Genomic DNA, 288,358 nt, shown 5'->3' on the forward strand with positions numbered 1-288,358 from the left:
TAATACAAAAAGTTAGCATTAAATTTGCGTGAGTGCGGATATTCCTTTGTATGTGGGGTGTATGATTGCATGTGATGGGGTGTGTATGGGTGGGGTAAGTTGTGTAGTCTGTTTCTCTGCGTGCATGTTTGTGTAAATGTTCGTAATAATGGCGATCCTGGTGCAGGAAAAACGACCTTGATACTGACTTTGTTACTGAGATAAGTATAATACAAAAAGTTAGCATTTTAAAAATGTGCGGAGATTCCTTTGTATGTTGGGGGGGGGGGGTGTAGGCAGATGTGTACGAAAACACCCCGCTTGCACACACCCCACCCGCCATAATTTCACAATATGTATGATAAAGGAATCTAAAACTGTTCATATTTGAAGCACCAGGAATTGGTAAAACTACGTTTGTGTTGAATTTGCGCGAATACCTTGTACTGTATATAGTTATATACAAGGTATGTGGATACTATACTTAACCAAAAATGATGGACATATGCAGCAAGCATACGAACACTGGTAGTTAATTTATACGAACGTACACCCTCACACCCCCTAATCACATGCATCTACCCACAAATACACATCATACAGATACACACAGGGTGGAAAACAAAAATGGACGTTTAAAATTCTCACCTCGCATAATCTCTTCACCTAAAGCATTATTTTGAATGATTTAATATTCTGTGTACTCATTCTACGTCCTGCGGGTGACCAGGTGCTAATAAGGTATGTTATAAATTGATACATACATTCATACATGACATATGACAACTCACTTTATCTGTTTATGCAAATAGTAAAGGAATCTTAGTTATTATCCTTTTCTTCTGAGACATGTGCGCTATTAAATGTATAGGTTTCAGTTTTCAAGTGTAACTAGGATCTATAATGTTTGTAGGAAACCATTTTGTACGCACTGACCTTGAAATTGCAATACAAGGTCAGCAGTGTATATACGGATCTGTACATGTAGTTTAGATTTAAGGCGGTAAATTCAAACGTGATCACGTGTTGCGTTGACAGATAATATCAATTGTTTTAATAGTAAACAAAGACGATGGTATACTAATAATATATTTATTTAGAAATTAAATATAAGACCAAATAAATGCTGAATATTATAAACGATAATTCCATGAAAATAAATAAATTTAAAAAAACCAGAAGTGATTTGCCCCCAAAAATTTCAAATTAAATTAATTTTAGCATTTTCAATAACCTTTTAGTGTGAAACCAAATCCGACTAGTCATTGGTATTCACATCATCATATCATTACCGTATGATAAATAAAACCCACTGCATTATGGTATATGTTTTCCTACGACTCAAGCGGCATAACGTAGTGAACATTGGCCGCGGGCATATGCACGAATTTCATATATTGAATTATGCCGGCTGTAAGCAGCATATAGCGTGTGTACTGCTGAGGCACTAACCCAATATCTATTGATTATCTGTATGCGTTCAACCGATAACTAAATGCCCTCGCTAGTGCTAACCAAAAAGAATTTTGAAATGCACATGGTAATGCCATTTAGTTGTGAGATATTATTTTTAAGATTTGACCGGCAGAATTATTGTTGTAAGTGTATATATGTATGTAAATATCGCACAGGTACTATACTATACCATTAATATCAGGGACGTTTGAACCAGTTTTTTTTATCCAAATGAGTTTACCATTTGCCACGTCTACCTCGACTGTCTTGTCTAATTACTATACACAAACTATTATATTGATAAATTTACTTCTGTGCAAAAAAATCTACCCCTGTCGTAAATTTTGCTTTAATGGGATGGTTTTTGTGCACATTAGTATGCCAATCATTCTAAATAATTAAATAAATTTTTTAGTTCCATTCACAAAGAATGACATATAATTGTTATTAATCATACAGGAAAGCTTTAATTGTTTGAAATGTACAGTGGTGGATCCGTTTTAAACCGTTGAATGACCAGCGGATTATTGGTGGATCCGTTTTAAACCGTTGAATGACCAGCGGATTATCAGTTTCTGTCATAGATTCATGCTTGTTCAAGTATACAATGTATCTTACAACTCCAATTATTTGCGTACATGTATCAAAAGTATTGAATTGTTGAAAAATGCCTAAATATGCTAGTATAGTAGTTTTTCCAGACCCTGGACCTCCTTCTAAACAGATTTTTGTGTTTAGCCTAATTTAATTGATGTAGAAACTCAGAAACTAGTCGATACACTTATCCAGAAGAACCAGATATCTTTTGGGATTGTATTGATATTATAGATACGTAAGCTTGAAAGGTTACAATAAACTTTAAGTATTATGTTATCACACGCGTTGTAAAATGTTACAAATATAGTTCTTCTAAAATTTAAATATTAAGATTGTACAAGTCTAACAAAAGGCACCTGCACGCACTATCAGTTTCGTGCACACATAGACCTACCATATATCCTAAACGTAACATGCGACATACGCGAAAATAGCTAAACATGGTAGCATAGTAGTTTTTCCAGACCCTGGGACTTCTTTTAAACAGATTTTATAACACGCTAAATTCTACCATTCCCAGTTCTACGATGCTTTGTACTATCAATAGTTCTGGTATTCTATTAATTCTCCCTTGTTTTACTATTCGTTTCTTTGGTTTCATTTTTGTCAATGTTGTTATTGTTTTTCTTCTCATCACTTTGTCACCACTATACATTAACAATTATATGTGAAATTGAGGTATAACGAGGTAACATGACTCTTTTAAGTATTCAATATTTTGCAAGAGAAATGTTTTTACTTCCGAAACAAATGGCAAAAATTGGGCTATTCCAGTTATAATGCATAAACCTTATAGAAACCACGACCTTAATCTTCCACACAGGGAGTGTGAATTTCAAATGGGGTTACCTAAATGAGTGACTCCATCTCAAATTTACACTCCCTGTGTGAGAGATTAAGGCCATGTCTACGGGTGCACGGATTTCGCTGGAATAACCCTGTATATAACAACAGACCTTAAGACACTAGGTTCTTTTGACGATGGCATTTTTTATTGCAACATACTGAGCACTTAACAGGCAGTTTCTGTCTACCAAATTGACAAATAATGTCTTGGAATACATGGACATTTGTTATCAATCAGAAAAAAAGACAATCAAAGATACAATTAAAATGTCCAAATATTGAGCTGTTCCGATTGAATTCACACTCCCTGTGTGGAAGATTAAGGTCATATCTTCTACATTGGGTGTATGGATTTCAACTGGAATTACTCATTGCAGAGATGGAGTTTATGTTCATGAATTGGAGCTTTAAACTCTTACAGTAATGGTGTCGCCTGTCCGGCAGGCGAAATTACGTAAGGACATTAAGCATTTGGAACATGGGTATTTTTTAAATGGAGGTGACATACAATAAGAAACATTATTGCAAGCTATTACAAACAAATGTTCACATAAATTTCACACTCCGGAGAAAAGTCAACAGAGAGTGTGATAAATTTGGTCGCAAATGCAAAATTCAGCAAATTGGAATTGGGTAATTTTTTTCGCCTAGCAGCAACAATAACAACCATTAAATTCATGACAACTGTCACATCTGCGTATCAAATTGAAAATTATAGGTAAAGCAATAATATTAACATTTTCTGCATACTTATGTTTTCATATTCTATTAAAATGACAACAATTAATAAATAGTAATAAGCCCAATCGGCATTGGAAGTTTGCAATGCATTGTAGGACAGTTTTTGCAGTTTTGGGACACTTTGTCCTTTGACCTTTCAGAAAATTCAGAAATATTGGGTTTTTGTACGTACAAAATATAATCTAAAATGTTTTACAATATTTAAAACAAATATGAAAAATATTAGTATTTTATAAGTTAATTATTTGGTATTTTTAATGATCAAAATTATGACAATAATAAGAAAATTAATAATAATTACGTCAATTTTCCCGATATGTCAGAGGTCAAAGTGTCCCAAAACTGCTCTCAAAAACCGGAAGTTAGAATGGCGATTGGGCTTATTAACCCAGGGTTGAGAATAAGAATAGGCATTTCATATACCTCTATATATTATCGTTGTATTTCTATATATCATGAAAAGAGGCTTCTCCTTGTTTTACCATATAATCCATATGTATTTTGGATATCACACAATAAGATTAACCACTTTTGTTATCGCCACGGTCTTCTTATTTTCAGCCCTGACTTACGCCAACTTCCATACTTTTTTTTGTCTCAAATGTCCTCCATTGTGCCCCAAATACAAATTTACGCTATAAGGAAAAACAACCTTAGCGTACCATTTCTTAACGATTACATAACATAAGACAAGTGACAAAATCCATAAGCGGGTTTCTTTCTTCAAAATGTTGATACTGGCCAATCAAAATCTTGTGCAGTGCCAGCAGTTACATGCAGAAGTTGGTGTGTTATAACAGTACCGAATGGCGTCTATTTAAACACATGTTTCATTTGAAGAAATTTTGTCTTTGCATAATGTACTGTCATACAGCAATAAAGTAATGTTGGTTGTGGATTTACCCATCGAGTCCGCTGGCTCGTTGGTGCTTTACAAGCAAACTCGTGACATGACGGTAGTACGCTATGTAAAATACGTCGAAATAACGCCCGCTTGAACCTTCTTCCCTCAGATACACTCCAGCACACAGAGTACGTGAATATATCATACCGCTCCAGGGGAAAACAGAAGAAGAGTCGCTCGGAGATAGGAGAGTTTTTTTCTATATCTTCTCTTTCTTCTTATTTGGAAGCACATTTTGCGAAGGAAGTATAATAGTGTGTGTACGTCAAAGGCCTGCCACACAGGTAGTAAAAAATATGGTGGGACAAGAGTCACAGAGATATTTGATCACTGGCCTGTTTTTATTGCAGTGGTTAAAATTGGTTCTCAGTGCTTATTTATATGAAAAGCTTGATTCTGACAAATTGAGTGGGTTTTATTATGGCTGCCTTGAGTATGTCGAATTGATGGGTTGTAGATATATATATTTAATGTAATATTTCAAAGATAAATTAATAAATTAAATAGTCAATCGAACGATATTGTAGTTTTAATAATTCAATATTTTAAAGTGCAAAAGTTGAGAGATTATATGGTAGGCAGTGCTTTGCTTCAGTTTGTTTCTGAATTAATCTTTTCATATTATTTCTCATGAATGCATCATGAAATTATTTCAAAAGGGTGTGGGTACATTTACCTTAGGAAAAACCTTTTTAGCATAAACTTGTATGAAAATCAAAAATCCAAAATAAAATGTGATGTGATCAAGCAAAATTAGTCGAAAGTAGGAAATATTGATTTTAAGATATATCCAAACAAAAGAATTATTTCCCTTTGTTTCCTATTGTTTTGGAAACTCTTTAACTGTTCATATCTTTTGAACTGGTTGTCCAATTTCAACGGTGTTTTCTGTGAAATGCAGCTTTGCAAATGCTTGTTACAATCCAATAAGAAACTGAAAATTGTATATATGACCGACTTCATACTGATTTTGCTTGATCACACCACAAAATAATGATACCCATAAAAAGAAACTCTACCAACCATAATACATGTAATTGTACGTCATGAAAACAATTAACCATCGGATATGTGATGTCATCAAACCAGGTAAAAATAAAATGAAAATAAGTCTACATCTATAACTGTTTTCACCAAGGTTTAATAGGTTCAATAAGTTCGTACTTATTCCAATGCCACAACATTGGGTAATTCCATTTAAAATCCACACCCCCTGTGGAAGATTTTGGACATTTATTGTACAGGAGGGAATATATGAATGAATTTGAATGAACAGATTACCCGGGACAGATTAGGCAGTTCCGTTTGAATTTTGTACACACTCGGTGAAAGATTTAAAACGAATCGCCCACAGAAGGAGGATGAGCATTTGAAATGGAAGTTACCCAAGTGTCTTTTCTATTTGAAACTCATACTCCCCCTGTGGTAGATATTTCCAACATCTTCCACAGGGGGAGTGTATACTCAAAGTGGAATAGCTCATAACTATTCAATACCTTAAGTGTGTGCTATGTGACATGTTATTTACTTATATTCGCTTCTATTTTGCTTCATGCTTTCGTTACAACGTTGAAAGCAAAGTGGTCTTGCCATATCCCGGTACTCCATTGTTGATAATAATGAAGATGATAATGACGATGCTCCGCTGTTGGTGCTGATAATAGTAATTGATGATGATGAAGATGATGATGATGATGATGATGATGATGATGATGCTGATTAGTTTCAACTATAATTTGAGTTGAATATTCGTTCGAAAATGTTTTAAAAACATCAAAAGGAATCGAACAAATTGTTTGTATATGTACGAATTCCCCACTCCATATTTCATGTATTATAGCCTACATGCTGAATTTGGTACAAATACGAACGATTGGAGAAATAAGATAGCACGCCTTTAAGAAATTGAAATGGGTGGATTGAGATTAGCAGATATGCATTGCTAGCTATATATCTGCAATCTATCTTACCAAGACTAAAAGCTAGGCATGGGTTTTATTACTGCACAGCAATAAACCGCTGCTAGGATGCAAGGTATACACTGCAAAAAAAAGTGTTCAACATTAGAACACCACCTGTGCAAAATTTGACACACTGTATTCAATTTCATAATGCTTGGTGTTCGTAGCCATAATGCTTAGTGTTCATAACATAATGTCAGAGGAAACTTTTAAACACATAATGTTTGAAGTGTTCAGCATTAGAACACCACCTGTTCAAATTTTGACATACTGTATTCAATTTCAGAATGCTTAGTGTTCGTAACATAATGTCAGAGGATACTTTTAACACATAGCGTTTGAAATGTTCAGCATTAGAACACCACCTGTTCAAATTCGACATATAGGCCTATTTGACATACTGCATTCAATTTTGTAATGCTTAGTGTTCGTAACATAATGCCAGAGGAAACTTTTAAACACATAGTGTTTGATCATTCACTAAATGTTCATAAAATGAACACTGTATGTTTAATCTACAATTTTCACAACACTATAGGCATATAGCATAAAATGCTCGCCTGATTGTAAAACCATTTTATGGAGATCATCAGTTGTTCTCATTTTATTTTACACAGGCCTGCAGCTTGCACGGAATGAAAGAACATTGAACATGTTGAACATTTTGCGGTTTATAGAAAAATACCTGACAATAGGCCTATTATAGGGGTAGACTTTCGTCGAAGATTGAAATTTAGGCCTATACCGTAGGCCTACAATCCAAATAACTCTGGGTGCACGCCCATAAAATCGTGTTGTAGGCCTACAGGTGTTCACAACTTTTACACTGAATGAACATGTAATGTGTTCGTTTTGAACACTGTATGTATGTAGGCTATTACCACGTGCTGGGCCACGCATGCGTCGTTGCACCGTATAATAGAACAGACGATGTCATCGGAGTGAGAAACCGCAATTTGGACGGGGATTTGGAGGTGAGATTTTACCCACAAAATACCATTCTATTTAAAAACAAATATATCGAACGTGTTCTCCACATATCATAGAACAATGAGACTAAAAATGTAAATTCATCGTTTTTGTATTGCGTGGTTTTAGTGCATTTTAATGAATGCGTAGTAAGCTTATCAATCATGACCATGCAACAGTCACATGGTCAGACAGTCATGACAGTGTGCAAATCTGCAATTTGATATAATGTGAATTATACTGTAGGCCTAAACCTCTGACGAGTGTGTCTTACAACTGGTCAGTAGGCGGGTCGATTTCATGCCATGGCATGCCTGATGGATGTAGGCCTAATTGCGATGTTGCACTCGTCAAACATGCATAGGCCTAGGTTTGCTGTAATTTACTACTGAGTCTGTTGTTACAATTAAATTTCGGACAAAGGTGTACATTTATACATTGACCCATTGTACCTTGCTTTGCGTAACCGTATTGCATCCCTTTTTGTAACACTTATTGAACATAGGCCTATGTAGGCCTAAGTGTCATATGTTCCAGACTAGAACACTAAGTGTATGACATTTGTGAACACATCTCGGTGTTCAAAGATTAGAACACAAGTGTTCTAAATGATTAGAACACAAGTGTTCTAAAGCTGAACACATTTGATTTTGAACATGTAAATGTGTTCTTAAAGTGTTACATCGCATTGAACATGTAAATGTGTTAGGATTTGGAACACTTTGTGTTCAAAGTTTTAACATTAGGTGTTCAAAACATGAACACACCATGTTCACAAAATGACGACAATATGTTAACATCAAGTGTTCAAAAGGTGAACACACGTGTTCACAAATTATACTGTTGTGTTAAAGTCTGGAACACTTGGTGTTCACAATCAGTACACTTTTATATGTTCAATAAGTGTTACAATTTTTAGTGTTCTAATTCAGAACACTTTTTTTTGCAGTGTAGCGGTATCAAACAGACCGGCACATACACACAATACAGTTATCATATGTTTAAGATAATTTGAAACCCGACCCTACAGTAATAAGCAATGACATTTTGAAAAAAACAAAACGATCTGCAATATTTATTCTGATAAACATAAAATAAAAATTATTGTTTGTTTCAGGAAAGTGAGCACATCATTTGATATTATTTAACATGTGTTTCACGTAATACATATACTCTCATGTTAGAGTAAACAGAGTTTAGGTATAGCCGATTTGACGGAGTTGTAGCCGATGACCTTAGTACAGTAATTGACCATATCTAGTTGATTGGAATTAAAATGTTACTATCTCTAGCTGCCTACATCCACTCCAAGTCCTTCAAAATTAATGTCATATTTATCATATCTGATTCGAGATTGTTTCAATATGGATGGATAGTTTTCATGTCTTTAAAATGCTAAATAAATCAGATATTTGATAAAACTACAGTTGATGAATAAATAGATTGGTTGCATTCCATTACTAACATGAAAACAACAGGCTTTTAAGTTTACTGATGAATGATTCAAAAGCTTGGATTTTAACAGATGTATGACATCTGTTGTGCTTTGGATATATGTTGGTACAGAAATAATCCAGGGTTGTTTTGCCTATGTTAATTGAATCACACAAATAAACTAACTGGATAAACGTAGTCACCTTATTATATTGATATCATTAAAACCGGAAAATTCTAATAAAATGAAGCAAGAAGTTAAATAAAACAGAAAAATTATAAAATAAAAACAAACGTAGAGTTGATTTTATCAACATTTTTGTGAGCCAAATTCCATATAAATTATGTTAATGCGATATGCATTGATGCGTATGTGCACACAATTTAAACATTGATAGTTGCATATTTTTTTTGTATTTGGGTTATTCCATTTAAAATCCACCCCCTATGGAAGATTTGGCTAAAGTCTTCCACAGAAGGAGTATGGGTTTCAAATAGAATAGCCAATTGGGTTACTTCATTTGAAACACTCACTCCAGTTGTGGAAGATATGGGTTTCAACATAATTAACCCTAACTAATTACATCTATAACACATACCCCCTCTGTGGATTCCTGTTTCCTAAATATTCCACGGAGTAACGCAGATTGCAAATGGAATCGCCCAGTTCATCAGATAAAACCCAATAATAAGGTTACCCCACTTACACGCATAAAAAGCATCTTGGTAATCATTCGGATGCGATGTTGAGAATTTCAATTTTTATAGAAGCATTGATTTAATGGGCATGTTGCTCAACCCTGGTATTATTCAGCTGCTTAATACAACATCAATACCAGTATGTCATATAAGCTTATATAAGGCCTAACAACAACAACACGAGTATGCCAGATATAGCGGTTACATGCAATAACCCAGTTTACAGTTGTAATAACGATGCAGCTAGCAATATGGCACCTGGATGGAAGAATGGATGGATGGTCGGACATTTTTTTAGTTGTTGAAAACCAGAAAAGCACACATTATTATTATTAATTTTCTTATTGTTCTTTATCAAACACAACTGTTTGTTGTATTTTTCTGTTTTTTAATATGATTTATTTATAATGCAGTAACAGTAGCGTAGCCAGGATTTTAGTGTGAGGAGGCAAAGCTAAATTTTCGTCCCCACTTGTCAATTTTTTGTCCCATTTTTAATCATTTTAAGGACCCTTTACTCTTTGGCGTCCTCATTGTCTCCTTGAAACATTGGGGGGGTTAACCCCAGTTCTCTCTGGCTACGCCATGTCAAGTAATCAATGATAATGATACAAAATGAGATACAAAGATTCGACAATATCAACATTGTATATGTCACTTTTAACATTCGATTTACTAAGCTGGTATATAATTATTGTAGCATCCATTCGTCCATATTTTGAACCAGGAAAAAATAATGCAAGTTTATGACAATAAATTTGAACAATTTACAGAATATCTAAAAGGAATTGTTTAAAGACAAAAACCGGGAATCAAACTTACACCTGCACTCAAAAACGGCATTTAAGAATTGCCTTCATAATATTTTTGTGGTACTATCACACCAATATAATATAAAATATTTGTTAGAAATGAAAGTCTGATATGATAACACATCCGCTATTTGACATTTCCCCATTAAATAAATTGGTATATATATTTCGATTTAATAAGATGACTGACTGCAAAATGGTTAAACACAGCACCTTGATTCGGATTGGCCTTTAAGCTTGCACGAGAGCTAGTTTCATCTGATTGAAGATTGTAATTGCGATATCAAAACTAATTGCGTCTAAATGGTAATACCATACCCGGTACCAATACTTGCCACACTCTCACACTGCCATACCATTTGTATATTAAATATGCTAACTGTAGTTCCACGCCCTGAAGATAACATTGGGAATAGTAACATGGAGGAAATTGAAAATTACATTTGCTACTATGCAAGGAAAGTGAATGCTTATATTTGCAAAGAAAAAAGACAAGAAAAGATTATACCAACATCGCATCTAGTATCAGCGGCAGAATATTTTACAGAAAAAAAAAGGATTTTTAGCAAAGGAAGGAACGTAATATATATTACTCAGATATATAACAAATCATATTTTTTCTGCTTATTAAATATCACCAAGGAATAAAATCAGTCCCATTATGTCCCACTACAAGCATGTGCATATTGACCACTAATTAATCCCAAATTAGAACATAATCCTAAATTAATGAAACAATTTGAATAAATTATAGCATAATGTAGCTAAATATTTATGTACCATCCATGTTTTGATATTTGTCATATTTCTACGTATCAATGTGGTTGACATTTCACAATTTGTTAATATCTGAATGTATAAAGGTTACAAAAATTACAGGCAAAGCCATGTGTTAGTGTTTACATGTAGGGGTGGGGGTGTGTTTGTGTTTAACGTGTTTGGATACATGTGAGCAGGTGTCATGATTTCGTGTTCTTGTAACTGTGAGAATAATTTGAATTTGTTAAATTGCTGCGTTCTTTGTTTTTCCAATGTCCCGTATCTGTGTAAATGTAATATATATCATGGATATTTTGGTCCAGATTCAAAACAATGTTAGTTATGTGTCATAGGCTATTATGTCCAAAATATTGTGATTTGTGTGTGGGTGGTGTCTGTAGGGGTTCGTGTGGGGATGCGTACCGATATAGGGGTGTGTATATTTACGGCGATCCTGGTACAGGAAAAACGACATTGATACTGACTTTGTTACTGAGATAAGTATAATACAAAAAGTTAGCATTTAAATGTGTGTGAGTGCGGATATTCCTTTGTATGTGGGGTGTATGATTGCATGACGCATGTGATGGTGGTGTGTATGGGTGGGGTTAGTTGTGTAGTCTGTTTCTCTGCGTGCATGTTTATGTAAATGTTCGTAATATATGGCGATCCTGGTACATGAAAAACGACTTTGATACTAGCTTTGTTACTGAGATGATAAGTCTAATACAAAAAGTTAGCATTTAAATGTGTGTAAGTGCGGATATTCCTTTGTATGTGTGGGGGTGTAATTGCATGTGGTGGTGGTAAGTGTGTATGGGTGGGGTAAGTTGTGTAGTCTGTTTCTCTGTGTGCTTGTTTATGTAAATGTTCGTAAAATATGGCGATCCTCGTACAGGAAAAACGACTTTGATACTGACTTTGTTACTGAGATAAGTCTAATACAAAACGTTAGCATTTAAATGTGTGTGAGTGCGGATATTCCTTTGTATGTGGGGGTGTGTGTGACTGCATGTGGTGGGGTGTGTATGGGTGGGGGTAGGTTGTGTAGTTTGTTTCTCTGCGTGCTTGTTCATGTAAATGTTCGTAATATATGGCGATCCTGGTACAGGAAAAACGACATTGATACTGACTTTGTTACTGAGATAAGTATAATACAAAAAGTTAGCATTTAAATGTGTGTGAGTGCGGATATTCCTTTGTATGTGGGTGTGTGTGATTGCATGTGGTGGGGGTGTGTATGGGTGGGGTTAGTTGTGTAGTCTGTTTCTCTGCGTGCATGTTTATGTAAATGTTCGTAATATATGGCGATCCTGGTACAGGAAAAACGACTTTGATACTAGCTTTGTTACTGAGATGATAAGTCTAATACAAAAAGTTAGCATTTAAATGTGTGTAAGTGCGGATATTCCTTTGTATGTGTGGGGGTGTAATTGCATGTGGTGGTGGTAAGTGTGTATGGGTGGGGTAAGTTGTGTAGTCTGTTTCTCTGTGTGCTTGTTTATGTAAATGTTCGTAAAATATGGCGATCCTCGTACAGGAAAAACGACTTTGATACTGACTTTGTTACTGAGATAAGTCTAATACAAAACGTTAGCATTTAAATGTGTGTGAGTGCGGATATTCCTTTGTATGTGGGGTGTGTGTGACTGCATGTGGTGGGGTGTGTATGGGTGGGGGTAGGTTGTGTAGTTTGTTTCTCTGCGTGCTTGTTCATGTAAATGTTCGTAATATATGGCGATCCTGGTACAGGAAAAACGGCCTTGATACTGACTTTGTTACTAAATGGAGCTTGTAAGGACCCAATTGAAAATAGGTCTGATATAATGACTTTAATGGCTTATCAATGGTCTACTTGTAAAAGTGTATTACATGTAATTTATATATCCGATGTTCTTAATTTGTTCATATTGGGAATTTGTTATGCAATATTTTGTATTTTAAAGTAGTAAAATATCAATTAATCAATTATTCAATATACTGATTATTCAAAACATACAAAGAGTAAAAAAACCATGTGTGGGTGTGTGTGGGTGGGTTGTGCATGTTTGTGGGGTGCGAGATATGTTTCATTGCAGTGGTGTGTTGTTTTGCGCGTCTGTTTTCGTAAATGTTTGTAATAATGTTTGTGGTGAGGTAATTTTTCGCCTACATGATTGTTTGTAATATATGGCGTACCTAGTACAGGAAAACAACTTTGTTACCAACTTTGTTGCTAATGTATTATAATTTAACAGAACATACAAACAGTATTTAAACATGTTAAATCGTATGTTTGTGTGTTTTTGGTCAGAGAGTTTTAATAACATTTACATGTCGGTTTATATGAAGGTCATGAAAACGTTTTTACAACGTTATTTATACAAAAACAAATTTTGTCAACACTTAAGTAACATTATGATAAATGTTTTGCAGCAAGTTTTTGAAAATATTTGAATGTTTTTGAAACGTGTTTTACGCTTTACATAATTATTCCGATATTTAAACGTTATGTGTATAATGGGAGGTTACGATGCTCAAAGAAGTATTATTTATGTTGATGAGACTTAGCTGTAAAATCATAGATATTTTAGGGACTCAAAAATTGAAATTAATTTGATGGAAAACAGTTAAACTTTGAACGTAATAATATACATTAATCACAAAGATTAAAACGCATAAAATATTCCAATAGTCATGATAGTCTTAACTCTCTTCACGCGGGTGTCGACTGCAGACGACATGTTTAAAAAAAAAATTTAAAATTCAAAAATTTCAGAATTGTAAATTTTCATGACCATATTTGGAATCCGCATGAAAAATGCATTAAAATGAGTACAAACAAGCCTAGTATTGATTCAGTAGTTCTTAAGATAGCTCTTGATATTTTGAGAAAATATTTCAAATCTTGAACTTTTTCCATTGAAGCGCATGGCTAGCACGCAGATCATTAAGCTAACAGGATTTGTTGTATTTACTCGAAGGTTAACGTACCATAATGAAACACTCGAACGGAGCTTTCAGACAGGGAATTGCCTGGCAACATTGAATACATAAAGCTAGCTGCCCATTTTCTTTGTCTTTTATATCAGCAAGTCTGTTCCACTATGTTGCTTGACTTTGTTTTAATGTAAGTCCTCAGGTACAGGAAATGGCAAAATGTAAGCAAATTCTTTTTGTGTACCTTAGAACTTCCTTATTATAATACTATAAAACAATCTTGAGAATTGCTCTTAATTACTATACAATTTTGTCATCACTTTGATTATTTTAAGAACATGAAAATTACGGTCCTCATCTTATCATCTTAGGAGTGTCAAGATTTGAGAAAATGAAACACAGTTGTCTTAATACCACCAAATGTGTACTTATATTAAATCCGCAATCTTTCTACCTCTTAATATAGGACCAGTGCACATATACCCTAGAATATGCATGATGAAAACGTTGTTCCACACGGGATTTTACAAAATCGAACTGCAGTTTTTGTGTCGTTAAATGTGGTCCATGCGCTAAAAAGTGGAATGTTATTTGATATATACTTACTTATTCAATATCTCATTGATCAATTTTTGAGATAGGATGAGATAATATTATGTTATCAATAAGAGTAGACTCTCTTTTATTTATTTTTTCACTCCGTCGAATATTGTTTTATTAGGTTATTCCGGCATATTCCCTGGAAGACATGACCTTAATCTTCCACAGAGGGGGTGTATATTTCAAATCGAGTCACCCATTCAGGTAAGCCCATTTGAAACATTATATACCCTGTGTGGAAGATTAAGGTCATGTCTTCCATCGGGGTGTGGGGATTTTAACTGAAATAGCGCATTGTGTGGACATAGTGGCATGGGTTTTAATCATAAGAAATAAAATAAAAGTATTTTTCTGGTATAGATTTTCAAAGCGGCAGTCTTTAAAATATCCTTTTTGTTGCCATACACAATTGCCCCAATTATTGTGAAATATTAATATAATAGAGAGAAAGTCAACTCTCTTCCGAAAAACGAGTTTTACTTTAGAATTATTTCTACTTAAAAGCTTACGCAATTGATTTAAGGCGGTAATAAAATTTGAAAAGTCAACTATAATTGTTTGATTGAGTTTGTAGATCTGAAGGGAAGTAGCGTAGTATTCACACTATAAGTTGAATTCAATCGAGTTAATTAAATGAAATCAAATTAGCCATAGCAAAATTTATTATTGCCCTCACAGGTATTAAGTAAGGTATTTGATTATTCCATCATGCACACCGAGCTTGAGTATGAAGAAACTATTACTCATGAAATTCCTTTTGTGGAGTGTTCCAAACCCTTGAGTTCCTCGGGGCACTTGGCGATCAAAGGTCTATTGCTGCATAGAAAAACAGCCATGCTGGAAGATCTTAAGTGTGAGTAATTTTACTCCGATGGATAATAGCTAGATCATCGTTTTGTTTATACCAAGCTATCCTTTTAAGGTAATTTGGAAAATCATATTGATTATTGCGTGACATTATTTAAGAAATAAGAAATAAGAATATAAGAATAAGACTAGAATTAACAATAAGAGATAGATATAAGAATATAATTAATCATAAGAATAAGAAGTAGGTATAAGAATATAATTAATCATAAGAATAAGAAGTAAGAAAAAGAAAAAAAGAAAAAAGAAAAAAAAAAAAAAAAAAAAAGAAAGAAGAAAAAGAAAAAGAAAAAAAAAAAGAAAAAGAAAAAGAAAAAAAAAAAGAAAAATAAGATATAAGAAATAAGAATATAAGAATAAGACTAGAATCAAGTATAAGAGATAGGTATAAGAATAGAATTAATTATAAGAATAAGAAGTAATAAATACGAAATAAGATATAAGAATAAAACCAGAATTAAGTATAAGGAATAAGAATAAGAATAAGAATAATAACAAAAAAGAAAAGAAAAAAAAAAGAACAAGAATAAGAAGAATAAAATTAGAACTAGAATTATAGAAATATAGAAATAGAGTTAGAATTAGAATTAAGAATAAAAATATGTTAAGAATAATAAATATGAGAATAAGAAAAAAAAAGAATAGGAATCAAATTAAGGAGAAAAACACGAAGAAAACAAATAAGAAGAATAAAAATTAGAATTAGATTTAGAAATAATTATAAATAATAAGAATAGAAAGAATAAGAGTAAGAGTAAGAGTAAGAGCGAGAGCTAAGCAAGAGTAAGAAGTAAGAAGTAGGAATTAAGAATTAAGAATTAAGAAATAAGAAATAAGAAATAAGAAATAAGAAATAAGAAATAAGAAATAAGAAATAAGAAATAAGAAATAAGAAATAAGAAATAAGAAATAAGAAATTAGAAATTAGAAATTAGAAATTAGAAATTAGAAATTAGAAATTAGAAATTAGAAATTAGAAATTAGAAATAAGAAATAAGAAATTAGAAATTAGAAATTAGAAATTAGGAATTGAAAAAAAAAAAAGAGTAAGGGCAAGAATGAGGATAAAATATGAATAAGAATTGGAATCAAAATCAGAATCAAAATCAGGAGGATAAGAGTAAGAAAAAAGAACAAAAATTAAAATAAGAATAAGAATAAGAGTAAGAATAAGAATAACAAGAATTAGAATAAGACAAGAATAAAAAATAAGACTAAAATTAAGAATAAGAAATGTGATACTCAATAGGAATAAGAAATATGACAATAAATAGTAAGAAATTATTAATAATAATGTCCTTACTTTTCTCTTTGGAAAAAAACCCATAAATTATGTCAAGTAGCCTAAATCTAAAATTAAAGCAGCTTCTTTTAACGAAGCTGGCTAAAACAGACGAGATCAAATATCTATTAACATTTTGTAATTGGTTACTCGATACGCGTAAACCCATCCGAACCAAAAACTCAAGACTCTCAAGGTCATTATGGTATATGTGACCATATATAGTAGCAATATTACATTGATGTTATATCCTTGATGGCATTCTAAGACAAGAAATACTTTAATTAAGACAACCGAGAAAGATTAGTTCCGTTTCGGTAATCTCATAGCAAACTATTCATGAAGAGCAATTGTTTCCCGATTGCAATTAGTGTTCACGTCAAGAAAAAAAATCTTGTTACAAATTTACCAACCTCTAAAACAGGCTGTAATTATAACTATAGCATCTAGCACGCATATATAATGCATGTACATTATAAAATGTAGAGGAGCAATGTTGTGCATCTTTCGGTTCGTGTACCCATACAATATTATAATGTACATTACCCGTGCTTCAGCCTATTGATTTAATGTCATTCATAAATTCTACTACTAAGTACTTGCCACCGAAATGATAGTAATTCAATTAGGTAGAACATATATTATTTTGTGTGCCATTCAAAATAGAAAATATTATACTGAATGAATATGTGTTTTGTGAAACGTAAAAAAATATTATAGATATTAATCTTTAATCACTCTTGTGCTGGTCAACAAATATACGGCGAACTACAAACATTGTAGCAGCTTTAATTGTATAGTGTTTAAATTCTTAAAGTTAGAACATTTATTCCCAATCGATAAGCGAATTTAAATTTTAGAAATTGATGTTAAGCTGTGAAATTACAAATAATTGCGGGTTTAGTACAGCAAAAACGTCTTACATCCGACCAATTCAAGAAATTCTAAATTGCTTAAAATCGTTATGAATATGAGCTATTATTTGAAAATTGCGAATGAAATTGCTAAATGTGCATATGTCGTATTATTGCCTAACATTATCTTATAAAAAGCAGAAGGAAAAAAACCCCAACATAGCAAAAACAAAAACATATTTTCAAGATATGGGATATAATATCGCGTCATACTTTCGAAAGGAAATGAGGAAATTGAATTTCGGTTATAGCCCCCGTCGATGGAGAGTGTTGAAGTGGCAACCGGCGCGGCTCTAAGTACGATACGGTGACATGTTCATATTTTCAATCAGTTTGTAGATTGGGCGTCTATTCATAAGTAGCTGCTTTAGGTCAAAAATTGTGTTAACTATCCAAAAGAGATTTGATTGATTTCTTCATATCTAAATTTTGAAAACTCTCAGAATTTTACAACTTTTTTTTAAAACGTATTAGATTTAGCACATAGACCACATAGTTAAAATACGAGTTTGCGCGCTACTAACATTATTTCTATTGTATACAAGCATTATCATTTTAGTTGGTTTGACAATCTTTTGTGTCAAATCATATAAAATTTTTAATTTCTAAGTATTGTATTCGGATCGACTACAAACCTGTCATAATTTAAATATTTATACGCAATAGGTTACAAGAAGGTTGTATTGTAAGCATGAAGGCGGAGCATGGACTATTTCCCGTGCCAGGATGCACATTATGCAAGAACTAGTTTTGACTTGAATGTGATATCTGATTGCATTGATTGCAGTTGATTTCATTTCTATTACGGGTTATCCCGTGATATTTTATCAAAATATCCTAAAATTTGAACAGGGTGGGTATTTTGAGAACAAAATGAGTTAAAGAAAAGGTTTTATTATGAAATAATTACTGAGTAAAATATTGTGAAAATTTATGATATTCTGTACCATATAGGCTAATAATCACAGGCAAAGTCATCACTAGCGTGCGTTTACATCTACCTGGATCTCCGTTGTGCACACACTGTGTATTATTTTGCACGCCAAATGACCTCGCTGGGTTTAGGATAACATTGGTTATAGTACACACTTTGTGCTGTGAATAAACTGAATGAAAAAAGAGTTAACACGGCCCATCACCTTGTTTATTGTTAAAATATAATATTGAACATGGCAGCGAGGAGATGTGCCGTGGTATTGATGTAGATGACACCTATGGGTTAACACGCTGTATTGTCGACAAATCGTACATCGATGTTATAACGCGCATATATACAAAATGTACGAACACACATTCAATAATAACAAAATCTGCTTTTATTAAGTTACAGGCCAGCGTCCGGCCGGACTAGATAAAATCCAGGTCTATAATATACACGTACGTTTATATTGCGACAGTTTATATTGCAACTGGCTACTCTGGCCTTTTATTGGCGACATCTCAACCGGTGATATTGAAGCATTTTAACATTTTCATTGACGGAACAAGAATTTTAGATTTTGTTATGTCATTTTTATGACACCATGAGATTGATTATTGATTTGCGAGATTTCAGATTTTCATTATGATTGTGTATAAAATGGCAGACCACATTTGCGATGCACTTATATTGCAAACGAGATTATTCCCTAATAAAAATAACAAATTAATTACACGATAATTACCGATATCACTAACCATCTGCTTTGAGTTCACAAAAACTACCGTAATGAAACTAGGAATGTTGCAACTCGTCTGATTTGCATTATTTGAACGTTATTAATTTAGTGTTATTATAATTTAACGCTGTTACGCTGTTGTCTGCTTCTCACCACATCTGCACATCAATACAACAAAATAATAACTCTACATGCATGTGCACAGAAATTTCAGCCGTGTAATTCAATTCACATCTCTCATGTTGATTGGAATTGAAATTATGCTGATAAATATTCAATTAGAATGTTATCTTTTAATATTATTTCTCGTAACAATCCGACTGTATTTTTAAATGCCACCTGCGCATTTAGAGCCAGGCGTTCCGTGCATGGACGTAATTCCGTGTATTAGGGATGACACTTGAGACGCACAGTTCCTTCTATTTTTATGAATCAAATAAAATGACGTAAGTATCATGCTTTCGCTTTGCCAAAAATAGACTGGTTACGGTCATGGGTTTAATAACTCTTTATGATGTAAAAGTAAATTGCGAAAAACATTGTGACTTGTTTTTTATTTTTTATTGTGGAATTGTTGTTTTCAATGCTGCTAACGTTAAAACAATGATAACTCTTTATGATGTAAAAGTAAATTGCGATAAACAGTGTGACTTGTTTTTGATCTTTTATCATGGAATTGCTGTTTTCAATGTTGCTATCGCTAAAACAATGATAACATTTAACATATTTTTGTGGCATCTTTATCAAAGACATCAAATTACGCTATGCTGGCATAAATCCCGCTGTCTGTATATCCCCCGTTATGTTTTTATAAACCCCGTTACCGTATGTTGGCATAAATCCCGTTAGTGGTACAAAACCCCGTTATGTTAGTTAGAATTATTTAAAGCACTATATGTTTGATATACCTTTCAAATCGTCAAATTTCAAACTGTCTCATTATTTATATATTGAAGAACTCACACGATCCAATGTAATCAAAAGACCTAACCCGTCCCTGAAGGACCAAATCTGACATGAAAATTAATATATCAGAGTTTGTGACTTCTAAAGTCTGATCTAAACCATATAAAATGTTTTTCTTACTATATAGATTTTGTAACAACGACATGACAATTTGAAGCGTTTGCAAACAAATAAGCTATAACCTTTTAAATCTATCATGTGGTTTAATATTTTCGCATAAATTAATGATACTGCAAGTTGTTTATTTATGTATACATGATCACAGCTCTATGATACTCGAGGGTGCGTGGTATGGTGTGGCGATACATGATGCATTGCTTGTGCTATACAATTTATTCTATATATATAGTAGCCTATAAGTTTAATGTGACAGTATGATCTGTTGAAAATTATAATATGCGTAGGACACTTCTTAGATCTATTCTTAAATAGTGCTATTCCGGTTGAAATCATGATACAACCATTATAAAAAACAATCATATCTTCCACACAGAGGATGTATAGATTTCAAATGGAGTCACCCATTCAGATAACCCCATTTGAATTATAAGGACATGTCTTCCATAGTGGGTGTGTGGTTTTCACATGGAATTGCTAGTAATTGATACCACATTTCCTTTTAAACGTTGTATTATTTGGATTTTTCAATGGATCTAAATCAGCATTTGGTTTTAAAGTAACTTGATATACAGCTTATTATGTTGACGTCAACTCTTATGCATAGTCCTTTGAGTAATATGTTTTACCTATAGAATGAACATGCATGTCTTTTAGTCTGCGTCTGCAGACTGCACCTATAGAGAGATTTTTTTTAATTAAACAGTTATGTGGTTCTTATGTGTGGCACCATTTCCAAACTTAACGTTGTTAATTTTGGACAGTTTCATTAGTCATCTTAATTCTTCATTATTGGAATAATTTCCGTTTATTTTGATGAACTTTTTATCCTTTTTGATTTGATAATGTCATAGCAAAGATAAAAAGTGATCACAAATTATTTCTATTTGAGATCTTTTTGCTTGAAAGTTTTTTTTGTAAGAGCCGTTAATGTAACATTTTAATCAATTAATCGCACAATACTTGTTATATGCAATTGGAAACCAGGGCAAGTAGTACAATTATGATATGTAAAAGAGTCATGGAGCACAATCTGGTTATGAGCAAGAGATGTGAACACAATGGAAGGACCTACAAGATAGTTGTCTAGTTACCATTTAGAGAGTTCACCCAACTGCATAGTGCATCAACCAAATGAAATTGCTAATGTTCAACCATATTGCAGCTGTCAAATCAAATTAAAGTCAACCCTTATAAAAATGCATTTCATTTGTTCGACTCAGAGCCCAAGCACACCAAAATAACAATAAATTAGTTGTAGTTTATGTGACACGGTCAATAGGAATGAGACTAATGTTGCTAACATTGATTTTGAGTTATTGAAAAAAAAGTGTTTTACTCTGTTTTTAAAGTTATAGAGAATCACTCAGAGCTTTGTAACCAGAAGTCTAAATTTAAATGGAGTTCGGACCATACTTAAGCATTTTGAAAATATGAAATATGGGACGCACCATTTGATTCCAGGGGCTGGAAGTTGTGGTTAGGCTGAATTTTTTTGACGGCGATTTTATTTTATTTATTTATTTTTTTGCACTAGGTATTGACCAGAATTTTTTTTTTAATTTCATGTATTAGTGTATGTTCATTTAGGTGGGGGAAAGTTTTTTAGTCATAGTGTGCATTTTTTTTAGTGATAGTGGGTAAAATGGGTTTTTTTCTCGTGTAGTGGGTAAAGTTTTTTTTTTTCAAAAACTTCCAAAAAAAATTAACCCCACCTAGAAGTCAAATGGTACGTACCTATATAATAAATACAAATTTAAGTTGAAATTGTAGACTCTGTTATTTCTCAGACATGTCAGAAGAAACATTGCAAATATATTTCAGTACGTCTTGCAGTTCTTGTGTTAAGACCATTAAGTGATACAATATATCAGGAAATGTGTGCTATATGAACATTTCAGAATCCCTTGCAAATACGATCTGTGTGTTGTTATTTATAATATTAAGTGTACGGTACAAAGTAAACCTTCCAAATGCCATAATATTGCTAGTGCTTATAAACATCTTAACCATTTTAACATTGGTCCATTTCGATACCGGTACATGATTAAAACACTGTGATTATATACTGCATATACGCGTCGTAACTAACAAGGCACTTATTGTTTCAGTGACGTTCTTTATTTCCCTTTACTCATCATAGGACAAAATGTTTAAGATATAAATGAAATGATTTGTCGATTATTGTTCGCTTCTTTGGGGTTTTTTTTAATCATTTTCAAAATTCTTTGATTGTTATTTTAAATTCGACAAAAAATATTGTCAACATAATTAGCCTTTTCGAGATATGGCGTACACAATATGAGGGCAGTCTTCAATATGGGTAAAACCCGCCAAATTCAACACACTTTACCCATTTCGTGTCCGGCATATCTCGAAAAGGCTAATTGCAATTATTGACAATTTAAATTAGACACAATATTTGGTCAAAACAATCAAATGTAATCTTAACATTTCTGATATCTTTGGTTGTTAGGACAGGTAGGTCTACTAGTATTGGGAACTTCATAAAAAGATAACATTGAACTTACATATGGATTTTGGGGAGTAAAATAATTTTAATATAAAATACCGTAGGTGTTAATCACAGGGATCTATGCATTAAAAAATCTCATCGTGAAAATAGCAATTGGAGTATTAAATATTTGAATCTTAGAAAATCCACCAAACATAACGAAAAATGTAATTAATTAAACACCACTTATAAAAGCTATACTACAAATTAATTTGGTAACGGGTTAATGCAATGTTTGTCATAATGATACATTGAGACAACCTAAGTTTTATATCTTGGATTGTACGCATTGACTAGCCTAATTACCCATGTAAAGAGGCCATTACACAACGAATTGCCTATAGATGCTTGCACTGAGAACCAATTTTAATGAAAAATATTGAAATAGTAATAGTAGTTAAGTAGTACTAGTAGCAAAAACAAACAAAACCAAAACAGATGTTGCCGCCATCAGGGTCGTCTGAATATCTTGACGGAAGTGTCATTTGGTATGTGATCTGCTACGTATAACTCCTCCCCATCTTTGGATAGTGTTATTCCCATTGGATCCGTTACATCAGTTGTAACACATCCTAAGAATTCACCACTGGTAGAATATCTGTATATGGCAGGTGGATATTCTTGACACACTACAAACAATTCATCCTGTTGGCTACAGCAAAGAAAGTAAGGATCCCACTTCTCCACTTCTGGAGAAGGCTGAATAACTCGTGCGTGTCCACCGAAATAATCCACAAGCTGGAGCCCATCTCCTGATGAGAATGACATTGCTATTTGTTGACTAGAGGTAGCCGTTAAGCTTTTTGGCCATAGGTTGTAATTTGTAGTAAATTTGCTTAGAAATAGGCCATCGGGGTCTAGAATTGATACTGCATCGCTAAATGTACCTACTATAATTTTCCCCATTGGATCGACAGACACAGCACGGGGTCGGACTGGTTTGTTATCAGAATCATAAATGGGGGTGGTAGTTAATAAATTGCCTTCACTATCATAGAATTGTACTTCCTCTCGACCTGTAATGACATACCGCTCGTCTAACGTTGTATCAATATCCCATACAGATCGTATATCATGTTTAAATGAGAACTTAAATTTTCCAGTTCTACCAAATATATTCACTCCTGTACTGTATCCATAGTCGCCCAAATCTGTGACGGCAATATCTCCATTGGGACACACATATTCCTCTTGGAAAATCCAATTCTGTCGCTGTGCTGAAATGTCCGGTTTGTTCCCATCTTTCCGTAATCCCTTTCTTTATGTTTTTCCCTTCGGCTACAACGTGTGTTGTAGTATCTTTGGCAATAGCAGTCGGAGTGTGATCCGAGGAAATAGCAGTTGGGGTATGATCAGTTGCATTAGCTAAAAACGCCATATTGCCATAACGCATACGGATGAATCTCAGTCTCTTAAATGGAATGTGTGTGTAGTAGAAGTAGCACTATGATGATAAGAAAACCCTCACCGTTTCATTACTCAAATGATGTTGTACGCGCATGCATACATAATAGTACATGTCTCTGTGTTAGTGAGCTTGTCTGATCGCAGCTGTGAGGAGGAAGATGTGCCGTGTCATATCTGCTCAGCTCAGCAGCCGCAAGCCGGCCGGTTTGCAGCCGTATGATCAATGCAATACTTGTGTCGTTTCCTATACGGACATATGATGATGGAAGGCACGGCTATGGTAGGACGTCTGTGTCACATCCGAACTAATCAATGTCAATACGCTGACATTGGTACGTCGTGTCAAGGCCGAATCTCCCAGCTCAAATGGTTAATTGATATAAATACCGGCGACAATGTGGTTTGAACTAAACGACAACCTTCTTTCGACCAATTTAACACAAGCATACCACAGCTTACATGATATTACAAGCCCTCAGTTCGCAAAGGTAGCTGAATTGAGTAATATGGGCTGACTAGCCTAAATGATATGCGCATATTAATGTCATTTTATTCACATAGTGTAGCGCACTCAGTTTAGAAGAACGATGCACCGTAGTAAAAGTGCCATTATATTAATAAGAGGGCACACCGTCAACGACAAGTGTGCGTGCGTGACGGTCTTAGTATAAATCTTCAATTACGTATTAATCAGCAACTCGACAAACCACAATATATGAATGGGCAAGATGAGAATGCCCTATATTTATTACCAGCTATCTACCGGAGATAGCTATTGACTATATCGGCAGACTTATTAAACCGGTAGATGCAAATTTTTGCTTTCTTAAACTAATAAGCTAATAGACACTTTTCAAGTAAATCAATAAAGATTCTAAATGAAATATATGAATGCGATGGGTGGGATTTGGTTTTGCAGTGAGGAATATATGGGGATCTAATGTAAAGCCACTTCCCTACCCACATCATCTACATTGACAACCATACTTGTTAACACACACTACTTAATACACACCCCCACATACAAAAGAATATCCGCACTCATACACATTTAAATGCTAACTTTTTGTATTATATTTATCTCAGTAACAAAGTCAGTATCAAAGTCGTTTTTCCTGTACCAGGATCGCCATATATATTACGAACATTTACATAAACAAGCACGCAGAGAAACATACTACACAACTTATCCCACCCATACACACTTACCACCACCACATGCAATCACACACACCCCACATACAAAGGAATATCCACACTCACACGCATTTAAATGCTAACTTTTTGTATTATATTTATCTCAGTAACAAAGTCAGTATCAAGGTCGTTTTTCCTGTACCAGGATCGCTATATATTACGAACATTTACATAAACAAGCACGCAGAGAAACAGACTACACAACTTTCCTCGCGCAGAGAAACAGATTACACAACTTACCCCACCCCTACATAGGCCTACTAACCACAACTACAGGCAATCACACACACCCCACACAAAAAGGAATATCAGCACTCACGCAAATTTAAATGCTAACTTTTTGTATTATACTTATTTCAGTAGCAAAGTCAGTATCAAGGTCGTTTTTCCTGTACCAGGATCGCCATACCGTATATTACGAACATTTACATAAACAAGCACACAGGTAAACAGACTATCCACACCCATACACACTTATCACCACCACATGCAATCACACACACCCCACATACAAAGGAATATCCGCACTCACCCCAATTAAAATGCTAACTTTTTGTATTATACTTATCTCAGTAACACACATTTAAATGCTAACTTTTTGTATTAGACGTATCTCAGTAACAAAGTCAGTATCAAAGTCGTTTTTCCTTGTACCAGGATCGCCATACATTACGAACATTTAAATAAACAAGCACGCAGAGAAACAGACTACACAATTTACCCCACCCATACACCCCCCCCACCACATGCAATCACACACCCCACATACAAAGGAATATACGCACCCCACACATTAAAATGCATGTATTATTGTATTAGACTTATCTCCATAACAAAGTCAGTATCAATCAAAGTCGTTTTTCCAGTACCAGGATCGCCATATATTACGAACATTTACATAAACATGCACGCAGAGATTCAGACTATACAACTCACCCCACCCATACACACAGCCTACATGCAATCACGCCCACATACAAAGGAATATCCGCACTCACACACATTTAAATGCTAACGTTTTGTATTAGACTTATCTCAGTAACAAAGTCAGTATCAAAGTCGTTTTTCCTTTACCAGGATCGCCATATATTACAAACATTTACATAAACAAGCACGCAGAGAAACAGACTACATAACTAACCCCACCCCTACACACCCCATCACATGCAATCACACACCCCACATACAAAGGAATATCCGCACTCACACACTTTTAAATGCTAACTTTTTGTATTAGACTTATCTCAGTAACAAAGTCAGTATCAGAGTTGTTTTTCCTGTACCAGGATCGCCATATATTACGAACATTTACATAAACAAGCACACAGGTAAACAGACTTCACAACTTACCCCACCTATACCCACCCCATCACATGCAATCACACACCTTCACAAACAAAGGAATATCCGCACTCACACACTTTTAAATGTAACTTTTTGTATTATATCTCAGTAACAAAGTCAGTATCAAAGTCGTTTTTCCAGTACCAGGATCGCCATATATTACGAACATTTACATAAACAAGCACACAGGTAAACAGACTACACACCTTACCCCACCTATACACACCCCACCACATGCAATCACACACCCCCCACATACAAAGGAATATCCGCACTCACATACATTTTGTATTAGACTTATCTCAGTAACAAAGTCAGTATCAAAGTCGTTTTTCCTGTACCAGGATCGCCATATATTCCGAATATTTACATAAACAAGCACACAGAGAAACAAACTATAGCCTACAACTTACCCCACCCATACACACTTACCACCACATACAATCACACACACCCACATACAAAGGAATATCCACACTCACACGCATTTAAATGCTAACTTTTTGTATTATATTTATCTCAGTAACAAAGTCAGTATCAAGGTCGTTTTTCCTGTACCAGGATCGCCATATATTACGAACATTTACATAAACAAGTACGCAAAGAAACAGACTACACAACTTACCTCACCCATACACACCCCCATCACATGCAATCACACACACCCACATACAAAGATAGCCTATATCCGCGCTCACGCAAATTTAAATGATAATATTTTGTATTATATACTGATCCCAGTAACAAAGTCAGTATCAAGGTCGTTTTTCCAGTACCAGGATCGTCATATATTACGAACATTTACATAAACAAGCACGCAGAGAAACAGACTACTCAACTTACCTCACCCATACACACCCCCATCACATGCAATCACACACCTTCACAAACAAAGGAATATCCGTACTCACACACATTTTTAAATGCTAACTTTTTGTAATATACTGATCCCAGTAACAAAGTCAGTATCAAAGTCGTTTTTCCTGTACCAGGATCGCCATATATTACGAACATTTACATAAACAAGCACGCAGAGAAACATACTACACAACTTACCTCACCCATACACACCCCCACCACACACAATCCTACACCCCCACATACAAAGGAATATCCGCACTCACGCAAATTTAAATGATAATTTTTTGTATTATATACTTATCTCAGTAACAAAGTCAGTATCAAAGTCGTTTTTCCTGTACCAGGATCGCCATTTATTACGAACATTTACATAAACAAGCACGCAGAGAAACAGACTACACAACTTACCCCACCCATACACACCCCCACCACATGCAATCACACACCTTCACAAACAAATGAATATCCGTACTCACACACATTTAAATGCTAACTTTTTGTATTATACTGATCCCAGTAACAAAGTCAGTATCAAAGTCGTTTTTCCTGTACCAGGATCGCCATATATTACGAACATTTACATAAACAAGCACGCAGAGAAACATACTACACAACTTACCTCACCCATACACACCCCCACCACATGCAATCCTACACCCCCACATACAAAGGAATATCCGCACTCACGCAAATTTAAATGATAAATTTTTGTATTATATACTTATCTCAGTAACAAAGTCAGTATCAAAGTCGTTTTTCCTGTACCAGGATCGCCATTTATTACGAACATTTACATAAACAAGCACGCAGAGAAACAGACTACACAACTTACCTCACCCATACACACCCCCACCACACCCCATCACACACACCCACATACAATGGAATATCCGCACTCACACACATTTAAATGCTAACGTTTTGTATCATACTTATTTCAGTACAAAAGTTAGTATCAAGGTCGTTTTTCCTGTACCAGGATCGCCATTTATTACGAACATTTACATAAACAAGCACGCAGAGAAACAGACTATACAACGTATCCCACCCATACACACCTCCACCCCATGCAGTAACACACACCCACATATAAATGAATATCCGCACTCACATACATATAAATGCTAACTTTTGGCATTAGACTTATCTCAGCAACAAAGTTAGTATCAAGGTCGTTTTTCCTGTACCAGGATCGCCATTTATTACGAACATTTACATAAACAAGCACGCAGAGAAACAGACTATACAACGTATCCCACCCATACACACCTCCACCCCATGCAGTAACACCCACCCACATATAAATGAATATCCGCACTCACATACATATAAATGCTAACTTTTGGCATTAGACTTATCTCAGCAACAAAGTTAGTATCAAGGTCGTTTTTCCTGTACCAGGATCGCCATATATTACAAACATTTACATAAACAAACAAGCACGTAGGGAAACAGGCTACACAACTTTCCCCACCCATACACACTTACCACCACCACATGCAATCACACACACCCACAAACAAGGGACATCCACGCACACACACATTTAAATGATTGTAGCTATCATTACACTTCCCCTTACAAGAACACAGATTAGGTCTGGCAGATTGTTGCTGTCATTAAAAAAACTGTTTGAATGATAAGAAACAAAAATAGAAATAAAATGATCATAGTGTGGTCATAATACCTGACAGTAAATGTTGCATACAAACCATATATCCATAAGGGTGTGTGGATTTCAGCTTCAATAGCCCAATGCTCCGAAGGACCTTAAAGCATAAAGTAAATGGCAAGGCCGCGTAATGTAATTCCATACGGTACCTTGCACAAAAAGCGACATTTATAATATTAGCTAATATTGCCGCTGCACTGTACACAAAGTACACAAATTAAGTCCAGCAGATTACTGCTGCCATTAAACGTGCTAAAATAAATATTTGAAAGCTGTTTCAAAAATATTATCTCGTGGTCATAATACATCTTACCTGGCGAACACCATGCATGCAGACCATGCATCCAGGATCATATGTTTGAACTCCACAGTGACATAGTCAACACAAGTTACGCCGTAGGTCTGTACATGGCAGATGTAGCTTGGCGGCCTCAGGGAGCAGGTCATCAGCTGGGGGACCCAGAAGAAAATGGTTTACCTGATAACGGTATTCTTATGATAAGTGTTGTACTTTGTGCATGGGGCCCCCGGATGGGGCTGGTCTTATTGAAGGGTTTACACACATTTATATCGCCATTCAACAAAAGGAGAAATGTATTGTTGCTATTTATTTACTCAACATGCCCCTACCCAGATCATCCAGCCAGATCAATGTACGAAAGTCGGTCATTATTTGAACGCTTTCACATGTTTGTTTGGTGTTTCCCCAAAACACAATGAGCAGTACAACAATTTAAACGTAAATCGTATTGTACGAGCTGTCAGGAATATACTTTCAACTCAGTAGTAACAAAAACCAACTTAAAGGCACTATAAGGGAATCACTAAATTGGAAATCTAGATAACAAAATAATTGAAAATCTGATTTCTGCATATCTGTAAAGAGTCTAACTAGGTGAGCTAAGATACATTGCATATACGTACAATAGTTTAATTTCTTGGTAGATAAATCCATAATATCCAAAACCGTTTGTATTAACTTTATCCTTTTCTAGTTAGCATCAAAACCCTGTCTCAAATGTCTGCATGATTGACGGGTGATATAACATTCTTTCACTGAAGACTGAAAATATTGAAGCTACAATTGAGGAACGTGCTATCTACTGAAGATAGTACACGTCATATTGAAGCTACGAGATGAACGTGCTATCTACAGAAGATAACACACGTCACATTGAAGCTACCAGATGAATGTACTATCTACTGAAGATAGCACACGTTATATTGAAGCTACAGATCGGGTACCAGATGAACGTGCTATCTACTGAACATGTGGAAGATAGCACACGTCATATCAAAGGTACGTGCTGAACATGCTATCAACTAGTGATAGCACACGTCATATTAAAACCACCAAATGAATGTTGCACATATTTGCCTTTTTCAAAATAAATAGGCAATGTTTTGTTAATTTCGTTTTTATTAAATCTTAAAATATTAAATGTATTTACACAAGGGACAATTAAAATACATACATCTCAGATAAAATATGAATACATTCTAAAAGCAATAATTATATTGAGTCGTAAATTAGCAAAATACCGTATAAAAATTATATAAATTTGTTTTCATTAATAGAAAAACATAGAAAAACCTCATGAATTCTATTGAAAGTGTACAGTATAAGCCTACACGTATGTGCGGAATGAAAAAGGAAGGACAAATGCCAAGGTAAAACAACAGATTTAGACTTTTTGCAGCAGATCTCCAGCACTGCTGGGCAAAACACTCTCTACAAAAGATTTTGTGGTATAATTTTCTAGCTATATATAATACAGAAGGCACGCCATATATAAAGATACTATCTACCGTAGATTGCATCACAACTTGTGTTGTTGTTTTTTCGTTTCCACACAAAACATTCATATGATTATATAATAACTACCCAGAAAGAAATCTAGGTTCTTTTAAAATTCTGTAAAATGTAAAAAAAAAAAAAAATATCACACGACAGTTCTTTAGTTCTTGAATTTTCTGATGGCATCAGCAATCCAGTTGGTAAACCCCAGATCGCTGCGCAGTTCTGTAATGCCCTGGACGACTTGATAAAACACACTCGCTCTCCGCTCAAAATCAGCTTGTCTCGCATTGATATCCTCAAGATCTGTTGCTGGTCTCCTGCATGAAGTCTTGGGCAAACTTTGACCATGAAGTATTTGGTGTAACTCTGGCACATGAAATAGACCACGCAGCATACGGATGCAATGGTCTAATTGGTGTTCAGCATCGTTTAGGAAACGTAATCGTAAATCAGTATGATGACGTCTTTCATGATCTTGTATGATGGTGCTATCTTTATCATCTGGAGACTTAGAGGAGTCAAGAAATACACTATCAGAGTCGGTCTTTGGAATCTGAGCACAGATATCAAGGATAGTGATTGGTGTCTTTGGTGTGACGCAAGATTCTGATTGCTGACATTTATCAACTCTATTGTTTGTTATTGTCCCTATCAATGTTATGTCGCGTTTCGATGGTGGCGGACATTTATCACCGCCATTGCTTGTCTCGATTATTGTTATGTCGTGGTCCAATGTTGGCTGACATTTATCACCGCCATTGCTTGTCTCGATTATTGTTATGTCGTGGTTCGATGGTGGCGGACATTTATCACCGTCATTGCTTGTCTCGATTATTGTTATGTCGTGGTCCGATGGTGGCGGACATTTATCACCGCCATTGCTTGTCTCGATTATTGTTATGTCGTGGTCCGATGGTGGCTGACATTTATCACCGCCACTGCTTGTCTCGATTATTGTTGTGTCATGGTCCGATGATGGCGGACATTTATCACCGCCATTGCTTGTCTCGATTATTGTTGTGTCATGGTCCGATGATGGCTGACATTTATCACCGCCATTGCTTGTCTCGATTATTGTTGTGTCATGGTCCGATGGTGGCGGACATTTATCACCGCCATTGCTTGTCTCAATTATTGTTATGTCGTGGTCCGATGGTGGCTGACATTGATCACCGCCATTGCTTGTCTCGATTATTGTTATGTCGTGGTTCGATGGTGGCGGGCAATTATCACCGCCATTGCTTATCTCGATTATTGTTATGTCATGGTCCGATGCTGGCTGATATTTATCACCGCCATTGCTGGTCTCGATTATTGTGGTGTCATGGTCCGATGATGGCTGACATTTATCACCGCCATTGTTTGTTATTGTCTCGATTATTGTTTTATCATAGTCTGGTGATGGCGAACTTTGCAGTGATTCTGTTTCATCAGATTGTCTTTTTGAATTGTCCGAAGTCCGAGATGACAAACTCTGCACTGAGTCCGTTCCTTCAGAGTTTCTTCTTTTTGATTTCCGTTTTTGTGGCATGCGATGAGCAAAGGAGTCTACTGATTTGGTTCTCATTCGGTCATTATCTTGATCTGCAAATTTGAAAATAAAATGAATTCATTTAAAATGGTGGCGTGTCAACAGAGGGGCACGGTAAAATTATGATAATGATGATAACTCAAGAACTTCCCTCTACTGTCCCGTTTTCTCTCTGTCCCTGTCACCTCTATTCTTATGAATCATTATATGCGAGGCCAAAATCTTATGACGGACAAACATGTTGTGACATTTTGCTATATGCCCCATTTCTCCAATAGATGTCCAATCCCTAGAAGCAAGAGCAAGGATGGATCCAGGGTTTTCAAATGGGGTAGGGTATTATGAAATATAGCCCAAGGGAGATCCCGGAGTTTCAAAATTGTCAAAAATGGTGGTCAAAATCATCAATTATTTTTCTCCCTTTTTTAATGTCTTTTTCAGAGGAGGGCCCCCGGATCATGCCTAATAGGATTTGGATTTAGGACACCAAAGAAGGGGACATGTATGCATGTGACAAATGATACGAGTGCAGTCAAAATACTACCAAAATTTTTTATCTCCATGGGCCCAGTGTTGTTTGTGTTTATGATATACAGGCTACTGCACAATGCTCCATAATACCTAAATAAAAATTTGTGCAAGTAAAAAGCGCCCGTTTTGGCAATTGGAAAATACAATTGTGACATGATGCTTACATCAACGTCAAGGACGCAGTCTTAGCTCTCGAATGCCGTTTGTTCTGTTAAATTTGCTTGTTTTAATCTCGAGTCCCATTCCTTCTGCGTGACCGTCACCTGCTTGAAGGCAGGGCAGCAAGAGCAGGTGACGGTCACACAGAAGGAAGGGAGCTCTGAGTGACCCATGTACACGAAGACCAAACTGTAAAATGGACTAAACTGTTGATTTCAAAATATCGGATTCAGCTGCTTCTGCTCGAAAATGTCAGTGCATGTGTTAAGTGAAGCAGATCTCTGGATTGCCGAAACCAAAATGAATGAAACAAACGGTATTGAAAAACTAGGACTGCTCCCTTGACGTTGATATAAGCATCATGTCACAACAGTATTTTCTAATTGCCAAAGACGGCGTTTTCCACTTGCACATTTTTTTGAGACAGGCTGTATTGAAAATTGCTTCAATTGTTGCTTCAATTGTCAAAGGTGAGATCCTTATGCAGCACGATATACAGACAACGTTATTATATTACTCTGACGGAATTGTAGGATTTTTGGCCTTTTGAGCATCTCCTCATTCAAATATGTATGTTTTACTGTTATTGCATTGTTGTATTTGGAATGAAATAAAGATTTTTGATTGATTGATTGATCGTATCATCTCACCTTTAGCACAATTTGCGATCCTTGCCAATTTTGCCATGTAATAAGTTGCATTCTTTCCTCTTCCCCACATAACTAACACATCTTTCCCTACACGTAAATCATTCCGTACACCCATGTAGTCGGTGATAATCTGATGTCGTCGTACTAAGGAATGCTTCCCGTAGTCTTTCTCTGGTTCCAACCACATCACTTCAATATGACCATTTTTCTCTGCTATCGACATTTTGTAATTACAATTGGCCTGGGCTTTTAAAGATCCTGTTAAAACTATAGGCCTATATTCTTGTCAAAAGGTATGTTTGCAGTTACTCATGAAACCTGGAAATACTGAAATTGTGTGCGGGGAAGTAGTACCGCGATGCTTGAAGAGTCATGTGGGTTAGTTCAGAAATGCCGGTGAATTACATCTTGAGTATCTCGAGACGATAGAAAGCCCAATTGATTTACCTGAATGGAATGAATTCTGTTTTCACACATGTTTTCAGCAAGCATCAATTGATCAATACTAAGTATTTATTTGTGTCAACTCTTTTTTCTCTACATAATCTCAACATGTTATAATGCCTTCTTGAAATCACTAACTATACTCGATTGGACTGGGACAGAATGTGGTTCATTTATATACTCTTTCAGTTATTAAAAATATGCTCTTGATCACGAAAAATAGTTTGTTCTGAACTTCATTTCAGAAGAAATCTGCATAAATCATTAAAAAAAAATCCGTTTAGTTTGAAATCAGCTACTCGGTTCTTTCAAAGACACGCGAAATGAAATATTTTCAAACAGTATGTAATCTTCATTTAAATTGGGACTTCTGCAGAAGGTTTTATTCACGACTCTTGCGACCGATTCAAATGCATTGATAGGACCTCTGATCACTTTGAGTCACTTTGATCTGAGACGTCAGTTGAACGTGACTTTGATCTGAGACGTCAGTTGAACGTCACTTTGACCTGAGACGTCAGTTGAACGTGACTTTGATCTGAGATGTCAGTTGAACGTGACTTTGATCTGAGATGTCAGTTGAACGTGACTTTGACCTGAGACGTCAGTTGAACGTGACTTTGATCTGAGATGTCAGTTGAACGTGACTTTGATCTGAGACGTCATTTGAACGTGACTTTGATCTGAGACGTCAGTTGAACGTGAGTTTGATCTGAGATGTCAGTTGAACGTGACTTTGATCTGAGACGTCAGTTGAAAGTGACTTTGATCTGAGACGTCAGTTGAATGTGACTTTGATCTGAGACGTCATTTGAACGTGACTTTGATCTGAGACGTCAGTTGAACGTGAGTTTGATCTGAAATGTCAGTTGAACGTAACTTTGATCTGAGACGTCAGTTGAACGTGACTTTGATCTGAGACGTCAGTTGAACGTGACTTTGATCTGAGATGTCAGTTGAACGTGACTTTGATCTGAGATGACTTTGATCTGAGATGTCAGTTGAACGTGACTTTGATTTGAGACGTCAGTTGAACGTGACTTTGATCTGAGACGTCAGTTGAACGTGACTTTGATCTGAGATGTCAGTTGAACGTGACTTTGATCTGAGATGTCAGTTGAACGTGACTTTGATCTGAGATTACTTTGATCTGAGACGTCAGTTGAACGTGACTTTGATCTGAGACGTCAGTTGAACGTGACTTTGATCTGAGACGTCAGTTGAACGTGACTTTGATCTGAGACGTCAGTTGAACGTGACTTTGATCTGAGACGTCAGTTGAACGTGACTTTGATCTGAGACGTCAGTTGAACGTGACTTTGATCTGAGACGTCAGTTGAACGTGACTTTGATCTGAGACGTCAGTTGAACGTGACTTTGATCTGAGACGTCAGTTGAACGTGACTTTGATCTGAGACGTCAGTTAAACGTGACTTTGATCTGAGATGTCAGTTGAACGTGACTTTGATCTGAGACGTCAGTTGAACGTGACTTTGATCTGAGATGTCAGTTGAACGTGACTTTGATCTGAGACGTCAGTTGAACGTGACTTTGATCTGAGACGTCAGTTGAACGTGACTTTGATCTGAGACGTCAGTTGAACGTGACTTTGATCTGAGATGTCAGTTGAACGTGACTTTGATCTGAGACGTCAGTTGAACGTGACTTTGATCTGAGATGTCAGTTGAACGTGACTTTGATCCGAGATGTCAGTTGAACGTGACTTTGATCTGAGATGTCAGTTGAACGTGACTTTGACCTGAGACGTCAGTTGACCGTGACTTTGATCTGAGACGTCAGTTGAACGTGACTTTGATCTGAGACGTCAGTTGAACGTGACTCTGATCTGAGATGTCAGTTGAACGTGACTTTGACCTGAGACGTCAGTTGAACGTGACTTTGATCTGAGACGTCAGTTGAACGTGACTTTGATCTGAGACGTCAGTTGAACGTGACTTTGATCTGAGACGTCAGTTGAACGTGACTTTGATCTGAGACGTCAGTTGAACGTGACTTTGATCTGAGACGTCAGTTGAACGTGACTTTGATCTGAGATGTCGGTTGAATGCAACGTGACTTTGATCTGAGATGTCAGTTGAACCACGTTTATAATTACGAACAATATTTAAAATTTCCTCTATTTTATCGAACAGCTGTACATGTGTTGGTGTTCAATTCTTGATGACCAATACATGGACAGCCACAGCTGAAGGTCACATGAAGATAGCACACGTCACATTATAGCTTTATTGATAAGCAATCTATCTACTGAAGATAGCACACGCTAAAAATAGCTATAAGAGTAATAAGACTGAGGACAAATCTACTGAAGATATATAGCCCATGTCATTATTATAATAGCTGCGACATGCTTGCCATTTATTAAAGATATAGCACCTCAAATGTAACATTATGAGACAGCAATGCTATCTACCGTAGATAGTACATATTACATTATAGTAATGAGACAGCAATGCTCTACTGGAGATAGCACAATATTACATTATAGTATTGCAATAATTGACACAGTAATGCTAAATACTGGAGATCACATTATATCTCGTGCTATCTACCCAAAATAGCACTTGTCACATTATAGCTACGAGACAGGTTTGCTACCTACTCAAGATAGCATATGTCAGATTATAGCTACGCGACAGGTTTGCCATCTACTCAAGATAGCATATGTCACATAGGTACGAGACAGGTTTGCTATCTATTCAAGATAGCATATGTCACATAGCTACGAGACAGGTTTGCTATCTACTGAAGATAGCATATGTCACATTATAGTTACGAGACAGGTTTGCTATCTACTCAAGATAGCATATGTCACATTATAGCTACGAGACAGGTTTGCTGTCTACTCAAGATAGCATATGTCACATTATAGCTACGATACAGGTTTGCTATCTACTGAAGATAGCATATGTCACATTATAGCTACGAGACAGGTTTGCTATCTATTCAAGATAGCATATGTCACATAGCTACGAGACAGGTTTGCTATCTACTGAAGATAGCACATGTCACGTCACATTATAGTTACGAGACAGGTTTGTCTATATGTCAGATTATAGCTACGAGACAGGTTTGCTATCTACTCAAGATAGCATATGTCACATAGCTACGAGACAGGTTTGCTATCTACTCAAGATAGCATATGTCACATATAGCTACGAGACAGGTCTGCTATCTACTGAAGATAGCATATGTCACATTATAGCTACGAGACAGGTTTGCTATCTACTGAAGATAGCATATGTCAGATTATAGCTACGAGACAGGTTTGCTATCTATTCAAGACAGCATATGTCACATTATAGCTACGAGACAGGTTTGCTATCTGCTCAAGATAGCATATGTCACATAGCTACGAGACAGGTTTGCTATCTACTGAAGATAGCATATGTCAGATTATAGCTACGAGACGGGTTTGCTATCTATTCAAGATAGCATATGTCAGATTATAGCTACGAGACAGGTTTGCTATCTACTCAAGATAGCATATGTCACATTATAGCTACGAGACAGGTTTGCTATCTACTGAAGATAGCATATGTCAGATTATAGCTACGAGACAGGTTTGCTATCTATTCAAGACAGCATATGTCACATTATAGCTACGAGACAGGTTTGCTATCTACTCAAGATAGCATATGTCACATAGCTACGAGACAGGTTTGCTATCCACTCAAGATAGCATATGTCACATTATAGCTACGAGACAGGTTTGCTATCTATTCAAGATAGCATATGTCACATTATAGCTACGAGACAGGTTTGCTATCTACTCAAGATAGCATATGTCACATTATAGCTACGAGACAGGTTTGCTATCTACTCAAGATAGCATATGTCACATTATAGCTACGAGACAGGTTTGCTATCTATTCAAGATAGCATATGTCACATAGCTACGAGACAGGTTTGCTATCTATTCAAGATAGCACATGTCACATAGCTACGAGACAGGTTTGCTATCTATTCAAGACAGCATATGTCACATTATAGCTACGAGACAGGTTTGCTATCTACTCAAGATAGCATATGTCACATAGCTACGAGACAGGTTTGCTATCTACTGAAGATAGCATATGTCACATTATAGCTACGCGACAGGTTTGCTATCTACTGAAGATAGCATATGTCAGATTATAGCTACGAGACAGGTTTGCTATCTATTCAAGATAGCATATGTCACATTATAGCTACGAGACAGGTTTGCTATCTACTGAAGATAGCATATGTCACATTATAGCTACGAGACAGGTTTGCTATCTATTGAAGATAGCATGTCAGATTATAGCTACGAGACAGGTTTGCTATCTATTCAAGACAGCATATGTCACATTACAGCTACGAGACAGGTTTGCTATCTACTCAAGATAGCATATGTCACATTATAGCTACGAGGCAGGTTTGCTATCTACTGAAGATAGCATATGTCACATATAGCTACGAGACAGGTTTGCTATCTACTGAAGATAGCATATGTCAGATTATAGCTACGAGACAGGTTTGCTATCTACGGAAGATAGCATATGTCACATTATAGCTACGAGACAGGTTTGCTATCTACATGATCTACTGAAGATAGCATATGTCAGATTATAGCTACGAGACAGGTTTGCTATCTACTGAAGATAGCATATGTCACATAGCTACGAGACAGGTTTGCTATCTACTGAAGATAGCACATGTCACATATAGTTACGAGACTGGTTTGCTATCTACTGAAGATAGCATATGTCACATAGCTACGAGACAGGTTTGCTATCTACTCAAGATAGCATATGTCACATAGCTACGAGACAGGTTTGCTATCTACTGAAGATAGCACATGTCACAGTATAGTGACGAGACTGGTTTGCTATCTACTGAAGATAGCATATGTCACATAGCTACGAGACAGGTTTGCTATCTACTGAAGATAGCACATGTCACATAGCTACGAGACAGGTTTGCTATCTACTGAAGATAGCACATGTGACAATATAGTTACGAGACTGGTTTGCTATCTACTGAAGATAGCATATGTCACATAGCTACGAGACAGGTTTGCTATCTACTGAAGATAGCATATGTCACATAGCTACGAGACAGGTTTGCTATCTACTGAAGATATCATATGTCAGATTATAGCTACGAGACAGGTTTGCTATCTACTGAAGATAGCATATGTCAGATTATAGCTACGAGACAGGTTTGCTATCTACTCAAGATAGCATATGTCACATTATAGCTACGAGACAGGTTTGCTATCTACTCAAGATAGCATATGTCACATTATAGCTACGAGACAGGTTTGCTATCTATTCAAGATAGCACATGTCACATAGCTACGAGACAGGTTTGCTATCTATTCAAGACAGCATGTCAGATTATAGCTACGAGACAGGTTTGCTATCTATTCAAGATAGCACATGTCACATAGCTACGAGACAGGTTTGCTATCTATTGAAGATAGCATGTCAGATTATAGCTACGAGACAGGTTTGCTATCTACTGAAGATAGCATATGTCACATAGCTACGAGACAGGTTTGCTATCTACTGAAGATAGCACATGTCACATTATAGTTACGAGACTGGTTTGCTATCTACTGAAGATAGCATATGTCACATAGCTACGAGACAGGTTTGCTATCTACTCAAGATAGCATATGTCACATAGCTACGAGACAGGTTTGCTATCTACTGAAGATAGCGCATGTCACATTATAGTTACGAGACTGGTTTACTATCTACTGAAGATAGCATATGTCACATAGCTACGAGACAGGTTTGCTATCTACTGAAGATAGCACATGTCACATAGCTACGAGACAGGTTTGCTATCTACTGAAGATAGCACATGTCACATTATAGTTACGAGACTGGTTTGCTATCTACTGAAGATAGCATATGTCACATAGCTACGAGACAGGTTTGCTATCTACTCAAGATAGCATATGTCACATAGCTACGAGACAGGTTTGCTATCTACTGAAGATAGCACATGTCACATTATAGTTACGAGACTGGTTTGCTATCTACTGAAGATAGCATATGTCACTATAGCTACGAGACAGGTTTGCTATCTACTGAAGATAGCATATGTCACATAGCTACGAGACAGGTTTGCTATCTACTGAAGATATCATATGTCAGATTATAGCTACGAGACAGGTTTGCTATCTACTGAAGATAGCATATGTCAGATTATAGCTACGAGACAGGTTTGCTATCTACTCAAGATAGCATATGTCACATTATAGCTACGAGACAGGTTTGCTATCTACTCAAGATAGCACATTATAGTTACAAGACAGGAATGCTACCTACTGAAGATAGCATATGTCAGATTATAGCTACGAGACAGGTTTGCTATCTACTGAAGATAGCACATGTCACATTATAGCTACGAGACAGGTTTGCTATCTACTCAAGATAGCACATTATAGTTACAAGACAGGAATGCTACCTACTCATGATAGCATATGTCAGATTATAGCTACGAGACAGGTTTGCTATCTACTGAAGATAGCACATGTCACATTATAGCTACGAGACAGGTTTGCTATCTACTGAAGATAGCATATGTCAGATTATAGCTACGAGACAGGTTTGCTATCTACTCAAGATAGCATATGTCAGATTATAGCTACGAGACCGGTTTGCTATCTACTTAAGATAGCATGTCACATTATAGCTACGAGACAGGTTTGCTATCTACTGAAGATAGCATATGTCACATTATAGTTACGAGACAGGTTTGCTATCTACTGAAGATAGCATATGTCAGATTATAGCTATGCAACAATTTTATAGTTACGAGACAGGTTTGCTATCTACTCAAGATAGCATGTCAGATTATAGCTACGAGACAGGTTTGCTATCTACTGAAGATAGCACATGTCACATTATAGCTACGAGACAGGTTTGCTATCTACTCAAGATAGCACATTATAGTTACAAGACAGGAATGCTACCTACTCAAGATAGCATGTCAGATTATAGCTACGAGACAGGTTTGCTATCTACTCAAGATAGCATATGTCACATAGCTACGAGACAGGTTTGCTATCTACTGAAGATAGCACATGTCACATTATAGCTACGAGACAGGTTTGCTATCTACTGAAGATAGCATATGTCAGATTATAGCTACGAGACAGGTTTGCTATCTACTCAAGATAGCATATGTCAGATTATAGCTACGAGACAGGTTTGCTATCTACTGAAGATAGCATGTCACATTATAGCTACGAGACAGGTTTGCTATCTACTGAAGATAGCATATGTCACATATAGCTAAGAGACAGGTTTGCTGTCTACTCAAGATAGCATATGTCACATTATAGCTACGAGACAGGTTTGCTATCTACTGAAGATAGCATATGTCACATAGCTACGAGACAGGTTTGCTATCTACTCAAGATAGCATGTCACATTATAGTTACGAGACAGGTTTGCTATCTACTGAAGATAGCATATGTCAGATTATAGCTACGAGACAGGTTTGCTATCTACTCAAGATAGCATATGTCAGATTATAGCTACGAGACCGGTTTGCTATCTACTGAAGATAGCATGTCACATTATAGCTACGAGACAGGTTTGCTATCTACTGAAGATAGCATATGTCACATTATAGTTACGAGACAGGTTTGCTATCTACTGAAGATAGCATATGTCAGATTATAGCTATGCAACAATTTTATAGTTACGAGACAGGTTTGCTATCTACTCAAGATAGCATGTCAGATTATAGCTACGAGACAGGTTTGCTATCTACTGAAGATAGCACATGTCACATTATAGCTACGAGACAGGTTTGCTATCTACTCAAGATAGCACATTATAGTTACAAGACAGGAATGCTACCTACTCAAGATAGCATATGTCAGATTATAGCTACGAGACAGGTTTGCTATCTACTCAAGATAGCATGTCACATAGCTACGAGACAGGTTTGCTATCTACTGAAGATAGCACATGTCACATTATAGCTACGAGACAGGTTTGCTATCTACTGAAGATAGCATATGTCAGATTATAGCTACGAGACAGGTTTGCTATCCACTCAAGATAGCATATGTCAGATTATAGCTACGAGACAGGTTTGCTATCTACTGAAGATAGCATGTCACATTATAGCTACGAGACAGGTTTGCTATCTACTGAAGATAGCATATGTCACATATAGCTACGAGACAGGTTTGCTGTCTACTCAAGATAGCATATGTCACATTATAGCTACGAGACAGGTTTGCTATCTACTGAAGATAGCATATGTCAGATTATAGCTACGAGACAGGTTGGCTATCTACTCAAGATAGCATATGTCAGATTATAGCTACGAGACAGGTTGGCTATCTACTGAAGATAGCATGTCACATTATAGCTACGAGACAGGTTTGCTATCTACTGAAGATAGCACATGTCACATTATAGCTACGAGACAGGTTTGCTATCTACTCAAGATAGCATGTCACATTATAGTTGCGAGACAGGTTTGCTATCTACTGAAGATAGCATATGTCAGATTATAGCTACGAGACAGGTTTGCTATCTACTCAAGATAGCATATGTCAGATTATAGCTACGAGACAGGTTGGCTATCTACTGAAGATAGCATGTCACATTATAGCTACGAGACAGGTTTGCTATCTACTGAAGATAGCATATGTCACATATAGCTACGAGACAGGTTTGCTGTCTACTCAAGATAGCATATGTCAGATTATAGCTACGAGACCGGTTTGCTATCTACTCAAGATAGCATGTCACATTATAGTTACGAGACTGGTTTGCTATCTACTGAAGATAGCATATGTCACATAGCTACGAGACAGGTTTGCTATCTACTGAAGATAGCACATGTCACATAGCTACGAGACAGGTTTGCTATCTACTGAAGATAGCACATGTCACATTATAGTTACGAGACTGGTTTGCTATCTACTGAAGATAGCATATGTCACATAGCTACGAGACAGGTTTGCTATCTACTGAAGATAGCACATGTCACATTATAGTTACGAGACTGGTTTGCTATCTACTGTAGATAGCATATGTCACATAGCTACGAGACAGGTTTGCTATCTACTGAAGATAGCATATGTCACATAGCTACGAGACAGGTTTGCTATCTACTGAAGATATCATATGTCAGATTATAGCTACGAGACAGGTTTGCTATCTACTGAAGATAGCATATGTCAGATTATAGCTACGAGACAGGTTTGCTATCTACTGAAGATAGCATGTCACATTATAGCTACGAGACAGGTTTGCTATCTACTGAAGATAGCACATGTCACATAGCTACGAGACAGGTTGCTATCTACTGAAGATAGCACATGTCACATTATAGTTACGAGACTGGTTTGCTATCTACTGAAGATAGCATATGTCACATAGCTACGAGACAGGTTTGCTATCTACTGAAGATAGCACATGTCACATTATAGTTACGAGACTGGTTTGCTATCTACTGTAGATAGCATATGTCACTATAGCTACGAGACAGGTTTGCTATCTACTGAAGATAGCATATGTCACATAGCTACGAGACAGGTTTGCTATCTACTGAAGATATCATATGTCAGATTATAGCTACGAGACAGGTTTGCTATCTACTGAAGATAGCATATGTCAGATTATAGCTACGAGACAGGTTTGCTATCTACTGAAGATAGCATGTCACATTATAGCTACGAGACCGGTTTGCTATCTACTCAAGATAGCATATGTCACATTATAGCTACGAGACAGGTTTGCTATCTACTCAAGATAGCACATTATAGTTACAAGACAGGAATGCTACCTACTGAAGATAGCATATGTCAGATTATAGTTACGAGACAGGTTTGCTATCTACTCAAGATAGCATGTCACATTATAGTTACGAGACTGGTTTGCTATCTACTGAAGATAGCATATGTCACATAGCTACGAGACAGGTTTGCTATCTACTGAAGATAGCACATGTCACATAGCTACGAGACAGGTTTGCTATCTACTGAAGATAGCACATGTCACATTATAGTTACGAGACTGGTTTGCTATCTACTGAAGATAGCATATGTCACATAGCTATAATCTGACATATGCTATCTACTGAAGATAGCACATGTCACATTATAGTTACGAGACTGGTTTGCTATCTACTGTAGATAGCATATGTCACTATAGCTACGAGACAGGTTTGCTATCTACTGAAGATAGCATATGTCACATAGCTACGAGACAGGTTTGCTATCTACTGAAGATATCATATGTCAGATTATAGCTACGAGACAGGTTTGCTATCTACTGAAGATAGCATATGTCAGATTATAGCTACGAGACAGGTTTGCTATCTACTGAAGATAGCATGTCACATTATAGCTACGAGACAGGTTTGCTATCTACTCAAGATAGCATATGTCAGATTATAGCTACGAGACAGGTTTGCTATCTACTGAAGATAGCATATATCACATTATAGCTACGAGACAGGTTTGCTATCTACTCAAGATAGCATATGTCAGATTATAGCTACGAGACAGGTTTGCTATCTACTGAAGATAGCATATATCACATTATAGCTACGAGACAGGTTTGCTATCTACTCAAGATAGCATATGTCAGATTATAGCTACGAGACAGGTTTGCTATCTACTCAAGATAGCATATGTCAGATTATAGCTACGAGACAGGTTTGCTATCTACTGAAGATAGCATGTCACATTATAGCTACGAGACAGGTTGGCTATCTACTGAAGATAGCACATGTCACATTATAGCTACGAGACTGGTTTGCTATCTACTGAAGATAGCATATGTCAGATTATAGCTACGAGACAGGTTTGCTATCTACTGAAGATAGCATATATCACATTATAGCTACGAGACAGGTTTGCTATCTACTCAAGATAGCATATGTCAGATTATAGCTACGAGACAGGTTTGCTATCTACTCAAGATAGCATATGTCAGATTATAGCTACGAGACAGGTTTGCTATCTACTGAAGATAGCATGTCACATTATAGTTACGAGACTGGTTTGCTATCTACTGAAGATAGCATATGTCACATAGCTACGAGACAGGTTTGCTATCTACTGAAGATAGCATATGTCACATTATAGTTACGAGACAGGTTTGCTATCTACTGAAGATAGCATATGTCAGATTATAGCTATGCAACAGGTTTGCTATCTATTCAAGATAGGATATATCACATTATAGCTACTCAAGTTTTGCTATCTACTGAAGATAGCTACGAGACAGGCTTGCTATCTACTGAAGATAGCATGTTACATTATAGCTACGAGACAGGTTTGCTATCTGCTGAAGATATCATGTTACATTATCGCTACGAGACAGGTTTCCTATCTACTGAAGATAGCATACCGTAGAATTCCGTAAAACCTTGTCTACAAGCATTATAGTGTTTTTGGTGAAAGCTTAATTAATACGATACATGCGTAAATATGCCAATATAATAGATTGGTCTTACAATACTTGTTTGTATATGCTTGGATCAGAAATTCATTTGTTCAAATTCCATAATGGCACCTGGATTAATTTAGCTTTGGTCAGAAGCACTCTATATGTTTGTAGACAAGGTTTTACGGTATATGCCTAGCCTCTAAACGAGGGTTTTTTTGACGAAAGAGTTGAAAGGCAAATAACCTCCACAGTCCACGAACACATTACAATAGATTGGTCTTACAATAATATGTGTTTGTACAGCCGCCCATATCCGTACATTGTAATATAGTTGTTCAAACTCTAAATGTTTTTGTCGAGAGTGTCTGCCTCTCGTCGATTTCATCCAAAAAACCTCGTCTAGAGGCATATAATGCTTGTAGACAAGGTTTTACGGTATGTATGTAAAAATATACAGCTGTAACACTACAGCTACAAGACAGGTTTGCTACCTACTCAAGATAGCATATATCACATTATAGCTATGAGACAGGTTTGCTATCTACTGAAGATAGCATAATCACATTATAGCTACGAGACAGGTTTGCTACCTACTCAAGATAGCATATATCACATTATAGCTTTGAGACAGGTTTTCTATCTACTGAAGATAGCATATATCACATTATAGCTACGAGACAGGTTTGCTACCTACTCAAGATAGCATATATCACATTATAGCTATGAAACAGGTTTTCTATCTACTCAAGATCACATTACAGCTACAAGACAGGTTTGCTATATACAGGGTGGTCCAAAAACAACTTTATCCAATTTCAAATGTTAATTTCTCAAAGTTGAAAAGCCTGTTTCAAATATTTATTGTGGCACATTCTGAAAGACCATCATTCTGAAAGTATTTGGTGAAAAAATAATGAAAAAGAATTTAAATTAAAAATGTGTCGCCAGTTTTAAGTCAAAGGGTGAAAATTAAGTTTGTCCATACACAAGCCTATTGGGTATTGGCTGCTGTGTCACATCACTTATATTTAGTGTTTTTGCCCCACGGATGGTATGCAGGCAAGTTACAACGTAAAATACATAGAAATTTATGTGGCTCGTTAGCTAAAAATATATGTATCTAAAAGTACAGAAATAAATGTGTTGAAGTGCATGCTTTGCCGTTTGAGGTGAGCAATCCCTCTCGCTCGCCCAAATATAATTTCTAGTGAGCGATTTTCCACTTGCCATAGACACTGCGAATCACCCAGAACTGACTGCACTTGCATTCAAGTTTCAGCACTTTCAATGTATTCATCCGATTTATCGTAATAAATTAGGCTTAATCCATGAAAAAGAATGAGATTGTATCACAGAGTGCAAGTGTTTCATATTGGTATGATCTTTCAGACCTATAGAGAGTGATTCGACTACATACTACTAAAGAATGATTCCGCCACTCGCCTGGCATCATGCTAGCGAGTGGTTGACCACACGTCTTACAACCTTTATACATAATACTAACTCTCAAAACAATAATAAGATAGACTTCACAGCATTTTCACTCTATGATTGTATTTTATTATTGCACAGCCATCACACAATCACATTTTTGAATCACATAAGCATATTAAAAAACAAAATTTCTAATAAAACATTGAAAACACTTTCACAATTGCCCTCGTTAAAGCCATAATTTTTTAATGTTTGGTGTAGGCGGTAAGAACAAAAACATGGTAGTTTGCTGGGTACCAATACCATCCCAGAAGTGAGAGGTCCTGTACTGTTCTATGGGCCACTAGGATACACAATTTGCTTTGAGAATCCAATTCATTGTAGCACTTCTCTGTGGTACTGGGTTCAACTCCTGGGCAGGATCACTTCTCGTATTTTTTCTTTTCGAAAAAATACCATGATGGTGGAACTCTTGAAATCCTGACTTTATCACTGCTACTAATGCCTACTGAAGTACTGAAATGTTCAGGAAAACATGCCCAACATATTCTCTGTTACCTCTCTACTGATGTTAATTCAATGCAATGAATTAAATTGAATCTTAGGTGATTTTCATTTCAATGCATTGGAATTGAATTGGAATAAAATGATCTGGCTTAGGTATGAATTGAATTGGATTGGAATTGAAATAATGGTGAGCAACAAAGAATTGAATTAGATTCAATGTATTGAAATTTGAATTGTAATTAATTTTGAGTGATTTTCATTTCAATTTTCTTGAAAAAAACTTAACACTTTTAGAAATTGGCATACACATGTACTCAAAACTAGGATAAACATGTACTCAAACTATTTGTATGCCTTGAAAAATCAGCAGCATTTCCACTAAATATACTTTTAAGGTTAAATGCAATTGATTTTCAAGGCTTGATTCCAGAGGGGCGTAAGTTAATAATGGAAACAGCCATGCAGAAAAGAATGAACTCACGCGTAAAATAGTGTATCAATCTGAACTAGGGCCGGCCACGGACAAACCGCGGCTCGTGAGTCATCCTATATGTTGCAGGGATAGGGAGGGGCGACCATGATAGGACCATATGGGCTGATGGGGGGGTGATTGTGGGCAGCCGTTTTCGGCAATTTTCCTTTGGATTTTCTAAATTTTCAATTTTAAAATTATCCTGAATGATATCTGTCGTGAAATAAATCAATGCTTCCCATGCTATAATAGGCCTAGTAGGCCTATTTATACCCTGATTATGCAATATATAGGCTAGTCCGAGGTGCTCTGACGATAACACTCCGATCGCCAGGCAATCTACGTTATTAGGCCAGTGGGACAACGAAAACGCTACGTGAACGAGCTATATATAGGCCTACAACAATAACTACAACAACAATAACAAAACCAACAACCAATATTTTGTTAATCGAATTTGTAAAAATATATTCATAGGCCGCGCCTATAGACTAGAATAGCCTAAAAATTCCTGAATTATATCATGAAAAAAAACGGGCAAAAACAATCAATCGCTGCAGTCAGAAAGAAAGCAACGAACAAGAAAAAGGAAAAAAAGTGAGAGAAAAATAAAATAAAATAAACGGAATGGACCACGCCCGGGGACCACGTAGGGACTCGAACACGTACCAAATTTTCCAGCTCAAAAGTATAATATTATATAGTCGAACGTATAAGTCCGGCGCGCTAACCGATTGAGCAACTGAAGGGACATATGAAATCGATTGATCTCAAACTGACTATTATGGAATAGTGCGTAAACAGGCTCTTATGATAAACACGCTCATTACCGCTGTAAATGTCGGAGGTATCGATGGCGAAAAACCTCGTTTTTTGCAAAAGTAGCTTAAATTTGGAGTGAAATTCAAATGGTAAAGTAAGCGACAGACATTGGAGAAATAATGTAGGCAGTTAGAAATCAAAATTAACGTTCCACAATCCAGATATCGATAATGTTACATAACAGTGTTTGTGGTACAAGATTCTCGAAAATTGTTCCCAAAAACGGGCTAATAAAATTTAATCGGTACTGTAATTGGTTCTTCCCCATGGCAACATTATTTCTTTGGTCGATTTGTAGTACAATGCAAACAAGGAGAAAACAATCACTCGGCGTGGTTTTATACGGAGCAAAAATTTGAAAAAAACTGCATGGAACGCGTTTTTGATCTTGTGAACATGGTGCGTAAAAATGATTTAAACGAAGGATTTTCAAACGGATTCTAAAAATTTGTATAAACACACAAAAATAATGTAAAGATACATCCATGCACCAACATTTGACTCACTGCGATATTTCATTGCTGAGAAAACGCGGTTTTAGAGAACAACTTTATACGTCTTTTATACGTTTTTTATACGTTTCTTTGTATAACCTTAAAGCAGTAATAATGGGCTATTCTAATTGAAATCTACACACCCTATGGAAGACATGACCTTAATCTTTCACACAGGGAGTGTAAATTTCAAATGGGGTTACATGAATGGGCAACTACATTTGAAATTTATCCCTATAGACGAATCCAATTTCACGCATTCCTACTCCTCAATGGCAGCCATTAGCCGCGACGGGTACCCAACTATCCTACCTAAAATGTGGGATGATGCAGCCTTGAAGGGTATTATAAACTGCATTCTATCACCCGTGTTACACGTAGACAAAAGGATGATGACAGTTTACAACACAAAAGAATCTAACATCAAATTTTAAGCAGGTTTAATCCACCCAATTGGGTACTCACAACACCTGTTTGGTGCATGCGGGTAACCAAATATGGCCGACCAAATCTTGACCATGACTTGGCTTGTTGGATTCGTCTATAGGAGATTGTGGTCTTGTCTTCCATATAGGGGTGTATGGATGTCAACTGGAATAGCCCTATACATGGGAAAACACACAACAAACTCACACGCTAAAATAATTTTAATTGGCAGTTTCTGTAGCATGACAAATGATCAGCAATAACATTTTTGAATGCTCAAAAAGTGCAAACACTACAGTTTGTCCACTCTGAAGTACAAAGTGACAACACACGCGTATACAGTGCGTAAACAGTGCGCAGTGCTGCGTCTCTGCTGCAGGTATGTGTGCCTTCAAAGTCGGCACAATGTTTGCTTCCGCGTTGGGACTTTGTACTTCAGAGTAGCCTGACTGTACAATGTTCATTACAACATCATGATGCCTTACTAGAAGAATATCTCAGTACTTTTATATGAAAACTACAGCTATTTACATGAGTTCATACCATAGAGGTTACACAAGGGGAGCACAAACTCTGTCATGTTTGCTTGAGAAAATGTGTATCTCATGTAAGGGTAGCGCTAGGTTTTCAAACAACTTTCAAATTGCTCAAAATTATGGATCTAAAACAACAGAAATAATAATTAACAGCAAAATGATAATTCTGTGCACCAAAGGCTAAAAGAATGCACATATGACTCCATGGCGCAAGATGCTTAGTCATTTGATTTTGATCACAGCTTGTAAACATTTACATGTATAGAGGCTGTCAGTCTTTTCCGCGGGATCCGCCATCTTGTGGGTACTGCCGTTCTGTATGTCATGCGTTAGACATTACGTCCCTGATTACGCGGAAGTCACAGCGTGTTACGCACCTCTTCAGTCAAGCATGAACGTGGTGATCTTAGCAACAAGGCATTCCGTACCCAGAAAATGGCGGCGTTGCCGTCACAATGACTACCTCTATTCTATTTTGGTCGCCACCTGTAACAATCCAATGTAACACAAGATTTCCTACAGTATTACACAAAGGGCTATATACAGAGTCTATGCTCCCCTCTTCTAACCTCTATGGTTCACACACTAATTTAAGATTGGAAAGAATTAAATATTTTGTTTAAATATTACCATAGAATATGACAGATGCCACTTAACATCAGTTTCAAAAGAAGAACAGCACTCTCGCCTGTGGTGAGCATATACAGCATAAGTGGGATTCTGATTGGCTGATTCAATTATAACAATTAACAAACTGGTAATCTGATTGGCTGATTACACTTTAAAGTTTCGTTCAGCACTCATGAAGGGAACTTCTCAGTGGCTGTGGTTTAGCTTGTAAGCACTGAATTTCATTAGTTCCTGCACGGTAGAGAATATGGTCCGAGTCGTTATGGAACACACTTGGGGAGTTTTCATGACCGTAAGTTTTGTAACTTATTTTTTTCCTGAATAAAACTAGTTTTAGTTATCAAAATAATAATTAACTGACTAAGAATGGGAATAAACCATATTAATTTTTGTTTTTACTATCCTCTACCGTGCGCTGGCATCCACTACTCAAAATATTGGACCTGCTGGTTGTCTATCACACAGTAGAGGATAGTAAAAACAAAAATTCATATCGTTTATTCTCTAAATAAAGCCTAACCTATGTTGCTCATTAACAAGACACACACATCAATCAGAGCAAGAGAGTGCCATTCTTCTTTGGAAGCTAGTGTAATAGCTAACAGTGATTATTGTTATTAAAATTTTACATGTCTTAAAAATATATCACCAAAATGTCCATGGTTTCAACTTTTCTTGGAGTTTTTTATTCACCAAAAGTTCATCTAGAATATCTGGTGGAATAAATTGCATGTTAAATATGGTACTGTGTTTAAATATATGCAAAAAGTCTGTATAAAAGATGAACACAATTAGCAGAAGCAAAAGTTATAAGCAAAGTAAGAATACGAATGTTAATAAGAAACTCTTAATCAAGGAATGACCATTTTTGGGTTTTAAAACAATTCTTAATATTACCAAAATTATGAAGCAAGAAACATATACCGCATCTGACCTAATTAGCACCCTGGGCACTTAAAGGAGTATTTTGTGATCCTAGCATCCTCTTTTTATGTCACTTTTCAGTAGATATCCACGAAAAAGGCTTATTCCCAAAATTTCAGTTGTTTCCGATTTTGCGTTTGTGAGTTATGCGCGATTATGTGTATTACACTGCTCCATAGACAATGTGTTGTAATTTTGTTCTGGTATACCAGAACAAAATTCAAATTTCATGATATCTTTGCTAAACGAATTAATCTGTAAGAAATAGTTTGTACATAAACATTATGTAGCCAGAGGTTTCCAGTGATATAAACATTTCAACTTTTTTTGAGAAAAGTGGGTGATGATGCTGTGGATCACGAAATGCCCTTTTAAGTCAGGGTTGGCTTATTAAAACTATGAAAAAAAGCTACACATGGACATTTACATGCATAAACATTCAAAATACGGTGTATCCGATGTTAAAATCATCATAATCCTAAATTGGAAGGTTTAGAAGTTAATTTTATTGAGACATTTGATGGAATTTAGCCTGGGCGGGTCTCTTCAAAAAAAATTGTATGGGGATGTGCCACGCAGACTTTCGGATGCTGACTTTCTCTATACCTACTTTTTGCTGTTTTTGCTACCCATCAGTATACCAATTTCCAACAAAAAGCACCCATAAATCACTCAAATTTACTCTAATTGGTCACTTTTAAAGGCACTTTTGCCTAAATGTGCCTAATTGGGTGCATTGGTGTTCACTGAAAAGTGAAAACCCACCCATTGATATACCAAAATCACTGAAAAGGTACCCCCAAACCGTGGCACATCTCTGTATACCAGGGAGAGACCCCCTCCAAAGGAATTTAGTTGCACAGACGCATTGTCAAGGGGTGCTTAGACAGCTCTCATTTGCACAATTCTGTGTTATTAGGGGAGGGTGCAAATTAGATTGAATACAGTATGGTCAGTAATTAATACACTGCAACATTTTTGGAGGGCATAACATTGGTTATAAAGAGTACATCATCTAGTGACTGATATTTACCCAACTTGATAACAATATTCTGTACAATTACATTGTTCACACTACATATCAGTTGCCCACTCTTTAGCATATTCAATTTATTTCTTAGCCCATACTATTATTAAGCACCTAAATTTTAATGATAAAGCACTTACATTTGAAGGCACAACTATAAAATACCTACATCAACTACACTTAGTACTATCATTTCAGATTTACTCATAAGTACTATAGATAATATCCCAACCTGATTATATCAAATTGTAGAACTTAATTTAGTGAAGATTTAATCCAATATGCTCCTCTATTGGAATGGTATACATTTACCATTAACATTGAATATTTGTTACAATCTAATAAAAGATGCATAGCTAAGGCCAAAAATAAGTTTTATTGTCCTCCACAAATTCTTTAGGGTAAGAGGAGGCAGGTGCAAAAACCTTTTATTTTTGATTGCAAAGTCCAAATTGCATGGAACGTACCAATGAAGCCTAATAAGAGGAGAGTACGGAATTTCAATATTAAATCGCCTCATTCATGTTTCAAATCAATTTGGAAGAGCAAACTTCACTTTTTACATCTCATAACTTAAAATGCACAAATTGTGAAAGAAATAAAAAACTTTATTTGGTCTTTCAAAAATTAGGGTACGGTAGGTATTCTTTTGTGCAGTAAAGAAAAAACAATTGCTTTTTTCTAGTTTTCAAAATTTGATGTAGGAGGAGGACAACCAAACAACATTTTTGGGCCTAACTTGCAGTCATAAAATATACATGCTAGCTATCCCTAGAGTAAATTGAATACAACAGGCAACTAGATGACGTTATTTTAAAAATATACACAAAAATATCAAAAACCTTAAAAAGGGATGATAATTTAAACCAGTTTAAATCACTAACTTAATCTATTTCAGCTCATATGATCACTATACAAATTGATATTTTACATTGTGAGTTGTATATTTTATGATTTCTTCTAAACACATTATTTGTGTTAAATCAAATATATTGCACATTTAAGGCCATGTTTAATTACCACACTGAGCTGGTTATACAGCCCGTCCCCCTTTTAACTGAAATCAAAACCCAATTTGGAGTGACAGCCCGTCCCCCTTTTAACTGAAATCAAAACCCAATTTGGAGTGGAAATATATATTGGATCACCAACTTATCATGAAAATGAGAAAATTATATCTATACATCCTTCACTGATAACACTACCAAGTTTTAGCTCGGGTGTGGAGTGGCTGTACTATCTATATGTCATTCACCAATAGAAAATTAGTTGTCATGGACAAGCCTACTCTCTGCACATGACATACTTCCATAATGTAGAGGGTGTCCCTGAAAGAACTATATTGTTGAACCTTTGGTTTTTTGGTATTCTAATGCCCGAACCAAACATAACTATAGTCCGTATGCCTTTCCCGAGGCAGTAAGGTAAAATCAAATTTTGTGATTTTCTGAAAAACTGCTTTCTTTTGCAGGAATCTGTTATGCTAGTTGAATTCCTTGTGTCAACCCCTTTCTGAAAATATATACTTTGATATACTTATCATCATTACGTTTAGAGATACAATTAAAAGCATTATTATTTATATCAGGCTTTTCAGCGATACAATAAAACTGTGTATTGTATAATATTTTGCAAAATACCCGGATGCAATACAATATTTTTTAAATATTGTACGCGTACCTCGTACACGTCGCGCGTTACCATGGTGACAACACCAACACGCACCATGATACAACAGCACAACAATACAGACACCGTAACGGCTCACAGGAGATTTCGTACTGTATAAACAAGTAAAATCACAAACTTTTAAATTGTCTTTGAAGAGTAAAGAGCAGAAAACAAGAAGGTCAAAAGGTAAGCTTACACATATACAATACACATTGGCTAAACCCGGTGGCTAGGTAAGCTTAAATTTTCATTTTACCGCATAGCAAAAGCCTGATATAAATAATAATAATAATATTATATAAATATGTCAGCTGTTCTATTCAGTCATGTTTGATTTGGGCATTAAAATAACAAAATATTTGTGATGGTTCTTTATCCACTACACATGGTAAGGGAATCTTGTGAGTTGCCAATGTTATTAAAGGTAATTAGCATTCACTGAAAATCATAAGTTTTTAGCATGTGCGATTTTTTGAAAATTAAAAAAAATATTGAGAAACAAAGAAATTTTTGAAGAATGATTTTTGCTACTGATGCACATATTCTGCAACCTCAAATTTTCCCTGATCCTTCACTTCCCATGCAAACGAACTAGCCAGGTTTGGGACAATATTTTATAATATGCATATATTCAGCAATTCTTGAGTCTCCCCCAAAAAAAGGTGAATGATAATAAGTATAACTGGTATGAGATTATACCTGGGTGTATGGTAATTAAACAAAGTACAATATTTAAATTAAATATTATCTATACTACATGAATAATATCTCCAATAATTTAGCAGCATGATTTGGTATTAAGCAAATTTGGTATATTTAAATTTTACATGAATAATCACAAATAAATTAATAGCAGATGTTAAGGGAACAAACCAAATGATCGATGAAGCCCTTTGAAATGAGGAAAGGGTTGAAAATATCAACTGTATACTTCATTTTTATAAGCTTAAAAACATTAAATATTAGCTCCATCCCTTATTTGTTATTTCGTAAAATATATAAACATGACTTGATCTCAAAATATGATTAATTCTTGAGCATTGTGTTTCTCGTTTATTTTGTTTTTACTTCTTTTGATGGTAACATTTCTTTGTTAACGGGGGTGACTTCCTCTGGCCTTCTGGTCATCCCCTCCATAATTTGTTTGTTTGATATTGCCTTTGTTTATTTGTTTTTTTAAATTTATATTTGTGTGATTTCATGTGAATTATGGGAAATAATGAATTGTTATGGAGGTGATCAATGTTCTTGAATTAAATTTAGTTATTTACAAAATTATAGGCTTCATCAGTCTTTTGCTTTGTTCCCTTAGGTAGTAATAAATTTGATTAGCTTTGGTATATACAAGCACACACACATTTCTAAGTATCTACAAAACACACTATGTAGCAAAAGTAACATTCTTTCATATACTGTAAAGCAAAACTGTACTTCGCAACTTTTGCGAGAATGTCCCGCTGACAGTAGCATAAAAGAGATCAAGGTATATTTTCAGTCTGTCCTTACTTACAAGTTTCTGTCCCTCTTCTTGGCTGCCATTGGGCTATTCCACTTGAAATCCATACAACTCCTATGGAAGACAGATCCTGGAGCGATTGCCGAATAGGGTGCAACTCTACTAGTCTTATTACAAGACTGCCCTACCCCAACCCTAACCCTAAACTCCGTAAACGAGGACTGGACTCAAGTCTAGCAAGTTGCACCCTATTCAGTAATTGTACCCACATCCTTTATCTCCCACACAGGGGACATGCATTTAAAATTGAGTTACCTGAATGTAAGTCCATTTGAAGTCTTCATCCCCTGTGTAGTCATATCTTCATTAGGGGGTGTATGGGCTTCAATTAGAATAGCCCATCTTCAGCACCATTTTCAGATTTGTATAAATCTGACAATATTCTAAATAGATTATCAAAAGTTCTTGGAATGAAGCTTAACTAACAAGTGTTCTACAATAGGGCTATCAGACAAATTATCAATAGGATCTAATGCTTAAGATACTTGAATTTATACTTGATAGCTTAAAGCAGTATGCAGACTCCGAGTATTAGACGTACAATATTGATATTGTATGTAACATATCTACGTTATTTAATCTATTGCCATTCTATTTCCAGTAATGTTTAAGTATAACGAATGTTTGATGACGTAAAATCGATAATATGTTACATATAATATCTGGTAGCAATATATTATCGATTTTACGTCATCAAACATTCGTTAGAACTTAAACATTACTGGAAATAGAATGGCAATAGATTAAGTAACGTAGATATGTTACATACAATATTGCACGTCTAATAAAAAGTCTGCATACTGCTTTACAGAAAAGTATATCACACACTTGCTTCTTACTTGTTGGAGCATCTCGAGCTATCGCTTTTGTTCACTAACTTTCAACATTCGAACATCAATAATGTCATAAAAATGTACTTTGTGGTATTTCAAATATTGTATGAAATGTGCAACGAAATTATTGTCTGCAATATGCAAAAGCAACAACAGATGCATCACTTTTCATAAGCAATTGCCCATTGCTGAATCGCTAAGAGGTCAATATGCAAATTCAGGAGTTACAAAATAATTTATTACTTTACTTGTAATTTATTATGTTTTCACAGTTGAGCTATCAATTGCATACAGGCTCTGCAACCTCTGTTACAATCGAAAGATTTCAACAGAGCCATTGTTTCATCGGGCTAATAAATAATAATAAATGTAGTACTGAAGACAGAAACATACACATCCTCTGAGTGTATCCTTCATTTCAACATGAGGGATAAACCCAATTCAGACATATAATTAAAGTCAAAATTTCCCTTGACAAATGACCAACAAAATGGTGGAAGACACCTCCCTCAATCAGGCCAAGTGTCCTCCAATCGCATGACACATGTTGACATATCTTCTGCAATGAACTGTGCAGTCAAAGGTGGTACAAACTTTATGAAAGCCAAAGATGATGAGCTTTATTCTATACCACATCTACAAAAAAGTTACACCATTGTTTTACAATCTTGTACAATAAAGCAGAGATTACATGCATATAGGATGTATAAGCTTCATCCAGTCAGATGCCAGCATAATTGATTGGTGATGTTATTACCACACTAACATCACATTCTTAAAATGCATAATAATAAAAACTATTTTTATATCACTGATATCCCACAAAAATGACTTGGTCACACTGATTCCATTGCATCAAATTTAGAAAAATATAACATGCATCAACATGCTTTGAAGGGATATTTTTAGTAGCAATTTTCTCTTCATCTTTGGAAATCTACTGAGCTCTACTGAAAGTCATGACACATTTTGGGTTTTCCAAGACCTTGCTGGAAATCTACTGAAAGTCATCACACATTTTGGGTTTCTTCAACCATTTTCCAAGACCTTCCTGCTGGAAAGTCCTCTTCATAGATACCTTACCATCTTGATATTTGTGTGCAGCTTCTTTCAAGTCACGATATGATCTCTTCTTCTTTGATCCGTTTGCTACTGCTAAATCTGGAAACACATTCTTGACGTATATGAACAACGTCTGCTTGGACAATCTTGATGCTTCATTTTCCTTTGTTTTCCCGGTAGTTGTATCCACGACCTCAATTTCTTGATCGATTAAAGTCCAGTTGATGCTGAAATCAGGTGCTCTTGATGATGGTGATATCTTGATGACATCATTGCTGGGTGGTTCTGTTGCTCCGATCATCAAAGGCTTGTTGAGGTAATATGACGAAGGCAAGGTTGTTAGGTCTGTTAATCTTCCATAGAGCGCTCTTGGTAGATGGGTATAATGGCATTGTGATCCGAGTACTATGCTATCTAGATAAATTGGATCCATGACGTTACTTAGCAAGGCTCCTTGAATACCTACCACATTCCAACTTGCTACTTTATCACTGCATGACATGTTGAAGAGCCGCTCTGGAGATGCTTGAGACTTCCCTGTCAATGGTATAGTGCCTTCTCCAAGCTTGATCTTTGCTCGTAATACACCTCTTGCTTCACGATTTGGATGAGCATCTCTCTCTCCCATATCCGTCATCTGCTTGATAAATCCACCTGCATCGCCACATGGTGGACACGAGATGTACAAATGGAAACCAACACCATTCCGTAGTCTGTATTTATCATCTCCGATAATGGCACTGTTTTTCTTCTCAAAGATCGACTTCCCCGGTGATGTTTTTGCAAGATTGAGTTGGTAGATGAGGAACCTCTTTAGACATCTTCTTGCTACCACCTCTGCATGACAATCATGGAGCACCTCTCCCTCCATCAGATCAACTGTCTGAGGACATTTTGTCCCTGTGGAAAAGCACACCACCTCAGCACTCTCTAAATTGTGACCGGTTGTCATGACAATGCCAGCCAGTACTTTGAACTTCAGGTATCTTGTCTTCCCTGAACCGGGAACAAAAACCAATTCCTGGTAACAATCTACAATTGAACTTTGGATTTGGTCAGCAAGTTCATACTCTTGACCTACCCATGAAGTATACGCAGGACTCGGCTTCGGAAGTACACCTGGGGAGAGCGGGGGCGCTACTCCAAAGAGTTGTCTTAACGCTTTGCTAGAGACGTTCTCTTTGGCTTTCTGCTTACTGTTACCTTCACCTCGGAAAACATTACCATCAACGGTAACTTCTATGAAGAACAGAGGATTGTGGGATGGCCCCCTGCGAGGCTTGTACTCGGTGAAGTCTAGAGCAGCTCCATTCATTTCATTCAGTAATTGGACGGTATTTTTGCGTGATGGTGGCACAAAGTCTTCTATGACATTGGTAGGATCTGGGTAAACAAAATAATAACATCTTTCAAAGATTATCATATCTTAAATTACTTTGTGTATATATTTCAAATATTGGAGCACTTTACAAATGCATAATATCAGTTTGATCGGAATTGAACAATTTTGTTCAAAACACATACCTGTAATGAAAGCCAAAACACATACCTGTGATGTTATCAAGCAAATTAAGTTGAAAGTTGACAAACATTAGTTTATCATGGTTGAAAAAAGTTTTCAAAACTTTGTTGCAGAAGTGGACAAATCTGGTACAATTACTTTCTAAAACAATAATTTTGAAATATCTCTTATATTTGCCAATTTTAATACATGTTAGTTTGTATTTATTCTGAAAATGATACTGGCTTATATTGGTGGAGAAATCATTAGCATTATGAATTAGGGTATCGAGGTCAGGGTTCACTGTACATGCACAAGTACAAGGGAATGGGGAGATGATAAATATCTTGTATATCATCATAAGGCATTAATATTCTTTTGGCTTGTATCATTTGCAGTTTTAAAATGATTATATTCAGCTCATATTTAGTTAATTCAGAATATTTTGGTTAATATTGTTATGTTCTGAGCATAAATGATTTATACATGTTCGTTTGCTAATGTTATACAGCTCAATGTAATGGCTTTGCAAACCAGGGTTCAGGTTTATTAAAAACTCAAAATACATCAGTCAAGAGCTCAAATTAGTCTTCAATCCCTGAATCCATTGTGAAATGTTAAATTTGTGGGTTCAGATATTGATGGTTTTGTGAAATTCTGTCCAATCCAGGAATGTGTTCTTTCTTACCTCCATGAGTAGCAGCAAACCAAACCATCAATTAAGTTGTAAGAAATCACCTTTTTGGGGCAAAACTTACCTATATATAGTGGTTTCAATATGAATTTCAACCATTACTTTGAAGGACCAGATAGATGTATATAAGTGTTGTCAGTCTCGCAGTGCTTATGTCCAGCAAACATGAAGATTTCCCCAAATAATAATATAAATATCTATTGTACACTTCTGTTTGATTTCCAGAGACATGTGATATGAAAGTTCTATAGTGTAGCCAGGATTTTAGTGTGAAGGGGCAAAGCCAAATGTTCATCCCCATTTGTCAATTTTTGTCCCATTATTGCCATCCCCATTTTATCCATGAAAAAGTTCTGGTTGGGGATTCCCCCCAGTGAAAGCTGTGATAAGTAAACGGGAAACAGTCCACAAAGTTAATTCACTGTATCTTTCCAATTCAGATACATGTCCGATTACACTTTTTACAGTGTATTTGTAGAAACTTGATATATATAAACCATCATATATGTACTGAACTAAAACCAGTGTCACATTGGCAATCCATGACTGTAATGCTGGTTTCATACTTTCTGCTGCTTCCCGCAGAGCGGCTTGACTCTTCATAATGCAGCTTGTACTTTTCTGCAAGCGGAACGGCACGCCGATGAGCGGCACGACTATGAAAGCCAATGTTACCGCTCGGCACCGAAAAAATGTTTCCTGTTCTCATGTGTCAGAGCGGCGCTGCTCCCGAGTTGACTTGAATTTAACTCCTAGCGATCTGGGCCAAGTGGTGGAGTGATCAATATATTGGTTTAACTGATGGTCACAGTTAGCGTTTCTGGTACAACTGCACGGTGAAGCAAAATTGTTGTCAGAGTGGCAGGAAAGTATCATGAAACCAGCATAAAAGGGACTGTACCTTACAGGCCTATTCAGTGATATGCTGAACCAGAACACCTTCAACTTCAAATTTGTCCAACATTGGAACAAGCATAGATGTGCTACTGACAGAGAAATGGGAAAGCAATCTGATCAGTTTGGACAGCAAAAGGAAGATAGTATATTTATACTGAAGTATAGGTATTATGGTTTATAGCTTGTCCTGGATCAGCTAATCGCTGAATTGGCAGCATTTAAGCAAAAATAAATACACTGAATCAGGGGAAGAATTTTGGTGGGTTTATGACGGACACTGCCTTACCTTGAATGTATGCAAAGTGTGTGTACTATTAGGCCTAAAAAAATTGTTTAATTGGCGTAACCCGACGGACCTTTAAAGCAGGCCCGACCCTAGTTTTTTTTCTTTTTGGTGTTTTTTAAAAAAAAAAAAAAAAAAAAAAAAGAAATTAAAAGAAATTTTCAAAAGAAAAAAAGTTCCAATGCATTTATCGAACACAATTTACAGCTTAAAAAGTAAAAAAACCTCCCAACCTACCTACCCTAATTTATGTTTTATGTTATGCCAATCAAACAATTTATTTTGAAGCCTTATATGCAGGGGCTATTTCATTTAAAATCCACACACCCCCTGTGGAAGATGTCACTACCCCCTTAATTCTGGTTGCACCTTATGTTAATTCAGCTGGAAATTTTGGCTAGTTTTATGTGTAATTCCAGCTGAAAATTGTTGAAATGAATAAAATTCAGTTGGAATTTTTCAAAATTAGACAATTTAGTTTTTAATTCCAAACTCCTCCACTTTTAATGGATGAAAATGGTTGGATCTGGAATAACCTGTTTTAATTGGTTGGAATTCCAAAATCATCCACAGTGAGGTTGTTGTTTTCAAGTTGGAATAGCCAGATCGAGCAGACATCTTGCTCAAAAACAAGACTCAAAAGGTCTCTCCTATAACAAAAATCGACATCAACTAAAGCAGTTGATCGAAGAGGGTATCAAATGCATGCACACTTGTAAAAAATGACATTCCAATTGAGAACATATTATGGTTTAAGCATAGCTTAGCTTGGGAGAAAAAAAAAATCAATTTTATTCGCCTTCATAAATATCAGAAAGATAATCAATCATACATATCTGCGCACTACACAATTTCATTAATAATAATAAAATTAGGAACCAAATTTCACCAAGCCAGCCACAAAGGCATATCTTAGCCACACCCCAGGGAAATGCTAGCTTGGTGAAACTGGGTCCAGATATGTTTGTTCTTTGCCTTTCTTACCTGGGTTGTAAAATGATAATACAATAAGGCAACAGAAAAACAACACCCTATTCTACAGGCAGGTGACTTTGGAAGTAGTATTTGTAGAGAATAATGTGTTACTTTTTTCCTTCGAAAGACTAAATGAGCCAAATAAAAACATCAATTAAAGCATGAAAAATCTGAATTATTTTTGCAAACAGTTTAAATTTTCCAAAAATTTTTGGTCACAAATGAATTCACTTCGGCCAAAAAATGGCTGTTTTTAATTGCATTTTCATACAAGATGGGCAAAAGTCACTCAGGGCAGAACAGGGTGGTTTTTTTTTGTTGCCTACTGCTAAAACAGCCAGAGAGATAAGGCTTGTCAAATAACATAAAAGATAACAATGTTAGGGTTCTTGCACTTTCATGAAAATATAATTCCATGGAATTTGTATGGGAAAATCATTAAATGCCATGGCCTTTTTTTCATATAAAAGACTGTAGTTTCTAGGGATTTATGTTATGATATTATGACCAACATTTTAAAATGGACATTTTGTTGCTGCTGGCTTCTGTTTCATTATTAATAATTTTACCATGGTGATTTCTTGACTTTGGATGTCTTTTACTCGATAACAGGACTCTTAAAATGACATGAATTTTAGGCTTTCCATGACGGTGAGAACCCTGTCACAACTTTTCAAAATTAAATTGAAAAAAAGAAGATGATACAAAACTTAAGCATTTCCTTCAAATTTTTGTGACCTAGCATGGGGGATGACAGGGAGGGAGACAAAATTGCTCAGCTGAATAGCTGTACATGATGGTATTTCCAAAGAGCTTATACTGTGTGAGTAACTGAGTATAGACTCTCCCTTATTTGTGCGTTGCTCATGGTATGGAAAACAGCATACCTATGGATTATTTTTGCCATTTACCTGCATTAGGCCATTCCAGCTGAAATCTATACATCCTCCACTCCATGGAAGACATGACTTTAATCTCCTACACTGGATATGTAGATTTCAAATTATGGAGTCACCTTAATGTAACCCCATTTGAAACTTACACTCCCTGTGTGAAAGATTAAGGTCATATTCCCAAAGATCCATAGGGGGTGTATGGATTTCAACTGGAATGCCCATTTTCATGTGTACACACAAACTTCACGCTCGCACAGATTATCGCTAATTTCAGGTTTTGATGGTGAATGCAGTAGGTATACTATCTTGGTCCCAATATGTTGGATTCCTATACCATTGCACACCTGGCTATACATAGTACATGTACATGTTCTCCTAGTCTAGCCTCCTTGAATATTTCACAGCATGAACATGTGTCCTGCAATATTCCTGGATTTGGTTCAATTAGGACTGTTTTGATTGATAATTGATGTCCAGCATTTTTACTCCATCAGAGAACCGATTTGTAGACCTAAAAGAATTGTTATGCTGGTTCAAATGTTACCAAAATAACATAGCAAGACAGTGCTTTAGTCTTTCAATAAGAAAGCATGCTGTGTTAATCCTTCAGCAAAACCATCAAACATTGTTGCTCTATCTTTTGTTCTTTCGAGAATGTTACTGTTACAAAATATAACATAAATTGGCATATTTGACGACTCCATTTAAATAAAATCCACACTCCCTGTGTGGAAGATTTTTGAAATATCTTCCACACAGGAAGTTTAAATTTTAAATGGAATGAACACAATAGGCAGCTCCATTTGAATTTCATACACCCTCGGAGAAAAATCCAACTTGATCCTTCCACAGAGGGAGGGTTGAGTTTCAAATAACTTGGTTAATATGCTAATTCCATTTTAAATTCATACTCCCCATGTGGAAGATATTTCCAAAATCTTCCATAGGAGTGTGGACTATATAATGGGTTAGTCCATAGTGACAATTCTGTGTCATTTCTCACTTAAAATTTGCTGACACTACAAAAAATGTCAGAGATACAAAATATATACTTTTCAAAAACTTGTTTGTTGCACCATATCGTGTCTTCATTTGCATCCACTTTTCTCAATGCTCAGGGCAATATCCAACATAATGTATATAATACTGTGGTAAAAAAATTAACCCATAAGCTTCTAAGAATGATTATGGTCAAATTATTACTGGGAATGTAAGTGCTAATCACAGATATACTAAAGCACATAAATAAATATGAGACTATTATCACTGTTGCAAGTATTCAGTAGATAAGCACCCTCATCCCAATTCAAATCCCCTTACCATCTCATGTGTGGCATTTGAAGTTTGGTCATTTACTCTATAGATGGAGATTCATTGAGCAAACTGGATGCATATGAAATGAGTTACATTGTTTCAAAATTTTTAGTCGATACATAATTAGGCATACAAGATCATGCGGTCAATAAGCACTGCGAGAAAGTATGGACCTGCAGTTACATCCACACTGCAGTTTATATTTCATATGAATCATTGGCTGTATATCTCATGATTTACTTCTACTTACTGCCATTGGTGCAATTTTTCCATCCAGGAACAAGTTTCTGATTTACTCAATGTGCTGCAATGTTAAGTAAATGCATGACAAATTCTAGCACACACCAAACCACACGTTACAAACAATGTGAATGCAACTAGCAGATCATACCAAGTTGCCTGTTCTCATGTGTAATTCTGTTGCCACACTGGGCTATTCCTGTTGAAATCCATAAACCCCTTATGGACGACAAGACCGAACCTCTCACATAAGGGGTGTAGATTTCAAATGAAGCCACCTATTCAGGTGTCCCTATTTGAAATCTACACCCCTGTGTGTAAGATTAAGGTCAAGTCTTCCATAGGGGGTGTAAGGCTTTCAACTGGAATTGCCCATTACTTGTATGTCTATTTATATGCCTACAGTACACTTGAATAAAAGCAATGTATTCATGGTCACACTGGCTTGATATAAACTTGTTGTCAAGTATAATACAATGATTCCCTGTTATAACTCATGTTTCGTTGTTGTTTGTTTGCCTTAAGAATTATGCAACAAGTACAAGGACCTAGACTGGCAAAGACTTGTGAAACCAATATGCAAATTTAGGGTTTCTCTACAAGAAGTCAATTTGGGCTAAAATTCCTTCTACTGCATAATAGATACAGTCTGGAAGTTAATCCATCTCCATCGACATGCAATATGTACATTGCATTGTGGATAGTAATTCCGACACAATTTGACTTCCAGTACAGAAACCCTAAATACGCATATTGCAAGTGCCATCGCAAGAAGAGGTCGAGATTGCTTACACATTGGTGCTTGTGCATTCTATTCAAAATCAATCCTGTGACATGATTTTGATTATTTAGATGGGCATAAGCAGTAGCACCAATGCATAAACAATCCCAACCAAAACAGGTCTTGAGTTTCAGTGGAATGCTCTATAGTGCACAAAATGGGCAATATTTCACACAATGTATCACAAACTTGACGGACAAATGAAAAGTGAATCTTGTTAAACTTTTTATGTTAGCCTGGTATCTGCTTTACTATGCACTAATCACTTTGTAAGCCTCACAGGCTGGGGTATTCCAGTTGAAATACATACGCCCCCCTAAGGAAGACATGACCTTAATCTTCCACACAGGGGGTGTAGATTTCAAATGGAGTCACCTATTAAGGTAACCCCATTTGAAATTCACACTCTGTATGTGGAAGATTAAGGTCATGTCTTCCACAGGGGGTGTATGGATCTGTACTGGAATAGCCCAAACATGTCTGCAGTGTATTCATTACCGCTACAGCATGTCAGTATATATTTCCATCAAGCAAATGTTTCAAATGGGGATATACCTTATGCTGAAAAAAAAACACCCAACCAATATTTTGAATGTTGCAAATATGTCTACAGATGTGGATAGGTTTATCTACCCCTTTGTTCTCACCCACAATCACAGAGCCTCACCTCCTTGCAGTTAAATTAAATATTGAAAGGCCTACAATTTGTGTTATTTTAAGTTGGGAGAAAGCGTGATGCATTTGACATGCACATTTTGGTGTGGGAACAAAGCAGGATCTTTATGATATATATAGTGTGAGATCTGCTGATAAATAAAATTAATGTTTATTATTTATGAAGTTAGTGCTTCGATACTAAATATGGATGTGGACCTTAAGGCCATGTTAAAACTATCTTGATGAAATTCGGTTTTGAAAAAGAAAGGAAATTATGCATAATAAACGTTTGTTTCAATCAACTTCGTAGTTCCTTAATAGTATGCAATAATTTGAAAATGCAAGATACATTCATTTATGTAAATTTGACTACATAATACAGCACATATATAGGTGTGCATATACAAAGTGGTTTGCGGAAATTGAAGTCGTATCACATCATATTCAAATGTATCCAATATTTAAGCTACACCCACACTGCAATAAAAAGTATTAAAATACACTTAGAGGTCAAAGGTCACCTGTTAACCATGTAAGTGAATCTTTCTCAAAATCATCATGGTTTCAAGTTACCAGATGTATTTCATGATTCGTATATAAAAATAGTATACTATTATACTACATTCAAAAAAGCATTTAAAAAAGTTTAAATTTTATTTTTTTCAAGATATCACCATGGCAACAAACCACCTTTGACCTTTCACCTTTATTTCCAATTGGTTAGTACCTTTCAAGCTCTAGTGTGACCATGCCTTGCTACAATATTTTACTAATAGTAAATACACACAAAATACACATTGGAAATCACTATCACATACATTCCTAAATTGCAGTCTCACACACAGCCCAGGTCGTACCAATCACCCTTTGGCCACAAAGGTGAACGAGTGGCCAACATGGCAACGTCAACTAGGCCTATGCTCAGAGACTGCCTAAAACTGTAAACCCATTATTAAAGATACATACAAAGCTAATTACCACTTGTACACAGAAAAGACAATTCACAAGATATAACACTGAGTTACATGGAGTTAAACAGGTGCCGGCTTTTTTTATACTAGATACTACACTTCCAAAGACAATATTGAAAGCTAAGTTCTACGCCACTTGGTCTGAATGGATAACACCACCCAAAGATTCATAGAACTTTGCCTTATTGGGCTATTCCAGTTGATATTTATACACCCCCTATGGAAGACATGACCTTAATCTTTCACACAGGGGGTATAGAACTCAAATGGAGGCACCCATTCAGGTAACCCCATTTCAAATGCGCACTCCTTGTGTTGAATATTAATATCATGTCTTTCATATGGGGTGTGTGGATTTCAACTGCAATAGCCCTTCATGTATGGTCTTCATCCTACCTATTTACTTTTTTAAATCTTACATCTTTTTATGGAATTCTTTCTGATTTTTACAACCATGACTCGGATTAATGTTGAAAGCATAATATCTACCATGAGCCATGATGATCCATAATTGAGTATGATACATAAAATGAAAAGATATACTGCCATGCAAAACACTGTGTTAATAAAATCCAAATTTCTCCTGCAAGTTTTGCAACAGCCCTGTGCCTGATTATACACTACATGCAATGTTGCATTCTGTTAATTCCAGCTAAAATGAGCTGCTTGACACCATACTTTGAGAGGATCGAGCATTTGAAAAGTCATACAGGACTGTTATTTTAAATCTTTTTGCTTTTCAACCTTTTTTAGATGAACTTTTCGATCTTGGCAAAGTCATTCATGAAGGAGTACTCATTAAGATTGACTTCCCAATCTTTGGAGTTAAAGAAAGCAAGTATCTTATGAAAAAGAAATTGGTATGTTGTGCTGCATAAACATAGCACAAGTCTTCTCAGTACTAATATTGTTATTACTCCCAAGAAGGAAGAAATTGGGTGCATATTTACTTTAATTTAAAGCTATAACTTCATTCAATTTTATGTACCATACTACCGATGCAGTTCTCTCAATATGACCTAAACTATGTTAAAATGTAATGACCAGGATATGTTGAATTATTATCATATGCAATAAAGCTCACTATTACATCACCAGGCCTTTGCTGTTTTGTCATCTTATCAAATCATCCAAAAATAAGGTGATATATAAGTTTGGTACTGCAGTACATTTATTGACATTTTTTTTGACACAGCAAAAACTGCAAACATTTGTTTCGCAAATATTCAGTAAGTCATCTTTTTACAATTAGTTTGTAGCACTATCTGCACTATAAATGACTCTCATTTTCAAAAATTATTTCACCTAAGATTTCACAAGCTGAACCACCACCAAAGACCTGATCTATAATCGCATCAAATTTATTTGCTTACGCTAATCTTTCTCATTGTCATAGAAACCCCTTCACCAACTTTGACATCTTCAATCTCATCAAGAATTAGAAAAATATTTGCATTATATATTTATAATTTAGTTTACATTATTAAAACGAAGTACTGGAATATTATCAAATTTGATCCACCATTTTGCTAACATGATTGTGAACTTAGTATCTTGAATGGAAATGACAATGATCTTCTTAACAATTATCATTATTTAATAGATGATCTATCTGTCGGTAAGTCTGATCAATCAAAAATGGCAAAGGAGTTTCTATACAATGCTACAAATGTGTACACTACGGCTAAACACTAAAACACTCACATGAAGATATAATAATTATGATCTGGGTTTACAGTTGATGCATGTGACTAAATTGGACCACAGAATTAACATTGGAGGCTACACACCGATAGAGGGCGCTTTCACAGACAATCGACAAAATTCACTCATTACTAATCCTCTTTTTTTTGTTTTGTTATTAGTCTCCAATAATGAATCCTATGGTTAAAACAACAATAAAATGCTGAATTTCACGGGCCGGGTGTCAGCGGTCACGACATACCCGTCGTGGCCATGATCTTGAGGTAATGGAGGGCGTTGCGGGCGGCATCAGCCCTGGAAATATCTCGCGACTGACCGACACCATGACAGACTGATACTGGTGATGTGGTAAGTTTGACGAGGCATTGGTACATCTGACTCTGGCTTAGTTCTTCAATCTCTTTGTAGATGACTTCAAAGTTTAGCTCTTCTGCGAGTTCTTGCAGCATCTTGCAGTAGTTTGACGCTATAGACAGAGAGAGATAGAGAGACAGAGAGATAGAGAGAATGGGGAATGATGCAAAACAAAATGCCAGGTTAAGTCCAGGGACCTACAATGTACAAATACTAAGGTACAATTTGCTAGACTTGAGTCCAGTCTTCATTTATGGAGTTTAGGGTTGGGGTAGGGCTGTCCTGAAATAAGACTATTCGAGTTGCACCATATTTGGTAATCGCTCCAATACTAAAGATACATGTTGTCTCATCACTTTGCCTCAAGATCAAAATTCTGCTACATGTAGGATCAAAAGCACAGGCCACTAAAAACTAACAGGCTTTTGCTTTGGATAAGCAGTTTACAACAGGTGTTTTTTACCAACTACAGAAATAGGAAGAGCAATTTATCCAAATGGGCATATTTCCAAAGCAGGGTATGGGCTCAGACAAGGGAAAACAAGGCACTGGAACATTTCTATTGAAGGTCTTATCTTTGTTGTAATTTGGTCAGGGCATAACTTTCTACATGTATAAAGTTTTCATTTACAATACATAGAAACGTTATGTGGGTAGATTGTGTAGCAAAATGCTATGCAATATAAGTTCTGTTATACCCTGAATTTGGTTGTAACAGAAGTTGTAGTTTTGCCATGGGGCGGAGATATAGGAGTCAAAAGACTGCAGGACATACTAGTGTCTGAGTATAATTTCTATTGTATAATATATATATTAACAATACCATCTGGTAGGCATAGATATACTGCTACAGACACAATGCTTGTTGTAATTGGCTTCATGAAGTACAAACATGATGATAGCAAGTAAAAACGGAGACAAATTAGATTTTGGGTGGATGAATATCCTCCAATGCTCATAACACTAGGAGGTAAGAACATGGCAATTAAAAAACAAACATCCACTTATAAGCTCCATCATTTCATATCTCCAAATGACTAAATGTTGTATATTTCAAATGGAACGATTAGGGATGAGTGACACATTGTTCACGAGTCAACTATGTATAGTCTTGAGCAACTGGCATTTCTACATTTGATGGCATAGGATTCATCATGAAATCATGTAAAACACAGAATATTTAGTTAAGAGGTGGACATGATTATGTGGATGGACTGCTCAAATGAGCTTTGGACACTCATATGGGCTGAATGCGCACACATAATCCTCCACCCTAGTGCATCTGCAACTAACAAGACCTACTGCAGATTCTAGACAATTACGGAATAAGGCTAGAAATAGTATAAATGGTGTCTTACAATACAACTTATGACCAAAAGAATACTTTGTGTTTGGTTTGTCTTTAGTTTCATTTAATTACTTTAATTAAATTCAGTTTGTTACTAATCTTCTTGTGTTCAGTTTTGCCTTAGAACCAGGGTTCGAATTCGGCTGTATCGCATAGCAGTTTGCTCCACATTTTGAAGTAACTGCTACCCAATGGTGCATTTGTATAGCACTTTTTATAGTGCTTTAGTATATGGAAGTATCCTGATTATGATGAATTAGCCAAAAACTGCTACACAAAATTTTTTAACGAATTCGAACCCTGCTTAGAACAAGTCTTGTGCACAGTCCATGTGTGTATGCTTAATTTTGCTTATTGAAAAACATGCAGAAAAGCATACTTTTTTTGTACTTTTCCTCAAAATGCCTGCAAATTGAACATACAATATCTGCTAAAAATGTAATTGCAGCCTAATAATTCAATTGCATAATTCTTTCACCCTCAATTACAAAATTAGTTCTGCAATTTCTGGAAGGGGTGGGGCAAATATGGAATAAAGTTTTAACATGTCAAAAGGGTGATGGCGTATGGTTATATCCTCCATAAAACTGTTTCTGTTGTTAATGCACTATTCAAAGTACTTTTGCAATCCAGTATCTCAGTAAATGTGGGGCACCGGTGGGGATTGTAAGCTGGCATTACATAAGGATTAACTGGTGGGTGCAGCCGGTGCACTCTAGGGACATGAACATGCAACGTTTTGTAATGTATATCTCCTGACCCGTGTTCTGACCCTGCAACCAGGGGATTGGCTATTATGAGCAACCGGATTGTTGGGGCATACAAAGATCCCCAGGCTGGGGGTTGGGGAATGTACATAAATATAATTAGTCGGAAAATTCCATGCCCCATTACTTCCCTGGGATAGGTGGGAGAAGTACTCATTTGAGTAGTGCATTATGACTCCATGCATCTTGCCTGTCACCATTGTTAAAAGTAGACACTTGGGTTAATTTATGATATTAGTTATTCGCTGCTGTAGTGCATGTTAGAATATGACCATTGCTAGGTCAACTGGCTCACACTTTTTTTGTTAAGAACCACTGATCAAAATGATCACAATACAAAGCCTATGGCATATCAAAATTCAGAACAGGTGTATGAGCCCAGGCTTTGAACCAGTAAACAATGGTTATTAACATGCACTACAACAGTGAATACATTCCATGAGTGCATACCATGCATAGAGCTGTTAGTTATCATGTTCATCTCCATAAGTTAGTAACCAACATGCAAGTAACATGGTTGAGTAGTCTTTGATGTTAAAATGAAATTGCTGCATGCACATTCAATGTAATGCGAAAGTTATCAAACAACCACACTTACAGTAAACATATCTCTGTTAAAAGTTCAGTTGTGTTAACTTAAATTGAAAAAATTGGTACCTTGCAATTATTGCTTAGAATTTCTGTACATTATGAATTTCCTATCATTTCTGAACACCTAGTAATGAATCTTATTAACATTGTTCATTTTATTAGATTGATAACAGTAAGAAATATACTTCAAATAATAAACACCTTCGTAAACTTAACACACACAGATAAATTCAAAATTCTTTTAAAAGGGGGTACTACATGTACACCCCTGTCCAATTTTGTGCCTATTTTTGCATTTTTCTCATTCTGCATTGGGAACAAGCAAGATATGTATATTATAGGGCAAGGACTACAACTACTGCACTGGAATTTTATTTCAGCACAGACAACAGTTGTGGAGTTACAGTCAAAAATGAGGGAAAACCAATATTTGATCAATAAATCACTAACTACTTGCTTTGAGTTGCTGAATTTTCAGTGCAGTAGTTGTAGTCCTTGCCCCTATATACAAATCTTACTATTAGTCACCAATGTGCTATGTTTGAGAAAAATGCAAAAATAGGCACAAAATTGGCCAGGGGTGTAGTACCCCCTTAAAACCTTATGATTTTAGTTTTAAATGAAACTTCAAATTGAGCAACACTGATTTGCAATTTACACCAAACTGAAGATGCAAGTTAGCCAAAAAGAGGCGGAAATGCTTTCTTTTTCCATTCCACCTGAACTAATTATCTCACACACATACTTCATGCAGAAGAACATCTGAATGGATTATTCCAGTTGAAATCATACACCCCTATAGACATTCCACACATGGAATGCAAATGGAGATGGGTGACTCCATTTGAAATCTACACCCCCTATGTGGGTGATTTCAGATCTTCCATCTGAGATGTATGGATTTCAACTGGAATAGCCCAACTAACCAAGGTTCTTTTGACGATGGCATTTTTTATTGCAACATACTGAGTACTTAACAGGCAGTTTCTGTATACCAAATTGACAAAATCTTTCATGGGGTATATGGATTTCAACTGTTCATTTTGGCCCAATACCAGCATATGTATAGCTTAGCCTATAATCAATGTTGCTTCTAGGTGGTAGGAAACCTGTTTCCTCTTACATCACTCCATCAATCAAATAATCAACAATTAGCCCTTCTCCAACACAAATAAACTGCATGCAGAACAACATTCCTTGACAGGGTGCACCACATATGTGTAATGTATTAACATCTTGTGTAGTATCCATAACTAAATTCCTTGAAGTGCCACTTTTAGGCCTTTATAATGGTATGTGCCACTAAACCATGAGAGCGGAGGCGACTGACTAAGTGGGTTCATGGGCATGGAGTTCCAGGGGGCGTTTCCACCAGAAGCTCTTGTATATTTTCAGGCGGCGGATGACATGATCGAGCCGGCAACTCGTGAAACCGCCCGGCCGTATGGCATTTTCCATATACTCGGTTAGTTTTGTGGGGTTCATTATCGAACCCCAACGGTTTTAGCTTGTATTTATATTATTTATCAACATAGGCCTATTTGTTTGTGATATTTCAAGCGTTTTAAAATTTCAAAATAATCATATTCAATTACACGGTTGACGATGAAAATTTACTGAATTTAGGGACTGCACGTCATACACCACCTGTATATTTTAGCCTTTTACATGGCTTAAGAAGTTAAGATGGCTCTCCTTGGACATGATCTTTTGATTAATCAAGGTACAAAAACATTTTTTTCATCTTACTACAAGTAGCCACTGTGTGCAGTTTGGAATGAGATACTGTGCACGCCACCAGTTTTTCATGTAGTGACATATGGGGTGCTTTTCAGGACTTGATAAAAATTGGGCTACTGAATTGAGAATTAGCATCATTTTGATGAAATCATGTTATCTTCCACGAAAATGGCTGACCAAAATGTGATCCATGAATGAGGTATCAACCAATTTTGCTGTGAAATATTGCATGTGCTTGTGATAAAGTGTAGATATTCCAAATCTATATAGAAATCTCTACTACCAGATGCTTGCGTTTGTTTTGTCATGTGTTCGGATTGGGAACTTCCACAGACCTCAAAATATGTAGGGTTGGCCTTTTTGAGCTACAATCAGTTGGGGAACCCTAACCAAACAAAATTTGCACAAATTGAAGAAAACCAAAGAATAGAAAGATGTGCACAACAGACCAAATCGTCATGATCATCATATTCTGACAAATAGCAACCAACTACAAACCAGTCCTTTTGTTTGAATAAGACCATAGAGGGCGACATATAATATCTTTTTACAATGCAAACAAAGCAAATTTTGCTACAGTCGCTACCTGCACTCGACGAATCACGTAAAGCATTTCACAGCTTAGATAGGGGCGGTATATAGTAAACCGTTACTCAGCATTATGCACAAATCAATGCGATATGATCATGATGACAACTACACTTTATCCCACCTCCAGTTTGATAGTGACATAGGTTCCAGTAGAAAACAGGTTCCAGTATTGAATTGTAAGTGATCACACAATCCTGCAGATCATATTATCATACACATGTGTAAAAGCGTGATTTATCAGCATGCTTGTGAGAAAACTGCGTAAAACCAATGACATTACTACCAAACTTGAAGTGTACAATTTATGTATGTAGTTGTCATTCTTATCAGGCGAAACAGATGTAACCTGTTACATAACTAATATTTACAAACAACATATCATCATGGTCACACTAGCAAGATGTACTGGATTTTTGTCATATCCATCACATCTCAAGTTAAAGTACACCAACTGAAAGGTTGTTAATGTGCAAAGGTCTTAATACTTTTCAAATAAGTACCTGACTACATCATTAGCTATCAAATGTGTATTCAAACAGACCTGTACCAACCGCCTTACCTTTATTCAAGCCTCAACATATTTGGAGCTGTCTTACAAAATTGCACTCTACATTTTTTGAAGACCCATCTTTCAAAATATGAATATGAAAGAAATCTGAAGAAAATTTGTATCACCTAAGAAAATTGCATTTGGAATAGAGACATCTGCTATGCAGACAGTACTGTGATACAGTTGATTTTGTAGTCAGTCTTTATTTTTTGGTTGGGCCGATGTCAAACTAGGAGTTGATCCCTGTTTTGACCATGTGTACACAAATCCTTGTACAATATTGTAAGCAGGGTTGTAGCTACGATGGCGGCACAACCCACCACTCAAACTAATAAAAAAACATGTGTATTTTACCAAATTCATCCTTATAGTGAAATCTTGCTAAATCAAGCAAATTCTTAAATTGCCTCAATTTCTGCAGTGCTAGCTACACCTCTGATCGTAAATTATATCTTAGAGGCCATAAATCGCCCCTCCAGTGTACTGTACCGTTGTGTGGCACTATACTGTATACATTTAGCCAAGGTCACTCGGCAGATGTGAATACTGATAAAATAAGGTTAAGAGAACTCCTGACGTATCACCGATTAGCATGGAGTATCATGTCAGTATAACTAACCACATCTCTAGGTGGTCGTGTTCATAGCCTTCTGGTTTTACACAATGGCAGACAGTACAACTCTGTACAAGGAGGGTGATACAACCCATCGAAGATACAACTTAGAATACTTTGACCCCTGGTTTACAATGGAGCTTGTATTATTCTTCAAATTCAATGTAGCTTATGAAATGCTCACAACATGCTAGCATCATTGATAAGTACAACACCCCATTGCTTTCATTAGAATGACCCCCGACTTAGGTTGCCATTACTTAAAGTACAAACTGACTTGAATCTGTCCCAATTAGACCAAAGTGGTCAACTGTGAAAACTCAAGTTATCATTGCAATAGTGTTCATACAAAATCTATTTGCTATTTTCCTTTCCTTCATTTTGATTACAATTCAAATATTTTTGAATTCTTGACTTTGGCATTGTGGGTAAGCAAATGTCTTAAATGACTATCACTGCACATTATTGTAAAATATATAAATATTTCTAGCCAGAATATGATATAAATAACATTGTGGTACTTCTTATACCGTAAATAAATGTGTATCAAGTTCATAACAATTCTGCAGTACATTCATACCAGGAAATTCAAATTGTTCAAAAGATTAGCATTTTCATAACAGTTAGTGAGTAGTATTAAAGTTAATTTGGATGCATTAGTAATGTTCATGCAATTATTCTTTCATGAAATATTGTGCAAACGTTTAAAACCTTGTGAAAAAGGCAACCAACATTTGCAGTCATATTTGACAAAAAAAATTACAAAAAGTAATCTGATTTTCCTATATGAATCAAACCATTAATTTTTCATTCCCATACAAAGATATTATACACTAATCCGATGAGCCAGGTTATAGTCAGAATCTATTCCGCCATTACTGGGAGGGGGGAGGCATCCGCAGCAAACTGGTGTTGCAACTGCCCAATTGGGTGGAAAAGCCCTGCTTCAAAATCAATCTTATTATTGTATTGCATTGTAAACTTTCAGCATCCTTTTGTCACACAGGTGATGGAACACAGTTTAAAATTCTGGTAAAGTGTGCATCATTTCACAATTCAGGTTATTTCAGGTTGGATGCCCCCCATCAATGGCTGCCATTCAGGTGTAGGAATGTGTGTAATCGGATTTGTGTATACTAAAAGAGTACCGACTCAAAATTGCTGTGTGCAACACTACGGTAAATCCACCATTTTGGTCTGTTGCTCCTGTAGGGCACAGAGTGTACCTCCGGCGTTCTTTCAGCAAGAGCCCAAAATCAAACAATGATTTGCATCTTTCAGCTTGAGCTTCACATGGTTTGCACACTAAGAGCTTAGCACACATTTTTTGGCACACAGGCTATACACGCAAAATGCAAACAACCACCCACTTAGAATCAAAGTTTGCCGGGCACAGAGTGAAATTATGCGGATGTACACCATTTGCCTTACATGGATTGAGCTACAAGTCACAGAGTCGGTACTCGATGGTTCTACCTCATTGTTCCCATATCAGAGTGCAGTGTTAAGTTTTAACCTGGTTAGTTAGTATGTGATGACCATGTTTATTGCATACACTTACAACGATAATTACACAACATATATTTAATGTTGCTGATCTACACCCAACTGATCAACATCCGTTTATACAGGTACATGAACACTCCCTACCAACAATTTACAAACAAGATATTAATTTACTTCTGATCATCAACTGCCACCAATATAAACACTATAATGGGAAATCCCCATGTTCAGGGAAATCCCCATGTTAATATACACTCTTCCTGTAAGTAAGTATCATCATTTTGGTTAAGTTGTTAAACTCCCAATCCATGATTTGGTCAATTAATTAATGATGTTATCATATGCTAACTTACCTTTAAAAGCAGAGAACATGGTTCCAGGACATCAACAAATGTTTTACTTACCCTATTCAGCTTTCTTTTCATCATGGGTTAAATTTAGTATACATGCAACTTGGATTATTTCATGTTAGTGATGAGCAAGATGTAAGTAGGCTTGGGCAAGATGCATGATTCAAATTGGGTTATCAATATGATGTCTGAATTGCTAACTTACCAACTTTAAAAGTTTAAGTTATGGAGGGGACTAAAATGGACATGGTTCCTGTAATTTCACTATGAGTAAGATTCACTGACTTGGGGTGTGTTACGCAAAGACTTATCAATTTTAAGTCTGATTTAACAAGCATTAATCCTGATTACATCAGCCTTTTATTTGGTTGTTAGTCTTGTGAAACTAGCCCCAAGGAATTTCTGGTGCACTGTGCAGAGTCCAACAATGTCTCAGAACTCTTTTTATTAAAAGCAGGTGCCTCTAATTGTGATACATGTCTGCATGTACGTGGCGAGGTAGCATCACAATAACCTCTAGGCTACAATCTCAAAAATCCATAAATCGATTCCAACAAAGATGACTCTCGTAGAGGATCTAGCATAAGAGAATCAAATGACTTCTGCACAAGGTGTTAGCCAGAGACCTGTCTACCAGTCTTTTGGACACTCTCTGACAGGTAATCTCAAAAGTAGATGGATGGCAAATTTTAGACAAGCAAGTAAAAAATGCCTAACCCGTCTGTTAAAAATCCCAGATGAGATAAATCTACAGTGCAGCTTTTTTCTCCAGAGATTCAGCTTTTTCTAGCACTGTGCTATGAAAATTACCCCAGCCTCCACTCTACACAAGACAGGCAGGCAAGATGAAATGCTAAGGGTCATGAGGTATCTTTTACACCTTCCTCAAGTGGCTCACAGAATCATGTCCAGTTTAAATTAAAATGATACACTTAACCATTTAGATAAATGTAGCATTATTACCCCTACTTCATGTGCCTACAGTTCATGGACCTCCACAGATGTGAATGTATGACATAACAACCTTTGTCGCTCATACAGGGTTTCCAGCTTACGCCCTATGGAAGACATGACCTTAATCTCCCCCACACAGGGGTGTAATCTCCCACACAGGGGGTGTAGATTTTGAGTCGCCCATTCAGATAAACCCATTTGAAATTCACATTCCCTGCATGGGAGATTAAGATGTCTTCCATGGGGGTGGGAAGGGGGTAGGTGTAGCCATTTTACAAAAACAAAATTCCTGAGTCTATCCCAGTATTTCCCTGACACATTTTAAGAGAAATATTTCCACTTCACCAAAGTTGTATCAGGGTGTTGCCTGCTTCAAATGGTTACCTATAGATGGAGAAGGGAGAATTCTTCCCAGAAATATGAAATTTAAACTTGGTTTTTATAGATGAATGGTTGTTGTACAGTTTGGGAGTTGCATGTCGCCAAACATGATGCCAAAATGAAAATAAAATAACTGCCCTCTTGGGCCATTCAAATTCCCCAAGATTTCTCTTATTTTGGCTGTTTCTATCAGATTCCCTGATTTTCCTTGAAAAATGGCTTTTCATTTTCCTTGATTTCCCCGAGTAGCTGGCAACCCTGTCATTGTACCTCGCAGCAAGAGGTCAAATATCCTCATCCATAATACACCTATGGTGACCATTGAACTTTGCACCCAGAGGCATGAGTAAGATGTGTACTTACCAGGTAAATTGAGTGGAATAGTACGCAGTTTACTGATCCTTTCACCTTGGGATGCCTGCAGACTAGCCAGAGTTACACGGGGTGGGCCCATGTTGGCTGGAGCTCGAGATTTCTAATGTATAGATCAAATGAAAATACAATAATGGGCATAAGTACTAGTGGTTTTTATTAGCTAGTCCCAAACGAAAGTATTTTTGAAAGTATTTTTTGACCTCATGGGGTCTCCTGTTTGGTTTTATTTGAATATTTTTATGATGTTCAGGGGGAGTAAGGCAGCTGGTTTAATTTTGAGCGCCTTATAGTCTTATACCAGCAACAATTATGTTGAACTCATAGCGAGTTTACTGTGTTTCCAGTTTTCCTGGCACTATTTTTGCTGGTGCAGTCATTTTGTTTGTCTGCAAGTGACATAGGAAGACAGGAAAACAAATTACTGGGTCCTAGACAAGATAGGTAAAAGTTTAACCATCAGAAATGGTATAATGGAGAAAGAGCTGAAATACTTGGGCCATATTGTCAGCAAACATCTATGGAGGAGTAGAAAAACAAATTATGCAAGGAGCTACATGGTTTTTTTTAGAATGTTTAAACGGTTTGTGATTGTCCTAAACGGATAGTGCATTTGTGGTCGGTTAAAAGTGAAACGTGTAAATGTAGACACCTCTAGGTCGGATTAGTCCAGGTCAGAAAAAATATGGATATTATTGTAATCAGGCCAAAAAAAGAATATGAGCAGTGTCAATTCAGTTAGTTTAGGGACATATGAGTTGGGCTACATCCATATTGAACACTTTTAAGTGTTCAATATGGATGTACTTAAAATTATTAAGTACTTAAAAGGTCTTTGAACTTCTTTGGCATTGCAAAGGAAATAATTCAAATCATGATTTTCAACAGAGAATCTATATACGTGCAGGATGCTGGATATGTGCATTGAGAGTAGGATGATGCTGACCCAAGAGCACAGGGTCATGGGCACATGTGTACTTCAGGAAGATCAGGGAAAGTAGTACAAAACTGGACAGACGTGGTATTAAGCAAGACTTTCGCAATACTCTTGGGTATGAAAATGAAACTATTGCCGGTTCAGTGAAGCCTGAGCGAAACCTGTGTATGATGCTTATAGAAGTTCCTGGTGACTCCACATAAATTATGCACTGGAAAGAGAAGATTTAATGTCATTTGTACTTGATACTGTTGTGTACTGCTCTCCATGCAAGATGAATGCGAAGCTTCTGTCAGTTGTGTGTGCTTTAGCAATTTCTGTTATTGGAACAGGTACTTCTAAAGAAATGTTTACATTAAAAGTTGTTTGTCTATTTAGTTAATTAATTAATTTATTCTTTCTTTCTTTTTTCATTTATTACTTTATTTAGTACTATTTTATTTTTAAATGTTTCTTTTTTAATTAGAGCTTGTTTTTATCTTTTTTGATATTCAATATCACAATTTAATGGCATTATAAAGTTAGTAGCATTGACTTGTTTGGATCTTGTAAATTGGTGCTACATAAATTCTTAACTATTACGTCATGTTATAAAAATATAGCTTGTTTGTGATGCAGCATATCAAAAGGAGGGGGGGGGGGGCTTTGAGGCAAATTGCTTTTCAAGATATTGATTAAAATAGACAGCAAAAAACAAGGAAAATAATAAGAATTTGTATTAGGATGCTTTTTAATATCAATATGTGGTTTTGTGCAAAGGAATATTTTTGGTCTCTTTTTCTCTTTTCTAAATTCAGAAGGCACTCACAGAGATGCAACTTCTTTTGGAACCAATTTCATATTTGCCTTTCCCTACGGATTCCTGGAATTTACTCCTCGTGTACTTGTGACAAACCAAGCAACAGACACAGTAACGGTGACAGTGACAGTTCCTGGCATTGGTTTTACCACCAACACCTATGTATCTCCTGATGAGAGTACTTTTATAGATCTTCCCAAGGAAGCAGTTATAGGACCAGGTACTATAGGACTTATAGGTAGTATTCAACAAAAGAAAACTGTGGTAGTGAGCGCAACAAACATTGTATGTGTGCATGGATACATCCTAAGGTCAAAGCTTGCTGAGGGATTCCTTGTTCTTCCCACTTCAGCCTTGGGCAAAGACTACATAGCAGTAGGATACTATCAGTCTCGTTTATTTTCTAATGATTACTACTCTGGATTTGTTGTCTCGGCAACGGAAGATGACACAACTGTGCATATTAAAGGACAAAAGGAATTGATGGTGGTAACTTTGCAGCAGTATGAATCTTATCAATTTGTTGATCATACCAACGATGATGATACAGACGTAACTGGTATGTTTATCAGTGCAGATAATCCCATATCTGTAATGTCTGGTCACCAGTGTGCTACAGTACTAGCCATCACCAGTAGTGACGGGTGTGATTATTTGATGGAAAACCTTCCTCCTCTCAGTTCACTGGGTAATCATTACATACTTGCCCCATTCCTTGGACGTACTTCAGGTTACGTATTCCGTGTGGTAGCTACAACATACTCAACGCGCATATTGATATCCGATACCAGCCATGTCACCACTACTATCACTTTGTCAGCCGGGTCATTTTACGAAGGCGATGTCGGCACGGCAGATAAAGTTCTAATGATAACAGCAGACAAACCCATCATGGTTGCGCAATATGCCAAAGCAGCTGAGCCGTACGGTCCGCTTATGGTGGTGATACCATCAATACCAAATTTTTCTGATAATGTGACATTTCCAGTTCCTGCCTCGATAACCTCAAATCCAAAATACTACATTTCAATAATATCAGAATGTGTTAACTTCAACTCTTTCAACATGGACAACCGACGTTTGAATACCAAAGTCATCTCTATGTTACAAGCACCCGATGAGAGGTTTTGCATTCTCCGTACTGAAGTATCTCCTGGTCCTCACTCTGTCACTCATCCATCGGCGTCATTCTTAGTCCTCATCTATGGATTTGCCAAAACAGTAGCTTATGGGTATGTAGCTGGATATAACATAGACACAGAGAATACTGGAGATGCAGCAGTCACAACCGACAGATCTATTGTAACAGGTAAGTTGTTATATCACCATGGTAACAAAGGATTCTCACCTTTATGTGCTACAATCTCAACCACTCAGGCCCGAAGTATGCATAGGGAAAGTAGGAATTATAAATGTTGATTTTCTTCTCAAAGATAAAAAGAGTTTCATCACCCAACAGGTTAATTCCTCAATAATGCTATGATCTGCCTGTTTTCCCACATGAATGCTCATTCCTCGGGTGATCACTTTTTACTAGTATCAATATTTTTTCGCACCTTCAGCATATGGCTTTTCCAGTTGAAATCCATACACCCCCTATGGAAGACATGGCCTTTATCTCCCACAAAAGGGATGTAGATTTCAAATAGTCACCATTCACTTAACCCATTTGAAATTCACACTACCGGCATGAAAGATTGAGATTATGCCTTCCATAGCGGGTATATAGATTTCAAGTGGAATAGCCCATTTCCATGTGATTAGGTTTTGCTATATCCTTCACCAATTGTATAAGTTGTGCGATTGCAATTTTAACGCTACCAATTATTTTGATCTTCTTACTCTTTTGTAATGGTTGTCAACGTGAAGATAAGATAAAGGTTTGTGTCGTAAACATTCGGCAAAAAAACACACAATGGGCAATTTGTTAAAAAAATTGAGGAAAGAAGTTACTCTTTTGGCACATATTTTTTAGGGTGGTTGCTTCAATGCCAATTTTTTTCCGACATTAAAAAAATGTGTAGCGCTATGTGGTTAATCGATGCAGTATTCTTCTTGGCCTAACAAATGTGCTTATTTACTTCTACAGATACATCAAATGTTTCAATCACCATCATTATATTGGCTTCCATCATTGGGATTATAGCGCTCATTATCTTCTGTGTGGTGGTATCAGTGATTGTTTATTATATAAGGTGAAGTGCAACCATTTATACAAATTATCACTTTTCATTTATTATTTGAATTGTTTCATTAGAAAATATAAATTGTCAGCAAATAAATATCATTATGTTGACTTGTTAGAAAAAAACATGAGCATGGGTACATGAATCTACTCCAAAAAAAAAGAAAGAAAAAAAAAGAAGGGAAAACACATATTTGCTTCAACCCTATTTTTTTATGTTAAAACACATAACATTAGTAGAACACCGATTTGGGTTGAGTCTTGGAGGGAAAGAAAGGGTCTTTACTTTTATGTCAATAAATTCATCAACCAGCGGAATATGACCACACCAATGCTTTGCCTTTGAAACAATGAGGAGTAAAATGGCACTTTTCATGGCATGGTTAAATAAGACACTTGGCTGGATGAATATGCCAATCTAAGATGGGCAGATCATGTCTCAAACACCATCATGACATTGCCATTACTGAGCTCTTATCAACTGTGTAAGGAATCGCCAGCTGAGATTCCTAGCGCACATCCTTCTCCTGCCAGCGGAAGAGCCTGTAAGTAGGTATGCTCTCTACATACCACCTAATGGCAAATAAGTAGGCAGTAATAGAAAGAACAGAGAAAGAACAGACAAACTGAGAAACCAAATGATAATATAAGAAAAACTAGATATGAGTTATAAAGTTCACCCACTCCACACCGCAAAGTCACTCTGCAATTTAGCTCAACCCGTTACTGGTAAGATGAAAGTGAAGCTTGAGAAATTAAATTTTGACAATTTTGTTAATTTTTCAGAAAGAATCGACAGCAAACGGATGTAGCACCTCTAGGACAGGAAGCGTACTATTCCACCCACCTGCCACCCATGGCAGATCCACACAATCAAGTCATACCTAATAACACACATGAGTATCAGGAGCTCATGATGTCAGGAAACCAAACCATCAACAGTAGCGGTGATGATTGTTATGACGACATAGAGGCACCCACAATGTCAGATAACCAAACAACAAACAGTAACAGTGATGGTTATGATGACATAGCACTTAACTAATCGGGGCATCAAGATATCAGGGGCTTAGATAGGCCATCAGATTATCATTGGTTCCTTGAGTAAATCAAGATTTAATTTCAATCCATTAAAATAAATAATGAAGCAAAAACTACAACTTGAGTAGATTGCCCTGTTACAGCAAAGGCCCTAAGGTACCGGTAATTTGTAGGCCAGACTAGTTCTGAGATATTTATTGGTGATTAACTTGCAAAAATATATAAAAAAGTGATACAAAAATTCCCTTGTGTTTTTCCTCATAATCTTCGCAATGGAAACCACAACGGTATCATTTTAAAGCTGATCATATTTCAAAACTCTTATCCCAAAGGTACCTTCTGCTGTAACCGGTCTCTTATGTCTGCAACAAATGTTATGATCTGTAGCAGTTGCTGTGTAATTTGAAACTACTTGAAAAGAGTATGCACTTCTGCACATTCCCATTCTCACACAAGTGCTGGTGACATAGAATTTTCACATTCTGGATATCTCATCTGGAACAACCTTCTTCTTGATGTCAGATCAGCACCATCGGTCAACATTTTCACAAGGAAGCTAAATTGTATTTATATTGTATTTTGAATTTTGTACAGTGTGTCGATCTTTACCTGTAAGTGCGCTATACAAATCTTAATTATTAGAATAAAAGTCGTGTCTGACATCGCCTATCAATCAAAACTCTCCTCAGCCTGTGATTGGTTAGTAGTTTGTAATGAGGAAGGTGCCTTCGTCTGAGAAAATGAATTGCAGAAAATGGCAGACAACATCGGTACTTTTACAACATGGGCAGTTTTTCCTCTTGTGTTCAGAAATTTCAATGATCATTACAAATCGCAAATAAACTGTCGAGCGGAGTTTGATTGACAGATGACGTCAGACGCAAACTAGTTTCTTTATTTATGACTCCAATTATGACTCTAGTAGTGGTTCTGAATGGGCTATTCCAGAACAGAGAGTGTAGATTTCAAATGGAATCACAAATTCAGGTAATCCCATCTGAAATTCACACTCCCTGTGTGGACGATTAACGTCATGTCTTCCATAGGGGGAGTATGGATCTCAACTATAACAGCCAATTTGCCTTACCTTTGCTTTACTCTTTGGTGGAATACCACCTGCGCTTGCAGCAAGAGCCAGTCCTGGATCTGTGTCTGGTGGTAATGCTTTAATCGTTGCTAACATTGCCCTGGCAGCTGCTCTCTTGGCCAATCGTTTGCTCTTATCCACACCTGACAAGGAAGAGAAAAATGGTACATATACTCAACTCTACTTGGAGTAAATCGTGATAATACGCCATGCATCGGTGCCTTGTGTTATTGTTGCTATTCCAGTTATCAAAGCACCAACTGTTTATTTGTCTTGGTAACTTGTACAGAAACTTGGGGAACTTATTTACCATCTTGTTCCATCGCTTGTGCGTAACTTATATTTTGGTCCCTTCAGTTTAGGGATTGAGTTTGCTACTATATTGAATAGATAACAACAAACTGTACCTAGTAAAAGTAACAAAACATTGACTGCATTTCAATCATGCTTGAACAAGTAAGATAAGGGATTCCCAACCTTCTGTGGAATGCAACCCCGTATCTTGAAAATCAGATCACTCACAACCCCAGGGCAAAGTTGCCTCACACGCCCTGGTGATTTTGCAACCCATGGGTTGGGAACCCCCCGAATTAAAGATTTAAACTGTACCTTTCACTTCCTCACCTTGTTCTTCAAATTTGCCCACTTTGATTTTGATGGTAAACTGTCTGTCATGTGGTGGTCCTGATTCTTCTTCTTCTTCGTACTCAGGCCGCCTCCATCCAAGGTATGTGACTAGCTCTTGAAGTTCACCTACTGGGTTATCAGCCTCACCACTGAAATCAAAATATTGCAGGATTATGGATGGCTAGCAGAGAGCATGATGTCAAATCATGTAAGACAGCAGCATACATCAACCTACACTATCATCAGCTTGTAATAGGTGAGAAATATTCGGTTTTTGTTACTGCGTGTGTCAATAAAGTCCTAACTTATGCATGCGTAAATTCACAAAAGCGTGCATCAGACATGCAATACACCAAGAGCGGTTCCCGTAGGTGGTGCGCCAAAATGTTTGTAAGCTACTCTATATCAATTCACGATGTTATGAGTACTGCCTATTACTAGCTGATCAGAGTAAGATAGGGAAGTCTGCTCTACCAAAGAAATCTATTTTTTAGCAACAAATAAAATGCTAATACCTCTTACAATGTGCATCCAAAGGAGTGAAGCTATGGCATAGCTAACACTGGCCATCGGTAATGTATATCACAAATGGAGGGGTTAAGGTGGTACTACACCCCTTGATAAATTTGTGGTTATTTTTGCATTTTTCTCAAAAAATAATTTACACACTGGTAACAAAAAGTTATGTACATGTTGTAGGGGCAAGGAATCCAGTCACTACACTGGAATTTCAGTGACTCAAGACAAGCGGTACGTTATTTATGGTAAGAAATGAGGTAACGCTAGAATGTACCTCATTTCTTTTAAAACACATAATGAACTACTTGTCTTGAAGTGATTGGATTCAATGCCCCTATAAACTTTTGTTAGCAGTGTGCAGAGAAAAATGCAAAATTAGTCACAAAATTTATCGGGGATGTAGTACCACCTTAACGACTCCAATTACATGCATCTGCTTTTCCTTTTGCTGTTTATGTTCAAAATTAACCAACTTTGCCACATGGAAGGGCAAATATAACTATTTTTTATGTTAATAATAATATGTTGAAACATGCTTGGAATTTTTTTGTATCCCCCCACCCATTTTTTAAGGTTTTCATGCACCTGTCCCTGTTTCTTGCATCAATCTCCTTTTCAATGCAAGCACCCCCTGCCATGTAAGGTAGTGCTTTAAAAAACAGCAACTGAGAAACACAAAGCAACCTACGTTTCTATTCTGGTGCCGTCTGTCTGTGGTACTTCAACATCCAATTTCTGTAAGATTTCTTCAGCTGCAGCCTGCTTAGCGGCTTTCTTGCTTGGTCCCTGTCCTCTGCCCGATGTACTGCCTACGGTACACACCATTGTGAACTTTGGTTGATGTGAAGCACCCTCTTGGCCTACTGTGTCGTAAACGGGGGTTACGCCTTTCTTGGCGCATAACTCCTGGAGGATGCTGACTGGTGTTTTACAGTTGGCCATTGTGTACTGTAAAGAGACAAAACAAAAATACATGCTGTCACTGTCAGTAAGCTTGTAAGCCGTGTAACGGTTTGAACCCATGAAATTACAAAAAATTAAAAAGTTATAGCCCCTAAAATTACTTGTTAATATTCAAGGTTGGAAATCAAAGAAATGCTGCTACTACTACTAGTACTAAAAAAAAAGGTTTGTCAGTAGAATTTTCACAAGGAAGCTAAATTGTATTTTCTTTTATTAAAAATTATCAGAAAATTATTTGAAGACTGAGTTCTTTATATTGGTTTTTTATATTGGTTTTATTTCAAACTCTAATCGTGACCCGCAGGTCAAATTGCTAGAATTGTACATTAATCAGCGCCAATATTGCAACATTGAAACAAACAACTATACAAACATCAATCCAACCCAACCACATCCCCCAAGTAGGCAATGAGGATAAAGTGCCTTGCCCAAGGACACAACACGTTGGCACAAGCGGGGCTCGAACTCACAACCTATGTATTATGAGTCGGGCGCCTTATCCACTCGGCCACACGTGCTCCTCATATATGATACATCCTCCTCAATTAGCTTGGGATTACTGGGGCAGGGGTTATCTTCTGGGGCAGGGGTTATCTTCTGAATCCTATTGAAAACTTGTTGCTCAGGAACATTTCATGATTTGCAAACAGTACACAGCGCTTCGCCGGCAGTATTCACGTCCGAATAGTAAAATCCACTACACATGCTGCATGTATCGTCTTTTGATTCAAGCCATTCATGCATTCCTATTTAAATTTAACGCGTACAGTAGCATCAATCTTTCTTACATTGGCAGGTCTATCGATGATTTCCATGATTGCGATAAGCTTTCATAAATTTTAGCTGACCTCATTATAATGCTCTCATGCAACTTGAATTTCACTATTTGTCATATTTGATCAGCTGATTCACACACAAACACTCCGCGCAGTGTTCGATTTACCACCTGCATACCTGCACCAGTGCATGTAACATTCCCTCTGTGCATGCAGCTTTTCACTACCTGCCTGCACTGCGTGCATGTACGATTTTAGCGCTAGCGATATGACAAGGCCAATATACAAAAGTAAACAAGCAGTCAGTCCGATTGGGAAAAACCCAATCTATTTTTAGCGCAACATCTTCTGACTTCATTAGAAGGGCTGGCACAAATCCCACAATTGACAATTCCCGATACCCCTATCACGTGAGAACTGTCACTTTTTTTCATTGACTTCCCTAGTCTTCTACACAGCCAGTTTGCATCGGTCTGATACTCATCCATCCTAACGAACATTCGCGATAGCCACATACAGTCTGGTCCGAGACTATGACTTCCCTTAGAGGGGCTAGCGTAATGTGACATCATATGCCACCAATTCCCGATACCCTCGCACATGTAGAAGAGTGTCATTTTCATTTCATTGGAAAAAAAAGGACCGGAATTTAAACCGTGGGAAATATTTGTTTACGCACGGAAAAAGGAAATAGCTCAAAAACACTTGCATCATTCTGGAAATCGTGCACCTCGTCGGCAACTAGTTCTAGAACAGATGAAGCCACAGCATCCAGTGTTTTGGCTGAGAAATCGGCGAGTGAAGGGGCGAGTGATCGGCATAAAAATGACACTGACAGGTGAGCCGTAAATATTATTACAAGCTTAACTGACAATGATCGTGATTCAATGTGATTTTATGTTTGCTTTAATTTTGGTGCATGCACACTTTTTGCTGTGCATGTAGAAATTTTGGGCTACATGCACCAGTGCAGGTAGGAAAAAAATTGTAAATCGGACACTGCACTCCGGTCAAAATGCGTAATGGCGGACTTTCACTCGCGCCTCCCGTAAGGCCAAGGAAAGTCGATTTTAAGTTTCCCGTCACCCGCCCTCACTTCATTTTCTGACCCTCACTTGAATTCATTATTGTGATTTTCCAAAAAATACCGATAAAAACTGGAAATATTTGCAAAAAAAAAAATTATGAATATATCCCTTTATTTTTGTGGAAAATCAAAATCAAAACATACATTTTGCTGTCAACTTTGCAGACTCTTTTTTAAAGGGCAGGTCTATAGCAAAAATAAGTTATATCTCTATTCGAAGAGAATAATTATTACATTACAAGTTGACACTTGTTGCAATTTTTTTGTGCGTATTTCTCCTGAAAAAGGAGAAATTGTGTGGGTAAAGTTCAGCCTCGTGCGTGTTCTTCCCCCGTTTGAAGCGTATGTGTTTTCCCTCGTTTGACTGATGACGTAGGTAAATGAAGCGGACACTTTATCGTGCTCTCATCATACAATCACAATCACTTTGACAAGTTTGACATTAGCAACAATGAGTTGTACTATCACTTACCATAACAATGCTGCATAACAATATGCACGCTATTGTTCTCTTTCGGGAACAAAGCCCACACAGTAATTGTTACTAATGCGTTTGCTTTGTAATATTTCATCCAACTGAAACTATAGCATTGCAATATACAGGGAAATCAGATACATGAGTTTGTGGACTAACACGGTTTATATGCTAGTCTCAGATGAAATTCTAAGCTCAAATTATGTCTTTATTTTTTAGGCCTAATATTTCTCATGATATTGATATACATATGAATTGTAATATCACAATTGTCTAATATATAAAAAAGAAGCGGCTGATTTTATCCATATGTTTAAAAACCATGAAATTTGTAATACCGGTACTTAATTTGGAATTTCTTTCTGTGAACAGCAACAGTATGTATACGTTTTGTCCATTGAGAGCGTTTATAGTCCCTTTTCTCACAGCGGGCACATCTCATTTCATGACGTCACCGGTTTTCTAGGCCAAATCTGTCTCGTTCGAAGGAACTCATCGCTTAAGTTGGTTTTTGTGGAATATCAATTTTAAACGTCTTATTTTCTCAAAAAAGGAGTCATTTTCATTGTCCTCATAATATTAGCTTGCCAATGATATGATGTTGTTTTTGCTATTATAATAGACCTGCCCTTTAATATACTTTTTGAATCTCATTTGGGCTTTAAACATCCATCTTCAAGTGAGTGAGCGGCAAATAACAACACATTTTACATGCGTGTTGGTCATGTAATGAAAGGCAGAAAAATAATGAATAATGAATAATGTAATGAAAAGGTTACCTCACTTGTTTTCAGAAATTATGTGACGGGGAAACTCAAAATTGATTGTTAGGGGCCTAAATCACATTCCTCATTTTGACTACAATATGAACGATACGTACGTATGTCAACCTGTTACAACTGTAGCGATCAAAATACAGAGACAATAAGAGACTATCAGATCGTCTTTATAGACTTTTATTCCAGTCGTTTTACTTTTTTATTTTTCTACATTTAATTTTTTTATTTATTTTTTCAGGCACAAAGAAAATGTGCATGGCCGGAAATTTTTTGCAAAATTACGTAAAAGCCGGATTTCCGGCGATATCCGGAACTCTTACATCCCTGATTTAAAAATAAAAAAATAAAAACCTGATCATCAATCATGCACCTTGAGTCGGACCAAGTGAATCCCCCGGGGGGGGGGGCACTCACATTTCCCAGCTATACGGGTATGTGCCGGCGACGACCCCCTTTTTCAGAGCCACTGGCCGTTCCTTAGACCCTCTGAATTCATTGTTTGCCCGCTCTGAAGCCCCAAAATTTTTCTAGCGTTCCATAGACCCTCAGATCATCGATTTCCGCTCTCATCGGCATCTTGAGAGACGTGTTTTCTGTCCTACTATTTCAAGCCCAAAAGCAGACCCAAAAGCTACTTTTGCGAGCCCAAAAACTTCAAAGGAAATTTTCCATTAATTTCTTCCCCATTGAAACACATTGTAAGGAATAAGGTGAACTTTGGGTGGGATTTTGGGCTCCTTTAGTAGTGGCAACACTGGTTGACTGATAATAAATAAACATTGCAGCAATGCCGATCGCGAGAGTCCAGCTGGTGAACATTTAGCTAGAAATAAATGATTTTGAGATCTCTTTTTGGAATAAAATTGCCAAATATGAGGAAAAGTACCTTAATAATTATGTACACATCCTTGCAGCTCTCCATAAACAATGAATTAAAAGGTAATTTACGATCTACTGGTCTAGTAAAATCGGGAGTGGAATGGCTGTCAAATTCTGCACACTTCACTCAATCATCTCATGGTATGAAGCATGACAGTTCAATGTAGTCTAAATGTTTTTCTATTCGGCACTGAAAAAAATAATTCTTGTGGGTTTGTTTTTATGGTGGGCTTTTGTAATGCTGCTATAATTATCAGTAGGCTAATAGCATAGATTGTAGGTCTACAGGGTCTAGTAATTTTGATTTGAATGCTGTTTTGCTTTGTTGAGGTTTCCATCGTAAATGGGCCAAACCAGACCTATTTTGCATTAATGATTTTCCTGATTAATAATTTAATGCACAATTCAAAGTGAAATCGATTCCTTGAAAATCTGTGGCAAAAAGCATAACAAAATTGAACCCTGGTTTGGCCTGCAGGTTTTAGTTTCTGAGATTTTTCAGATTTTGGCGGCCGATCAGTTCCCAAGACCCCCCTTTTGGCCAGTCAATCAGTTCCCAAGACCCCCCCTTTTTGACCGGCCAATCAGTTCCCTAGACCCTCCTTTTGGCTGGCCGATCAGTTCCTTAGACCTCAAGTTCGAAACTGGCGGTGGCACCCCTACCAAAAAAAAATTCGAGTGCCCCCCCCGGGGTGAATCCAAGCCCTAATTAAAAATCACACATTTTCTCAACGTTTTGCCTACTAAATTGTTTCATACCTACTCACAAACATGTCTATACAGATACAACAAAGGATATTTAGAAATCTCTTAACATTTTTTACAATAAAAGAATCAATACATGAACAGGGAATGTATTTTGTGATGCATGCGGCTGTGAGCCGAGTCCACAATGCAACACGCCCATTACACACACGTGCTGCCATGACAGTCCAATTCCCGTGCACAAACAATCAATTTTCGATGACATATTTTCGCTATTATACAGCTCAATTAATGATTTCTGAAATGATCTGCAGTTTCTATAAATCACCAAAAATTATTATCTGTAGAGAAAAGGTCATTTATCTCATTCGATTCGATAAAAATACGGGCTAAATATCACGGAAAATTGATCGACTCACCTTTGTTTTAATACCGGCGGACGCGCTGCCAATAAACGCATGTGATACAAATAAAGTTCGTTGACCTTTATATTCGCTCTCTGATTGGTGGATTTTTTGATTGATTGCTTTACTTGAGTGAGAAAATTTAAAGGGCTCACAAAATAATCCCATTAAAACGTTTTTGCTGTAATGCAAATTATAATGCTAATCAAAACAGAAAATGATAAAATATCTAAGTTGCAAAATTATATTTAGTGTATTATTCTGTTGTTTTTCAGTCGTTTTTTTCCTCATAAACACAAATACTTTGGCCCGTTTTTATACTCCAGCCGTTATTTTCAGGATATGAATATTAATTACATGATGTCATGTCATTGATTTGTGTAAAAAGAAACGATCAAAAATTCCAAACATATGAATATTAAGAATTGAAATTACGCCTACATTTAAAAAAAATCGTTTTCCCGGGTTCCTTTTGTGCTTGAAATTTTTTATAATCACTTGTGAAGCATCTTTGTAACTTTTTCGTTTTGAGCTGTACACTCAAGGTGCAACTTTAAAGTTAAAACTTTTTGACCGGTATACAGCATGCACCCGATTACCCGAAGCAATGCCGGGGCCGGGGGGGCACTTCAATATGGGTAAAACTTAAAGTTGGTACCAATTCATTTATGTATGTAGCTTGTGCTTATTTTCCAGGAGAAGGAAAAGATTCCAATTTAACTGAAGAACTGTATAATCAACTGCTTTCTGAGATTATAAAAATTCAAGAGTCTAATGAAACCGAAGATCCCCATATAGTTGTAATGGGGATTTCAATGCCAGAATTGGGAATAACATTCCTTTTGGTGACCCGATACTTAATAGTAATGGTCGGAAACTAATTAATTTTAGGGATGACTCCGATTTAACAATTGTAAATTGCACCCGTAAGTGTATCGGGAAAATTACATGGTTTCGTCACCCTAATTCTTCAACAATTGACTATTTTTTAGTTTCAGATAGTACATATCATTGTATTAACGAAATGATCGTGGATGAAGATCGTAAATTTAATATTGGTAGTGATCACAACATATTATTCCTGAATATGACATTTTGTATTAAGCCAATTAAGAATAAGACACATAACAAAAGAATTGTTTGGGATATTAAAAAAGATCAGGACTTCTCAGAATATAAGAACCAGATTAAGTCGCATTTTAATGATTGGCATGTTGATTCTTTTCAAGATCCTGATTCCCTATGGAAAAGTTGGAAAGATAAGCTCCTCTTAGTAGCTAATAATACAATTGGTGTGAAAACTCATAATGGTAAGCAGAAACAATGGTGGGACAAGACAATTGATAATGCCATTAAGGACAGGAAGCGTAGTTGGCAAGCTCACCGCAGGTGGGCCTCTTCAGGTTCTGATAATAGAGATCAAGGTGATGCGCTTTGGAAAGACTATATTGATAAGAAGACAAAGGCTAAACAGCTTATTCAAAATCGAATAACGCAAATGAGAATTGATCGTAGTATCAAGATTTCCAAAGAGGGTGGTCCATCAAGTAGAGATTTTTGGAAAAACTTGCGCGGGCCAAAAACTCAAACCAATCATATTTATGCTTTGAAAGTTCCGACTTCTGGTAATGTAACAAATGACCGTAAAGTAATGAATCAAACTGTGCTTCAATATTTTCATTCTTTGGGTAAAATGAATAAATGTTTGCATCAAGAGGAGTTCACAAATGACATGAAATGTAATGCTATGTACCTTAGGAATCTTAGCTATGATAGTAGCGACGAAGTTGGTAATGATACGCTCTGTAATATTGAGATAGAACTCGACGATGTGATTGAATCAATTAGTGATGCGCGAAATAATAAGTCGCCTGGTCTAGATTCGATTCCTAATGAACTCATTAAGAATGGTGGAGACTGCCTAGCAAAATCTCTTCATATGTTATTCAAAAGGTTGGTCACATTAAAAAGCATTCCAAAGGAATGGAACAAAGGCATTATTGTACCAATTTTCAAGAAAGGTGACAAGAAAGATCTTAATAACTATAGAGGTATTACTTTAACATCATGCGTGTCAAAGATCTTTAATCGCATTGTATCTAAAGCTATATCCAATTTTCTAGAAGATCACAACGCTCTTTCAGAAATTCAGGGTGGGTTCAGGAAGGATCACAGGTGTGAAGAACACGTTTTCACACTAAAGAGTATTGCTGCGACGAGATTGGCTGAAAACAAGTCAACCTTCCTGGCCTTCCTTGATTTCCGAAAGGCGTTTGATACGGTATGGAGAGATGGTCTTCTCTCCATCGCTTGGAAATTAGGCATAAGAGGCAATATTTGGAAACTCATTGATAGTATGTATACTGATGTTCAAGCCAAAGTAACTTTTGGGGATATTGATACAGACTTTTTTTTTTTTTTGACGGCGTGAAACAGGGCTGTGTGCTTTCCCCAATTTTATTTTGCGCCTACATAAATGAGTTTGCTAAACTTTTAAAAGATTGTAATTTAGGTGTGCGTGTCTGCGATGTAGAAATAGGGTGTTTGTTCTGGGCAGACGATATTGTATTAATTGCCAATGATGCAAATGAACTTCAAAAAATGCTGGACGTCGCCTCGTCTTTCTCTCGCACCTGGCGGCTTGGTTTTAATTATGACAAATCAAACGTTATGATCATAGGTAAAGAATCCAATAGGAAGGACAGAAACATGCTTTGGAAGTTAGGAGATAGTACCATTTCTACCTGCGATTCATATAAATATCTTGGTGTTCACATAAACAACAATTTGTCCGATCATACACATGTTTCGGAAGTCATTAAAAGGGTAATCGAATTATTGGGTATATTAAGTCAATTCTTGATGGTCAAGATGATTTTAATAGAGTGTATTATGGGGATATTCTATGGCGCTCTCTAGCCCTTCCGTGTATTAATTATGCTAGCGCAGTGTGGATTTGCAATGTAGCGGATGCCAAACGTATTGAAAATCTTCAAACACAAATGGCGCGATCAATCCTGAAGGCTTCTCGTAATACCCCTATCGCCGCTCTTTACGGGGACTTAGGCTGGGAATCAATTGCTTCTATTCAAGATCGCATCAAGGTAAATTTCTATGCGCGCCTTAATTGTATGGACATGCACCGCTGGCCAAAATTACTGTTCAATACCTTATTAAGTCTTGATTGTAATATCGATCACATTAGATTTAAATGGCTGTCTTCTGTCCGATCCGCTCTAAATAAATGCGATCTAGGCCATCTTTTTGGGTATGATTCCACGGCAAATCCACACTGGGCAAAAACGTGTTTTAAAGAAGCTAACAAACAAATGTACGAGTGCACTTGGTATGATAACGCTAAAGCTAAATCTTCTCTTAATGACTATGTTTTGTATAAGAAAGAATTGAGACTGGAGAAGTATAAAAAAAAAAAAACTGATTTCCGAGGAGCAAGTTTCAAATTTAAGGCACGGTCTAACACTCTACCCCTTAATGGTAGAATTCATTCCTGGAATGCAGGTATGGACGAAAATTGTCCCATGTGCAAAAATGATAAAGAAGATATTCGCCATTTCCTCTTTACATGCACCGCCTTGAATGCTATTCGTTCGGAAGAATTCTCCGAGCTCGAGCGTACTCTTTCGGAACAGAACTTAGAAATGTTCTGGCAAATCTTTATGGCGGGGACTTAGATGTGAAACTGTGCCTTATGTTGGGAACCTCATGGGACCGTGAGAATGTACAAGTCAACAATTGTTTTGATATGTTTTGTAAAAGTTACTTAAAACGTGCATGGTCCTTGAGATCCTCTGTCTTGAAAGATATTTAATGTCCATTAATTGTCATGTCATACCAGTATATAATATAATTGTATTTTTTTATTTTTTTATATTATGTTTTATTTTTCCTGCTAAGGACCCATTTCAAGTCAACTTGGGTTCAGACAGGCAATTTCTTTTCCTTTAATTTTTTGTACTAAGGCCATAATTTTGCATGTAGGCCTATATTCCATTGTATTATAATTCTGTTTCTTATTTATATATAATGTATATTTGTTGTTTTTGAACGCACCGCTGGGTAGGCGTGTGCCACTGATACAAAAGTGTATGTTCCAATAAATAAATAAATAAATAAAATATGAAATGGATATAGGTGTAGGGCTGGCACTTTCGCAGTAAGGGGCATTCTGTGAGAGCAAAATGTAAAAAAATATGGGGTCATTGGGTGAGAGCATGATTTTTGGTATTCGGTGAGACTGAGCAAAATGTAAAAAATAAGGGGCCAGGTGAGAACGTGACCTTTTTTAAATGGAACCTTTAAGCCCAGACAAACGAGGTGGTATGTCTATGAGTGAAAGCCGAAACAGCGCCACAGAAACCTCAAGTCGAACATCGAATTCAGTTCTAATTGGCTTCAAATTTCTTTTTTTTTTCAAAATAAGTAACAAAATCAGTGATAAATGAAACTGTTTGGCAAATTGAAAAATAAGGGTCTTTGGATGACAGATCAAACTTATGGAAAAATAAGGGGTCTCTCTTTCGGGTGACAGAGCATGTCGTAACAAAATAGGCCTATGGGTCTCAGTGGCATGCGCAGCACATCATGGGCCAGGTTGTTCAGTTCCTCCGAATGCAAGTCTGTCGAGCAAATTTTGACGTTTTTAACGTTTTCAGTCCCCCGAATCCCCCGATTGACCAACAAAGTGGGGGGCATGGCCCCGGGGCCGATGATACTACCCCGTGAGCCAAAAATTGCTTGCCCCCCCCCCTCTCGGGAGTCTTGGCCTGACCCAATGGCCCCCGGGCTCATAATTATATAGTATATGCATGAGTTGGAGATCTTGTCAATTTGGGTACCCCGAAAGTATGAAAAAGTCCCCAAATATCACAATTTGCAAGCAAAAAAAAAAGCTACAAAATTGTGGGAAAAAGCCCTATTTTCACAAAATCGCCCCTTTGGAAAAAAGTCCACTTTTTCAAAATCACACCCCTCCAAAAAAAACCCTGCATATGCCCGGCCTGATCCCTGATGAATAGGGATAGCTATACGAAATTAAGGTGTCAGTACTACCAGGTTTTCTACAGTCTTCGTAATTTTACACTATTTTGGAACATGATCAGGTTGAATTTTGGTGGCTCGGTTCCTTTCCCCTAGTCCTCAATCTCATTTCATTTTTTGTCAGGAAGCTTCTCTCTTTCATTATTTTCATATTTTGTCAGGTGGGGCACTCTGGACATTTTATGGTAAAATAAGTCAATTATAAAATAAAACAAGTTTGTTTCCTGTGGTAAGTTCAAAGTCAATTATGAAATAAATGCGAACATTTTTGCAGTATACTGTAATTGAAGATTTTAAAAAAATTAAACAAATTTTCCTTCCCCAGCAGCTCCCAGCATGTGATGTCACTTCATGAATATTAATTACCTGTCCTACGTAGTGGTGTAAAGTGCCCCTTACAGCTCCATGGAATAGCCTAAGTTATTATGACCTCTCTAAAATCTATTAGATGATGTCGGAACAAAATGACCATGCGTAGCAGTTGCCAGACTTATGAACTTATCCTACGCATGGGGATAGCACTTTTCGGCACTAGGTGAGTAAGCTTAAATTTTAAAGTCTAGTATTAAGTTTTCAGTGGTAGATAATATCGGGAGGCATGTAATTTTGGACAGAGTGTCTACATGTTTTAAGGACTCTGTTTTATTATTAGACTGTTATTTCAGTAGAATCAGAAGCAGAAGTCACTTCAATTTTTAAACTTAAAGTTAAACTCACTTTACAATGTACGTACACTCAGCCGGCTCAGCAAGTTGAAGTTCAACTTCAATTTCAAGCTCATGGGATGATGGCATGAGCTCAGGCTCAGCCTCAGGCTCAGTCAGACTATCTCATGTCATGACTATAGACCTTTTCAGGAGCCATCGGATATGTTCGCAAAATAATCACATGGAAGCGAGCGTGTGTATGATAAAGTAACGCTCCTCAACTGTGTGCATTGACGCAACGCACAACTCAGACATCATTCATAGACATAGGCCTTAAGTGGTGTCGTATGACCTTTGACATGCATGCATTCTTTTGTCGAGAGTGACATGGTCTTTCAATTCATGCAGAGTGTCCTTGGCAGACTTGACTATGCTTCAGTGGTCATGAAAGGATTCAATAGTAAACCTCTGCCCCACTATAAAAATCCCAAGCTATTGTCTGAACTCAGTCCTCAAATATAATAATGACCAAAAGATAAATGACTGACTATCATTGAGGACGGAGTTCCGCAGTCTACGCACATCTGGCGTGGTGCAATAATTATGTGCAATAATTATGTGTGCCCCAGGGGTGGTGAATTATAGGGTCGAAAGGACAAAAGGTGGGGGGGGGAAGCAATTTTTGGCGCAGATATTTTGGGCACCGTTTAGAACTATAATTAGGCCCTAAAAAGGTGTAGGAAAACATTAAGAACATGCTCAAATATATATGCAAAATTTCCTGCTTGCTGCGCTCGCATTATATGATAAGACAATTTAAATGGGGGTAACCCTATCAGTTTAGGATATGGATTGTCTTCAAACTTGTAACATACAATTTCAAATATTGTCCCCTTTATGCATCTATGTGAGAAAACGAGAACATTTTCAGCGTAAAAGTGAATAATTAGCACAATTAGTAAGCCAATAAAGTTGGTACGCATGAATTGCATTGTGGTCCGGCATCCAGAAACAACACTCCCGTCGAGTGCTTCGCCATACCACTACGCTCATCATTCTTGTGACAAAATATCTCATTCTTTTTATTTTAATTTTACCCTGATACATTTCCTTTTGTATATTATCATCACATACATTTTACACTTTAATATCTTTTATTTTAGGATTTGTTAATGAAAAAATGTTTTTTTTTATAATATTTTTAATTAATTAATTAATTAATTTTATAGTGGGGACATTTTTTCTCATAGTTTTTTTCATATTCCTCGTATCATACTTAACAAGATAAGGTCTTATTTTGTATTTATTTCATCCCTTATGTATTTCTTTATTTTTGTTTTAAGCGTTTATCATTATAGCGCCCTCATTATTTCCAACCTATTTCCGTTCGTGCACATTGGCATGGGAGTAAAACGGCTCTTATTCACGGAATCATTTTTCCTACCCAGAATGTTGAAGGTGGCTACCAGTATAGCCTGTTTGTTTCTTGATTTCTCGAAAATACATCAAATTGGATCGTCAAATTTCAGGATGGTAATGAGAAAAATATAATCTATTAAATGATACCAAAAACTCATCAACAATGAGAAAAGTCGGGGGGATGATGCTGTCGATCGGGTCACAGACCTTTAAGGTTTTTAATTTGGGTTCCCCAAAATCTTAGTGTGTAAAAGGGGGGCAAAGATTTCTTGGCACATCGAAAAGGGGGGGCAAAGGGTTTTTGGCACATCAAAGGGGGGGCAAAGATTTTTGGCACAGCCAAAGGGATGGGTAAGCTATTTTTGGCAGACCACTGAGAATTCACCACCCCAGGGGTACACATAATTATTGCACAACCCTAAAACATTGAGTTTAATGGGAACCTAAAGTCATAATTATGATTATGACTTCATGTCGAATTTGCTCAGTTGACCTACAAACACAACAAATTTGGCTGATTCCATTTTGGTGCAATGGCGCCATTATGTAGAATACCTGGTTTTTACTACTAAAACATTACAGCATGTGACTAGCTACATGTATGTCTGCAATAATGTAATTTATATTCCATACAATGTAAATGATGTCGCCAATGATGTTAGTTACATGATAGAGTAAACACTAAACATGACTGTCAAGTCTCACACATTCAGTGTGAGTCTCACATTTTGAGGCAGGGCTGTCTCCCTCTCATGAATTCAGTTTGAGACTCATGCTCTCATGTTAAGGGATCTAAAATGAGCGCGTTATTGCGTTTCGATAGTATTTTTGTGGCACATGAGAGCACCTCAGACCTATCGAATTGTATTCTGAATACTGAAGCATGTCTTTCTGATATCAAATAATTTTCATTTTTGAAAATCACAATATAATACAAATTTTATGACAAATTATAAAAATTTGATATTTTTTTAATTTTTGATATATAACAGTCCTCGAAGTAAATTATATAAATATAATGATATATTCTTAAAGTGTGTGTAGCAGGGAGGAAAAGCCGACGGTCAATTGAAAATTTTGACCTTTCATATTGAAGATATGGATTTTTTTCCCAAAAGACCTAATTTTTTTTGGTGTTTTGGAAAAAAATCCATATCTTCAAAATGAAAGGTCAAAATTTTCAAACCGTCGGCTTTTCAACCCACCTACATACACTTTAAGTATAAATCATCAGATTTATAAAGTTTACTTCAAGTACTGTTAAATATCAAAAATATCAATTTTAATGATTTGCCATAAAATGTGTATTAAATTGCGTAATTTCAAAAGTCAAAATTATTTGATATCAGAATGACATTCTTCGTATTCAGAATGCAATTCGATATGTCTGATGTGCTCTGATGTCCCAAAATAAATACTGTCCAAACGTTCATACCCCAGCCCTTAAGGTAGTAAAATCTCATGCCCAAAGTTGTAATTCTCACACCAAGTTGCCAAGGAGAAAAAATCTCACTCATCGTCAAAATAAATTGTTGCCCCTTACGCGCTACCCCACCCCGGTATGCCAGAAAACTTGAGAAATACTGTTCCAACATTGATAATATCTTTAAAGAGAGTGGGTAATGCTTATGACAGGGTCCAGTGTAAAGGGTGCCTTGATAAAATTGTGGATTGGAAATAAAAAGCATGCATTACACTATAACATTTCAGGCCTGGATATGTTTCATTCAGGTGGTGGAACAAAAACATGGTAGCTAGGTTATACTACCCCAGAAGGCCATTGTGACAGTGATAGACATTTTTGCTTCTACATGTAGAATCTAAAGTGCAAAACAATTTAACTCAAAACTTGGGTTAAGAATGGTTGGGTGATAAAGCCACAATGTGATGTACAAAACCCGATGTCTTACAATTGGCCCACTCTGCACCTTTAACCAGTAAAATGAGACTCCACAGTTCTGTCTGTTAAATCTGTTTATATTAGAATGCAGTACCCAATGTAACTCAACATGTTTGTCTCTTTTCCTTTCAGATTTTCAACAAAGACAATGGCATTTCCACTAATTCGCTGTATCCAGCAGAGTCATCGCTCTATACCTAGGTTTCAAAATAGGTGTGCACTAGCCAATCAATTCAACTCTAGGTTACAAAATAGGTGTGTATTATCCAATCAAATCAACTCTAGTACCTTGTCGAGAACTCAATTTTATCAAGTCAATCAAAATCAACAAATCAGACATTTGAACAATGTGGCTTGCCAGTATCTGACAAGGACAGGTGCACAGAGAGCTGCTACTTGTGCAACATGTGCAATGACACAACATAATTCTGTGGCACCTATGCCATGTCTACAGCACACCAGACAGTTCCATTCACAGATAGCATTGTGGGCAGGCCATAGCAAGTGGCAAAATATCAAGGCAACTAAAGGGGCTAAAGATCATCAAAGGTCTATACTGTTTGCCAAGTATGCCAAACTGATAAAGCAAGCTATTAAAGGTGAGTGAGTCAAGGTAGAAGCTACTAAAAGGGTTACATGTTAACCCCCTGAGCACTATTTCCCGATCTAACATTGCCTCTGATTGGCAAATTACATGATATCATTACTTTAATCACCAATCAGAATGGAGCTTTGCAAATATTTCACCCCAATTTTTTGCATGGTGAAATTATTCTAACAATGTTGCATTGTTACTGATTGGGCCAATTGATAATGAAAACTACTTTTTGGCCAATCGGCAGGTAGTTCTCATGGGGTTAATAGTCCAAAGGGTCATTTGTCAAAAAACCAAATAACGAAGTTATAAACTCTAATCCTTACCCTAACCCTAACCCAAACCCTAAACTTTACCCTGTCATTAATTTACTCGATAGTTAGCGATGTGCTTACTATCGAGCACTTTTAAAACATGAAGAGCCCCGCCACATCCACAAAAGTGTAAAGTGTTTTGAGCAAATTATCGATACACTAATACAAACATGTAAACCTGCAAATATGTGTCTCAACCCCATTAGCTCAGTTGGTAAAGTGCCAGACTTTGGTACATTTTCATGTTTTCAAAAGGGCTCGATAGTAAGCACATGTGCCTAGCTTCCCCACAGTTAGAGTACCGGTAACCATTTTAGTAAACCCAGCATCCGTCGCAAAGATCTAGAGTGTGAGAATGTCATCATTGATGTGAAATTGTTGATTTGAATCTGCTGACACATATTTGGAAGATCATGTTGGGCTAGTCTAGTTGAAATCCGTACACCCTCTTATGGAAGACATGACTTTAATTTTAATCTTCCATACAGGGAGGGTGAATTTCAAATGGGGTTACCTGAATAGGCGACTCAATTTGAACTCTACACCTCCCCCATGGAAGGGTAAAATTCAAAATCAGATTTGGAAAATATACCCAGTTGTGCTTCATCAATTGGACAGCAAAAGTTTGCTTTAGCTGATAGTAACCTCACATTTATTATTAAAAAGAATATCAAACACTGCATTTTAAGATTTCTTGTATTGTAGTAGAGAATGGACTATTCCATTTGAAATCAATATGGAACACACAAAGGTAGTGTGAATTTGGAATGGGGTTACCTAAATGGGCCAGTGACTCTTGGAATAGCCCAATGGCATACTTCATTTAGCTGTGAGTTTGGTAGTGACATCAGTGCTTTTACATGTACATGGTTGTGTAGGGATTCGTAGTTGTCCACTTATCCTGTAGGAAATGGAAGTACGTTCATTATTTTAAGAGATACGCGAATGGGCCTACAATCCATCTGGGTTCGGTTATCTTGATTCTGAAGAGACAAACGTGTGACTTGATCGAAAGACGTTAAGACATTCTTTTTATTACTACTGTCGAGATACCTCTCTTTTATTAACGATGGGCATTCAGGATCGATGTGCAAATCATCCTGGCCCGAGCCTTAATGTTTAATAAGACGAGTTCTCAGTGTACTTCTCCTGCCTAAAGAATCATGCCATCTTGAAACCTGTTAACTTCTACATAGTTAACTATCAGCTTTAATTACCAATTCACTTCACAGTGATGGTCTTAGCTCCTTCTCTGTTGAATAGCTACACACGACTCCCACCTCTACTGTCTGTGTAGCCTACTTTTAGAATGGCATATTCTCCAAAGGAGAGGGCAGTAGCACTGAAAACACGTGGACTTAACTAAGAGTATTAAAATGTCGACACATCATTTTCTTCCGAATCTGAACTATGTACGACCTATCTTATCCAGGTACTTCTTATATGAAGGATTATTACATCACTTCACGGCCTGAGGAAATTGGTCCTCCAATTTAAAAGAGGAAAGAAAATCAATTAATTTGGTGTACCTGGCAGTTGTCTTTACATAATTAGATTCGACTTATCACTGAGTGTGTCACCTGAAAGAAAACACAATATGACCATGTGAAAAACAAATAGTTCAATTTCTGCATGATGGTTGACTGCTACTGAAGAATCTCTGACGTGTGGCTGGCACGCGACTGCAAAGGTCAATTCCAGTGTAGGGTACGCGAAGGAATGTTATCAACCAATGTTTACATTATGAAAGTTCGCTGAACTGTTGCAGCACTATAAATAAACACAGTGTCCTTGCGTGAAACCAAACTGAAGAAATTTCAATTCCTATAATGTTTGACTGACAGCAGTGACCTCTTTCATGAGTCCTGTAAGTCGCGACAAGAAGAAACATTTTACGTACACAGCTTTGCTTGTATTGATATTGTAAAAATCCATCGCGGATCACAGTTGACTATTAAGGCAATTTCTGTCCTTATAAGGCAATAAATGTTTGTGACCGAAGAGTTCAAGATGCCACCAAAACAAGTTGTGAGCAAGGGCACCAACAGCCAAGGATACATATACACCCAACAATTAAAAATAGTTTGTTTAATGTTCTGGGTGTTGTACACAGTTTTCCGTTGTAAACTGGACGAGAAGGTAGGCATGATGGAAGAGAAGAAGACACAGTTTCCGCTGTGTTACATTTGAGATAGGTAATGGACAAATTATTACCTCTCTGAACATAAAATGATTATAATGTTCTGGGCGTTGAAGATGATTTGTCCACAGAAGGCTCGGCTCTTGTCTTGGTACCAACAGCGTAATGAAAATAATAAAGATACATATATTGGAGATATAGATGAACACACATGCACAAATTTAGTAGTTTAATATGACATAAAACATAGTCATGAGTAGATCATGTATTTGAATATTGAAATGTGGCACCTGACAATATTCTATTGTGGCAAGATTGAAACAAAAAAACTTAACTTACTCCATCTTAATGTACACTACATAACTATATAAGGTTACAAAGAATAAGTATGTTATAGTACTGAACCAATTCATGTTAAAACATGTATTGATGTTTAAGGTAGCTCTATGTATACAATTCAAGAACTACATCAATGAAACAACATCTGGGAATTGTACACATATTGGGAACTAAAATTTGCCAAAAGTAAAGGTTAAAGATAAGAAATGACAAAGTTATAATCAGGTTATGGTGATTTAGGTTTATATAGAACACATCAGACCGGATCTCAGGCTGTCATTTTGATGGATTACACCATGAAACTTTTTGTAATGGAAAAGTTAAAACCTGAATGGTTGAACTTAACAAAGGCGCCAGTTGGGTTGCTGAACACGACCCACGGACTCACATCAACCTTTTGATGAAGTTGTTGCAAGTTTCTGGTGGGAAACGTGGCACCACACACCGAAACTTGTTGACTGACCTAAAAATTTTCGAGTGGTTGTCTATTAAAACACATTATAAAATAATATGGATTTTTCAGATCAAAGTACATGACCTAAAAAACTTTTTGCTTTGGTATATGCCAAAGTAAGAATGAATTGTTATACAGAATTTGAAAAACAAATTTTGCTTCAAACACTATCTTAAAGTAATCTGTAAAATACTACATATGATAATATACTAAGAGTAACATAATTATAAATGCTTTGTACACTTTTTCACGTTGGATGGTTATGTACAAACGTATACTTTACTGCAAACTGGCTTCATGAAATTTTGGGCGTGTTAAGATTTTGTTATTCCCACAATTTGATGGGATGTCAAAAACTTGATGAGCGCTCATATCAAGTGAACGACATACCCGAACAATATATTTCAAAACATAGACCATGAACAAACGCAGTTGTAACAACAAAACAATCAAACATAAATACCAAAAACAAATTTATAGCTGCAACTTGAAGCAAAGAGCTGGCAAAAATTATAAAGTTCACAAAGTTCAAATGCCTTACCTATATGGCAAGGTTGCAAAATATGCAAAACCAGATGAGGCCCATGATAGGTTCCTATCAGGTGTAGTATTAAACATCAAAATTATAGAAGTTGACCCATTGACCCAAAAATGCCATGAGCAGCTGTTGTTTACTGCAACAACCTAAAAACATGGAACTTTTAAAACATCCATGCATGGCCCACATAATGACAGTGGGGACAAGCTTTATTGTCAAACACATGAAAACAATATTATAATGTAACATTTAAACAAGATTGTACAATATTTTATAACACTCCTGATATATAATGAGAGAAGAAATCATTTGTACCAAATTCTAAACACATGCAAACGGGCCATCGCAGAAAACAGGCGCTGTCATCAGTAATTGTGACTGGGGCTTCTAGCACCAATGTAGTGAGAAACCCAGGCCATGGTTCTCACTTACTAGAAACACCGAGACATTTAGCAACACTAGCACCAATTTTAAGACATATGATAGTACAAGACCCGAATGTGCCAAATAATAATTTATTGAAAATATTTAAAAAAGTATTGATCGAACGTATAATACTATGACACAAATTTATGGTGCAATTTCACTACATGCTAGAAGTCAACTTGATGTACCACGCGAACATATTGACCACAAAACAAGATGTTACAAGGAATATTTACTATGGAACAAAGTAATGCTTAGTTATGAAACCACATGAGGTGACTTACACACAAGAGGGACACACCTTTTCTCTTAACTCATGAGGGAGGTGACACACAGCCTTTGTATGACTATGATTACTTTGCCTTTTCCTTATTTCTTTTGTTTTCTAAATCTTGAATTTAAGGGCCATGTTTAGGCCGATTTTTTCGCTTTGTTTTGTTTGCACGTCAGCGACGCTTAGTGTCAATTTGAGACTAAGCATGTAAGCCCTGCCACCATGCCCACTTGCGCAACAATTCCTCTAAACTGAGACCAGGGCGGGCTTGAGGAAGAGATTTGACCTTACTATTGGGCATCTCTGCGGGGGTGTAGTATGAAGCAATGATCACAATTTTTTTGAAACGCTTGACACATTATATATTTGGTATGTTGGTAACTATCTTTAACATCTTTTGGTAAATTCTTATACACTTGTAACGCTTCACCTTTAAGGCGAGCAGGTAAAATAGCTTTCAAATGGTCGCGAAATGTAAAGGGGACTACTATATTAGTGTCACCAATGTATACCGTACGGAGGCAATCCTCAAAATCTTGGAACCAGTCAATGACTGATGTGTGACCATCAAAAGGATTATGTAATGCGCTTAACTTATGTTGTTCGGACCCAATAATTATTAGTAAATAACGAGCCCCATGGGGCATCCAAAATGGGTATGACACGGACATAATTATAAATAATTGATAGATTGACCGCTACAGTGAAAATTACTAGTATATAAAATATCGCGAGGATGCGTGAAAAACCGCTCAACTACTTACGAAAAAAATTACTATTAACACGAAGCGAAAGTGCAACAGTAAACAACTCAGCATGCGCTCAAACTGGGCACGAAATACTTGAACAAAGAACTGAAAATAATAATCGCAAGACTATGCAGTATGACATTCGCAACATAATTCAGTAGTAAATGCGCATGCGATACTAAAACTGCATGTCGAGAAAACTACTTAATGTATTCGCAGAGAGGCCACTCCGATTGTCAAGTGCAATTTTTCTACACCGACATGACCAAATATAAAATCGTAACGTATAACATTTTATAAACATTCATGCATTACATAAAGTAAAAAAAATTTTTTCTACATTTCATAGAAATCAACATATTTATTTGCCACAATGCCACTCTACTCATAACTTGTCATATCGCTTACCTAGCATGCTAGCTACACCATCTTATGGGTGCTTCTTGATCGGTACTTCTTCTTCCTCTTCGTCATGTTCCAAGTTCATGAGTTTCAAAACTCAACACAATTCTGCTCCATTCCTCATACACACTTCTGCTCCAAAATCAAAATAAGGCCCCAAATTGGGCACCAGTCTGTAGGGATTCGTAGTTGTCCACTTATCCTGTAGGAAATGGAAGTACGTTCATTATTTTAAGAGATACGCGAATGGGCCTACAATCCATCTGGGTTCGGTTATCTTGATTCTGAAGAGACAAACGTGTGACTTGATCGAAAGACGTTAAGACATTCTTTTTATTACTACTGTCGAGATACCTCTCTTTTATTAACGATGGGCATTCAGGATCGATGTGCAAATCATCCTGGCCCGAGCCTTAATGTTTAATAAGACGAGTTCTCAGTGTACTTCTCCTGCCTAAAGAATCATGCCATCTTGAAACCTGTTAACTTCTACATAGTTAACTATCAGCTTTAATTACCAATTCACTTCACAGTGATGGTCTTAGCTCCTTCTCTGTTGAATAGCTACACACGACTCCCACCTCTACTGTCTGTGTAGCCTACTTTTAGAATGGCATATTCTCCAAAGGAGAGGGCAGTAGCACTGAAAACACGTGGACTTAACTAAGAGTATTAAAATGTCGACACATCATTTTCTTCCGAATCTGAACTATGTACGACCTATCTTATCCAGGTACTTCTTATATGAAGGATTATTACAGTTGCACCGTAAGTGTGCCGACATACCACCCTCTTGCGGATGTGTAATGCCCGGCAGGAGTAGCGCTGTGACCATCAAAATAGGCACCTATGTTATGCGGCCAATACACAATCAATTTGATTGATCAATATCGAAGACCCTAGATACAAGAATGGATACAAAATCTGCCATTGTGCACCGTACACACAAACATCAATAGTGATTTTATTGTCCAACCGTCAATAAAATCAAACTAGATTATTAGATCTCTTCAATAATATCAAAGAGTAATATTATTTTGTATCCAATCCTGCATCTAGGGTCCCCAATATTGATCAATCAAATTGATCGTGTATGGGCTGCATAAGTTACTATCGATCTCCAGCTGATTCAAAGTATAGTGAGATTAAAGAATAATTTGAATATGACAGACAGGTGATGTATTTGTGATTTATCATTCTCTCTTACAGAGGGTGGTGGACCCAATCCGGCATTGAATTCACAGTTAGCTTATATCATCCAAGTTGCCACATCAAAAGATATGCCCAAGACTACTATAGAGAATGTCATTAAGCAAGCAGTAAGTGTGTATTTGTAGATTATTTTTCAATTTACGTCGAAATTACATACCTAAATTAGCTAAATGCCCAGGGCGTAAGTTATTATTTGGCTAACACTCATTGTGATTATCCAAAGCCTGAGTCAACAACAATTGTGTACTATTGAGAAAACACTTTGGAGAAGTGGAATTCTGTGATCAGTCTTTAGATCTGGGCTTTCCTGTGTATAAATAAAATTGAATTGAAATTAAATTAAATGAAATGTTTGCAATTAGTTCAGAGTCATATCTAGGATTTGAAAAAGTTTAAGGATGGTGGTCTGAGAGGTAATTTTGCAGATCTGCCATGTGGCTAGTGCCCCCTCTGCTCTTCCCTGGAGATGCCACTGTAATTTGTATAGTAAATCTTGTAAAATTATTAAAATCATTAAAACCCTGCATAGATGACGCCTGACTGTGTATAAAAGAATTCCTCAAGAGAGCCTTTGAAATACTGTCTCTGGAAAGACAATTTTGGCTGTGAAGTATTTGAAGTACCGTAAATGACCTAATTAGCTCCCCTCTCTAAATTAACTCCCCTATGAAATTTTCTATGTTGCATCTGTTTTAAGTGCCTCATTTTAATTTGCTTTTAGAAAAAGGGTAAACCATGCTAGTTGAATCACAACCAAGTAATCTCAGCATTGCCCTTCACAGTGTGTCATTTGTTGTATGGGTTTGGTTTCTTCTTTTATTCACCTTCAACTTGTTTTGTCTGAAAAAATGTAAACTTTGACATTGAAAATCTGTCTCATTCAACATATTTTTTCTTTTAGAACAAAGCACCTCCTGATATCAGTCAGTTGTATGAAATCAAGGGTCCAGGTGGCTGTGGACTCCTTGTTGACATCCTGACAGACAGCCCTAAAAGGACTAGACAAGAAATGGTGAAATTAGTGAAAAATGCAGGGTAAGTAAAAAAAAGCAAAGTTTGTTTTGATATGAAATAAACTATCCAACCGCAAAGTGTACAAATGTGGCGTGATCAAGCAAAATCAGCCTAAAATCGGACATAGAAAATAGAAAACCCCATTGAAATCAAATAGAATATTTATTTTTAAAGATATGAACAGTTAAAGTGTTTCCAAAACAATAGGCAACAAAAGAAATTATTTCCTTTGTTTCGCTGTATCTGAAAATCAATATTTCTGAATTGCGACTGATTTTGATTGATCACGTCACATATTGATATGGAATTCAAGGTAAATGGTAAAATCCCAACCTACACTCATATAGCCTTGACTTGTGCCTGAATTCCATCACATTTTTTCCACCCAAGTTATTATCAGGACACCTTACTTCTCCCACCTTTCACAATAAGGCACTCAAATTTGGTGTAGACAAATTAATCCCAATTCCACCCCTGTCCTTATCACCAAGGAAATAAATTACAGATCCAAGCTTATACAAACAAGTATTATTGTAAGACCAATCTATTGTATTGGCATATTTACATGTATGTGTGTTTTGTATTAATTTAACTTTCATCAAAAATACTATATATGCTTATAGACAAGGTTTTACGGTATACCAATACAGATGAACTTTAATGCCAAGAGTAATGTGAATTCTTTTGTTTATGCAGGGCTTCCGTAGAGGGTGCTGGTTCACTTATGTATGCATTTGAAAGAAAAGGAGCTGTGAGAGTGAAAGGTGACCCTTCTAGTGAACCCTTGACACTTGACCTGGCTACAGAAGTTGCAATTGAAGTGGAAGCTGAGGATGTGCAAGAGTCTACCAATGAGGATGGTGAAAATGTGTTTATGGTGAGTTATCTAATGAATATGTGCAAGAGTGATATGTAGGATGGTGGAAATGTGTTTATGGTGAGCTATAATGAGGATGTGCAAGATTCTACCAATAAGGATGGTGAATCCAACCAACTGACCTTGACCCTGAGGTATTACCGTATTTGTAATTGTTAAAGTGGCATTTCGTGATCCATAGCCTCATCCCACTTTTATTAAAAAAGTTGGATTTTATACCACTGGAAACCATCTGGTTACATAATGTTTGTGTGCCAAAAAATTCTTGTAGATTCATTTGCTTAGCAAAAATATCTTCAAATTTGTATTTATATTCTGTTAACAAAATTACAGCACAGTGGCTTGTGAAGCAAGGTAATAGACCTGTAATCATGCAAAACTCGCAAACACAAAATCGGAATCAGATTAAATTTTGGGAATAAACTTTTCTTGTGGATATCTGCTCAACATACCATAAAAAAAGGATGCTAGTATCACAAAATACTCTGGCTCAATTGAATAACTTGCTAATATTCTATTTTTCTCTTTCTACAGTTCATCTGTGAACTAAATCAAGTGAAGGCTGTCAAGGAAAACCTGAGTACCAAGTCCTATGTGGTGGAATCTGCTGGACTAGAATACATGCCTGTACAAAACTATATGGTGGAGGTGTCTGGTGCCAATCTAGAGAAAGTCTCACAGATTATTCAAAAGATAGAAGAACATTCAGATGTAGTGAAAGTCTATGATAATATAACAGCAGCAGAATAGATCAACTTTGATGTGTGAATTGGGCTATTCCAGGTGAAATCCATACACCTTGTATGGAAGGCATTACCTTAACCTTCTACACAGGGGTGTAGATTTCAAATGGAGCCACCCATTCAGGTAACCCCATTTGAAATTCACCACTCCCTAATGTGGAAGATTAAAGGAAGTCTCCGGCAATCACAACATTATTCCTTATATGTTAAAAAAATAATTATCAAGCACGAATCACATGGTTTTATTTAAAACAAACTCATAGTGACCATAAAAACGAATAAAAACATCTGTTACTCAACACGCGATATTCAAAATTCCCGGGCGCCGAGTGCAATGACGTCCCAGTAATACAATGAAGGATGACGACAATTGAACACAAATAACCATTACGTCATTGCACTTAGACAATTTCGGCGCGGGAATTTTGAATATCGCGTGTTGAGAGCCGACTGTTTTATTCGTTTTTATGGTCACTATGAGTTTGTTTTAAATAAAACAATGTGATTCGTGCTTGATAATTATTTTTCTAACATATAAGGCATAATGTTATGATTGCCGGAGACTTCCTTTAAGGACATGTCTTCCATAGGGGGGGGGGGGGTCCATTTGATCAGTTAGACTTCCAAAGTGGCTGTGGTCAGTGTCCCACTAAGGCTGTAAAGCCTTCCAGGAAGAAAAGGTAAATAGGTTTTCAGTCCAATTTGACCATTTATTGAGATTTTTGATCCAAACCTTAGACCTAAAATCTTAAATAAATGGTAAAATTGTCCCAACAACAAATTCTTAGAGGGAACTTTAGCTGTGGCTATCCTTTTGTGTGATTACAAGAAAAGAGAATAATTATTATTATATTATTTTGTGAGTGCATGATAAACTTAAGTCAAGTGTCGCAGTAGTTTGAGTCTAATGCTGGTTTCATGCCGCTTTGATGACAGATGATTATGCTTCACTGGGCAGTTGCACCAGAAACGCAAGTGGTGACCAGTGGCAAGCCAATATATTGACCACTCCACCGCTTTAGTGGCAGATAATAGCTAGGAGGTAAATTCAAGTCAACTCTGGAACGGTGCCCTATCGATGTTTGGCCAATGAGCACGGAATGGTTTTCAGAGTCTTGGCGCTACTGCTCAGCAGCATGTCGCTTAGCTTGCAGAAAAGTACAAGCAGCATGACGAAGCGTCATGCCACTCAGCAGCAAGTGGCAGAAAGTATGAAACCAGCATAACTGTTGCAAATTGCATCTCAAACTCATCTTACCATACAACATTAATATTGTGGCATACCATGCATTTCAAATGTGGGGACTGGTGCCTTTTAAGGATTCTAAGTCAGGGAGAATCAAAGAATCGTTAGAAGCAGCGTTACAAAATTAATTCGTAGAAATCAGGTCCGATAAGCTTGTGGGAAGATTTTTTTGTTTCATTAAATTGCTTTACAGAATTGGAAATTATGATTCTGGCAAGCTACTACTTAAATCCCTCTCAATCTTCAATTTCTAAAATGGTGGTTTGCCTGATGTGTTAGAGATGGGTGGTCCAGTTTGCAACACAAGATGTTTTTTAACACAAGTTTTGAGTTTGTTTTTGGGAAGCATAATTGGGTATCTTACTGGTCCATAGAACAGTTTATATACCTCATATATAGATTCCTGTCATCTGATTGGTTAAAAGTGCGGTCATTGAATTAGCTATGCTATGAACTATGGAAACGAACTATGGACCGATATGAGTCTGCGCTTGCGTACTTCCATTCGGTATAAAAAACAAATATTGACTGCTATGAGGGACATGGTTAAAATTATAGGCCAGCGGGATCTCAAAACCATGCTACGACCCTCGACTGCGCCTCCGGTCATAGCATGGTTTTAAGATCACTGCGGGCCTATAATTTTAACCATGTCCCTCATAGCAGTCAATATTTGTATAATATTACTTTGGTGGTACAACCCCAAACTATACATTGGTTTACCTCAAGTTCGGTAGTGACATGTGCAGATTTCGCTGGTCAGTTTCAAATTGTGTACATAAAGTTAAATGTTCAGAGCGTACATGCACACATACAAGGGCCATTTGTTGGGATTCTTGCAGCACAACCAAAAACAAACAAAAAAGTTTTTGTTCATACCCTCAAAATGAAAAAATATTTCACTGGGGTTATAATATCAATATCTGCATTTTGATTACGTAAAGTCAGTTGGGTCACACACACCTTCAATTGTATTTTTATATAGGTGATGTATATGAAATAGGGAGTTCTGTCATCTTATTCTGTGCAGGATCCAGGTATTAACACCAGAGGATAAACTCTCTTGCTTGCGACCAATATTTAGGTGAGGAACAGCTATGTAATGTGACATAATTTGGTTTGCTTTAGTCCTAGGGGATGCACAGATTAAGTCCTATCCAACCCCTGCTCTTAAAGCCATAATGTATGATTTCCGTAAAAGTTTGATTTTCTTTACCCAAAATGCTGAAATATTATTAGTATACATGCCAGGAAGGGTTTCTGTCATTTTAAAGCTGAAATAACAAGTGAAAGAAAGTTGGGAGTGTAAACGTCACAAATATGCCAAAAAATCAGGATTTAAAAAAAATTAACCAAATGCATATTATAAGATCGTACATTATAGCTTTAACTCCTGAGGTGGGAAACATCTATGCAATGTGAAATATGTTGGTTTGCTTTAGTCCTGGGGATGGGCCTGTTCGTAATGCTTTTGGTGGCAACTGTATAACAATGCTTTATTATGCATAATCTTGAGAGAACAATTTATGAATGAAAGACAAATAGTGACAGGAGACAGAAATTTGTTCTTTGTCATGACAATACTTGTGTATATTTTATTTATATATCCTTCAATAAAAGAAATGTTTATCAAATGGACTGTAGATGTTCATGCAGTATCAATAAATGTTTTAAACATGCTGTGCAAATATTCATTGTTTTTCTTTTAATCTTTATTGAAGAGTCTAGTGAAATGACTTTTTCGGTAAATCCCATAAGCCTTTGCGAGTACACCTGAGATTTCGTCAAATGGCGACATCTCAGGTGTACTCACGAAGGCTTATGGGATTTACCGAAAAGGTCAATTGGTAAAAATGGTGATTTATAGTGCACTACGCACAAGCATAAAGCCACAAGCCTCAGCACACTTTGCAGGAAATCACTGCCCAAGATGCGCCATATCTACCATTTATCAACAAGTGCACATCCTATACATACCACAATAAACCATCACAGGCAGGTTTTTTCTTGTAAACTAATCCAAGTGAAATGATGTAGAAACATATCTACAATGACTTTTTGTGTTACATCGTAGCACTTTCTCAAATCGACTGACCAATTCTCCCAATCTTCGTCTGCTTCCTGTTTGAGCTTGATGGTGGTGGTGCTGTTTTGGGCTTCAGGAGCTGGTCATAGATATGCGGCAGGAATGGATTTCCTTCATCTCACTTTGTTTTTCATCTCAATTAGCCCATATCCAAATGGCTTCTTTTGCTTCAATGTATATAGCACAAAATGTCATTGTAGGTATGTTTAACATCATTTTACCCAATATTCACTTGGGACTTGTTTACAAGAAATTTCACAAATGATATCTATTGACAATCCTGCTGAATGTTAGCTGATTACTGAACTCTTTGCATAGAGCTGCCTCCCTGATATACATCTGAAAAGATTCTTGTTGGATGATAATTAAATGGTTGGCTTTTTATAGAAGCCGACCAATTATGGAAAAGTGATTTCTTACTAAATGAAGTTATTGATGTGATATCCACACATGACCCAAACTCAGGGCTATGGTCTTCATTACAGAAAGTCACTGATCATGGTGGCCCAAATCATTCCATAAACCATTTCAAGGGATCAGGCAAGACAAAAAGGAAAGCACCGTAGTTTGACTTCTGTCACAATTAAACCCATTGGTCATCCAGTTTGCGTTCAAACTGTCAGTTTCTTTCCATGTAGGCCAATATTGCCTACCCCTTGTGCTACCTGCATGTAGGGGCTTGCTCAAATTCATTCTTAACATTCTCATCCTTTTGAGAGTTGGTTGATTCCTGAAGTTCAGTATCACTGTCTTGACTCTGTCCTGTATTATAAACTTTGTCCCTTAGTGCATTGGGTTGTTGGTATTTATTGTCTCTAATAGCTGCTTTCACTGGGTAACCATCAAGGTCCTGTATAAAAGGAACAAATAAAACCGCAATATAAATAACCACTAACACACAATATTACATGTTTATTAACTGTTTAATTGATTGGGCTGCATTGTATACCTGGTTTAAGTTTCAATCTATCATGAAATTATTTAGGGTCAGTTAAAAAAATTTTGGGGTTATTTGCACTAAGATATGACAACTTCCAACTTGTAATAAGCTTAGGTATGTTACACCTATGCGTCTACTGATATATCCAGGCTATTAGGATGCCACTAATCAACAATTCAGTAGACCAAATCAGCAGGGGATGCAACTTGCATGTGCCATACTTTTATATCTGGCTTTCATGTGTTATATAAAATCCCATGGCATAGACCTATAGGAAGTTTTATTTTTCTTTCCTTTTTAGTCTGTTTCGTCGCAAGTTGAGAGTAACATCATGTTGGGCTTCACAGCGGCAGATTCGAATCGTGTGTGCTAACCTAATCTCGAGGGGCGTATTCACACACTTAGAAGGGTGACTTGTACGTACGCTGGTGACACAACTGCGTAAACGCACTGATTCATATCTGCCACTGCAAAATCTAACATGGCGTTACTCTCAACTTGAGACAAGACACACTATAGTAAAAATATGAAGCTTAGGTCGTGTTCTCACTACAGACATGGGGTCTCATACCTAGGTCCGAGTCCACATACAAGTGGACTCAGTCCACATTGATTTCGCGTTCTCACTAACACCAAAATGCTGATGTAGGATCGACTCCACTTACCCGGATGTTATTATGCATGACGTCACTAATTCTGTTGCAATGCATGTTTTGAGCCGAACTCACAGCACAAATCAAACTTTACTAGACTATCAATTTTGAAAGATCATTTTTTATTTCCAGGCCCCCTGATATATTTCTGCAATCTATGGATATGTTATTTTGTGATATATGTATAATTTGGAAAGATCTGAAATAAAACGCTCTAAAAACTATTATTTTATATTAGGCCTATACGTGTAAAATGAGAGAAATACATCGGGTTGTTATTTCTGATTTTGGTCAAGCACGCCGATTTACACGCAAAACAACCTCTAAATCACCACCAAAAATACTATTTTTTATTGGTAATTTTGACTCTGTCTAGCAAAATGTACACCTCAAAAACGAATATATTACACCTGAATAATATCCTTTTGTACTATCCTGTAAAGTTCAATGTCGTTTTGGCTTTTGTTTAATTCTGAAACTGGATAAAATCTGTATCTTGCCGCGATGCCGTTGTTTTCACACTGCACGAGAAGCATGCTGCTCATCAAACCACGGCAAGCATCTCAAACGAACTTCCGTGTATAGCCACTTTCCCGAGCTTTTTCCACATAAAAATAAATGTTGTAAATTACTACATGAAATAAAGCCTGTAGAAATTTGTTCTATAATACCAGCTATGAATTTTTAAGTTGAAAATGCATATATGTTTAAATTTTATAATGGAAAATTATATAATGTAGACTGTATATTGTATAGGCCTATAGTACAACGACGGCCATCAAGGTCGTGCATAGAGCATTTCCGGTATAAGTGGATCGAGTCCACTTGTAAACGCGTTCTCACTATGCTGTTTGATACCACGTCCTATAGGTACGAGACTACCTCAATGAGGTGGTCTCGATGCTACATCCTGGATGTAGGATCGAGACCACTTATTTCGCGTTCTCACTATGCTTGGAAGTGGACTCGATGTAGGATCGAGTCCACGTCCTGGTATCAAACCGGCATAGTGAGAACGCGCCCTTAGTCAATTAAATCACCTTAAGATTCTTGCATTTCTCCATTGTGATAAGTCGCCTGCTAACCATACTAGTCAGTATCTGCTCACTATTAGCAACCAGCTTAAGACATGGATGGTGAGGTATCATGTCATCTGTGTAATCACTCCTAGCCGTTGGCATCCAGTAAACCAGCCGACCATGTAGTCGCAGAAAATGAACGGCAAACTCCAGTAGGTCAGTGAGAATGTCCCCTAAGCCGTACCCTAGAGTAGCAGGAATGTGAGCTTCAACTCTGAAGATGAAATATAATTTATTCATGTCATTCAATCTTATTCTGTTATTCCGCCCAGTAACTTATTTACTACGTAACAGCAACAAAAATACTTGCTAAGGATGAAAAAATTTTGGAGCATTCATATTTTTTATTTGGGAAGTTTATGAAAATCAATCTATAATTTCCCAAAAACTTACAATTTTCATATCTAGGCAAATTTCACCATAAATGATGGCTCTAAAAAAATGAATAAAGAAAATAAAAGATAAATAAAGAAAATAAAAAAAATGCATTTCATATTTTGGTTTTCACTTGTTTTCACTTGTGATCTGGATACAAGTAGCTGAACCCTAATGATATACCGTAAAGATTCGCCTAATGGTGCATATGGTTCCCTTGACATAACTGGTATTTTAGACACAAACTAAAAGTGTCCTCCCGTAAAAATCCCACCAGCAAATAAGGGCACAAACCTTTTTGTTGGGATTTTCAGAGGAGGGAGCTCTCAATTTGTACACAAAATTTACCCTAAAGCAAAGGAGCTCATGTGCGCCATTAGACAAATCTTTATAGCAAAAGCATTCATTTAAACCACAACACACGACTTCACTTCTTTCATAATCAATATGATCACTGAATTACTTATTATATATAATTCATGTTTTTTATTTGACAGGTTTGACAACCCTGGATAACCCAAGAAAGCCTACTTGGGGTGCATTTGATCACCGGGATTGGCAGGGAACGGTCAGGGGTTAACTGCACCCTACTCTTTATGAAACTGACTGGAAGCTACAATGGTCTTCTGTACAGGACGGATGGCATAACATTCCCTCTGAAGGACAGAATTCTCTCATGGTTCATGTACTCAACACTAAATGCACTATGGGGAGAGTGGAAGTCAGGATTTAATGTTGCCAGTTAATGTGAGACTTTATTTTTCCAGGTTAATAACCCAGCAAGTTTCCACTGCCAAAAAACAGGACCTCACACATCAGAAGCGGGAATTCTAACCACTGAGCAAAGCTCTCCCTTTGTTACTCTCCTTGATCACAAAATGTCTAGATCTGTATCTCCACCCTACACTAAAAATTGATATGATATTTTGATAGTTTCAGATTTACTGATAAGAGAGTTTGATAGTGTTATACTTACTGTTCTTCCCTGATCTTGTAGGATTTCTCTGTCCCAACCTTCTTGGTGGATTCTCGTAGTCCGTAAGGTGCTGAATATAATGATACAATTTATGCAAAGAAACATTAGCAACTAACTACAGAAATGAATATTATATGGAAGCTTATAATGCAGGACTAATATCCATGCAACCTATAAAGAAATTGTGGGATAGGCTTTTACAACGGAATTCATAACAATTAGTGGGTTTTTAGCGGGTTCGCTGTCGGACAAGTTTAGACAGTTCTAAACTTGTCTGACGGTGAACCCGCTAAAAACCCACTAATTAAATAACCTTTCAACAACTCCTCCTATACCTTTGTACAGGAGCCAACCGTTGTTAATCTGTGATGAATCCACACTTTTACTGTAGCGTGAACGCGAGCGAGACTACGCGTTACGCGAGAGCGCGTAAAATTCGTCATGCCTGGAACCTTTGTGTGTATGCAAGCTTACAAGTTGAATTCAGTATTTTCAGATAGCGGCTAAACTTTGCCGTTTTATTCTGTAGTTTTATTGATGATATTAACAGAGAAATCATCGAAGTTTTTGTAAGGCTTAGTGACAATGATTAACTGACATTTCCTCATGAAATAATTGTGAATTATACGATCTTTAGCTTATTTTCGTTATTGAAAGGGATTCAATCATGTTTCATCGTTGTTCATCACAGTTTAACAACTTCGCATCCAGCGGCGTCTGCGTGGTTATTACCTTTCGGGCAGCTAAAGCTGCCCTCGCAAGTAAACCACGCAGACGACGCGCCGCATCGTTGTTAAACGGTGATGAACAACGGTGAAACATGATTGAATCCCTAAATGAAGAGTTCAGATGCAAAAAAAAATTATATAATCCATAATTTATCTCAATTTGAGATATAGGCCTAGGCAAAATGTAACTGTCAAATATAAAGAAAATATGTCCTACTTTTGATCACAATTTCAAAAATTTAACCCCAAACTTTTTTAAGCAGGGGGTCAATTTAAAGCTATCATTAAAGAACACATGTTATTAGTCTTAATGCAAAAATGTTTGAAAACATGTTTTTATCTGAGCTCTTTACTTCAAGTTTGAAGTCCTAGAGAAATCCTCTCAAAGGCAGCGCTGTTAAAAGGGGCGCTGTCAGGAATAATTCCAGGGCTGTTTTTACAACTGGAGACACAGGCTGCCTGTAGCGTTACACCTTAGGTGTTTACAACGGGGTTTTGCCAATGGACATTCGACAGGTGCTAAATTTGAGCCCTGCCAACAATCAAATAATCAGTCAATTAATGACAAGCACTTACGATCAGTGATGATTGCATCAAACATGGGCTGTTCTCTCCATACATTCTTTGAGAAGTCAGTGATTAATACATCTATGTAGCGGCTCTCTAGACCATACATCCTCATGTTGGTTCGAATATTCTCATCATCACCTGGACACATCAAAAATATCATGAAATTAATGCTGAAGAAAACTTATTACAAGGTAATGAAACATATGGCATTATGTGATATGGTCCGATCCAATCGGATCCAAGTTGGCAATAATGAAATTGAGATATGGGCAAAAATAAGGAGCAAAAAAGAAACAATTAAAAAAAAATGAAAATGAACATAAAAATTTCATAACATTGCAAGCAATCCAAGGACTTTCTGTGATTTCAACAAACATCAGAAAGCTTAGGTACTGATCTTGCTCAATTTTCTAATTTTTTTACTTTGGTCTGAATGGATCAGATTGTGTCACATTGTGGTCTATTTTAATTAGAAGGTTTTCTACCAATCTGAAGACCAAAGGTTTCGGTTAGCAATGTTGGTAAATATATCTATAATTAAGAAATGTGTTTTCTAGTAGATCTCATGTAATCCAATTTCTATAGTTAGTATACCCAATATCCTAATATTTGAGTGCTTTCCAAACAAAGAGTACTGACTATGACTCTGTTATGCTTGAGTGTCACCAATGGCCGACAAATACAGGGCGAGTAAAAAAAAATGCAATAGAGCAAAGAATCGATGTTTATGCAAGAACCAAGTCAAACTTTCCCATTATTGAAAGATTCTATAAATGCCACACTCAAAAGTCACCTTCTGTGAAAATATGAAGTGAATTGTGACTATCGTTTAATTTTTATGAGTCCTTTTGCCGCGATACCCAATTTCGTTATTTGTCCACGAGGTACCATGTATTTTGAATGAGAGCACACAATGACTTTAACTTAAATAAGGTTGATTTTTTGCTAAATTTTTCCTTCATACCGCACTCGACTCCAACTCCCGTTTTTTTTAAATCCCAAGATGTCCAACTTACTGGATATTTTGTAATTCACTCCACATCAATTTTTGCGCATTTCATTTTGACATTTGAAACACCCGCCTACAAATTTGTATGTTTTTGATAGAGAATAAACAACTTTAAAGTAAAGGTAAAATGAAAATAACAACAAATAATATTTCTTCTCCTTAAACAAGACCAAGGGCAATAACACTTTGGGTGCTCCATTTTATTTAAATGCCAATGAGGTTAAGAAAATGGTAGTTGTTCCAAATCTACCTTACACAGAGTGATCTGACATTCAAACTTTAGATATTTCTTGGACAAACATTAAACTTGGGTATCGCTATAAAATGTGTCATAAAAACAAAACAGTAAATGCTAATTCCTTGATTTTTTCACACAAGGTCACTGATGGACATATCATCTATAAAATGTTTTAAACCTAAAAGGTTCAACTCGGCTCTTAAATAAAAATGGATTCTTTTCTCTATTGCACTTTTTTGACTCACCCTGTATACCAATTGTTCGGACCCAGATCCACATACGAAAAGTCAAAAAATTTTGTTCCAAGAATTTTTACATATTTTCCCAAAAATGTTGGTGAATTTTGAAAATGTTGGCGTCAGTGAGACAAAATTAGGCTATTTTCAGAAAAAATGAGAACATTTCTAAATAACGACCCATCCATATACTAAAATTAGAGTAGAAAGGGGGTCATTGATATACAAAACACCAAAAACGTGACCCATGTTGTACTAAGTCTACCTTGGTAAACATGTTTCTTACCTCTGAATTTGTTGGGTGTATTATTCCTACTGGTTTTCCCTTTGCCGTGGATCACATTGGCATTTATATCAGAGCCTAGTGTAAATGCACCAAAATGAGCAGCACCAACCAAAAGGCTTCCTGAAAGATGTAAAATAATCATAAAACATTGAAAGATTTGGCAAATTATTTTCTTGGACTTGATGCTTGTTTGCTGCAATCCAACTGACCTTAAATATCATATCACATCCACTAACTTTTTCCAAATATTTAAGACAAAAAAAATCATAAGCCACTAAGCTTTAATTTTTCTAACAATATTTTTGCTATTTCCTTCAACATCCAATCTCAATCTGTGAACGTGCCCGTATTAATTTTAATCTCATTATTTGTAAAACCTCCTTCGAGACTTCTACCAGTTGGTAAATCTTTATTCTAAAGCAGGGGCCCGCAACCTTTCTGAACCAGCATCAAGTGGTTTAGTGCAAGTCATAGATCAAAGGATGAGGGGGAGGAGCACTGAGCCTGATTGAGGGGCACCGACCATTTTCAATGGGGATTTTTCAAAATCTTGACTTCGATTGGGAGAACATGCCCCTTGCGCCCCCACATGACACTGTGCCAGTGTCAATTTAAAAGATACTGTTGTCTTTTATGTGTACAGTGGAACACTTCAGAGGGGGTCAAACACCCCCTGGATCCAACAGGGATATTAGTACCCTTCTCAGTATGTGACCTAGAAACTGGATCTTCATAGAAAGCCTATTCAGATTATAGCATGATCGTGCAAAAGTAGATTTGGATACAGATTAAATGTTCATTTGTTATAATTTTGTCCCTTTCTCTTTTTCATTCTTATGTTTTCCATCGTTGGGGTCTTGCCATGTATCTTGATCCACAACACAATTAAACCGAATAGTCATCAACTTCAGTGTTCGAAATATGCCTCAAAAAGTTACAGGCCAGCAGGGCTTCACCTTAAAAAGTTACCGGCCAGCCGGGCCGGCAACTAGATGCCAGTCAGAAAAGTTACCGGCCAATGGCCAGGTTGACTGGCCCTATTTTGAACGATGATCAGCTTACCTGTTCCAACAAAAGGATCAAATATGACCATGTTGGGAGTAACATTAGCCATATTAGCCATGATGAGTGCTAGTGTAGCATCCATGCTGGTGTTCCCTATAAAGTGTCTTTTCTTTATGGAATATCTGTGGACTAAGTGCCGCTGACCATCAGCAATCTGAAGAATTCAACAAAAAAATTTAACAGATTTATTTTGCTGCAAAATTATTTAACTGTGCACTAACATGACCACTTGGAAGCCATGTTGAACGTTTGTCCCAATTTCATTAAACAATATGGCTGAAAGAATATGATGTCACATCTTTTTTTAATAACTAGAATTACACGGTTCGTAATTAAGGTGGGTTTAAGGGTATATGAGGTATTGTTGGTCGAAGCAGCCAAAAAAAATTGATTTTCATTATCTGAATCAATATATTATTGAAAAATAACACTTTTGTGTTTTGCAAAAGTTCATTTAACAAATCATATACTTTGAAAACTTGCTTAATTTATTGTTGTTAATGAGTTATGTATGTTTTACAAAAGTGTTGTTGCTTCAGCCCTATTTACAACATAACTCAAGAACCACAGGACCTACAAAAGTATATCTGTGATACTTGAATTCTTCTACACGCTCGCTATGAATTGAGCAATGCAATTTTTGCTAAACCTCACTACCATTCGCAAGATGCTGTGAACTACATTTTTTTCTGCTGCTTCGACCAACAATACATTGTATAATCTTAATCCATAATACTCATATCTTACCCATCTGCCTACATACACTTTGAGAGGCATTGGTGGTGCTTCATTTGGGTTTAATCCATAATACTCATAGATATGAAAGAGTTGATCAGGATTAGTCAGCTTCACAGGACCTTCCAGTGGAAGGTATTTAGCAATCTCCTACAAACAAAAACAAAAAAAGATGTAAATTTACCACTAATGCTAAAGCCAGTGTTCATCAACACAAAATTGATGTGATACATGTGTAAAAGGTCACACTTTAACCTAGTAAATATACATGCTCCTCTTAAGACCTAAGCCTAGACTCCCCCACACCTGAATGGAGCTGGGAACTCATTATGCTGTGTAATCAGATAGGTACAAGACTAGTTTCAAAATGTACAATGATGCACTTTAACTCAAGAAACAGGTGTTGCTAGATTTCAGCAGCATGCTAAAATTATTTGTAATTGATACAGATCTGCTGGGATGAAAGAAAAAAGATGAGTGTCTGAATTTGTCATCAAATGGGCTATTCCAGTTGCAATCCATACGCCCCCTATGGAAGACATGACCTTAATCTTCCACACAGGGGGTGTAGATTTCAAATGAGTTACCCATTCAGGTTAGCTCATTTGAAACTCACACTCCCTGTGTGGGAGATTACAATCATGTCTTCCACAGGGGGTATATGGATTTCAACTGGAATAGCCGGATACAAACCTCCATGATGTCTATCTTATCCTTGATGTTAATCTGTTTGCCAAACGGGTTCACTCTGAAACATATGCTGACATCCTCTTGACAATACTGCTGCCATTCTTCTTGCCATTGGCTCTCAATCAGTTTGCCTGCTTCGTCTCTTGATGACCCATGACCCCATAATTCAATGAGCGACTTAGCCAACATAGAACGGCTCATAAGAAGCTTTGCATCTTTTTCTGAAGTGAGTTTAATTGGCAGGAATGGACTCTGTCAAAAGAATTGTGATAATCACATACTCATCAGATTTTGTAGTAAAAGTGTTTTATATTAAACATCTCAAAAAAAGTAACTAAAAACCCTTAAATAATGATCATTATTCAAAAAGGGGCTTTTGTATTACAAATCTGTAAAATGCGTTGGAAGAAGAATTTATTTCTGCGCATTTTGACACCTCATTTGATACGATAGCCCAGAAAACAATAAAACACCGGTCAATTTAATGTAGTGAGGTTCAGATTTGAAAGTTGCACTTACATACAAATTTTTACAATACAAAAATACTCAGATATCATTACACAGATTTCCTTCCATAACACTGAATACAAAATCAATACAATTTACTGCAACTTTCAAATCTTGGGTTACATTGATTTAAATCTACGCTGTGACGTCAATATATAGTCAATTGCTGCAAATGAGGTGTCAAAATGTGCAGAAATAAATTCTGCTTCCAACGCATTTTACAGATTTGTAATACAATCCCCCATTTTTGAATACTGGCCATAATTTAAGGGGGGTTAGTTACTTTTTTTGAGATGTTTATATCTTGTACATACCGTATGAACAAACGTTTAAACTAAAGTTTTTGTCAGAGAAGAACAGCACTTGTTTACATTTTGAGAGCGTGCAGAGCGTACATGTAAACACGGAAGTGGGGTTCTGATTGGCTGAATCAATCGTCTGACAATCATAGCAACAGACCGATAATCTGATTGGCCCATTGCGCGTCAAATCGCTGGTCGGCGCAGATCGACACCCTTGAAGTGAACACAAAGCTCCGCGTATGTCGCTCATGTCAATCTGAGCAAGGGACTGCCATTCTTCTCTGAAACCCAGTGTAAGTATAACAAATTTACCCATATTTATGGTTATCAATTACAATTTAGATTAGGAATAAGGTTTTAAAAACCTGAAAAATAATTTGATTGATTTCACATGGTTTGTAAATAAAACCATTTTTGAAGTTATTTTTCTCAGGTTTTTTTTAGCATGAGAATATCTTATTTTTGCTGAATTTAAAAACAAAATGAGCAAACAGTGCATAAATATGGTCGAGAATCAATCTGATTTTTTTATATTTCAAATACACATTTTCAAATAAATTACCATTAGGCCAAAAGAAACCCCATGTTTGTTTCCTGTAGCAGGTCATAAAAGTCAAATGCGAAATGCGTTATTTTTTTATAATCCTGGTATTCAAGTGAAAAAAACAAAACCCTTTTTTTTGCTGCAAATTGGAATGGAAATTTACAGTGGGTCTCTCTGACACCAAAAAAAATCATATTTCTTCATATTCAAGAATATTTATGATCCCTTTCAACCTTCAAAATAAAAAAATATTAAAAAAATGTTTGATGTTTTCTCCAGTAATTTTTTTTTTTGCAAAAAGAGAAAAAAAATCTAAATGCGCAAAAAAAGCCGTCAAAAATGAAATGCGCGCGCGCTACAGGAAACAAACTTTCCTGTTTTTTTGGCCTTAATGTTTAGATTTTTAAAATTACCAACTTTGATTCATGCCAATCTGTTTACAAGAATTTTTGAAAAATTTGTGCAATTTTTTTCATAAAACAAATATCTTTGCTGACCAACTGACCAGCTGAACCAGCTATATATTTTGCAGCTAATCTTACACATACCTCTCCATCATAGCTTCTGTCATCATATTCTGCCTTGATTTTTAACAATGACAACAGACACCTCAGCTCCTGATGAAAAATAAATGAAGGAATGCATTACAACTGGATGTAGGCTACATGTAAGTTTGGATCCATCATGAGAGGTTCGGTTACACAATCAGTATCTTATTTTGATGGCATTTGGAATCTCTATTTGATAACAAGCAGCCTGTACCGCATCTTAGACGTAGATCCCGGGGGGTGGGGGGGGGGGGAGATCCCCCCAATATTTTGCTGGGGGATGATCCATACAATCACCCCCCCCCCCCCACAGTTGATGCCTGTATGTGGGGGATGGGGGATGATCCATACAATCACCCCCCCACAGTTGATGCCTGTACAGTGTATGTGGGTTTCTGACCATATTTGGCCATTTTAGCCCATAAAGCCCAAATTTTTTTCCACTTTTGCACAATATTTCATCAGTTTAGCTTCAAAATGGCAAAATTTGTCCTGCGCTTCGCGCACATTTGTACCACAAACTTATTCTGTCACCAAAAAGTGTCGGATTCACTATATTTCAAGAAATTTTTTCCAGCCCCACCCCCCAATGTCAAAAAGAAATCTACGCCACTGCTTTACAATGAAAGTGCACAATTAAAATGGTCAATTTAACAAATTTGAGGAATCTGTTGGATTATAATTGAGACAGTAAAGCAGTGTGGATATGCATGCATCATGTCCATAGTACATTTTACATAAAAAGTTACTTTGCATGTTTTGCATCCCTAAAGTATTTACTTAAAATCCTTCATTAATTCAACCTTCACCTGTTCTACTTTTTTCTACCAAAACCAAAAGTTATGCTTTATTTACTTATTCTTAAGTAAAAGGTATTATTTACATCAGCCTACCCATAAATCAAAAGCACATTACTTTATAGAAACTTACTTTGTATGTTTTGCATCCCTAGAGTGTTTACTTAAAATCCATCATTAATTCAACCTTCACCTGTTCTACTTTTTTTTACCTAAAACCCAAAAGTTATTCTTCATTAAATTCTGAAGTAAAAAGGTATTATTTACATCAGCCTACTCATAAATCAAAAACACATTACAGAAATCTGGTGACAAACAAACCAAATAATAGAAACCATGTTTCCTTGTGTTTTGTTCTCTTCTACATGTAGTTATGTTGCACCCAAAATACCTGCATGCCTTAAAAAAAATATCATGCATGGCTCCTAACAATAGTACTGTCTACCATAACAAAAGTCGTACTGTCTAATGCTTGTCTAAGCTAAAATAATCCCATTATTGATAGATAATAACAACATCAATGTCATCCATGTGACACAGACCTGTGTATAGGTTTACTTTTGATCATTTTCTAGGTTTCAATTCCTTATATTATCTAGAAGCTAAAATTACTTTTGGGCATTACATTTGTAAGAATGCCTGGCTAATTACACATAAACTTTTATCATTTTCAAAAAAAGTCAAAGAGTAACTTTTTTCTGTCTTTCATAATAGTTTATTACCCTTTGTTTTTCATCTCATACAGTATTCAATATTACAATTAAATGCAATTTTAATTTCCTTTTATTGTGCTAATGCTCCAAAATCTGTTTCTGTCCAATTTGTTCAACCTAAAAAAAATATTGATGATTGTGAATTGTAACTTTTTTCTTGATTCAAATCCATCTTTTTGCCTTACACTTATATTCAAGCAATAAAATGCTACTCTTTGTGATTACCAATCAACAGAGGAGTCAAAAATATATATACCGTACTGACGCGAGTATAGTCCCACCTTCGAGTAAAGTCCCACCCCAAATTTTCGAAAAATTTCAGAAATTAAAAAAAAAAAAAAAAAATTTTTTTTTTTTTTTTTAATAAGTTATTATTTTTCGGCTTTGCAATGTCCCAGGACCTAGACCTAAATGCTAGGATCATTCATGGTTGACCTAAAAAAAAAAAAAAAAAAAAAAAAATTTTAAAATATTTTTTATTTTTATTATGAAAATTAATAATTTTTATTCATGTCATAATCTATTAATGATTTCAAAATGCATTCAAATTCAATGCATTTTGAAATCATCAATAGACTATGACATGAATACAAATTATCAATTTTCATTTTAAAAATACAAAATTTCTTGATTTTTTTTTTTTTTTTTTTTTTTAGGTCAACCATGGTCAACTTAGCATTTAGGTCTAGGTCTAAAGACACTACAAAACCGAAAAATATAAAACTAAAAAAAAAAAAAAAATTTTTTTTTTTTTTTTTTTTTTTGAAGTATAGTCCCACCCCCAATTTTGAAAAATGTTCACCCAAAAACGGGGTGGGACTATACTACTGCGTCAGTACGGTATTTAAAAAAATTACAATTTGAGTTTGTGTGGTACTCCTTTCAAACACTCTTGTTTTTTAACCTCACATATAAAATGTTTTGAGTAAACACTAAAATTTTAGTAGTCTGTAATATTTACAAATGTTTTATTAACCCTAACACGGGCCATGGTTTTTCGCTATGAGAAAGGAAAGAAGGAACAAAAGTTAGTCAAATAGTTAGTCAACATAGTCAAATACCAATTTTAAGAATTCCAAAATTTCACTTTTTTATGTGGGAATGTCATCTTTAAGGAGGTTCGAAACGATGTTTCTGGAAAACAGAAACTAAATTTAGAACCATTTGAATAGATTGAATAAGTTAAGCTATATACACTGAGCAAAATAGTTTTTGTTTGAAGGAAATCAGACATACGGTTGTCAATATATACATTGTGTACATGTTTTTAGTTTCTTTGTATTCTATTGTTTTTGCCAATATATTGATGAAGTTAATGAGGAAAATTGGCAAAATGTGCAGAATTCGGAACAACTTTGACAATAATTTTGCCTTTTTGGACACTAAAATGCATTTGAACCCCTGAAAAATGATTGCAAATTACACATTTGTAATAAATTTTCACCACAAAATATGATACGAAAATACAGCAATAACCAATGCATACATGAATATATGGAGAGGTACAGGACAGGTTGTTGATATATTATTGTCAATATTAATATTTGGTGACATTTATAATGAAAACAATTAACACTGAAGAAACCTAGATGTCACCTGCTACACTTGAACTTGAGAACAAGTCCTCAAACGTTCGAAATTTGTAGTTACTACAACTGGTTCAGGACAGATTCAGATTCAGATTTTATTGACAAATACCGGTACCAAATACATTGTATAAAGGTGTAGTCAAATACAAAGAACAACAACATACAATACATAATAAAATTAACTGTGTACACTAAAATATTTTTTTAAAGGTCTATCAAGTCTTGAAATACGAAAAATTAAATATAAAATGCATGTTAAATATGAGCCAATACGAGAGCAAGAAATTCGTTTTACAATACAATAATAGACCAAATACACATGCGTACAACACCATTGATATGGATAGTCTCCAACACATCCAGTTTGAGTCGATCTAACGTTAGTCGGTCTTAAAGATATTTTACTAAATAACAAACAGTTTGACCTGAGTGGGCCCGAGACTACAAGTGTGTTATGGATTTACATATATCATTACTACAAATTGTATAAGCTTTAGACATGAAACTTACAACATCTTTAACAATATCATATTCATTAGCACTCATTAAAGTTATGAAAAGTTCATTATCAGAAATATTATCAATATCAAGAGTCTCAGATATAATCTGGTCTGGATAAGTTCCTCTTGAAGTTCACCATAAAGCTTACACCACATAAGAAAGTGAAATTCGTCCTCCACTTCCAAGAGATTACATGCTTGACAGATCCTATTTTCAGGAGGAGTTTTAGGAACTGAATATCTACCCTTTTCAATCATGAGACAATGGGCACTGATACGAATTTTGGTAAAAGCTGAACGTAAAACACGATTAAAAAAGAGCAAATAATTTTCATGCTCAAAAGATGTTTTATATTACAGTAAGTTCTAAGCTTGGAATTAGAGTTAGATATACATATATGAAAACCAATTAGAATCATAAATAACTTTTAAACCAGAAATGACAATATCAAGAACCGTTGACTTTTTTAAAATATTAGGTTTTTCCCATACCTCACATTTACCAATCAAAGTACAAATACTACTTATACCATTAGACCAAGTAAAGTAGTTATTACTTTTTAACTTTCTATCATTAAGGATTGCCTTAATAACGAGAGATGAGTTTCCTAACATGAGCATGTTCAGTAATTACTAGTTCACCACATAAACTTGTATGGCTCAAAATTCGGGCCGCTCGCCATTAAGTTTACTGACATAGTGTATTTCCAGGCGGTTGATGTTTTTTCCATACTCACATACAGTCCACAGATGTTCCAGAGAAAGTCATTAATATATCCTGCTACTTCACAAAATAAAACGAATTCTCATTACGGAGAAATTTCAGTGAAAAATACGTGCCCATATGACTTTACGGCGCTAGACCAATCGCCATTCTAACTTCCGTTTTTTGAGAGCAGTTTTGGGACACTTTGACCTCTCACATATCGGAAAAATTGACGTAATTATTATTAATTTTCTTAATATTGTCATAATGTTGATCATTAAAAATACTAAATAATTAACTTATACAATACTAATATTTTTTATATTTGTTTTAATTATTGTAAAACATTTTAGATTATATTTTGTGCGTACAAAATCCCAATATTTCTGAATTCAGGTCATCTCGTCCATGGCGTCATTGATTGAGGTCAATTTCCATAATTGACGAATGGACTTACATAGGATTACACAGAGAGATATTTTGCCAAAATGTGACCTTTTCTATTTAGCTTGGCCCTACTTTGTCTGCGTTATATGAAAAGGACAGTCTTAAGTAAGTAAAAGTGCAACGCTTTTGATGTTTTGGGAGACTGGGAGGGATCATAATACAAAAATGACGGTGCCTATTCTTGACTGTGTAATATTCCTTCAACCAGCTGCTGTGCGGTAACAGTCTAAAGGTTCGTTCATACTGCCACCGCATTTGCGATGCGTTGCTTTGCGATGCCGATATATCGATTACTTTTTACCGCAACTCAACGCAACTCGTCGCATTTCTTTCCAAGTTAAAATGTATTTAACTTCATTGCGATATCGCAATGCAGTAGTTTGCAGTACGATGCAGTGCATAGAAAATGCGGTGGTAGTATGAACGGACCTTTATAGGATGGACAGATAGTATCAGTTTGTGAATGAGGACATCGTATAAGTTCCTTGTACTAGGGTCAGTCCATATGAATCAAGGAGGTCCCCCACCTGAACCCCTCAGATTTGCTTTATATTTTAGTCATATGTTGTACCTGTTAAAATATTAAAAACCTGCAAATCTGAGGTCTGTAGCTCTTACGGATTTTCTGTGGCAGCCATTTAAAGTTGGAGTAGGGTGGTCTAAAATTGGACTCAAAAATTGCCCTTTAAATAAATTTCATCTTTGGGAGTCTGTGACTTCTTTACAAAAAGAGAGAGAGGTCTGAAACCTTGTATACACACTAACTGCATGCCCAATTTGTCAAAAAGTAAAAAATCAAAAAATCAGTAATTGCTTGCGTTGTGTCGGGGTCATTAAATATGCAAGAAAAATGTAATGTTTTGTAAACTGGCAAGTTTAGCCCTCCTAAATTCACATTTTTTGTCAAATTAATTATTTTTTGTTGTTACTGATGCTAAATATATGATAAATACAATACATATCCAAAAAATTGAGCTCACAATTCATTTACATTTCGAACAGCGCCCTCACAAAGATGAAATTTATTGCAAATTCAACATTTTCAGGGGGCCCAAAGTCGATGTGGTCCACCTTCAAAATGTATAAAACACTTTATATGACTACTAGTCTTAAATTACAACAGGTAAGTCCCAGTAATTGTCTAGGTTGACTTCATATAAAACGACAAGCCCAAAGTTGACCATTTTCTTATGATTGCATGTACTGCAAATGTGCCGAATTTGGAAGGCTTAAAAGTCGAATTGGCCCCAATATTGAAAATAAAATGGAAATTAAAGTAAATAGGGCCAATAACTACGCATCTAGTCATTTATTTTCAATATTGTGGCCATTTTGACTTTTAAACCTTCCGAATTCGGCACATATGCAGTACATACAATCATAAGAAAATGGTCAACTTTGGCTTGTCGCTTTTATATGAAGTCAACCTAGACAATTACTGACTTACCAAGTTGTAATTTAAGACTAGTAGTCATATAAAAGTGATGTTTTATAAATTTGGAAGGTGGACCACATCGACTTTGGGCCCCCCTGAAAATGTTGAATTTGCAATAAATTTCATCTTCGTGAGGGCGCTGTTCAAAATGTAAATGAATTGTGAGCTCAAATGTTTGATATGCATTGTATTTATCCTATATTTAGCATCAGTGACAAGTATAAAAAAATAACTAATCTGACAAAAATGTGAATTTAGGGGGCTAAACTTGTCAGTTTATAAAACATTACATTTTTCTTGCATATTTAATTGACGCAAAGCAATAATTTTTTTTTTTTCATTTTTTTTTACTTTGTGAAAATTGGGCATGCAATTAGTGTATATACAAGGTTTCAGACCTTTTTTATTAGGAAGGTACAGGCTCCCAAAGATGAAATTTATTCAAAGGGCAACTTTTGGGTCCAAAGTTAGATTCCCTACTCCAACTTTAAATGGCTGCCACAGAAAATCTGTATATTGAAAATAAAATGAAAATAATAGTAAATACGGCCAATAACTACGCATCTAATCATTTTTTTTTTCAATATTGTGGCCAATTTGACTTTTAAGCCTTCCAAATTCGGCCATTTGCAGTACATGCAATCATAAGAAAATGGTCAACTTTGGGCTTGTCGTTTTATATGAAGTCAACCTAGACAATTACTGGGACTTACCTAAGTTGTAATATAAGACTAGTAGTCATATAAAAGTGATGTTTTATCAATTTTGAAGGTGGACCACATCGACTTTGGGCCCCCTGAAAATGTTGAATTTGCAATAAATTTCATCTTTGTGAGGGCGCTGTTCGAAAAGTAAATGAATTGTGGATATGCATTGTATTTATCCTATATTTAGCATCAGTGACAACAAACAATAACTAATCTGACAAAAAATGTGAATTTAGGGGGGCTAAACTTGTCAGTTTATAAAACATTACATTTTTTCTTTTTTATTTAATGACCCGTGACGCAACGCGCAATAATTTTTTTTTTTTTTTTTTACTTTTTTGACAAATTGGGCATGCAGTTAGTGTGTATACAAGGTTTCAGACATCTCCCTCTCTTTGTAAAGAAGGCACAGACTCCCAAAGATGAAATTTATTTAAAGGGCAACTTTTGAGTCCAAATTTAGACCACCCTACTCCAACAATATTATAAAATGGCTGCCACAGAAAATCCGTAAGAGCTACAGACCTCAAATTTGTAGGTTTTTCATCTTTTTACAGGTACAACATATGACTAAAATATCAAGCAAATCTGAGGGGGTCAGGTGGGGGGCCTCCTTGATTTCATATGGACTGACCCACTAGTAATTCAGAGTTCAATATGAGTTTTAAGCTTACCTAATTATAAAATAATATAAATAAAAAATTATCCTAGAACTTACCGGCAGTCTGAAACCGATGTGTTCTTGAGCAAATATTAAAAGGTATTGTCTCATTGTAGCATTTTCTCTAAAAACTTAGATATACTTCTAAAAAATGATGAAATTCACTACCAATCGATGGCTTTCCAACCAGTTTTCTGTGGCGCAACTTCGTTATTTACAGCTCGTGGGCAGACTTTTGCCATCAGGCGACAAACAAAACTTTTCAACAAACAAATAGGCCTAGTACTAGTAGGCTTTTTTATTTTTTTATTTTTTTAATTGAAAAAAAAAAAAAAAAAAAAAGCTTTAAAAAGTACCGAAAGCTTGAAAATCCGAAAAATTTGCAAAATTATTTAACAAAATTTGAATAATGAAACGCACAGCTTTCTTCTTTCGAGTTATCTTCAGTAGATAGGCCTAGGCCTAAATATAAATGTGACAAGTTATCGTCAAGGAGTATTTCGTAATCCTAGCATCCTCTTTTTATGACATTTTTCAGTACATATCCACGAAAAAAGCCTATTCCCAAAATTTCAGTTGATTCCGATTTTGCGTTTGCGAGTTATGCATGATTACTATTACACTGCTCCATAGACAATGCGTTGTAATTTCGTTCTTGTGCACCAGAACGAAATTCAAATTTCACGATATCTTTGCTAAACGAATTAATCTGCAAGAAATATTTTGTACATAAACATTATGTAGCCAGAGGTTTCCAGTGATATAAAAATCTCAACTTTTTTTGAGAAAATTGGGGGATGAGGCTGTGGATCACGAAATGCCCCTTTCAGTAGGCCCTAGATCCCCCTAGATAACATGTCTCATATAAATTAAAAATTGTTGGTAAATTAATTCTTGGTGTTAATAAAAGAACCACTAACAATGCAGTAAGAAGTGAATTAGGTTGCTTTCCAATGTTAGGCCTACTTTTTATGATGAATTTATCTGTTAAATATTGGTGGTCTTTAAATAATCATTGTTTACATGGGAATAATTCCCTAGCCATTGATGCTCTTTTGGACAATAGAATATTATGTGATACTGGTTTATTCTCATGGTCTTCTGGTATTAAGAAAATTCTTGCTAGTATAGATAGATTAGATATTTGGGATAAACCAAACATATTAACTAAGCACAATTTTCATGTTAATATTCTTTCCAATCTTCAATCCAATTATGAAGTTCAATGTTTAGATTTTATGTGTCAACATCAGCCTAAACTTCGTTCTTATTGTTTGTTTAAAACAAATTTTCATTGTGAAATTATGTTTCATCGCGCATTTAGATCAAATTTCAGTAGATTAAGACTCAGTGCTCACTCTTTGATGATTGAAAAGGGGCGTCATTTAATACCTAAACTAGATCCTCATAAGAGAATTTGTCATCTATGTACTTTGAATATGATTGAGGATGAATTTCATGTTATTATTAAATGCCCATTTTATGATACTTTGCGTAGAGATATGTTGAAAATTTTAACTGATATGTATGATAACTTTGATAATCTGACTGACGATGTTAAATTTATAAAAATAATGAGTGTCACAGATTTTGATAGTATAAAACCTGTTCTTACTTTTGTAAACTCTGCTTTTGAAGCACGTAGTAACCTAGATGTTTAATAGTTTAGTTTTATAATTTACTTATTCTCTTTTATATTTTCTATATGTGTATCTTTTGTATAACTTGACTGTACCTATTTGTTTGGTGATGTCAATAAAATAACTTGAACTTGAACTATAGGTAGGGCCTATGTGACAAGTTATCTTCTGAGTAGAATTCTTTAACTAATAACAATTAAAATGTGCGCACAATATTTTGTTTTAGGGAGTGATCGTTATTTACGACAGAGGGATGGGCATTTTAAGGGGGGACCCGAAAATTTTTGGGTCGGGATGGGGGTGCAATTTTTTTTGTTGAACCAGGATTGTTAGGCCTAAGTTTTAAATAGAGAAATTCAGGAAAACATGGGGGGAATTAGAACGGACGCGAATTTTTTATCGATATTTTTTCCAAAACGCCCATTTCCCCCTGCCGTAAATAACGATCGATCCCTTAGGCCTATAACGCCTCTACACTTCCGATAAAAATTTGAACGCACTCCATGCACTTTCTTCGCTCTTACGTTTTGGTGCACTCCACGCCAGGCCTTGCCGTCTAGATTTGAACAAAAGGCGAGTGGTAAATCACTCGCTAGCATGATGCAAGGCGAGAGGTCGAATCACTCTCTAGGCCTACATTTTAATCGAATCACTCGCTAGGTAATGAAAAATTATTCATAGGCCTAGGCCTACTAATTAATATGAAACAATATTAGGCCTACACACTGTTCACAAAGCTTCACTTGACAACCTTTCTTTCGTATCCAGGGTTTAAGGCTAACTTATACGGTAGATCGGATACAGGATACACTTTTAAGTGCTGAAACTTGCATGTAGGCCTAGGCCTAAATTGATATTGGATTTAATTTTGGGCCATTCGCAGCGAGCGATATTTAATGTCTTTTGGCGAGTTTAAAATCGCTCGCTAGAAATTGAGTTTGGGCGAGCGGTGGCGAGCGAGAGCGATCGCTCGCCTCAAATAGCACGCCTTTGTTTCGACAATGAATAATTTGTCTTGAGTTTGTATAGGCGGGGGGGTCATAAAACTTTTCGACCCAAGATAGGGAGTCGAAAAAAGATTTAGCCCGCGATAGGGTCAGTGACAGTAGATAACATGTCTCACAGCTATTATGTGCCAAGTTATCTTCAGTAGATAACACGTCTCACGTACAGCTATTATGTGATCATGAGTTATCTGCAGTAGACAACATGTCTCATAGCTATTATGTGACCAGACTTTAGTAGATAACATGTCACACAACTATTATGTGATAAGTTATCTTCAGTAGATAACACGTCTCATAGCTGTTATGTGGCAAGTTATCTTCAGTAGATAACATGTCTCACAGCTAGGCCTATTATGTGATAAGTTATCTTCAGTAGATAACATGTCACACAACTATTATGTGATAAGTTATCTTCAGTAGATAACACGTCTCATAGCTGTTATGTGACAAGTTATCTTCAGTAGACAACATGTCTCACATCCTATGTGACCAGTTATCTTCAGTAGATAACATGTCACACAACTATTATGTGATAAGTTATCTTCAGTAGATAACACGTCTCATAGCTGTTATGTGACAAGTTATCTTCAGTAGATAACACGTCTGACAGCTGTTATGTGACAAGTTATCTTCAGTATAACATGTCTCACATCCTATGTGACCAGTTATCTTCAGTAGATAACATGTCACACAACTAGTATGTGATAAGTTATCTTCAGTAGATAACATGTCTCACATCCTATGTGACCAGTTACCTTCAGTAGATAACATGTCTCACATCCTATGTGACAAGTTATTTTCAGTAAATAACATGTCTCACATCCTATGTGACCAGTTATCTTCAGTAGATAACATGTCACACAACTATTATGTGATAAGTTATCTTCAGTAGATAACACGTCTCATAGCTGTTATGTGGCAAGTTATCTTCAGTAGACAACATGTCTCACATCCTATGTGACCAGTTATCTTCAGTAGATAACATGTCTCACGACTTTTATGTGACAAGTTATCTTCAGTAGATAAAATGTATCACATCCTATGTGACCAGTTATCTTCAGTAGATAACACATCTCACAGCTGTTATGTGACAAGTTATCTTCAGTAGATAAACATGTCTCACAGCTATTATGTGACAAGTTATCTTCAGCAGATAACACGTCTCACAGCTGTTATGTGACAAGTTATCTTCAGTAGATGACATGTCTCACATCCTATGTGACCAGTTATCTTCAGTAGATAACATGTCTCACGGCTTTTATGTGACAAGTTATCTTCAGTAGATAAAATGTCTCACAGCTATTATGTGACAAGTTATCTTCAGCAGATAACACGTCTCACAGCTGTTATGTGACAAGTTATCTTCAGTAGATGACATGTCTCACATCCTATGTGACCAGTTATCTTCAGTAGATAACATGTCTCACGGCTTTTATGTGACAAGTTATCTTCAGTAGATAACGTGTATCACAGCTATTATGTTTTAAAGCTGACCGTCTTGATTTCTTTTCTATTCTCTATGTCTCATTTTTTTCTCACTAAGTATGTATGTCTGTCTTCAGTAGATAACATGTCTCATTACTACAATGCGAGAAGTGGTATCTTCAGTAAATTGTCTCACAGCTATGTGAGAAGTGATACCTTTGATGTCTCACATCTATAATGTGAGACGAAGTGCTATCTTCAGTGGATAACACTTCTCACATACATGACATAAGCTAATTTAGCTTGCTGGTTACTTTTAACCACTTTTGGTGACAAAAAACCTCAAGGCGACGAAAGAAATGACCCTGTTCTACGGACCATTCAAGTAGGGTTGGTCAGTCGGGTTTTTTTTCTGGAGACTATGATTACACTAAAATTTCAACAACATCTGAGAAGATTTTGCCAAATGTTCAGCCAAAATATATAAATTTTGGGGAAAAAACGTCTGATTTTCGATTTTAGCAACAAAAACAAACAAACAAAAACAAATTCTCTAAAACTTAATTCTGGGTCGGTTGGGCCCGTAGAACAGGTTTTTTTCGTCGCCTAATACCGTCGACGGCCGCCGACCTATCTATAAAAAGTGGTATATGGACAAGGAAACAACTCTTTCTTGGCCTAATTACAGGTACGATAGTTATATTCAATGATTTATTATTGCTTGACTAAATAAAAGGAAAGTCACGTTCAAACAATAGACTGGAAATTATGTGGATTCCCCATAAAATATCCCTTTTTTCCTCGATCGTCAATGTTTTCTTTATAAATCGTTTCATTACACATAAACAAGGTATACAAGCCTATACATGTATAGTATACATTGTATACCATAACATATTTTAGACATAGACTCGATCGAGTTCAATGTTTCGTTAAGACTGACAAGTGGGTAACATTACATTGGATCTACCGGACACACTACAAACCTTTGTATCATATATGAGGTCACTGTTTAAAAATTAGTATATAATTCTAAGATTCTAAACTTTTGGTTTAAAAAGTTGGAAATTGTATAGAGCTCCAATAATTTTGATGAAAGTCGAATCATGATTGTCAATCAATATAATTGCAAGATTAGCGCGCTGGTATACGAACATCCAGCTCCATCGAGAAATACATTAAATGATTTAGGTTGATTCAAATAGGCTAAAGTTACCATTTTTTGCATATTTTGAATTGATTTTATGATGTTGTGGTAAAATCTCTCAAAGCCCCAGTGATCCCAGCAAAAGTGTAAAAACAATGGCATAAAACCGAGGAAAACATGTGTAACAATAGAAACTCGTATAGCCTTTGTATTAAGAAATAACTGTGAACCCGGGAAAAAAACCCCCGAAATTGCATGCCTAATTTATATATTGCTATTGTCACCAAGAACAAAACTAAACGGGTTAAAGTTTGTGGTTTAATATCTTGTCGTTCACTGCGGTGGTATATTGACGTGTTTTGAACAGCATATTTTGACCATGAAGCAAGTTTGAATAAATAAACGTCATACACATACACTACCCCGGGGTAAACTACAAAAGAAACATTTTTTATTCCAACATTTTATACTATTATTTGATGATTTGATGGATTTGATACATGCTTAAATCGTGATTATATTATTTTTCCCATGACATACAGAACAAACACAGATGGTGAAGCATTACTTTTTTTTTTACTTTTGATTTATTGAAAACAAAGACTAAACAAAACACAAAAAGAGGGGAAATCAACATCAAATATTAAATGAGAATTACAAAATGATGATAGCAGTTAAGAAAATCACAAAAAGCTAAGAGACGTAAAATAGGTATAAAGGTCAAATCTCCATTTACGACAAAATGAGAAATAAAAGGAGATCATGGCAACAATGTTATAGGCCTATGCATGTATTATAGAATCAGTAACATTTTCGCTAACAGAAAAACTTAACATGAGTTTCTTTACTAGTTCGGGATCAAACGCTATGCTCAATTATGCTCAACTACATACATCGTCCAGAAAACGAGTTGGGCCACTTTTGACATTTTTGCGCATAATCAAGCTTGTATCGCGTAAAATTGACTTTCATGATAAGCAATTGCGCTTTATGCTTTTCAGAAAAAAATAAAGGGGTCATGTGTAAATGTGATATGCAGTAGAATCAGTAATATCTTGATTGTAGCAGAAAAACGTTACTTGGTTTCTTTCCTATAATTCAGGTTCAAAACACTATGACCGATTTTACTTAGTTAGCCGTGGCCGAGTTGCGCCACTTTTTGCCATGTTCGCACGTGTCAAGTTTGTATCGCGTAAAATGAACTTTCATGCTTATCGTCAAAGATTTCAGGCCAAAGCAAAGGTTGTTCCATGTGGTTTTTTTTTCTTCAAATTGACTTTAATAAATAAATGGCATGATAAAAAATTTAATTCAAATTTATAAATCAAAATACCACTTCAAATGCCCCATTCATTGGGGAAAATGAGAAAGTCGTGCTATCTACTGAAGATAGCCGACATCATAGTTATGAGACAGACGTGCTATCTATACTCTTATGATACAGTCATGCTATCTACTGAAGATAGCAAACGTCACATAGTTATGAGACAGACGTGCTATCTACTGAAGATAGCACTCGTCACATAGTTATGAGACAGACGTGCTATCTACTGTTAAAATGACCCAACTTAAGAGCACCGATTTGATTGAAACAAAGCTTATGTAGTAGCTTAAGAAATAAGCAATAAGTGACATGTGTGACTTATACTAGTTTCTAAATTGTATTTTTTTTACAACCTGTATATCAATCAGGGGCACCAAAAGGTTGGAAGGTTGTCAGAAAACGTTTAACTGTCGGGTTATATAAAGAGTATATAAAAGGTATAAAAGGTTTTCATTTATTCAAAAACATGTTTTGAAAACTTACTGTAAAATATTCTAAAATAATGTTAATAAAGTTGACAAAATATTTGGCAAAAAATGTTTGCAAAAAAATGTTTTTAGAGTCACTAGCAAGCAAAAACATTGGTGTTCCATTTTTGTTTAGCTCATATGTAAATTAACTCGTTTATGTGCCTATACTCGAATTATAGGCGTTATACCTTTCCCGACACTCTATTCAGGCATGTCACTGGACTGGATAACAGTTTAAAAAACACTTTTTTGAAAAGAGCATGCCTAAACATTATTTTACGGATTTTATAAGAACAAAATATATATGTTTAAAATACTAGTTTAAAGAATCGGATATTAACGTTTGCACAGTTTTTTGTGTGGGAGCTGAGAGTACACCAGACCTATCGAATTGCATTCTGAATACGAGGAATATCCTACTGATATCAAATAATTTAATTGTTTTGAAATTCGCCAGGTCGTCCACCAACCAGATGGATGGACCAAATTCAGAGGGACTTGGGAATGACCCCACATGAAGTAAAGACACAAGCAACAGACAGAACTGAACGGAGGATGCTTACTCGGCAGAGCGCAAAGGGCCACACCGGCCTGCGCATATAAGTCAAGTCAAGTCAAGAAATTCGCGATGTAATGCAAATTTTACGACAAATTATTAAATTTTTATATTGTGTAAATATTTGATATTTAAAAGTCCTCGAAGTAAACTTTATAAATTTAATGATATGTACTGACGTAAAGTGTATGTAGCTGGGATGAAATTGAAAATTTTGACCTTTCATATTGAAGATAGGCCCTGTACATTTTTTTTCGCAAAAAGATATAATTTTTTTGGTGTTTTGGGGGGGAAAATCCATATCTTCAATATACGAAAGGTCAAAATGTTCAATTGATCGTCGGCTTTTCATCCTAGTTACATACACTTTATGTACATATCATTAGGTTTATAAAGTTTACTTCGAGGACTGTTAAATATCAAAAAAATAAAGTTTCAATCATTTGCCATAAAATGTGTATTAGGCCTATATCGCAAATTTCAAAATTATTTGGTATCATCAGGACATTCTTGGTATGCAATTCAATATGTAGGCCTATGATGTGCTCTCATATCCCACAAAAAATACTGTCCAACGTTGCTACCAGAGCCATTAATAATAATTTAATATATTTTAATATAAATAACTATTTTTTTATTGTTGGTAAATCAATTCTGTATAATTATAGTCTGTGTATGAAGAGGTCATTTATTATGTTCAACGTGTACTGGTAGAATTTAACATTTTGTTTTATAAATAATGTCCACAGTTTTGTCCACTGTTGGCCACTATATTATACAGCTACAGGTCCTTGATATGATAATCCCTCTGATGATAACAAGTTGGGATTATCTGTTCCCGATAAGATGGGATTATCTGTTCCTGTATCATCTCCAGATTTGTCAGGCATCTTGTTGAGGACGCCATGCACATCTTCTGTTCCCAAATTATCGCGATCTTCATCTCTGTTTTCCGATTTGCCGAACGATGTTTCGATCGGTCCTGAGAATCCATCGTCTCCTGGCGTTTTCTGGTCAAGTTTAGGTAAATCATATGTATCGATAATTCCCGGGTATTTACAGTCGTCGGTAGCGAGCCCACTAGATGTAGCGGCTGTTCCCGAAAATCTACCACTCGTACCGTCTCCAGTTGCATCTGCTGGCGTCGAATCAATGTCTCTCGATTGTTTGAAGCACAGACGGCGACATAGGTGCTTCCTATAGACCAAGGCAAAACCGTCGCGGATCCTGTTATTTGTGGCAGCATAAATCAGCCAATTGATGCAGCTGAAGCTATGCATAAGTCCGTTTGAAAACATCCAGACTGTCCGTGATATCTGTCCATGATCAACAAGCAAAGTAATGGCAAAGGGAGTGTAGATAATCACGGCCAGAATGCCCATTGCAGCAATAGTCTTCAGCAATCTCACGTCAGCAGCTTTGACAGCGGTGTTACCACTTTTGATGCTTACCGACGAAGATGTTCTCATACGTTTTTGAAGTCGACGTTTGCTCATATACACAAGTGCGAGAATTCGGACGTAACAGTACACGGCCAACGCAACAGGAGAGAAAATCCCGATGATAACGAAGAAGATCTTATATTCGGTATGAAGCGGATCGAAAAAACACGACGAAATGCGCTCGTGAAAGACGTGGTCGCCAAAACCCAAATATGTCGGCAGGTCTATCAGGACACCAACAATCCAAATACCAACGACCATCAACGGGATTGTCCGAGGAGTGTATATCTTACTGTAACTCCGATTATGGCAAATATAGACATAACGATTTACTGCAACAGCACCGATGCTGAGAACAGAGGCGGAACAGCTTATGATGCAAAAAGACGCTAAGAATTCGCAGAGATAAGATATGTCACCATTGTCTTGGAAAAACAAGTATTCTCGTCCTCCTATGATACCGACTGCGGTAAATGGATGGATAACACCAGCAATGAATAGATCTGCCACAGCTAGGTTGCCAATGAACAGGTTGTTCAAGACGCGTAGCTTCTCATCAATCACGAGGGTAGCGAGGACTAAGATATTACCGAAGATGCCAAGTGCAGCCACTGCGATCACCACTACCAGATATCCTAACATTGTAAATTGATAGATGTTCTTTTTACGAAAAGTTGTTGGAAAAAGTGACTGTCATGAGCGCAGTCATGGTAGTACGTGTGTTACTTGATCAAACACAAATCAGGAACTAAAATCCTGTATAATATTTCTGTTGACAATTTCCTTCGTCATGTTCGTGACACTTTTGGCACTGAACTTGACAGGAGTTACAGGACACAGTTTCTTCTGTTATATTTGTGCCGTGAACCGTAACCATTCATATATTATTACTGTCGTTCGGCTCTATATACACACCAAAGTCAATGAATGGTTTTGTGTTTTTTTTAATTGAACTCTATATTATTGCATTTGAAACTGGAAGAGGAGACGCCAAATTTGAAGTTGCGATATTGTCTAGCGGTTCTGGAGCACAAGAAACTAATCTTCCGCGATCCGGATCAAGCTATCGAAAGTAGTAATATTCGATACGTCATTTACATATGATTATTTATAGCGCCTAATGCAAATGCCTCTTAGGAGCAAAAATGCCTAAAACACAATAATACAAATTATGATTAATTTAAAAGATAAAAATAATTATAAATATGACATACTGTGTAAAAAGATGTGTCTTGAGACGTGTTTAGTGACGGATTTGGCGCATGCTGTTTTGTTTAGAAGGAACTGCAGAAAAAAGAACAAGGATAAGAAACTAAGATTACTAAGACTAAGTATAGTATATAATTGCCGTGTTTGGGGTTGGGGGTTGGGGTTGTCCGGTGATAGATAGCTGACCCGATGGACACCGCTCCTCCTGGATCCGCCCTTTGTACTATCTTTAGTAGATAGCAATTATGGCAAGTATAAGACATAGTGATTTACCGTACTGTAACAGCACCGATGCTGAGAACAGAGGCGGAACAGCTTATGATGAAAAAATAAATAAATAAATAAATAACAACATTTTACTCAAGTTAGACTATCTTTTGAATAAAGTGCTCAATCCCAAAAGGGAGAGCGTATAAAAATTCGTGTCGTCTGACGATTGCCTTTTTAGGCATGAAACTCAGAGTAACGACTACCTATTCTGGAAGGTCTGTTCTTTGAATTTTAAATAAATAAATAAATAAATAAATAAATAAATAAATAAATAAATGTGACGTGTGTTATCTTCAGTAGCAGGCCTGTATCATAACTATGTGACGTGTGCTATCTTAAGTAGATAACACCCTGTCTCATAACTATGTGACGTTTGCTATCTTCAGTAGATAGCACGTCTGTCTCATAACTATGTGATGTGTGCTATCTTCAGTAGATAGCAGGCCTGTCTAATAACTATGTGACGTGCGTGTGCTATCTTCAGTAGATAACACGCCTGTCCCATAACTATGTGATGTTTGCTATCTTCAGTATATAGCAGGCCTGTCTAATAACTATGTGACGTGCGTGTGCTATCTTCAGTAGATAACACGTCTGTCTCATAACTATGTGATGTTTGCTATCTTCAGTAGATAGCAGGCCTGTCTAATAACTAAGTGACATGTGCTATCTTCAGTAGATAACACAACTGTCTCGTAACTACCGTATGTGATGCTTGCTATCTTCAGTAGATAGCTCATGTCTCATAACTATATGTGCTATCTTCAATAGATAGCATGTGTCACATACCTATGTGATGTGTGCTATCTTCAGTAGATAACACGTCTGTCTCATAACTATGTGATGTGTGCTATCTTCAGTAGATAACACGCCTGTCTCATAACTATGTGATGTTTGCTATCTTCAGTAGATAGCTCATCTGTCTCATAACTATGTTATGTGTGCAATCTTCAGTATAACATGCCTGTCTCATAACTATGTGACGTTTGCTATCTTCAGTAGATATCACGCCTGTCTCATAACTATGTGACATGTGCTATCTTCAGTAGATAACACGTCTGTCCCATAACTATGTGACATGTGCTATCTTCAGTAGATAGCACGTCTGTCTCATAACTATGTGACGTGCGTGTGCTATCTTCAGTAGATAACACAACTGTCTCGTAACTATGTGATGTTTGCTATCTTCAGTAGATAGCTCATGTCTCATAACTATGTGCTATCTTCAATAGATAGCATGTGTCTCATAACTATGTGATGTGTGCTATCTTCAGTAGATAACACGCCTGTCTCATAACTATGTGATTTGTGCTATCTTCAGTAGATAGCACGTCTGTTTCATAACTATGTGATGTGTGCTATCTTCAGTAGATAGCACGTCTGTTCATAACTATGTGATGTGTGCTATCTTCAGTAGATAACATGCCTGTCTCATAACTATGTGATGTGAGCTATCTTCAGTAGATAGCAGGCCTGTCTCATAACTATGTGACGTTTGCTATCTTCAGTAGATAACACGCCTGTCTCATAACTATGTGATGTAATATCTTCAGTAGGTAGCTCACTTGTCTCATGTGATGTGTGCTATCTTTATTAGGTAGCACATTTGTCTCATAACTATGTGATGTGTGCTATCTTCAGTAGATAGCACACTTGACTCATAACTGTTACGTTTGCTATCTTCAGTAGATAACACGCCTGTCTCATAACTATGTGACGTGTGCTATCTTCAGTAGATAGCAGGCCTGTCTAATGACTATGTGACGTGCATGTGCTATCTTCAGTAGATAACACGCCTGTCCCATAACTATGTGATGTGTGCTATCTTCAGTAGATAGCAGGCACGTCTCATAACTATGTGATATGTGCTATCTTCAGTAGATAACACAACTGTCTCATAACTATGTGACGTTTGCTATCTTCAGTAGATAACACGCCTGTCTCATAACTATGTGACGTTTGCTATCTTCAGTAGATGGACGGACGGACGGATGGACGGACGGACAACCAGGAAACATAATACCTCCGGTGGAGGCATAAAAATTGTTTTACCCTATTGCTATGGTAGTTAATCCGATTATTACAACACTTGGACAGCGAATAGGTGGTGAAATAAATAAACTCTGTTTTACGGGCCTGACCGACCCACATTTTTAGAAATTGACAAAAACTCATGTTCTGTGTAAATGAATACAGATTATTCAAAAATTAGAATTGCAATTATTTATTCAATCATTATTTTAAGATATATTACTACATTGCAAATACAATTCTTCATTTCAAACCAATATTTGTGTACTGATTGTCATTATGCTTCAGCTCGTAATTGGCGGGAATTGTTAGGCTTTTACCACTACGCCGAAAAAGTAGATCCGTGTTAAGAGTGATATTGTTCATCTGGAAGATCTACAATGTGCATGTTAAAGAAAGTAGACAAGTATAGGACTTGAATTAATAAATTGTGATTTTTCTGGCGAGGTGTCACAAGACAATTATCTAAATAAGATATATTGATATTAATCCGCGATGTTAAAAATTCCCGCCGATTACGAGTTGATCAAAGTATAGGAAGTCATTGGCTTTAATACCTATTAAACACAGCATCTGAATTTGGTAAAAAAACTGCACCAAGTTGCTGACAATGTGAATTCTGAGCTATATAGCTACTTACTTATATAGCTACTTGCTGTATTATTAACTCTTTGCTTGGAACCACAATCTTGCTACCAAATCAAGGTTCTCCCTGCAAACACAAGCGCAAAAAGTGCATTTTTGTGTTTGTGCTTTTCTAGCAAGGCTTTTGCAAAGCGTACGCAGTAGCTAACCCAGCATACACAAAACAATTTTGACATTATTTGCAAAAGGTTAGAAAAGGTTGCCAGAAAATTGTCGGGTTATATAAAATTTAAATAAAGGGTACAAAATGTTTTTAATATTCAAAAACATTTCTTTAATACTTACTGCAATATATTCTATCAATGAAATATTTTGCAAATATTTTACAATACCATTTTTGACATTTATAAAAGTTGTTGTTGTACAAAACGTTTTAAACTGTTTTCATGACCTTTATACATTTTATGTTATTAAAACGTTTTTACCAAAACCCAAACCCAAATATAACCCGTTTTAAAATGTTTCGTGTTTGCTGAGAAGGTATGTGTGAAAGGCATACGCTGCATACACAACCTTGTTTTGAGAGGATCGTGAAAAATCATTATGCAACATTTTTCCCCCAGTCTATGAGAACATGAGTAGGGCTATACCATTTAAAATCCCCAAAATGTTATCCAAATATAGTATTAGAAATGATTTGGAGGAATTTTACAATTACAAAAACAATGTTAAAACCTGGGAATAAATTTCATAAACTCCATCAGGAATATAGATTTTTTAAACATTTTAAAGCGAAATTAACAAAATTAGGCAAAACATTTATAGCTGGATTGAGGAGCAACTGGAATGGAGATAGCAGAAAAATATTTGTTATACAAGGCAATGTGGATTTCATATCGCATTGTATGGTATGAGGTGGGAATAGTATGACTGTGCAGCCAATCACACTGGTAATGCTAATGCATAACATTTCTAATTTTCTCTTTGGAACAAAAATAATACTGACTCCATGAATATTATTTCTCTATGATTTACAAATTGATGAAGTACAGAATGTAGGATTCCTGGGAATCCCTGTGTAGAGTGTACCCATAAATATAGTGGTTTTTCATTATTAAGTTATTATATAAGTTTTCATCATATTACATAATATGTATTCTTACCGATGTGACATTACAGATACTTCATTATCATAGCATTAAATCATGAAGCATGCATCACTGAACATTTCCAAACGGTAGCAAATCAAGTGTAGTTGTACGAGAAGTCATTTTGGGTTGGGAAGTTGGTAAATGTAAATTTGCCAACTTGCTACCGTAAAATCTCGATAGTTAGCATATCGAGCGCTTTTAAAACATGCAAACCTAAAGAGCCCCATCCACAAAAGTGTTAAGTGTTTTGAGCAAATCATCGATACACAGTTATATACGAACAAGTAAACCTGCAAATGTGTGTCTCATCCCCATTAGCTCAGTTGGTAAAGCGCCAGACTTTGGTACAATTTCATGTTTTCAAAAGCGCCCGGTAGAAGCACATATGCTAACTATCAACTATTTATGGTATGTTACTCCCAGGCGCAGCCAGCTTTCTTAGTGGGGGGGGGCAAAATTAAAATTTTGAGGGCAAAGACAAAAAACAAATTCCAGTTACATCATTTTGACCCGGTATCGGTGGGATATATACTTATTTGAGCTTCCAAAAAAGGACTTTATTGGGACATAATCAAACACAAATTTGGTATTTGACACTATTTTGGCCCATGATCACGGTGAACTTTGGTGGGAAACTGTCTCCTTGCCACTTTTCATTTCCATTGCAGTCCCGATTTTCTCTTCCATATTTTTTATCAGAGGGGCACATTTCTCTTTCATTTTTTGTCAGGGGGACCAGTCTGCCCCACCGCTGGCTACGCTACTGGTTATCCCCATTATAGTGGACACTTACAAATATGAAAAATACTAAAATGTATTTCGCATATTTGCTATCACTATCTCACATTACATAATATATCACAGATACAGGCACTTAGAAATAATTAACAAAATCCATCTAAAGCTACAACAATTATCACAGCAAATCAACAGCTTTATATGATTACACACAGATAAAACCTCAGTGCTCCAATGTTGACCTTAGGCTACTTTTTGGTCCCAGCACCAAGTGGATGACATAATTGATATGACTGTAGTATACTTATGTCACATACCATTTCATGCTATATGAACCCATCACTGATCAACATGATTATAGATGCAAACAAAATGTGTACAACAATTTTGACCTTAACAGGAATTTTAAGAATTGTTTGATGATAATATTTTCTTTTTACAGTGATGACTTTTGAAATTGCTCAAATCCTTGATACAATACATTGGACTGAAGGCGATGCTGAGCAGTTAATCAGCTTTGTAAAGTTCATACCTAAATAAACATTCCAATCATTAAGAAGTTCATTAGATTTTGTTTGTCAAGTTTAACCAATCATACATTTTAATTATATCTAGTGATTTCTGACCAATGAAGTGAGCTAGTCTTACGGTCTTTCCAAGGAACAATCAACCCATGTCACTGGTCAGTGCATCTGAAAACAGTCATCTAAGCACACACAGATGCATGTATTCATCTAAGCACACATACAAGTGCTCATCTAAACATCACTTGAGGTGATATCAGTTTACCAGTCTGTTATCACTTGAGGTGATGTTCTGGATGAGCATTTCCATGTCTGCACATATCTAATAGATAGGCGGCATAGTCCATAAATTTCTGAAAAAATTAACATAATTTTGCCCACTGTCCTAGTATTTGGCCCACAGTACCAAATTGTCAATATTTTTTCAATCATCATGTAAATCTTTATTGTCTGTTCACTACCTCCTTTACTAGCCCTTTGATAATATTATGTGTTTATAATACAAACGTGGATCTAATACATTCTTTCACATGCGCCTTAACATATGTCCAACACGGCAAAACATTGAGCACCAAAAGGTTGAAAGACGGACTTCGTAAATATTACGAATAATTTCATTAAAGCGATATCCAATTAATGAAATTCCATTGTAAGTTATTTGTACAATTTCTTTGTTTCTGCTTAGTTTACAATACGTGACATGATCTGGTCCATGGAGTCCAATGGAGGCATTTTAAAAAATTAAGTTACTATTATTATTAAACAAACATTAGGCTATCATATACTGAAAACACCCAAAGGTCTAGCATAATTAGTTCTAGAGTTACAAAATTTTGTGATGTATATTTCTTATGTATTTTATTGTATTTTACTTTATATTTTTGCCTTTATCTAAATTTCAAATTTGCCGCCTTTGGCCTCCATAAGTAGAAAATAAAAACTCGCGAAAATAACCTTTTGCATTAGGTTTCTATTGTATCAATATCAAAACCGCGAAATTTAATTCTCGCGCTATTGACAAAATCTTCAAAATCACGAAAATATCTTCTCGCGAAAATATTGACTTTTACAGTAATTCCCATCAATTTACTGTTCTTATTCTGTGGTTCAATTATGAAATAATTATAAATATGTAAACAGAATTGCCTACACTATGTTTTCGCTTCCTCACACTGCTAGTAGAATACAACTGAAATTTTTTTTCAAATGTAAGAAAAAAAAACTCTCACTAAAAGATATGTTTCATTAGCGTCAGATATTTGTGGATTTTCTTGTAAGAAATAGCACAGTACATTTCTGTGCTGCATATTATACAAATTTCAATGAGAATATGTACAATTCATAAAACTGGGTCCCATTGACTTGCATATACAACTCCATTTACATGACAATACTGAATTACATTAAAAAAAACTGAGATATAACAAATAACATGTAAAAAGTTGGGTCTTAACTTGCTTGCAAAATATCCATTTGTTTGAAACTGAGAGCAATTTAGACTTCTACATTTCTGAATATTTTTTACCCACCAGGAGTGCTTCTAACTGACCTCTTCTTCTTCTTCTTCTTCCTTATAAGTGCCTCCCTCATATGTATGAGTATTGTCGCACTGCGTACAGGCAAGCTGTACTTATTTTTTACTCTGGAACCTAGAGTAGATGAGTGTATTTTGAAGTACAGTCAACATGACCGGGATGATCCCCTGCTCTTTTGAATAGCCTGTGGCGTTCTTTAGCGTGCACACTACATTAATGTGAGAAAATATGCATGTACAGGACCGACAGCTTAAAGTGCCCTCCGAAGCACTAAGCAAGTAGAGTGAAGTGTCTTGCTCAAGGACACAAAGAGCCGGACCTGGGATTCGAACCCTTGACCCTTGGGTTCACAGTCCTATGCCTTAACCGCTAGGCCACGCTCACCTCAAATGTCATCAGCTGTTGTTGATAATATGATCCAATATACTGGACCTACTTGCTGTGTAACAGTTATGTGACAACGTCACATGACCAGATGATGAAATCAAATTAGCTTATCTAGTGGCCCCTCCTCTTCAGGAAGCGAGTTGATCCAGACTGAGTATAGTGCTTTTAATCTGTTCAGACTTGGACTCTCTTCCTTTTTGGGACAATTTGTTAACCACCCAAAGAATAGAGGTCACAATATCTGCTAATTTGATGTCACCTGTTTGTGTCACCCCGGTGTTTGAAATCTTCAACAACATCTGAAGATGTCTAATGTCATGAAGGCAAAATTTCTTCTGGTGAGTAAAAAATGTTCAGTAACATAATAAAGTCTAAATTGCTGTTTTACAATTGCCTGCATAATGATCCATTTGTTGAACAATTTTTTGTAAACTTACTTTTTCATAATAATGGACCTTTTAAGATCAACTACAGGTACAATAATTGCTACTAAAAGAGGCTAGACTGTGAGTGTAGGTAATGCTGCAAGGAAATACGGTATCCATATTGTATTGTCATATGGGGCCAAAAATTGCACCTCAAATCAAATGATAATTGGCTTTTTAATGCAAATGGTTTGCATGTGTAGCAACCATTATTGCCATTATCATTTGTACTACTTCGGTACTTTTTATAAAAATACCTGCGTATAAACAATACTTGAAGTATATACTAAAGTAACATGGTGAGATAATGCAATAGTGCCCTATTGGACTATTCCAGTTGAAATTCATACACCATAGACATTGGAAGACATGACCTTAATCTCCCACACAGGGTGTGTGAATTTCAAATGGGGTTACCTGATTGAATGATTCCATATGAAATCTACACCCCCTTTGTGGGAGATAAAGGCCATGTATAATATGGAACAAGTGGGAATTAAAAAAGAACTTTCAATGTAACACAATAAAGCAGAAATATGTATTGGTATACTTTATCCTATTAGTTAACACACAAAGCAACATAGAATACATTTTTGTCTCTGACCACTTCCTCCTCCCTGCATATCCAAGATGGCTGCCATGACAGAAGCAGTCATCTTGGTAACTAAACTAACATTTCTCATTGTTCATACAAAAAGAGGGAAAATATCAAAAGTGACACTCAAGGAGCGATCTGACACACACATACATAAAATAAATATATATCAGCAACAATAAATGAAGGGATAAGATTGAGTGCATAGCTCAGAGATTGGTTTATGTTCTTTGGCTGTTGTTGGCCAAGGTTGTGGCTGATTGTTCGGAGTGGCAGTATAAATCCATCTTCAGGGGTACACACATAGATTCATTGTGAAAAATAGAGTCATCTGAAGTTTACTGCAGCTTAACTCCCTGTTTGTAAAGGCCTTTGATCCCAATCAACAGGGAGCGAGAGAGAAAGAAAATATCGACCCTGGTCTTATTTTCTGTAACTCACACTTCTCCCATCACTGTTCATATAGCTCACTTCACAGCAACTAACTAAGTCTAATCAACTATTTATCTTCCTTAATTAACAATACAATTAATAATTCACAAATTAGCACACACGGAAGTTCATGGACTTCAAACAATGTGAATTTAAATTTTGCATGTGATTCGTTATGCCTAAGCCATATCATAAGAACTTCCTTTGTTTATATACATTTATTTACATTGGCAATATAAAATATATGAGGAGAGGACTTAACACTTCCTGTTCACAACCCAAATGGCAATATTCCCTTCCCTACAAATTCAAGATGGCTACTGTGGAATGAGCAGCCATCTTGGGTTGTCATGGCGTGAGCAGCCATCTTGAATGTGCAGTAAAGGTGAATTTAAAAACTGTTGATTAGAACTGAGGAATAATCATTTGAAATGTTTATGAAATAATTGTAGTATATATGCTTTCCTCACCTGCATATCCAAGATGGCCAACATGGGTGTGTGCCATCATTGTATTTATGCAGCAAGGAGTGGAATTTGCTGTTAGTGCATTTATGTTAAAGCTTTTTAAGCATCTCATCTTGAGGTGTGATTAGGTTTTTTTGTTTTGACATAATTTGCAATGTGTCCATCGCCATCTGGGCTGCCTGTAAGCAAGTAATTGGTTCAAGTCTAGGTTGAATGAAAAAAACCAAGGCATAAAAGAACAACATGTCAAGGTTAAAATTGTTACAACATTTCATTTTTAGGACACACTTGAACAGTGTAATAATGTTTAGGTCTATATATTTCAATGTGTACTCTAAATACAATTATTAGTAGTAGTATAGATTAGATTAACATAATGAGGGCTTTTTAGCAGACATTTTGAGTATGTGTGATAATGCATTACCATACTCGGCAGTGGGGTTTGACTCCCACCCTTTTTATTTTACCCCCACCCTTTTTATTGAGGCACCCTTTATACTGAAAATTCCTGACCCCCACGCTTTTTACTGAGGCACCCTTTATACTGAAAATTCTTGACCCCCACCACTTTTTGCTTTTTCCGCTATTTGTAAACTGACAAAGTCGCACGCAATTTGGTTCAAGTATCAAGTACGCTGAATTCTGCACCTATTTCACATGTGCGAGTCCGATGTTTTTCTCTCCAATAAGTTAATTGATACATTACGTGAACAATGCAAATTATATGTGAAAAACTACTACTGCACTGTAAAATAAGCATTTTAATGAATAACTGTACTTTTATGGTGTTCAAATGTTGTTCTTGTCATGAAACTTGACGACGCTGTGTTCAGCGACTATATCCTACTTCTTCCGTGCTGCTTCGCTCAATCAATTATGCATGTTAATGGCGTCACTCATATACGATCAATGTAAAGAAAAATAACACGTCATGGAAAATCGGACATTTGCATATGACGTAGGTGTTTTGGCAGCGCTTCGGGAGGATTATTGTGTACATTGCACTGGATTCACGTAAACAAGCGAGCCTGCATCAAATGGAATTTTATCTTGCGACATAGTGTGCAAGTTTTGGTGATTTTTCTTGGAACTATGATTATTTTATCATTCAATAAAAATATACTGTAAGTTGGAAGAAGCCCCACGCTTTTTATTTTAATCCCACGCTTTATATCAGTCCACGCTTTTTACCCAAAAAGTTTAAACCCCCACGCTTTCACCAATTTTCAGAATTTCGAACCGGCACGCATTATAAAGCGTGGACTGCCGAGTGTGATTACCGAGTAAATATTCTTAACATAATTGATTGGATGGGTTTTAATATATACCATATTATGCAAGGTGAAAAGCTGCATACTTGTTAGGGGTGGTATTGACTGGTTGGGTAATGGTACTTGAATGAATACCATATGGTTCATATAGCTTAGCACACTGATACGTTTCCAGTTACCTATTTCTAAATCATAAATTACTAAATCAAAATCTAGAAGTTTCATTAAGATATTAATCCGATATATTCTAAGCAGAATATATATCCACCTCAAAGATCTTTTCCTACACTGGTCTGTCTATAAGTAATCAATTCAATTACAATTTTTGCGAACATTTTGTTTAAAGTCCGTTCACTTCTGACAGATTTGGAGAAACTGGTCTATTTCAGTTGAAATCCATACACCCCCTATGGAAGACACAACCTTAATCTCCCAAACGGAGTGTAGAGTTCAAAAGGAGTCACTCATTCAAATAACCTTATCTGATATTTGCACTGCCTGTGTGGAACATGTCGTCATGTCTTTCATAGGGATGTATGGATCTCACCTGGAATAGTGCATTCCAAGCTTTGATTTGTTCCCCCTAAAAACACATTTATTGCTTGAAAACACATCCTATATTCACAACACTCTAGGTGTGTTGAAAAAAATAACTAGATACACTGCAATGTATTAACTATTATAACACTTAAAAGGGCATTTTGTGATCCACAGCATCATCCCCCCATTTTTCTCAAAAAAAGTTGAGATTTTCATATCACTGGAAACCTCTGGCTACATAATGTTTATGTACAAACAAATTTCTTGCAAATTAATTCGTTTAGCAAAGATATTGTGAAATTTGAATTTCGTTCTGGTATAACTCGCAAATGCAAAATCAGAATCAACTGAAATTTTTAGAATAAGTTTTTGTGGATATCCACTGAAAAATGTCATAAAAGGAGGATGCTACGATCATGAAATACTCCTTTAAGCTGTATAAACAAGTGGTTTTAAAAACTGGAATGTAATGGTGATATCTTGATGGGTAGCCAGCAAGTGTGTAGTAGTAAATTCATCTGCCAGTCTGTCACCATATCACCTCATAGCAGCTGCATCAAATTTGTGGTCCTAGGCTATTTCATTTGAAAATCAACCCCCTATGGAATACATGACCTTAATCTTCTACACAGCAGGTGTAGATTTCAAATGGAGTCAAATGGAAATTCACATTGCATGTGAGATTAAGGTTATGCCTACCATAGCAGGTGTCTGGATTTGAACATGAATAACCTAATTATTATTTTAGTTTCCATACTGCAAAACCAATGGCTATTGCAGCAACACCTGCAGCTGGGACAATCCATTTCAGTGATGACCCTGCTGAATGGTTTGGTAATGATGACGAGTCTGTGGTGTGGTTGGAGGCACTGCTACCGTTGGCTGTAATTGGTGTACCTGTACGAGAATGGACAATACAAAAATTTATTTTTGTTTATGACGTCTCTATAGAGGGCAGCCTTTAGTCTAGTGCTGAAGCATTACTTTCCATATGGGTCCTCTTTTGAATGTAATCAGGATGGATTAGGGCAGCCAGGGGTAAGCACCCTAATCTTTTTGAAACTGATGGTGATATACACATATACACGACACTGATAGCTTAACGCCCCCTCCGAACGATAATGTTTCACTTACCCATTTCTAAATTAACCATGGGGAGAACGGAAGTTTGAATTTAATCTGCAGATGTTACCAATTAAATCCAGACTCCCCCCTGTTAATACCCCAGCATGTTACCATCACTGGGAATTGAATCAGGGACTTTGTACACCACAATTGAATGCTCTAACCACTAGGCCATGCTCTCCCTGTTGCATGTACTGAATATACCTCGGTGCATCTCACAATGTCAGATATCATTTTCCACATAAAACTCTTGATTAAGAAGCATGAAATCCACACAGGTGCATTGCTCTATTTATAGCTATTTGTGGTCAATATGATTTTTTGGGATTTTATTTGGGAACTCAATCTGATGATGTGACCCTGCATAAAGACATTTTCCTACCTGGTATAAGTACTGGGTCAGGCTTCCATACTTCTTTTCTGGGTGCTTCCATACTCTTCCTCTCTACTAGGAACTTCTTCCAATCAGGTGGGTCCCGTGGTAACAAGATTTGCATATGATTCCAGAATCTGCAGTGGATAATCAATGGAAACAGATGAACACGTTGGTACCATCAAAGTCAATGTGAGCAAGGCAACACACAAACTCAAAGAGCACACATTTGATTACACTGGTAGTTTTGACTTTGTGTACTGTATGTACTCCTTGCATCAAATAAATATTATTATTATTATAATTCAAATAAATATCATTATTATTATAATTCAAATAAATATTATTATTATCAATTCTAAGGTAGACTTCAAAGGAAGACAGGATCAGAGTTTTGAGTGTTTCAAAGGTTTGTGTGTGCTGTGCTTAGAGCATGTTTTTGACACACCACGTTACACGTAAAGCGCAAACAACCATGCACTTTGAATCAATAGTATGGTTCAAAGAGTCCAAGTGTGTGAAAACATTGGATCCTAAACATAATAATGATAAAATGAACTATATTCATTAGACGATTTATGAGCTTTAAAATGTTGGACTCGACTACATTGTACGTCGCTCCCAATATAAACTCCTCAACAAAAGTTTGCATGGAAAGTTTTTTTCAAGCATCTGTATCTCAAATTATTTGTGACATATTCATATCGTGTTGCATATCAATGGATAGCTACAATACTCCCCTTTACAATAACACCCCATTTGAAACAATAACATTTTTCCCGGCAGAGTACACGCCTTGTGAATGTAGTGGGGTCTCAAACAGAGTTTGCCAAAATTTAGCATTATTCTGTGCAGCAAGCTGCAATCCCATATCTTCACAATCTGGGACCTAATGCAATCCTTCCAGATGACACCATTAAGCCCCACAGAGCCACGGTAGTCAGCGACTACCTACAGAATATGGGAGTAGAGCCAAAATGGCCTGCCACCAGGCCAGACCCGGGGGCCAGAGCGTAACCCGATTGAACACTTGTGGGACCAGCTTGATTGTGCTGTACGTGCCAGAGAATGGAATGCCATGTCACAGTAACGTGTTACCAGGTCGGTGAGCAGCATGATGAGAAGGTGCATGACTATTGTGCTGCGTATGGTTTTTCCACCCGCTATTGAGGTTAGTGACTATCACAGAATAATGGTCAATTTGGCAAATTCTGTTTGAGACCCCACTACATTCACAAGGCGTGTACTCAGCCGTGAAAAATGGCATTGTTTCAAATGGGGTGTCATTGTAAAGGGGAGCATTGTAGCTATCCATTGATACGCAACACGATATGAATATGTCACAAATAGTTTGAGATACAGATGCTTGAAAAAACTTTCCAAACTTTTGTTGAGGAGTTTAGCTCAACCAATAAATATGGGCTCAATTGATCCAATTTTATATCAAAGTGTGCCGTGTGAAAAGCAAAATAATCCGGTACATTGAGTTGCCTCCATGAGCGATACACAAATATGGCGGAGGTGTATAATACTCTTTGATTCCATATCACTGGATGTTGGCTAATATTGCGTGGCCCGTATAAGAAACTTTTGAACACCTTATGAATCCCCATTGGGGATTCATAAGGTGTTCATTAATTATTCAGAAAGAAAACATTTTATATTTGATTGCAAGCAAATTATTTCAGGGTTTTTTCAGCAAACTCCATACTTACAAATAGTGAAATGTGTCAGGTTCTCTGGAGATTCGGTTGTTGAAGCCTATGTACAAGTTATCCCAGAACATTCCATGTAGGACAGTTTGTCTGTGAACTCCAATACGATTTTGCATCTACACACAAAAACAAAAAGCAATATTTTATATTACTAATGTGTTTTATTAAGCCTTTGAAGCTTAAATGTGTATTGCACTTGATGTCCTTAATTATTAATGTCCTTACTTGAGCTCTGAATGTTTGTAACATGTTGTCGTCACATAGACAATACTGTATATAATTTCAAAAGATACTATACTAGTACATACATTTTAAGTTGCTGGTAACCAGTATTTCAAAAAAGGCGGTTCTCGAACCACGAGTCTCGCCTGCTTTTGTGACCGCCTGCTTTTGTGACCGCCTGCTTTTGCGATAACTGTTGGTAGAGAGGTAAATGAATTTGGCGGTTATTGGCTGGGCACGATTATCTGGCTGATGGTAACTGTACTGTACCCACCAAGTTTCATGCCCATGCAACAGTTTTTACTAATATGACCTCAGATGACCCCAGGTGGCCCTGAAATGACCTTCTAAAATTTTGGCTCTAAATGTTGACTGTACCCCTCGTGCTAAGTTTCATGCCCATATGAGTTTTTACTAATTTGACCTCAGATGACCACTGGTGGCCTCGAAATGACCTTCCAAAAATTTGGCTATAAATGTTGACTGTACCCACCAAGTTTCATGCCCATACGACAGTTTTCACTAATTTCACCTCAGTTGACCCCTGGTGACTCGAAATTACCTTCCAAATATTTGGTTTTAAATATTGACTGTACCCACCAAGTTTCATGCCCATACGACAGTTTTACTAATTTGACCTCAGATGACCCCTGGTGACCCCAAAATGACCTTCCAAAAATTTGACTTTAAATGTTGACTGTGTACCCACTAAGTTTAATGCCCATCCGACAGTTCTTACTAATTTGACCTCAGATGACCCCTGGTAACTTCAAAATGACCTTCAAAAAATTTGGCTTTAAATGTTGACTGTACCCACCAAGTTTCATGCCCATACGACAGTTTTCACTAATTTGACCTCAGATGACCCCTGGTGACCCCAAAATGACCTTCCAAAAATTTGGCTTTAAATGTTGACTGTACCCACCAAGTTTCATGCCCAGACGACAGTTTTAATAATTTGACCTCAGATGACCCCTGGTGACCCCAAAATGAACTTCCAAAAATTTGGCTTGAAATGTTGACTGTACCCATCAAGTTTCATGCCCATACGACAGTTTTTAATAACTTGACCTCAGATGACCCCGGATGACCCCGTAATGACCTTCCAAAAATTTGGCAAAACCAAACAACTATTTCATCAAATAAATCAAAACAGAAAGATGCTTCCTTTACGAGTTATCACTCATTGAAAGTGCTACTTTGCTATACTTTACATGGAAAGCGACTATCTTAAAGTCGTCATATTTCGTTAATTACATGACCGATCAAGCTGTTATTTGGATATGTGATGCACAGTTGAAAGTTAATTATTAAAAGATTTGGTGACCTCAGTTGACCTTTGACCTTGTATGTGACCTTTGACCTCACGAAATTGGATAAAGTATGTTGCGCTGAAAAATCAAATTTGGCAATACCAAAGAACTATTTCATGAAATAAATCAAAACAGAAAGATGCTTCCTTTACGAGTTATCACTCATTGAAAGTGCTACTTTGCTATACTTTACATGGAAAGCGACTATCTTAAAGTCGTCATATTTCCTTAATTACATGATCGATCAAGCTGTTAGTTGGATATGTGATGCACAGTTGAAAATTAGTTATTAAAAGATTTGGTGACCTCAGTTGACCTTTGACCTTGTATGTGACCTTTGACCTCACGAAATTGGATAAAGTATGTTGCGCTGAAAATCTAATCAGGTCGAAAGTACCACTGGCCACGCAACTCCCCACCAAGTAACGTCACTGTACCCCATACGGATCTCCAGATAATCTGTTCATAAGGTATTTTGCTTATTACGCATATATTATGCAAATTAGGTACTTAATTACCATATTTTACGCTCAAAATCTAATCAGGTCAAGAACCTCTGGCCTCACTACTCCTCACCAAGTTACGTCACTGTACCCCATACGGATCTCCAGATAAGCTGTTCACAAGGGTTTTTTGCTTGATACGCATCAAATACGCATAAATTATGCAACCGAGGTACTTAATTACCATATTTTGCGCTGAAAATCAAATCGGGTTGAGATCCTCTGGTCATACTACCCCCTACCACGTTATGTTGACCGTACCCACCAAGTTTCGCGTGCCCATACGACAGTTTTAGTCATTTGACCTCAGATGACCCCTGGATGACCTCGGGTGACCTTGACGCACTAACCAATACAAACTTGTTCTGTCTGAGGTGAAGATGCACCCACCCACCAAGTTTGAAGAACGTACGACCCCTAGTCTCCGAGAAAATAGGTTTTTGCATTTTATGCATAAATTATGCAAATTAGGTACTTAATTACCATATTTTGCGCTGAAAATCAAATCGGGTTGAGATCCTCTGGTCATACTACCCCCTACCACGTTTCATCATCATAGGGCTTATGGATCTTACGGATCCCCAGATACAGCTCCATAAGGCGGATTTCTTCAGATTTCCAACCATATTTGTAGAATCGTTCCGCATAAATTATGCAAATTAACAACTAAATGCGCATACTTTTCGCCGAAAAACTAATCAGGTGATTAGCAGGTGTGTATCATTCCTGTCACCAGGTTTCGTTACCATGCGCCCGACGGATCTTGAGCTAGTCTGTCCACAAACTCCGCTATCAATTTGCGCGGATTTTTGCATAAATTAGCTATGTTAATTTGCATATTTTTCACCGAAAACATACGGTTACGGAGCAAACTTGGATACCCTTCCTCCCACCAAGTAGCGTCGCCGTAAGTCTTACGGTTCCCCAGATACAGCTCCGGACGGACACACATACATCCACACACACACCCCCACACACACACCCCCACACGCACGGACGGACAGACAGAAATAGTGATTACTAAGTCCCATCCTGAACAAAGTTCAGGCGAGACAAAAAGGGTGTAGCTTTGAATTGATGTGATGGGATTCAATTTTATTCAATATCTATGCTAACCAACAGATCGTTCTACGGTTCCAAGGAAGATTGCCGAGGAAGCATTAAGACAAACAGCATGCATGTGAAATGTTCCTAAGGCTAATTGATCGAGATGATGAAAAGAACAGATTAACTTTATCATGTTTGTCTCCCTATGCATAAGTGCGTATATTTATGGCCTTTACAATATTTTCTTATGTTCTTGATTTGGTATGAGGTATATGTGAGGCGATCAAGCAAAATCAGTCAGAACTCGGAAATATTGATTTTGAGATATTGCCGAACAAAAGGAAATATTTCTTTTTGTTTTCTCTTGTTTTGGAAACTCTTTAATTGCGCAAATCATTGGATCTGGTTGTTCAATTTCAATGGGGTTTTCTGCATAATGCAGCTTTGTAAATGCTTTTTACTATCCTATAAGAAACTAAATATTTAATATTTCCGAGTTCCGACTGATTTTGCTTGATCGCATCACATATATTAAAATAAAAAATGGTTATATTAAATGAAATCCTAACATAAATAAATCGTCTTCATTCAATTGTCTATACTGTGTGCATATTTGTGCTTTCTTTAAAGCAAGTAGAATATAGCTTGTCAACTTTCAACATGGGAACACGTTATGAAGTATCTATAATTAGTGAAAAGATATAGCTCAGAGGCCAACAAAAAGTAATTGTCTATAGTAGGCCCTATACGACAAACAAGATTTTCTCTCTGAATTGGCCGTAATTTTACATGTTCACTCTAGCGTAAGTTTGGGCCCTATTTGACTCATTGGAACGTTTGAAAGGAGCCCCCCCTGTGACTGTCAAGATAAAATGAATCAAGTATAAAAAGTATTCAGACAGTTATCAACTTTAGCACATACCTCCAAGTAGTTGTGTACTCTTGCAGGTCTTTCCTTTGGGTATGTTGGTGTTGCACCTTCAAAGTCAACCAAGAAGTCATAGCCACCTTCTATAGGATGAAAGTTATCATCTGTCTCTATCATCTGATGAGAGAAAATTAATTAAAGACTATCAGTGGTCACAGTTTGGGTTCAAGGCAGAAGGGCTCATGAATAGTCAACTCCACATGGTATAGGTGTGCATCTTCCTTTTTCCATAGCTCTGAGCAACTTATCACTCATTGCTTAGCATGCATTTTGACACAAAAAGAATGCAAACAACAACACACTTTGAATCTAACTTTCCCAGGCACATAGAGAAATCATTCAGAGGTACTATTTGCCCTCCATGAGTTGACATGCAAACATGGTGCAGTCAGTTCTCTTTGTTTCTACCTTATTAAGAACAAGTTACCCCCTCTCAATAATGCCGATGCTTGGTGATGGAATTAGGTGTTCCTTACCCTAATGACAAGATTGTAACTATGGAAACCACACCAATTGTAGTACACCGAGATCCATTCTGGATAGGCGAAGATCTCGTTATCCACGGTACTGTTGATTTCATCAAGGTACTTATCAAAATCCCAACTAAATGATGAAAACAAAATTAAATAAAACGAATCAAAACATATAGTGTTAATGCTCTGTGTACCAGCCAAAGGCTTCAATATCAAAAGTCCAAAGTTTAATTTAAGATATTTTCTCAAAATATCAAGAGCTATCAACCACTAAACCAATATACTACTAATACTAGGCTTGTTTCTAATCAATTGAATGCTGATTCCACACATGATCATGACAATTGACAATTCTGACATTTTAAAATCAAAATCAGACCAAATTCAGCAATAATGAAATTGAGATATAGGTGAAAATAAAGAAAAAAACCATTAGTATGGACACAAAAAAAGTTCATAACTTTGCAACCAAGTACGCATGGAACTTGAGGATTTCAACACCATTCAGATAAGGTACTGAACAAATTAAACTGAGCTCAAACAGAAACTTATAATTTTTTACAACTTGTGAATCACAAGGTCATATCTTAAAATACTGTCAATCAAAATGAACCAAAATTACACACAGGATTACCTTAATACTCTACTCAAAACACATGTCAGTAACCAAGCAGTTGTCCAACTGACACAACAGCAAAATGTACTGTCATGGGATAGCTTCCTGGACTTCCTTCACTTTCACAGCCCAACATTTGGCACCCAGGACAAAAAATCTGTCAGAATGCACACAAGATCCTTGCACAGATGATAAAACGGTGCTGCTTTCTGCTTTTCATACACTTTTTTCATGAAACAGGGCTGGGCTGTGAATGTGGTCCAGGCAGCTGTCCCATGTCAGTGCATTTTGCTGTTGTGTCAGTTGGATAACTGCTTGGTTACTGACATGTGTTAAGAGTATTGAAGTAAATCTGTGTGTAATTTTGGTTCAATTTGATGGACAGGATTTCAAGATATGACCTTGTGAAAAATTATAAGTTTCTTTTTGAGCTCAGTTTAGTATTGGTAATACCTCAACTTTCAGACTTTGGTCTGAGTTGCATCAGATTTCATTATACTTGTTTAAGTTGGAAGTTTAATGAACAATAGACAGCATTGTCATACGGTTATGTATCACCTGTTGCCATGGTTATTATGTGTTTATTATTAAATGTCAGAGTCAAGTGCCATATGTTCAGTCGTTACTGATAAATCATTAACTACAACTGGTTACCGCCTATGTAAATATGTTATCACAGACTGCAGCTGTTATGGTTGATAACATCAACTTCTGGATGTATAAATATATGTGATTACAATCAAGCAAAGAAAGTCCTGTTACAGACAGTAACTTCCTACATAATTAGTAAAAACACATCCAACGATTGATCTCAAAACAAAATTTCACAAAATCAGACTGTTAAAAAATTGTACCTAGCAACACCTTGAACACACAAAGGAGTGTGATTTTACATTTACTTACCTTTCTTTGAAAACCTTAGTACCTGGTGGTGGTGGAGTGATGAAATCTCTGAAAACAAAAAACAATCAATATTAACATCAACCAATTCTTTGTTTAATGGGCTATTTCCTTGTACATATATTGCATTGGGCTATTTCATATGACATTTGCCATGTGAAAATTAAGAAAAGTTTTCCACAGAGGGGGTATGTTTTTCATGAATTTTGAAACCCATCCTCCCTCTGTACATGGGTTCACATAATATCTTCCATAACTAGGCGAGTATTTCAAATGGAAGTTACCCTACTGTGCATTCTATTTGTAAGCCTTACTATCTCTGTGGAATACTTTAGCTAGCTAAATAGTCCACATGGGGGGTGTGGTGTGTAAATGGAATAGTGCTATTACACAAAGCAAACTTGATTTTCAATTAACATTCAAGTTATTTACTGTAACATGATGTTAGGTTTTCTTTAGGGATGCATGCTACCCAGTAAATTCCTTGGTACCAGTAGCAAAGTTTGATCTTTTCAAGGCCACATAGACATATTTATGTAACCATTCATCCTTGGCTTTCTGAACAATTGTCAAAACAACAATACACCTAGCCTGAGCCTGAGCCCGAGCAACATTTGAAACAGAAAATCATAACATTTAGAAACAATTAAGCATAGAAGGTTTACACTGAAGGATCAAAAAGTCACCCAGGACAGAGGGGGTGGGATCAGGGTAGAGGGGGTGGGAGTGCTACTTTTTTCTTTGGGATCAAGACCGGAGTAGGATTAAAATTGGAAGGAGCGAGAGGGAATGGGATCGAGGTAATTTGTCAAGCAGAGCGGCAAAACATTGTGATGGGATTTGGAGTCAAAGCTAATCTGGAGTGAGTGTAGGGGATTATTAAAAAATTTTATGAAAGCTTTCCGAGACTCCCGTAGTCCCAACAGCGCAGAATGCTTTACCAGAGTTTGCCTTCTGTTTACTAAAAACAAGGATCTTTTTTAATTCATGAAATGTGGGTGTTTGATAGACATATAGATTTACAACATATCACAATTGAGACCAGCCTTACTTGTCTCCTTGTATGACTTTCTGTAAATCTAGCCCTGCTCCTGGTTGCGGTGTCCATGTCCTAATGTCTGGTGAATATTTGGTGATCATTTGGTTCAACGTTGCTGGGTCATTCTTTGTGTTCGTTGTCTTAACATACCTTTGGGCGATTAAAAGAAACAAAAACAAAAATATGAATTGTTAAGTAAATGAATATTAATTTTGTGCACCATCCAAAGATGCAATGGTGGGGGGGGGGGCATGGTTTTGCTGATTTTGCCCCCGCCCCTTGAAATTCACCCCCCCCAAAAAAAAAATCCTGGTGCCGCTACTGGCAACATCTATATTGTACATTTTCATGTCTATGCCCTTTTAACTTGAAACTTGAGTGGAGCAGCACAGAAAGATACTTTGTGTGGTTTGAACAAGATCTGAGCAATCTTAAAACTTGGCCCCTTTATACAAGTTGGTGAGCTTTACCCAATGAAACCTATAAACACTCTATGGAAGACATGATCTTAGTCTCCCACACAGGGGGTGTAGATTTCAAATGGGGTTACCTGAATGAGTAAAACTCCATTTGAAATTCACACCCTGTGTGTGTTAATATATTAAGGCTGTGTCTTCCATAGGGGAGTGTGGATTTCAAATGGAATTGCCCACTGAAGCCTCTCTGATGCTGTGTATACTCCCTCTCCTAGGATGGCTCATCCACTAAAGGCAATTTTTCTTACAATCTACTGATCTTACAAAGAAAGCATGTAATATATGTTTGAGGATCACTCTACAGTTTCACCAAATGCTTTTGTTTTTCCTTAAAGGCCTGTTATTACACAGCTGCAAATTATTCATTGTTATGATATACCATGAAATACATTATTAAAAAATTGATATAAAATCTTTAATATCAGCTTCTACAAATTCTATTATGTTACATAGGTCCAGCTGTGATATTTTTAGCTTCAGAAAAAAACCCATCAAATACAGAAGCTAATGGGTTTCAGCAATGCATCAACTGGAACTTTTTTAAACAGTGATGTTGAAAAATATGTTGTAAACACTTAAATAACATTAAGTTACAAGGTTTTGCTGAAACTTTAACAAAATATGTTTTTTAAATGTTATTTAATTTTTTTATTATATTCTTTTATATAAACAGACATTTAAAGATTTCTGCCAACCTTTTGGGAATGTTTTCGAAAACATTTTGTGTTTGCTGAAATATCCTTAAAATGCACTTTTTATATCTTGCACAAAATGTATGAAAAATCACAACCCAATTTCTTCCCTGCCATGCATTCCCTGTTACAAATGCCTGGGTACATTATTTGGAAATCCTCCTAAATTCTCTACGATCCTTGATTGGCTAATAGTGCATATAAGGAAGGTCGATTCATCTGGCTGGTGCCGATCGGAGAAAAGGAATAGCAGTGAATGGCGAAAATTACGTACTCTTACAAGGCAAAAAGCATCTTTTCTAGGCATTGTTGACATGGTGCCTTCACCAAAGAAAGTTTCCTACTATTAAAACCTAACCTTTGAGATGGTTTGCATGTTTCATGGTGCAAAATTAACAATAAGGTGCCCGGTTGTACCGCCGTGTTCAGCAACTCATATTATCACAACACTTGTAAACAAACCGTGCTCGGAGTTTGATTGACAGATGATGTCAGACGCAAACTAGTCTTTTTATCTTTGTCTTTCATTATAAATGCTTACATGTCTGATGGATGTGCCTCTGTAAAATAACCTGCAAATGGACAGTAGACTTTGGGTGCTACATCACGAACCACTTGGGTCTTGTAGTATAGTAACTTATTCCTCTCTCGTTTGATGAACTGTTCCTTCCATTTCTCTGTTACAAGAACATATTAAAAAGCAACTTGACTTACAAGCTAAGAACTTCACCTACTAAATAACTATGGCTAGTTTGACAGTCTGTATGACATTGAGACACACACCCAACCCCCTACTCAAATTGTGTGTCAACTGGGGACATGTGTGCATGTTTTAAAACCGTGCAAGCGTGAACAAAATGGCCATCACACAAAAAAAATACATATTAAAGCTTAAAAACAACTATTATCAAGCAAACAAGGGCACAGTGTGTAACCCCTACATGTATAGTGTGTTTTCATTTACAACTTTGCATTTTTAGGGTATTTAGGCACCGAGGAAACCTTTGGTTGTTAAAAGCACACCACAACACCAAACTGCAAATGTTGTTTTTAATGTTAATTAAAGTTGTTTTCCGTAATTTGGTACGCATCCGACACTTTACGGCAAACCACTTTAATAATAATAATAATAATAATAATAATCTTTCTTTATTTAATCACCTACTTTGCGTGCCTACGTAGCAACCTTGTTTTTAATGTGTTTTTTAATGATATATGTGATCCATCTGTATAGAAATCTCACGCATGTATGCCTGTATGTCCACTGTTACACAGAGATTTCATATGTGGGTGACCTAGACAGTGTATACAAAAGCACATACCGATACACAAACTCCCTTGCTATCTCAAAATAAAAAACAGTTAACATTTGACCACCCAGCAAATATCTAGTATAATTTGTTACCTGTGTACTTTCCACCCGAGAAAGTCATGGGGAATCCTGAGGCACCGCCGGCAAAGTCACTAAGCATAACATCTACTCCATGTGGTAATCGACCACCATTAGGATTGGTACAGTCAACTGTGTTCAGTATTAGATGTCCTGTCAGTAGACAAAAATGCAAGTGTCATTCATTAAATATAGTCTTTGGTTTTTTTTTCAACACATAAATAAAGCAAAATATTGCCAATAGTTTTCAGTGCCAAGCCATGCAGGGGTGGAATTTCGCGGGAGTCTGAGAGTCGACTCTCGCAGAGACTCCCGTAAAATCCTATTGCGAGAGTCCATGTGGACTCTCGCTGGAAATGATCGGATCAGCGAACTTACGTTTAAGTTCAACACGCCTTAAAACTCAAAGCCTGCAAAATATAAAGGAAAAGTCGCCAAAGATGCAATGACATATGGAAGTGAGAGTATGATGACACATATATTAAAAACTTAACTTTGTTAGTTTATTTGTTAGTTTGTTTGTTTGAATGCATTTTACGTAAGCCTACATATAATACCTTTTGGACTCCCGCAAGATTGTACAACGAGAATCCATTTACGGAATCCATGGACTCTCATAAAACTCTCTTGCGAGAATCCACTTGGACTCCTGTGGCACTTTACGAAATTCCACCCCTGCCATGGTAATATTGTCAATGTAATAAAAGTTTGATGCACTTTGGCACTACATGTAAATTGTAACACATGTTGCTTATTAGACTCCATTATTAGTTCCTGTCTCTAACATTAAATGGCAGCACCAGCTCTTTTGGTTCACATGCATGAAAAATACTAAATGTCAGCATTCTACATTCTGATCAAAAACGTCAGAATTCCCTATTCTGTGGCATATGGAACGATATGGCTCAAAAAGTCTTCCTTTACCATTTCTGGCAGCAGGCGCGTAGCAATGCGTATAAAGGTGGGGCGCCCAATAGACGGACCCAATATGACACAGAAAAAAATGTAAACAAATGGCTGTGAAGCGGCCATCGCTTACACGGCGCAGGGCGGCAGGGGGGGTGTCTGCCCCCCTCAGAAGTTAAAAACTTTTGCAAAATGAAGACCCAATTTGTTGGACCATTTTAGCACTATTAGTGTGTAAAACTTTAGTTTTAAAAAGCCGAAAATTGGTGAAATGAGGGTTCCATGAAGCCTTAATATCGAGAGGAGAAGCGATAATTGCCACTTGTTTGTCCACTACGCAGGGGGGTGTCTGAGGGTAAGAAACTTTTGCAAAATAAGACCTAATTGAAGCGATTTGGTGGACCATTTTAGCACTATGAGTGAGAAAAGATTATAGTTTGAAAAAGCCAAAAATTTGTGAAATGACGGTCCATGAAGCCTTTCATGGACAAGTAGTTTTCCCTATTATTGTAGGCCTCTAAATTCTGTTAAACATAGGGCCTAAACTAGCAAATGTTGAAAGCAGAAGTGAAAATGGGCACTTGTTTACCCACTATGCAGGGGGTTGTTTGAGGGGGATGCTCCCCCTGAGAACCTGCAAAATAAAGGTCAAATTTAAGCCATTTTGGTGCATCATTTTTACACTATTTAAGTTGATACTCCCAATTAAAGCATGCATGGATCAATGTTGAAGTCAGCATGGAGTCCGTCTTAATAATACCGACTTTGTTGACAAAGTGTGACGGGCCCTGCATATCGGCGGGCCGGCAGTAATTTTCACATGCTTTATGACGAGGACTCGCCGCGCGCCTCCCAGTTCTAGCACTCCGTGCATCCGTGCCGGTTGCAGATAAAGAAGCTTGATTTGCAAAATACAATTAAAAAAACGGGTCATTTTTCATACACTTGTTCACGAAATTGAAAAAAGGGTGCTCTTTATTCACCAATCGCATGTATAAATCATCGTAATTTCCTTATTCAATTCATTTACGAATTTCAGTTTCATTATTACGTTTGGTGCATATTACATTAGGTCACATAAATTATACGATGCATTATATACAACCGCATGTGCCGTACATTAATTAATGCGTTTCCATCAGAAAGGGCTATAGCCTATTAGAAATATTCTTGAAATTCTTAGAAATTCTTGAAATTGCTAAAAATAGGGGTGTTTTTATCCTGAAAAGTTCGTGAAATGAGATTCAAAAGGGGGTGTTTTCAAAGTTCGCCGACGAGCATGAGTGACCCGTGGTATACACGGAGCGCTGGAACCGGGCCCCACCTTCAAGCAATGCCTAAAATAATTGCAGCAGGCCTATATAATTATCATAAGACCTACTTCCGATCGACCCGACTGCGCGTTTTTAAAGAAAGTGCCTACTATCATCATGAATATATGCGCAATTTAACTTTTTTCTCTCTTCCTTTTCTCCCTTTGCTCTTCTCTTTTTCAGCGCCTTGAGGTGTATGCGTAAGGCGCTATAAAAATGCGGTTTTGTTGTTGTTGTTGTTGTTGTTCTCTTTTTTCCCCCTTTCTTTTTATATTCTCTTCTTTTCTTCAAGTTTGCAAAAAAAGTGGGGCGCCATGGGCACCTTGCTTGCGACGCGCCTGTCTGGCAGTCCACAAAACTTCACTAACCCTAACCCAACTGAGTCTCACTAAAGCTCACTTCTTTCTTCACTTTCTCTCCTTTTTGTTTCTTCTTTCCCTCCGATGGCAAAAAAACCACGGGTAGGGTTAGGGTTAAGTGAATCTCTAGACTATACTTAGGTCAGCACCAAGCAGGCATCAACTGAGACCTCTGTTGAAATTGTAACCCTCCTTTCCTTTAGGTGTTTAAACTGTACAACACTTTGAAATATATTGTACAGTGCCTTTATAATCTGTTATTAGCATTATACACAATATATACAAAGTACTTCACAAGACTCAATGTTGAAATCGCCATCAGTGTTATGAGGACCATCTACTGGGAATAGATTAAGGTACAGTCTCCACTTACAGAGTTTTGGAATTAAATCTAATACTGGAACTTACTTTTTGCAACTATTGCTACGTTGCGCATGGAACCACCGGACTTCATCAGGCAACTGACCCGTTGGACTGGTCATGTGATAAGGAGGAACAATGGCATAGGAGAGGCATAAAAGAAGCCATTTGGGAACGCATTGAGCAACCATCACTGAACAAGAAAGGGGGACTCCACTTTAACTTATCTCATGCATGGGACCGGGCCATCGGGACGATACCTAGCCGTCTATCACGTGACCAGTCCAACGGGTCAGTTGCCTGATGAAGTCGGGTGGTTCCAGACGCAACGTCGCAATAGTTGCAAAAAGTAAGTTCCAGTATTAGATTTCATTCCAAAACTCTGTTTGAAACTACTGGATGACTAAGAACATTCACTCATTAGTCTCCACTTACCTTTGTAGTCAACCAATAGGCATGTGTCCATATCCGGATGTACGCCATCCATCATTATCATGAAACGTAAATCTTCATTTATCTGCAAAAAATAAAATAATAATAATTGGAAAACAATGACCACTTTTCATTCTGAATTACCTCTTAGGTATAATTAGAGAGTAAAGGTATTATTTGTAGCCAGTGTTTTACATCTATCGTCTCATATAACATGGGCCACATCCAGCCCTTGAATTAAGGATCTGAAGGGGCACGGCAACTTTTTTAGGGCAAGTTGATAATTGCCTTGGATTTTCACTGAAAATGCAAGGCAGCACGGCAGTTTGTAATATTCTCAAAAGTGAAGAAAACACACACAAACATAGATAGATGATTTTATAATGAAGGGGCAGGGCTGGGGCACCGACGGCAACTTCATTAGAGGGCACGGCAAGTGACTGCCTTGGGTAAAGGACATATTTTGAGGGCATTACGGCAATAAGGATGGGCACCCACGGCTAAATGCCATGGGTGCCGTGGGTTAATTTGAGGGCTGGCCACATCATTATTTGAAGTAAATTCGCCTTGTTGTTTTACGCCATAAAAACTGATGTCGTCCATGTTATATGAGACGATAGATGAGCAACAGTGGCTAAAAACAATACCTTTATTCTCATTCTTGAACACTTCAATTCAAATAAAAATATTAAATAAGTATACCAAATTTTAATCAAATTAAATCCTTAATTTTACAAAGAATTACCTAGGGCTTAGAATTGATCAGTCTCGTTGTTGCTATGCGCCTCCTATTGGTTCAAATAGCATGCACTTAACCATGTGATATCGTGTCATATAACACAGCTAAGAACTAATAAGATTGCAGGAACTTTCCCATGTGTTTAAGAATGTAAAATATTCTTCCTTTGCAACTTCCATTCAATTAAAAAACTCCCCCCTTTCAAAACCAGATTAGCGACAGCATTTTGCATATTGTGTAGTTTTAATAACCAGTCTTCATATTTATGAACAACCGTTAAGTTTCTGTACCTGAGTGTTAAAGGAAATCTGTACCATAAACTAATCAATGGCTATATAGTTGCAGTAATAATAAAAACGACAAACAGTAAAAGTCCCAAGCTTATATACGTCCAAATAAAGGAGAAATTCTTAATTCCTTACGACAATCAGCGATCAGTTTATAATCCATGGTGGCGGCTATATTGATACCCGATGTATTTTATTACGCTGTAACGGTACCCCGATTTTGGAACCAGCGAAATCCGTGCCGCCAGCCTCGTCCCTCGTGAACTTTGGTGACACGAAGCTAATACTACCAAAGTTCAGATTCAACATTCGTTCAAAAGAAAACGCAACAATTTTTACCCATAAAACTACAGAAGAACATAAAAAATGTATTTTAAGTAATATTTATGATCAACAATATCTTTTGCGAACGAAAAGTACCAATAGCACTACAAACCAAAATTCGCTGTGGGGTCGCGAATGCCATAGCAACACACGCCGCCATGGTCTGTGTAAAAGGTTACACTACCGCTTGTGGCAGAAAGGATTCAAGCAAGCAGCTATCATGGCGGCTTCCATGAATCGCAGAAACGAAGGATTAAAAGTGCTTTTTCTTTGTTAGGAATATTCCGAAATTCATATAGACCGTCTGGTATGTTTAATTTAGGGGTATTAGCCATTGATTAGTTTATGGTACAGATTTCCTTTAACATTTTTTTAAAGCATACTTGACATTTCTAATCATATCAATAAAGTTTCTAAGAATGCATCAAAATGGTATGGTATCATGTTATATATTATCTTCCATACTAAACTCTGACCATGCTTACAAATGCTCAGATCTTCACCTCACTTATATTCCTGTGGGGTTAAATTGTTGTAAAGAATTTGTCACCTGATATCAATATAATGAAATAATGCAATTTTTATGTTGAATTAACCATGGATGGTACAACCAGTTTGTTTCTTGTTTTAAAATCATCAACATCTAAGCACAGGTACATTGATTTTGCTTATATTTCTCTCTCAACTTTAAAACTTATTTTCCCATCCTATGATTCATTCTCAGGTAATTTCCTGACTAACTTACTTCATGCCATAATCCAAATCTTAGAACATTGATATTGTTGAGTGTGACACCACTCTCCTTCAGCTTGACAAACACTGGCATGGCGGTGTCGCCGACATAGATGGGGATGTTGGGATTTCTTTTGGTAAGCAGCTCTAGTGTTGGATAACTGTGGATGATAAATGTTTTTTTATCTAGTTTTATTTTATTTGTTTCATTTGATTTCATCACATAATAGATTTACTTATTGAAAAAAACAGAGGAACTTTGTTCAAAAAAGAGGAAAAGCAATGAAATATGCTCAAAATGGCCTGAAAATGAAAGAAAAAGCTAAAATTTTGCCTCAAAGAAATTCCCAAAAAAGAGGAATTCAGCTTAAAAGAGGAGATTTCATACCCCCTGATATTCATGATATCATACTTGTCTATTTCTGTCTTTACTAATTACTACATAAGCTTTCTTATTTTTAATTCAGGATGTAGTAAACTAATCAAATCGGTGTATTTCCCATAAGGATATTTACTAATTGACATTTTACTAACACTTCTTATTTTATTCATTATGTATAGTATTACGTTTTCCTGCATGAAAATAGCCCAAAATAATTTCTGCTTGTGTAGTTTTAAGTTCTCAATTATATAAACAAATCTAAAATATTTACTCACTTCTTCAGTAATTTATTGAATATTGTAATCTATATTCAGTAATGAATAGGTCTCCAATTACCTAATTAATATGGTAACACCTCTTTATGCGCTGCTGAGAGTTCGCCAGCTTCATTAAGGGGGTACTACACCCCTGGCCAATTTTGTGTCTCTTTTTGCATTTTTCTCAAAAATTATAGCACATTGGTGACAAATAAGATATGTATATTATAAGAGCAAGGACTACAACTACTGCACTGAAAATTCAGCAACTCAAGGCAACAAGTTATTGATTTATTGATCAAATATTGGTTTTCCCTCATTTTTGACTGTAACTCCACAACAGTTGTCTGTGCTGAAATAAAATTTCCAATGCAGTAGTCCTTGCCCCTATTATATACATATCTTACTTGTCACCAATGCGCTATAATTTTTGAGAAAAATGCAAAAATAGGCACAAAAATTGGGCAGGGGTGTAGTACCCCCTTAAATGAATTAACAATCAATTGTCCTCACACCCTAGAGTGACATTTAAAAAATTCTAATATTAACCCATCAATCCTGGGGCTCTTACAATTACAAAATGGCCATTGTTTTAAGAGCCTTTTCACATTCGACATTATTATGTAAACGGTCACATGACTCTTTATCTCGCTCAGTTAATTTTCAATGCTTGTATTTTCAACAACATGATCAATTTATGATTTGTCGTTTAACCCTTTTTTTTGTACAAAACTTTGTAATAATCAACTTGCACTTTCATAATGTATTCTTGATTAGTTACATTATTTTTACCTGTATCATCAGATTAGTGATAGTTTTACATGTGGATGATAAATCGATCAAGCAAGTTAAAGGAAGTCTCCGGCAATCACAACATTATTTCTTATATGTTAGAAAAATAATTATCAAGCACTCATAGTGACCATAAGACAATTTCGGCGCGGGAATTTTGAATATCGTGTGTTGAGAGCCGACTGTTTTTATTAGTTTTTATGGTCAATCTGAGTTTGTTTGAAATAAAACAATGTGATTCGTGCTTGATAATTATTTTTCTAACATATAAGGCATAATGTTATGTAAGGCCCGGCAAAAAACGCAATCTCGCTTTTCACGCCGCGATTCTCGCTATTAACCAACTGGTTCGCTTTTAAAGAAAGTTTCCAAGCAGTGCACTTACTATAAAAATGTTGCTCTATGCCATAAAAGTTCGCAGAATTCAATAAAAATGCAGTTCCAACTTCGCCAAAGTGCAGAATTCAACAGCATTGCAAGCACATGGATGAGTGTAAACGCCATGCTTAACTCAATAAAAACTGACATTTCATTTCAAATGAGTTTAGGCCAAATATCATTATATTTATCGTATTAGTGGAATATTTTGACTATAAAACATAATTCATGTTCAAATTTTTGTCACTTTTTCTTCGACTCACACCGGGCCGGCACTTCAGTGAGTTGTTTACAAATTACATGACAATCTAAACTGACCTAATCTGATCAATAGAGGGCCGGGCAGGCAAATTTTTTTTTTTTTTTTCATTTTTTTTTTCATTTTCATATTTTCGGGCGTTTTTAAAGCTTCTTGTGCCATTTTTCGGGGGAAATCTCGCTTTTCTCGCATTTTAAAATTTTGGATCTCGTATTTTGCTTCAAAAAATTGTGTTTTTTGCCGGGGCCTAATGTTATGATTACCGGAGTCCCCCTTTAAGGAAAGGCAGCATATTTTTGTGGTGGTAACATTCAACATCTGGTACTAAGTGGTTTTAACAAACCAGAGTAAAAAGCCTATACATTAAAGTAACATTGAAAAATAACCCCCACATCATTTTGCCCTTCCCCTATCAAATTTTTCAGGTCCTACCATTGGTGACAACTACTACAAATTCACCTGAGATGGTCTGAATGCAAGTGGCTAATATAGATGAAATCTGCCTTCTCAAGCCTGTCTAACCAATCTGCAGGAGGTTCATGAAGGAGCCACCACCCTCTGGCAAAAGCTGGCCCAGTCAACCAAGGATCTGTAAACATGATGGTACCATTGAAGTTGAGCTCCATACATGCATGGGTTAAGTAGGTGAACTGTTAAAGACAAAAAACAAGTATTATGAAATTTGCTACTAGTAATGTATTTTATGCGAATATGCCCATTGCATAAAACATGTACATGTAAATACCCCATTCAGAAAGTATATAATGTGACACTATCTGGTCCATGGGGGCCAAAGGCGGCAAATTTGAAACTGAGATCAAGGTAAAATATGGAGTAAAAAAACAATAAAATACATAAGAAAATAGACACCAAAAAAATGTCATAACTTTAGAACCAAGTATGCTAGACCTTTGATGTTTTCAGTAAATGATAGCCTATTGTAAGTTTTAATGTAATAATTACAGTAACTCAATTTTCAAAAATGCCTCCTTTGGCCCCCATGGAGCAGATTGTGTCACATATTGGTATCCTCTATGTTTATTGCTTCAAATAAAGTTTTATTGTCAAAAAAGCACAACATATTGTTTTACAATGAGTTTTAATTATTGCTTTATTTTTAAGTATCATAATATATTATACAATGTAATCACTATGTTTGAGCCTGTAAAACGAGAAATCCCCAGTATCACTAACTGCAGAGTACCTCAAAAACAAATGGGCAATGTCAATGTTATAATGTATGTGGTTGAAGCTAAAAATGACTTCTTTTCTTGTTACAAGGATACTATTCCTAAAAGGTAGGGATTTTTCTTTGTCCAGGAGTATAAAATAAAATAAATTATATATCATATAAATAATTGTGAAAGAAGATCATAAAAGCATCTATACTATGGTCAGCTCTTAATAGGTGAGAATTGTTCGGTTTTTGTTCCAGCATGAGACAATAATGTTCCAGCTTATGCACACGTAAATTCACAAAAGTCTGCATAGGTGCTGCGCTTAGCTGTGCATACACCATTCTATATCAATCCATGATGTTATGAGTCCTGCCAAATTACATGTATGAGCTGATCAGAGTATAGTAATAACAAAGCCCTTACGACATTCAAATATCAATATAATGTAAGCAGAGGAAATGAAGATAACATTCACTTCCCTTCCTAATACTGTATCAGCTTATCAAAATAAATAAATTTATCAAACTTTAATTGACATATCCAGAATGTTGGGAACATTTCATATTGTAATAAGAGACCAGTGCTAATGTGTGGTAACCAAATCTTTGGAACAAAGGTTTGAAAGTGTTTTTGACATGCCTGAAGGATATTGAACAAATCTGGCATGGGCTGCCCTCTTCAAAGTGTTGGGCATTTTTGTTAGGGGTCAATTAAGGTCAAACAGGGGTAAAAATTATAAAATGTCCCAATTCTTTTAAAAAATATACCAAATTACTCATCACAAGGAATCCAAAAATGTATAGTTTGGCCTGTCTGCGACCTTTAGTTACTATGGGCAGATATGTGACAAAGGTCAAAGCACTCCCAATTTCAATGATTTTGGTGCCTAGTTATACATGTTATATGTTTTTTGACATGACAAATTCAACTGAACAGCTTTAAAAAAAAAAATCCAAATGCATGTCAAAAACACTTTCAAACCTTTGTTCCAAAGATTTGGTCACCACACATTAGCACTGGTCTCTTGCCACTGGTTTACACAAAGTGGGCCATGCAATCTCATATATGTTTTTATATGTTTTTTGGGGCAAAACTTAGTATCAAATTGTGTTTTCTTTGCAATTACATCCAAGGTACATAATTAACATGCATATGTACCCTAGTTTACAATCAGCAGTTTATATTTACTTAATGTTTGCCAGACATTTACAACTGCAGGTGCAAAAGTAATCATCTTTCTTTCAACTGCAATGATGCTAACAATTCATATTAAAGGAGTATTTTGTGATCCTAGCATCCTCTATTTATATCATTTTTCATTAGATATCCACGAAAAAAACCTATTCCCAAAATTTCAGTTGATTCCGATTTTGCGTTCGCGAGTTATGCATGATTATGGGTATTACACTGCTCCATAGACAATGTGTTGTAATTTCGTTCTGGTGCACCAGAACGAAATTCAAATTTCACGATATCTTTGCAAAACGAATTAATCTGCAAGAAATATTTAGTACATAAACATTATGTAGCCAGAGTATTCCAGTGATATAAAAATCTCAACTTTTTTTGAGAAAAGTGGGGGGATGAGGCTGTGGATCAGGAAATGCCCTTTTAATGCTTCAATATCATTTATATTATGGGCAACAAATTTTATTAGTCGGCTGCTGATCAATAGGCCTATAGTATATTAACTTTAGTGACACAATGTGTGATGTTTAAATTGGTCCAAATATAATTTAAAAAAATACTACAATATGGCTACATGTACTTTTTAATTTCGTAAAATATTTTTTTCTATTTTAATTTCAAAAAGCATTAAGGGAACTTATAAGTTGTGAATCCTAAACAGTTTGGGTGGTCTAAAAGAAAAGATCGCCAAACTTGCTGGAAGTTAGTTGTAGTGGTGTATTTAAAAGGGGGCGTTTAGCTGTCACTCAAATAGATTATTTTTAAGGAGTAGCGGCAGCGCTTATTAGCAGTTAAGAGATCAGTCTATCAGGTTTCCTTGATAAGGCAAAAAAAATTGTTTGCTTGTCCATAGATCACTTTCAGAAGTTGGGTCTGTCAGGAATTTTTTTTTCTTTTCTTTTTTATTTATATCAATTTTTTTTCCAAGTACCAAAAGTATAATGTGAAGAACTTGTTTGTATGTTAAACACTCACTGACCAAAGTATTTGAACCATAGACAAAATCAAGGTAAACACTACCTTATTTGGCATGTACATGTCTGGCAGATTTAAAATACTGCATTTTTAAGTTCAACAATATTTTACTTATGCAGACGCTGATATTAATAATACCAAATATCGAAACCCTCAGCCATGGACAACTGGACAGGAAAACATGCAGGACGTGGTATTTTACAACATTTCTGATATATCTTCAGTTTTTCAGACGAAAAATTCATGACTTTTTTTGAAAAATGTAAAAAAAAAAACACCTTTTTTCTTTGCCGAATGGTGGAATATTCATGAAGGTTCATTTATGAGCTTTCATTATGAATATTGCTATAAGTAACAGACCATTAATAATGCACATACGGTAATTTCATTGACATTACCAATATGCTTTTGATGATAAAGTGTTTTGTCATCCATAACCAGGCATGCATCCGTCATTTTATAAATTAATGTCATGTTATGATTGTGAAGGTGTTTTAGTTATTTTAAAACCCCAAGGTGTACTTGTGGAACCAAGATGCTGAGTTTGACTTGCAATCAATATCAAATCTACAACAAAACATCCCCAGTTGTACGTGTAGGTACTAAACCACACAAAATGACCCCATTTTCTTGGAGCCCTACTGAATGACCCCTTTTTTTTACTAAAATCTCCAATGAAAACCCCTTGTGTCTCAATTTGATTTTGTTCATGATAACCATAATCATATAACTAGAAATCATACTTCTAATACATTGATTGTACCAAAATTTAAATCAAATTCAGGTCAACATACGTTTCACGTCAGGGCAGCCTATGCATGGAATTCTTTGCCACCGACAGTAAGAGCTCAGATGGAAAATATGACTTTAGGCCAATTTCAGTCAAAAATTAAAGAAATTTAGGCCTGTCTTTATCTACATTTTGTTCATTTGCTTGCTTGATTTTTGTATAATTATTGTATTTCTGTATTTTGGTATTTATAATTACCTTGTAGTTGATGATACCATTATACTTATTTGTAATATATTGTAAATACATTGTAAATACTGTATGATATTTTGTAAATATTGTGTATCGTAATATATTTTGTTGCTATAACATGTATACAATGAGGGCCTGCTTGAAAAGCTTGTCACTGAAGCAGTATAACCCTCAATAAAGAAAGAATAAATAAATAAATAAATAAATACTCCGGTAGGCACCGGATGCTATCTAAACACCACTAGGTGGTGTATACTATACTTTGATATATTGGTGAAAAGCCTAGGGCTTGAATTTGATACATAAGGACTCGGACTCGAACATTGAGGACTCGGACTCAGAAATGAGCAGGGACTCCAAGGACTCGAACATTGAGGATTCGGACTCAGAAATGAGCAGGGACTCCAAGGACTCGAACATTGAGGACTCGGACTCAGAAATGAGCAGGGACTCCCAAGGACTCGAACATTGAGGACTCGGACTCAGAAATGAGCAGGGACTCCAAGGACTTGGACATTGAGGACTCGGACTCAGAAATGAGCAGGGACTCCCAAGGACTCGAACATTGAGGACTCGGACTCAGAAATGAGCAGGGACTCCAAGGACTCGGACATTGAGGACTCGGACTCAGAAATGAGCAGGGACTCCAAGGACTCGGACATTGAGGACTCGACTGACAGCAATGCTTATTACTAATATCTTTTTAAATTGTTTGATTTCATAAAAACTTTTCAATATACCGGTATTTCAAAAAGCCTTAGGGGAACTTAGAACTAGCAAACCCTTTAGTACATGTACATGTATACTGCGCCAAAAAAGTATCCTTATACTGGAAAAATAATCACAATTTTAAAACTGAACAATATTGAGGTAAATTATCTAATCCTGCACTATCTAATCCTGCACATTATGACACCACATTGAATACATACATACATATATAAGAGCTTTTAAAGTGCTATTTCAAAAAGATCAAAGCGCTAAGTGATACACTGCAAAAACAAGAGAAAGAACAAAAGCAAAGAGTCAAAAAGGATAATAATGACCTCAAGAAGTACATGTAAAGTTACAAGCAATTGAATAGACGAAGGTCCTGCTCCAGTTTTAAAAGTGACAAACTGGCCTATACAAGGCGCAAAAAGATTCAAACAAGCGCAACAAAGACAACACAGTTTCTTTGATGAAGCATTATTTTATGTGTTTTATAGATGTTATTCTTTAAAAAAATATTTTTGAATGTTTGTTTTTTTATCTTTGTAAATTTATCATGTAATTTGACCTTCGGGTCACCTTTTGATAATAAAATATGAATATGAATATGAATAAATAAATTTAAAGCAGTTTTTATTTAAGTTTTTACTTCTCTGTACTTTAAATAACTTTCATTTTATTTGTCATTTCATTTGTTTCACTTTTGTTCCTTTTGTATAAATAAAATAAAGGCACACATAAATTAGCCATTCACCACTCTCAAACCAGATGTCTAGTCTGAAGTTTTGAATAGGCCAAATTGTCACTTTAAAAACTGGACCTTCGTCTAATCAAATGCTTGTAACTTTGCTTCTTGAAGTCACATTGGATTCAATGGGGTGTCATAATGTGCCGGATTAGATAGGGCATATCTATTAAACAAATGAATTTACCCAAATATGGTTTAGTTTTAAAATTAAGATTTTTCTTCCAAGTGTAAGGATACTTTTTTTGGCTTAGTATATATATATATATATATATAGCACCCACCTTGACTTCTCCTTCTTTAAGAGGTTGAGGGTCTCGTGCATTGAACTCCCACGGTTGAGGTGGACGCAATTCAACTAAACTTAACCGATCCTGATCGTCTATCTCCGCCACTATATGATGAGAAATAAAAACAACATCTTGCAAATCATTAACACGTCAAAAGAAGAAAAAACATTGAAAAAGATGACTTTCATAAGTCAGTAACAATGTGCTGTATTTTAATTTGCACAGATGAATTTGAAGCAAAACAAAAGCTCATTTATCTATCTAATGTACCAAACAGACTGCCTTTAGTGTTTTATTTGCTGCCAAAATTGAAACAAGTGAAAAGTATGTGAAATCACAGAACCAGGTATGTGATTTCACAGATTCGGTCTCTGAATTCAATCAGAGGAGTCTGTGATTTTACAGCGCCCAAAAATGATATACTAGTACTAGTAGTGGAAGTGGAGTAAAACTGACATTGATTTGATACATACATGTACCTATTTGCGAAACATAATCAACACTGTTACAACTTCCTTCCTTTCCAATGCAACTTGTTCCACATATGATATAACATAAGTTTACCATCAATAGTTTTTTTTTCTCTAACAAGGATCTGACTATGTGACAATGACTAGTAAACTTCTTGCTACCTACTATACAACGTATGAACTCTTAGGGTATGTTAATCTTGAATTCAATGTATTACTTACCTAGCTGTTCTTGGCTAAAACTGTCAGGTGGGTTGACATATCTCATGGTTTTGGCATCTAGTTTCCATCCATGCTTAGTACATTTCATAACACTAGGTGAAAGAAAGGAAAAAGAAGGGTGGTCAGATCTTTCCATATTCCATCTTTCATTTAAGGCCAACAGATGTACTCATTAAAACACTTACTTTCCGGATTTGAGGCAGTTTTGATAGGCGAAGCAAAAACGTGTATAATAATGCCCAAATAGGCTAGTGGTGGCTGAATGTATTATGTTTGGCTCCAAAAGGAAAATAAAAAAATGTTGAAAAATTTTCTGTTGAATGCTCTGGCCAGATTATCAAAGGCCAGGAGTCTGTGAAATATCTGGGTATTAACATTGACCAATCTGTGTCTGGGGAAGCAACTACCAGGAATATTATTCAAAAGGCCAATTCCAGGATGAAATTTATGTATCACAATGGCAGCGGTCTTAACCAAAACTGTCGCAAAATTCTGTGTTCAGCTTTAATTCAATGTCACTTTGATTATTCCTCTTCTTCATGGTATTCCGGTCTTACATGTAGTCAACAGCTCAAAAACAAACTTTAAATCACTTAAAATAAAATGCTGTGCTATATTTTGAACCTAGAACCTCTGACACATTGGTGAAACTGAACTTGGCAGTCTGAATTTTATTGAATGTAGAGTGTTGAGTAAAATTTTAAAATTATGTCATGTGCACCCTATTTGTGCCAGTTTTTTACTAAAACGTCTGAAATTCATAATTACAATACCAGAAGGCGGCTTTTTGATTTCCATGTGCCTAAAATCAAAAGTTCAGCTGACACTACTTAAAACAGTGCAATACCGGATTGGAATATGCTTCCAAATGATATCAAAAACATCCCCAATCTTAATCAATTCAATTTCAAGGGTGCAATAAGGAAACATCACATGATCTTAATCTCCCATACAGAGCAGTGGCGTACCGTGGCCGCCCCAACCCCGGGGCTGAAGAAGAAACAATTTTGCCGCCCCTTCTTTAACAGCCCGAAAAGGTTGACCCAATTTTTTCACGGTCGTTTGAAAAAGTGAAGAGCAAAAAAAAAAAAAAAAAAAAAAAAAAAAAAAAAAAAAAAAAAAAAAAAAAGATGTCAGGCGCTAATTGCTAATTCGTTTTGCCGCCTCTTCGCTTTTTTTGCCGCCCTCTTTTTTTGCCGCCCTTCTTCTTCCGCCGCCTTCGCTTTTTGCCGCCTCACTTTTGACTCCCGGGGCTGGCGCCCAAAGCCCCCCCATAAAATACGCAAGATGCAGAGGTACATGTATAGGCCTACATGTATATAGATTTCATATGGAGTCATCCATTAGGGAAAAATGTCCAATTAACATTCACACTCCCTGGAGGGCCATGTTTTACATTTTAATGTACGGGTGGTGTAAGAATTTCAACTAGAATATCCCATTATGTAACCTGTCAATACGAGTCTCAATATTGGTAATTAATATTATGCAAAATACAATGGACACAATATAATAGGCCTCATATTGATAATTGAAATGGGTTTTGTTTGCCCAAGGCAAAGTATAAACACTTGCACAAAATGGGAACTGAATGAGAACTGTGAACATGCTCTCATTTTTTTATGTTTTGGACACCTGTCTGTTAGCATGTATCATTTTTGTGTTGGGATGGAAACGCACGTAGCACATGTCTTGTTTGCACAGTGAGTCCAGGAGGATCACATTTCAAGATCACTATCTACAAAGCCATGAAATGATGCTATCTCAATTGAACGTTTGTGGCACAAAACAAACTTTGAATTCAAGGGTTAACTAGTGGCAAATGGTGGTCATAGACCACAAACCTAGCTGGGGCATGTTTGTGTTTTGGAGGTATCTGACCCCTGAAAGATGTTCCAAAAATGTTCCCCTGGTCATGAGGTTTGTTGTCACCGAGTTTGAGTCCCGTACTCCTTACAGATGTCCAGAAAATATAATTCTAAGATTTGACCCCAGATAGCCTTTTGGCCTGACCCCTGCACAGTGTCCAAAAGTGTTCCCCTGGTCAGTAAGTTTGTTGTCACGGAGTTTGAGCCCCGTACCCCTTACAGATGTCCAGGAAATGCATTTCTAAAATTTGACCTCTGCATGACCTTTGACCTGACCATTGCAAAATGTTCCCCTGGTCATGAGATTTGTTATCACTGAGTTTGAGCCCCATACCCCTTACAGATATCCAGAAAATGAATTCATAAGATTTGATCCCAGTTAACCTTTGACCTGACCCCTGCAAAGTGTTTCAAAATGTTCCTCTGGTCATTAAGTTTGTTGTCACCAATCCCCTTACAGTTGTCCAGGAAATGCATTTCTAAAATTTGACCTCTGCATGACCTTTGACCTGACCCCTGTAAAATGTTCCCCTGATCATGAGATTTGTTGTCACCGAGTTTGAGCCCCATACCCCTTACAGATGTCGAGATAATGCAATTGTAAGATTTTACCCCTTAATGACCTTTGACCCCAATTCTGTGTGCAAGGTATGGGCACTGGGTAAAGCCGATGCACATGTGTAAGTGACGTCATTGTGCTATGTAATATGTGGCAGAAGAAGCATTTTGAAGGTATTTGGTTATATACCGGACATGCCCCCTTAATGACCTTTGACCCCAATTCTGTTTGCACCCTTTGGGCACTGGGTATAGCCGATGCTTTTGTGCAAGTTACGTAATTGTAGGGTGTAACATGTAGGAGCAGAAGCATTTTGAAATTTTTGTTGCCAGAAGAAAGAAAGAACAAGAGCTATATAGAAATTGTCATGCGAGACATGACACACAAGCCGACCTGTTAATGGGTCAAGTTTGAGCAATTTAGAAATTTGACCTTTGACCCCTAAACTTTGACCTTTGGGGTCATAAATATTTTTAACATGTTTAGAATGTCGTAAGAATAATTTCTGTTGAATTTGAGCTCGATTGGACCAATTTCGAAATTTGACCTTTGACCCTATAACTTGACCCTTGGGTCACGGATGGGGTCAACTGCTCTTGCATTGTGCTTAGGATGTCATAAGAAATATTCCTGGTGAATTTCAGCTTAATCGAACTTAAAAATGGATTTTGATTTTTTAAAATTTTTGATTGACCTTTTGACCCCCTTAATGACCGTTGACCTCAATGAAAAAAAAACCGTATGTACACCGACAAAATGCATTGTTCCAGTTTTGATTAAAAATTCTAACATGTTTAGTTCTTGATATAAATATTCTTGAAGTTATTCAGTTAAAAACAGGAAGTGACCCCTTAATGACCTTTGACCCCCAAAATAAAAATACCATGCATACATCATTGAATACTGATTCGTGTATGATGGTTATATTATTCTGGTCTGTTTATCTTTTGAGATAAAAATTTTTTGAAAATTTTTGATAATTTTGGTTTTTGACCGGAAGTGACCCCTTAATGACCTTTGACCCCAAAACTGTAGGCATCCTAAATACCCTGACTAGTAGCGATGCATGTGTGCTAATGGCGACTCTCTGCTATGTAATTTGTAAAGACAGTGATTTTTTGAATATTTTTTAGACTTTTACCAGAAATAACCCCTTAATGACCTTTGACCTCAAATCTGTTTACAAGTTTTGAGCACTGGTTAACGTTGATTCATATGCATGAGTCACACGATCATTGCATGTAATTTGTGGAAGGAGTAGCATTTTTTGTGAAATCACCATTTGGGCCATAAGGTCAAGGTCAAAGGTCACAGCGAGGTCAAAGTGAAATGGAAGGTTTGGTCTAGCCCAGTGGTCATTTGGGTCAAATATGGTTGAAATCTGTCAATGCCTGGCGGAGCTAGAGCATTTTGATTTGTTGCCAGAAGAAAGAAGAAGAACTAGATATGGTTGCGGTCGCCTGCGACCGCGAGCATGCACAACCGCCAGGTATTTTAGAAGGTATTTTGTTTAACACCGGAAGTGACGCCTCATAACCTTTGACCCTAAATAAAATCAATAATGTAAACGAGATCTGATTATGCGTTCGCTTCATGCGATCATGAGGATGCACAGCCAGCAGTGACAAATGAGTTATGGCTCGAATCTGTGAGAACCGGAAGTGATCCCTTAATTACCTTTGACCCGCAAAAATATTACATAGTGCTTAGGATGTCATAAGGAATATTCCTGGTGAATTTTCAGCTTTATCGGAACTTATACATGGATTATGATTTTTTTAAATTTATGATTGACCTTTTGACCCTTTTAATGACCTTTGACCTCAATGAAAATAAAACCTTATATACAACGACAAAATGCATTATTCCAATTAAAATTAAAAAATTCTACTATGTTTAAAAAAAAAAAAAAAAATTCTTGAAGTTATTTAGCTAAAACAGGAAGTTACCCCTTAATGACCTTTGACCCCCAAAATAAAAAAAAATACCATGCATACACCATGTAACACTAATTCATGTATGATGGGTATATTACTCTGATTTGTTTACATTTTGAGATAAAAAAAATTTAAACTTTTTTGATAATTTTGGTTTTTGACCGGAAGTAACCCCTTAATGACCTTTGACCCCAAAACTGTAGGCATCCTAAAGACCCTAGATAATAGCGATGCATGTGTGCTAATGGCGACTCTCTGCTATGTAATTTGTAAAGACAGTGATTTTTTGAATATTTTTTACAAATTTTTCAGACTTTTACCGGAAGTGACTCCTTAATGACCTTTGATTCCTATTTTGTGGTATAACTTTTAGACACTGGCTATAGATGATGCATGTGTGTAAGTGACGTCACGGTGCTATGTAATATGTGGGAGGAGTAGCATTTTAGTGAAAATCCAAGTTTTGGCCATTGACCGGAAGTGGATGACATTTGACCGGAAGTTGATCATGTGACATCTGTGGCACCACCAAACGGTTATACTCACCAAGTATGGTCAACATGCCTGAAAGCATGTGGCTACGATGGCTGATCATAGTGTTGACAGAAGAAGAAGAAGAAGAAGAAGAAGAAGAAGAAAGAAAGAAGAACGCGGTAAAAAGAATGCACATCGCCGATGGCGGATGTGCAACTAGATCTGGTTACAGATCTGGACCTAGCCGGGGCCGGAAATGCCAGTCTTAAAGTTTATGGACATCTCACACCATTAATGGTGCATCAGTGTAACATGTAGGGGCTTTATCCGTCTTCCATAGGCTGAGATACAGCTACTTTTCCGTAATTTTAAACATTTTTTGCAAATTTGACGTTTTGACCTCCTTAATGACCTTTGACCCCAATATAAAAAAACCTCATATACACCACGAAAATGCATTGTTTTAGTTTAAATTAAAAAAATATAGTATGCTTAGTTATGGAGATAAAAATTCTTGGAAGTTATTTAGCTTAAAACCGGAAATGACGTCTACATGACCTTTGACCAAAAAATAAAATTACTGTGCATACATCGGGTAACACTAATGCATATATGAAGTTTATATCACTCTGGTCTGGTTACGTTTTGAGATAAAAAAAAATGAACATATTTGATGATTTTTGTTTTTTTTCGGAAGCGACCCCTTAATGACCTTTGACCCCGAATCTGTAGACGCTCCAAAGACCCTGGTTGGTAGCAATGCATGTGTGCTAATGACAACACTCTGCTATGTAATTTGTAAAAACAGTGATTTTTGAATATTTTTAGCTTTCAGACCGAAATAACCCCTTAATGACCTTTGACCCCAACTCTGTGAATATTTATAGGCACTGGATATAGCCAATGCATATGTGCAAGTGACATCATCGTACTATGTAATTTGTGGCAGAAGAAGCATTTTGAAGATATTTGGTTTTATACGAAATGACCCCTTAATGACCTTTGACCCCAAATTTGTGAATAATTTATAGGCACTGGATATAGCCGATGCATATGTGCAAGTGACGTCATTGTAGGATGTAACATGTAGGAGAAGAAGCATTTTGAAATGTGTTGCCAGAAGAAAGAAGCAGAAAGAAGAAAGAAAGATCCGATAGCATCACAAGACCTAGCCGGTGTCCCGGCTAGGTAAGAAGAACTAGAGTCAACAGACGCTGAATACAAGCCGCAATTTGACCCCTATAACTTGACCCCTGGGTTACGGATGGGGTCAACTGCTCTTGCATTGTGCTTAGGATGTCATAAGAAATATTCCTGGTGAATTTCAGCTTAATCGGAACTTATACATGGATTTTGATTTTTGAAAATTTTGATTGACCTTTTGACCCCTTTAATGACCTTTGACCTCAATGGAAAAAAAACCTTATGTACACCGAGAAAATGCATTGTTCCAGTTTTAATTAAAAAATTCTGCTATGTTCATTTGTCGAGATAAAAATTCTTGAAGTTATCTAGCTAAAAACAGGAAGTGACCCCTTAATGACCTTTGACCCCCAAAATAAAAATACCGTGCATACATCACGTAACACTGATTCATGTATGATGGTTATATTACTCTGGTCTGTTTACATTTTGAGATACAATTTTTTTGAACATTTTTGATAATTTTGGTTTTTGACCGAAGTAACCCCTTAATGACCTTTGACCCCAAAACTGTAGGCATCCTAAAGACCCTGGCTAGTAGCGATGCATGTGTGCTAATCGCGACTCTCTGCTATGTAATTTGTCAAGACAGTGATTTTCTAAATATTTTTTAGACTTTGACCGGAAATGCCCCCTTAATGACCTTTGACCTCTTATCTGAGCACACCCTATAGACACCGACTAAAGTCGAGTCACATGGTATAACCATGTCCCCATCGCATGAAATTTGTGGAAGGAGTAGCATTTTTGTGAAATCACATTTTTGACCATTATAGCTAGGTCAAAGGTCACAGCGAGGTCAAAGTCAAATGGAAGGTTTGGCCTAGCCCAATGGTCATTTGGGTCAACTTTGGTTGAAAGCTGTCAATGCCGTGCAGAGCTACATGCAGTTGATTGCGGTTGCCAGAAGAAGAAAGAAGAAAGAAAGAAAGAACTAGAGCAACTGTGCCCTTTGCAAGGGCACAAGGTAAGTTAGGCGGATGACTGTGACGATCTGATCAAGCAGCAACACTGTGCTGGATAGTATTAACTTGACCTTTGACCTCTGTATGCCCCCCTTAATGACCTTAAATGAATTTTAAAATATTTAAAACATCTTAAGAATGTCATAAGGATCATTGCATTTAAATTTCAGCTCAATTGAAACATTTTGAAAACTTGACCTTTGACCCCTTTATTGCCCCTTAATGACCTTAAATGAATTTTAAAATATTTTCAACATGTTTAGAATGTCATAAGGATCATTGCATTCAAATTTCAGCTCAATTGGAGCATTTTGGAACACTTGACCTTTGACCCCTTTATGACCCCTTAATGACCTTAAATGCATTTTAAAATGTTTTTAAAATGTTAAGAATGTCATAAGGACCATTGCATTGAAATTTCAGCTCAATTGGAGCATTTTTAAAAACTTGACCTTTGACCCCTTTATGACCCCTTAATGACCTTAAATGAATTTTAAAATATTTTTTAAATGTTTCAAATGTCATAAGGATCATTGCATTTAAATTTCAGCTCAATTGGAGCATTTTGATAAACTTGACCTTTGACCCCTTTATGGGCCCCTTAATGATATTAAATAAATTTTAAAATATTTGAAACATGTTTAGAATGTCATAAGGATCAATGCATTTAAATTTCAGCTCATCAGCTCAATTGGAGCATTTTGGAACACTTGACCTTTGACCCCTTTATGACCCCTTAATGACCTTAAATGCATTTTAAAATGTTTTTAAAATGTTAAGAATGTCATAAGGACCATTGCATTGAAATTTCAGCTCAATTGGAGCATTTTTAAAAACTTGACCTTTGACCCCTTTATGACCCCTTAATGACCTTAAATGAATTTTAAAATATTTTTTAAATGTTTCAAATGTCATAAAGGATCATTGCATTTAAATTTCAGCTCAATTGGAGCATTTTGATAAACTTGACCTTTGACCCCTTTATGGGCCCCTTAATGATATTAAATAAATTTTAAAATATTTGAAACATGTTTAGAATGTCATAAGGATCATTGCATTTAAATTTCAGCTCAATCGGAGCATTTTCGGTTAAAATGACCTTTTTTGACCCCTGTGACCCCTTGGATGACCTCTGACGTTAAACAACATATAACTTTTGTAGCCAGCTACCCAATACTGCTTGTGACCGAGTTTGGTCGAAATCCGATCAAGGATGTGGCAGAAGAAGCAAATTGTGAGAAAGAAGAAAGAAAGAAAGAAAGAACTAGAGCAACTGTGCCCTTTGCAAGGGCACGAGGTAAGTTAGGCGGATGATTGTGACGATCTGATAAAGCAGCAATAGGCCTACTGTGCTGGATAGTATTAATTTTAATAAGACTGTTTCATTAATTGCCATTTTAATATACCTTGATCGTGGAAAGCTGGTATTTTGAAAACTTGACCTTTGACCCCTTAATGACCTTAAATGAATTTCAAAATATTTAAAACATGTTAAGAATGTCATAAGGATCATTGCATTTAAATTTCACCTCAATTGAAGCATTTTCAAAACTTGACCTTTGACCCCTTTATTGCCCCTTAATGACCTGAAATGAATTTTAAAATATTTTCAACATGTTTAGAATGTCATAAGGCTAATTGCATTTAAATTTCAGCTCAATCAGGGCATTTTGGAAAACTTGACCTTTGACCCCTTCATGACCCCTTAATGACCTTAAATAAATCTTAAAATGTTTTTAAAATGTTTAGAATGGCATAAGGATCATTGCATATAAATTTCAGCTCAATTAAAGCATTTTAAAACTTGACCTTTGACCCCTTCATGACCCCTTAATGACATTAAATGAATCTTAAATTTTTAAAAAAATGTTTAGAATGTCATAAGGATCATTGCATTTAAATTTCAGCTCAATTGGAGCATTTTGAAAAACTTGACCTTTGACCCCTTTATGGCCCCTTAATGACCTTAAATAAATTTAAACATGTTTTAAACATGGTTAGAATGTCATAAGGATCATTGCACTTAAATTTCAGCTCAATCGGAGCATTTTCGGTTAAAATGACCTTATTTGACCCTGTGACCCCTGGATGACCTCGGACGTTAAACAAATCCATAACTTTTGTAGCCAGCTACCCAATACTGCTTGTGACTGAGTTTGGTCGAAATCCGATCAAGGATGTGGGAGTAGTAGCAAATTGTGAGAAAGAAGAAGAAGAGGAAAGAAAGAAATGGCAAGAAAAAAATAAGTTAGGCTGCACGCCTAACTTAAAGAAAGCACAAGAAAGAAATAAGTTAGGCTGCACGCCTAACTTAAGAATTGAGAAGAGACAGAACAAGCCGACATTCGTCGTCGGCTTGTAACTAGTGGCAAATGGTGGTCATAGACCACAAACCTAGCTGGGGCATGTTGGAGTTGTGGAGGTATCTGACCCCTGCAAAATGTTCCAAAATGTTCCCCCTGGTCATGATGTCTGTTGTCAATGAGTTTGAGTCCCGTACTCCTTACAGATGTCCAGAAAATGCAATTCTAAGATTTGACCCCTAGATGACCTTTGACCTGACCCCCTGCAAAATGTTCCCCTGGTCATCAAGTTGTTGTCACACAATTCTAAGATTCGACTCCAGATGACCTTTGACCTGACCCCTTCAAAATGTTCCAAATTGTTCCCCTGGTCACAAGGTTTGTTATCACCGAGTTTGAGCCCTGCACCCTTAGAGATGTCCAGATAATGAAATTCTCGGATTTGACCCACGATGACCTTTGAGCTGACCCCTGCAAATGTTTCAAAACTTTTCCCAGGTCATGAAGTTTGTTGTCACCGAGTTTAAGCCCCATACCCTTACAGATGCCCAGAAAATGCATTTCTAAGATTTGACCTCTGCATGACCTTTGACCCGACCCCTGCAATTTGTTCCCCTGGTCATGAGATTTGTTGTCAATGAGTTTGAGCCCCATACCCCTTACAGATGTCCAGATAATGCATTTGTAAGATTTTACCCCTTTAATGACCTTTGACCCCAATTCTGTGTACAGGTTATAGGCACTGGGTATAACCGATACATATGTGGAAGTGACATCATTGTGCTATGTAATTTGTGGTAGAAGAAGCATTTTGAAAGTATTTGGTTATATACCGGTAATACCGTAAACGTTCGCCTAATGGCGCTCTGGAGTTCATGGAAATGAGAGAGCGCCATCCCTGTAAAAGCCGACTATAATCACTGATCATTAAGGGCACGTGTAGTTAAAGGGTGAAACCTATCGACACACACAATTATGAACAAGATCGAACAAACTTGTTCATGATAATGTGGTAATCATCCACCCGATACGGTGTGGCCCAGTGAGCAGAGCATTAGACTATAGTGCGAGGATAAAGAGATCTTGTGGAGAAGATTGATGGTTCGAATCTCATGCAGTAATTTCTGACAGATTATGATGTCTGTCAATGTTTTTTTTTTCTGATTTGAGGAAATTTTATTCTCTAATTTATCTTTAACATTGTTTATATTTTTTTATTATTTTATCTTTTATGTGTCTTTTTTCATGATTCTTTGTTTTTATCGTTTCATTTTAGAGTAACTCAATCCATTCAATCAAATTTTGTAATGAACCTATTTGATTGTATAGGCATTTGTTATGTGTGTGAGACTAACTGTCGCGTGCGACAAGTCTTTCCATTCGCGCGCGTACAATTTTGGGGTTTGGGATCATAAAATTTTTGTTGTCGAAATAGGGGTGCGTAATTTTATTGACGAAGACTTTTTGTAAATTTGGGACCCCCCCCTTTCCGAAAAAAAAATGATAGCCCTCTAAGAGGATTCAAAAGATAACCTCTGCCCCAATAATCCCTAGCTAAATTTGTTTGAAACTGTTCCACAGAGGATGTATCATAATAGGCTCAGTCTTCAAATGATATAAATAAAATTTGAATGAGTGAACGAACAAAATCATACAACGACCAACTGAATAGAGGCTGTGCATATGACGTATCATCTCGTAAATATGGCGGACTACTCAAATACATTCAACAAAAGCATGAGTGCATCTACCGCGACAGTTCGTCTCACACACATAACAAAATGCACTACGATCAAATAGGTTGATGACAACATTTGATTGAATGGACTGCACTGCGCTATGATTACGGTGAAGAAACCGGTTCAAATCCTTTGTTTGGAGCCAATCGATAAACGCAAGGCCTCTATAGCTATCATTGAATACTGGCTAGGATTCCACAACACAATGAGAACATAAGGCGCTTTGGAAGGCACACAATACCTCAACGGCTTTCCATATTATGTGCACTCAACAACTATTCAGTATCGCAGCCCAGTAACGAAGTTACGTAATGTTACTATGTCAACGGGATCACGGCTAAGTAATGAACCACGATCGAAACAATCAGTACACAAAAAAGGCATACCAAAATAGCGTGATCGTAATGATCGCCATACAAACAGTGCTTGATTCCGATACCATCACGGAGTTACGTAACTACTTCGTGGTCTGATAGTTATATGATTAATGGTCTGATCATTTATAATGCATAAATGAATAAAGTAATGTAGTTACACAATTTGAAACATTGAGGCCGTTCTATTTTCCAAAGGTCATTTAACTGTTAAATGTAGTGGAATATATCACGCATTGATAGGTAGCAGGTGGAGCAAATTTTGTCAGCGGTTTTTATTGTCGTTTGTTCGCAGTGCCTATTTATCTAAAAAAAAAAAAAGAAAATTAAATTTAAATTTACATTTAAAAAAAAATCACAATATTCGATTTCGTAAAATGGGGACAAAATCCAAAAACATTTCTTGACCCTTCTTCACATAAAAGTGGGGGCAGAAATCAAGATTCGAACAAGTACCATTCACCATTCAAGGCTCACCCTCTACCGACTGAGCTAACGGGCCAGACAATAGAAGGGTGTCATTTTGAACTGATGAATATTAAAAAATATGATGAAATTACAATGTTATAAAAAGATTTACCAAAATGAGTTAGGTATAACCATGGTAGGTATCATAGAAGGAGGTTCCACAGAAAAATCCTAATCCACTCAATTGGGTTAAGCCGATTACGCTATTCAACGCTAGTCATCACTTGAATGGATTTAATCAGTGCAGTCCCTCAAACACGGCCTTTGATGTTTATGATCGTTATGCGACAATATCGATCATCTATCTTAAAATTCAATTTAAACAGACCCCCAGGTGACCCCTACCGAAATGGATGGTATTAGTGCCCTTTTGCATCGGTCACATGATCTTCGATTGCGCCATTGTCTTTTCGAGTTCAAGTTGATTTACTAGCGAAAACCTGATCGAATTCCCTCATTTCCTTCCAAAGTTACGGTGAATTTATGTATTTTTTCTGATCATGATTAGTAATACTGGCGGGTGTCTGCGGGACTTTTAAACCAGTGGAAATGATTTGGAAAGGTTTTCCAAGACTGGCAATGTTGTTTCTATGATCCGCCCAGCTTGGCCATAAGAAATATTGGCGTTATAAAATTACCGGAGTAAATCGTTTTCCTTTGTTTATGGTCACGGCCACAATGCTTTGTGGGTAAAATGACGTCATTCCGCTTAGAAGTCACGATAACGGTGGTTCATAACCGCCAAGCTCAATAGATAAGAAGCTTAGCAAATCGATAGTGCACCATTCATACCTGATTGCTCAGTATCGACTCATAACGATCATAGTACAAAGGGAACTGGGTTCGTGCATTCTCCTTCTATAATACCTATATACCATGGTATAACGTATGAATCGATTTACAAAGTAAGTCCAATGGCACTTTGAGAAAGAATACCTGAAGAAACCCCAAAACATTTGCTGCTCTAGCAACTAACCTAGTGACCTAAAGTATTGGGTCATGTCACGATATTTTTTTCTGAGGCATATGTCCAGGTTGCTCAATTTAACATACACGTATCCTTAATGCTGTTGCGATTTTACAAGGATGGCGCTCTCACATTTCTAAGAATCCAAAAGCGCCATTAGGCGAACGTTTACGGCAGGGTTCCCGTTAAGGTTTTAAAAATGTGCGTCCGTAATGACGCAAGTTTGCTGACGAGGTTGCAAAAACTTGCGTCCAGACAGATTTTTGTGCGTCCATCTGAAATTCACGATTATGACGATACACACGTACCCCGGGTCTACACCTCATCAAATGTTGATTGTTAAAAAAAAATAAAAGTGCATTTTCGCCGTGATATTCCATCTCCATTCGCTATGATAATTTTTCTCATTTCTGTGTCAGTTTTGGTCCGAAACGTGGTCAAAAACAGGTGCAAAAAACATGAGCAAAGTCTGTCAATCTTGAGCAATTTTCGTTCGTACTTTCACTTCCGCGTTTCTATTTTTAAATTAACGTGCTGTTGATGCTACAAAAACTAAAACACGCGCTGCCACAAATAATACGAAAAAGGGTTATCATTTAGATTTTGTCTTTAAAATTGCTTTTATTCATCGTAACAATAATACTAATAAAGGAAACCTAGATTATTAATGAGAAAATAAACTTAAAATATTAAAAATTGAATATTGTCAGGTTGTGATAAATAATTAAATAAACACCGCACGTTAGCGGCACGTGCTAGTAAACAAATCAATCGGGACTTCCCCAGGCCATGTGATCAAACAGCTGTACAGCGATCGTTCGGAAAGCATGCAAAAAGTGCACGATTTCCTGACGTTGCATTTACAAATATTGCAGAATTTACTTCAATTCTCAGCAGGTGGGTCAAAATTTTGGGGCTTTTATTATCTTAGAAATATAAAAGAATAAAATTTCTTATTTTTATCATCAATTAATGATAAAATTTCGAAGTTTTGTCTGCGTCCAAATGCATGTGACATGGACGCAAAATACTTGATTAGCCATGTGAATTTGCGTCCAAATTTGTAAAATACGCGTCTGGACGCAATGACGCACACTAACGGGAAGCCTGGTTTACGGTACCCCCTTAATGATCTTTGACCCCAATTCTGTTTATACCTTATGGGAACTAGACATAGCCGATACATATGTGCAAGTTACGTAACTGTAGGGTGTAACACGTGGGAGGAGAAGCATTTTGAAGTTTATTGCCAGAAAGAAGAAAGAAGAAGAAAGAACGGATAGAAAAACAGGACCTAGCTCGGGGGGTTGTAAACCCCCCAGCTAGGTAAAGAAAGAATTGGAAGAAGACAGAACAAGCCGACGTTCGTCGTCGGCTTGTAAGAATCGGAGAGCATTACAGTACCTAGCTGGGGGGTGTAAACCCCCCAGCTAGGTAAATAGCTGATCTAACGACACTGCAAACAATGTTGACTGGGTGTATTCAATCGAGTATCCACGCATGAATTTGTTTTCTCACAAATTGGAAATATGTATACACTGACAATGAAAGTGACCTAGCTATGCTAGGATTTCAAACATGTAATCGAAGCTCTTTGACTCCAATGTGCGAATAAACTCATATTTATGACAGCCTGTGTACGTGTTGGGTACAAAAACTCATACTTCACAGTTTGAGGTCAGCTTTTTAATTATGGTTGTTGTTGTTGAATGGAGGTTTAATCAGGCCCGTATGCAGGGGGTGCACCCCCCCCAATTTGGAAAAGTTTACAAAAAGTCCCAAAATTTCAGAATTTGCAGGATTTACCCCCCCAGTGGCCCCTGAAAAAATTCCTGGCACCGCCACTTCTTGTATTATAGCACCACTAATTTTATGCAAAATTTGCAGATAGGTCCTTGTGGTAACCCACTTCTAATCTACGGTTTTTAATTTTGAGGTCCCTTTACTTTCAGTACAAACTTTATACCAGATACGTGACTTAGTTTTAAGAATATTCCCAGTATTCGTTTGGTACAAAAATCCCAATTTCACCAAAAGTGCAGCAGGGTCTTGTAGCACTAAACTATTTATCGGCCTACTACATGTATGTCAGAGCATGTCAAGAACAAAATAATAAAGCAAAATAGAATTTAATCAAAGTATTCTTCCTCATTCACAATTATTGTTCTATCTAACCATACATGTGTATCTTCAGAGTCTATGTTACTGTTACCTAATTAGCCAATTTTAACATGCCTGGTTTATTTTCATGAAACAATCCATGAAACATTTTGATAGACGCTTCCTTTTACTAGGCAAGCGTACTGTGAGCCTGCAGAGTCCTAGTTGACCACTTCCTGTTTTTAATGAGGTATTGCCATCAATCCTCATCAATGCATATCTTGTGTCCACCAATGGACAGGCCTTAGAAAAACAGGGCAATTCTACAGTCTCCTTGCAGGAAAATTTGGTCATTTGGAGGGAAATTTTGCTTTCCTGGATAAAGAATTGTAAGAAATGGTGGGAAATCCTGCAAATAAAGATGCAGGGAATTTTTTTTTCTCTTGCCAGTAAATAAACACAATTTCCAGGCCTGCTTTAGTTGGAAATCTATGTCTTAAATTGAATAAAATTTTGTTGGCCTGAGAATTCATTCACATTCCTAACTGCTATTGATGAGAATTGACCCAAATAATCACCAAAACTATAAAACATGTGTTTGTTACAAACTTTAGGACTTCTATTAGCAAAACCAAAACATGCCACATTAGCGGATCAGTGACTTCAGTCAATAAGGTACAGTATATTGCTGATAATAAACATCATACATGCTGGGAATGAAAAGGGCTCAAAAGTTATTGAATTCATCACCCGCGATAGTCTCATACGCAGCCAGTTTGGTTACGCTCCCTCCACACAAACAGTCTGCCAATGACCATGTATACGGCGTTTCTGATTAGCTAAGAGGATGCCAATGCAAAGTCTATGAGAACCTGATCAGCAGTGCTGCATCCGGGAACTTGATTGCCCGTGGGTTGAACTCCTGGCTGTATAATCAGATACGCGAACAGCACATGCTGGATGACGTCATGGGAAACGGCTAGCCAATCAAAAAGAACTCTTTCGTCGTCATTGGCAGACTGTTTGTGTGGAAGGGGCGGAACCAAACTGCTGCTGTGGAGACTAGTGTCTGACCGATCAGGTCCTTATCTGAATCGGCCGATTGACCGATCAATTCCATCTTTGATCTGCCGATTCGATCACCGATCACCGATTACCAATTCCCCAATTGTAAACAATGGCTGCCATCGCTGAGTAAATTTCACCTGTATGTTGAAAGGGTACTTGTACATGTACGATACGCAAAGTATTACCATATAATTATGTATGCTCTGAGCACAAAAAACACACTCCGTATTCATTTAAAATACTTAATTTGACCATGATTATTATCAGTTCAATTTACCTTTTCCCCTGATGTCCGAGTCCGTCGAATCATTTGATCGACGCCCATTTTAATATTGTGTTTACGTTCAAGTCAGTGTGAGTTTTGCACGGCCGTAGCTCTCTCAATCTGACATGCACATGTTTAGCAGAAGCACAGCACTGTGACCCGAAGTAAGAACTACGTCTTACTTCCGGGTCACAGTGCTGTGCTTCCGGTTAAACTGCGTGCATGTCAGATTGGAGAGAGCTACGGGCCGTGTGCAAAACTCACACTGACTTGAACGGTATGATTATAGGTTTATCGCCTACAAAGCTTGTTCTTTTGCTAAATTTCGCTTGATTTAACTAGTTTATTTCGAAGAAATATACCAATAAATGAATACTTGTTAAGCTTCAACAATTACTTTCATGATATTGGGTGATCGGTGCATTACATCGGCGGATGAAGGAAATCACTATCAGATCACTACCGATAAGCTAATAATCGGCCCGATTCGGATCAGATCGGTCAGTCTCTAGTGGAGACTACACCCGCGACAGCCAATTTGAGCACTTTTCATTCCCAGCATGCATCACTTTTGCCTATCAATTGGTATCAGCAATATACCTTATGGCAGGAATGGTCAAAGTATGTTATTCTAAATAGAACAGTGTTCAGTTCGAGCTAAAATCTGTACACATACAAAAATATTGTAGTCACAAATGAGCCTGATTACATTACAGATATATATATGGACATACATTTTATAGCCTTGTTCAATGCTATTGCATGGTATATCACAAATTAGATTTAGTATTTAGTACCGAGCACAGTTTAACCATGTAACAAAAACCAACCAACTCACCAGCTTTCTGGCGCTTCCTCAATATCTTTGATAAATGTGCCGCCTTGATGTTTACACTTGTTGCGACATGCCTTGAGTTCACCATCATCTGGATTCTTGAATACCACATACTTCTCATTCTCTGACTTTGTGATGAAATTCACACCATCCTTAAGACTGGTGGTCTCTTCATGAGAGAGGGTGAGTAGAACCACATGTTCTTGCTCTACCATGATGAGATAAGAAGTACCTGTTCAAAAAAGAAAATTAATGGCCACTATAAAATAACAAATTTCAAAGTGACAGTGATCTGTTTTGGGATGTGTTTTATTTACTTCAGTTGTTTGTTTGTTGTAAAAAATATGGGAACTGAATTAAATATTATCCATGGTAGTACTAGTACTTGACCTCCTGTATCCCAAAATAATGGACATGGTTATATTTCAATCAATTGAATGTTTTTTACCTGCATGCTTTGGGGTGGTCCAGGTCCTAGATTTCGTCTTGGGTTTGTGAGAATCAAAATCCATCATATAGTCCCATCATACCAGATAATACCCAATTTTATGTAAATGGCGTCACATTCTCAGTTACTGGGACTAGCTATCATCATGAGACTAAGATCTAGAAACACCACCGAAATGCTGTTTTGTTTATAGCTGAATCTTTTTGATGAAAGTCAATCTTTGACAAGATGTAACTTTGTCTTTGCTACGAGCCTACAGTACGACGGCAACTTCATCTACTTCCGGTTTATTTTACCGTACGTGACCTTTGAATGACGTCATATTTTTTTATTTTTTAAAGGGCCCGTATTTTCGTGCCGAAGCGCGCACCAAAACATTGGCTATTTTACCATGAAAGAATTTTATTTATTCAAATTCACATATTTTTTTAAAGAGATAAACATATGATTAGAAGTTCCATTAAACTGAAACAAATCAAATGTTTTCACTTGATGGAGAAAAAAAGGTTTAATCTCCGTAAAAATTTGAAAATTCTGACTACGCATTCACCGACGCGTTTTACAAAATCCTTCAAAACACCTTTTTTTTGTGTTCGCCGCCGTTGATATTTTCCCATGTGTTAGACGCTTCCTAAATGAAATTTGTATCCCTAACCTTATACAAATTGGTTGTTTTATACGGCAAATTCACACCCCAAGTTTGTTGTTTTTTCTGAGCTGTGCGTAATGCGTACACGCACAATCAGCCATGATCAATAATATTACCTTCAATTATTAAAAACAATTAAATATATTGCCTTTCTTTTATGAATTTGAATTCGTTAACATAAAATGCTTGTAATTATATATTTTTCAAATCAATGACGATAATCGGCGTATTTTCTATTTCGAAATCAAAGTTGGAATTAATAATCTTATTATGATTGACGGGAAATTCCCGGCCTGGTTGGTCATTGAGCTCGCCAGGCCCAGACCAGAGGCAGAGCTGCCCAGGACACGGCCACGGCCGGTGTTGTCTTACTGTGCTGGCGGCGGCGGTCGCTGCTGGTCTGGTTCTTTACCTGGCCCGTATAACATGTATTATAAGCTTAGGCCTATTTGATATTAAGATTGAGATCCAAAGCTAAGCTCGGACACGATCTGGGCTGATGCCTCTCTGCACAGTCTGTGGCATGTGAATGATCATCACTCGATAAGCTTACTGAAAATTCATGAACTGAAACTGGATGTGATAATTTAAATTTTCTTTTAAAGTGTATTGGGCACTTGGGAAGATCTATTATGATTTATGGGCTGGCAAACTAGGAGTTTGTCAAAAATCTAGCGGGAAATCTAGGCCTAAGCCCTATAAGGCCACACTGAACAATTTATGCATCCAACATGTCCAACTCCACGGACGCACAATGATTGTTTAGTGCGGCCTTAGGCCTAGACATGCTAGATTTACAAACTCCCTATTATTTTGCTGGAAGTAAACCATTGATGATCGAGGCGTATATGACTTCTGCGGTGTAGCGGTGTTAACAAAGTGCACGCTTTGTATGTTCACAGCAATTTACTATACATTGATTCACTTCCAAGTTCGGTAGTGGCGTCAATAATTTTAAGCGATTGCGTGACCGTAAGTGTGCCGACAAACCGCTCTTGTACGTGTGTATGCTGTGCGCGATTAACTTTATGTACACAATTAACTTTTATAGTGCATGATTCAATATTGCGATCAGTAAAATATGCACATGCTCACTGAAAATGACAAAGGGGCCTAAGCGCTAAGCGGACCCCACGACATTAGGACGCTGCGCTTTTCGAATTGGATTGTATATTGCGAGCACCGCACCAGTATTAAATTCCATGCATCGGGCCCGTAAATTGACACAATTCATTCATAATAAATTGACACAATGCTTGACAGAAGCAGTCAAGTTAATCGATAAGGCGTTAGACTAGTGCAAGAGGTTGCGGTTTCAAACCCTGGCGGTGGTTAGTACACTTTAGGTTAGCTTGAAATTCCAATGGACAAGGAACTCACTGCTTATTGCCTCATTGTATTAAACCGATACGACACTTGGGGAGCCGATCCTGGCTGTGAAGGATAATTGTGGAATGTCTAGTGTGTGCTTCTTAGCCTCAACCGGGAGCTGTAAAGCCCTGTGTTAAATGGTTTATGAAATGACATGGCCGAAGTGGTCAGCGACAACCTATAAAGGTTGAGACTTGTGGATCAACGTCTAAGCGCTGGGCCTGTGCCTATTAATCACTGTGCTTTTTGTGTCCAATTAATGTGTCAAGTCGCAAATAAGCGAATCAAGTCAAGTATGCCAGACTCCAATTCTACAACTCACAGCCATAGGCATAGGAACAGGCCAGTAAGGGGACAAAAAAAGAAAACCCTGTTCAGTGTTCTGCGGGCCCGACCGACCCAGATTTTGAACAAATTGGAAAATAAATTTTTCCTCTGCCAACCCAAATTTCAGGAACAAATCTTTTTTTTTTTTTTTTCAAATTGCAAATTATTTACAGATTTTGGTAAAAAAGGCCGACCGACCAACCCTACGCCGTCCACCCGTAGAACAGGGTTTCTTTTATTCGTTGCCTATTAACCATGATTTATTTGGGGGGGCTGATTTTGAAAATGTGGACCTTTTTTCAAAATTTTGACTGGAGGGCAGCAGATTTTGAAAAAGTGGCTTTTTTCCCCAAAATTTGGACCTTTTTTGACCTTCCCATTTTTTTCGCCATAACACGAGCAAATGGGACATTTTGGGCATGGGGCGGCTGCCCCTCCTGGTTCTGGTCTGCATAGGAAACAGTACTGTATTTACAGTATTACTGTAAGATTATTTGCATCTCAACAGAAAGGAAGTATTATTAGCAGGGGAACAAGCCATTTTTGAGTATACAACTATACACATACTTTGGGGTAGGCCTATACCGTATTTGTTCCATTAATTGCCCATGCCATAAGCACCCCACCTACAAGCCTGGAAATAAGCAGGTCTGGACCAGGAGCCACACAGTTGGAAAAAGTGGCTCCTGGACCTGTGATTATCCCGGGGTGATTACCTAGTGAACCAGGGTCCTATTTCATAAAACTGCTGCCACTGCTGCACCTTTGTAAAGTGGAACCTCTTCAACACGGAATCTATGGGGCACAGGTTTTGGGGTTTGTATTATCAGGATTTTTTGTTATCATCAAGTACTTTTAACGTACATACAAAACCAATGCCAGTGACTACAAAATGTGTTAAGGCTCTCACCAATTCCCGGGTACTCTCGGGCCCGTCCGTCCTTGGCCTACCCGAGTCAAAATTCCAGTAACAGGTGAACCCCCCTCCAAAAAACAAGTTCCAAGTTATAGACCCTAAATTACTTGTTATAGGTTGGAAACTGGAGAAATACTGCTACATTGTACTAAAAAAAAATGCTAGCAATGCATACTAATTCAATGTGTCCCTGGGTGTTCAATAGAAGCAAAAGTAATTTTAATTAATAATAAAAAATGTACAGACTTTATCCAGCTTTCATGCATGAGTGGCTTTGCTTGAAAAAAGATGAGAACCAAAAATAAACAAAAAAGCTGATCAGCTGAAAAATCTCCTGCCTGCAGCTTTTAGCAGCATTTCTCCACTTTCCAACCTTAACAAGTAAGTTTGGGGTCTATAACTTCCTTTTTTCAATTTTTGTTTTTGTGTTAAGTGTGCCGAAACTAGAGGAGGGTCATGATGAGAAACAGTTATTTTGATGAGAAATGGCCAAAATGAAAAGAATTTAAATTTTCAATTTTTTTTTTGATAAGAAAAAACTGCTATTTGTGGTGAGATAAATTTTCTCATCGTAGTGTCTATTATTATTGTCTCATTGAAACTGGGGACACTACAGTTGATAATCCCCAGTAAATTTAGCTCACCACAAACATTATTTGTTTCTCATCCAAAAAAATATTTTCATTTTAAGCTGTTTATCATCAAAATGTCTGTTTTCTCATCCAAAACTTCATAGTGCCTGGCCAGTACTCCACATAACATAGGAACTGACATGCTTCACTTTGATGTGACAGAACAGAATTGACATGGACAAAAATCTCAACCTTGACCTATTCCCTAAGGAACTTCAACATGCTGAACCAAAAATGGGATGGCTTCTTTAACCCTAACTAAGTAGTTTTTACACCATTATGTTATCAAAAACAAAAACACACAAAACATAACTTCAAATCATAAGCACATTTTGGGAATCATTTTTATTGCCTAAAGGTTCACATATAAAAACCTGCTTCACAAACTAGATAAATTATCACTTTTGGATGTTATGATAAGGCGTCGAAAAAAGAAAACCCTGTTCTATGGGCCTGATCGACCCAAATTTTCCAGTTTGGGAAACAAATTTTCCTGTACAATTTTTTGTTTGTATTTCCCCGAATTGCAGAATATTACAGATTTTGGTGATTTATGGGGTCATTTTGCAAAAAAAAAGAGACCTGACTGACCGACCCTACTTGAAAGTTCAGCCCGCCCGTATAACAAGGTGTTGTTTTTTGTCGCCTAACCTGAATCCCTTGAACTAATTTTTCTTTTCAAATCACAGTATTCAAAATCTTGTCATTATAAATATGGTAAACAAAGTAGTCGATCTATAGCATTCATTGGGGACATTCATGTGTACCATGCACAAATTTTGATTGTAACCGCCAAATTTTGACAAATTTTTAATATCACTTTAGTTGCAAGCTCCAGTTGAAAATTTATGACTCCCCTTCCAAACTGACAGCCCCTAATTATATTGACATCAGTAATGTTGATTTAACAATGCAACCAAACTGTCTTTGTTGCAAAAACTAATGTAGCCCCTTTATGACGATCTGATTAGAAGTTACATCATTCCACAGACCAAGATCTGTGATCATTCCAATTTTATTCAAAATACTCACACAAAACATTGAAAAGGAAAACAGATAAAGCCAGACAGGATGGTTAAGGAGGTGACCAGGCTCAAACATGATTCATTGGTTTTTAAAACAATTTTAAGACAAAGGGGTCAAATTACATGTACATTTGTGTTTGTTTTTTACATGCAAGTTCCATGCATGTTTCAGAATCTTTTTATTCCGAGTAATAATTTTTACTTTCTAATGGCTCTATATTCAGGAACACTCCAAATTTTTTTAATTTTTTTTTAATCCACCACCGCACCTCCTCTTTCAAAGCTGTGAAGGAAAAACAAACAATTATCTTTTGGCCTTAAAATTAATGGCGAGTGAAAATGGGCGAGCTAGAGCGAGAGAAAATGGTGAGTTAGATAAGTTACCCCCTGGCCCCTGCAGAGATTAAAGAGTGACCCCTGCTTAGAATACGGCAAGTCTCACCGGTGAGTTAAGATTTTTACTGCAAGTCGTGCCTGCGAGTTAAGATTTTCATGCCAAGTCCAGCAGACAAGTTACGGCAAGTCCAATCGGCGAATTAAAATTTCACGGCAAGTCCCATCAGCAAGTTATTAGTTATGGCAAGTCTTATCAGCGGGTTAAGATTTTACAGCAAGCAAGTCCCATTGGCGAGTTAAGATTACAATCTGATAAAGAGTAAAGTGGATTTTTTCTTTCAATCATGAACCTCAACTGGTGAACAGGACTTGAATCACTTGATAGTGTTGTCATAACTCGCCGGTCGGACTTGATGGTGTTGTTGTAACTCACCGATGGGACTTGATAGCTTTGTCGTCCGCCTTTAGCTTACTTTGTGTAGGGTAATTGACAAAAAAACCTAATCTCTGTGGGGGTGGTAACTCGCCTTTTCTTTAACTCACCTTTCTTAAAACTCGCCCTTTGTTTAACTTGCATAGTTACCACTGTGTCCAGTATTAATTTTTTGACTTAATTGCAGTCCACAAACACATTATCATAATTTTAAATTACGAGTTTCACTGTTGTAAAATATCAAATTAACAGTAGGTGATGGCTAGGCTACCAGCTAGTCCACTAAGCCTATAGATAGGTAGGCCTACATGTAGGCCCTACCAGCCATTTTGACAAGATGTCTTTTTCTGTCAATAATTTTCCCCTCAAAGTTTAATGCGCTTGAACTTAGTTGAATTGCTGACATGATATATGGCACAGGTGATTGCTATGGAGCATCATCATCACTGTATCATCATCTCAATCTGTCTCTTGCTTTATTAGCTTGTTGCTGCAGGTGATTCCGCCAGTAGAAGTTCAAAATTCATCTGTAAAGAAATAAACCAAAATATCAATTAAAAATGACAGGGGAAAAAAAAAAAATATCTTGGGGCCTGACTTAATAGCTTGGGCCCCGACAATAAATTAGGGCCTGCGCTTCAAAATCAGAGCACTAAAAAACTATAATACTACCTCGGGGCTTCAAGTGAAGTTACTATCATGTGGGCCCCAAGTTACTAAGTCTGTGCCCCAAGTTACCAAGATGGGCCCCGAGTTACCAAGTTAAGGATAGTATGTCGGGCCCCAAGATTATTCGGGGCTCTGTAATAATTGGGATTGCAGTTGTGAAAAGGAATGATGGCAATAAATTTGAATTCTTTTACGATTCTCAATTGATTTATCCAGTACCGTATTCATTCCAATAGCGCTTAATGAAGTCATTTTGGGTGGGTGCTTATTTTTTACCTGGTTTACCTAATTTTTTGTGAGGGGAGATTATTAGAGATGAATTTACGTATGTTATAAAAGGGTCCTGAGACGTTCTTGTAGCTTTTCTGATGTAGAAAATGTATTGCAAGTTTACACCGGATGTGTAGTCCTCCAGCTATTTCACTATCAACATCTATCTGTCACTTCAACATTAATGGTACCCTTTAGCAAATTGAATATACCCTGGGTGGGCGCTTATTGGAATATGGTACATTAGTTAAAATTCACATAGTACATGTAGTTGATTTGCAGAGCTACAATCCAGCTGTAAGTAGGTAGCTGCAAAAACTATGACTAATTCTGGACCATTGTTTGAGGTATCAATCATTCTGGACAATTTTATTGAGGTATACATTTATTCGCATTTTAAGCCATATGACCTAATCCTTTTATCACCCAATAAAGCAGTTACTCATTGTACATACCAGCGTTTTGTACTGTTGAGTTCATCAATATACATTCTGATTTGGAAGCCACACAACTAACATCTCCTGAAAGCAGTTGCTGAGCCTACAACTGTACAATTCACTTTAAGTTGACATCACTGCTATCACCTAGTTGAGGAAATTCAAGAAATAATATCTTAAAATGGAGAAACATTTTACAAGAACAAACATGTTTTTCTCAAAAGCTTTATGAGGCCTAAAATCTATATAAAATTTATAATTTCAATTATATCAAGAGTTTAGGCTTAGCAAATAAAATTCTCCATTTCAATGTTCCGTAAAAGTTACGGAACATTAAAATCAAGGATTTTATCAAGATTTTAGGCTTCATAAAGCTTTGCATAAAAGCTACGGAACATTAAAATCAATTTAAAATTCTCAATTTCAATTTTGACGAGATTTTAGGCCTGGTAAAGCTTTACAAGGCCTAAAATCTTGATAAAATACGTGATTTCAATGTTCTGTAAAAGCTATGGCAGTAACTGCACATTGAAATCAAGGGTTTTATCAGGATTTTAGGCATCGTAAAGCTTTGCATAAAAGCTACGGAACATTAAAATCAAGTAAAATTCTCAATTTCAATTTTATTGAATTTTAGGCCTAGTAAAGCTTTACGAGGCCTAAAATCTTGATAAAATTCTCAATTTTAATGTTCCGTAAAAGCTACGACACATTGAAATGAAGGATTTTATTGAGATTTTAGGCCTCGTAAAGATTTGCATACAAGCTACGGAACATTGAAATCAATTCAAATTCTCAATATTAATTTTACTGAGATTTTAGGCCTTGTCAAGCTTTACGATGCCTAAAATCCTGATTAAAATTCTTGATTTCAATGTTCCGTAAAAGCTATGGCACATTAAAATCAATGATTTTTTCCAGATTTTAGGCATCATACAGGGTCGGATCCAGGAATTTTTTTGATAAAGGGGGCGCCTTTTGGTCGACGAAGAAAAAAATGTGTTAAAGGGGGTTACCCCCTCGAAAACTCAACGGTTTTGGCCCATTGTTTGCTGTTCATGGCCGAATTTGTTCCCTTTTTTTATATTTCTTACAATTTTTGTATTTTTAAGTTACCGGCGCCCTTTGCTAGTCAAAAAATAGAGGGGGCGCGCCGCTGCGCCCCCTAAATCCGCCCTGTCATAAAGCTTTATGTAAAAGCTACGGGTAATTGAAATCAATTATAATTCTCAATTTAAATTTTATCGAGATTTTAGGCCTAGTAAAGCTTTATAAGGCCTAAAATCTCAATAAAATTCTCAATTTCAATGTTCCGTAAAAGATATGGCACATTGAAATGAAGGATTTTATCAAGATTTCAGGCATCGTAAAGCTTTGCATAAAAGCTATGGAACATTAAAATCAATTAAAATTCTCAATTTCAATTTTATGGAGAATTCTTGATTTCAATGTTCCGTAAAAGCTACGCACATTGAAATCAATGATTTTTGCAAGATTTTAGGCATCGTAAAGCTTTGCGTAAAAGCTACGGGTAATTGAAATCAATTATAATTCTCAATTTCAATTTTATCAAGATTTTAGGCCTAGTAAAGCTTTATAAGGCCTAAAATCTCAATAAATTCTCAATTTCAATGTTCCATAAAAGCTACGGCACATTGAAATGAAGGATTTTATCAAGATTTCAGGCATCGTAAAGATTTGCATAAAAGCTATGGAAAATTAAAATCAATTAAAATTCTCAATTTCAATTTATCGAGATTTACGATGCCTAAAATCCTGATTAAAATTCTTGATTTCAATGTTCCGTAAAAGCTACAGCACATTGAAATCAATGATTTTTCAAGATTTTGGGCATCGTAAAGCTTAGCATAAAAGCTACGGGTAATTGAAATATTTCTCAATTTTATCAAGATTTTAGGCCTAGTAAAGCTTTACAAGGCCTAAAATCTCAATAAATTCTCAATTTCAATGATCCGTAAAAGCTACGGCACATTGAAATGAAGGATTTTGTCGAGATTCCAGGCATCGTAAAGCTTTGCATAAAAGCTATGGAACATTAAAATCAATTTAATTCTCAATTTCAATTTTATCAAGATTTTGGGCCTTAAAAAAAATAAATAAAAGCTTTAGTTACGAGGCCTAAAATCTTGATAAAATTCTTGATTTCAATGTTCTGTAACCAAAAGCTACGGCACATTGAAATCAAGGGTTTTATCAAGATTTTAGGCATCGTAAAGCTTCAAGCGTAAATTAAAATTGATTGGGCAGCTGATTGGGGGGTAGGACAATATATTACTTTGATCATTGTTTGATGTGTGAGGTATACTATTTTGCAGCAAACCTTTGACGAAAGCGCGACTGCCGTGATGTTGCAAATTGAGCTAACAACGCGTCACGGCGCACAGTTCATTCATAAATTTCCACTCGGCAACAGCAGATCGCCTCAGCAGCCAATCAGAGACAAGTGCGTCCAACGCAGTAAATACGCGATGTATGCTTTAAATACGCGCTCGTCAAAGGTTTACTGGAATTGATTATAATACTCATTTTCCAGCTTTTTGTGTGAGATTTATTACCTAGTCCTAGGAGTGAGATTATACTACCTGCGTGAGACCGCGAGAAAGTGACCCCATGCGTGAGACTCACGCGGCACGCCAATGCGTGAGAGTTGACAGCCCTGACAATGCCTGATGACCATTATTAATACTGCAGAGATCATTCCAGGAAGGAAAGCAGTAAATATGTCATGCATGTTTCGTTTTGTTTGTTGTCAATTTATCATGACAAATTGACATGCAATAAAAATGCATGACTGACAAAACTTTATAAAAAAATTTAATTTCAATTAACAATAATTTGATAACATCAAAAACACCGACGCTATTTAACACATGGAAATGAACATGTGTTTAATTTGCACAAAATCAGCACTGTTCTACCGATTTTTCTCGATTTTTTATAGTACGCCGGAGTATTTCAGTCGGGAGTTCAGTGTACGCTGTGCATACACGGCGCAGAATTCGCAACCTTTACGTTGACCGATGTCGACGAAGGTCCGCATGGAGCCTCGATTATAATTCCAATTTATTGCAAATAAGAGAGTCCGCCGCTCACAAATTTCACCTCAACATAAAATTAACATATTATAGTTTTATATTTTATTATTCTCTAACTGTTATTTTGTTTTATACGGCAAATTCACACCTCTTGAATAATGTAAACATGGCGAGAACATTACTTACCGTGACCCAAGCAGTGAACACATCAAAATGACTTCCGGCGATGATGGCATTTCAGATTTGTAAATTTGGTATCAAAAGTTAAACAAAGTCAACATCCATGTAATTTTTACGTATTAACAGTCGATTGATGATTTTTATTTTCTGTAATGAACTGTCAAAAGTTGTTTAAAAATCAGCGGGAAAAAATATCATTCCTCATACCCACGGGGCAAATGTCGATCCACCAAAGTCCTTACCGGTAAAATTTGACCTTTTAACGGTCGTATGCGAAAGTTGCCGTCGTACTGCCTACGGAAAGTGCTATGACAAAAGGTTTTCAGTTTTGGCTTTCTTTACTCAAGGGCTTTAATTTGATATATAAAATGATGCAGTTTGATGGCAAATTTGAATTCACCTGGTATGGGGTCCAAATACTCATCATGCGCATATTTTGGGGCTTTAGCTTAGCCCCCGGGTCAAAGTAGGGCGGCAAAAACTAAGCGGCGGAAGAAGAAGGCGGCAAAAACAGGGCGGCAAAAAGCGAAGGGGCGGCAAAAGGAATTAGCAAAGAAAAAGGGCGCCAAAAATTGAAAAAGCATAAAAATTTTGAAAAATGGGTGCTTTTGGGACGCTAGCGCCTAAAATCCTTTTCTTTTTTTTTTTTTGCTCTTCACTTTTTCAAACGACCGTGAAAAAAATTGGGTCAACCTTTTCGGGCTGTTAAGGAAGGGGCGGCAAAATTGTTTCTTCTTCAGCCCCCCGGGGTTGGGGCGGCCACGGTACGCCACTGCTCATGAGTCATGATACTGTAGTCTGTACTGATACTCATGATAATCATCAATTACTGCGATAGGCATGATAGGGCTTATTTCGAACACTGTCAGCAAGCAACGCTCTATTCAATTGCATGGGGCATTGCCATTGGCTCCTATACGTGGATACACCCAAATAAAAAATTAATGTATCCTGTACTGATACTGTAAAACCATTCATTATTCTTTCCTGTCGAATTATGCAACCTTTTATTTTCAGTTCTTTATCGTCCATGCATGCATGATCCAGTAAGCTTTACAAAATCGTAGCAATTTGTGGGGCGTTGGCACGTTGGGCGAGTCTAAGAATAATCAAAATTCATTTGCATTAACTTACCAATTGGACTCTCAACTCAACAATCTGATGCCTGAATTTTTGACGGTTTTACTACAAAGTAATGTATGGGTGTGACTTCAGCGCTGCTTCTACGCAAACATGCAATGAATGATCAACACGGGCTTGCACGGCGGTGACTTATGTCACGTCTACCACCGGTCTATTGACCCTGTCATACTTCCATGTCGCTTGCCGCTGCGACAAGTGGCATGACGTATCAGCCAATGGCAAGCTTTAATTGTGTCCACTTCTCTGTAATGCGCGTGCGCACCGCCGCTTAACGGCAAGCGGCACGATAGTGTTTTAAACTAACATAATCGATGATCGATTCATAACTGTGTGTGCTGGAAACGGTAATTGATTGGCATTGGTATTCCCTGATTCATTGATTAATACATTTGGTGGCGCTAATCAAGTGAATCAAAGGAACCAAAGGAACAGGCCAGTGAGGACCCCAGATAGCTCATGCAGGGCCCATTAATATTTATTGCCTGGCGCTCAGTTCCATGCTATATCATTTTGCTATCATGAAGGGGCCCCGGGGAAGGGGCATGGGGTCATGGGGACCAGTCAGAAATATTTACCTTAACAAAACCATCATGTCTGCATAAGGGGCTATGCATTAATTCCGAGCCCGGAGGTAAAATGTTCAAATTGCTCGCCTCCTTCCCCTCAGCTTGGCCCAAGAAAATTGCTTGCCCCCAACCCTGCCAAAAAATCTTTGCCCCCCCCTTTAGGCCTACACATGCCAAATTTGTTGGTTACCAATTTGCAAACTTTAAATGGTCTAGATAAATGATGCGAGCAGGACATTTTTTGCATAGGCCTACTTGAACGTTTCTGTGTGCCTTACTGTGGCGTTTTTGTTTTCCTAAGCCTTTTTAGAGCGTGTTTAAAAATGTGCCTCTTAAATGTGTGCCAAAAAGTGCTTGACTCCCCTTTCAGCCTGCCAAAAATTGTTTTCCCCTCTCGGCTTGCCAAAAAATCTTTGCCCACCCCCCTCAATCTTACACTCCACTGGGCTCATATTAAATTATTGAACAGTCCCTAAATTGCATAGAGGCACACAAATCTACGCTTCAGAGACACCTTGTTAACATCACGGGAATGGGGGCATGGTGAATTTATCAATGACCAGCTGGGACCGGGGTCAATTTCACTGAACTTTACCAAGTTTTGCAAGTCTAAAAATCAATTGTAACTTACGACGCATCGTAAATTCCATTTCACATACATTTTAGCCACATCACATTTGGCTTGATCATGTAACTTTATAATATTATAACGTTATAATATTTCTCTGTTGCAGTATCCCCTTGTGGTGATCCTCCTTATCCATATTGTATATTGTCTATTTGTTAATGTTATCTGTGTTAACTGTTAACCATTTTGCATGTTTTATTTTTACAGCTTTTTTGCCATATATTAATTGTTGTTACACTGTATACTATATTCACCATGTCTAACCCAACATCTTTATTTCAGCAACTCAGGAAGACCAAACAGAAAGCCATGCGTTATTCTTTTCATCAAGATAACTACAGATTTTATTCCCACTCTCGCATTATTCCTACAGGCCTACAGATAAAATGTACACCAGCACTGGGCACTCTCTCTGGCCCTCTACAACAGAAGTGGAATCAACTGCTATATGGTACATCTATCCGTCTCATCAATATCCTAACTGAACATTGTGCTGCTTCTCTTGACAGTTTCTCTGATGAAATCACTGAACTCGAAGATGACCTGCGATCATGTTGTACAGAGGCCCAATGGGAACAGTATAATAATCAGATAAATTCATGTTTGTCCACACAGAAAGCCGAACTTCTTGATCGCAGAAACAGGAAGATCCGTGGTATCTTGGAGAAACGTCAACAGCACAACAGAAGACGGTTTAGGCGTCCTGCAACTACTAACCATGATAACGAAAACCTTCCCTCCACAGTCGTTAATTTATCATCGTCCTCTCTTTCCTCCGCTGAATTGGATCTTCTCTCCAAAGGCCTCAAGTTCTGTCCCACCCTCCAGAGGTCAACCAGGTAGAACTCAGTCAGGATCTCACTCAATACTATCGTCGCATACGTCTACGGGAGTTTTTCCTTGATGAGCCAGCATCTGAACCTGAGCCTTTTCGCAAGAAAAGCAGTTGGGTCCCTCCAAAGAACAGGGTTCCAGCCATGGAGACATACGTGCAGGTTGTTAGTTCCAAAGTTAATAATTCTGCTAATTCTCCCCACAGGACACATGACAACTTACCCCGTGAGGAACGCCAGGCTCTCAAGTCTCTTAGAACCAGGACTGACATCATCATCAAGCCTGCTGATAAAGGATCTGCCGTGGTTGTCATGGATCGCCAAAAGTATATCGATGAGACCATGAAGCACCTCAACAATCGTACTAACTATGCTCTTGTTGATTCTGATCCTACTGACTCTTTCTCTCAACAGATAAAGACCACCCTGGATGACATGCATGCTCGTGATGAATTAACTGACAAAGCCCATGCATTTCTTTCTCCTACAGATTCTAAAGCTGCTCGATTTTATCTCCTGCCCAAGATCCACAAGCCTGGGAATCCTGGTCGACCCATTGTATCCGTAATGGTTCCCCACTGAGAACATATCCTCTATGTTGATCACTTCATTAAACCCCTTGTTTCTCAGACTCCGTCATACATACACGACCCCCCGCACTTTCTCAGGAAGCTTGAAGCTATCAAGGACCAGATCCCCAGCACTGCCATCATTGGCACTTGTGATGTGTCATCCTTGTATACTAACATCCCATTCAGTGAAGGAATTTCAGCTACCTGTGAAGCGCTGTCTAGAAGTGGCCACACCAGTCCCCCCATTGATGATCTGAAGACTCTCATGAATCATGTACTAACTAAGAACAATTTCACCTTTATGGGAGATCACTATTTACAGGTATTTGGGACATCGATGGGGACCCGCATGGCTCCGCTCGTTTAGCCTGCCTCTTCATGTCTAGGCTTGAAGAGCAGATGTTGGATGCTGCCCCTTGTCGACCATGGATTTGGTGGAGGTACATTGATGATGTGTTTTTCATCTGGACCAGAGAAGAAGACAGCCTTCACACCTTTCTTAACCATGTCAATTCTTTCCACAGAACTATTAAATTCACATCTGAACTTTCTCACCACCAGGTCAATTTCTTGGATGTCACCATCAGAAAGGAGAATGACTCCCTTGTCACAGATCTATACACCAAGCCCACAGACAGCCACCAGTACCTACACTCTTCCAGTTGCCATCCCCAACATTGTAAAAGTGGTATAGCATACAGTCAAGCTCTCCGCCTCCGCCCGCATTTGTACTAATGATTCTGACTTCTCACAGCATGCCAGGGACCTCAAGAAGAACCTTACATCTAGGGGACACAGCGCACTTAAAGTGCAGCAGGCCATCAACAAGGTCAAATCTCGTCCCAGGTCAGATGTACTGAAGCAGAAGCCCAGAAGCCAGGACACCAATACCAGAGTCCCTCTTGTGGTCACTTTTCATCCTAACCTCCCTCCTCTCCGCAGCATCACTAATGACAATCACCATATACTTCAAACCTCAGATCGGCTACAACGAGCAGTTCCCGATAGCCCCATCCTGGCCTACAGACGCCCCTCGCAATCTTAGAGATCTTCTTGTGAGAGCTGAAGTCCCCCACTTTCTGATACTATTCCTTCCACACAACAGGGTACTTTCACATGTGATTCCAGGTGTGTTGTCTGCCAGGACCATATCCAAGAAGGGGATTCTGTTGCCAGTAATTCCAACAATTCCTCCCACAGGATCAGGGGCAACATCACCTGCACCACATCTAATGTAGTATATCTCATTTCTTGCAGAGTTTGTGGTATACAGTATGTGGGAGAAACTAAGAATGCACTTAAGAAGCGGTTTTATGGACACAGGTCCACTGTCAAAACCAAGAAGCTTGACACCCTGTTGGTAATCACTTTAACCTCCCCAACCACTCCATCTCGACATGATCCTACAGGGCATTGAGTCTTTAGGTAACCGCCCGACACCGTCCGTGCCAGCAGGGAGAAATTCTGGATGAAGCGCCTTCGCACCATACAGCCACACGGTCTCAACATCCAAGAGGGAAACGACTAACTTGTTTTTCATCATCATTATATTTGGCCCCCCCCTCAATTTTTTTTTTTTTTCCAATTATTATTATTTTTTATATATATATTTTTTTTACATTTTTTTCCTCCACTTTATTATTTTAGTTTTTATTTCCTATTTACATCTATCATTTTGTAATATGTTCATGTAGTTGCCATTCATTTTCATATTTCTATTCAGCCCATTGTCTTCATTCATATCCTTATCCCTCTTACTCCCATTCATGACATCCCACTTCCTGCCCCTATTGATATTTCCCAAGAAACACTTATGTCTTCTATTGTCTTGCTAATTTCCTTTTCCTTTATGTCCATGTCCCTATATATATATGCATGTTTGTGTGTTGTCTTGTCACTCTGCCTTTGATAAAGATCCTGCTAGGATCGAAAGCTCAGGCCCCCAAAAACTTTGAAATTTTATAATATTATGTTATAACACCTCCACATAGTAACTTTTTGAAAAACATCTTGCACCCCTATTTAATATTAAAGGTTAAAAAGTACAATGATAAAAAGACCAACTGAAATTCAATGATAACAACAACAAGTCTGCACTGGAGAAGACACAAAGTCATTTTATTACAGTACTGTCACTTTCTCTGAACCATCAACACACTGCAATGTAAGTCAGTCCACACTTATTATAGTGGTCACAGGTTTTAACATTAGTATATCACTTGGAAATGTTCGTGCAACATTCATTGTCACTCTTATACTGCATGATACTACATGCAACATTAAAACATTACAATACTAAATCAAAACCATTAAAATTGGTTTATATGGAAAATTTCATTACAGGCAACAATTTCAATTACCACTCTGAAGTGTGTATGGTAGTCAGTATGTGACTGTCACATCTACCTGTTTCATTTAGTACATCAAAATCAAGCCTCCCCACAAGCTCCCACAGTACAGATTATTAAATAACATCATGTTGTACCTAATCTTATTATCCACACACTTGTTTACTTGTTTATTTTGTTGTGTAATTTAAAGAACTGTTGGTCCAGAAAGACCATGAAACCCAATTGAAGCAATTACTTTGTTGGACAGAATTCATTAACAAATAAAAATTCAAAAAGATACCTTTTTATATTCAAATCAATTCAACTTCTCTTAAGTACTGATGCAGGCTCAGGAAGTCACAAGAATCTGAGAATCTATTCTTGTAGAGATTCTGCCGAACTGATTTACATGAATCTTAGAGATTCTCACAGACTTTTTGAGCATACACACTGCCAAGGCTAAAAAAAAAGTTATGTCTCAAAGCCCATGGCAGTTTCAAAAACGAATGCGGAATGAGGTTTTTTTTTAAGATTATTTTTTTAATAATTTTTTTTCAAACAAACTATGAATTAAGATGTCATTTTCGAGTGTTCAAAGGTACACAGTATGAAATTGTTGTTGATTTACACAATTGAAGTACAAATATCAATTGTTTTATACCTAAACAATGCGAGTATCAAATCAAGTAACTTTTCTTTCAAATTTGTCTCAAAATTTCATGATTTTACGGCAAAAAACTATTAAAAAAAATGTTTTGAAAAAATAAAAACTTTTTTTTTTAGCCTAAGTTATTCATTGGTAGATCACCAGGCCTTTGGAGCCTTATTTCACCCTTTTTATGATAACCATGCCACACTCCATTGTAATTTCTTCTTGTTGAGGGTGCTTGGGAATAGTTCCTTGAACTGTGTTTCTGCTCTTTGCTTGCTGCAAATAGGGGGCATCTAAAGATTCTTATAAAATGTCTATAGCCAGAATCCAAGAGGATTCTTGCCAGATGAAACAAAATTCTACCTCTGCTTATGTTAATACAGCTATGACCACTCAAACATGTCTGGATTTCTTTTCATACACTTATGTTTGCAATACTACGCTTTCATTAAAAATAAACCTGTAACAGATCTATACTGCACATTATGTAAAACTTTGCAAGCATGAGTTGCCAAAAATATTACAATTCACTATGATGAACATCCCTTCTTTTAACTCCTACAACCCATATGCACTACATTGTATATTGAAGTACTTCTCCACACTTGCAGGGAATGTATGCTGGGATTAAAAGTTGTTTGATTGTCCTCATCCGACCGACCCTAATCTGGAAAATCTGGAAAAGAGGTGCCTTTTTCCCGGTTTTACTGTACATTAGAATACCTACCCTAATTTGGGAAATTCCAGAATGTTTTTTTTTTCTTTCAACATTTTTGACATCCTGAAGTTTTTTAAAACAGTTTCTTCACACTGCTAAATAGTTTTAAAAAATGAATGGAGTGGCATACAGTTGAGAAGTATCCCAATCCACACCTATTTAAAATTTAAAAATCTGACCAACCCACCCTTCCCCCGGGCCCTGCCCCTTGCAAGGGGATCTATGGACAATCAAACAAATTCTTTTCTGGCGTTGTAGTAGGTCTCAGGGGTTGGGTAATTAGTCTAAAAAATAGAAGCCCCCTCATTTGCACACATTCCCAATGGCCCAATGGAGGAGTACTTGGATAGTGCATTTCTTGACCTGTCTGAAGTAGGAATATTTACAGGGTTTACATTGAGCAACAATAACTTTTGTGTTACTTGATTTTGATTTTAAACTTTTGATCCAAACACAATGAATTAATTCCTACATCTGAATTTTCAGAAGGTAAGCCATCTTTCATCAGCGAGTGACTGTATCAGGTCGTGATCTCTTTCACCTTTGACTTGATAACAGGACTCATAGACTCCTGAGAGTTTGTACCAAAAGGTTTAAATTAAAATCATGATTTATACTCAACTCAGATGAACTTTCATGAACATTGTTAGTTGTTCATGTCTTTTAAATATCCTGAAATCGTACATAGTATCCCGACAAACACTGCCATACCAGTTGAAACTGCAGTATAGATTCAGTGCTATCACTGTCTTTTTATTCTTAAAAGGATGAAACTGATGAGTTCAGATGCAAAACACAATGTATCCTATCTTCATTTTGGATTATAGCTATTAGTTTATGTAAATATCAGGGATTGTCTTGAGAAAATGAGGTTCTAGGAGCTTTAGAATGCTCTTCTGTTCTCTTCAAGTATATAGAGTAAAGCCAAGAATTTTCCAGCGTTGCAGGAAATTCCGCGAAAAATCATGAATTGGAGGTAAAGCGAAAACGCATTTCTGAGAAAAAATTAAAGAAAATAAGCAAAAATGGCCTAGAAAAAGGAAAAAAATACAATTGAAAAGAAATAAATAAAATACTAAATGAAATGGGTCTTCAAAATTCATCAAAATAAAGTAAAATCCGTCATAGATTTACCGTACAACGCCTGTCCTACCTCCCATTCCAGCCATGGTACCCAATCACCCATCCCAACTTTGCAAATCGCAATGATCGTTACAAGATTCTTGTGAAATTTTATTATGTCAGAAATGTGCTAAAATTACAAAGCGGAGAAAAGCGGAATTTAGCATTTGTAAAGCAGAAAATTCTTGGCTTTAATATAGAGCTTTAGAAAAGCTGTTTGCATACATGTGTAACAATTAAAACATACAGAATTTAATGCATCACTAAGGCGAGCTATAAATCGCTCTTCCACATAGGGCTGTAGAGGAGCAATAATACTCTCTCTGTGAATGTAATGAAATCTCTTTATTTTTTTAAGCATGAGCAAAAATTATTATAAATGTAGAATTAAAAAGCTCACATCAAATCAATATAAAAATAAGCATGTACCAAAAAATAAATAAAATGTATACCAACACTATTAATAAAAGATATAACGAGGCAACCCATAGATGTGTTATGTTTAGCATCTGAACTTATCAACTGGACAAATGCATATTGAAAACACATTTCACTTCAGAGATATTAATTGAAGAAATCCATTAAAATAAACTCTATACATTCTTTATCAATATAATGAAATATGTACACCATTTCTATATTTGAGCAATTAATATTCTTTATTAAAGATATAATACATTTGTTTTCAAGTATAGTAAAATAATTTTTTCAGTAGAGGATTTTTTTGTACAACTACAATATCTATCAATAGTATTGCCTGCAATAAATCTGCTGATAATTGGTGGTTTCAATAATCATATGTTATGTAATTCATGTCAGTATGTGCCTGTGTATTTCATTATCTAAAGGCTGCACAAAAAGTAACGCAGCTGCTACAAATCCGCCTATAGCATAGTTTCAGAACTAATAATTTATTATTACAATATTTCTGCATAGAAAGAAGGATGATTTATTTACGCGCATTTGACACCCCATTTGTCAAATGTTGTTCAATATTAACAACACTGCAGTGCTTTTGAAGAAAAATACCAGACTTCAAAAGTTGCAGTTTACAGCGATCAATGGTTATTATGCAAGCATTGTGGCACCTAAAACCCTCCATTATCTTCGCGTTGAATTCAAATCAATACAAATAGCGACAACTTTTAAATACGGGTATTTCTCTTTAAAAATACAGCACTGTGTTGTTAATATTGAACGAAATTGGGTATAAAAATGCACATAAATAAATTATCCTTTTTTCTATGTTGAAATATTGTGAACACAATTATTAGTTCTGACGATATATAGGTGTTTCTAACAGCTCACCGTGAGCTTTACAAATGCGTTACTTTCTGTGCTGTCTTTAGACCAGAATTATTGTGGTAGGGATTCTACTACTTCAGCAATCTAAATCAATGAATACATGTGGTATAATCAGAGTTAGAGATAAAATACTAGTTTGTGTCCGACGATCAACTCCCCACATCCTGTGGTTGGCTAGTAGCGTGTAAAAGGAAGGTTGGTTCATCTGGTGCCTTTATCGGAGAAAAGGAATCGCAGAAAATTATGAAAAATGTTGGTACTTTTACTACGCAAAAAGCAACTTTTTTTAGGCACTGTTGACATGGTTTCTTTGCTAAGAAAGTTTCCTATTGCTAAAGACCTAACTATTGAGATGGTTTGTTTATTTTAAGGTGCAAAATTGACCATAAGGCACACTGTTTTACTGCTGCGTTAAGGAATTTTAATAATCACGGCAAATTTTAAACAAATGGTTTCCGAGTCCGATTACATCTGACACAAACTAGTCTTTTGAATTCAGTCTCAGAATAGCACATATCTCTAGCCCATTTCAAAAATTACATTAGGGTATTCCAATTGATATCCAAACATCTCCTATGCAGTGGCAGCACCACAGGGGGGCATATGCCCCCCAGTCAGAACTCTTGCCCGCCCCCAGTTGCCCCCCATTAAAAACTCCAAATTACAAACATTTCCACTTTTAGGCAAAATTTATTGATTTTGCCGCCCCCTGAAATTAACTTTGCCCACCCCACAATAAAAAATTCCTGGTGCCGCCACTGCTCCTATGGCAGATATGACCTTTAACAGAGGGAGTGTGTTATTTCATATGGAGTTGATTTGCTACATGCTAGGTAGAAGTAACAGTAGCCATGATGTTAAAACATGATTACTTTCCCCCTAAAATCATCAGGAATTATTTTACTGACATTCAGCATAATTTCCTGCAAGAAATTGATAACAGACTACATACATTTCAAATTTATGAAGACCAGCCTCGACGCAATTAATCAAGTACATAATAGAAGTTTATACAAATATATACTATAATAACTGTACAAGAACAGAACATTAAACTAGATACAAGAACCTCACACACACACTCACCCCACACAACTTTTGATTTAAACACCGGCAAATATGGACACTAAACATACCACTTCTGACTTTTTATTATCCAACTGCTGACATGCGCATCCGGAGTTTTATTTAGCTTACAGTTGACTGTTAAGTTTTACCAGCAAAGTGCGGACTCACCCTAAACCTTAACTGCGAGTTGACGAATGCTGTTTATAATACATTTTTTATGCTTTTTACAATCTAGTAACATCCACAAACCATGTACAACAGTGGTTCCATTGAATCCACAGTTATACACAGATTTCCCATGCGTGTGTCCTTAATTGCGGTATTTACAAACACACGCTTCACTCACTCACTTCTTTGTCTTTGAAAGTACTAATACTTAAAGTAACCTCTGCAAACAAATTACTTTCCAACACAAATTAAGGACAGTCAGATATACTCTTTGCTATTCAATAATAAAATTATGATGGTATACATGCAGTGGTGGCGCAAAGGAGGGCATATGCCGCCTAGTTAGAACTCTTGCCCTGCTTCAGTAAAACCCCAAAATGACTAAAATGTCCACTTTTTCAGCAATTTTAGCAAAATTTGTTGATCCCGAAAAAAAAATCATGGCGCCACCACTGTATAATACATGTGTTTGTGAATGTTCTCTATTATCCAGGTAGATACACATAATAAAAAAATGAGTTGTAAATCTGTTCATCTAGACTTGCTATTTTTGATAGTTACAGCATCATGTCTCATCGAAGATGCATCATCAGACTGACTGATCAGGCACTGAAATTTATGATTTTCCAGGACCTACAACGCAGTGATCAGGAAGAGAATTGATATGGTAGCTATCAAAAATAATAAGTCCAGATGAACAGATTTATATGAGGTTAGAGTTAAAACATGCATCAACTTTAAATTAGCATACTTCTCAGTGGTTTGTTTCTCCTTTTCCAAAATAAAGGACCCTGTTTTATCTAGTCTCCTTTTCAACACAACTTTTATGAAAATACATTTCTTTTAAACATTTTTAGTTTCTCCATATATTTGCTGCTAACTTTTTTTACAGATGACCGCAATCTTACATTGCAATCAAGAATTGACAATATGGGTTGGGGATGTACATAAAAGATGTTACTTGTAAGAACTATTTACAATTGTCAAGTTACTTCATTATAACATGCAGAGAAATTTATCTATATACAACAGAGCCCCGTCCTATTGCAACATGTGTGCATTGTATATCTACAAAAAATAAATCATTCAAGTGGTTTTAGTAACAAATTGGTACTATTTTTGAAATTTCATAATAAAAACATGTAGCAAACATTTCAGCAAAGAAAAAATCATATTCAGCCACATATAATGCCCTTTTTTTTTGGTATATCACTATATTTCTAATCACAAGATACATTCGATCATGCTAATGGAGCGAGGTGTGATGCTTCATGTTTGCTCCAAATACAAATACAGGCATCCCATGCTTTTATGACATTACACAAGGAGGTGTACCTCGGGGATCAAAACAGAGTATGACCTCCTAGACCACCATATTCATCCCCTAACCCATTAATGGACAGTTGGAGCAGCAACCCTTTTTTATTGCATATTCTTCCTGGAAGCTTCAGAACTACTGTGCTAACCAATGCCAAACACACAAACCCTGTGCAGATTTTAGACTTCGATGGTCTGTAACATCCCATGACCTTGCACTCGAGATACCATAATCAAACACTGTAAAGAGCACGAGGTGCCGCAAAGTGTGCAAGAACAGCCCACATGTTTTGAATGAGTTGCCAAGCAACTTTGTCCCAGAAATAGAAATTGTAATTTTATGGCAATAGATTCCTTATGGAAGCTCAAATCAATCTACAGCTACTTTGTGAGCCTTCTAATCCTATGATGGCTACATAACCTAAAAGAAAACATTGAAAAATCTAAAACTACTGTAAGCATAAACAAAAAAAAAAAGGTTTGTCTCAAAGCTCGTGCGCGCGTTTGAAAAATCGTGCAATTTGAAGAAAAAAGAAATGCGGATTTTTTTTTATTTCAAATTTTTTTTTTTTTTTTTTTCCTGAAAAAATTCGGCAAAAATCAGATTTTTTTTTTTAAAAATACCATAAAAATACCAAGTCGGGAATTCAAAAAAAAAAAATAAATAAATTGCATTTCGCATTTGTTTTCAAACCGCTCGTGAGCTTTGAGACAAAACTTCTTTTTTTTTTGGTCTTACAAAGTTTCCTCATCAGAAACAGTTTGAAAGTTACTACAATAGAGGAAGTGACTTTATAGCAAAATATAACATAGAAATGGCCGAATCACAGCTACACCATGTACAACTACACCTGGCACTGACCAGAGCATATACATGTACTACACATTCAGGAGCAACGTAAAATTGATGCAGCCTGCATTCAGCAATTTACAGAATATTTCTATTAAACTACATCTAGGAATAGTATCACTAAACTTTTAGCAAAGATACTAAAACTATGTGAGAAATTGCACCATTAACATTTCATTGTACTGTTTTCATCTCATCACACCGGCGATGCAGAAGTTTCAAATGGGGCTGAAGTCCTTCTTCCCCAATATCATCATACAATATTGGCGACTGTGCGCTTTCTGTTTGAGATGACACCGAGCCGTTACGAGAATCCGCTTCACTCGCCAGCGAGGCCTCTCGTAAGATTGATAAGTGTTCATCCATCTCTGCTAAAGAGCTGTCTATCCATCGTACAGATGACGGCATTTGGCAGGCTTGTTTTGTTACCAGCACCAAGTGATGAACCGCTAAAAGTAATGCAGCACATCTGTCAAAACAAAAAGTAAAATGGTTTAAATGGACTTTAAAAATTCAGTCAAAATATATGGTTGCCCCTTCTGTCAATTTCAAAACTGGGATGGGGTGGTATCTGGGTACACCCCTGATTATAGTTGCTCCCCCATTTTGTAATTCTTACTAAAACAAGGCATGATTTATAAGTTGTTTCACGTTCATCCCAAAACTTTAGCTGCCATCAGAGATAAACTGGGAATGTTATGTCTTACTTTGTCATTGAGAGGAGTGTCTGCACTCAAAGGATGCCACGGCTATAGTGACCCAGATCCAATAATGTATTAGGTCAATTGGCGTGTCTGCACTCAAAGGATGCCATGCATATGGTGACCCAGATCCAATAATGTATTGGGTCAATTGGTGTGTCCGCACTCAAAGGATGTTGTGAATATGGTGACCCAGATCCAATAATGTATTGGATCAACTGGTGTGTCTACACTCAAAGGATATTACGAATATGATGACCCAGATCCAATAATGTATTGGGTCAATTGGTGTGTCTGCACTCAAAGGATGTTGTGAATATGGTGACCCAGATCCAATAATGTATTGGGTCAATTGGTGTGTCTGCACTCAAAGGATGTCACGGATATGGTGACCCAGATCCAATAATGTACTGGGTCAATCAGCAAGACAGCCAATCATTGCAAGTTTTTACTTTGAGTGATAGGTATTATGTTTTCTGTTCACTTACCTTGCTTCAATCAGCTTTGGGTCTATAGGGGGGTACATAGAACGCACCACATCATCAACTCTGTAATCAATATGGAAAATCAATTTTATTGCATCATAGTGTTGATAAATAATCCTATCAAACAACACTTTATTACTGTTTCATTGTATAGTAAAGTCTGACCATCTGAACAAGGTCTTAACCGGGGTTTAGTGAAGTTTTTTAATAATTTGTCAAAACATTTGTATTATATCGCAAATTTCAAAAAATCAAAATTATTAAATATTGGAAGGCTATTCCTCGTATTCCAAATGAAGTTTGGTATGTCTTATATATGCTCTCAGGTCCCACAATAATACTGTGCAAACGTTGCTATGCAAGCCCTTAAGCAATCGTACATTCTTGCTTGTGAGCCCAGCCTCACTGAGTTGTTCTGCAATATAATATTAATGCTCAAAGCAGCAAAATGTATTTGGAGGTGTGAGGAGGAGTGACTGCTCTCATTCCTGAGCAGCAAAGTAATTTTAAATCACTTTTTTAAATTCTATACAGACTTAGACTGCTGTCAAGACTTCTTTGAGAGATTGTAGAGCTTATGGGATAAAGCTGAAAGGCCCACTTGGAAGTCTTGATAATAGGTTAATTTTGTGTAAGAATTAACCAAAGGAATGAACAAATGAATGAGTGAATGAATGAATGAAGGAAGGAAGGAAGGACCAAATACAGGCATAAAGGAAGGAAGGCAGGCTTGAAGGAAGAAACAAAGGAACCACATTTTAAGCGACCTGTCAGGAGTGTTATCAATCTCGCTGCAAATATCAGTCTTGTGAGTGTGCATAAAATGAGCCATTCCAGTTTAAATCCATCCACCCCCTATAGAAGACATGACACTAATCTCCCACATAGGGGGTGTACATTTCAAAGGGAGTCACCCATTCAGGTAACCCCATTTCACACTCCCTTTGTGGAAGATCATGTGTTCCATAGATGGTGTATAGATTTCATTTGGAACAGCCAATGAACCTGCATATTACCTTGGGTTAATTTTTTTCACTACTGTGATAATTTCTCCCAAGCAATCAGGAGATTTTAAAGGCCTATGCTGACCCATTGTCATGGCAACAAGTTTTTCCGTTAAATGATGACACGTCTTCAGGATGGCTATACAATGTGGCATGATACCCCTGCAATATATAAATGAAAATTAAAATGATTATTTAAATTAAAAAGCCAAACTCTGACATTTAAGATGGTTGTTTGCACCACACATACACATGTACCTTAGTTTATATGTGACGTGTCATGTCAAAAGGAGACACTTTTGGGCAGGTTATCAATTTTGAGGTTTTTACAAATCTTAAATATAGAGATATGTTGCTCCACAACGCCGTTTTTCCCAATGAAATCGGACATTCCTAAGCGAAGATATTGAGTTCGTAAATTATGGTATTATAAAATTGGAAATTGAGATATCGGCCTTTAAAAATATTATTGACAATGTTGAGAGTAGGAATTGCCTTGAAAAATGTCTCAAAAAATACAAGATGCCAGTTATATTCCGGTCTGAAACTATCAGACAATATTTTCAACATTAATAACATCACAAATTTGCAACAAACTCAAATTGTGAAAAATCACCCCCAGGCAGATTTTTGGCTATTTCTCCAAAAACTTGTTACCCTGCTTAAAAGTGTCTCCTTTTGACATGACACCTCACATATGCACATTTTTGACACCAAGTTACAGATTTTATTAACCTCCAAATAATTGTCGTAGTTGTGACTATTTGGTACAGGTTAGTCGATTAATAGAAAATACCCCAAGTTGTGCAAGCATATCATCCTCTACCCCCTACAAAACAAATTTAGGGTCCACACCATACATTCCCCTATACGTTACTGTGCAAAATGGCAGCTATTCAAAGGTAATTTTCTCAGCTATAAAGCAACTGGTTGCTAAAGACCAAGATCATAAGAGAAAACAAGTGCTATGATGAAGGCCAAAAATTTGAAATAAACTCTTTTGAATGGGATCAATGTTTTGTACCTAGACTTCAATCCACATTACTATATGTGATGCCATCAAGCAAAATCAGTCGGAACTCGGAAATATTGATTGTGAGATATAGCCAAACAAAGGAAGTATTTCCTCTTGTTTTGGAAACTCTGTAATTGTTCATATCATTACAACTGGTTGTTCAATTTCAATGGGATTTTCTTGAAAATGTTCCGACTGATTTTGCTTGATCGCATCACATAATTATTATTATTGAACAAATTTGTATCTCAAAATACACTGAATGTTCATAGATATAATTTTTGTCAATTTGACCAGGGCCAGGTTACTTCACGGTGTGAACTCTATCTAAAATGTTCACCTGCTTGTTACATTACTTACGTTGCTTCATCCATCCATTTTTCATTTTCTAATATTTCATCTAAGTTTGGATTATTGTAGACATCACTCAACTCAACCTCAAAGTCTTCATTGGGTGGCTCGGCATCACTCACAAGGTTAACGTCACGTCTGTAGCAAATAAACACAAACAAGAATCGTTAACTGTAAATGTAAAATTGATGATTAAGTCGCATTTTGTCATATTTTATTTCACTGTTTTAAGCTTCTGTGACATAATGTAGAACACTTAGAAAGGCAACATTGAAAACAAGCAAATTTGATAGAAATGTTTTTCATCACACACACAATTAGGATTTTGTGGTTCCCGGCTACGGCAGTTCTAAACACATAAAAAAACAGTATCATTATTTGGTCCCCATGATTAGAAATCCCATGTTTGACTTCAAAATGAAGCTAGAAAAAGTATCTCCAGTTCTCCAATTTACCTTCTTTGTTTACTTCATATACAATAATTTTTCTGACATGGATTATTTTGTAAATATTATGGGTGCAAGTGATTTTGATATTCTGACAGTAGTTGCTAACTTTAATAGAAGCTTTTGATGTTCGTGCAACTTTGATGCTTGCATCGTAAGTTTGCTCACACTCAGCCCTCGAATTAACCCACGGCACCCATGGCATTTTGCTGTGGGTGCCCAACCCCACTGACGCAATGCCCTCAAAATATGACCTTTACCCAAGGCAGTCACTTGCCGTGCCCTCTAATGAAGTTGGCGTCGGTGCCCCAGCCCTGATCCTTCATTATAAAATCATCTATCTATGCTTGTGTGTGTTTTCTTCACTTTTGAGAAATTGCCTTGGTGCCCTTCTCAAATTTTCAACAGTTGCCATGATGCCCTCTTCAAATATTACAACCTGCTGTGCTGCCTTGCCTTGAAAATCCAAGGCAATTATCAACTTGCCCTAAAAAAGTTGCCGTGCCCCTTCAGATCCTTAATTCGAGGGCTGCTCACACTGAAATGTTGTACACATTGCGTTTCTTCTTGTTTTGGTCTGTATGCTAATTAATAGGTCACATGACATGTATATAACCCAGAAGTGCTTTTCAATCTACTAGTCCGAGAAAGTATTTTTATTTTATAATAAATTTTGTACTTTTATGCTTTTGTGTGTGCTTTTGTTTGGTTTTTTAAGTCAATAAATTTGACCACATAGTGACTCACCTCTGTGCAACAGCCTCCCTGACAGTCAAATCTATCATACGACAATATCGGTGGCGGCAAACAAGAAGCAACCCAAAGAACGATGCAACGAACAGGAAGCCAAGTATGGCGATAGCGACGATCACCACAGCATCCATGCTAGCCAAGGCTTCCGTAGCGGGCATAGCAGGTGGATGATCTAAAACAGAGTTCTCACCAGATTGTTATACAAGTACACAAATTAAACATATAGCAGCACACATTGGTGTCTTGGGGATAGATTCTCGCAGCATTAGAATCAGCCATGGATACTTTCAGGAAGACCTGTGCAGAGAAAATAAAACCACAAATGTACTTTTTAGCATACATGTACACAATGTTTGTCTTGCCTGAATTTGTTTTGAAAGAGACAATGCAGTCACCATTTTTTACTGCCCAGGGTGTACTGTAAATAGTTCATTCAGTATTGTTATATCATTTTGGGTGTAAAACACCTTGAGCCTGTAGCCCAATTATGTAAAAGGGCACCTGTTTGACCAGTTTAACTATTCCAGTCACATGTTGCTTCCTGGTTACAGCTGAATGAACAAAAGTATACCGTAAAAGTGAAAGTTTTCACATAACAATTTTCGTCCTTAACACAGCTATCGAAAATATAAAATAATTAATAATTAAATAGAATAATTATATTCTTTTATATAGGCTCACGTATAGGTATGTATAAAAACTCAAAATCACAAATTGAAGAATGGTATGGGTTCTAAAAAGGAGATCCAAGCTTTGTGTAAGGGTGTGATTTTTAGCCCCATGTGCAGGATTTTTTTTTTTCGGGAGGGAAAATGCCCAAAACGTTTGTTTTTAAATATATTATTGGTAACTGTAAGACCTATAGAAATATAAATGTGATTATTGGCTTCCTTGACTCATTTCCTATAGCGTCAAGATATTAATATTATGAAGCACACTGCAGTTTTTTCAGTTTAGTAATAATATGGCTAAAACTGGACAAATATATGGCTCATACCATCCCACTTGCCAAGATAACAAAATTGGGTGACTAGTCTGTAAACCTGGCAACCTTATTCCTGGAATCTTTCCAAACTTGGCAACTCATATGAACTCAACTCAATTCATACAAGGAAGGACAAGGACTACCAGGCACAATGCAGAACTTTCTTCAGGTGAATTTAACTCCACACCAGCGTTGACTGTATGTCAAATTCCAAATTTTCTTTAAAAATTACAAAATCTCAGAATTGATCATTTTTCCTGACCATAGCTTGAAAATGCATTACAATGAGTACAGTGGTTCTTGTGACAGCTCTGATATTTTGAGAAAATATCTTAAAACTTTGGATTTTTACATTAAAGCCTATTTGGCCAACAGGCAAAGCATTAATGTTTGCAGCCAAATGGTTTTCATGCATTCAACCTGACCTTGCCCATGCTTCAACGCTTTCAATAATGCAATTGCATACCTGCAGCCTTAATTTGTATTGGTATCAGACACTACTCATTGAGCAACCAGTATGCAGTTCATTTTAAGAACATACTTATAAATCAAACCTGATCCAAAGGCCAAACAATGAATCAGAAGTATAGATTTTAAGGCTCTCACCAATTTCCGGGTAGTCGGTACCCAAGTTGAGTTCCCGCCCGTCCTTGGCCTACTCGGGTCAAAATTCACCGGTCAAAGTACCCATAAAAGCATAAAAAATATATATATTTTTTTTTGAAAAAAAAAGTTATAGGCCCTAAATTACTTGTTATTCAAGCTTGGAAACCAGAGAAATACTGCTACAAAAATTGCAAACAAGAGAAATATTGCTACAAAAATTGCTAATTCTTTTTCAAAGTTGGATAAAGTTGTTCATTTTTTACTTTTGCTTCTATTGAACAGCAAGCCAAGCAATGCATACTAATTCAATGTGTCCCTGCCTGTTTAATAGGAGCAACATTAAAATGTACAACTTACATGTATACAACTTTGAAAAAAAAAAAGTATTTTTGTTTTGTTTTTAGTATCAGTATTTTTCCGTACTTTGAATAACAAGTAATTTATGGCCTATAACTTCATTTTTTTTTCAAATTTTGTAAAAAAATTTGTTGTTGTTGTTGTCAGTGCCGCCCACAAGGGGGGGTAACCGGGGTCGTTACCCCGGGGCCCGGGGTCCTAGGGGGCCCGTAAAAAGTGAAGAGAAGATACTTTACTATGGGGCATTAAAAGCCAAGAAAACGGACCTCAGGGGCCCGTAAAAGGTTCAGAATAGATATCTTGCAATTAAGGCATATTTTCGTTACTTTACTATACGGGCCGACAAAGGTCTCTTTTCTTAGGCCTAAGGTATCTCTTCTTTGCTTTTTACGGGCCCTCCAAGGTCTCTTTTTTTCTTTTTATGGGTCCATTATACATGTATATCTTTTCTTTGCTTATTAAGGTTTTTTTACATACTCACTAAGGTCTCTTTTCTTTCCTTTACGGGCCTATGGTATCTTTTCTTTTGCTTTTTACGGGCCCACTACGGTCTCTTTTCTTTGCCTTCACGGGTCCATTATAAGGTATGTTTTCTTTGCTCTTTTACGGCCCATAAAAACCAAACAAAAGTAACGGGCCCGTAAAAACATAGAAAAGAGACGTGCATTTTATTAAAAAAATACAAGATAGCGTTTGAAGCACACACTCTAATAAATATTTCACTTGAATTTACTCTTTGCTTTTGCCAAAATGATCATCCTCGATATAATGAAATCTACGAGAAATCAGGGGAGTGCACAGCTGAATCGTGGGAACACAAATTGCAAATTTTCGTGCGCTTCGTGCCCTACTGCCCTTCACTTTATTATGATCATTTACCTTAAAATTGGCAATTTTTCCGCGCTTCGCAAGGGAGTTTCTTTCAATATGTCCAATCTGGGAGCAAAAGTCGCTAATTCTAATTACAAATTTTTGCGAGCTTGGCGCGAATAATTCACCGGTTAATACTTGGATCATTTTAGCTTTAAATTGGCAAATTTTTTACACTTCGCGTGGAAGTTGTTCAGAGAAACTTAATATGGGAGCAAAATGCCGTTCAAATTGCAAATTTGTGCGCGCTTCGCGCACATTTGTCTCCTTCAATGTTCATATTTGATTATTGGCATCTAAACATGCTACTTTCGCTCCCGTCTACAACATATGTTCAAGGATTTTACACCAACCTCCCTCCCCCATGTTACAAAGAAATTTATGCCACTGTTGCCCCCCCACACACACACACCCACACTTATGAAGTTTCTGCACCGTCATCACTGATCAAAGGGGCCCGTGCGTTCACATTGCCCCCGGGCCCGTAATAGCTCTCGGCGGCACTGGTTGTTGTATTTTTGGGTACCCGGATTCCCGCCCAAAAATTCAATCAGGTACCCAAGTACATAATTACCCGTTAGGTGAGAGCCCTAATAGATTTCATTCAATTTTCAAATTCAAAATTTCTACCAATGTTTAGCTACTGGTAACATATTTTGATGAAACAATATTTTTGGCCCAACTGAAGCTTGACTAGGACATTGGTAGATATACCGTATTTTAGGGGTGTAAATGACTATTATTTGTCTATCCATTTAAGGGCATACTACACCCATATATTGGTTTGATTGGTCTAAAAAAATTTTTTTTCATTTATAGCTAGGCGATATATGCACGGATCATGTGAAATTAAAAAAAAAGAAGAACAAAAGTGCTTTTAGTACACCATTGTAGTAAGTCATTTTAGCCCTACATGTATATATTTTTTGTTTACTGTGTATCCTAGTAACTCAGATGCGTGTTTCATAACAAACCATAATTTATTCTATTGAACATGTTCAAGTAGGGTACATGAATAGAATACATTAAATCCTTTGTTATACTCTCTATAGAAAATCTATAGTGGGTGGTGCATGCAAAATATATAACACTGAATAAATTAAATAAACACTCAGGGATTGAGTTTTAAGGCGTGCGAGTGCGATTCGCACGCGCCGCACGCCTGAAAATACGCCGAGGGGTGCGATTTTTCGCACACCTAAAAAAAAAAAAAAAAAAAAAAGTTTTTTATTTTTTATTTAGAATGTCCCTGGAACTTAAAAATGTCCCTGAAATATTTTTAATTTTTTTTTTAAAACTTGAAAAAAAAATTACAAAAAGATTTAAAAAAATTATAAATTCATGTTCAAAATAGGCAAATTTATAATTGATGTTCACATTACAACCTATTTATGAAGTAAAGAAGCATACAAAACAAATGCATTTTAAAATCATTCATAGATTATTATGTGAACATAATTTACAAATTTGCCTATTTTAAACAAGAATTTATAATTTTTAAATCTTTTGTAATTTTTTTTTTAATTAAAAAAAATTCCAGGGACATTCTAAAGTTCAGGGACATTCTAGGGACATTCTAAATCCAAAAAAAAAACTAATTAAAAAAAAAATTACAAATGACACTAGCAATAAGTCCAAAGTCCAGGGACATCTATGCAGTATACACCATTCATTACCCCAGAGCTTTTACCATGGCCATTTAAAAAAGTACATGTATGTTGTCACAATTGCTAAGTTTTAGCTGAAAATGAAATCATAGTCATACACCAGTTTTGAAAAAAGCACACCTTGGTTTATTTAGGTGTGCGATTTGCAGCACACCTAAAAGCACACCTCGGGTTATCCAGGCGTGCAATTTACAGCACACCTGTCACATTGCAAAACTCAATGCCTGAACACTTACACAATGGATGCATAGTCATTAGTCAATTTAATACTATAATGTGTTGTTAGGAGAAGAAAAGGCTATTAGGTCACCGTATGTCAGGTTATAGGTCAATTGGTTCAGGTCAAATTTAAGCATCAATTTTGAATACACATGTAAGAGTCTGTGATATCATAATGAGGAATAATTTTGATATTCTGTCTTTAACTGGATATATATCGAGAAGTGCAAGGTGGATATACTAATATACCTTGGGATGTAAATGGTGAGTACAATTTAGAATGCCTAGTTGAGATGGATTTCACAAATAAATATAAAATAGTTACCAAAATCACAAAAGTTAAGCTTACGGAAAACTACCCAATATGTTGGTATAGGTGACAAGAAATACATTTTTGTTTCAACATTGCTGCAGTATGGTTGTGGTAACCTGTTACCTGTGGCTTAATTAAGTTTCAGTGAAATAATGTTGCAAGTTAAAAATACAAAATATAGCTCAACATTGAAAATAGAATCATTTTAACCAGTTCCTTTTTGATAGTTGTGGAGCACCAAGTTCATGAAGTCATAAAAGAAATCAGGAACCACTTATTCCCATTTTACATCAACTTTATTTCCCTAACGTGTTAGCAACAAAAATCCAAAATTTTAACGAAATCCGTTGATAGTAAGCTTTCCAAAATGAAGTGAATTAAAATCATCAGTGATGTACCACCTTTTGGCTTCTACTTTTAAAAGCATGTAAGCTACGTTGATACCGATGCCACCAATAAAGCGAGAAGATTTGCCCCTTCATTTTGCATACCACTTTGTCCAATTTTTTTTTGTAATTTCTTCACAAAAAGAAAAAAAATGTAAAAAAAATAAAATCAATGGGTGTAGTACCCCCTTAAACAGACCACAATCCAGTCGATTAACTGTGCAGAAAAAAAAATTGACAAAAAAAACCCCACCAAACTAGATTGACGGCGGTTCTCGGATGTTGCGGTTTTCGATGCACAGCGTCGACCGTGATGCCTCCACCAAAGGAAGCGATGTGGCACTCAAAAGTTATACAAAGTTTCAAGCCTCAAGGGCAGACTGAATTTGACCTCAGATGACCCCTGGATGATTCGGCTGTCGCGATTACCTGGCTGATGGTTACTGTACCCACCAAGTTTTATGCCCACATGACAGTGTTTACTAATTTGACCTCAGATGACCCCAAAATGACCTTCCAAAAAGTTGGCTCTATATGTTGACTGTACCCACCAAGTTTCCTGCCCATACGACAGTTTGCACTAATTTGACCTCAGATGATCTCTGATGACCCCAAAATGACCTTCCAAAACTTTGGCTCCAAATGTTGACTGTACCCACCAAATTTCATGCCCATATGACAGTTTTTACTAATTTGACCTCTGAATGACCCCTGGTGACCCCATAATGACCTGCCAAAAATTTGGCTCTATACGTTGACTGTACCCACAAAGTTTCAAGAACATATGACTGTGACAGATAAAAAGACTAGTTTGCGTCCGACATCACTGTCAATCAAATTCCCTTTGATTGGTTAATAGCGTGTAAAAGGAAGAGAAAAGGAATAGCAGAAAATGGCAAAAAATTACATACTTTTACAAGGCAAAAAGCAACTTTTCTAGGTATTGTTGACATGGTGCCTTCAGGAAAGAAAGTTTCCTACTATAAAGACCTAACTTTTGGAGATGGTTTGTATGTTTGAAGGTGCAAAAATTAACAATAAGGCACCCGGTTTTACCGCCGCGTTCAGCAACTCATATCATCACAATACTTGTAAATAAACCGTGACTAATGATATACACAGCCCTAATACACTGCGTTTGAGAAACAAAATTTAAAAAGTAGGCCTATCAGTGTTAGATTTAATACCAGAAAAAAGTTTCTTGCATTTGTGCAGGTAACAACTAACATAGAAATCTACATGCACAAAGTGAAAGTAACTTGCACACAATTTACCATATAAAATATGAAGTTTGTGCAGTGAAACTAATCATCTTTTTTACAGATGAAAATTAAAAATTGGTGTCATTTTGTAAGGGAATTTATATTACTTCTTTGATTCAGAGGCACATTGTATGTTTCTGATTGCAACTGTAATTTACAACTAAAATTCTACATGCACTTGTGCACTGTGCAGGTACATTTGAAAAGTTACCTGCACAGAATCAAAAACACCTGCATGCCATGTGATGATGTGCAGGCGTGCAGGTGGTAAATCGAACACTGAGGCCTACAATGTAGTTCACCACGTAAACTTGTATGGCTCAAAATTCAGACCGCTCGCAAATAAGTTTACTGTCATTGCGTATTTTGAAACGGTTGATGTTTAAATGATCCCCGGTCGATATTTTAGCTGTGTCACGTGCATGATGCTGGTAGGTACATGTACCAGCCAAACTTCAGTAAAAAACATGATCGCCGATAACGATGTGATGTGGGACTTGCATAGGATCGCACAGCGATTAAATTTGGCAAAATTTGACCTTTCTAGACAAGTTGACAATGTGCGTAATATGATAAAAGACAGTCTTAAGAGGGTACTACACCCCTGGCCAATTTTGTGCCTATTTTTGCATTTTTCTCAAAAATTAAAGCGCATTGATGACAAGTAAGATATGTATATTACAACTACTGCACTGAAAATTCAGCGACTCAAGGCAAGTACATGTAGTTATTGATTTATTGATCAAACATTGTTTTTCCCTCATTTTTGACAGTTAACTCCACAACTGTTGTCTGTGCTGAAATAAACTTTCCAGTGCAGTAGTTGTAGTCCTTGCCCCTATAATAATTAATATACATATCTTACTTGTCACCAATCAATGCGCTATAATTTGTGAGAAAAATGCAAAAATAGGCACAAAATTGGCCAGGGGTGTAGTACCCCCTTATACATGTAAGTATTTAGTAAGTATAGTGCATCGCTTTTGGGAGACTGTGGGGGATCCCAAACAACGGGTGATGGAGCCTATTCTTGACTGTGTAATATTCCTTCAACACGCTGCCGTACGGTAATAGTCTTATACGTCATGCATGCATGTACGTCGACAGATAGTATCAGTTTGTCAGGACAATGTATAAGTTCTTTGTTATTACACTGAGGCCTATGCCTAGTTCATCTCTATTCTTGGTTGTATTATAAAATAATATTATTATTATCACTATATTTGTATACATATTGAAAATCTGATTCTGTGCCTTTCCATCTAGACTCGCTGAGTCTCATGGATGCCGTTCGTCCACTGAGACTCGTTTTTCCCATTTTGTGTGTGAATGTGATTTACACGCTTAAGATTTTGCGCCGCTCTGGCATTTTAACAAATTTCTTTGAAATTTGGACGATGCATATAAAACTGTACTCATAAGAATCAGAAACTTAACTAGGATTCTTACCAAATTCTTGAAACGCAATATCATTTGGAATTTCGGCGAATAAAGATGATTTAAGAAGCCGCCTCTCTCTCCCCACGTCCAACAAAAATGATCACGAATGAAAAATGACATATTTCACTGCACGTGCGCACAAAGGTTTGACCTTAACTTTCGCTATCCCCACCTAAATCTTTTCTATGTCGATTTAACACACGATTCCCACTGTTGTTTTGGTTCCAAGGACACGCGTGAAAATAGCCTAAATCCCAAGGCCCCGATCTCAAAACAATAAACATGGCGGAACAAGCACAACCCGATGACCGTGCGTAAGCAGTTGAAGGACTGGTTGATTATGTTACATGAAAATACGTCATGTGGGTTCGAACCCCATCTCGGTCATTGCTTCTACTCAACAGACCTAGAGTAATCATTGTACCGTCCAAAAAATGGACCATCAGGCTATGATGTTTCCAAATAGACGTAAAAGTTTGTAGAAATTGACCCTGTGTCAGCTTGGTGAATGGCGATGGAAATCGCCCCTGCCGAGTTCCTCCGGGAGTTTCCGATAAGACAGACAGACAGTTAGCATCAACGATAGTCTGCACAGCCAATTTGCATCGGTCTTAACGCTCGTCGTTCCTATAGACTAACGTTTTGAACCACTAGGTTAAAAACCAGTTTTGACCCCTGCAGAAATAATGGTTTGGTCCTGTGAGTTTATTGTTATAAGATCAATATGAGGTGATATAAGATCAATATGAGGTGATACATGTGTATTGTCTATTTGTTTATCATGGGCACCATCAGTGATCATTGGGCCAATCAGTGATCACCTTTAACAAGGCTTGATTCTTGTGTGTGTGTATGTACCACCATTATTCTGTCAACATTCATGCAGACAAGTCATATGATGAATTTTTCTCCCACCCACCACTCCCTATTGCAAGGTGTGGTATTTAAAGCCATGGAAGGTTTGAAAATAGTATAATAAAAGCCGAAAGTTTATGGCTAATTAAAAAAAAAAAAATGTTGATGTATAAGAAAGAATAATCTTGGATAATCAAAGAAAATTTGTAAATAAAATATGTGACATTATCGGTAGAACATTATATTGTAAATTAAATTTAATACTGTAACAAAAAATGTGCAACTCACTTTGCTTGGTTTGTTCATTTGAACTACGGGGTGAACAACCTACACCAGGATATTATCTACATAAGTGTGGTACCAGTAGCAATTAGAGCAAAGATGTATTAATATCGAATTGTTGGACTCGTGAAGCAGTTTACCATTGGTATGTTATCTAACAGTCCTGATGATCTTATTCAAGGGGCTTATATAATTGTTTTTAAATATCTAATTGTTTTGATGTAGTGCTTATAGATGTGCAATATATATATGTATTTTATAACGTTTTTCTGGCGAATAAAATGAAATGAAATATGTAATTACTTACAAGAGTTAGAAGTGTGCAATTTGACATATATTCACATGCTCTGGGCTCTTTTATATGATGGTGGTATCAGCAAAGTTCGTTTCGATAAAAATGTCAAAAGACCACCCTGTGCTTGGCTATATTAAAGAATAAATTTTGCAGGTACTTCATCTTGTAGAAAAAGTAGTTCGGCGGTAACTCTTCTCTGTGCTAGTTTAACATGTTGAATGAACTGTTCTATGGGTGTGATTTAACTTTCACTATAATATTATTATTATCAAGGATTACCCAATGTTAAAAACAGTCAAGTAAGGCAATGTTTTCTAACATGTATTTAATTATACTTTATATATTTTCATATTGGATTAATATACTATTTTATATCCAAATTAACCTTTCAGGAATTTAGGATTCCAGGAAGCAATCTCTTGGAAGAACAGTATTCATGCACAGGCATCGTAAAGATTCAGCCCACTATTCACTAATATAATTATTCATTTGTTTAGTTATGACATGATCAGCTCCCGGGAAGGTTGTTCACTGGGTTGAGGTAACTTAGGTAGGTTCATCTAGGTCCTGATTCATGATCAATTCAGCTCCCAGGTAGATTGTTCACTGGGGAGGTACTAGATTCCAGGTAGATTGTTCACTGGGGCGGTATATCCAATAATATATTCATTAGTTTTGTTATGACATGATCAGTTCCCAGGTAGATTGTTCACTGGGTTGAGGTAACTTAGGTAGGTTCATCTAGGTCCTGATTCATGATCAATTCAGCTCCCAGGTAGATTGTTCACTGGGGAGGTACTAGATTCCAGGTAGTTCTCTGGGGCGGTATATCCAATAATATACCGTAGTTATTATTAGTTTTGTTATGACTTGATCAGCTCCCAGGTAGGTAGTTCACTGGGGAGGTATCTTAGGTAGGTTCATCTAGGTCCTGGTAATAATACTAACTATATTTTCAAAGTATTGTGGAAGCTGTTTTCTTAATGTGCATGCTAATTCATTGTAACATATGATGTTTGATGCAAATAAATATATATGAATGTCTGTCTGAATGCCTGACAGATGCGCACAGGCCCTCGAAATCCGCGGTAACGCGGCCGCGCCGTTCCCAGAAAAAAAATGGGAGGTCACAGAAAAAAAATTGGGAAAAAAAAACAAACCTTACTGCATGTATTCAAACCACCCAAGCCCAACTAACCTTTAACATAACCCAAAACCCTTGGCCTTACCCCCAAAAGGGAATTAGGGTAGAAATTGATTTCACCTGAAAATGACAGAAAATCTGCCCTGTATTTAATGTTTTTAAATGCATTGCATGAATGTGTTTATAACGTTTTAATTAATTTAAATTTGCCTCATATTTCAATTTTCATGGAAATTGTTATTTATTGCTAACAAAATAAAAGAGAAACCTTTCACATAATTTTGGAAATTTGAAAAAATTTCTAAAATTCTGGAAATTGCAGGGTAGAAATTTGATAAATAGGTCATCATATACAAAATGCATGCATGGACCTATTTATCAAATTTCTAACCTGCAAGAAAAAGGCTGTTGCATGCAAGAAAAAATTCTTACCCAGAAGAAAAAAAAGCTTATGCACTTTTATGACACTTTTTTGTATTTTCAGAATTTTAGATTTTTTCCCCATAAAATGTAGCGTATTTTACACATTACTCTTATCATACAATGCATTCTTCATGCACATTAGTACCCTCCATGAGGGCCCCTCCCACATACCAAGAGGGGGTGTCAAAAATTGTATGAATCATTGTTTTTATATTGTGCATTATATTTAAAAAAAATCAATTTCAGCCATGTAGGCCATGTTATTAGGCAAAGAAAAAACTTTGAAGAATGCCTCTCATGTACAAAAGTATAGGAAACTGAACATTTAAAACCACTTTTTTAGGATGAAGGAAGCATTTTTTCAAAAACGTCTGAAACAGGCCAAGAATTACTATAACATAGATGCATTTTTATGTCACAAATGGCCTCTTTGGGGTGCTAAATCTGCTCAAATCGCCTGGGCTCGACTGCCCCTCGACCCCATGAGGGGCTCTGCCTCCTCGACCCACATGGATAATATTTCAGAGTTTTTTTTATCAAAGCTCACTCTCGTGCCTGATTTCTTACTTTAAAAAGTCTAAAATCCATGAGCTTTTTAGGCTTTTTGAGCCCCTGGACCCCAACCATTAAGGGCGAGCGACAAGGCGCTCGCGAATTTCACAGAAAATTTAAAGCAACATAGTTTTAAGTTCCCAGACAGGAAATATTTTTCCTATGCCCTGGATGCGCAATTGGTGTTGTGCAGTTGAATTATTTCTGTCTGGGGTTTAAACATACAGTCTGGGCCGAGACTAACCTACCACCTGCCTACGACAAAAACAAATGAGACGAAGAACTGAGCAACCATTTTTGTCCTGAAAAATGCTTCATCGTGGCGATCAGAAACGCCAAAAAATGAAAAATTTATTTTTTACTACGCTGGATATTGTTCTGGAATCAAAGTACATGTAAGGATCAAATTTGAAGGTAAATAGGCCAAATATTGCAAGAAAATCTACTCACTAGGACGCTAGGAACTACGCATTGAGTACACGGCTATACGCCATAGAAGTGACGTCATAATCGGATTAACTACCATAGCAATAGATGAATACAATTTTTGAATAGATTGCTCTGCACTACAACTTCAAGCAGATTGCACTTATCACCTGTGTATGTCAGCAAACATAGATTTAATACAATAACGCTCTTTTCAAAGATACTTATCTTACAGGTGCGAGTGATCAGGCTTTCTTTGACATCTATGGTTCAATGCATCTGTAATGCGTGATCGTTGTAGTGCAGGACGGTATAGTCAAAATTGTATTCATCTATTGCTAGCCTATGGCATGATAATGTATGGACATGGTAGTTAATCCGATTAACTACGTCACTTCTACGGCGTATAGGGAAAACTAGCCCGAAACATCATGGCCCTGTTCATTCCTTCGTACGGAGAAGGACAGTGGAAATCGTAGTGACGGAGGTGTGAGTACATCGGGCTAAGGGAAAACCACTAATCTAGACTACTTTCCATCCCAAATGTATTCGGCATCATGTACATGTACGGTACCGTACATCATGTACATGCAATCAATCAGCAAAGGCAATGCATGTTTCCTTGCATTTACTTGCAAGTTGCATGCTTGCGACCCGTGCAGTGGTAAAATACTCACCAAATATTCACAACGTTATACATCAATGATATCATGACATTGTTTCTTGCTGGAAAATAATACACGATTGTTCACGTCGTCCATAAAAATATGGTCAACACATTTTAATGCTACAACATGTTTAGTACGGTTCCCGTGTCTCAATGTTTTGATGGCGAAAATCAGGTGCTGAAAAATAATGGCAAGGTTATTTTGCCGGTGTTGCCAAGATTTCTTACCCCAACCTCGCTGTCAGACGCTTTCCTTGAAAAATCAAAGAATCAACTAAACAGGCCTAAAGTTTACACGTGCTGTAAGCAAATGTAATTATTTTTCTAGGAAAAATCACTGAAAAGCTCAAACAAATGATTTTTTTTCTGTCTTTCTGTAACGTTCAGTTCACAGAAGTCGCCTAATTGGGCTGCTTACTGCATGTAGTGGCAATCCTGTCACGATGTGACAGAAACAGCCACAAGAACTGTCTATAAAAAGGACAACGCTACGATTCAAGATCAAGTTTCATAATACGAGGCATAATTTGTTGGTCGAAGCAGCCAAAAAAAAAAAATCGATTTTCATTTATATCTGAATCAATATATTATTGAAAAATAGTACTTTGGTGTTTTTGCAGAAGGTTTATTCTACAAATCATATACTTTGAAAACTTGCTTAATTTATTGTTGTTAATGAGTTATGTCATTACTATTCTATAAAAACTGGAAGATCAAGGATGTGGTGGGAATATTATGAAATTGTTGAAAGTGAAATGTATCATATAAACAGATGAAGATCAAGGATGCGAATGATGAGATTTGTCATTGATGTCCTATAAAAACTCGAAGATCAAGGATGTAATGTGAAAATTAGGAAATGGTTTAAGTGTATCGTATCATATAAAAAGATGAAGATCAAGGATGTGATGGATGAGATTATCATTATTTGTCATTACTATTCTATAAAACATCGAAGATCAAGGATGTGGTGGGAATATTATGAAATTGTTGAAAGTGAATGGCATCATATAAACAGATGAAGATCAAGGATGCGAAGGATGAGATTTGTCATATAAAAACTCGAAGATCTAGGATGTAATGTGAATTGTTAAAGAGTATCGTATCATATAAAAAGATGAAGATCACGGATGTGACGGATGAGATTATCATTATTTGTCATTACTGTTCTTTAAAAACCTCGAAGATCAAAGGATGTGTTGGGAATATTAAAAAATTGTTGAAAGTGAATTGTATCATATAAAAAGAGGAAGATCCAGGATGCGAAGGATGAGATTTGTCATTGATGTCCACTAAAAACTCGAAGATCAAGGATGTAACGTGAATATTAGGAAATTGTTAAAGTGCATCGAATCATATAAAAAGATGAAGATCAAGGATGTGGCGGATGATATTTGTCATTGATGTTCTATAAAAACTCGAAGATCAAGGATGTAATGTGAATATTAGAAAATTGTTAAAGTGCATCGTAGCTAATAAAAGATGAAGGTCAAGGATGTGGGGATGAGATTTGTCATTGATGTCCTATAAAAGCTGGAAGATCAAGGATGCAGTGTGATTATTAGTAAATTGTTAAAGTGTATCGGATCATATAAAAAGATGAAGATAAAGGACGTGACGGATGAGATTATCATTATTTGTCATTACTATTCTATAAAAACTCGAAGATCAAGGATGTGGTGGGAATATTATGAAATTGTTGAAAGTGAATTGTTTCATGTAAAAAGATGAAGATCAAGGATGCGAAGAATAAGTTTTGTCATTGATGCTCTATAAAACCTCGAAGGTCAAGGATGTAATGTGAATAGTAGGAAATTGTTAAAGTGTATCGGATCATATAAAAAGATGGAGATCAAGAATGTGACGCATGAGATTATCTTTATTTGTCATTACTATTCTATAAAAACTCGAAGATCAAGGATGCGGTGGGAATATTATGAAATTGTTGAAAGTAAAATGTACCATATAAACAGATGAAGATCAAGGATGCGAAGGATGAGATTTGTCATTGATGTCCTATAAACACTCGAAGATCAAGGATGTAATGTGAAAATTAGGAAATGGTTTAAGTGTATCGTATCATATAAAAAGATGAAGATCAAGGATGTGACGGATGAGATTATCATTATTTGTCATTACTATTCTATAAAAACTCGAAGATCAAGGATGTGGTGGGAATATTATGAAATTGTTGAAAGTGAATTGTTTCATATAAAAAGATGAAGATCAAGGATGCGAAGGATAAGTTTTGTCATTGATGTTCTATAAAACATCGAAGGTCAAGGATGTAATGTGAATAGTAGGAAATTGTTCAAGTGTATCGGATCATATAAAAAGATGGAGATCAAGAATGTGACGGATGTGATTATCTTTATTTGCCATTACTATTCTATAAAAACTGGAAGATCAAGGATGTGGTGGGAATATTATGAAATTGTTGAAAGTGAATGTATCATATAAACAGATGAAGATCAAGGATGCGAATGATGAGATTTGTCATTGATGTCCTATAAAAACTCGAAGATCAAGGATGTAATGTGAAAATTAGGAAATGGTTTAAGTGTATCGTATCATATAAAAAGATGAAGATCAAGGATGTGACGGATGAGATTATTATTATTTGTCATTACTATTCTATAAAACATCGAAGATCAAGGATGTGGTGGGAATATTATGAAATTGTTGAAAGTGAATGGCATCATATAAACAGATGAAGATCAAGGATGCGAAGGATGAGATTTGTCATATAAAAACTCGAAGATCTAGGATGTAATGTGAATATTAAAAAATTGTTAAATTGTATCGTTTCATATAAAAAGATGAAGATAAAGGATGTGACGGATGAGATTATCATTATTTGTCATGACTACTCTATAAAAACTCGAAGATCAAGGATGTGGTGGGAATATTATGAAATTTTTGAAAATAAATTTTATCATATAAAAAGATGAAGATCAAGGATGCGAAGGATAAGTTTTGTCATTGATGTTCTATAAAACCTCGAAGGTCAAGGATGTAATGTGAATAGTAGGAAATTGTTAAAGTGTATCGGATCATATAAAAAGATGGAGATCAAGAATGTGACGGATGAGATTATCTTTATTTGTCATTACTTTTCTATAAAAACTGGAAGATCAAGGATGTGGTGGGAATATTATGAAATTGTTGAAAGTGAAATGTACCATATAAACAGATGAAGATCAAGGATGCGAATGATGAGATTTGTCATTGATGTCCTATAAAAACTCGAAGATCAAGGATGTAATGTGAATATTAAAAAATTGTTCAATTGTATCGTTTCATCATGATATAAAAAGATGGAGATCAAGGATGTGACGGATGAGATTATCATTATTTGTCATTACTATTCTATAAAAACTCGAAGATCAAGGATGTGATGGGAATATTATGAAATTGTTGAAAGTGAATGGCATCATATAAACAGATGAAGATCAAGGATGCGAATTATGAGATTTGTCATATGGATCAAGGATGTAATGTGAATATTAAAAAATTGTTAAATTGTATCGTTTCATATAAAAAGATGAAGATAAAGGATGTGACGGATGAGATTATCATTATTTGTCATAAAAACTCGAAGATCAAGGATGTGGTGGGAATATTATGAAATTTTTGAAAATAAATTTTATCATATAAAAAGATGAAGATCAAGGATGCGAAGGATAAGTTTTGTCATTGATGTCCTATAAAACCTCGAAGGTCAAGGATGTAATGTGAATATTAGGAAATTGTTAAAGTGTATCGGATCATATAAAAAGATGGAGATCAAGAATGTGACGGATGAGATTATCTTTATTTGTCATTACTATTCTACAAAAACTGGAAGATCAAGGATGTGGTGGGAATATTATGAAATTGTTGAAAGTGAATGGCATCATATAAACAGATGAAGATCAAGGATGCGAATGATGAGATTTGTCATTGATGTCCTATAAAAACTCGAAGGTCAAGGATGTAATGTGAATAGTAGGAAATTGTTAAAGTGTATCGGATCATATAAAAAGATGGAGATAAAGAATGTGACGGATGAGATTATCTTTATTTGTCAAATGTTACTATTCTATAAAAAACTGGAAGGTCAAGGATGTCGTGGGAATATTATGAAATTGTTGAAAGTGAATTGTATCATATAAACAGATGAAGATCAAGGATGCGAAGGATGATATTTGTCATTGATGTCCTATAAAAACTCGAAGATCTAAAACTCGAAGATCAAGGATGTGGTGGGAATATTATGAAATTGTTGAATGTGAATGGCATCATATAAACAGATGAAGATCAAGGATGCGAAGGATGAGATTTGTCATTGATGTCATATAAAAACTCGAAGATCAAGGATGTAATGTGAATATTAAAAAATTGTTAAATTGTATCGTTTCATATAAAAAGATGAAGATAAAAGATGTGACAGATGAGATTATCATTATTTGTCATGACTACTCTATAAAAACTCGAAGATGAAGGATGTGGTGGGAATATTATGAAATTTTTGAAAATAACTTTTATCATATAAAAAGATGAAGATTAAGGATGGGAAGGATAAGTTTTGTCATTGATGTCCTATAAAACATCGAAGGTCAAGGATGTAATGTGAATAGTAGGAAATTGTTAAAGTGTATCGGATCATATAAAAAGATGGAGATCAAGAATGTGACGGATGAGATTATCTTTATTTGTCATTACTATTCTAAAAAAACTGGAAGATCAAGGATGTGGTGGGAATATTAGGAAATTGTTAAAGTGTATCTTATCATATAAAAAGATGCAGATCAAGAATGTGACGGATGAGATTATCAATATTTGTCATTACTATTCTATAAAAAGTCGAAGATCAAAGATGTGATGGGAATATTATGAAATTGTTGAAAGTAAAATGTATCATATAAACAGATGAAGATCAAGGATGCGAAAGATGAGATTTGTCATTGATGTCCTATAAAAACTCGAAGATCAAGGATGTAATGTGAAAATTAGGAAATGGTTTAAGTGTATCGTATTATATAAAAAGATGAAGATCAAGGATGTGACGGATGAGATTATCATTATTTGTCATTACTATTCTATAAAAACTCGAAGATCAAGGATGTGATGGGAATATTATGAAATTGTTCAAAGTGAATTGTTTCATATAAAAAGATGAAGATCAAGGATGCGAAGGATGAGATTTGTCATTGATATCCTATAAAACTCGAAGACCAAGGATGTAATGTGAATATTAGGAAATGGTTAAAGTGTATCGTATCATAAAAGATGAAGATCAAGGGTGTGACGGATGAAATTATCATTATTTGTCATTACTATTCTATAAAAAACTCGAAGATCAAGGATATCGTGGGAATATTATGAAATTGTTGAAAGTGAATTGTTTCATTTAAACAGATGAAGATCAAGGAAGCGAAGGATGAAATTTGTCATTGATGTCCTATAAAAACTCGAAGATCAAGGATGTAATGTGAATATTAAACAACTGTTAAAGAGTATCGTATCATATAAAAAGATGAAGATCACGGATGTGACGGATGAGATTATCATTATTTGTCATTACTGTTCTATAAAAACCTCGAAGATCAAGCATGTGTTGGGAATATTAAGAAATTGTTGAAAGTGAATTGTATCATATAAAAAGAGGAAGATCAAGGATGCGAAGGATGAGATTTGTCATTGATGTCCACTAAAAACTCGAAGATCAAGGATGTAATGTGAAAATTAGGAAATTGTTAAAGTGTATCGAATCATATAAAAAGATGAAGATCAAGGATGTGGCGGATGATATTTGTCAATGATGTTCTATAAAAACTCGAAGATCAAGGATGTAATGTGAATATTTGAAAATTGTTAAAGTGCATCGTAGCTAATAAAAAGATGAAGGTCAAGGATGTGGGGGATGAGATTTGTCATTGATGTCCTATAAAAGCTCGAAGATCAAGGATGCAGTGTGATTATTAGTAAATTGTTAAAGTGTATCGGATCATATAAAAATATGAAGATAAAGGATGTGACGGATGAGATTATCATTATTTGTCATATTACTATTCTATAAAAACTCGAAGATCAAGGATGTGGTGGGAATATTATGAAATTGTTGAAAGTGAAATGTATCATATAAACAGATGAAGATCAAGGATGCGAAGGATGAGATTTGTCATTGATGTCATATAAAAACTCGAAGATCAAGGAAATAATGTGAATATTAAAAAATTGTTAAATTGTATCGTTTCATATAAAAAGATGAAGATAAAGGATGTGACAGATGAGATTATCATTATTTGTCATTACTATTCTATAAAAACTCGAAGATCAAGGATGTGTTGGGAATATTAAGAAATTGTTGAAAGTGAATTGTATCATATAAAAAGAGGAAGATCAAGGATGCGAAGGATGAGATTTGTCATTGATGTCCACTAAAAACTCGAAGATCAAGGATGTAACATGAATATTAGGAAATTGTTAAAGTGTATCGAATCATATAAAAAGATGAATATCAAGGAGGTGGCGGATGATATTTGTCATTGATGTTCTATAAAAACTCGAAAATCAAGGATGTAATGTGAATATTAGAAAATTGTTAAAGTGCATCGTAGCTAATAAAAAGATGAAGGTCAAGGATGTGGGGGATGAGATTTGTCATTGATGTCCTATAAAAGCTCGAAGATCAAGGATGCAGTGTGATTATTAGTAAATTGTTAAAGTGTATCGTATCATATAAAAAGATGAAGATCAAGGATGTGACGGATGAGATTATCATTATTTGTCATTACTATTCTATTAAAAACTCGAAGATCAAGGATGTGGTGGGAATATTATGAAATTGTTGAAATTGAATGGTATCATATAAACAGATGAAGATCAAGGATGTGACGGATGAGATTTGTCATTTGAAGACCTATAAAAACTCGAAGATCGAGGATGTAATGTGAATATTAGGAAATGGTTAAAGTGTATCGTATCATATAAAAAGATGAAGATAAAGGATGTGACGGATGAGATTATCATTATTTGTCATTACTATTCTATAAAAACTCGAAGATCAAGGATGTGGTGGGAATATTATGAAATTGTTGAAAGTGAATGGTATCATATAAACAGATGAAGATCAAGGATGCGAAGGATGAGATTTGTCATTGATGTTCTATAAAAACTCGAAGATCAAGGATGTAATGTGAATATTAGGAAATTGTTAAAGTGTATCGGATCATATAAAAAGATGAAGATCAAGAATGTGACGGATGAGATTATCATTATTTGTCATTACTATTCTATAAAAACTGGAAGATCAAGGATGTGGTGGGAATATTATGAAATTGTTGAAAGTGAATGGTATCATATAAACAGATGAAGATCAAGGATGCGAAGGATGAGATTTGTCATTGATGTTCTATAAAAACTCGAAGATCAAGGATGTAATGTGAATATTAGGAAATTGTTAAGTGTATCGGATCATATAAAAGATGAAGATCAAGAATGTGACGGATGAGATTATCATTATTTGTCATTACTATTCTATAAAAACTGGAAGATCAAGGATGTGGTGGGATATTATGAAATTGTTGAAATTGAATTGTATCATATAAACAGATGAAGATCAAGGATGCGAAGGATGAGATTTGTCATTGATGTCCTATAAAAACTCGAAGATCGAGGATGTAATGTGAATATTAGGAAATGGTTGAAGTGTATCGTATCATATAAAAAGATGAAGATAAAGGATGTGACGGATGAGATTATCATTATTTGTCATTACTATTCTGTAAAAACTCGAAGATCAAGGATGTGGTCGGAATATTATGAAATTGTTGAAATTGAATGGTATCATATAAACAGATGAAGATCAAGGATGCGAAGTATGAGATTTGTCATTGATGTCCTATAAAAACTCGAAGATCAAGGATGTAATGTGAATATTAAAAAAGTGTTAAAGTGTATCGTATCATATAAAAAGATGAAGATAAAGGATGTGACGGATGAGATTATCATTATTTGTCATTACTATTCTATAAAAACTCGAAGATCAAGGATGTGGTGGGAATATTATGAAATTGTTGAAAGTGAGTAATTGTATCATATAAACAGATGAAGATCAAGGATGCGTAGGATGAGATTTGTAATTGATGTCCTATAAAAACTCGAAGATCAAGGGTGTAGTGTGAATATTAGGAAATTGTTAAAGTGTATCTGATCATATAAAAAGATGAAGATCAAGAATGTGACGGATGAGATTATCAATATTTGTCATTTCTATTCTATAAAAAGTCGAAGATCAAAGATGTGATGGGAATATTATGAAATTGTTGAAAGTGAATGGTATCATATAAACAGATGAAGATCAAGGATGCGAAGGATGAGATTTGTCATTGATGTTCTATAAAAACTCGAAGATCAAGGATGTAATGTGAATATTAAAAAATTGTTAAAGTGTATCGGATCATATAAAAAGATGAAGATAAAGGATGTGACGGATGAGATTATCATTATTTGTCATTACTATTCTATAAAAACTCGAAGATCAAGGATGTGGTGGGAATATTATGAAATTGTTGAAAGTGAGTAATTGTATCATATAAACAGATGAAGATCAAGGATGCGAAGGATGAGATTTGTCATTGATGTCCTATAAAAACTCGAAGATCAAGGATGTAATGTGAATATTAGGAAATTGTTAAAGTGTATCTGATCATATAAAAAGATGAAGATCAAGAATGTGACGGATGAGATTATCAATATTTGTCATTTCTATTCTATAAAAAGTCGAAGATCAAAGATGTGATGGGAATATTATGAAATTGTTGAAAGTGAATTGTATCATATAAAAAGATGAAGATCAAGGATGCGAAAGATGAGATTTGTCATTGATGTCCAATGAAAACTCGAAGATCAAGGATGTTATGTGAATATTACGAAATTGTTAAAGTGAATCGTATCATATAAAAAGATGAAGATTAAGGATGCGACGAATTAGATCATAATTTATATAAATTATTTTTATAATAATATAAACTGATAAACATGCAGATGCTCAAATCTATAAATTCTCGCCAAACCGCGATGTACCGCGTGTAGGCGCGCGAGACACCTCCACCAGTCGCGTAGTGGCTAACGTACAATACGCGTTGTGTTCGTCACGCTATTAAAGAAAACAAAATAAATGATCAAGACAAATGCAAAAATTAAGGCTTTGATGAAGTTGTAATTTTGTTCAATAGAAGCGCCAAAGATCAAGGATGAAAATGCTAAAAGTGAATTGGACAATATAAAAAAGATGAAGATCAAGGATGTGACGGATGAGATTTGTCATTTGAAGTCCTATAAGAACTCGAAGATCGAGGATGTAATGTGAATATTAGGAAATGGTTAAAGTGTATCGTATCATATAAAAAGATGAAGATAAAGGATGTGACGGATGAGATTATCATTATTTGTCATTACTATTCTATAAAAACTGGAAGATCAAGGATGTGGTGGGATATTATGAAATTGTTGAAAGTGAATGGTATCATATAAACAGATGAAGATCAAGGATGCGAAGGATGAGATTTGTCATTGATGTTCTATAAAAACTCGAAGATCAAGGATGTAATGTGAATATTAGGAAATTGTTAAGTGTATCGGATCATATAAAAAGATGAAGATCAAGAATGTGACGGATGAGATTATCATTATTTGTCATTACTATTCTATAAAAACTGGAAGATCAAGGATGTGGTGGGATATTATGAAATTGTTGAAATTGAATTGTATCATATAAACAGATGAAGATCAAGGATGCGAAGGATGAGATTTGTCATTGATGTCCTATAAAAACTCGAAGATCGAGGATGTAATGTGAATATTAGGAAATGGTTGAAGTGTATCGTATCATATAAAAAGATGAAGATAAAGGATGTGACGGATGAGATTATCATTATTTGTCATTACTATTCTGTAAAAACTCGAAGATCAAGGATGTGGTCGGAATATTATGAAATTGTTGAAATTGAATGGTATCATATAAACAGATGAAGATCAAGGATGCGAAGGATGAGATTTGTCATTGATGTCCTATAAAAACTCGCAGATCAAGGATGTAATGTGAATATTAAAATAAAATTGTTAAAGTGTATCGTATCATATAAAAAGATGAAGATAAAGGATGTGACGGATGAGATTATCATTATTTGTCATTACTATTCTATAAAAAGTCGAAGATCAAGGATGTGGTGGGAATATTATGAAATTGTTGAAAGTGAATGGTATCATATAAACAGATGAAGATCAAGGATGCGAAGGATGAGATTTGTCATTGATGTTCTATAAAAACTCGAAGATCAAGGATGTAATGTGAATATTAAAAAATGGTTAAAGTGTATCGGATCATATAAAAAGATTAAGATAAAGGATGTGACGGATGAGATTATCATTATTTGTCATTACTATTCTATAAAAACTCGAAGATCAAGGATGTGGTGGGAATATTATGAAATTGTTGAAAGTGAGTAATTGTATCATATAAACAGATGAAGATCAAGGATGCGAAGGATGAGATTTGTCATTGATGTCCTATAAAACTCGAAGATCAAGGATGTAATGTGAATATTAGGAAATTGTTAAAGTGTATCTGATCATATAAAAGGATGAAGATCAAGAATGTGACGGATGAGATTATCAATATTTGTCATTTCTATTCTATAAAAAGTCGAAGATCAAAGATGTGATGGGAATATTATGAAATTGTTGAAAGTGAATGGTATCATATAAACAGATGAAGATCAAGGATGCGAAGGATGAGATTTGTTATTGATGTTCTATAAAAACTCGAAGATCAAGGATGTAATGTGAATATTAAAAAATTGTTAAAGTGTATCGGATCATATAAAAAGATTAAGATAAAGGATGTGACGGATGAGATTATCATTATTTGTCATTACTATTCTATAAAAACTCGAAGATCAAGGATGTGGTGGGAATATTATGAAATTGTTGAAAGTGAGTAATTGTATCATATAAACAGATGAAGATCAAGGATGCGAAGGATGAGATTTGTCATTGATGTCCAATGAAAACTCGAAGATCAAGGATGTAATGTGAATATTACGAAATTGTTAAAGTGAATCGTATCATATAAAAAGATGAAGATTAAGGATGCGACGAATTAGATCATAATTTATATAAATTATTTTTATAATAATATAAACTGATAAACATGCAGATGCTCAAATCTATAAATTCTCGCCAAACCGCGATGTACCGCGTGTAGGCGCGCGAGACACCTCCACCAGTCGCGTAGTGGCTAACGTACAATACGCGTTGTGTTCGTCACGCTATTAAAGAAAACAAAATAAATGATCAAGACAAATGCAAAAATTAAGGCTTTGATGAAGTTGTAATTTTGTTCAATAGAAGCGCCAAAGATCAAGGATGAAAATGCTAAAAGTGAATTGGACAATATAAAAAAGATTAAGATCAAGGATGTGACGGATGAGATTTGTCATTTGAAGTCCTATAAAACTCGAAGATCGAGGATGTAATGTGAATATTAGGAAATTGTTAAAGTGTATCGGATCATATAAAAAGATGAAGATAAAGGATGTGACGGATGAGATTATCATTATTTGTCATTACTATTCTATAAAAACTCGAAGATCAAGGATGTGGTGGGAATATTATGAAATTGTTGAAAGTGAATGGTATCATATAAACAGATGAAGATCAAGGATGCGAAGGATGAGATTTGTCATTGATGTTCTATAAAACTCGAAGATCAAGGATGTAATGTGAATATTAGGAAATTGTTAAAGTGTATCGGATCATATAAAAAGATGAAGATCAAGAATGTGACGGATGAGATTATCATTATTTGTCATTACTATTCTATAAAAACTGGAAGATCAAGGATGTGGTGGGAATATTATGAAATTGTTGAAATTGAATTGTATCATATAAACAGATGAAGGTCAAGGATGCGAAGGATGAGATTTGTCATTGATGTCCTATAAAAACTCGAAGATCGAGGATGTAATATGAATATTAGGAAATGGTTAAAGTGTATCGTATCATATAAAAAGATGAAGATAAAGGATGTGACGGATGAGATTATCATTATTTGTCATTACTATTCTGTAAAAACTCGAAGATCAAGGATGTGGTCGGAATATTATGAAATTGTTGAAATTGAATGGTATCATATAAACAGATGAAGATCAAGGATGCGAAGGATGAGATTTGTCATTGATGTCCTATAAAAACTCGAAGATCAAGGATGTAATGTGAATATTAAAAAATTGTTAAAGTGTATGGTATCATATAAAAAGATGAAGATAAAGGATGTGACGGATGAGATTATCATTATTTGTCATTACTATTCTATAAAAAGTCGAAGATCAAGGATGTGGTGGGAATATTATGAAATTGTTGAAAGTGAATGGTATCATATAAACAGATGAAGATCAAGGATGCGAAGGATGAGATTTGTCATTGATGTTCTATAAAAACTCGAAGATCAAGGATGTAATGTGAATATTAAAAAATTGTTAAAGTGTATCGGATCATATAAAAAGATTAAGATGAAGGATGTGACGGATGAGATTATCATTATTTGTCATTACTATTCTATAAAAACTCGAAGATCAAGGATGTGGTGGGAATATTATGAAATTGTTGAAAGTGAGTAATTGTATCATATAAACAGATGAAGATCAAGGATGCGAAGGATGAGATTTGTCATTGATGTCCTATAAAACTCGAAGATCAAGGATGTAATGTGAATATTAGGAAATTGTTAAAGTGTATCTGATCATATAAAAAGATGAAGATCAAGAATGTGACGGATGAGATTATCAATATTTGTCATTTCTATTCTATAAAAAGTCGAAGATCAAAGATGTGATGGGAATATTATGAAATTGTTGAAAGTGAATGGTATCATATAAACAGATGAAGATCAAGGATGCGAAGGATGAGATTTGTCATTTATGTTCTATAAAAACTCGAAGATCAAGGATGTAATGTGAATATTAAAAAATTGTTAAAGTGTATCGGATCATATAAAAAGATTAAGATAAAGGATGTGACGGATGAGATTATCATTATTTGTCATTACTATTCTATAAAAACTCGAAGATCAAGGATGTGGTGGGAATATTATGAAATTCTTGAAAGTGAGTAATTGTATCACATAATCAGATGAAGATCAAGGATGCGAAGGATGAGATTTGTCATTGATGTCCTATAAAAACTCGAAGATCAAGAATGTAATGTGAATATTAGGAAATTGTTAAAGTGTATCTGATCATATAAAAAGATGAAGATCAAGAATGTGACGGATGAGATTATCAATATTTGTCATTTCTATTCTATAAAAAGTCGAAGATCAAAGATGTGATGGGAATATTATGAAATTGTTGAAAGTGAATTGTATCATATAAAAAGATGAAGATCAAGGATGCGAAGGATGAGATTTGTCATTGATGTTCTATAAAAACTCGAAGATCAAGGATGTAATGTGAATATTAGGTAATTGTTAAAGTGTATCGGATCATATAAAAAGATAAAGATCAAGAATGTGACGGATGAGATTATCATTATTTGTCATTACTATTCTATAAAAACTGGAAGATCAAGGATGTGGTGGGAATATTATGAAATTGTTGAAATTGAATTGTATCATATAAACAGATGAAGATCAAGGATGCGAAGGATGAGATTTGTCATTGATGTTCTATAAAAACTCGAAGATCAAGGATGTAATGTGAATATTAGGAAATTGTTAAAGTGTATCGGATCATATAAAAAGATGAAGATAAAGGATGTGACGGATGAGATTATCATTATTTGTCATTACTATTCTATAAAAACTCGAAGATCAAGGATGTGGTGGGAATATTATGAAATTGTTGAAAGTGAGTGGTATCATATAAACAGATGAAGATCAAGGATGCGAAGGATGAGATTTGTCATTGATGTTCTACAAAAACTCGAAGATCAAGGATGTAATGTGAATATTAGGAAATTGTTAAAGTGTATCGGATCATATAAAAGATGAAGATCAAGAATGTGACGGATGAGATTATCATTATTTGTCATTACTATTCTATAAAAACTGGAAGATCAAGGATGTGGTGGGAATATTATGAAATTGTTGAAATTGAATTGTATCATATAAACAGATGATATGAAGATCAAGGATGCGAAGGATGAGATTTGTTATTGATGCCCTATAAAAACTCGAAGATCGAGGATGTAATGTGAATATTAGGAAATGGTTAAAGTGTATCGTATCATATAAAAAGATGGAGATAAAGGATGTGACGGATGAGATTATCATTATTTGTCATTACTATCCTGTAAAAACTCGAAGATCAAGGATGTGGTCGGAATATTATGAAATTGTTGAAATTGAATGGTATCATATAAACAGATGAAGATCAAGGATGCGAAGGATGAGATTTGTCATTGATGTTCTATAAAAACTCGAAGATCAAGGATGTAATGTGAATATTAAAAATTGTTAAAGTGTATCGGATCATATAAAAAGATTAAGATAAAGGATGTGACGGATGAGATTATCATTATTTGTCATTACTATTCTATAAAAACTCGCAGATCAAGGATGTGGTGGGAATATTATGAAATTGTTGAAAGTGAGTAATTGTATCATATAAACAGATGAAGATCAAGGATGCGAAGGATGAGATTTGTCATTGATGTCCAATGAAAACTCGAAGATCAAGGATGTAATGTGAATATTACGAAATTGTTAAAGTGAATCGTATCATATAAAAAGATGAAGATTAAGGATGCGACGAATTAGATCATAATTTATAGAAATTATTATTATAATAATATAAACTGATAAACATGCAGATGCTCAAATCTATAAATTCTCGCCAAACCGCGATGTACCGCGTGTAGGCGCGCGAGACACCTCCACCAGTCGCGTAGTGGCTAGCGTACAATACGCGTTGTGTTCGTCACGCTATTAAAGAAAACAAAATAAATGATCAAGACAAATGCAAAAATTAAGGCTTTGATGAAGTTGTAATTTTGTTCAATAGAAGCGCCAAAGATCAAGGATGAAAATGCTAAAAGTGAATTGGACAATATAAAAAGATGAAGATCAAGGATGACGGATGAGATTTGTCATTTGAAGTCCTATAAAAACTCGAAGATCGAGGATGTAATGTGAATATTAGGAAATTGTTAAAGTGTATCGGATCATATAAAAAGATGAAGATAAAGGATGTGACGGATGAGATTAGCATTATTTGTCATTACTATTCTATAAAACCTCGAAGATCAGGGATGTGGTGGGAATATTATGAAATTGTTGAAAGTGAATGGTATCATATAAACAGATGAAGATCAAGGATGCGAAGGATGAGATTTGTCATTGATGTTCTATAAAAACTCGAAGATCAAGGATGTAATGTGAATATTAGGAAATTGTTAAAGTGTATCGGATCATATAAAAAGATGAAGATCAAGAATGTGACGGATGAGATCATTATTTGTCATTACTATTCTATAAAAACTGGAAGATCAAGGATGTGGTGGGAATATTATGAAATTGTTGAAATTGAATTGTATCATATAAACAGATGAAGATCAAGGATGCGAAGGATGAGATTTGTCATTGATGTCCTATAAAACCCCGAAGATCGAGGATGTAATATGAATATTAGGAAATGGTTAAAGTGTATCGTATCATATAAAAAGATTAAGATAAAGGATGTGACGGATGAGATTATCATTATTTGTCATTACTATTCTATAAAAACTCGAAGATCAAGGATGTGGTGGGAAATATTATGAAATTGTTGAAAGTGAGTAATTGTATCACATAATCAGATGAAGATCAAGGATGCGAAGGATGAGATTTGTCATTGATGTCCTATAAAAACTCGAAGATCAAGGATGTAATGTGAATATTAGGAAATTGTTAAAGTGTATCGGATCATATAAAAGATAAAGATCAAGAATGTGACGGATGAGATTATCAATATTTGTCATTTCTATTCTATAAAAAGTCGAAGATCAAAGATGTGATGGGAATATTATGAAATTGTTGAAAGTGAATTGTATCATATAAAAAGATGAAGATCAAGGATGCGAAGGATGAGATTTGTCATTGATGTTCTATAAAAACTCGAAGATCAAGGATGTAATGTGAATATTAGGAAATTGTTAAAGTGTATCGGATCATATAAAAGATGAAGATCAAGAATGTGACGGATGAGATTATCATTATTTGTCATTACTATTCTATAAAAACTGGAAGATCAAGGATGTGGTGGGAATATTATGAAATTGTTGAAATTGAATTGTATCATATAAACAGATGAAGATCAAGGATGCGAAGGATGAGATTTGTCATTGATGTCCTATAAAAACTCGAAGATCGAGGATGTAATATGAATATTAGGAAATGGTTAAAGTGTATCGTATCATATAAAAAGATTAAGATAAAGGATGTGACGGATGAGATTATCATTATTTGTCATTACTATTCTATAAAAACTCGAAGATCAAGGATGTGGTGGGAATATTATGAAATTGTTGAAAGTGAGTAATTGTATCACATAATCAGATGAAGATCAAGGATGCGAAGGATGAGATTTGTCATTGATGTCCTATAAAAACTCGAATATCAAGGATGTAATGTGAATATTAGGAAATTGTTAAAGTGTATCTGATCATATAAAAAGATGAAGATCAAGAATGTGACGGATGAGATTATCAATATTTGTCATTTCTATTCTATAAAAAGTCGAAGATCAAAGATGTGATGGGAATATTATGAAATTGTTGAAAGTGAATTGTATCATATAAAAGATGAAGATCAAGGATGCGAAGGATGAGATTTGTCATTGATGTTCTATAAAAACTCGAAGATCAAGGATGTAATGTGAATATTAGGAAATTGTTAAAGTGTATCGGATCATATAAAAAGATGAAGATCAAGAATGTGACGGATGAGATTATCATTATTTGTCATTACTATTCTATAAAAACTGGAAGATCAAGGATGTGGTGGGAATATTATGAAATTGTTGAAATTGAATTGTATCATATAAACAGATGAAGATCAAGGATGCGAAGGATGAGATTTGTCATTGATGTTCTATAAAAACTCGACGATCAAGGATGTAATGTGAATATTAGGAAATTGTTAAAGTGTATCGGATCATATAAAAAGATGAAGATAAAGGATGTGACGGATGAGATTATCATTATTTGTCATTACTATTCTATAAAAACTCGAAGATCAAGGATGTGGTGGGAATATTATGAAATTGTTGAAAGTGAATGGTATCATATAAACAGATGAAGATCAAGGATGCGAAGGATGAGATTTGTCATTGATGTTCTATAAAAACTCGAAGATCAAGGATGTAATGTGAATATTAGGAAATTGTTAAAGTGTATCGGATCATATAAAAAGATGAAGATCAAGAATGTGACGGATGAGATTATCATTATTTGTCATTACTATTCTATAAAAACTGGAAGATCAAGGATGTGGTGGGAATATTATGAAATTGTTGAAATTGAATTGTATCATATAAACAGATGAAGATCAAGGATGCGAAGGATGAGATTTGTCATTGATGTCCTATAAAAACTCGAAGATCGAGGATGTAATGTGAATATTAGGAAATGGTTAAAGTGTATCGTATCATATAAAAAGATGAAGATAAAGGATGTGACGGATGAGATTATCATTATTTGTCATTACTATTCTATAAAAAGTCGAAGATCAAGGATGTGGTGGGAATATTATGAAATTGTTGAAATTGAATGGTATCATATAAACAGATGAAGATCAAGGATGCGAAGGATGAGATTTGTCATTGATGTTCTATAAAAACTCGAAGATCAAGGATGTAATGTGAATATTAAAAAATTGTTAAAGTGTATCGGATCATATAAAAAGATTAAGATAAAGGATGTGACGGATGAGATTATCATTATTTGTCATTACTATTCTATAAAAACTGGAAGATCAAGGATGTGGTGGGAATATTATGAAATTGTTGAAATTGAATTGTATCATATAAACAGATGAAGATCAAGGATGCGAAGGATGAGATTTGTCATTGATGTCCTATAAAAACTCGAAGATCGAGGATGTAATGTGAATATTAGGAAATGGTTAAAGTGTATCGTATCATATAAAAGATAAATATCAATGATGTGGCTAATTATCATTATTTGTCATTACTATTCTATAAAAAGTCGAAGATCAAGGATGTGGTGGGAATATTATGAAATTGTTGAAATTGAATGGTATCATATAAACAGATGAAGATCAAGGATGCGAAGGATGAGATTTGTCATTGATGTTCTATAAAAACTCGAAGATCAAGGATGTAATGTGAATATTAAAAAATTGTTAAAGTGTATCGGATCATATAAAAAGATTAAGATAAAGGATGTGACGGATGAGATTATCATTATTTGTCATTACAATTCTATAAAACTCGAAGATCAAGGATGTGGTGGGAATATTATGAAATTGTTGAAAGTGAGTAATTGTATCATATAAACAGATGAAGATCAAGGATGCGAAGGATGAGATTTGTCATTGATGTTCTATAAAAACTCGAAGATCAAGGATGTAATGTGAATATTAGGAAATTGTTAAAGTGTATCGGATCATATAAAAAGATGAAGATAAAGGATGTGACGGATGAGATTATCATTATTTGTCATTACTATTCTATAAAAACTCGAAGATCAAGGATGTGGTGGGAATATTATGAAATTGTTGAAAGTGAATGGTATCATATAAACAGATGAAGATCAAGGATGCGAAGGATGAGATTTGTCATTGATGTTCTATAAAAACTCGAAGATCAAGGATGTAATGTGAATATTAGGAAATTGTTAAAGTGTATCGGATCATATAAAAAGATGAAGATCAAGAATGTGACGGATGAGATTATCATTATTTGTCATTACTATTCTATAAAAACTGGAAGATCAAGGATGTGGTGGGAATATTATGAAATTGTTGAAATTGAATTGTATCATATAAACAGATGAAGATCAAGGATGCGAAGGATGAGATTTGTCATTGATGTCCTATAAAACTCGAAGATCGAGGATGTAATGTGAATATTAGGAAATGGTTAAAGTGTATCGTATCATATAAAAAGATGAAGATAAAGGATGTGACGGATGAGATTATCATTATTTGTCATTACTATTCTATAAAAAGTCGAAGATCAAGGATGTGGTGGGAATATTATGAAATTGTTGAAATTGAATGGTATCATATAAACAGATGAAGATCAAGGATGCGAAGGATGAGATTTGTCATTGATGTTCTATAAAAACTCGAAGATCAAGGATGTAATGTGAATATTAAAAAATTGTTAAAGTGTATCGGATCATATAAAAAGATTAAGATAAAGGATGTGACGGATGAGATTATCATTATTTGTCATTACTATTCTATAAAAACTCGAAGATCAAGGATGTGGTGGGAATATTATGAAATTGTTGAAAGTGAGTAATTGTATCATATAAACAGATGAAGATCAAGGATGCGAAGGATGAGATTTGTCATTGATGTTCTATAAAAACTCGAAGATCAAGGATGTAATGTGAATATTAGGAAATTGTTAAAGTGTATCGGATCATATAAAAGATGGAGATCAAGAATGTGACGGATGAGATTATCATTATTTGTCATTACTATTCTATAAAAACTGGAAGATCAAGGATGTGGTGGGAATATTATGAAATTGTTGAAATTGAATTGTATCATATAAACAGATGAAGATCAAGGATGCGAAGGATGAGATTTGTCATTGATGTCCTATAAAAACTCGAAGATCGAGGATGTAATGTGAATATTAGGAAATGGTTAAAGTGTATCGTATCATATAAAAAGATGAAGATAAAGGATGTGACGGATGAGATTATCATTATTTGTCATTACTATTCTGTAAAAACTCGAAGATCAAGGATGTGGTCGGAATATTATGAAATTGTTGAAATTGAATGGTATCATATAAACAGATGAAGATCAAGGATGCGAAGGATGAGATTTGTCATTGATGTCCTATAAAAACTCGAAGATCAAGGATGTAATGTGAATATTAAATAAATTGTTAAAGTGTATCGTATCATATAAAAAGATGAAGATAAAGGATGTGACGGATGAGATTATCATTATTTGTCATTACTATTCTATAAAAAGTCGAAGATCAAGGATGTGGTGGGAATATTATGAAATTGTTGAAATTGAATGGTATCATATAAACAGATGAAGATCAAGGATGCGAAGGATGAGATTTGTCATTGATGTTCTATAAAAACTCGAAGATCAAGGATGTAATGTGAATATTAAGAAATTGTTAAAGTGTATCGGATCATATAAAAAGATTAAGATAAAGGATGTGACGGATGAGATTATCATTATTTGTCATTACTATTCTATAAAAACTCGAAGATCAAGGATGTGGTGGGAATATTATGAAATTGTTGAAAGTGAATGGTATCATATAAACAGATGAAGATCAAGGATGCGAAGGATGAGATTTGTCATTGATGTTCTATAAAAACTCGAAGATCAAGGATGTAATGTGAATAGGAAATTGTTAAAGTGTATCGGATCATATAAAAAGATGAAGATCAAGAATGTGACGGATGAGATTATCATTATTTGTCATTACTATTCTATAAAAACTGGAAGATCAAGGATGTGGTGGGAATATTATGAAATTGTTGAAATTGAATTGTATCATATAAACAGATGAAGATCAAGGATGCGAAGGATGAGATTTGTCATTGATGTCCTATAAAACTCGAAGATCGAGGATGTAATGTGAATATTAGGAAATGGTTAAAGTGTATCGTATCATATAAAAAGATGAAGATAAAGGATGTGACGGATGAGATTATCATTATTTGTCATTACTATTCTATAAAAAGTCGAAGATCAAGGATGTGGTGGGAATATTATGAAATTGTTGAAATTGAATGGTATCATATAAACAGATGAAGATCAAGGATGCGAAGGATGAGATTTGTCATTGATGTTCTATAAAAACTCGAAGATCAAGGATGTAATGTGAATATTAAAAATTGTTAAAGTGTATCGGATCATATAAAAAGATTAAGATAAAGGATGTGACGGATGAGATTATCATTATTTGTCATTACAATTCTATAAAAACTCGAAGATCAAGGATGTGGTGGGAATATTATGAAATTGTTGAAAGTGAGTAATTGTATCATATAAACAGATGAAGATCAAGGATGCGAAGGATGAGATTTGTCATTGATGTTCTATAAAAACTCGAAGATCAAGGATGTAATGTGAATATTAGGAAATTGTTAAAGTGTATCGGATCATATAAAAAGATGAAGATAAAGGATGTGACGGATGAGATTATCATTATTTGTCATTACTATTCTATAAAAACTCGAAGATCAAGGATGTGGTGGGAATATTATGAAATTGTTGAAAGTGAATGGTATCATATAAACAGATGAAGATCAAGGATGCGAAGGATGAGATTTGTCATTGATGTTCTATAAAAACTCGAAGATCAAGGATGTAATGTGAATATTAGGAAATTGTTAAAGTGTATCGGATCATATAAAAGATGAAGATCAAGAATGTGACGGATGAGATTATCATTATTTGTCATTACTATTCTATAAAAACTGGAAGATCAAGGATGTGGTGGGAATATTATGAAATTGTTGAAATTGAATTGTATCATATAAACAGATGAAGATCAAGGATGCGAAGGATGAGATTTGTCATTGATGTCCTATAAAACTCGAAGATCGAGGATGTAATGTGAATATTAGGAAATGGTTAAAGTGTATCGTATCATATAAAAAGATGAAGATAAAGGATGTGACGGATGAGATTATCATTATTTGTCATTACTATTCTATAAAAAGTCGAAGATCAAGGATGTGGTGGGAATATTATGAAATTGTTGAAATTGAATGGTATCATATAAACAGATGAAGATCAAGGATGCGAAGGATGAGATTTGTCATTGATGTTCTATAAAAACTCGAAGATCAAGGATGTAATGTGAATATTAAAAAATTGTTAAAGTGTATCGGATCATATAAAAAGATTAAGATAAAGGATGTGACGGATGAGATTATCATTATTTTTCATTACTATTCTATAAAAACTCGAAGATCAAGGATGTGGTGGGAATATTATGAAATTGTTGAAAGTGAGTAATTGTATCATATAAACAGATGAAGATCAAGGATGCGAAGGATGAGATTTGTCATTGATGTTCTATAAAAGCTCGAAGATCAAGGATGTAATGTGAATATTAGGAAATTGTTAAAGTGTATCGGATCATATAAAAAGATGAAGATCAAGAATGTGACGGATGAGATTATCATTATTTGTCATTACTATTCTATAAAAACTGGAAGATCAAGGATGTGGTGGGAATATTATGAAATTGTTGAAATTGAATTGTATCATATAAACAGATGAAGATCAAGGATGCGAAGGATGAGATTTGTCATTGATGTCCTATAAAACCTCGAAGATCGAGGATGTAATGTGAATATTAGGAAATGGTTAAAGTGTATCGTATCATATAAAAAGATGAAGATAAAGGATGTGACGGATGAGATTATCATTATTTGTCATTACTATTCTGTAAAAACTCGAAGATCAAGGATGTGGTCGGAATATTATGAAATTGTTGAAATTGAATGGTATCATATAAACAGATGAAGATCAAGGATGCGAAGGATGAGATTTGTCATTGATGTCCTATAAAAACTCGAAGATCAAGGATGTAATGTGAATATTAAAAAATTGTTAAAGTGTATCGTATCATATAAAAAGATGAAGATAAAGGATGTGACGGATGAGATTATCATTATTTGTCATTACTATTCTATAAAAAGTCGAAGATCAAGGATGTGGTGGGAATATTATGAAATTGTTGAAAGTGAATGGTATCATATAAACAGATGAAGATCAAGGATGCGAAGGATGAGATTTGTCATTGATGTTCTATAAAAACTCGAAGATCAAGGATGTAATGTGAATATTAAAAATTGTAAAAGTGTATCGGATCATATAAAAAGATTAAGATAAAGGATGTGACGGATGAGATTATCATTATTTGTCATTACTATTCTATAAAAACTCGAAGATCAAGGATGTGGTGGGAATATTATGAAATTGTTGAAAGTGAGTAATTGTATCATATAAACAGATGAAGATCAAGGATGCGAAGGATGAGATTTGTCATTGATGTCCTATAAAACTCGAAGATCAAGGATGTAATGTGAATATTAGGAAATTGTTAAAGTGTATCTGATCATATAAAAAGATGAAGATCAAGAATGTGACGGATGAGATTATCAATATTTGTCATTTCTATTCTATAAAAAGTCGAAGATCAAAGATGTGATGGGAATATTATGAAATTGTTGAAAGTGAATGGTATCATATAAACAGAAGAAGATCAAGGATGCGAAGGATGAGATTTGTCATTGATGTTCTATAAAAACTCGAAGATCAAGGATGTAATGTGAATATTAAAAATTGTTAAAGTGTATCGGATCATATAAAAAGATTAAGATAAAGGATGTGACGGATGAGATTATCATTATTTGTCATTACTATTCTATAAAACCTCGAAGATCAAGGATGTGTTTTATTGTTTAATTTTAAGGTAAATTCATATTTTGTATATTGATAAGTATTGTAATTTTTTATAAATGCTGTTTTATTTTCATTATTATGTGTATTATGTATTCAGCGCCTAGAGGCCGCTTTGTGTGTAATAGTGCGCTTTTAATAAATGTCTTATTATATTATTATTATTATGTGGTGGGAATATTATGAAATTGTTGAAAGTGAGTAATTGTATCACATAATCAGATGAAGATCAAGGATGCGAAGGATGAGATTTGTCATTGATGTCCTATAAAAACTCGAAGATCAAGGATGTAATGTGAATATTAGGAAATTGTTAAAGTGTATCGGATCATATAAAAGATGAAGATAAAGGATGTGACGGATGAGATTATCATTATTTGTCATTACTATTCTATAAAAAGTCGAAGATCAAGGATGTGGTGGGAATATTATGAAATTGTTGAAAGTGAATGGTATCATATAAACAGATGAAGATCAAGGATGCGAAGGATGAGATTTGTCATTGATGTTCTATAAAAACTCGAAGATCAAGGATGTAATGTGAATATTAGGAAATTGTTAAAGTGTATCGGATCATATAAAAAGATAAAGATCAAGAATGTGACGGATGAGATTATCATTATTTGTCATTACTATTCTATAAAAACTGGAAGATCAAGGATGTGGTGGGAATATTATGAAATTGTTGAAATTGAATTGTATCATATAAACAGATGAAGATCAAGGATGCGAAGGATGAGATTTGTCATTGATGTCCTATAAAAACTCGAAGATCGAGGATGTAATGTGAATATTAGGAAATGGTTAAAGTGTATCGTATCATATAAAAAGATGAAGATAAAGGATGTGACGGATGCGATTATCATTATTTGTCATTACTATTCTGTAAAAACTCGAAGATCAAGGATGTGGTCGGAATATTATGAAATTGTTGAAATTGAATGGTATCATATAAACAGATGAAGATCAAGGATGCGAAGGATGAGATTTGTCATTGATGTCCTATAAAAACTCGAAGATCAAGGATGTAATGTGAATATTAAAAAATTGTTAAAGTGTATCGTATCATATAAAAAGATGAAGATAAAGGATGTGACGGATGAGATTATCATTATTTGTCATTACTATTCTATAAAAACTCGAAGATCAAGGATGGTGTGGGAATATTATGAAATTGTTGAAAGTGAATGGTATCATATAAACAGATGAAGATCAAGGATGCGAAGGATGAGATTTGTCATTGATGTTCTATAAAAACTCGAAGATCAAGGATGTAATGTGAATATTAGGAAATTGTTAAAGTGTATCGGATCATATAAAAAGATGAAGATAAAGGATGTGACGGATGAGATTATCATTATTTGTCATTACTATTCTATAAAAACTCGAAGATCAAGGATGTGGTGGGAATATTATGAAATTGTTGAAAGTGAATGGTATCATATAAACAGATGAAGATCAAGGTTACGAAGGATGAGATTTGTCATTGATGTCCTATAAAAACTCGAAGATCGAGGATGTAATGTGAATATTAGGAAATGGTTAAAGTGTATCGTATCATATAAAAAGATGAAGATAAAGGATGTGACGGATGAGATTATCATTATTTGTCATTACTATTCTATAAAAAGTCGAAGATCAAGGATGTGGTGGGAATATTATGAAATTGTTGAAAGTGAATGGTATCATATAAACAGATGAAGATCAAGGATGCGAAGGATGAGATTTGTCATTGATGTTCTATAAAAACTCGAAGATCAAGGATGTAATGTGAATATTAGGAAATTGTTAAAGTGTATCGGATCATATAAAAGATGAAGATAAAGGATGTGACGGATGAGATTATCATTATTTGTCATTACTATTCTATAAAAACTCGAAGATCAAGGATGTGGTGGGAATATTATGAAATTGTTGAAAGTGAATGGTATCATATAAACAGATGAAGATCAAGGATGCGAAGGATGAGATTTGTCATTGATGTTCTATAAAAACTCGAAGATCAAGGATGTAATGTGAATATTAGGAAATTGTTAAAGTGTATCGGATCATATAAAAGATCAAGATCAAGAATGTGACGGATGAGATTATCATTATTTGTCATTACTATTCTATAAAAACTGGAAGATCAAGGATGTGGTGGGAATATTATGAAATTGTTGAAATTGAATTGTATCATATAAACAGATGAAGATCAAGGATGCGAAGGATGAGATTTGTCATTGATGTCCTATAAAAACTCGAAGATCGAGGATGTAATGTGAATATTAGGAAATGGTTAAAGTGTATCGTATCATATAAAAAGATGAAGATAAAGGATGTGACGGATGAGATTATCATTATTTGTCATTACTATTCTATAAAAAGTCGAAGATCAAGGATGTGGTGGGAATATTATGAAATTGTTGAAATTGAATGGTATCATATAAACAGATGAAGATCAAGGATGCGAAGGATGAGATTTGTCATTGATGTTCTATAAAACTCGAAGATCAAGGATGTAATGTGAATATTAAAAAATTGTTAAAGTGTATCGGATCATATAAAAAGATTAAGATAAAGGATGTGACGGATGAGATTATCATTATTTGTCATTACTATTCTATAAAAACTCGAAGATCAAGGATGTGGTGCGAATATTATGAAATTGTTGAAATTGAATTGTATCATATAAACAGATGAAGATCAAGGATGCGAAGGATGAGATTTGTCATTGATGTCCTATAAAAACTCGAAGATCGAGGATGTAATGTGAATATTAGGAAATGGTTAAAGTGTATCGTATCATATAAAAAGATGAAGATAAAGGATGTGACGGATGCGATTATCATTATTTGTCATTACTATTCTGTAAAAACTCGAAGATCAAGGATGTGGTCGGAATATTATGAAATTGTTGAAATTGAATGGTATCATATAAACAGATGAAGATCAAGGATGCGAAGGATGAGATTTGTCATTGATGTCCTATAAAAACTCGAAGATCAAGGATGTAATGTGAATATTAGGAAATGGTTAAAGTGTATCGTATCATATAAAAAGATGAAGATAAAGGATGTGACGGATGAGATTATCATTATTTGTCATTACTATTCTATAAAAACTCGAAGATCAAGGATGTGGTGGGAATATTATGAAATTGTTGAAAGTGAATGGTATCATATAAACAGATGAAGATCAAGGATGCGAAGGATGAGATTTGTCATTGATGTTCTATAAAAACTCGAAGATCAAGGATGTAATGTGAATATTAGGAAATTGTTAAAGTGTATCGGATCATATAAAAAGATGAAGATAAAGGATGTGACGGATGAGATTATCATTATTTGTCATTACTATTCTATAAAAACTCGAAGATCAAGGATGTGGTGGGAATATTATGAAATTGTTGAAAGTGAATGGTATCATATAAACAGATGAAGATCAAGGTTACGAAGGATGAGATTTGTCATTGATGTTCTATAAAAACTCGAAGATCAAGGATGTAATGTGAATATTAGGAAATTGTTAAAGTGTATCGGATCATATAAAAAGATGAAGATCAAGAATGTGACGGATGAGATTATCATTATTTGTCATTACTATTCTATAAAAACTGGAAGATCAAGGATGTGGTGGGAATATTATGAAATTGTTGAAATTGAATTGTATCATATAAACAGATGAAGATCAAGGATGCGAAGGATGAGATTTGTCATTGATGTCCTATAAAAACTCGAAGATCGAGGATGTAATGTGAATATTAGGAAATGGTTAAAGTGTATCGTATCATATAAAAAGATGAAGATAAAGGATGTGACGGATGAGATTATCATTATTTGTCATTACTATTCTATAAAAACTCGAAGATCAAGGATGTGGTGGGAATATTATGAAATTGTTGAAAGTGAATGGTATCATATAAACAGATGAAGATCAAGGATGCGAAGGATGAGATTTGTCATTGATGTTCTATAAAAACTCGAAGATCAAGGATGTAATGTGAATATTAGGAAATTGTTAAAGTGTATCGGATCATATAAAAGATGAAGATCAAGAATGTGACGGATGAGATTATCATTATTTGTCATTCATAACTGCGCATCGGTTATTTGGAGGCATTATGAAAAAAACATTTTGCCTTTGGAACCGAGGATATTCGAGGTCCAAAGTAAAAATGTTTAGATTTTTCACAATGTCCTACATTATAACCGATGCAAAGTTATTAACCTCATTCATAAGCGTCACTTTGATCTTTAAAATTAACAAAATAACACAAAATTTTCCTCAAAATGTAATTTTGTTCAATAGAAGCGCCAAAGATCAAGGATGAAAATGCTAAAAGTGAATTGGACAATATAAAAAAGATGAAGATCAAGGATGTGACGGATGAGATTTGTCATTTGAAGTCCTATAAAAACTCGAAGATCAAGGATGTAATGTGAATATTAGGAAATTGTTAAAGTGTATCGGATCATATAAAAAGATGAAGATCAAGGATGTGACGGATGAGATTATCTTTATTTGTCATTACCATGATTACTATTCTATAAAAACTGGAAGATCAAGGATGTGATGGGAATATCATGAAATTGTTGAAATTGAATTGTATCATATAAACAGATGAAGATCAAGGATGCGAAGGATGAGATTTGTCATTGATGTCCTATAAAAACTCGAAGATCAAGGATGTAATGTGAATATTAGGAAATTGTTAAAGTGTATCGGATCATATAAAAAGATGAAGATAAAGGATGTGACGGATGAGATTATCATTATTTGTCATTACTATTCTATAAAAAGTCGAAGATCAAGGATGTGGTGGGAATATTATGAAATTGTTGAAAGTGAATGGTATCATATAAACAGATGAAGATCAAGGATGCGAAGGATGAGATTTGTCATTGATGTTCTATAAAAACTCGAAGATCAAGGATGTAATGTGAATATTAGGAAATTGTTAAAGTGTATCGGATCATATAAAAAGATGAAGATAAAGGATGTGACGGATGAGATTATCATTATTTGTCATTACTATTCTATAAAAACTCGAAGATCAAGGATGTGGTGGGAATATTATGAAATTGTTGAAAGTGAATGGTATCATATAAACAGATGAAGATCAAGGTTACGAAGGATGAGATTTGTCATTGATGTTCTATAAAAACTCGAAGATCAAGGATGTAATGTGAATATTAGGAAATTGTTAAAGTGTATCGGATCATATAAAAAGATGAAGATCAAGAATGTGACGGATGAGATTATCATTATTTGTCATTACTATTCTATAAAAACTGGAAGATCAAGGATGTGGTGGGAATATTATGAAATTGTTGAAATTGAATTGTATCATATAAACAGATGAAGATCAAGGATGCGAAGGATGAGATTTGTCATTGATGTCCTATAAAAACTCGAAGATCGAGGATGTAATGTGAATATTAGGAAATGGTTAAAGTGTATCGTATCATATAAAAAGATGAAGATAAAGGATGTGACGGATGAGATTATCATTATTTGTCATTACTATTCTATAAAAACTCGAAGATCAAGGATGTGGTGGGAATATTATGAAATTGTTGAAATTGAATTGTATCATATAAACAGATGAAGATCAAGGATGCGAAGGATGAGATTTGTCATTGATGTCCTATAAAAACTCGAAGATCAAGGATGTAATGTGAATATTAGGAAATTGTTAAAGTGTATCGTATCATATAAAAAGATGAAGATAAAGGATGTGACGGATGAGATTATCATTATTTGTCATTACTATTCTATAAAAACTCGAAGATCAAGGATGTGGTCGGAATATTATGAAATTGTTGAAATTGAATGGTATCATATAAACAGATGAAGATCAAGGATGCGAAGGATGAGATTTGTCATTGATGTCCTATAAAACTCGAAGATCAAGGATGTAATGTGAATATTAAAAAATTGTTAAAGTGTATCGTATCATATAAAAATATGAACATAAAGGATGTGACGGATGAGATTATCATTATTTGTCATTACTATTCTATAAAAAGTCGAAGATCAAGGATGTGGTGGGAATATTATGAAATTGTTGAAATTGAATGGTATCATATAAACAGATGAAGATCAAGGATGCGAAGGATGAGATTTGTCATTGATGTTCTATAAAAACTCGAAGATCAAGGATGTAATGTGAATATTAAAAATTGTTAAAGTGTATCGGATCATATAAAAAGATGAAGATAAAGGATGTGACGGATGAGATTATCATTATTTGTCATTACTATTCTATAAAAACTCGAAGATCAAGGATGTGGTGGGAATATTATGAAATTGTTGAAAGTGAATGGTATCATATAAACAGATGAAGATCAAGGATGCGAAGGATGAGATTTGTCATTGATGTTCTATAAAAACTCGAAGATCAAGGATGTAATGTGAAATAGGAAATTGTTAAAGTGTATCGGATCATATAAAAGATGAAGATCAAGAATGTGACGGATGAGATTATCATTATTTGTCATTACTATTCTATAAAAACTGGAAGATCAAGGATGTGGTGGGAATATTATGAAATTGTTGAAATTGAATTGTATCATATAAACAGATGAAGATCAAGGATGCGAAGGATGAGATTTGTCATTGATGTCCTATAAAAACTCGAAGATCGAGGATGTAATGTGAATATTAGGAAATGGTTAAAGTGTATCGTATCATATAAAAAGATGAAGATAAAGGATGTGACGGATGAGATTATCATTATTTGTCATTACTATTCTATAAAAAGTCGAAGATCAAGGATGTGGTGGGAATATTATGAAATTGTTGAAATTGAATGGTATCATATAAACAGATGAAGATCAAGGATGCGAAGGATGAGATTTGTCATTGATGTTCTATAAACACTCGAAGATCAAGGATGTAATGTGAATATTAAAAAATTGTTAAAGTGTATCGGATCATATAAAAAGATTAAGATAAAGGATGTGACGGATGAGATTATCATTATTTGTCATTACAATTCTATAAAAACTCGAAGATCAAGGATGTGGTGGGAATATTATGAAATTGTTGAAAGTGAGTAATTGTATCATATAAACAGATGAAGATCAAGGATGCGAAGGATGAGATTTGTCATTGATGTTCTATAAAAACTCGAAGATCAAGGATGTAATGTGAATATTAGGAAATTGTTAAAGTGTATCGGATCATATAAAAAGATGAAGATAAAGGATGTGACGGATGAGATTATCATTATTTGTCATTACTATTCTATAAAAACTCGAAGATCAAGGATGTGGTGGGAATATTATGAAATTGTTGAAAGTGAATGGTATCATATAAACAGATGAAGATCAAGGATGCGAAGGATGAGATTTGTCATTGATGTTCTATAAAAACTCGAAGATCAAGGATGTAATGTGAATATTAGGAAATTGTTAAAGTGTATCGGATCATATAAAAAGATGAAGATCAAGAATGTGACGGATGAGATTATCATTATTTGTCATTACTATTCTATAAAAACTGGAAGATCAAGGATGTGGTGGGAATATTATGAAATTGTTGAAATTGAATTGTATCATATAAACAGATGAAGATCAAGGATGCGAAGGATGAGATTTGTCATTGATGTCCTATAAAAACTCGAAGATCGAGGATGTAATGTGAATATTAGGAAATGGTTAAAGTGTATCGTATCATATAAAAAGATGAAGATAAAGGATGTGACGGATGAGATTATCATTATTTGTCATTACTATTCTATAAAAAGTCGAAGATCAAGGATGTGGTGGGAATATTATGAAATTGTTGAAATTGAATGGTATCATATAAACAGATGAAGATCAAGGATGCGAAGGATGAGATTTGTCATTGATGTTCTATAAAAACTCGAAGATCAAGGATGTAATGTGAATATTAAAAATTGTTAAAGTGTATCGGATCATATAAAAAGATTAAGATAAAGGATGTGACGGATGAGATTATCATTATTTGTCATTACTATTCTATAAAAACTCGAAGATCAAGGATGTGGTGGGAATATTATGAAATTGTTGAAAGTGAGTAATTGTATCATATAAACAGATGAAGATCAAGGATGCGAAGGATGAGATTTGTCATTGATGTTCTATAAAAACTCGAAGATCAAGGATGTAATGTGAATATTAGGAAATTGTTAAAGTGTATCGGATCATATAAAAGATGAAGATCAAGAATGTGACGGATGAGATTATCATTATTTGTCATTACTATTCTATAAAAACTGGAAGATCAAGGATGTGGTGGGAATATTATGAAATTGTTGAAATTGAATTGTATCATATAAACAGATGAAGATCAAGGATGCGAAGGATGAGATTTGTCATTGATGTCCTATAAAAACTCGAAGATCGAGGATGTAATGTGAATATTAGGAAATGGTTAAAGTGTATCGTATCATATAAAAAGATGAAGATAAAGGATGTGACGGATGAGATTATCATTATTTGTCATTACTATTCTATAAAAACTCGAAGATCAAGGATGTGGTCGGAATATTATGAAATTGTTGAAATTGAATGGTATCATATAAACAGATGAAGATCAAGGATGCGAAGGATGAGATTTGTCATTGATGTCCTATAAAAACTCGAAGATCAAGGATGTAATGTGAATATTAAAACTTGACAAATTGAATCGTATCATATAAAAAGATGAAGATAAAGGATGTGACGGATGAGATTATCATTATTTGTCATTACTATTCTATAAAAAGTCGAAGATCAAGGATGTGGTGGGAATATTATGAAATTGTTGAAAGTGAATTGTATCATATAAACAGATGAAGATCAAGGATGCGAAGGATGAGATTTGTCATTGATGTTCTATAAAAACTCGAAGATCAAGGATGTAATGTGAATATTAGGAAATTGTTAAAGTGTATCGGATCATATAAAAAGATGAAGATAAAGGATGTGACGGATGAGATTATCATTATTTGTCATTACTATTCTATAAAAACTCGAAGATCAAGGATGTGGTGGGAATATTATGAAATTGTTGAAAGTGAATGGTATCATATAAACAGATGAAGATCAAGGATGCGAAGGATGAGATTTGTCATTGATGTTCTATAAAAACTCGAAGATCAAGGATGTAATGTGAATATTAGGAAATTGTTAAAGTGTATCGGATCATATAAAAAGATGAAGATCAAGAATGTGTGACGGATGAGATTATCATTATTTGTCATTACTATTCTATAAAAACTCGAAGATCAAGGATGTGGTGGGAATATTATGAAATTGTTGAAATTGAATTGTATCATATAAACAGATGAAGATCAAGGATGCGAAGGATGAGATTTGTCATTGATGTCCTATAAAAACTCGAAGATCAAGGATGTAATGTGAATATTAGGAAATTGTTAAAGTGTATCGGATCATATAAAAAGATGAAGATAAAGGATGTGACGGATGAGATTATCATTATTTGTCATTACTATTCTATAAAAACTCGAAGATCAAGGATGTGGTGGGAATATTATGAAATTGTTGAAATTGAATTGTATCATATAAACAGATGAAGATCAAGGATGCGAAGGATGAGATTTGTCATTGATGTCCTATAAAAACTCGAAGATCAAGGATGTAATGTGAATATTAGGAAATGGTTAAAGTGTATCGTATCATATAAAAAGATGAAGATAAAGGATGTGACGGATGAGATTATCATTATTTGTCATTACTATTCTATAAAAACTCGAAGATCAAGGATGTGGTCGGAATATTATGAAATTGTTGAAATTGAATGGTATCATATAAACAGATGAAGATCAAGGATGCGAAGGATGAGATTTGTCATTGATGTCCTATAAAAACTCGAAGATCAAGGATGTAATGTGAATATTAAAAATTGTTAAAGTGTATCGTATCATATAAAAAGATGAAGATAAAGGATGTGACGGATGAGATTATCATTATTTGTCATTACTATTCTATAAAAAGTCGAAGATCAAGGATGTGGTGGGAATATTATGAAATTGTTGAAATTGAATGGTATCATATAAACAGATGAAGATCAAGGATGCGAAGGATGAGATTTGTCATTGATGTTCTATAAAAACTCGAAGATCAAGGATGTAATGTGAATATTAAAAATAGTTAAAGTGTATCGGATCATATAAAAAGATTAAGATAAAGGATGTGACGGATGAGATTATCATTATTTGTCATTACTATTCTATAAAAACTCGAAGATCAAGGATGTGGTGGGAATATTATGAAATTGTTGAAAGTGAATGGTATCATATAAACAGATGAAGATCAAGGATGCGAAGGATGAGATTTGTCATTGATGTTCTATAAAAACTCGAAGATCAAGGATGTAATGTGAATAGGAAATTGTTAAAGTGTATCGGATCATATAAAAAGATGAAGATCAAGAATGTGACGGATGAGATTATCATTATTTGTCATTACTATTCTATAAAAACTGGAAGATCAAGGATGTGGTGGGAATATTATGAAATTGTTGAAATTGAATTGTATCATATAAACAGATGAAGATCAAGGATGCGAAGGATGAGATTTGTCATTGATGTCCTATAAAACTCGAAGATCGAGGATGTAATGTGAATATTAGGAAATGGTTAAAGTGTATCGTATCATATAAAAAGATGAAGATAAAGGATGTGACGGATGAGATTATCATTATTTGTCATTACTATTCTATAAAAAGTCGATTACTATTCTATAAAAAGTCGAAGATCAAGGATGTGGTGGGAATATTATGAAATTGTTGAAATTGAATGGTATCATATAAACAGATGAAGATCAAGGATGCGAAGGATGAGATTTGTCATTGATGTTCTATAAAACTCGAAGATCAAGGATGTAATGTGAATATTAAAAAATCGACAAAGTGTATCGGATCATATAAAAAGATTAAGATAAAGGATGTGACGGATGAGATTATCATTATTTGTCATTACAATTCTATAAAAACTCGAAGATCAAGGATGTGGTGGGAATATTATGAAATTGTTGAAAGTGAGTAATTGTATCATATAAACAGATGAAGATCAAGGATGCGAAGGATGAGATTTGTCATTGATGTTCTATAAAAAACTCGAAGATCAAGGATGTAATGTGAATATTAGGAAATTGTTAAAGTGTATCGGATCATATAAAAAGATGAAGATAAAGGATGTGACGGATGAGATTATCATTATTTGTCATTACTATTCTATAAAAACTCGAAGATCAAGGATGTGGTGGGAATATTATGAAATTGTTGAAAGTGAATGGTATCATATAAACAGATGAAGATCAAGGATGCGAAGGATGAGATTTGTCATTGATGTTCTATAAAACTCGAAGATCAAGGATGTAATGTGAATATTAGGAAATTGTTAAAGTGTATCGGATCATATAAAAGATGAAGATCAAGAATGTGACGGATGAGATTATCATTATTTGTCATTACTATTCTATAAAAACTGGAAGATCAAGGATGTGGTGGGAATATTATGAAATTGTTGAAATTGAATTGTATCATATAAACAGATGAAGATCAAGGATGCGAAGGATGAGATTTGTCATTGATGTCCTATAAAAACTCGAAGATCGAGGATGTAATGTGAATATTAGGAAATGGTTAAAGTGTATCGTATCATATAAAAAGATGAAGATAAAGGATGTGACGGATGAGATTATCATTATTTGTCATTACTATTCTATAAAAAGTCGAAGATCAAGGATGTGGTGGGAATATTATGAAATTGTTGAAATTGAATGGTATCATATAAACAGATGAAGATCAAGGATGCGAAGGATGAGATTTGTCATTGATGTTCTATAAAAACTCGAAGATCAAGGATGTAATGTGAATATTAAAAATTGTTAAAGTGTATCGGATCATATAAAAAGATTAAGATAAAGGATGTGACGGATGAGATTATCATTATTTGTCATTACTATTCTATAAAAACTCGAAGATCAAGGATGTGGTGGGAATATTATGAAATTGTTGAAAGTGAGTAATTGTATCATATAAACAGATGAAGATCAAGGATGCGAAGGATGAGATTTGTCATTGATGTTCTATAAAAACTCGAAGATCAAGGATGTAATGTGAATATTAGGAAATTGTTAAAGTGTATCGGATCATATAAAAAGATGAAGATCAAGAATGTGACGGATGAGATTATCATTATTTGTCATTACTATTCTATAAAAACTGGAAGATCAAGGATGTGGTGGGAATATTATGAAATTGTTGAAATTGAATTGTATCATATAAACAGATGAAGATCAAGGATGCGAAGGATGAGATTTGTCATTGATGTCCTATAAAAACTCGAAGATCGAGGATGTAATGTGAATATTAGGAAATGGTTAAAGTGTATCGTATCATATAAAAAGATGAAGATAAAGGATGTGACGGATGAGATTATCATTATTTGTCATTACTATTCTATAAAAACTCGAAGATCAAGGATGTGGTCGGAATATTATGAAATTGTTGAAATTGAATGGTATCATATAAACAGATGAAGATCAAGGATGCGAAGGATGAGATTTGTCATTGATGTCCTATAAAAACTCGAAGATCAAGGATGTAATGTGAATATTAAAAAAAGTTAAAGTGTATCGTATCATATAAAAAGATGAAGATAAAGGATGTGACGGATGAGATTATCATTATTTGTCATTACTATTCTATAAAAAGTCGAAGATCAAGGATGTGGTGGGAATATTATGAAATTGTTGAAAGTGAATGGTATCATATAAACAGATGAAGATCAAGGATGCGAAGGATGAGATTTGTCATTGATGTTCTATAAAAACTCGAAGATCAAGGATGTAATGTGAATATTAAAAATTGTTAAAGTGTATCGGATCATATAAAAAGATTAAGATAAAGGATGTGACGGATGAGATTATCATTATTTGTCATTACTATTCTATAAAAACTCGAAGATCAAGGATGTGGTGGGAATATTATGAAATTGTTGAAAGTGAGTAATTGTATCATATAAACAGATGAAGATCAAGGATGCGAAGGATGAGATTTGTCATTGATGTCCTATAAAACTCGAAGATCAAGGATGTAATGTGAATATTAGGAAATTGTTAAAGTGTATCTGATCATATAAAAAGATGAAGATCAAGAATGTGACGGATGAGATTATCAATATTTGTCATTTCTATTCTATAAAAAGTCGAAGATCAAAGATGTGATGGGAATATTATGAAATTGTTGAAAGTGAATGGTATCATATAAACAGAAGAAGATCAAGGATGCGAAGGATGAGATTTGTCATTGATGTTCTATAAAAACTCGAAGATCAAGGATGTAATGTGAATATTAAAAAATTGTTAAAGTGTATCGGATCATATAAAAAGATTAAGATAAAGGATGTGACGGATGAGATTATCATTATTTGTCATTACTATTCTATAAAACCTCGAAGATCAAGGATGTGTTTTATTGTTTAATTTTAAGGTAAATTCATATTTTGTATATTGATAAGTATTGTAATTTTTTATAAATGCTGTTTTATTTTCATTATTATGTGTATTATGTATTCAGCGCCTAGAGGCCGCTTTGTGTGTAATAGTGCGCTTTTAATAAATGTCTTATTATATTATTATTATTATGTGGTGGGAATATTATGAAATTGTTGAAAGTGAGTAATTGTATCACATAATCAGATGAAGATCAAGGATGCGAAGGATGAGATTTGTCATTGATGTCCTATAAAAACTCGAAGATCAAGGATGTAATGTGAATATTAGGAAATTGTTAAAGTGTATCGGATCATATAAAAAGATGAAGATAAAGGATGTGACGGATGAGATTATCATTATTTGTCATTACTATTCTATAAAAAGTCGAAGATCAAGGATGTGGTGGGAATATTATGAAATTGTTGAAAGTGAATGGTATCATATAAACAGATGAAGATCAAGGATGCGAAGGATGAGATTTGTCATTGATGTTCTATAAAAACTCGAAGATCAAGGATGTAATGTGAATATTAGGAAATTGTTAAAGTGTATCGGATCATATAAAAAGATGAAGATCAAGAATGTGACGGATGAGATTATCATTATTTGTCATTACTATTCTATAAAAACTGGAAGATCAAGGATGTGGTGGGAATATTATGAAATTGTTGAAATTGAATTGTATCATATAAACAGATGAAGATCAAGGATGCGAAGGATGAGATTTGTCATTGATGTCCTATAAAAACTCGAAGATCGAGGATGTAATGTGAATATTAGGAAATGGTTAAAGTGTATCGTATCATATAAAAAGATGAAGATAAAGGATGTGACGGATGCGATTATCATTATTTGTCATTACTATTCTGTAAAAACTCGAAGATCAAGGATGTGGTCGGAATATTATGAAATTGTTGAAATTGAATGGTATCATATAAACAGATGAAGATCAAGGATGCGAAGGATGAGATTTGTCATTGATGTCCTATAAAAACTCGAAGATCAAGGATGTAATGTGAATATTAAAAATTGTTAAAGTGTATCGTATCATATAAAAAGATGAAGATAAAGGATGTGACGGATGAGATTATCATTATTTGTCATTACTATTCTATAAAAACTCGAAGATCAAGGATGTGGTGGGAATATTATGAAATTGTTGAAAGTGAATGGTATCATATAAACAGATGAAGATCAAGGATGCGAAGGATGAGATTTGTCATTGATGTTCTATAAAAACTCGAAGATCAAGGATGTAATGTGAATATTAGGAAATTGTTAAAGTGTATCGGATCATATAAAAAGATGAAGATAAAGGATGTGACGGATGAGATTATCATTATTTGTCATTACTATTCTATAAAAACTCGAAGATCAAGGATGTGGTGGGAATATTATGAAATTGTTGAAAGTGAATGGTATCATATAAACAGATGAAGATCAAGGTTACGAAGGATGAGATTTGTCATTGATGTTCTATAAAAACTCGAAGATCAAGGATGTAATGTGAATATTAGGAAATTGTTAAAGTGTATCGGATCATATAAAAGATGAAGATCAAGAATGTGACGGATGAGATTATCATTATTTGTCATTACTATTCTATAAAAACTCGAAGATCAAGGATGTGGTGGGAATATTATGAAATTGTTGAAATTGAATTGTATCATATAAACAGATGAAGATCAAGGATGCGAAGGATGAGATTTGTCATTGATGTCCTATAAAAACTCGAAGATCGAGGATGTAATGTGAATATTAGGAAATGGTTAAAGTGTATTATCATATAAAAGATGAAGATAAAGGATGTGACGGATGAGATTATCATTATTTGTCATTACTATTCTATAAAAGTCGAAGATCAAGGATGTGGTGGGAATATTATGAAATTGTTGAAAGTGAATGGTATCATATAAACAGATGAAGATCAAGGATGCGAAGGATGAGATTTGTCATTGATGTTCTATAAAAACTCGAAGATCAAGGATGTAATGTGAATATTAGGAAATTGTTAAAGTGTATCGGATCATATAAAAAGATGAAGATAAAGGATGTGACGGATGAGATTATCATTATTTGTCATTACTATTCTATAAAAACTCGAAGATCAAGGATGTGGTGGGAATATTATGAAATTGTTGAAAGTGAATGGTATCATATAAACAGATGAAGATCAAGGATGCGAAGGATGAGATTTGTCATTGATGTTCTATAAAAACTCGAAGATCAAGGATGTAATGTGAATATTAGGAAATTGTTAAAGTGTATCGGATCATATAAAAGATGAAGATCAAGAATGTGACGGATGAGATTATCATTATTTGTCATTACTATTCTATAAAAACTGGAAGATCAAGGATGTGGTGGGAATATTATGAAATTGTTGAAATTGAATTGTATCATATAAACAGATGAAGATCAAGGATGCGAAGGATGAGATTTGTCATTGATGTCCTATAAAAACTCGAAGATCGAGGATGTAATGTGAATATTAGGAAATGGTTAAAGTGTATCGTATCATATAAAAGATGAAGATAAAGGATGTGACGGATGAGATTATCATTATTTGTCATTACTATTCTATAAAAAGTCGAAGATCAAGGATGTGGTGGGAATATTATGAAATTGTTGAAATTGAATGGTATCATATAAACAGATGAAGATCAAGGATGCGAAGGATGAGATTTGTCATTGATGTTCTATAAAACTCGAAGATCAAGGATGTAATGTGAATATTAAAAAATTGTTAAAGTGTATCGGATCATATAAAAAGATTAAGATAAAGGATGTGACGGATGAGATTATCATTATTTGTCATTACTATTCTATAAAAACTCGAAGATCAAGGATGTGGTGCGAATATTATGAAATTGTTGAAATTGAATTGTATCATATAAACAGATGAAGATCAAGGATGCGAAGGATGAGATTTGTCATTGATGTCCTATAAAAACTCGAAGATCGAGGATGTAATGTGAATATTAGGAAATGGTTAAAGTGTATCGTATCATATAAAAAGATGAAGATAAAGGATGTGACGGATGCGATTATCATTATTTGTCATTACTATTCTGTAAAAACTCGAAGATCAAGGATGTGGTCGGAATATTATGAAATTGTTGAAATTGAATGGTATCATATAAACAGATGAAGATCAAGGATGCGAAGGATGAGATTTGTCATTGATGTCCTATAAAACTCGAAGATCAAGGATGTAATGTGAATATTAGGAAATGGTTAAAGTGTATCGTATCATATAAAAAGATGAAGATAAAGGATGTGACGGATGAGATTATCATTATTTGTCATTACTATTCTATAAAAACTCGAAGATCAAGGATGTGGTGGGAATATTATGAAATTGTTGAAAGTGAATGGTATCATATAAACAGATGAAGATCAAGGATGCGAAGGATGAGATTTGTCATTGATGTTCTATAAAAACTCGAAGATCAAGGATGTAATGTGAATATTAGGAAATTGTTAAAGTGTATCGGATCATATAAAAGATGAAGATAAAGGATGTGACGGATGAGATTATCATTATTTGTCATTACTATTCTATAAAAACTCGAAGATCAAGGATGTGGTGGGAATATTATGAAATTGTTGAAAGTGAATGGTATCATATAAACAGATGAAGATCAAGGTTACGAAGGATGAGATTTGTCATTGATGTTCTATAAAAACTCGAAGATCAAGGATGTAATGTGAATATTAGGAAATTGTTAAAGTGTATCGGATCATATAAAAAGATGAAGATCAAGAATGTGACGGATGAGATTATCATTATTTGTCATTACTATTCTGTAAAAACTCGAAGATCAAGGATGTGGTGGGAATATTATGAAATTGTTGAAATTGAATTGTATCATATAAACAGATGAAGATCAAGGATGCGAAGGATGAGATTTGTCATTGATGTCCTATAAAACTCGAAGATCGAGGATGTAATGTGAATATTAGGAAATGGTTAAAGTGTATCGTATCATATAAAAAGATGAAGATAAAGGATGTGACGGATGAGATTATCATTATTTGTCATTACTATTCTATAAAAACTCGAAGATCAAGGATGTGGTGGGAATATTATGAAATTGTTGAAAGTGAATGGTATCATATAAACAGATGAAGATCAAGGATGCGAAGGATGAGATTTGTCATTGATGTTCTATAAAAACTCGAAGATCAAGGATGTAATGTGAATATTAGGAAATTGTTAAAGTGTATCGGATCATATAAAAGATGAAGATCAAGAATGTGACGGATGAGACTATCATTATTTGTCATTACTTAGAGGTTAATAACTGCGCATCGGTTATTTGGAGGGCATTGTGAAAAATCTAAACATTTTGCCTTTGGAACCGAGGGATATTCCGAGGTCCAAAGTAAAATGTTTAGATTTTTCACAATGTCCTACATTATAACCGATGCAAAGTTATTAACCTCATTCATAAGCGTCACTTTGATCTTTAAAATTAACAAAATAACACAAAATTTTCCTCAAAATGTAATTTTGTTCAATAGAAGCGCCAAAGATCAAGGATGAAAATGCTAAAAGTGAATTGGACAATATAAAAAAGATGAAGATCAAGGATGTGACGGATGAGATTTGTCATTTGAAGTCCTATAAAAACTCGAAGATCAAGGATGTAATGTGAATATTAGGAAATTGTTAAAGTGTATCGGATCATATAAAAAGATGAAGATCAAGGATGTGACGGATGAGATTATCTTTATTTGTCATTACCATGATTACTATTCTATAAAAACTGGAAGATCAAGGATGTGATGGGAATATCATGAAATTGTTGAAATTGAATTGTATCATATAAACAGATGAAGATCAAGGATGCGAAGGATGAGATTTGTCATTGATGTCCTATAAAAACTCGAAGATCAAGGATGTAATGTGAATATTAGGAAATTGTTAAAGTGTATCGGATCATATAAAAAGATGAAGATAAAGGATGTGACGGATGAGATTATCATTATTTGTCATTACTATTCTATAAAAAGTCGAAGATCAAGGATGTGGTGGGAATATTATGAAATTGTTGAAAGTGAATGGTATCATATAAACAGATGAAGATCAAGGATGCGAAGGATGAGATTTGTCATTGATGTTCTATAAAAACTCGAAGATCAAGGATGTAATGTGAATATTAGGAAATTGTTAAAGTGTATCGGATCATATAAAAGATGAAGATAAAGGATGTGACGGATGAGATTATCATTATTTGTCATTACTATTCTATAAAAACTCGAAGATCAAGGATGTGGTGGGAATATTATGAAATTGTTGAAAGTGAATGGTATCATATAAACAGATGAAGATCAAGGTTACGAAGGATGAGATTTGTCATTGATGTTCTATAAAAACTCGAAGATCAAGGATGTAATGTGAATATTAGGAAATTGTTAAAGTGTATCGGATCATATAAAAGATGAAGATCAAGAATGTGACGGATGAGATTATCATTATTTGTCATTACTATTCTATAAAAACTGGAAGATCAAGGATGTGGTGGGAATATTATGAAATTGTTGAAATTGAATTGTATCATATAAACAGATGAAGATCAAGGATGCGAAGGATGAGATTTGTCATTGATGTCCTATAAAAACTCGAAGATCGAGGATGTAATGTGAATATTAGGAAATGGTTAAAGTGTATCGTATCATATAAAAAGATGAAGATAAAGGATGTGACGGATGAGATTATCATTATTTGTCATTACTATTCTATAAAAACTCGAAGATCAAGGATGTGGTGGGAATATTATGAAATTGTTGAAAGTGAATGGTATCATATAAACAGATGAAGATCAAGGATGCGAAGGATGAGATTTGTCATTGATGTTCTATAAAAACTCGAAGATCAAGGATGTAATGTGAATATTAGGAAATTGTTAAAGTGTATCGGATCATATAAAAGATGAAGATCAAGAATGTGACGGATGAGATTATCATTATTTGTCATTACTTAGAGGTTAATAACTGCGCATCGGTTATTTGGAGGCATTGTGAAAAATCTAAACATTTTGCCTTTGGAACCGAGGAATATCGAGGGCGCAGCCCCGAGGATATTCTGAGGTCCAAAGTAAAATGTTTAGATTTTTCACAATGTCCTACATTATAACCGATGCAAAGTTATTAACCTCATTCATAAGCGTCACTTTGATCTTTAAAATTAACAAAATAACACAAAATTTTCCTCAAAATGTAATTTTGTTCAATAGAAGCGCCAAAGATCAAGGATGAAAATGCTAAAAGTGAATTGGACAATATAAAAAAGATGAAGATCAAGGATGTGACGGATGAGATTTGTCATTTGAAGTCCTATAAAAACTCGAAGATCAAGGATGTAATGTGAATATTAGGAAATTGTTAAAGTGTATCGGATCATATAAAAAGATGAAGATCAAGGATGTGACGGATGAGATTATCTTTATTTGTCATTACCATGATTACTATTCTATAAAAACTGGAAGATCAAGGATGTGATGGGAATATCATGAAATTGTTGAAATTGAATTGTATCATATAAACAGATGAAGATCAAGGATGCGAAGGATGAGATTTGTCATTGATGTCCTATAAAAACTCGAAGATCAAGGATGTAATGTGAATATTAGGAAATTGTTAAAGTGTATCGGATCATATAAAAGATGAAGATAAAGGATGTGACGGATGAGATTATCATTATTTGTCATTACTATTCTATAAAAAGTCGAAGATCAAGGATGTGGTGGGAATATTATGAAATTGTTGAAAGTGAATGGTATCATATAAACAGATGAAGATCAAGGATGCGAAGGATGAGATTTGTCATTGATGTTCTATAAAAACTCGAAGATCAAGGATGTAATGTGAATATTAGGAAATTGTTAAAGTGTATCGGATCATATAAAAAGATGAAGATAAAGGATGTGACGGATGAGATTATCATTATTTGTCATTACTATTCTATAAAAACTCGAAGATCAAGGATGTGGTGGGAATATTATGAAATTGTTGAAAGTGAATGGTATCATATAAACAGATGAAGATCAAGGATGCGAAGGATGAGATTTGTCATTGATGTTCTATACAAACTCGAAGATCAAGGATGTAATGTGAATATTAGGAAATTGTTAAAGTGTATCGGATCATATAAAAAGATGAAGATCAAGAATGTGACGGATGAGATTATCATTATTTGTCATTACTATTCTATAAAAACTGGAAGATCAAGGATGTGGTGGGAATATTATGAAATTGTTGAAATTGAATTGTATCATATAAACAGATGAAGATCAAGGATGCGAAGGATGAGATTTGTCATTGATGTCCTATAAAAACTCGAAGATCGAGGATGTAATGTGAATATTAGGAAATGGTTAAAGTGTATCGTATCATATAAAAAGATGAAGATAAAGGATGTGACGGATGAGATTATCATTATTTGTCATTACTATTCTATAAAAAGTCGAAGATCAAGGATGTGGTGGGAATATTATGAAATTGTTGAAATTGAATGGTATCATATAAACAGATGAAGATCAAGGATGCGAAGGATGAGATTTGTCATTGATGTTCTATAAAAACTCGAAGATCAAGGATGTAATGTGAATATTAAAAAATTGTTAAAGTGTATCGGATCATATAAAAAGATTAAGATAAAGGATGTGACGGATGAGATTATCATTATTTGTCATTACTATTCTATAAAAACTCGAAGATCAAGGATGTGGTGGGAATATTATGAAATTGTTGAAAGTGAGTAATTGTATCATATAAACAGATGAAGATCAAGGATGCGAAGGATGAGATTTGTCATTGATGTTCTATAAAAACTCGAAGATCAAGGATGTAATGTGAATATTAGGAAATTGTTAAAGTGTATCGGATCATATAAAAGATGAAGATCAAGAATGTGACGGATGAGATTATCATTATTTGTCATTACTATTCTATAAAAACTGGAAGATCAAGGATGTGGTGGGAATATTATGAAATTGTTGAAATTGAATTGTATCATATAAACAGATGAAGATCAAGGATGCGAAGGATGAGATTTGTCATTGATGTCCTATAAAAACTCGAAGATCGAGGATGTAATGTGAATATTAGGAAATGGTTAAAGTGTATCGTATCATATAAAAAGATGAAGATAAAGGATGTGACGGATGAGATTATCATTATTTGTCATTACTATTCTATAAAAAGTCGAAGATCAAGGATGTGGTGGGAATATTATGAAATTGTTGAAATTGAATGGTATCATATAAACAGATGAAGATCAAGGATGCGAAGGATGAGATTTGTCATTGATGTTCTATAAAAACTCGAAGATCAAGGATGTAATGTGAATATTAAAAATTGTTAAAGTGTATCGGATCATATAAAAAGATTAAGATAAAGGATGTGACGGATGAGATTATCATTATTTGTCATTACTATTCTATAAAAACTCGAAGATCAAGGATGTGGTGGGAATATTATGAAATTGTTGAAAGTGAGTAATTGTATCATATAAACAGATGAAGATCAAGGATGCGAAGGATGAGATTTGTCATTGATGTCCTATAAAACTCGAAGATCAAGGATGTAATGTGAATATTAGGAAATTGTTAAAGTGTATCTGATCATATAAAAGATGAAGATCAAGAATGTGACGGATGAGATTATCAATATTTGTCATTTCTATTCTATAAAAAGTCGAAGATCAAAGATGTGATGGGAATATTATGAAATTGTTGAAAGTGAATGGTATCATATAAACAGATGAAGATCAAGGATGCGAAGGATGAGATTTGTCATTGATGTTCTATAAAAACTCGAAGATCAAGGATGTAATGTGAATATTAAAAAATTGTTAAAGTGTATCGGATCATATAAAAAGATTAAGATAAAGGATGTGACGGATGAGATTATCATTATTTGTCATTACTATTCTATAAAACCTCGAAGATCAAGGATGTGGTGGGAATATTATGAAATTGTTGAAAGTGAGTAATTGTATCACATAATCAGATGAAGATCAAGGATGCGAAGGATGAGATTTGTCATTGATGTCCTATAAAAACTCGAAGATCAAGGATGTAATGTGAATATTAGGAAATTGTTAAAGTGTATCGGATCATATAAAAGATTAAGATAAAGGATGTGACGGATGAGATTATCATTATTTGTCATTACTATTCTATAAAAAGTCGAAGATCAAGGATGTGGTGGGAATATTATGAAATTGTTGAAAGTGAATGGTATCATATAAACAGATGAAGATCAAGGATGCGAAGGATGAGATTTGTCATTGATGTTCTATAAAAACTCGAAGATCAAGGATGTAATGTGAATATTAGGAAATTGTTAAAGTGTATCGGATCATATAAAAGATGAAGAACAAGAATGTGACGTGTGAGATTATCATTATTTGTCATTACTATTCTATAAAAACTGGAAGATCAAGGATGTGGTGGGAATATTATGAAATTGTTGAAATTGAATTGTATCATATAAACAGATGAAGATCAAGGATGCGAAGGATGAGATTTGTCATTGATGTCCTATAAAAACTCGAAGATCGAGGATGTAATGTGAATATTAGGAAATGGTTAAAGTGTATCGTATCATATAAAAAGATGAAGATAAAGGATGTGACGGATGCGATTATCATTATTTGTCATTACTATTCTGTAAAAACTCGAAGATCAAGGATGTGGTCGGAATATTATGAAATTGTTGAAATTGAATGGTATCATATAAACAGATGAAGATCAAGGATGCGAAGGATGAGATTTGTCATTGATGTCCTATAAAAACTCGAAGATCAAGGATGTAATGTGAATATTAAAAATGGTTAAAGTGTATCGTATCATATAAAAAGATGAAGATAAAGGATGTGACGGATGAGATTATCATTATTTGTCATTACTATTCTATAAAAAGTCGAAGATCAAGGATGTGGTGGGAATATTATGAAATTGTTGAAAGTGAATGGTATCATATAAACAGATGAAGATCAAGGATGCGAAGGATGAGATTTGTCATTGATGTTCTATAAAAACTCGAAGATCAAGGATGTAATGTGAATATTAGGAAATTGTTAAAGTGTATCGGATCATATAAAAAGATGAAGATAAAGGATGTGACGGATGAGATTATCATTATTTGTCATTACTATTCTATAAAAACTCGAAGATCAAGG

General features: G+C 35.6%; 9 protein-coding genes and 2 long non-coding RNA genes across 11 annotated transcripts; 3 read left to right on the forward strand and 8 right to left on the reverse strand.

The window, feature by feature from the left end:
* Window positions 1–30,933: 30,933 nt before the first annotated feature.
* Window positions 30,934–34,529, reverse strand: LOC140149915 (uncharacterized). Its single transcript, XM_072171929.1, has 2 exons — window positions 34,148–34,529; window positions 30,934–32,860 (listed from the first exon to the last, which is right to left on the reverse strand). The coding sequence occupies exons 1-2, from the start codon at window positions 34,368–34,370 to the stop codon at window positions 31,434–31,436; spliced, it is 1,650 nt and encodes a 549-aa protein (XP_072028030.1). The 5' UTR covers window positions 34,371–34,529; the 3' UTR covers window positions 30,934–31,433.
* Window positions 34,530–58,262: 23,733 nt separating this feature from the next.
* Window positions 58,263–92,844, reverse strand: LOC140150342 (double-stranded RNA-specific editase 1-like). The gene is made up of 7 exons (XM_072172350.1): window positions 92,677–92,844; window positions 87,282–87,541; window positions 86,072–86,223; window positions 85,448–85,590; window positions 79,390–79,501; window positions 69,516–69,747; window positions 58,263–59,774 (listed from the first exon to the last, which is right to left on the reverse strand). Exons 1-7 carry the CDS (start codon window positions 92,827–92,829, stop codon window positions 58,304–58,306), a joined length of 2,523 nt encoding a protein of 840 aa, XP_072028451.1. The 5' UTR covers window positions 92,830–92,844; the 3' UTR covers window positions 58,263–58,303.
* Window positions 80,965–85,271, forward strand: LOC140151287 (IgGFc-binding protein-like). The gene is made up of 3 exons (XM_072173570.1): window positions 80,965–82,443; window positions 83,224–83,329; window positions 84,106–85,271. Exons 1-3 carry the CDS (start codon window positions 81,618–81,620, stop codon window positions 84,362–84,364), a joined length of 1,191 nt encoding a protein of 396 aa, XP_072029671.1. The 5' UTR covers window positions 80,965–81,617; the 3' UTR covers window positions 84,365–85,271.
* A 5,283-nt stretch (window positions 92,845–98,127) lies between the features above and the next one.
* LOC140151288 (translational activator of cytochrome c oxidase 1-like) lies at window positions 98,128–111,977 on the forward strand. The gene is made up of 6 exons (XM_072173571.1): window positions 98,128–98,254; window positions 101,818–102,284; window positions 109,126–109,235; window positions 110,030–110,163; window positions 110,839–111,019; window positions 111,554–111,977. The coding sequence occupies exons 1-6, from the start codon at window positions 98,184–98,186 to the stop codon at window positions 111,767–111,769; spliced, it is 1,179 nt and encodes a 392-aa protein (XP_072029672.1). The 5' UTR covers window positions 98,128–98,183; the 3' UTR covers window positions 111,770–111,977.
* Window positions 111,978–114,531: 2,554 nt separating this feature from the next.
* LOC140151289 (tRNA (guanine(10)-N(2))-methyltransferase homolog) lies at window positions 114,532–134,345 on the reverse strand. The gene is made up of 10 exons (XM_072173572.1): window positions 134,188–134,345; window positions 126,576–126,644; window positions 124,678–124,926; window positions 123,997–124,134; window positions 123,247–123,403; window positions 122,185–122,304; window positions 120,422–120,553; window positions 119,118–119,187; window positions 117,728–117,980; window positions 114,532–115,944 (listed from the first exon to the last, which is right to left on the reverse strand). The coding sequence occupies exons 1-10, from the start codon at window positions 134,239–134,241 to the stop codon at window positions 115,756–115,758; spliced, it is 1,431 nt and encodes a 476-aa protein (XP_072029673.1). The 5' UTR covers window positions 134,242–134,345; the 3' UTR covers window positions 114,532–115,755.
* A 6,761-nt stretch (window positions 134,346–141,106) lies between these two features.
* On the reverse strand, window positions 141,107–143,888 carry LOC140151290 (melatonin receptor type 1B-B-like). Its single transcript, XM_072173573.1, has one exon. The coding sequence runs from the start codon at window positions 143,781–143,783 to the stop codon at window positions 142,473–142,475; it is 1,311 nt and encodes a 436-aa protein (XP_072029674.1). The 5' UTR covers window positions 143,784–143,888; the 3' UTR covers window positions 141,107–142,472.
* A 7,193-nt stretch (window positions 143,889–151,081) lies between these two features.
* On the reverse strand, window positions 151,082–153,705 carry LOC140151291 (uncharacterized). Its single transcript, XR_011858924.1, has 2 exons — window positions 151,569–153,705; window positions 151,082–151,198 (listed from the first exon to the last, which is right to left on the reverse strand). It is a non-coding gene; the product is annotated as an uncharacterized lncRNA (long non-coding RNA).
* A 1,065-nt stretch (window positions 153,706–154,770) lies between these two features.
* On the reverse strand, window positions 154,771–211,573 carry LOC140151293 (cytidine monophosphate-N-acetylneuraminic acid hydroxylase-like). The gene is made up of 16 exons (XM_072173574.1): window positions 211,403–211,573; window positions 199,523–199,751; window positions 182,395–182,486; window positions 181,697–181,806; window positions 176,093–176,283; window positions 173,579–173,726; window positions 171,487–171,568; window positions 168,129–168,266; window positions 167,265–167,400; window positions 165,568–165,705; window positions 164,520–164,567; window positions 163,004–163,130; window positions 162,522–162,644; window positions 158,515–158,630; window positions 156,809–156,936; window positions 154,771–156,198 (listed from the first exon to the last, which is right to left on the reverse strand). The coding sequence occupies exons 2-16, from the start codon at window positions 199,732–199,734 to the stop codon at window positions 156,041–156,043; spliced, it is 1,947 nt and encodes a 648-aa protein (XP_072029675.1). The 5' UTR covers window positions 199,735–199,751; window positions 211,403–211,573; the 3' UTR covers window positions 154,771–156,040.
* Window positions 205,509–210,378, reverse strand: LOC140151292 (uncharacterized). The gene is made up of 3 exons (XR_011858925.1): window positions 210,275–210,378; window positions 207,051–207,179; window positions 205,509–206,183 (listed from the first exon to the last, which is right to left on the reverse strand). It is a non-coding gene; the product is annotated as an uncharacterized lncRNA (long non-coding RNA).
* A 1,858-nt stretch (window positions 211,574–213,431) lies between the features above and the next one.
* LOC140151294 (uncharacterized) lies at window positions 213,432–215,034 on the forward strand. The gene is given in 2 exon segments (XM_072173575.1): window positions 213,432–214,368; window positions 214,371–215,034. Coding segments are annotated over 2 exon segments (1,161 nt in total). The 5' UTR covers window positions 213,432–213,582; the 3' UTR covers window positions 214,746–215,034.
* An 8,297-nt stretch (window positions 215,035–223,331) lies between these two features.
* Window positions 223,332–241,154, reverse strand: LOC140149916 (transmembrane protein 98-like). The gene is made up of 6 exons (XM_072171930.1): window positions 241,055–241,154; window positions 228,290–228,592; window positions 227,106–227,234; window positions 225,743–225,892; window positions 224,730–224,789; window positions 223,332–224,009 (listed from the first exon to the last, which is right to left on the reverse strand). The coding sequence occupies exons 2-6, from the start codon at window positions 228,451–228,453 to the stop codon at window positions 223,715–223,717; spliced, it is 798 nt and encodes a 265-aa protein (XP_072028031.1). The 5' UTR covers window positions 228,454–228,592; window positions 241,055–241,154; the 3' UTR covers window positions 223,332–223,714.
* Between the last annotated feature and the right edge of the window lie 47,204 nt (window positions 241,155–288,358).

This window comes from Amphiura filiformis, chromosome 4 (genome assembly GCF_039555335.1).
Source record: "Amphiura filiformis chromosome 4, Afil_fr2py, whole genome shotgun sequence".
In the NCBI taxonomy this organism is placed as follows: Eukaryota; Metazoa; Echinodermata; class Ophiuroidea; order Amphilepidida; family Amphiuridae; genus Amphiura; species Amphiura filiformis.

Excerpts from the sequence above, each read along its gene's own strand:
- LOC140151293 (XM_072173574.1), bottom strand. The coding sequence starts at position 199,734 with ATGGTAGAGCAAGAACATGTGGTTCTACTCACCCTCTCTCATGAAGAG. Across the intron at positions 171,569-173,578 it reads GATTTGGATTATGGCATGAA|ATAAATGAAGATTTACGTTT; the intron begins GTAAGTTAGTCA and ends TATTTTTTGCAG. Across the intron at positions 167,401-168,128 it reads CTCGGGTGGAAAGTACACAG|AGAAATGGAAGGAACAGTTC; the intron begins GTAACAAATTAT and ends TTCTTGTAACAG.
- LOC140151289 (XM_072173572.1), bottom strand. The coding sequence starts at position 134,241 with ATGAGACAATACCTTTTAATATTTGCTCAAGAACACATCGGTTTCAGA. Across the intron at positions 124,135-124,677 it reads ATAAGATAGACATCATGGAG|GAGATTGCTAAATACCTTCC; the intron begins GTTTGTATCCGG and ends TTTTGTTTGTAG. Across the intron at positions 122,305-123,246 it reads TGATCCTTTTGTTGGAACAG|GAAGCCTTTTGGTTGGTGCT; the intron begins GTAAGCTGATCA and ends TACATCTTTCAG.
- LOC140151288 (XM_072173571.1), top strand. The coding sequence starts at position 98,184 with ATGACCATGCGTAGCAGTTGCCAGACTTATGAACTTATCCTACGCATG. Across the intron at positions 110,164-110,838 it reads AAATTAGTGAAAAATGCAGG|GGCTTCCGTAGAGGGTGCTG; the intron begins GTAAGTAAAAAA and ends TTGTTTATGCAG. Across the intron at positions 111,020-111,553 it reads ATGGTGAAAATGTGTTTATG|TTCATCTGTGAACTAAATCA; the intron begins GTGAGTTATCTA and ends CTCTTTCTACAG.
- LOC140149916 (XM_072171930.1), bottom strand. The coding sequence starts at position 228,453 with ATGCCCGCTACGGAAGCCTTGGCTAGCATGGATGCTGTGGTGATCGTC. Across the intron at positions 225,893-227,105 it reads AAATGGATGGATGAAGCAAC|GGGTATCATGCCACATTGTA; the intron begins GTAAGTAATGTA and ends TATATATTGCAG. Across the intron at positions 224,010-224,729 it reads CCAAAGCTGATTGAAGCAAG|ATGTGCTGCATTACTTTTAG; the intron begins GTAAGTGAACAG and ends TTGTTTTGACAG.
- LOC140151290 (XM_072173573.1), bottom strand. The coding sequence starts at position 143,783 with ATGTTAGGATATCTGGTAGTGGTGATCGCAGTGGCTGCACTTGGCATC.
- LOC140149915 (XM_072171929.1), bottom strand. The coding sequence starts at position 34,370 with ATGTCGATAGCAGAGAAAAATGGTCATATTGAAGTGATGTGGTTGGAA. Across the intron at positions 32,861-34,147 it reads GATCGCAAATTGTGCTAAAG|ATCAAGATAATGACCGAATG; the intron begins GTGAGATGATAC and ends TCAAATTTGCAG.
- LOC140151287 (XM_072173570.1), top strand. The coding sequence starts at position 81,618 with ATGGTGGTAACTTTGCAGCAGTATGAATCTTATCAATTTGTTGATCAT. Across the intron at positions 82,444-83,223 it reads CGACAGATCTATTGTAACAG|ATACATCAAATGTTTCAATC; the intron begins GTAAGTTGTTAT and ends TTACTTCTACAG. Across the intron at positions 83,330-84,105 it reads GTGATTGTTTATTATATAAG|AAAGAATCGACAGCAAACGG; the intron begins GTGAAGTGCAAC and ends TTAATTTTTCAG.
- LOC140150342 (XM_072172350.1), bottom strand. The coding sequence starts at position 92,829 with ATGGGATTATTTTGTGAGCCCTTTAAATTTTCTCACTCAAGTAAAGCA. Across the intron at positions 87,542-92,676 it reads CCGCCGGTATTAAAACAAAG|TACACAATGGCCAACTGTAA; the intron begins GTGAGTCGATCA and ends GTCTCTTTACAG. Across the intron at positions 86,224-87,281 it reads GACGGCACCAGAATAGAAAC|TGGTGAGGCTGATAACCCAG; the intron begins GTAGGTTGCTTT and ends TTTTGATTTCAG.